Consider the following 257,578-nt stretch of genomic DNA (forward strand, 5'->3'; position numbering starts at 1 on the left):
AATATTGGCGTTGATATAATTGTCGTGGTTTTTTTTTTGTATCTAGAAAATAAATGATAAACGTAGTATTGCTTGTCTTGAACTGTTTGATCACACAAATTCATTTTATTATATACATGTAAAAAGCATAAATATTTGAAACTGTCATTCTTTTCCATTTTGTAATAAGACATGAAAGGCAGATAGAAATACCTATTTTAAATTAAAATAGAAGCCTTCAAAGAACAAACATCAAGAGAAAAGATTTAAAACTTGAAATTATTGGAAAACAATACATATTTCAAACATGTAAATATATATATGATAAATAAATAAATTTATATATTTATATAAATAAATTTATAAGTTTCATGCTTAATACAGAAAAAGGAAAACATTATATTCTATAGAAATTACAAAGCAAATAGGTGTGAATAGAAATATGTATTAAGAAAAATAATAAATGCAATAATTTTAAGAGCTTGGAAGCATTCAGAGTTATTATTTAAGAAAATGTATTTAAGAATACACCTTGTGAAGCCATCTTTTTTTATCATTTATTAAAACATGAAGCGTAGAGTTCAATGTAAAATATATATGCACAAAAATTATCATCTTCAATCACAAGATAGAATAGAATAAAATCATAATATTAATAACTCAATTGTTCTAAAAAAGTTATGTAATAAATAGTAGAAATAAAAAAATCTTCTGTTGAATTTTACGAATTAAAAATTCTTTGCCTGTTTTTTAACATGTTTTGTAGCTTTGCCTAAAATTATATTCTCAAGAAAGTGACTTAAGTTGCTACGGTTAGACATTTCTGCTATTTTTCTCGTAAGAGGTGCTTTTATTTCTTGTGATATACATTTACTAGCACAAGTTCCAAAGAGAGAAGCCATAAATCACAATCGTGAGTAAAATACATTGGAATAGAACAAAAATGTTAGAACATTGATAGAAGTTGAACAGCAGTTTCACAAATGGCTGATTCACGAGCGCACAATAGATATCACGTGTAAATTTGAAATGAGCTAACAATTGAGTTTTAAGTTCTATTTTTCATCTTAACCGAGCTGACTTGCTGAACAAGGATGTACATTAACTCCATAACATCACTTTCTAATGCACGAACTTCAATTTACTTTTTATTGCTTGTTAGCAACTGTATTAGTACATAAGCAAAACAGAACGTATTTTCAAATATTGCCGAACTATTTATACAAAAAAAATTATTTTGGAAAACTCCCACTTCAATAAATTTTTCAAGTACTAACTGTCTTAAATCATGTCTTGTGCAGTCTTAAGGACGTAAGCCCAGCTTGTGACTGACTTAGTCATCGTGAGACTACTGACTTTATCAGAACTTCTCTATTTTGATGTAGATATCAATTACTGAGGTCTGGATTACACACTATATTCAACATGCTCTGATCTCTATGTGAAATAAGATGACTCGTGGTTGTTAGATTTCTTCAAATAAATTTGACAGTCAATATGTTAACTTATCAGGTAATTTTTTCATAGTAAAAAGTTTAAAGTTCAAAATTATTTAAAATACAGGTATCCAAATAGCATAGAAATTACTTATTAAAAAGAAATTCCTTCTAATGTGAAGAATTCCTTCTGATAATTTGCTTGAATTTGTGTCTATATGCAACGCCGAAAGAAAAATTTTAGTAGGAGTCCACAAATCGTAAAATCACTCGATGGTTTCCTGGTTGTATGTAGCATTCCTCGGTGGACTCATTTTGTAAAGAAGACAAACGGCGATTTTATGAAGTGTGGTCACAGCCCTATATAGGCAATAGCCTGACTAATTTTTCTTCATAAGCAAGCAGAACAATTCTCTCTTCAAATCATTGAAATTTTGTTCAAGCATTATGTAAACTATCAAATACATCTTCAGTAACATTTTTAATCATTTCTATTATCTTCTGTCTGAGTACAGTTATGATTAACAACATTTTTCAAAAAAAAATCAGTTGTACGTTCTTGTTTATTGCTATTACATGTTATCACAAAATTACGATTGTTTTATTCAGCTCCACCTCGATCAGCAAATAATTGAAAAATGAATTACAGCATTTTAAACATTTATTTAATACCTAATAGTTTTTACATTCCTAATTTTTACCATACTTCGTGGGAATCAGAATCTTGGATTGAACATATCCTCCTAGAAGTGGAACGCATCACTGATGGAACATATTCGCGCATTAAGAGAATACTGATTACACATTCTATCATCTAATCTGCAGATTAATTGGAAAATGGGCCTAATGTTCTTCATCCTGAGTTTCTGGTTCTCACTTGCTGAAATAATGGATCTAAACCCGTTATATCTAATGTCAATCTTCATCAGAACTATTAATCATTTTTTCCATATCCGTGGAGGAACGATATCCTCTGTTACCTTTCTGCTTTTTTTGTGTGGCTTGTTGATTTTGAAACTGTTGGCCTTGAAGGTTATTGGCTGATGAATTCGTCATCGGTTGTGGTTGGCGAAAGGGATTGGTATCATGTACTGGCTGCTGACTGGACCTCGGATCGGCCTGGAAGAGTTGCTGTTGCTGCTGCTGTTGTTGTTGTGACTGAAATAAATCAGGTTCCAAGTTACCTGATTCTGCCACATTGGTATTCAAACTGACAGCGTTCCCGTTATCCATTGTGAAAGTCTTGTACTGAGCTGTTGGTACCTCATCCAAGACAATTTGCTCATTTTCAAAAGTATCGTAATCATATACATGTCGTAACATCAATATTGCGGGCACATATGCCAGATTTGTAATGGCAATGATCATATTCAATCCAGTGAATCCCAATGAGTCTACAATTCCTCCAGCAATAATAGGGCCAATTGCATATGCTAAAGAATATGATATGTCTGCTATGGCGTAAATAGAGCCATACACAGAAACGTAGCGAGTATCTACTAGATGCCCAAGCATAGGTAAAAGGGAGGTATCTACTTGGGCTATACCGAAACAAATTCCTGATAAGGGAATCATTAAAACCCAATAGCTGGTAGAGAAAGGAACAAATATGCTGCTTATTCCTTCCAGAGCCAATCCTGTTGCCGCTAAAAGCCACTGGTACTTTGGATACTTTTTGCACAATTTCACCGTAGTGTAAACACCAAATACGTGGGGTATAAATGCAGGTAGCCATATTATACCCATCTGAGATTCATCAATATTTTCCATTGTATTTTTCATCCACAATGCAATGGTTGGTTCCAAGAATGCAAGTGACACATTCGCCATAACTAATGTTCCTGCACAGACAAATATATACTTATCTATGAATAATCTATATATAGGAGTTCCTTTCGGTCGTTCTATTCCTTGTTCTTTCATGGCTTCTTTTACAGGTCGCATGACGAATAGCAAAGCAAAACCATCCATAAGCGATATCATACTTAATACAATGAATGGAACTTCCTTCCCTGCAAATTCATACAGGAAACCACCAAATGGTGGTGCTACAAGGCTACCAAAGGAAATGAATGCTTGGGCAATACCTATAGCTTTACTACGAGCCTCATCTTCAGTAAATCGATCAGCAATCATGGCCAGACCTCCAGTATCAGCAAACGCAGAGCCGACTCCTTGCAAGCTTCGTGCGAAAAACAAAATCCCATAACTCTGTCCACAAGCAAACATAGCGGTTGATATGAACATGATGGTGAGACCTATCATCATAGGTGTGTCATATCCAATTTTATCAATAACAGTTCCCGAAAACGGATTTACAAATAACTGAACGATGGCTTTCGAAGCGAATAACATCCCAACGGCACTGTCTTCTCCTTCATAAACGATTCTGGATTTTCCTCTTCTCCAATAGCTGTCATTACTACCAACAGGAGCTGAGCTGTTATCCCAAACCATTTCGCCTTGCTCTGTATGAGTTTTCCAAGCCCCTATGTACCGCAGGTAATCCGGAATAATTGGTACAATTACCATATATAACATATTGTCCAAAAGTAGTGCTACACACACTATAACTAGAACCATCTTCCTTTGACTTTCTGGGTGTTCTAATTTATCATTAACCCTCCTCCATACTTGCGCCGCATCCATATTTATTACTGGTATGACCGTCATTTTGCTATTCTGTATTTCAGTAAAGGAAAAATTCAAATATTTTTTTTTAATGTACTTAGCAATCAGTAGCTAAAATTTTTGAATCTAATTATATAAACAACACTTATCTGAAAGGCTTTGCATGCATATATCTTTCCTACTTAGAGCTAAGATAAATCATATTTCAATAAAATTGTTGTACCATGGAGATATACAAATTTGATGACACAGACAAATTTTCAATTTATAATCTATTATCTTAATTGCGCAGAATAGTTGCGTTCACTTATCTAATTTATGAATTTCTTGATTAAGTTCCTACTGTACAGCTATTACAACACAACACATAGATGTATTGATAATTTAATTTTCTTCTCCAAAAAAATTTGCTTTCTAGTTTAAATGAAAATTGAAATTATCATTCAGCAGATGCAACATTGAATTTTTATAAACTACAGGTTATTAGATCTTTGGGCTTGGTTAACTTTAATTGTTAATGAATTGAAGTATGAATTCCATCTTTTTTTTATTGCTATCAGCTAAAGTCTTCAAGTGATTAATTGCAGTATGGCCTTATTTCTTACACTCAGGACAACTTTGTAATAAATGTAGACATGGTTCTTGTATCTTGCAGTAGATATCCTTCTGTATCCTTTTTGCAGGACACTTCAGCTTCCTGGATAATGTAGCAATATGATTTTTCATCAGGACCTCATTTTCCCTATCCTGCAGCCAGGTGGGTTGCCTCGGACCCTTAAATAGAAATAAAATTTAATTATTAAGTTGCGGAAAATTTTTGGCTTAAAGTCAGTTAGTAAATTTACTTTTTTTATGACTTCATGCAAAATTATAGGGATATTTGGCCACAGGTTAGGGAAAAGGATATCCACCATAACGGAAAAGAAAAAAAATGGATTTCAATGGATAAAATGTCCAAAAAAATTTGATCATCATTATTAATAATTATTTTTAGTTTTAAATATTAATATGAAAAAAAAATCGACAAGTAATTCGTTTGCAACTGGAACTCTTGTAATTAATTGAATACCAAATGAAGAAATTATTCACTTTAACTATTATAAATACTAATTTAAAACAAGAGAAATTCAAATTGCCGATTGGTCATTAATTTGCGTTTGAATACTCAAAAACATTTTAGTATTTCGCAACTGAAATATCAAAACATATTCTAGTCAAATTACAACAATATCTTTTTAATTTTGTTAAGCAAGCATTTGAAAAGCATACATCACTTTATTATTACATATAAAAAGATATAAAGAAATCGATGAATAGATTTTGAACACTACCGTGCGGTAAATACAGTAGAACTCTGCTTATATAAATATAAGATTTCAACCTTAGATTGAAAAAAAAATGATTTCTTTGTAACAAATTAAATAAATTTCTAATAAATAATTCGAATTTCAAATTAATACATATATTATAAGTTAATAATTTCATACATATATTAGAAACAATATTTTAAAAATATTTAAAAAATGAATAGGATCACTGAAGGTAATTGGAAATTAAGAAATAATTAGGAATATAGATAACATTACGCATCGGTGAAGCCTTGGCCAATTAGGAAACATGTGTTTTCTTTAAAGTTATGGAAAAAAAGCAATTTTCTGTTTTTCCAATGAATTATTTTAATGTTTGTTTACTTTCTTTTTAGCAGTATTGGAAAAAAGTGAAATATTAGTAAGTGCCAGCATTCATTCTTTACATAGGCTATTTGCAAGGTAAGTTACTAAGTTTATTATATCGTGAACCTATATGACATAATATTTAGGAGTGCGATTTAATTTTCATTTTTAGATTTTCTTCTGAAAAACAGATTAGGGTTCTCAATTACTTCTGGACACTGTCATCACAGGATAAATGCGAACAACTTTTTGTTGTAACAAAAATTTATATTTTCACACATTTTGAATATAGGAAGTAATATTAAGTCTAAGAACATGGTCGTTCCCAGCCCTACCAATAATTTAAACATTTAATGCCAAATTAACAAATGATATTTTTAAAGAATCTACTATGCAATCTACATAAATAATACTTTTCATGTGTTAAAGCTAATTATTGATATTTATTTGATAATAAATGGCGTTTAATATAGAAGAAAGACACGAAAATTGACTCCAGAGAAGAAGAAAACATTATGCTGAAATAGGAATCTGAAAATGATGTTTTTTCTATAAGAAATAGAGGTTACAACATAGAGAAAGTAACATCTCGAGTTGATTTTTCAACAAATATGTATATTTTGATCGATTATGTTGAATGAACCAGAGTAAATGACCATTATTTGTTCGCCTAAGGCATTGATAGAATTAATGGTGGTCAGCTGAATACAAACGGTTTTGAATAGAACCAATTTGACTAAATGAAAGTTTACTTTGACGTTCAATGAATATTTACGACTGCCGAGAATATATAAAAGTTACACTACTAGATGTTATCACTTAATAGATTTTTTCGGGCAGTAAAAGTGTCAGAGAAAAAAATGTGTTGAATAGAAAATCGAACGTTCTACTTGAAATGGGAGCTTCATTTTCTATTACTAAAATGAACTGCTAGTGCATATTTGTTTTGAAATAATTTTCTAAATCTTGTATTTTCCTTTCATATATTTTATGATTTCAACCATTTCTGTTTTTACAAAGGTTTATTTTCCAATTTTTTCCCCAAAAAAATCGAAAATGGAATAATTATAATTTTTTTCCAAATTCAAGATACTAATAGTAGTAACAATTCATATGTGATGTAACACGATATTATATATATAAATATATATTTTAAAATAGCACTTTAAAGTACTTAGGAACGAGAGAGGAAATAAATTTTTGGACAATAAGGAGCAAATTTTTTATCATTACAAATATATTCTCTTCAAATCAGTTCGCTACTGAAATCAGAAGCAGAAATTCGTTTTCTCAATTATCCCACACTTTCGTGGATAATTGGAGTCTATTTGGGTAATTATGAACGCAGCTGTAACTAAGACGGGCTAATTAGTAAATAAAATTAGGAAAAGGAGTCTTTTTTACTGAACCCTGAGGAACATGCAGATGTACGTCTATAAATTATAGACGTATTTTCCTCCCCATAAAAAAAATCAGATCAAAGAAAAATGACAATTTCTGCAAAATCCATTTCTATTTACCTTAACTGATACTATATTTAAGATTAAAAAATCCTGTATTTTAAAACACATCTTTAATACTATTTGATTGGAATATCTAATCCTATTAAAATAAAACCAAACGAATTTGTCGGAAAGTTTGTAATTGCGTGAATTTATTAGTTTTACATCCCCCCCCAAAAAAAATTGAAATCATTATTCAAATAACAGACAAATAAATGTTTGTAAAACTTTTAAAACATTTACTGAAAGATGACATTGGAATGTATGAAAATATATGACGATAAAAAAGTTTAAAATTTTGAATTTGTTGAACTGTTTGAAAACAAATAATAAGCACTTTATAGTTTGGAAACTACTATTACATTGGTTAAAATAGCAACAGCGCTATTTGTAAGCTAAAATAATCTTGAAAAAAAAAAGAATAAATCACAAAAATACTGAAATAATTTTTTAAAACTTATTTAATATCTAGTACTTTTGTTTAGAATCAAAATATCAATCATATTTTTAGCTAATCAAAGCAGCATTTTTCTTGCAATTCCCTCAATAGATATTATGATATTTTTCATACTAAAAGCAAACGAAATAAAAAAAGTTTCCAAATGTCTCCAACCTTTAAATCAAGCATTGAATTTACATAACCCCAATTTCTTATCGAAATTAGACTTCTCCGCCTGTTCTTTTAAGAAAAACTCGAAATCCTAACTGCTTCCTGGTAAGGCTCTTGAAAGGATCAATGCTGCAATAAAAGCAGCAATAACCACCCATCACAAGCTTCCTCCTGTCATTTAAAGAAGCGTCAAGATCCCGTGTTTTACCTGATAAAGCTGTTTTTTGAAAAGGAATTGCGCGGAAAATCCGAAGCGACGGAACCAAATAAATAAATAAACTCTGGAAGGAGGGAAAAATAAACCCTTAAAAGCGACAAGAAGGGCCGGAGCACGTGCTTCGGCTGGAGAGTCCCCCTGTCCTTATAACGGGCCTTGGTTGGGCCTCGTAATGGAGAACTGCACTCAGGTTGATTAAGTCCACCTGCAAAATGTAGGAGGTTCCGCGGCTTTGTGAAAGGGATCTTTTACAAGTTTACTTCAGAGAAGCATGGTTTGAATTTTGGATTTCAGGATTAGCGCGATCATTGAATCTGTAGCATGTTTGTTAATTCATTCTTTCATTATTGTGTATGGCATAAGCATTACAAATTAATTGAAACTATATAGCAAGGAACTGGATATTGTATTAAAATTACTGAAAAGGATACTTTATTTTCAACAGAAAATGCTATACTGTAGGATATCTCGTTCGGAGTAGTAAAAATATTTTAACGAATTTTCAACTAAGAACTTTTGATAAACAACCTTTAACATACATCAATTCCAGAAATGCAGTGCTTTAAATTAATTTTTTAAGAAATTTTATCAGATTTTTACATAGAAAATATCATTCCTCTTTTAATTTTGCTCAAAATTAAATTTTGAAAAAGATACAGTAAACTACGAGCATCTCCCATTATTCATATACGACTCAAAACACAAATTTACCATTTGTGTAAATGAAAATTGTCGTAATGTTGTTGAAAATTGAATGATAGCTCAAAAAAGCTTTTGAAGTTTTAATGCATTGAATAATTGCAGAGAATTCAGAGCATTTGCAGACAAGAATAATTTTTACATAGAAAATATCATTCCTCTTTTAATTTTGCTCAAAATTAAATATTGAAAAAGATACAGTAAACTACGAGCATCTCACCTTATTCATATACTACTCAAAACACAAATTTACCATTTGTGTAAATGAAAATTGTCGTAATGTTGTTGAAAATTGAATGATAGCTCAAAAAAGCTTTTGAAGCTTTAATGCATTGAATAACTGCAGAGAATTCAGAGCATTTGCAGAGAATTCGATTCACAAAATTTTTAATTAAGAGTAATAATAACTCGCTTCATAAAGATTAATTTCTTATATCTTTTAGTTAAAAAAAATTTAAGCAAAAAGCAAATTTTATTTATTTTAAACATGTCTAGTATCCTTAAAGCCATTAATTTTTATTGCTCCTATTTATTATTACTAAGAAGCAATACTATCTGAACTATGAAACTGCACAGTAATTGGTAGAATATAAAAAGAAAATACAGTTTATACTTCACCTCTTAAAACATTTAATTTCATTAATAGTTGTCATTTAAATTGAAATTAATTGTCTGATCATTAGACGGAATCATGAACAGGAAGTTAACATAATTTAAGTGACATTAAATATAACCATTATCACTGTTGTACCAAATGGATCCCAAAAACAACTAGTAACGAATTTTTTAACAGCACTGTTAAAATAATCAATATTGGATTCAGTCAAGAGACGTTTTTTTTTTAATCTTTATAAACATATAAAAAATATTAAGAGACTGAAAGAAAACCCTTGTAATCTCATCAATTTTTTTAGCGGGAAATTGGAGAAAAATTGTATTAGAGTCCGATTACCAATCTATTTTAGCATAGAAAAAAGTAAATAATAGAAATAAGAATCATTATATGATATAAATGAGATTCGATGTTTTTCGCTAAAAACCTGCAACAAAAATATATCCTAAATTCTAATCTATTTTAATGAAGAATTTTGATTTAATCTAATGCTGATACAGTTTATAAATAAAACAATACGAATATTACAAACCGGAAAAAAAATCTGAAAAGCAGTGAAATGATTCACTCAAAACCAAAGTAGTCTTTCATCAAAATTAATTGAAAAACTTGGCGAATACGCACGCAATCCAATTCCCGAGCAATCTCCCGATAATTAACAACACAGCATAAAAAAGAAAAAGAAAAGATAGACATATCATATACGCAGTGTATTTCAATTTACCTTAAATTATCTACTGCAAAATAGCTATCGAATTTCGCCTAATCAAATAAAAAAGTAAACCCGCATCTCCTCAGACAAAAATAATTTTCATCATCTTTTATTTTTTTTCTGTCTTCCCCCTTAAATGTCTCATGAAATAAATATTCTTGTTAGATTGGCGTACTTAGACGGTGAATGAGACAAGGAAAAAAGTAAGGTAGACTTGTTTTTCAATCTTGGAATCTTCCTCTTCGGTTCTTTCGAATGCGGAATAGAGGAAAATAATATTCTACAAAAATGAATAATAATATTAAAAGTTGAAATTCCTACAGAGTTGAAACACACTGGGTGGCTTCTCCCGAGTTCTTTCGGTAAAAAATTGCTTTTAGTAGAGCGTTAACAGAAGTTTCTCATTTTTTTATAGGAATTCCAATTCTTCTGAATTGTACAATTTATTTCAAACAAATGTAAAAGTGGTCGCAATACTTCAAAAATAGTTTAATTGCAAAACTTTTCATGAGAAATATTTCATTTCTAAAAACTACTATGAAGTTAAAATTACACATAATGACTAATAAAATGCTTGTGCCCTTCTGTCTGGTTTTATTTTACATTGCATTCATAGGTACACTGAAAACGCTTTTAAATTTAAAAGCAGATGTAAAGTCTAATTAAAAACAAAGTTTTGGGACAAAACAAACTCGAAGGGATCTCTTATAGTAGGAAACTGGTTTTCTTTAATATATTTGCTTTTGGATAAGTGCATTGTGTGCTTATTGATGTATAACTTACTAGCATTACATTATTTTTTGAAACTCATTTTCAAACCAGAAATATGATGTGATTTTTTTTAATTCGACTGCACTTACTGTTTGGTGTATTTCCATCTATTTGTATGTGTAATATATTAATTATTCTCATTTTAACAAATTCCGTTATGAAATTTCTCATGCCATTATAACTTTGTCATTTTTTATTTGGAGAGAGACCTCATTCTAGTTTTTTCATTTTTTAAAAAAGTCATTGTCATATTTTAATGATTTTAAGCTTACAATTTTACCTATATTATGTTAGCTCTTAACATCAATTTATTTAATTGGCTAGAAACTTAGACTTTACATTTAAAACGAGTTGCACAGCATATCCCGGAAAAGGATTTTGTGGTAAAAAAATTAACATCCATTTTATAGTTTTATTCAGAGATTGAACCTGTGTATAAAATAAATGTTCTTTATTTCGTTTTATTCTTCGCTTTGTTTATATCATTTTCAAGTCTACTAAAGAACTTTCATAATTATAAATCAAACTCTTTAACATTTTAAACTGATTAGAATGAAGATAAAACCAAATATCTATCCAAGACTTCAAAAATTGAAACCTTTCTTTGTATTTTTATACTTGTAATATTTTCTTGCTAAAATGGCATCAGGTTGCAGTTATATGAAATCGTGACAACGTATTTTGAGAGAGCTCTCTGTCATTCTCAAAAAGGGAATCTCTCTCTATAAATAGAGATAGCGATGGTCAACCTTCATCGAAATTGTTTGTTGGGGAAAAGATATTGAACGTTTATTATCCAATAAAATCTTCTTCCGAAACAAAAATAACACTTATTTCAGTTTTTTTCATTCGTAATCTCTGGAAAGGAAATTGCTAGTTACACAGATAGAGGAAGGAAAATGATATTATTGAAAAGAAATAAAATGATTGTCTTTCAGCATGTTATGTCCCCCTTCATATCTTTCGAACTTTGAGTGGAAGTAAATAATTTTCTACAAAAGTGAATAATGATTTAAAAAATAAAAATATGCTTGTTCCTATGATTATGTAAAACTTGTATAAATGTATTATATCTATTATAGTGTTGTTTAGAGTTGTAAATTTTTTTAAAAAAAAATTATGATACTTGCAATTTCTTGAATTTTTTTTCTAGAAATACCTTCAGTTATGTTTAATTTATAAGAGAATTTAATTGCACATAAGAATCTATGAAAAATTGTATCACATTCTCGAAAGACAAATGATAACCTGAATTCAAAGTATTTATATCTTATTCTTTGGATTATGTATACTTTGAAATTGTTTTATCAATTTTTTATGCGTTACGATTTTAACTAAAAATATATTGTTATTACAAATAAAAACTGCAATTTTTTATATAATCAAGCGGTTAAATTTCTTTTTTCAGACATTTTTAATTATTGATTTCTTTATGTTTAATCAAACCCAATGTGAGCCAATTCTTTTTTTTAAATAATAGAGTAAAATAATATTGTATTAATTCAAAAATTAACACCAAAATAAAAGAAATGTTAATGTCATAGTTTATGAATAATTAACAGTGATTTTATAATGAATTTTACGGGAATCAATGTTTCTGATTGGTTGAAACTTTTTCTTGATTATTTGACGTGTAATAAATGTTTATGGCCACGTTTAAATGTCGACGAGTTATTAGAATTTTAAAAAATTTATAAGAATAAACTTTGACTTTTTATCGTTTTAATTGCACACAAAATTATTATGTATATGTTTAAATTATTTCGATGAATTGAAATTTACATTCAATTCTTTTGAAGAAAACTCTTAATAGTTTAGTGTATATAATAAAATATTACAAAACAAGCATTTAAGACTATAGTAGAGGAACATCAAAATTTCAAAACACGCCCTTTGATTTAGCATTGCTGCATTTATTTTAAAATTCACTATATTAGGACACCAGTTAAATAATTAAACAGGGAGACTGTGGTGAGAAATTTACAATCATATTTCCTTTATTTCCATTTCTAAATTGCAATAAAAGAAATGCATTTTATCTAATACTGAGTAAAGTTAATAGGAGGTTTACTAAAGTATGTTGAAATTAAGAGTTTTAAAATGCTGAGAAGAAAAACAAAGAATTGGTTGAAGTGCTTATTAATATTGATAATTTTATGCTGGTCAGCTTCGATAATCTGTGGAAGTAGCAGAAAGCGCTTAAATAGATGGATCCAATGTATCAGAAAAATATTTATTCAAAGGAAGATACTTCAATTTCTATGCAAACTCAGGAACATATAATTAAAAACTGAATACTATGACATATGCATGAGTTTAACGTATAACATCCAATAGTTTTACTTTTTGTATGATATTTTTAACAGAAAAGTGCCATTTTTTCTGTGTTTTGTTGCTAAAACGTAAAAAAGATAATGGCTGTTCAAAAACATTTATTAAATTTCCTTCTAACAACTCTATTAAACTATGAATTGGGAAAATGTGTGTGGGGGGGATTTTTTTAAGTCTATGTATAATGCATATTGTGTTCTTTCAGGCACAAAGATTTTCATGATCTTTTCTTAAATTTATAAATTACCTTCTAAAAATAGAAATAACCTTGCAAATGATTTAAGGTTATTTCTATTTTTTCATTTGCCATCTTAATTCATATTTTCATATTTTTGATTTGTCATCTTAAAAAGGTACAATAATTTTTCTTATTACAAACTGTTGTGATTGTCAGAAATTACATTCAATTGCCACAATATTCCACTAAGAATATTATCGCATTAAACTACATCTTGAAGATATTTGAAAATTAATAAAGGTTTCAAGTCATGTATTTTGAAATATTATTCGCTTTAGATAAAATAAATAAATATTTTATAAATTAAAAAAATACTTCAATTCAATTTAGATTAGATAAATTCTTATCAAGCAAATGATCTTAAAGAGTTTTAATGTAAACAGAAATGTATGTAAAAAGGAGGCAAAAATGAAGAAAATACTTTGAAAAATAAACCTATAATTTAATTAAATTTTTAATCTAAAAGCTAAGATCATATTACTGTAAAAATATGAAAAAAGAAAATAAGCAATTCTTTCAATTTGAAAACGAATTGTTCTTTATTACTAGTAGCAATTGCCTGATGTGAAGTTAAATTAGTATTTGAATTAATGCGGTTCATGTTACTTTAATCACTTCCACTTTACTTACACTTTCCCCTTTATTCTTCAAGCCATGATTGTTTTTGAAAGCTCTTTCTAATTTCTTTCTTATTTTAAACAAATCTATCAGTTTTTTAAGATGCTTTATTTAACTATTTCTGGTATTTTCTAGTTTGTTAAAATGTATTGGAAATATATAACATTTCATTTTGACTTTTATGATAATTATTTGCATTTCCCCCCCCCCTATTCTAGACAAACCAGATACAATGCATAAAATAGTAAATTGAAAGAAATCGTTTGGCCAAAATAAATATTAAAAAGTTAAGAGGAATGTATTAACGAATCTATTTATGAAATTTTATTTTAAAATTTAAAAAAATAAATATTATGTTTATATGTGTGTATGAGTAAGTGAGCGTGTATTAAATATATCAATATATAAGGTATCGGCATAATTTAAATAAATTTATTCTAATAAAGATATAATACTGCTTCTAAAATGAACAAAAAACGTTATAAAACAAATGGAAGAACATGAAAGAATAATATAAAAAATATTTGATTAATGTTCTAAATTAACATTATATTACCGAAAAATAAAAATATAAAATTAATATTTTTTTTAATAGCAAACGATTTACTACTCATACTTTTAGAAGTAAAATTTTTATGATATGCATTATACAAAAAATTTAAAACCGACACGGCAAATTTTTTTTTTTAATGAAGAAAAAATTTTGACACAACTATATTAAATAATCTAAAACTGAAAATATGTCTTTGATTTAAATATTAGTAATTGCTTAAAGCTAAATATCTGAAATAATTGTCAAACATTTTCTTGTTCAGGATTAAAACGAATATGAATTATTAGCCAATCATATAATTATTAGCGAGATGTTAATATCAACAAAGCCAAAGATGTTAATTCTATGATAAAAATTACATTTCGCTCTAATAGTCTTTAAAGATTATAAATAGTGAATATGTTAACAAAATATTTAATTTTTGTTGGTTTATTTCCCAACTAAACATTTTAATTGAAAATTTAGTTTTAAAATATTTAAAATTTGGAAACATTATGAACAATAATTTAAAAAGAGCATTGATATATAAACTGTAAGTTAAAATAAAGAAACAAACTATAATTATTATCAAAGCAAAAATTAAATTTCATATTTTTGATTTGCCATCTTAAAAAGGTACAACAATTTTTCTTATTACAAACTGTTGTGATTGTCAAAAATTGCATTCAATTGCGAGAAAATTCCACTAAGATTATTATCGCATTAAACTACATCTTGAAGATATTTGTAAATTAATAAAGGTTTGAAGTCATGTATTTTGAAATATTATTCTCTTTAGATAAAATAAAGATTACAGAATTATTTTTAGTATATTGTTTATCACTTTAAAGGAATTTTTTAAAAAAAGATTTTGCAATCTTTGTTTATTGTCACCAAAACATTTGCCTTTTTAACTCGATTATATTTTTCGACTAACAAAAAACTAATTTCTAGCTTTGAGTATTTTCTCGAAGTACCCTTGTGAATACATATTAGTTCCATTCTCATTACCTTCATTTTACTGATTGTTTACAAATGTGTATGACGGAAAAAGAAATTTTATTTTCATTTTCAAAATATGGGTAAATGAAAGAATAAAGGAAAACAACCTTTGAAAAATTTTAAAACTTTGACATTATGATTCAAAACGAACTAATTCGAAACAAGTTTCGCAGCATTTATTAATGAATGTTGTTTCAACTGATGAATTATTTATCTTCTCTAGATATATCTTAATTATTTTCTTCGGTTTTTTTTAAATCCCCATTGCCATTTCAAATGCTTCCATGTCAGTATAAAATTTAATTTGACAAGAAAAAGACTGCAGGCAAAATATTAAGTTCAATTATAAAACTAAACGAAAGGAAACTCTAGTATTTTGATATAATCACCTTCTGAAAAAATAAAAAAAATAACACAGAAAAAATGAGAAAAATATTGCCAATTACCAAATAATAATATTGAGATCCATATAATAACGCCATTAAAGAAATATTCTTCTAAAATTTAAAAACAGAGTATTAATATTTTAGCTGAAATTAATACCCTTGAAATCATATTTTTATAAGAACTCTAATTTACATATCTAATTATCCTAATATATATAATTAAGAATATATAGATGTATCAAGTTATAGCTTCACTGGGCATGTTGCGCGTGTGCGTGAGCGTGTGTGTGTGTGTGTGTGTAATTATCAAAATAATGGAAATACCACCAAAAAATACAAGAATTTTTATCCATTTAAGAGTAGGTCCACTTTTAGCATGCAATAACTTGGATTCGCTTGGGAATTGAATCATAAAAGTACCGAATACTGTACCATTCTTCAGGAAGATATTGTAAAAGATTTGAGAGAGATGCCTGTGGAGCATATCGATTACGGATTGAACGCTTTATAATAGACCATGATGCTTCTACTGTATTAAGGTCCGGGGATTGTGTGTACCAAGGTAGATTTTTCATCTTCATCCTCGTGTTTATCAAACCACAATTGGACAATACCCGCTGCATAAGTAAGAGTATTATAATAATGGAAAATTTCATCTCCTGCAGAAAACAAATTTTGCACCATACGATAGACCTAGTCAACTGAAACTTCTCTATATTTCAATGTTACGATTGGGTCAGCAGAAAACTACGACACGGCTGTCCATATCATGACAGATCCACTTCCATGCCAACTGGAAGGAAGCAATCACGATTATACATTGTGCCGGTTCCTCCAAGCAAACGTAAACCCATCCTCTTGAGGGAAAAAGTGTGAAAGATGATTCATCTGACCCTATAACTATCTTCCACTTATAAATCAGCCAGTTTTTGTATTTATGGGACCACCTTAGACAACGTTTGGTATTAACATCAATGGTAAGTGCCTTGGCAATTGTTGTTCTGTCGTAAATATTACGTTTATGAAGATGGCACCTAACTGTAATTATTGACTCTGGAGAATTCATATGCTGATTCAGTTTTCCGGTCACTTATGCTTTCTTTTTAGACACTGTAATCTGTTCCAATGCCTGTCGGTCTCTTTCACTTAGCTTCTCCTTCCGTCTACTAATTTGCTTTGCAGATCTTGTCTTGCCTCACTGTATGCACGTTGCTATGACTTTAGACACCGCATGTCTAGAAACTTCTAAAAGCTGGAATGCTTATGTTTCAAGCACAGTTGCTTCATTTAGTCGGGCTGCTACAACTTAGCCTCTTTGGAAGTCTGTGAGGTCTAATATTTTGAACTTCTGATAACAATTCTAGAAGTATACAACTTCACTAAAGCTATTTCATACTAACATGTTATATACATTTTATATTAATAAAAATGTTTAGCAAGAGTTATATTTTGTTGCTTTTCTGTGAGCATTCTTAAATGTCATTTTTATTCACAGGTATTTCCATTATTTTGATAATCACCTGTATATGTATGCATGTACGTACGCACGTATGTATGTATGAAAGTCAAATATAAGTCAAATGTGCAACCTTGAAATTCATAGCACATTTTCCAAGATCAAAAAAAGGGCTTGACATCCCCAACCCTCAGAAAAAAGGCATTAAACATTTTATGGCTAGATTTCATGTGGCATAGATTTTTATGTTTATTATCTGATTATGAGCGCCAAGTGAATTGATTGCTTATAATCTGTCTAATTTAATTAATAAAAAAGTAAATTTTTGTTGTTGCATGATATACTTCAGATAAATTGTACTTATTGGAAAATAGATCGCGCTCTTTACAAGAAAAAAAAAGAACGATATATAGCACAACGAAAGACAGCTTGTTGTTGAATGTGATATAAGTAACATTTACCAAGTAGCTATGAAGTCAATCCAGATAATACAACTTGGTTGCACAATATTATAAAATATTATGTAATATTGTTCAATATTCAAGAATATTATACATTATTTAAAAGTGTTATTAATTATATCATATAGCATATAATAAATGTGAGCTAGTAGGCAAGTAAAACAGTTACGTTTCACACTTTGTTATTTTACATTTCTATGTAAAAATAGAACAGCTAGGTCCATATTTAAAAAAAGGCAAAGGAAATAAAAACGATTATACATAATTTTACTACATACAACACAAAAATTTGTATCCCATGTTCAGTTGTTAAGACCGCTAGTTGAAAATTTAGTGTATTATCATGTAATATGATTAATTAAGAAATAATACTTCTAGCAAAACAATTAAAATCCGTAGCCGAGTATCTAAAAAATTATGGTCGAAAATTAAAATCTACATTATTAACATTAAACTCTATTTCCTCGAATCTAACTACAACTAAATTCTATGAAAGCAAGCTACCATTACAGCGTTTAACGCCACATACATCTATTTAAAAAAAACATCTGCTTTAAAACTCCCTAATAGTGCATGAATATGAACGAAAATCTGAAATAACATAAATATTTCGTTCGTCATTTTGATAGCAAAGGAGGCTCTCCAGAGCTCATTCCTACTTCATTTATATTTCAAAAGTGGGCGCCTGCAAAAGTTGTTTTACAATCAAATGGGTTTTCACGTAATAGCTTTTGAATTATGCAAAAGATTTACATCCGAATACGTAATTCCCCTGGAATAGAAAGAGGAAAATAAGAGACTTTTCTTTTCCCACTCCAAGATGAAGGCTTCGAAAATAACAGTTCTCTTGATGATGTAATTTAATTTAGAATTAATACTTGGCAACAGTGCTCACACAGAATTCTGAAGTATTCTTTCCTGTTTTTTTAAAACTCAGCTCAAATTGAGATGGAGAATGAATCGACAGATTGTTAGAAATTCTCAGTTACAGAGATAATAAAAATGTTATAAAATGCTGAAAAAGATTCTAAAAGGCTCCGAGTGTTTATGACAAACTGAAACTATCGAAGTTTTTCGTTTATCTTTCGAGGTAATCCCGTTTAAATTAATGTGCACTCTTTAGGATTTAGGTATCAGTCTTTTGCACTTAAATATCGATGCACATTTTGAATTAAGTGTTTGATTTTATTATTTGTAAAGTAAAAATTTTGTGGCATCAAAATTGTGGGCTCTGTGAAATTTTCCAGTTTTGTAATTTCGCTTTCGTCTTTTATACAATGCTGTTTTTTATTCACTTTATTTATGTTTTCTTTAAAAATGAAGAAACATTTTTACATATGTAAATGAAAATGTATTATTTTATTTGGTATAAATAAATAAGTCTGTAGATCATGAAAAAATTGAAGGATCAAAACTGGATTTCATACTAAATTTTTGTATTTAAAATTATTTATTTCTTACTTTCTAAAACAACATATTTTATAAGTCTGACTATTTCACAGATGTGATTCCTTGTAAATTTTTAAGCAATTTTATATTTTTTGTTTTCTATTTAAACAATTCCATGCCAATCTTGAGACAAAATATACGTAAATGCAGTATATTTTTTTCAATTTATATTTAATAAATATGAATTATTAAAATCATAAATTAATAAAATTCGAAAACAAACATTTAAGCCTGTATCTTACTTTCTCTTTTCGGTTTATTAGCTTTTCAATAACACTATTGTTTTTTGTTTATAAATTGACAACAAATGAATAAATAAAACCATCTTCGAAATGGCTTATGTAAAATTAACTAAGTATATTATTAATTTCAATAAAATATTGTCTTAATAAAGTATTTTAATGAGGCTAGCGGAATCGAAACACTCTAAAGTTAAAAAGAGAAGGTTTTTTTAAATAAATTATGCAAAATTTAATGTACCCAGATACTTTCTGCAATTACTAATGCATTAACAAGAATTTTGTTACTAGGGAGAATGTAAAATAAAGCATGAACAACTATTTTAACATCGAAAGAAATAATTTTTCATTATGAACAATAGGTATATAATGTAAAGCGCCTACATTCAAATTTTTAATTTTCGAGATGTGCATTAGTTTTATCATGTGATCTGAATTTGCATCATTTAATTAAAGAAGCGAATGCGTTAAAATACTTTAACTCGTTTATTATTATTATTATTATTTTGCGCAGAAAGACTTCTTCTTGATACCTTTAAATGTTTTGATTTGACTCTAAAGATCAAGAAGTTTGTTGTTAAAGCTTTAATAAATTTCTTGAACAATTTCAAGCTACAAAATCAATAGTTTAAAAAAAATCTGGTTTTCCATAATATGATTCTGAGAAATATTCAACACAAAATGTATGAAGAAAAATATCTGAACGAAATCACTGATTAAATTAAAATTTCTTCTATCTAAAAGCATTGGATTAAAATAAATATGACATAAATGTTGCGAAAAACTTACTAGAGTTTTTATACTTTCAATAGCTTATAGCATCGGAAACAATTATAACTGCATCACGTCAATGCACTCAAAAATATTTCACTATAATTTGAATCAATCAGTAAAATTTTTTTATTCGATTATTATTGTTTTCCTTCATATTATAATATTAATGCTATTAGAATTTTTCCTCTCTTTTGAATAGAAATTACACCAGAAATTTAGTATAATTATTCATCCAGTAAATGACAATTTTGCAAAACACTGCGAATTTAAATTGTGATCTAATCAAATCTCCATCAAATCACAAACTGATTAATAAACAATCTTATGGATTTCATGGAATTTTTTTAAATGTATAATTTCTTCTCAAAAAAGAGTTCAACTAATCAATCGTTTCCACTTCAAAACACTTCACTAACAAAAAGAACCTTTTTTTTATCTTTCTGGAAGACATCTTTAGATAGGTGGATGCTCCCCATATCGGCCGAGGCACCCCCTCCTGCACGTGCACGGGGTACCTGGTCTGAGCTTGAGAAATGTAAGTGCTTAAAGACGAACGAGCCAACCAACAAATTGAATTTACTAGCATCCCATTTACCCTTCTCACTCCTCTGGCAATTGGGACCTAGTTTTATGGGGTATCTCGATCTCTCCACATCATGGCTTGGCGAGGTGATTGCCTATGCCTGAGTTACTTTTTTTCGTATTCGCTGGTTCAACCATGCACTATGTCCATATCTTTGTTCATTGCTCATTATTTCTCATTTTAATATCCAATCTTCAGTTTCAATTAAATAAAAATAAATATAAATGATCTGTAGCAAAGAGCAAAACTTCATATATTAGATTCTGAACACACAGCAATATTATTATCATGTGTTTAGTTTCACAAAAGGTAAATTTTTGTTTAATTGATTATTTGGGCGATGACGTAAATGATATCAAACACGAGATAAACGCATTTTGAAATTTCTAAAAAGACAATAAAGGACAATAAAGTAAAATGGCAAATTCTTTATTGAATATAAAGAATAGAAAAAGTAGAGGAAGTATTCTCCTCGAAACTTTCTCGCATTTTCCCTAAAAACTTATTAATTATATTCCATTGATGAACAATAGTTACGAAAGAGCTTATTAAAGTGTGATATTTTAAGATAAATAATTGGAATGCGGTTATTATATAAATATTTGAAAACTGAACGCTTATTTTCTGTGCCTTTTTTTTCTATCGGCCAAAGCGAAAATTTGACACAAAACTAGTCACAAAAACACATATCAGATTTCATATATTTTATTCGTTACATTTTTTTAGTTATTGCATTTGCATGCTTCTGATAATACACGTTGACAGATGTTCAGACCTTGACGGATTTGTTTCAAAATTTGATAAATATTTACATTTAAGATGAGAAATAATGGTATCATATTTTATCCATCTAGCTAACTTTGTTTTATAATTATTGCACTAATTTGTATTCTGACAGCCGGAGATACAGATTTCCAAAGAATTGATTTTATTCAAAATTTGAGGAAAATCTACAAGTTGGGGTAGAGATAATATATGGAGTTTCATCTCTCTAGTTCAAAATATTTTTTAGTTATCATATTCATAGATAGAAAGATATAATTCCAAAAATGCATTATTTGGACTCGGATAGGTCTGAAAGGTGATGATTAGTCAAAATCTTGAATTTGAATTTTTTTTATCTATTTCAATATTTTCTCTTTTTATATTTCGTATGATTCGTGACTTAGCAGAAAAGAAATCGACAACCAATCTTTCTTTGGAAATATTGAAAATTTCCTTCATCTTCCGTGAAAGAAATTCACATTTCAGATCACTAATATCAAAATCAGCAATTTTATGAGTATATTTTCCCTTTATAACTGAGAATTTTACATTTTTTCAATTGGATCCAGCAACTTGTAGCTTATTAACCACTGAAAAAAAAGTAATATGAACCAAAATTATCCAGTGAATCACGCTTTTTTTAATCTATTGAAATGTATTTTAGACAAACTATCTAAGTAAAATTATTCACCATAAAAACAGGTAAGCAATCGGAAACTCCATCCATGCTTAAATGTTCTATAATTAAGTTAAATATTTGAAGTTTTGAGTCCTACAGAATTAAATTATGAACATCGAATTCCATCCAAAATCAGCAAAGACAGCAAGTGGAAGAATGAATAATTATACAGCAAACGAACGGTACTTCGTCAATATTTCAGAGATAAATAAACCCCGAACTGCCATCGCGCAGAAACAGTTAAACTTTCTATAAACTTTTAAATTAGAAAAGAGTTGTTGTACTTAGCCACCCATTTAGTCCTAAAAACGTTCTGTCTGATGGAATCCTTACTTAAGATCTGATGCAACGAATATTACTATTTGAATCGAAGTTACCTCTTTTAATTAAAGTATTCAAAATTTAATCGAGGTAATTATAATTAAGAACTTATTTTTCATCTGAGTGATGTATCAAATTAACATAGCATGGCATATTTAAATATTTGATTACAAGATTCAAAGCTTCAATAAACCAATTACGAATTACATTTTCATGCTGCCGGAAAATGAAGAAAAATGCTTAATTGAAATTATATTTTTTAAGCTGCAAGATAATAATTTATTTTAGCAATCAAAATCTTAAATGAAGCTTTCATTATTTTCATTCAGTTATTTCTAATTTTATCAACGTTGTCCTGCTTTTATGCATTTTATTATAGCAATATACTGGATTTTATCTATCAAATATAAACATGGTGTTAATTTTCAATATTTAAAACTGCTATCTATCGGCATTAAATAAAATTTGCTAACAATCTGTATGCCCATATAAAAGAAAAACGAATAAACCTAAGTATAATTTAATAAGTATTTTTATATTTTCATCACGTGATGTGTTTTAACTACTCTCACAGAAAATTCGGTTTTATGCATTTCCAAGCATTATGGAACTCATGTTCCAACGAAAGAAAAAGATTTTTAACTTCCATTCCACCGATTTATAGCCGCCTAAACGAGCGATGGTCATTGCAGAAGAAAAATTCTCTGGCGGAAACGGAAACACACTCTGTATCCATATAGCGAGGCATAACTACCTCGACAAAAGGATATTGCAGCTTTGGATAAACCCTGCAAGAACCGTTACGTCTGCCGCGAATGGAGCAATATCTTACTGTGACGGCGGCTAACACGGACGTACGATGAATGGCAATGAATTGGAGAAACCGTTACTGCAGAAGGGGTGTACTTTTTATTGACTACGGTTGGGTCTGTGAGAAAAGACTAGACAAGAGAGTGCTTGTTGTGCAAAGGAAACAGGTAATCCGAGAGAGGTTTTCACGGTAGATTCCATCTAACTTCAAAATTTTATGAGTACTTCTATGAATAATAAGCCTGGATACGAATAGGTAGAAAATGTCTTTCAAATATACAGATACCAGAGGATGTCTGTCTTCAATATTTATGTTAATGTTCTTGGTATTATCTTTCATCTCAAATATTAATAACTTTACTGGCTTTTCAGTTTCTTACAAACTATTAATCAGGATTACAATCTATCCTACATCAGGTTTTATTTGAAAAGCATATTGATTAAAAATTTAAAGATTGTTGATTCCCAAGTCTGCATCCAACCAATTTAACTCACTAAAATTGTAAGTACCTACAAATATATGCGCTCTCATGGTATTTAGTATAATTAAAAATAATTTTTTAAATAAAAATTTGGAAAAATATATTAACTGTTTTGTCTTCAAAATAAAATTCTAAGAATTGTAAATAAAAAAATATTGAAACGAATATTCTGTTGATTTCAATAGAAATTCTTGGCGCTAATAAAAATATCATTAAATAATAAGCTAGTAATTAAATTATTTGTATGGAATATTAATTAATTCAACGAAATTTGAAAATTCTTATACGAGAAATGTTTTTACAAAAAAACAAAATTAAAATAAAAATGCAATTTCAGGCAATTTGTCTTATTTGTAAAAATTTTTTAGCCAAACAGATTATTTTTGTACATATTAATGTTTTATAATAAATTGCATACATTTATATTACAAATTTTCTTCTTCTTTATTTCAATAAAAGGAAGTATATTTTATTATCAAAGTTCATTTACAAATGTCATGAATGAAAAGAAATGTTCATGAATTACCTGGAAAGAAACTTTTGAACAAATATTTAATAAATACAGTTAAATACAGTCAGATTATTTCATTTATTTACTTACTTATAGTAAAAATGCACTTTATTAATTCAGATACGTATTCAGTATCTTTATTTATGGATACCAATCACAACTAATAAAATGTTTCAGAGGAAGTGGTATGAATAATTAATGGAATAAAATACTAAATCTTATGTTTATAAAATTCTAACTAAGTCGCATAGGACGAGATATATATTAAGATATACCAAATTATTCTACATTTAGTTCTGACGAATTCAGAGAAAAATTTTAATCTTATTAAAGTGTATTAAGAGTAATAAAACTCAAAGCGAAACAAAAGGAAACTAGCTTCTGTAACTGTGACTTTGATTTAATTACTTTTCGTTGAAAGTATGCTTTGAAATTCTATCCACTTTTACAGCAAAGAGAAACAGCACTTAACTGTAACTGCAAGTAATGTTTTATTTACACGGTTTTACTCTGCAGTTGAATGTAATTTGACTCTGGCATCGTGATTAAAATAGGACAGAGAAGAAAAGATTTCTCAATTATTCTAAGTGCTGTTGACTCACTACAAATAAAAATGTTACTTTACTTCCTTGATACTTTTTCAACCATTTGGCATAACAGAAATAACTCTTAGATCATATTGCTCCGAATTGTTCGAAATTCTTTTTTTATAAGCGTAATTTCGTGAAAAGCACTGAATTAATAACTAATAAGAAGTATTTAAAAGTCGTTTGGTATATCTAGAATTTTTATTTAAAAATTCGAAGAGCTCCGAATTGTTGGAAATTCTTTTTTTGGTAAGTATAATTTCACGAAAAGCACAGAATTAATGACTAAAAAAGTATTTAAAAGTCATTTGGTATACCTAAAATTTTTATTTAAAAATTTGAAGAGATGCGGTGAAAAAAAAACTATATATTTGTCTAAGCATTACTTAAGCAAACTTAGATGTGCAAAATTCTTTTTTCCTGTATTTAATAGTTGCTATTTTTTGCTCAACTTTAAAAAAAAAAAATGCTGGAATTGTTTTGTAAGAAATAATATTTTTGGAAGATTGCTGGTTTATTTTGAATAATAATTCCGGAGAAATAAAGAAGAAAAATTCAGTAAACTGAAATAATAATCAATTAAAAAATATTTAAACTCTTCATAATTTTTCAGTGTTGGGATTTTGTTTCTTGTTTATGATATCAATTCTCTGACGCTGCATTTACTTTAATTACTGTATAAACAAAATCAGTTTCGTTACTCTTCTGTTTCTATCTATTTATGAAACAATAAATAAAAAAAAAATAAAGTTAAAGTAGAAAAGTTAAATTAAAATAGAGACGTGAAATAAATTGAAAAGTTATCAGAAATTTAAAATGGAGACTTTCAAAAATTTTAGGAATATTTAAAATTATAAAAATGTTAAAACGATCGCCAGAAAATTAATAAAGAAACTCTTTCCTTCACCAGCTTAGATTTCATAGTTGTAGATAGATATAGAAAACTCTTTCCCATATTTCTACATTCTACACTCAACTTTCTACATTTTTAAATACATCTATGAATAAAATATTCTGTGGACTTCTGAATGTATCAAGCAAATATAGCACCTGTAGTCTAAATGTTTTGAATAAAAGTACTCAAACGCATTCCTTCTCGCGCGTCTAATGCAAATTTGTAGGAAGTGGAATTACATGAAAATCAAAATCATTTTGTGTATTTCATGCTGTGTATATAAAGCTAAATTTTTCTTAGGAAGGTAAAAAAGATAGCTACTTAAATCTTTTATATCGAAAAATGATTTTCAGTTCTGAATATATGATGATAAATAGAATAAAACACAATTGCATAAAAAATAAGTATAAGACTTGTATGCAATTAATCTGGTTATTTTCGAAATCAGTATACAGAGTGGTGGTTATAATTAAAGTTACACTTTGAAATGGTCATAAAAGGAAACCTACAGGACCAAATGTTATCAAACTTGATAATGGTTTAAAGGTCATGAAAATTTCTTTCCCCCCCAAAAAAAAAATCACTACCAGGATGAGAAATGGCGTTGTATACAATATTGTTAAGCAAAATAGGGCAAAATGTATTTAATCGTTTCTGAAGCGTGTTACGAAGCATATTCAATATGGCTTCCACCATTTTTTGAAAACAAGTTAAATCGCATTACTACATTCTCAACAGTAGCTCTTAGCATACCTGGAGGAATGCACATATCGGTGTACCGCATCTTTAAGTTAAGCCAAATTGTTTAGATTATCACCACAAATAGTGCTTCTGAGATGACACACATTCAACATGCTTTGTAATATATTTCAGAAACGATTAAACACATTTGAAATTGGTGTCTTCATGTTTATTTTACTTAACAATATTGCATACAGCGTCATTTTTCCCCTGGTGATGAGTTTTTGAACTTTTTTTGTCAGAAAAGAAATTTCCATTACCTCCTTTAAACTATTGCAAGTTTGATATCATTTGGTCCAGTAGTTTTCCTTTTACGGCCATTTCAAAGAGGAGTCTTAATTATAATCACCCTGTATATTAATTCACAAGAAATTGTTATAAATGGTCTTAATAATTTTTAAAAAGTTTAATTGTGAAAGAAAAAATGCCTTTCTAATAAAACTATTGATACAAGGTATCCATTTTGAATCAAAATATTATTACGGAATTTATTACTTTTTAATTATTTAACATACAGGTGTATTTTATTTCAATATAATTCAATAATTTTTCTGGGAAATTCTATTGTAAATAATTAAATACTTTACTGACTATGAAACAATGGTGATAAAACTATATAATTCCTATTTCTATCACCGCCCTATTCTTGTAAAACATTTCAGTTCTTTCGGGTGCAAGAGAGATTCAAATATAATTTTAATTTAATACAAAAATAAAATAATGGGAATTATAAAATTTTTTATTCCCAGCTCTTGCAATATTTTTGTATTGTCCAACAAGAAGATATTACAGAAAATTTCAATTATAGTTCATTTAATTTTGTTAATTTACTTATCTATAGAATGTTTTAGATCTATTCTATCTTTTTTGTACACGAATTCTGACATGTTATAAAGATTTTGTTCTTTATTTTTCCTTTTATTATATAATTCAAAGAATAGGGAAATAATGAAAATGTTAATAAATATTTTATGTTATTAAAGAAATGAAAAAATATTTAATTTAATAACTTATTCTGTATATAACTTTTCTCTCAAAATATTTGCCCAAAAGTATTTGATATTGGTAGCTTAGAAGAACTCGTCATATTTTTTATTTCACTGTTTTTGCAATAAAATATTTAGATATGCAACATATTTTATTTTACGAAGAATATTTTTAAAATAAGCTTTAAAAAATTTGCAAATTGCTCTTAGACTAGAAAAACGAAAATACTTTTGGAATTGAGTTCAATTTAAATGCTGATACCAAAAGCTTTTTTTAACTTCTTTCTTGTTGTTTTTTTCCTCTTAATAAATTATGCATTCGAGCATTTAAATGCTCAAAACATGCTTTTTCTGTAATGACCTGAGATTTTCTGTACTTTAAAGTATCACAAGAATTATAGTAAGTACTCTGCTCTCAAGAAACATCAAATATTCCAAATTTGCAAATCCAGAAATCTTTTTCAAAAGCCTCGTGCGATTGAGGATGAGTTTAGATGTTTTGCGCTAGGGAGAAATAAAATCCTTCGCCATTATTCTTCATTTAAAACATGTTCTTTCCTTCCTGGATAAAATACAGTTCTTTCAGAGCGAAAAGAAAAAACCAAGAGAAACATAATCATAAATTCGAATCTTTATTTTTCAAAGGTTGTTTGAAAAGCTTGCGATCCTAAACTAAAATAAGAATAAAGCTTCACTTTCGTTTCCAAAATATAAATTTTTTTGCATTGAATACATCTTACAAATGCCTAAAAAGTAATTTGAATAATTAGATTTTCAAATTGTTTTCTGAATGTGAAAATATTATAATAGTACGTTCTAATGTAAGAAATATTTGTTAGCTTATGCGCAAACAATTACTTGTTATATTTTCACTAAGATATGTACTTACACTCGGCTTTATATTAAGTTCGAACTTCACTAAAATATGACTCTACTCTAAGATATTTCTTACCGGCTTTATATTAAATTAGATCAGGATTATTTTCTTAAATTGACTTTCAAAATATTTCTTTGCTATCTTGGATTTTATAGGTAAATATATTTATTCCACGGTTACTTCTTTTTTCCATATTTCAATATTATCGCCTTGTCTATTTGATATTTTATTTATTAAGATTTTAACATTGTTCTTTCAGAACATTGATTATTATGAGAGGACACTTTTACCACTCTTGATTAAGATTTTAAGATAATATTTTTAACATTATATGCGAGTTTTCCTTCTCTATTTTATTTCTAAAATTAAATATAATACTGTGCTAATGCAAGAACATCGATATAATAGAATATTCAAGGTTTTTTCACATACATACTAATTACTAATGTAATAAAATATTTAACATTATTTGGAAGAACTCTTTTAGTTACTTAATAAAGTGACTGAATATTTAACAGCTTACTTATAAATTACCAGAAAAAAACCCCGCTTTCGTCAATATTGTTCATATCTGATTTAATATTTTTTACATAATAATAATTCTGTTATATTTAAATTATGTTATCAAGGTAAAGCATCGAAGAATTTATCTTAAATGGATAGATGATTTTGAAATTAGTAATAAAAGACCAAAATATGAAATTCTTTTTTTAACTATGTATCTTCAAGATGTATACTTATGCATGCTGAAAATAACATTATAACCTGCATAGTTGTAAAAAAAATATGTTTTTTTTATTGATTTTTTTTGATAAATATGTTTAAATATGTAATATTGATATATATATAAATATGTTTTTTTATTGATTTTTTTTATTAAACCAATGGTGTTTTTTAAATTTAAATGGTTAAAATATTCCAAGCATCTTATTTGTAAGGAAACTGCATAAAATTTATAATTAGGTCTCTTGTTATATATCACATAAAATCTGGGTATGCATTTTATTTCAGCTCTTTTAGGTAATTGAAATTCGATTCTAATTTTTTTTAAAAACACAGAATTCTAAAAAAAGTTCAGTACGTATTCATCAGACTTTATCCAGAAAATCAAAAAAAAAAAAAAAAAAAAAAAAAAAAAAAAAATTAAACATAACAAGCTATCGCAAAGTGGTGCAACATGTTTGTAAATGGACGTACAGATATTGATGACGTTGACGTGGAGGAAGACCGTCAATTGCGACAAATTCTGAAATCGCTGATCGCGTGAATGAATGCATTCTTGCACAATAGATGAAATCTCACGTGAACTGGTTGATTTCCGTGGAAGTGTGCATAAAATTATTGCCGATCGCTTAAATTTCTAAAATTTCCTGCTCGATGTGTGCTTCATCTATTGGAGGAGGAACATAAAGAGAAGCATTTTGAAAGTGCATTTAAATTTCTGCGACGTTATTAAAAGGAAAGAAACGAAATTTTGGACAAAATTGTGACAGGGGATGGCTTGGATTCACTACTTCTCGTCTGAAACGAAACGCAATTCCCTCGAGTGGAAACATTCCACTTTCCCTATATGAAAAATATATCGAGCTTCTCCATCTGCGGGTAAAATAATGATGACACTGTTTTTCGACAGAGAAAGTTTGGGGCTTACAGAGTTCATGCTAATGAGTGCCACATTTAAAGTATCTTCTTATTGTGAAACACTAAAATGATTGCAACAATCACTTAAAAATCGACAGCCAGGTAAACTGTTGAAAGCCTATGGGTTCCGCATGACAATGCAAGATGGCATGCAGCAAAACAAACGTGCGGACTTCTGAAAAAGTTTAGGTGGGAAGAGTATGATTGCCTTTCTTACAACCCAGACCTTTCACCTTATGACTGACATGTTTTTGATCCCATGAAAGAGTAACTTTCAAAGCGACTGTACACTCGGTTGATGAGGTGAAAGCTGTAATCTGGGGATGGAGCCCAATTCTTTGCAGAAGGCATCAAAAAACTTGTACCATGCCTAGACAAATGCTTAAGTAAAGGAGGTAATTACGTTGAAAAGCAATTTTTGATTGTATAATAACTAAAATAAAATAACGTTATGGTAAAATTTCTGTCCTATTTTTTTTCTTTAACAATGCAACTAACCATTTGACTGATTCTCGTATCTACAAAATTCCATGTCCGCTGAAAAGAATGCGAAAATCTGAATTTGTTGAAAATGTATGAAAAAAATGATTTAAAACATTATGGTTCTTGGATATTTGCAAAAATTATTGAAAATCATTGATGATATTCACATCTTTGTTATAAAAAAATCGCATGATAACCTACAACCAATGTTAAAACATGTTTTGAAATTTATTTTACTTAATTTATTCCATAAAAGCTTTTATTCATGAATAAAACCTCCATCTCAAATGAACTACATTAAATTTTCAAATCAAAAGTACGATTTGGGTTATTTTCCCATTATTTTAAGGTAACGTACTACGAACTAAACTTTCGTGATTCGAATTTCCTCATAAATTTCTGCAAGCAAGTTCATCCACCGTATTCTTCTTGATTATCGATTAGTGGCACTATGGAGTGTCTATTAATCTGTAAGTCTTGCTTCCTCATTCATACATCAAGGGTAGTTTTTACGCGATATGAAGCATAAAATTTAACACGACGTAGCTACGTGCCTGATGGCACCTCTTTCCTCACGCACGGTTACAGCGAACAGGACAGTTCTCGAAGTGGAAGCTCTTCGCGTGTGCAGACGATAAGGTCCTAAGAATAAAAACCATTACTCTAATTACAGCCTACGTGAACGGCTGTAAACGAGAGTTGTAAATCTCACTAAAACTCCGAAGCAAAAAATGCAAGATCCTACTACTGCACGATTAGGAAGGAGATGCGCCATAAAAATAAGCAAACATTTGAATATGCTCGGAAAAAAGATAAATAGTGGAAGTCATAAAATTATTGAGTTGCTTTCTGTTAATAATTAATAATATTGCCAACTAGTAACCATATTTTTATTCTTTTACATTAGTAATATTCATAGCAAATGAAAATTTTTAGTTTGGTATTTTCTTAAGGTCTCTTTGCTATTAACTGCAGTAATTTCGTTCAACATAAGAGATAAGCTTCATAAATTCCAAGTTACAAATTGAAGCTCAATAAATAAATTGGAAAAGGGTCATCTTAATATTTCTGTTTTTTTTTTTTTTTTTTTTTTTTTTTTTTTTTTCCTTTATCTTCAACGAAGCATACAATATATATAATATAACGAAGTGTGTTGCAACAGCAACCAAAAGCAAACCACAGTCGTCAGACTCACTTAACGCAGCAACACAAAGCCGTCAGGCTCACTTGACTCAGAAACAGCATCAGCAACCACTCACCCACACACACTCGCCATAACGCTTGGAGCTACTCAGATGGGTACAGGCGCATTAGATTCAACGGCTAATACATCACCACTCAACAGCCATATCGTTCGTCTCACCTCCGACTCAGTGGAGGGAGAGTCTGTGGTGAAAGCTTATAAGCCAGTTAACAGCTATGCTGCGCGAGCAATTGCGTTTGTATTATGGTCATGTTACTGGGCTACGAACCGCAAGGTCCCAGGTTCTATTGTCGCTCATACCAATCCGCAACAATATATAGATGGATTGTAACACACACATATATATGTGAAGAGGTATGAGACGCGTTAGGATAGAACCTGGGACCTTCTGGTTAGCAGTCCAGTAACTAACCCATTTTACCAAAACAGCTGCTCGAGTAGAAGAGCTGTTACTGGCTTATATGCTATTCACCACAGTACTCTCCCTCCAGTCGAAGGTGATACGAACGATATGGATGTTGAGTGGTGATGTAATATTAGTAACTGTTGTCTTAATGGGCCTGTACCCAATTTGAATAGCGCCAAGCGTTATGGCGAGCGTTTTGTGGGTGCTGATGCGCCAAATGTGTCTGGCGACTTTGGGTTGCTGCGTCACGTGAGTCTGACGACTTTAGTACAAGGCGCCGCAACAGCTGTACGAAGGTTGAAGGTTCAACGTCCGAAATAACTAATTTAGCGGTAAGAGATGAGCGAGGATAGAACCTGCGACCTTGTGGTTAGCAGTCCAGTAACATAACCATGATACCAAAACAATTGTTCGAGTAGAAGAGCTGTTACTGGCTTATATGCTATTCACCACATATGTATTCGTGTTTTAGATTTCCTTTTAGTTCTCAAAAAATGAAACCATACCTGTCTAGAGAACCAAATTGTCAGTACAAACAAATCAGTACAAATAGAGAACCAAATTGTCAGTACAAATAGAGAACCAAATTGTACTGATGAAATTTAATATGCTGGTTTTGCAATCAGGGCGTAGATATCAATATTTTAAGCTAAGTCCTTCGATGGGAGAGTTTATTTATTTGCCTTTCCTAATAAACAATAAATTATTCAAAAAAATTTATTGTATAGTTTTATCATAGTCTTACAGAACTGTTTTCAATTTTGTTCAAATCTGACAAAAAGTATGTTGTCTTTTCGGTTTGTCCATATGTGCATGTATGAACTTAATAACATAAAATAGAACAATCTGTATAAATACGCTTTTGTAAGTGATCTGGGTATCAGAACTGTAGATATGTTTCAAATTTTAAATATATTCGATCAAAGGGAAGAAGAGCGAAATGTATAGCCAATTTTCTCCTCTAAGCTAAAATATAATAAAAAACACATTTCGTACACATTCTCTAATATACGATAAAATCTTCGGAAGAACATTTTTTCTAGTTTAGTGTCATTTTTCATAAAGCATATCATGGTTGGCAGAATCTCAGATAAAAGATATTTTCCATATATAGATAAATATATAATTCGGATAAAAATGGCTGAGTCAAATTTTCGAAACTCCTACAATACACTAACGGTAGAATGAATGACCTTGACGGAGTGAATGAGGACCAATCTCTGTATATGGGATGGATTTTCAGATCTAAAACATTTAATTCCCCTATCTGGAAGACGATATTTTGTCACTGTACAGATTCTTACACTTTACAAATTGGAAAAGTCTTTTTATTCTTGTAATCTGACCAAAAATAAAATTATTAATTTATTCTAGAATTTTTTTTTAAATTTGTAATGGATTATGCATTGTTTCCGCTTATTTTATAAGGTATTAGTAAAGAAAATATGATTTTAATGTGCTTTAATCATTTGATACAACTTGGTAATTAGTAATTAATGAGAAGAAATATTTATTTAAATATTAAATAACTATTTGATCGTGTTGATAGGAAATGAAATATATCAAAAGCATAATTCTATAAATAGGCTTTAAACATCTTAAATTTCAAAAACCGATAGCAATTGTTTTAAGAAATTTGGAATTCCTAACTTTAATAACATAAACTGTTAATACTTACTTATTTTAGATCTTTTTTAATTTTTATATAAACTGTTATTTTCTTTTAAAATAATGACGGAAATATGTTGCATTCAAATTAAAAATGGCATAACTTTTTAAAGGAAACATATTTACTCGACTGAAACCTCATTTGCTAAATAATTTAAAAGTTAGTATAAATTCATACTTAAATTCTATTCGTACAGTTTGAGATTTTGCAAATGCAACATTGAGAGATGAATTTAAATTCTTAATTCAGAACTATACAATTAATTTTTTTTCAGAATTATACAATTTAAATATAACTTAAATACTTAGCCGACTTAGATTGAAGTTAATAGAGTCAAACAATTGAATAGAAAATCGCTCGATTGCTTCATGCTCAACAAGATGCGACCAGATAGTTGGAACGTGAGTCTGTCTAGTCGAGAAGAGACGATTTGAGTTTGGTCTCCTTTATCAAATAATTGTCTAGAAATGTTCAAGCCTTGATTGATAGCGTAATAAACATCAAGGATAAAATTTTAAATGAATGAACTCTTTAAAATAATTATGCATTAAACATAACTGAAATTAATCCATCTCCATCCATGAGATTCATTCCAAAAAGCAGTTGACGTAAAACACGTTCTAATTAAAAAGATTTTAAGAGATTTCTTTTTTCAAAAAAATTATCACTGATTGTAGCAATTAAAAATTTAAATGGGGCATTGTCAAATATCCAAACGAATGATCTATAAACAAAACTTCAAATGGTAAACCGTTTTTCCTACATAAAATTAATTGATGGACTGCATGATTGCTGTTTTTACGCATAAAATAAATTCCAAAAGCCAAAATTTTTTTTTCTTTACTGCCCCAGTTTTGTGAGATTATAATACTCTAAAAATACACTGAATTATATAAGGAATCGAATATATAAAATAAATAGTTAAAAGATCATTAATAATTCACAGTCAAATAATGTCTTAGTAAGACGAAAAATAAATGTTACTTGGGGAGGGGGGGAGTAAAAACTGGCAATTTCCTTAATTCATCGTGTTAAGTTGAAAAATTATTTGGCGCGTTTGTTAAAACTTTGCTTTTTTTTTTTTCTGTTTCTTGCAGCTTTCTAAACGTTCAAAATTCAAATTTGTGGACGATATTTATCCTACTTTGTATTTTTCATTTTAGCAATTCGATAACTTCAAACATAATTATATTGCAGCTGGTGCGTGATTGTCAGAGGAGTGATAGCAAGAACCTTAATATCAGCCTTGTGTGTTTACTCGATGGTCGAGTGTTGTTGCGTGTTTTCATGGAAAAATATTTTTTACAGCAAGACGAACTAAATGTCTGATGCAAACAAACAAAGTTAATGGTTAGCTCGATGCGGACATAGAATCAGGTATTTGGCAGAAAATATATGTGACATTCTCACGGATTGTTTTATGCTGCGATGAGTATTAAACTAAAACTTCTTTAACTTTTTTTTTTTTTTTGCTATCGAAAACTGCTTGCAAAAAGTCATGCGTTTTAATAATGAAAATCTATTTTTTGCTGATGCTGTTTTCGATATTGCATGAACTAAATTCCTTTTTTTTTAGCAAAACAACCCTATTAATAAATTCAGAAAAGAAATTTTAGATTCATCTAAAGAGATCTTTTGAGTGAGCTATTCTTCTGATACAATGAGCTATTGATGTAAAGAGCAACGTTTTTTTTTTTTTTTTTTTTTTTTTACTTCTTTTGCATTACTCCATTTATTGAAATAAGCCACAGAGAAAACGAATCCGAAATCCAGCGCTATTATCAAAACAATTACAGGAATAATTATTCTAAATATTAATTATATATTCATTCTTTACTCGTGTTGAAAAAAATTCACAAAATATTTCTACTATACATACAAAACGAATATTATGTGTTTTCTCATTCATTTAAATTTGGATAACATGGATTTTTCTGAGTTTTTTTAAAAAAAATTATAGTAATTTGTGAGCAGTAAATTTAATTTCTTTTGAACACAACCTAATAAAATCTAAAAAATATTTTTATTGAACCATCATAAATTTCGAAAAAACACCTTTCGAAGTTCTTTAGAATACTGCACTGTAAATATTATAAATTTCAAAATTTTGCGTTTTTTCCATATTTTAGTTCTCAATGAGAAGGATATATATATATGTGTTGCGATGAGTATTTTAGGATTTTATAAGTGTACAGGTTTAATTCATAAACGGTACACGAATAAACGAATGAAATCTGACAAGCATTTTTCCCACCCTAATTGAATATATGTATAAAATGTTGAGAAAAATCTTTATCAGTTTTTCTATCCATATGCATATGAATATGATAGCTGAAAAAAAGAAGCGAGCTAGAAATATGAAATTTAACACATGACTTTGTTTTAAAAATTGCAGATTTGTATTAGATTTTGGAACTCATCTGTCATACAGTTGACTTACTGTTATTCTGATTATTTGTGTGCATTCGAGTTGAGTTTATGTTTCATGGCACAAAAGCCATCTTTGGCTAAGCTGCGCCCTATTCATGAAATTAACATATTTGTATTAATTTATAATAAAATCGAAACTAAAATCGAATGTCTACAAAATCCAAATGTCTAAAAGTGTAAAAATAAGAGCATGCATTTGTGCGTATTTGAATAGGACAATTCAAAAATACAACAAACTAAAGACATAAGTTCCATTTTGTGGCTTTGAAAATACCACAAAATATGGTACTGAAATTTTAAATTTCAAATTTATTCAGTTAAATGATGCGTGTCTAAAATGCAGATTTCATTATCTTCAATATGTTATAAAGCCAAACACAAAATGAATGTAAGTGCACCAGAATGTCAAAGGGAGGAACTGCTGAAAGCTTTTATTCATAGCAAGGCAAGATAAATTTAAAGAATATATATTCATTGGTTTTCTAAAGATTATCAATTCAAACATTTTCGATCGTTACAAAGAGGAGGGTTTTTTTCGGGCTTCAAACCCATATTTGTATGAAAAATGTTTGAATCAAAAATATCACATTGAAAATTTTAATATTCAAATGCGTTTTAGAAAGCGCTTCATGCTGCTTTCATTTTTGTGCGAAGTTAAACCTTTCCCGGAATACTTTCATTATCTTCCTGTGCAAACTTGTTTCTTAATGAAAACGTTGACTTAAAAGTACACGATAAAGTTTATATTCTCAGTTTCATAAGTAATGCAACCCTTTTATATTCCTATTTTACCGGCAATAATAATGATGTATGTAGAGTTTTACCTCAACAAAAAATGATAATTTATAAAACTGCACCAAAGACATATAGCGCCAGAAGTTCCATCTCCAGTCACTTCCGTGCGCCTGAATACAAGTTATTAGGTTGTAACAAAAGTATCCCGCCGCCGCTAATATCATCTGCGCAAACAGTTCGCGTTAGCGTGTTTGCTCCTATTTTGTCAAAAGAATTTTAGCATTTGAAAGGAAGAGATTTGCTTTATAACATTGTGTTGTGAAATTTGTAAAAGAAATAACACTATCGTTAAATATAAGATGTCTGAAATGGAACTATGACGCTACCAGATTAGAACCATCATTTATTTCCAGTTCTTTTGCAAAAAAATCAGCTACAGAATGTCACCGATCCATGCGTATAGTATATTGTAAGCATGGATCGGTAATGCATGTTGTATCATATGATACTGTGAAGATTTGGTACCGAAATTTCAAAAACAAAGGACTATGACATTCAAGATAGCAAAGCGCTCTGACCGGCCTACTGATGTTAATGAGACCCACCTGCGAAAACTTGTGGGGAAAGATCAGTATTCACCCAATTGAGAGCTAGCTAAGAAGTTAGATGTCAGTGCCGTGTACATTAATCGTGCTATGCATTGCATAAATTTGACGTACAAATTCAATCGTTGGGTGCCACTTGAGCTGACTCATGTAGATTAGAACGGATGTGTACAGTCTGCAATAATCTGTTCGAATATCAACACAAGGACAAGATTTTGGATCGGATCGTCAGATGTAATGAAAAATAAATTTGCTTCAACAGCATAAGCAGAAAAGGGGTGGTGGAGGTGTCTGCGCCTGGTGCACCCATCGGCAGTATCGCAAAGCGCACTTTCACTAACAAAAAGATCATGCTTTGTATATGGTGGAATCGTCGTGGTATTATGCAAAAAGAATATCTGGAAAAAGGTAAAATAGCAGCGTCAACACGAACTAAAATGGCTAGTTCGTGTTGACGCTGCTATAAATGCAAAACTTCGAAATGCGTTGTGGCGTAAGAAGATAATACAATACCTCTGTATTACCACATCAACCATATAGCCCCAAGATCGTTCCTTCGGAATTCTACCTTTTTTCACACCTGCATCTACATCTTGCTAGTGCTATCTTCGAGTCTATACAGGACTTTCGAAATGGGGTTGATTTGTTTTTGAATTCGCGGCCACCAAGTTTCCGGGCCAAAGGTTTTGAAAAACTATCAAAACGTTGACAGGAAATCATAGTTTTAGATGGTAGTTACTACTTACACTAAAAGTACTGCTTTCATATTTTTTAAAAACTTTATTAAGAACTCTTTTGACGGGAAACTTTCGTAATAACTAGATATAAAATTGTTGATGAACCTGTCAAGGGCGTAGATTTTTTATTAATCTTTCAAATAATGCCATTTTTCTCATTGGTAAGCATTAACCATAATGACAATAATTTGTATCCCGGAAAATTCTTTTTCTCTTCAACTTTTATAAGAGAATTAAATACATCATATGCCAGCAAGAATTAAGCCATATAATTACATCATATGTCGCGTAATCTTTTTAAATCTTTCAAGATATCTTTTCTCTTGTAGTAGTTAGTCCAGATCCTTATTAACTATGCAACGTGATTGTACCACGTAAATATATATCTTCTTCCATTTTTGCCACTTTTGCTTTCAATAAAATATGTTGTTTGATCATAAAGCTTCTTCGTTATTTAAATCTATTGTTTAAAACCTAATAAATCCCTTAAATGGCATAACCCCATGGCATTTCTTCCATTTGAGTTAAATTGCATTAAATTGTGTTTTTGTTTTCTGGATGCATCCTACGTGTTTTCAACCTGCATTTGTGCACTCTAAACAAATATAACTAATTTTAAAGTTTATATAGTCTTAATGGCATCGTTTTATTTCATGATAATAGATATCTATTTTGTAATCTTCAAATGAATTGACTAAATATGCATAATCGATTAAATTCTGTTGAACAAACAGGGAATAAGTATTAATTTTAAATCTAAATTCGTATTTTTCAAGCAGTAAAATGAAAGGTCATTAGATAAAATGAGTCTAAAAATTCTTATTTTTACTTCAATGCAGAATTTCACGCATAGACGAATTTTTTTTTAAAAAAAGCATCGATGCAGTATTTGCAATTTCTTTTAAGGAAAAATAAAATATTAACATCCATAAAAAAAGAAAATAAAGGAAAATTTCTGAATCTATATTTGGAAAAACATTTAAATATTTATAATTTCCTTCCAAAGCGCAATTTCAATTTATTTGCAAAGCAAAACATGTTTTCAATTTAATCCGAAAATGTTAAGCATTGAAAATATTCGAGAAGGAAGTTACTTTAATATCCCTTTGCTTAAAAACAAAAAAATTAAATAAGAACTCAGATAATTTTTTTGAGATACAAAAAAAAAAGAAAAAAAAGAGTAAAACTAATTCAGCGAAATACGAGGAATGGAATTCTTCAGTCAGGATAAGTAATGATAATGAAACTGAATATTTATATTTCTCGGTATTTAATCATCTTGAAGATAGAAACTTAGTATTATTTTCTCTATTTTATTTTGATTAAGTTATTGCCGAGTCATTATAATCTTTATTTTTTTCAACGAATGAATGTTTCATATTCGTAACAATATATGAAATAAAGAAATTCGATGTTTCATAATATGTCTGCTCTATTTAAAGTACGTCTGCTCTCAAATTTATCTTGGATATAATTACTTTTATTATGATGAAATAGATTTTAAAATATTAGCGTCTCATTAAAAAAAAACTTTACATTCAATACATAAAAATTTATGTTCTAAATATGTTTAATAGTTAAATATGCTATTAAAATTTCCGCCGGCGTCCTGGCATAGACATAGCTCGTTTTCCCCGTGATCTGGGCGTCCTGGGTTCGAGTCCCGGTTCTGGCATGGTTGTTCTTCATCTGTTCTATCTGTGAGATGTGTGAATGTGCCCCCCTGTAAAAAGGGGTTGTGCAAGCGAATGTGATGTGTGAGTAGCTAAGACGTACTCTTGGCCCTAGTTGGCGCTACTAAAAACAAGAGACGCTCCCTTGGCTTAAAATCACTGACTTCGTCAGCGAGCTTATCCATGGAAAGTGCCATTATAAACAACAACATTAAAATTTACAACTAACATTTCCTTCAACCCTATTTTTTGAAAAACTTTATCTAATATTTTTGGCATATAAATGTGTATTTAAAAAAAATTAACCATTCTTATTTTTTAGAATTTATGCTTCAATAGTTTTGCCTTGAAAATTCTTTATATCTATATTTAGACATTCTTACTTAAATTTAACTTCCTTAGGTAGGCATTATTATAAACCTGTCAATTCTAGAAGATATTGCAAAAATTGGAAATAGTGTACAAATGAATCCTTTAGTTGACATTATTTCCTTAAACAGAGAAACGTCTAACAAAAATAAGATGTATGTTCAATAAATAAATACCATTTTATGATGAAAACGCATTGTTTTGAAGTAAATTACATCATCATAATTCATTTCCTTGATGTTGCTTAATATTATGTCTCATAAAATCTAATATTACTTTAATATCTAAATAATAAAGTAAGAAATGAAAACCCTTTATGAAATTAAAAATTGTTCAGCCTAGGCATTCCTTTTAATAGCAAATTTTTATAGGGAAAAATTAAAAATTATAATTTTGATGAGAAAAACCATATTACTGGAAAAAAATTATGATAATAATGTTTTAGTCGCAGTAAAAAATTTTCAGAATTCTTATCTAGCCATGATTTACTTTATTTTAGCTGCGTCAAGAAATAACGATAACGAAATAACGATTATAGATTTACAATTTCTTCGATGCAGTTTTGGCTTATAGGCGATTATATTTAAAATGAACAACTACAATAATTGATTTTACAATTTCAGTTACTATCATTAGTGTTTAATTGTCTTAATATTTTGAAACATCCGGAAATCAATGAATTCTGACAAACTGAACGATTTGTAATCGAAACACATTTAAGAAAATAATTGTAAAACAGTTACCACCGGTCATATTCGAAGCCATACTTTTTTGGTGCTTCATCTGGAAGCTGCGAAAGCAATGTGGTAGGAACTACAAGCGAATCCTAAAAGCCATCACCGGCCAAGATACAATTCCTCTCGTAGAAGGCACGTTCCGTCATAGGTAGGATGTTATCCAATACTGTTACTATGTCCACCCGGACAACGAAAACCAATCACCATATCGGAAGTTCCTCATCTGCTCCCCCCCATTCTATCTGAAGTGCCCCCCAGTACAGTATATTTGAGAAAATAAAAAGAAATTTGTCCTTTCCCAGAAAACTATGCATAAATTCATTAGATTCAAGGTCCAAAGCCTTCTTGAACATATGCAGTCAGAAATTATCTCTCGATTTAGTTTATCACAGCAGTAAACGCTGATTTATATCACAGCCGTGTTTAATTAGCTGATAACCATCAACAGATAATAATTGGTAAAGAAAAAATAAGCAGAAGATTGTAATTATTAAAATACTGAAAATAAATAGCATTCATTTCTGTGGATTTTTTTCTCAAGAGAGTTCTAGCGGAACAATTTCATTTCCTCATCTTTCCAGATCTTACAAATTAGTTGCCAAAAATTGAAAAGAAGGGGCATGCTTAACAGTAAAAATTACTGAACAACTATTTTAAATTGAAATTCTTTTAAATTTATCAGTAGCTAACATCTCATTTTTACTTCATTATATACAAAATATAGGGGAAAAAACATTCTAATCGTCGAAAAATTCGAACTCAAGATTTTTACAAATTTCTATGTATTAGATATCCTTGGGTTCGAAATTACATTTTTGGTGTAACGTCTGTCTATCTATTTGTTGCTCAGTCTTTTGTGTCCCCCTCTAGACCACAAAATAACAATGAGCTAGAAGTATTAGATATGCGATCCTAAGTTTAAAAGTAAGGATTTCCTGTCAAATCTTAGACAAAGCACCAAAGGTTGGTTAGCTACCACTGTATCCGTCTGTATGAGAAATTGACCATCGAAAACACAAAACGTTGGAAGAATGAAATTTGATAGATAGGTTTCCTTCATCAAAAATGAAGATGTATATTAATATTTTGTTCTAAATCTGTCAAAGCGTCTTGTCTCTCTGTTATTCGCGTGGATATAAACACGATAGTCCAAAAGCGCTATGACTTAGATAATTGAAATTTGGTGGGCTGTTTTGCGACTGAAATATAAAATTTCTATCGAAATGTGGTCCCAATCAGTTGAAAAGAAGTAGTGCAAAATTCATTTTCGATTTTCTTTACTTGATACGAAATATTCATCACAATAATTAATATATTGAGATATTACTCGCGGAAATCGGGGGAGGGGCGTTAGGATTTTCGAGCTGGCGGATTTTACCGCGACCTTTGATAGCTCCCCATTTCCCTCTCCAGCCTAGCGCATGTGATATGCGCTAGCGGGATTAGCGGGATTCAGAGTTTTACCGGGAGAATTGGAAAGAACAGGTACTACATTGTCTAAGTATCCGTGGAAATTGAGAGAGAACGCTATTGCCATTTTATTTAATTTTACAAATTGTACTTGCGAAAGTTCTTTCGCTTGTGTGTGTGCGTGAAGTTAAAAGTGAGAAAAAAATGAAAACTGCTTTTGCTGTTTTTAGAATGATTGCATTTTTAAAAAGAAAAAAAAATGACTGATAAGGCGGATCGGAATTTCTCTACCCTGTTTGAAATTATCCTGAGAAAAATGAATGACCTTCGTAGCAATGATAGCAATGATGCGTGAACTATGGTGAAGTTCTAACGGCTTCATGGGTTATGGTGCAATATCTTTAGTAGGAGGTAGTGCCGTCACCAGCATAAAGCAATTATGATTACTTGGCTCATGCACATGATTACTTGACTCACCAAGGAGAGTTGAGCCGATCACTTTCATTCGGGGTTCCCATCGGTAGAGGAGCCACAACGATAAATACGTCTGGCGGAGATGTGTTTATCAATTAAAAATCATATTAATCCTACGAGCCTAGAACGCCTCCTCGACAAAGCCCGATTCGGGCGTTTTCGGACGCATATCTGAAATATAGGGGTGAAAAGAAATTTGTGACTAACTGCTCATACCGAAGTAACAATTGCATTCTGTTTTCGCTTATTAAAAATTACCCCGAGTTTCGAGGCATTTGAATTTTCACATTAGCTGGCCTCGTAGAGTTAATGTTCAATGCAACTCAAGAGTTATATATTACTTTAAGAATCAACGAACAATTGATTTACATTATTTTGTTAATGAGAATGGTAACTTTTCGCTTCGTAAAATATTTATCTTAAAAATAGGGTTACTTGAGCATTATTACTGCTGAGTTGCTGCAGTCAAGTTATAATGGCGCACTGCGCTGCGAAGGCTTTCTGCATAATTTAAATGCTGCTTTTTTTCTTATTAAATTTAAATAATATAATAACCAGTGAATAATTTCTTTAAAAATAGATTTCTACTTTTTGAATGTTTTTAATAAAGAAATTTTAATTTTACAATTTATTTTATTTATAATAAATTTTAATTAAATATTCATTTTTTTACTTTAAATGAATTTTTTTCCGGCTTATCTTATTTTCGTTTATGACTATCTACATTGCTGCGAATGCACAATAAAAAAAATTACGGAATAAAAAAATTAAAATGAACATATATATGGGAAAATTATTACAAAAATAAACTTTATAATATTTTTTATTAATTTTAGCTATTTTTAAATATTCGTCATTTTTTTTTAAATTTTGTATTTGCAAATTTTATTTATTGTTAGAAAAATTATGAAAATTCTGTTTCCGACATTTTTGGTATCGACGTATCTATTGTCCTTCTTTAATAATATGATTAAAAAAGAGAGAAAAAAATACTTTTGCACATGAGCTAGTAGAGAGATTCAGGATTAAATTACAACTAGAGAGATCAGGACTAAAGGACAACGACGTTCTACAAAAAGTCCAGTCCCCCTCTGCTGAACGGTGAAGGGCATTCCGCCTAAGATTTAAAGAGTTAAAATATAAATTGTCTTACATCGTTACATTATTTTAATATTTTTCTTGAAACTTCAATTAAAGTTATATTTGGGATTGTTGCAGCTCTATTGTGCAAGTATGCAAGAACTCCGATTCCTCTCGTTGTTGTTGTTTCTTATGGCACTTGCCACGGACAAGCCCGCAGTTCGAAGACAGTGAGTTTAAGCCGGAGGGTGAGCGTCTCTTGTTTTTATATTAGCGCCGAAGTAAATGAACTAATCCAAGAAAAAATCATGTTCATTTGCAATTTTCTGTCGATGAGTTTTCAACACTTCAACTGAGTTTGATTATCGGATTAGAAAACAAACAGGAATCCTCAATTTCAATATGTCTTTACATTCTAAAATTGCGTCATGTGTTGGTAACGAATAATTTTAGTATATTGAGTCACTGGCAAAAAAAAAGAAAAAAAAAAGAGAGAGAGAGAGAGAGAAAGAAGTGAAGAAAACTTAATCTGAATTGATATCTCAACTTCCATAATATAAAGATATTTGTGCTATGAAGTATTTAATACCAACATTTCAATAGTATTTTTTGTTGGAAATGATAAAAATTATTGTATTTTTATTTTTTATTCCTGAAGCACTTGAAGATGCTTGTGGGCTGAAGTATTCAATACCAACATTTCAATAGTATTTTTTGTTGGAAATGATAAAAATTATTGGGTTTTTTTTAATTATTATTATTCTTGAAGTACTTGAAATTGGGTGTTTTCAACATTTGATAGAAATGAATTTTTATTTCGTCACGGAGCAATTATGCACATTTTTTTACTTTACTTCCAACTAAAAGTAGTTCCCCTCTCAAAACGTTTTTTTTTTGTAAAAATTTCGATGTTTTTTTTTTTTTTTGTTTTTTTTTGTGGCTTTTATCACTTAATCATCGTTCCAAATAGCAATAGATATCCTCAAAAGTCACAGAGCAGTTTCAGGAAAAGAGATTGTCTGAGGTTATTTATATTAAACAGGACAGTAAAAATACGGTTCCATACCGTTGATATTAATTATTCTTTAACAACTCAAAAAGTTGTTATTTTAAACATAATGCTTAAATCAAAATTTCCTGCAGATAAAATTATTCTTGCATTAATCAGAAACTATAATTTAAATTCTAGATAATAGAGTATTTGTATTGTTATATACATGCATATAGTCTCGCAATTCAAATTTCAGATACCAATAACATTAAGAAAATGTTTTGCTTTTGATAATGGCCACAAAATGTTGAATTTGCAAAACTTAAAGCGATACTAAAAAGGGGGCATAGCTTTTGAATTTTAACAGCATTAATTCGTTTAATGATTTGTATGAAGTGAGAATAACGCATGATTAAATGATTCGATGTTACAGAAAAATGTTTAAATTTAATAGAAGTTATTAAAGTATAGTAATTTTTATTTTAATCATCATTTGTCTGAAATCAGAAAAAAAAACCCCGCAAAATAACTAATTTTGTGAAACGCAGAAAAATTTATCTATGCATTACGTAATATATTTACTATTGTTTGAAAACTATCTGAATTCATAAAAAATGAAGGAAGAAGAGAGTTAAATCGGAATTTCATTTAAATATAAATAATGATGAAAATGAAATTTGAATCTCTTTGTTGGAAAGACTGCGTGTAAAAATACAATTATTAGGTAATTTACATATTATAATGTTGGAATTGTTAAATAGTTTCTTTTCCCCTGTTATTTCGTCAGATCAAAATAATTTTTTTAAATATTTTTTTTATTTGTGGAAAAAATAGACAGAAAAAGAATATTTTTCTTTAAATATACTCTTGAGATGTGTAAAATAGTAAATTTGGGTTTATATGCAAAATTTTTCCAAGAAAGAATATCGTGTTTTTAAAAAACTTCGCAATCTCTATTATATCACCATCGAAAATGCTCGTTCTTCCCATGAAATTAAAAATCGAAACTAAACGTTATGCGATTAAAAAAAATTCTAAATTTGAGAAGTTGTATTTGTGAAATTAAAAAAAAATTAAGAATTTGTTTGATTAATTACTTTAAATATGTAATGTTTTGAATCTACTCAAATCACAGATTTATAAATGTTCATCAGGAGGATTCCGATGAACACAATATCTTAACCATACATCATTTTTTGCAACAACAATAACTTAACATTTCATATTCTCTCATAGAAAAAAAATCGCAAGGTGCTATATCGAGTTATTTCGGCAAATAATGAAGAAAGATCACGATCTGCTCCGTAGCCAATCCACTTGAAGCAACGAAATTATTACCAAATCGTAATAAAAAGTTTCATTAACATTTAGATCTTAAAAAGAAATATTAATCTTTGGATACGGCAAATGTCCAATTGTTCTAACTTTTATAATTGATAAAAATTATATATTAAAAATATACTTTAACACCTATTCCTATTTTCCAAACATAATTTTATAATTTTTTTCTATAATTTCTATTTGATTCCAGGGTTCATTCCTCTAGGAACTTTAAATTTTGTATGGATATATTTATACAGAATTAGAAAATAATATTTTTAGGTACAAAATTAAAAAAACGACAATGTATTACATGTACAAAGTAAATGCAAAATATCATACTTAGTTCTAATTCGGAAAAAAAACCCTGCTTAGTCTATTCGTCGAGGGAGCATACATTATTTTCATATTTTACTTTCCGTCATAAAAATTTGAATTTATGTCGACAATCATAATGTTAATCTCAATAAAATATTTTAAAAAACATTAAATAAAACTAATCAATAAATTTATCAAAAAAATTTTTAATAAATTTATAATATTTATTTATTTTTGAATATGCTGATTTTTTATGAAATAAACCATTATTATAATCACATTAACAATGGTTTTATGCACAGAAATACAGTTTTATAATCTGATAAAAAAATTCATTTTATGATTACCAACATATCGCTACGAGATATATTTCATAAATTCTAAATATTTTTTTAAAAAAAACCTCATATTTAAATTAGAACAAAAAAAAAAATGCATCAATAAAATACTCTGAAATAATACTGAATTTCAAATAATCATATATATTATTAATTAAATAAAATTAATTGATAATTAACACAATTTCATCAATAATTAATGAACAAAAGATGCATTAAATAATATTCTACAAATTTATCCGAAAAAACAAATTAATAGAATTTTTTAGGGAGAATAAAACGAAATTCATTTTCGCTCACCTGTGTAGGAATGCAGACGAATTTTCGAGGGTGGGAGAAGACGATCCCCGACAGCAGACGACTTTCCGGAGCAGCCGCCGCTCTCTCAACTCCCCTCTTCACTCTGAGACCGCACCGGTCTTGCGCCCCAGCACAGCGCAATTCCACGCCCCCCGGTGGCGCCCCTTCCATCCAATCAGAGTGGTCCGTCCTTGCCACCGAATCGAATTAGAACCCTCGAAGCCCCCCTATATTTTTTGTTCCATTGTTCGAGGGTGGTCCTGTGCACCAGGATGGTCCAATCACGAGCCCTATCCCCGATCGAATTCTTTTTTTTACGCCCTGGCGGGAGCCCTGTCTTTAGGATGGGATACCCAGAATTTCGAGATAGAGTTGAGATGAGAATTTGCTGATGGTATATACAAGTTTTGGAATGAAGGCTAAACTGCATTTTGCACCATGCTGTGATGTCGAAGGGTGGTGCAAAATTTCACAATAAGAACTATTCATATTTCAGGATTTAGGAACATTTCGAAGTGACAGGGCGCTCTCGGTGAAACTGCAACCTTAAATTGATCGGAATATATATGTGTTCCTATAGCGAACTTGAAATCGTTTGGATTATAGTGAAATCTAACAATTCCTTATTCCCGATTACAACTTTTGTTAATATTTGCTGCTTTCTGCCATATGAAATTTAACTAAAAATAACTATGTTTAAAAGCGCAACACTCTCATGTTGCTTTAAATGGAACTGTTTATCCTGATATAGAATAATCTTTAAGATATAAGTATCCGGTTATTATTTGCAATATGATGTGCAATGAATTCTCAACGAGAGATTTAACTCGCACTTTCTAGTGAAATGTTCACCATATCGATTATCAAAAATGTCAACATATCATGGATATCGATTGCATTTCTTTAATGACTTATTGATCTAAATGTACTCGAAAGTAATCTTCCTGTTTTGGAATATAAGTGTTCTGCCAAGAGTAACAACTGTGGTGAAAAATTCGATTTCAAACAAAATTTGCACTTTGTAGGATATCAGAAATTTTAAATTATGGATACCTTCTTATGGGTTTGTTGCTTTAAAATATTGTTTCTACCCCACATAATACATTGTTTCTCAGTTTCGAAGAATTTGGATTGCATTTTTATGAATAAAATTATCGTCTACTTTATATTATAACAAAAACAAATCCTTCTTTTTCAACAATTTTCATTGTAATTTAAAGATTTGTAATAAAAATAAGTATAATAAGATTATATAGGGTCCGATAAGGTTAATGGTTAGATAGGGTTTTAAAAATATGTCATACTCTCTTAGAGATGTTTGCTCTAGCGTTAGCGTGCAGTAAAAATTGTCAGTCGAAATGCCGTCCACGTCATCTGATCATGAGCTAAATTTATGCTGTCCAAGTGAGAGCTGACCTCGAGAAATGAGCTGTGGTTGTTAGTCTAATTTAATTAAATTTATCTAAACTTTTATAATTTTACAAGCATACTAATCTTTAAACCCAAAGCTATTTTCATTCTTCATATTTCATTAACTGATATTCTTTTTTTTAGAATTTTATATAATTTACATATCTAATAAGTTTATTAACGAAATGAATTATCTTAGCAGCATTCAGGATTACTGTATAGTAACTTAACATGAGCTTAAAAAAGATAATATGCATTCAAATTTTAGACAAATTTCTCCAAAATTCAATATTTTGGAACTCGTTTAGTTAATCACATGTAATAAAAGTCTAAATTCAAATTCAAATTCAAAAGTCTAAATTTAATATGATATGCTAATAGGAAACTATTTATTTTTTGAATTCAAATTTATTGATATCAATATTTGAATAAGCTTGAAATTCGTTAAATAATTTTATTCTAAAAATGAATGGAAGATGCTGATTCGAAAGTATAATGCTTTTCATTTCAGTATTATTCTTATGATGAAAAATGTCCACATGTAATAAATCGGTAACACTTGCTTAATCTTGGTCAAAAATATTAAAGTTTTCTGCTCCAAATTTTTGATGCTCAAATAACCGTGGATTCAGATTTTAAAACGACAAATAATAGTGATAAAGAATTGTTATTTTGATCAAAAATAAAAGATGAATTACATGATAAATTCTTGCATTATGTTTCTTGTGAAGTATTTTACGTCTGACAAAGGTCCAATGCCAATACTACTTTTGGAAGCAATAAATTTTTAAGCCCATAAATAATTTAAATTCTAAACTGAAAATTAATTTCCTCTTTATATTCTTAATGAAATAGTTTTCCCGAACTATATCGCAATTCAAAATAGAACCAAAGAAATTTTGTTACTTATTAGTCTCTGTCCGGATTCTATTCTTTTCAAATTCAGCTTTTTATTGCTAAATAAGCCAGAAAGAGATTGCAGAATTATAAATTACTAATACTTTTGACACTAAAAAAATAATGCTTTTTTTAGTAGCTCTTCGTACAAAAAATTGGTTGTAAGACAGCAAATGTGGCATCTGATTTTATTACTTTTCATTTCTTAAATTAATATTTAGGCAAAATAATTCTTAATAAGTCGATTTAAAATAACGTACCATTATATCCATGATCATATATAATGTGCAGAATCTGAAATCTTGAGTGACTGAAATCTTAAGTACTTAAATAATATGGAAATGTTAGTGTTAAAAATTAATGTTTATGTTAAAAATTTAATTAAAAGTTATATTCTGATGAATGGCAACATCTCTTTATTTGAACGAGAATCTTTCATAGCTTTTTATTGTAGTTGCGTACTACCTACGCAAGTTGCGTAGTACCTACATATTTTCTCAAGATTTCGTTGAGAAATTATACGGAAGGATTTTCAGAAATATCGCAATATTGATAATAATTTAGAAATTGCGAAAATTTTAATATATAAGAACATATAAAAGAGAAAAATAAAGTTTTAAACAAGTTTTATGACATAATAAAATTTTATTAAAAAAAAAATGTAGGTTTCTAGCCATTAATTATGTTCGATTTTTAAAGTCTTGACTGTTTTTATAGCACTTTTTATTGATTTCTTGGTTCGCAATCAATTAAAGCCTTTAAGGTAACATTTACAAAATTTTATGCTTTCCTTCAGTTACGGTACATTAAGAATTCGAATGAAGTAAAAAATTAAAATAAAGTGGCGACGCAATTAACTAAAAAATACTTCGAATAATCATGGTATCATTTATAGATGGATAGAAAAAAAATAACCCTCTTTTATCTTAATGAAAATCATCGAAAAAAAAGATATAAAGAAGAACTGAAGAAAACAAAAATCCATTTTGTGCTACATATTTCAATAAAAAGCAGAAGTTATGCTTTTCATCTGGAATAAAGGGTTTTAGTATTTAAATATAATGTTCATGATTAAAATTTAAATATTTCATTCTGAGTAAGAACATGTTAGGTAATTCTATACACTTATTGAGAAATGTAACCAAATTAAAAGATATTGATACACAATACATTAACTACCATCCCCCTAGCCAATGAATAAGCTAAAAGGACGAGAAATATCAGCAACAAATGTGCATTGGATATTTATATGAGGTAAGTACTAAGAATAAGAAAGAACTACTTTGTAATATTAATAATGCACATGTGTGAACGTTTGCCTCTTTTTTTCCTTAACATTTCAATCCATAAGTGTGATTTCCCATGATTTATGCCTTCCGACCTTTATTTTACTATCTCTAGAAAAATGAATTGAAAGCAGAGTGATGTTTTGTGTAAAGACGTATAAATATTGTATTTTTATTGTATTTAAAGATTTTAAAACCTTTTATATTACCATATTGGAATCCAAATTAATAAGAATTAATTAATATCTTATTAAGTAATATTAATAAGATATTATAAAAATTAATGATGGATAAAATAAATTGATATCCTTCTTTGTTTTATGCTAATTTTAAGGGATCGTGGAATTCATGTTGTTTTCTACGCATGCTCAGTCCAATGGCGCACATGAAGAAGAGGAGGGAAAGATATTCAGGGCTATACATGTGTGCTCTTGAAATGACCTTGAAGGCCTCGTGGTTGTCTTTTCTTTGCCCTTTCTTTCGCTCAGAAAAAAGGTGCTCTTGCTTTTTAAATTTAAGAGTATAAATTAGTTATTTTCATAAATTGCAAGGTTAATTTCACATTTATTAAAAAATTGAAAAATGCTTCCATTTTTAAAAACTTTTATTATTTTTTTTCTGTTTGATTTCTGCTTATATTTTATTTCGCCTGAAAAAATGTTTTTTTAAAAATTAATTTATTTATTTGAAATATTGTATTTAGAAAAAAAATTGTGTTGCTGTGAGTTTCCCGTCATCTTGGAGAGTAAAAAACTAATTAAAAAAATCAAGCTTTAATTGTAATTCCTAAATAAAAAGAATCAAGAAATTTAAAAGCTACCTGCATAACTCGAAATCCTTAAAAAAATCATAAATTATTTTTATTTTTTTAAGTATAAAAATACTTTTTGTGAGATGTTTAACACACTTCCTGATTTACAGAATTTTTAATAACTTAAATTTATAGGAATTCTCTTTGAAGTGTACATACATATATATATATATTCTAAAAATTTTGCGATTGTTGACTAAATTTGAAAATGGATCAACCTATATTTTTATTTCGAATAAAAATTTGATGCAAAATTTCTAAACTGGACGGAATATTTATAATATTTCATTTAATTTTGAATGAAATATTTTGATATTTCATAAAATATTGAAATATGAAAGAAAACTTTAAAAATGCATTCAATCTCTTTTAAATTCGATACACTTACAACTATACATATTTGATTAATCGGAGCAATTTAATTATTTCTTTTTCTAATATATTGTTCCAACGTTTTTAAAAAGAAAAAATACAATCAATTGATTAAAATTAATTTTATTATTAAATTGCACTATATTTATTAAATTTATTTGGAATTGACAACTGAATTTTCATCGTTGCCACTTAGTTCGGTGAAATAATTAAATTATTTAATACAACTTTTAAAAAATCGTTAACTTTTCATAATATTTCATAAAATCTTTTGAATTCATGATAATTATACTGAAAACATCTGTCGCAATTTTTTTATGATGAAATTTAATGGACATTTTTATTAGATGAAATTTATTACTATGGTATGAATACAAACTAGAATTTTTTTTAATCAACTATAGAGTGAAAACTGATTGAGGCCATCAAAATAAAATTATTGTCTTCAAGTTAGCATTCCTCAACTAGTATAAAAAAATATTATTTTTCTAACTCTGTACTGTCTAATTGAGAAAAATATCTAAATATAACAGAAAACATTTAGTTTAAAAATATTTCCAATAGAGAAACTTTTTATGTTTCTTTTTTATGCACATTTTCTAATAGTACCATTAGTTTTAATGTCATTATTCTTTTTATACACTTAATCCTCAAGATATCAAATCAAACTGCAATCAAATGCAGTTTGTATTTTCCTTTTATATTTGGTAGACGCTACAATGCATCTGCAGATTGAGATGATTATTATTCGCTATTTAAATATTTGATAAAACAATGAAAACAGTTCGAATTTCAGGAAATAAATATAAATCAATTTTTGAAAATTAGGAAAAAAAATTTTTTTATATATTTTTTAAAATGTTTGGAATTTAAGAAAGATTTGCGCGACTACTAAATAATTCTTATTAAAAAGGCAATTTTTAAAATTTTGAAATAGTTTAAAATTAATTTTTATGAAATAATATTTTTGGAAATTATCAAGGAAAAATGCCAGAAAATGGCTTAAATATTAATTCATTCAAATTCAAATTTAATTGATTACGATTAATTTTTTTAAAAGATGGTTCAAAGGTAGACATTTCCACCTTTCAAAGTATATATGTGCAAAATTTGGTAGCAGCAGGCTTGGCTTGCCGTCGTCAATACACAGATACACGCATGCAATGCGTATACGCGCACGCATACACACTTACACACATATTCATTTTTATTAGTAGTACAGTTGATTCTCTTCTCTGTTATAAAAATTCTTTACCGAGCGCCGATTCTTTTTCTCTTTACTCTGCACACATTCCAAACAATTTAGCATTATCATAAAAGATTTATAAAAAATTCATAAAAGAAATTTTTATTTTTCATTTAGCATTTTATATTTTTTTAAATTGGATTAGTTTTCTTAGAAAATAAGAATAATAAAATTATGTAGTAATTCTCCTATCTGAAATATAAAATTTATATATTGGAATGCAATGAGAAATTACAGGGCATTGAGCTGTCTGAAAGGTTGATTCTGCTGATTTTTTAGTTTCAACCAAGTATGGAAGTATAGAAATATCTATTATAAAGCATATATATATACGGTAGTAAGGTAATAATCTTTTTTATAATAGTTGCAATTGAAAGTTATAAGTCCAGTTGTTTTTATTTTTATTACTAGTCGCCTTTGGCGACCAGCTTGTCCGTCGAAATTAATGTTCGCTAAAATGTTCAATCAAATATTTTATGTAGCTTGCAATCTTAATAGCTCCTTCAGCAGAATATTTTGATGTTCGTATAACTCATACTATTATTAAAGCCTTACGCTGTTCTGTTCCTTATCCTATATATTTCTCTAATTATCTGTCAGCACCCATAAAATTTGAACTTTAAATTAAAGTGGAAGTAGTTAAACTTCAGTTAATACAAAAATATTCTTCGCTTAAAAAAACTCGCTTTTTGAGAAATATGAGTATAGAAAACATAATTGTTCGGCACTGAACACTACAGAATAATATTCAAAATTTATGCAATATTTCAAAGAATCATTCAATAAAAAATTCTCTGATTCACCATAAAAATAAATTTTGCTTTCAAAAGGATTTAAAGGACTTAAATAATAATTTTTTTTTTGTTTCGGTCAAAAAATTAGGAAGTCCAAATTTTATACAATTTTTTGATCCTAAAGAATCCTATTCTGTAAAATATCTTAGACATCAACTTTTAAATAAAATTTAAAGAAACATTTTTATCTTTTGCGATGAAATCTGACCGAATTATGGAGTATTACTGAGCACTGCAATTTTAGAACAGTAAATATTTTCATGACTTTAGATCAATCAGCCTTGAGAAAATTCCGGGCGCTGATTTGCTATTTTCTTTGAGATTTGCTATATAGCGGTCTAAAAATGAGAGTTTATATATATATATATATATAAAATAATAATATTCTAGTTTTCATAACTCAATCACTTTTAATTGTAATAGAGTGGACCTTTCTTTTTATTTAAAACTATTCACTTTTGGCGACTGGCTGGTCCGTTGAAAATATTGGACATATTTATCTTTCTTTAAGTTGTATAGTTATAATTTCATGTACATTTTTCCAACAAATTATAAGTTTTTAAAGCCATGTTTTTAATAAATGCTCTATTTATAGTGTACAGGAGCCTTTCTAATGAATTCTATTCTAATTATATCATGAGGCAATTAAAAACTAAAATATCCGATTCATCTGTCTTCTAAATTTCATAGTATTATAGATTTTTTTTAATCATGGATTTTTTTAATATATATTTTTTAATAATGGAGAAAAAATCACGCTTCCAGATCGTTGATGAAACGGTTTCAACTTCAATTAGTGTAATTAATCTGCTATAGGAAACTAGACACAACGTATTTTTAAAAATTTCCAAATGTAAGCAATAACTTCCGCGATTATTATATTTGTATAGTTAAAAAGACATTTTTGTATATTTTAAAACGGTGCAAAAATTCCCTTTTGTGCAGTAATATTTTTGGAAGTTATTGCGGAGAAACGCCAAAATTCAGCTTCATATTTAATTAATTAAAATTCTACTTTAAAGTTCAAACAAATTTCTCCGAGGTGTACATTTCCAAGGTATACATGTGCAAATTTGGTAACTGTAGAGAGCCAACACATAAACGCACACACATCCATCTTTATAATTAGTATTGACTCAAGAATAAATAATATCTTTAGTCATTTTTATAGAACACAAACTTCCAAATTACCCTGTTTATAGCCCATTCACACAGATCAAGTTATAAAAGGATCCTAAGAATCTGTTATCACTATATATAAGTAATTTGTATAATACTATTGCCTTGATAAATATTTTTAGAAAGTTACAAAAAAAAGAGGATTTAGCTGTTTTTAACTGAGCCCAACGACAAAGAATTTAAAAATTCTAAAGTCACAATTTCAGCGAAAAATTTACTAATTCAAGTTTATTTTTTGATGTTAACTGAGTATAGTTTGAGATGGTGAGATCGCAAAATATTTTTTAATCTTTTAAATATATAGCATTTAACCAGTGGGAGCAGTTTCCCCGAAACTTTCTCGTTGTTGTTTCTTATGGCACTTGCCACGGACAAGCCCGCTGCTTAAAGACAGCAGATTTAAGCCTAAGGCCTCTTGTTTTTATCGTAGAGACAACTTGGGCCAAGAGTACGACTTAACTACTAACGCATCATTTATTCGCTTGCACAACCCCTTTTTACAGGAGGGCACATTCACACATCTCACAGATAGAACAGGAAGAACAACCATGCCCAAACCGGGACTCGAACTCGAGACGCCCAGATCACGGGGAAGATGCGCTATCCCTATGCCAGGGCGCCAGCTTTCGCTTTTTTCGTTTGCATTCTAATAAAAGTGTTATTTCCTCCCTTACCCCGTATAAAATTTTGAATTTTTGAGTTTTGCCTCGCATGGCATTGATGAGCAATAATTAAGAAATGTTGATTTTTATCATGAATCTAGATTTTTATTAAATCTATCATCTGATCCTTGGTGATTAAGAGGGCATTGGATTTTAAAATAAACAAAAATGGACAGTAACATGGAATTTTATTTTTATCGTTTCCTCACCAAAGTATATGTTTATATTGAACTAAAACAGTGTTATAAGATATATTGTTCAATAAAATGACTATTTCAAAGGCTTAGAGAAAAAAAGCACATTTCCACAAAATGATATTGCAATTAGATTTAAATATCTTTGAAATATTCCAGGCATCTTAATTTTTGAAGAAACTAAATGGAATTGATATTAAAGATTTCGAACAAACATTAAAAGAAAATAGGATATACATTTTATATTTCAGGTTTTTTTAGATAGTTAAAAGTCAATTTTAGCTGCAAAAAAACATATGAAAATTCAATAAGTGTGCATAAAAATATTTCTAAAAAAATTAGCATTTAATTGGAATTACAAAATTATACACAGTTTTATTCCAAGTAAATTTAAGGAAAAACATAATTAAAAAAAATTAAAAATTGAGTAACCTGAAATAATTTGAAATTTTAAAAAATTGTATATCTTTTAATTTTTAAAAAATGTCATTTCATTTAAAAAAGTTTTTTAAAAGAAATGTGACGTATTTACATTTTAATACATATGCATAAAAAAATTTCATAATTCTAAATGAATAATTGGCAAAATTGTCAAATAGAGTCCACCGTCCCCATCATGCTTCCCATGCGGTTAATAATAGAAAATCAAATATGTGCTTTTCTGTTTATTGAAGCCAAATTTGGACACATCAGTAATGCTTTCGTCGCAAAATAGCATACCAAATTACATATATTTAAGACTTTGCGTTTCTGAATAATCGCACTTTCACACGTGTGAAAGTAGAGGGAGATAAAAATTCAACCACTTGGCGTAATTGGCGCGAAATACGACAGGTATTTGAATTTTAGATTATAAAAATTTGTACCAAATTTTATCCATTTAGATTTCATCGTTTAGTAGCTAAAGCGTTAATTAATATTTGAATAGCTTAACAAACAAACTTCCTTTGAATTAATTTCGGTCAAAATTTGATAGAAATCTGCAAATTCAGTATAAGATCATAATGTCATCTGTCCAGCTCAAAGCATTTTTGGATTATCTTTTATATTATCTTTGGATTATCTTTTTTGAGTACTGACAGATGGACGGAAGGCAAACAGAAATAATGTTAAAAAGTATCTTTCGAACTCGAGGATATTGTGGTGAAAGCTTATAAGCCAGTTAACAGCTACGCTACACGAGCAATTAGGGCAATTGCTTTTGTATTATGGTCATGTTACTCGGCTCTGAACCACAAGGTTCCAGGTTCTATCCTCGCTCATACCAATCCGCCACATTGGTGACCCGTACGTGATTTGAACACGCAACCTTCTGATCGCTCATACCAATCCGCCACAATATCTAAAAGAGTAAATCTCGAATTCTTTTTTTTTTCGACGATTACGATACTTTCTCCATACTTCGTATATGAGAACGTAAAAATGAGGTCTAATTAAAGTTTTTATCTTAGGAACATCTGTTTTAAAATGGTAAAAATTGTTCAGCGGCAGTTGATCTATAAGAATTGTTGAGTTATACAAACCCTAGCAATTCTTTCAAAAATGTATTACTTATATATTTTTTCTATAGCTATTTCTTATTCAATCAAATACAAAAGTCATTTATTTGTCTACTTTAAATGCAATAATTTAATTGTGGAAATCTACTATAGTTTCAGGAACTTTCAATTCTTTCAATTCAGATCGTAAAAACTTTGAAATTATTTCTAATTCAAAATTAAATTAATTCAGTTCTAGACTTGTAATAAATCTAATAAAGTGATGTATAATTGAGAGTTTTACATTTGTTTTTTTGTAATCCTAAAACAGGGGAATATTCCCTATATCCCATTAGTCACAGAGGAAAAAAATTATAAATTGACATTTTTTCTATTTCTTATTTCAACTCTTTAGATTGTTCTTTGGTTTTATTTCTATTGTTTATCTTTAAAATTTATTAGAAGGAAGCAGTTTCTACTCGTACGTTTAACTTAGTCTATCCTTTACTCCTCTTGCTGTAAGTTAATTATTCAGACAAAGAAATTGATTTTCAGGCAGCAAAATAAACCCACTTTGGAAAACATTTCTAGAAAAGAATTTATCGTTTAATGAAGGAAAGAGAAAATTTAAAAATCATTGAATAATGTTCATTTATTCTAAAGCTTTAAAATCACTAAAATTTACATCTTAAATTTAATGTAAGGATTTAGATTTTATAAAAGTTAAAAGTACTTTTTCTTTAAATCATTATGTTTAGAATCAATGAGCTACCACTAAATAAGCTTAAAAGCGAAGCTCGGATTCCTATAATATTAAAAATTGTATTAGATATGAAAAAAACAACTATAAAATTTAGAAAACACACTTCCAGTTTCAAAAATTGCTTTTTCATACAAAGGATAATATATAAGCTTAAATTGCTATATCTATAATTTCAGCAATTCGCATTTTTTAATTATTTATTTATTTGTATAATGAAAATATTGATCAAGGCATGACTTTTGTAAAAAATTTTTTGCACATAACTGAAAACTTCTGAAAAGTAAATTACTTTTATATCGATATAACCAAAAGATCGTAACTTTGTTTCATCGTTGACTATTTCTATTATTACCCCCTTACTATTCTAAATTACAAACTCATTTGGACCTATAACCTGAATATAAATCTCGTTCCATGAAATACATTACTGAATATTATTCCATTAAATCTATTAATAGAATTTTTACAAATCTTAAATATATCATTGTTGCTGTATATTAAATCATTAAACCTATTAATGCCGAGAATTTTTACAGATATTAAATATATCATCGTTTGTTTGGTGCAGCACTCCACATTTGATTCTTGCTTCATAAAGCTCATCTTTTATTCTATGTCTTCACGATGGCCACTTCATGAGGACTGTTAGAGTCTGCCGTATGAGTACCAATTTGCCGATTTGAGGAGAGTGTCACGGAGTGCTTGAACTCAAGGTTCTTAACCTCGGGACATAACAGATGAACATAATAATGGCAAGGCAATAAGATTACTTAGTAAGTAGCCATATAAGTAAGCAAGTTCTCTGTCTTTCTTGGGGGACGGAGACTGAAAGTATAACAATGAGGCTATTGTCTGGTTAATGCTTCCTCCGTCGATGATGGTACGTGCTTCCATATGAGGTTTGCTAATATAGAGGCTTCAAATGTCATAGCACCAGTATAGTTATTTGAGGAGGTCCAATCATTCAGTTTTGTGACAGATCTGAGTTTTACTTATGCTCGCCTTTTCTCCAAATGGAGGTAAGGCACATCAAATAACAAGAATGATAAGTCACTGGAAGTGGATTCTTACTTCTCCTGAGGTTTAATAATGGCTTGTAGTCGAGTATCAATAAGGCACGACATCCTGCAGGAGGATTTGGGCTGTGACCGGTGATAATCCAAAATTTCCATTCACAGTTCTTACCGCAAATATTAATTTTCAGTTAAACCCTGAATAACTCAACTAAGTGAAGGGGGTAACTTTTCACTAGGCTATACTCTTCCTAATCCGATGAATCTATGATTTCTTAGAGTTTAGCTAAGTATAACGTGTCACTATTTGCTCGTTGCACCATAGCCATATCCAAATCTTGACTGTTGTAAAATTAATGACAGTTAAGTAAACAAACATGCAGAAAGGTTTCGATTTGGACCGTTTCTCTTATATATTGCTAAATAATAATAATATTGTTGCGGAACTTCAATTCCACTAAGTATGCATTGGGTGTATTCCCGCTTGTAGTGGGTGTATGGTGTGAAAACAATTAGCAGGCATGAATAACGAACGACGACTTTTATTAAATACGAAGACAAGAATACGCAAACAACAAATATACAGCCGAGACGAACGCAGACAACACACAGCAGCACCCTACAACAAACAGTAGCCCACAAGTAGTAATCGGTAGTAATAATAACCACAGCACATAAAGCGGCCAGACAGAATTCAGCAGGAGGAGGGAATCTACGTAGCTTCACCCTACGGTCTCTCCAAACGCCTGCAATTCTCCACTTTCTCTTCGCTTTAGATGCATCCAACTGCCAATTCATTACTACATGACTGGTTGCTCTTCACATGACTCGATGCTGCTTTTACAATAAACACTAGGACTTGGCACGCAGCTTAATTCAGCAATCGCTTGAGCTCCACACAACGCTTGCCCTTCGTTGACTGATCCAACTATTCGCCGTTGACTCTTTCCACGATTGTTCTCACCTGAGACTGCCGGCCTTTTATAGTTCCCAGAATCGGGCAGAGAAGGTTCTGAAACAATCAAGCTTATCTCGGTTCCTATTAGCTCTATCACCAAAATTCTGGAAAATTCTAGAATTATCTATTTTGTTTCCAAAATCGCTAAATTCGTTATCAAGTCGCTAAACGGTCGTCAAGTTTGTCACCAAGCCTGGGGATCACTGATCTGGCATCCTATCAACATCGAATAGAGCTGACTGTAAAACGGTCTTTCTTACAATGGAACTATTCGTGTTGGGAAGCAAATATTAAAGATTCGTAACAATATTATTAATAATACTAATTGTTAATATTAATGTAATTTATATTTCTATGATTGGAACTTAATTCTAATTAAAAAAATCAGAATTCCAAAAATTGGGAAAAAAATTTAATTATTGCTTAAAAACACGAATTAATTCGTTCTTTAATTTTCTTTTGGTTTTCGTTGAGTAATAGTAGCGATAAAACCTCCATATTACTTATTTGTCCTTCGAGATACCGTATGCTAGATCACATTTACTTATCTTTTTGAAGCTCCATTAAGATCAGGTTCCCAAACACAAAATTTGCATGGATAGCGAGCGATGTTGCATTTTTTTATTTGATTAAATAAATTATTTTACATACATGAATGGGAAATCGCTATTAATTATTCAAAATTCCAAAGCTCATGGATAAGTTGCTTTTTATGATTCGGGAACTCTTTGAAGATTGGTATAAACTTTTTCTCCTTCATATTTTTTGGCTTTTATGCGTTAGAATTTTTTTTTTTTTTAAAGAATAACAAACCAGCGCATGTTTTTTTTTTTTTTTTTTTTTTTTTTTTCCTAATTTGTTAAATCGATATTTTTGAATTTGTTGTATAGATATATTTATAATGACTTATTTTGGCTAGATTAAAGTTCATGATACCGTCTCCCTGCTACATTTTTGTTATCGTGATTAACCTTTAAATGTAGTAATGTCTGCCAATGTGAAAAATATGATTTTGTTGAAATCCTAAAAACCTTGGTGAGTTTTTAATTTTTTTTTTTTTTTTTTTCATGATTTGGCCGATACTGGCCAAATACTGGTGACGTATATTTTTGCTTTATTGATATTTTTCAGTTTAGAATTCATTTAATGTAGATTTGTTTTCGCTTAAAATATAGAAATAGTTTAAAAAATCATTTTTTAGTAAATACTAAACATTAAGGATTTCATCTTTAATTTTAGTATTCAAAATGTTCATTTCCATTTCTTAACAAATATTAATGACGTTGTTTTTCATCTTAGAATATTTTGCCCTGTTTTCAACAGAAATATGTAAAATTCAAAATAAAAAAAATTATTATCAATTATAAAATAGCTTTCAATCAAATGATGCAAATTCTGACATACGCAAATGTAATACTGCTTGCTTCAATTTAAACATTTATTCAAAACTTATTTTTCTTTATTCCATTTTACAAATTATAAAATAAAATTCATCTTCAAAGCAGAAGGCGAATTTATTGAAGACTGCAATATATTTTCTTTGTACACAACAAAAAAAAAAATCGTCCGTTAAGACATAAGATACTCTACAATATACCTACGATGTCATATATTCTGAAGGCTGGGCTATATCTTGGCGATATTATTAAAATGTTATAGGATATTTTTCACTAATAGGCTGTATTCTCCAGAAAAGATATTCTCGAGATTATTCTTAATATATGAGAAAGTAAAAAAAAAAAAAAAAAAAAAAATCCTTTGGTGAGATTGAAATAACGTTGTTGTTTCTTATGGAACTTGCCACGTACAAGCCGATTTAAGCCTGAAGAGAAGCGCCTCTTGTTTTTATCGTAGAACCAACTAGGGTCAATAGTACGACTTGACTACACACACGTCATTACCCTTTTTACGGGGCGGACTTCATTCACGCATTTCATTCACTCATCCACGGATCATAATTTAGAGCTGAATCAGAGAAAGATCACCCCTGATCCAGTACCCCCGGGGATATTACTCTCGACATAGAGGACTTTGTGACCACGACAGATTTATACGTGCGCCAGCCACCACACACATGGAGAGTCTACGGTCGGTGGGTTTTGAACACACAACCTAAAGGACGCTAATCCAACGCTCTACCAAATAGGCTATCCCGGCCTTGATTGAACTAATAAAAAGAGTTAACATTCTTGAAAAGCTCTCTCGAGAATAATATTTATATCACCCAATTAATTTTTAAAAAATGATCACAAACTCTTAAATTGAGAAGTGCCAATACGTATTTAGATACTAATGTGGAGAAAATGTTGTGTTAAAAATGGTATAAATTCGGGGTTTGAATGTTATATTCAGTAAATACATGTTATTTTCATATCGCGAATTTATAATTTAGAATATTTAAAGATACCGGCTATAATTTTAATATCATTTCAAAATATTTCACATTTATGCAAAATTTAATATATTTAGAAGTAATACCGATAATCGATTCCGTATGTGATTCAAATATGTTCCATATTCATCCATAAGATGGCGTTTAGAGCTCGTAAGGAAATTTTAACTGTGACCCAATTTGTACGTATAGTATACGAGAAACAGCGAGAATTTTGTTTTAGGATTGTTGCGTATCGAGATATTGGCGCAGTGGAATGTGTATCAATATCGATATATTATTATTTTTTGTTGATTTTTGAATATTGTGTTTGAGTGAAGTTTCTGTTAAATTAAATGGATCTCATATTTCAATTACTGAAAAGCAACTGTTTATAACATTGATTAATACATTTATTAATTGACTGCATGCCAATACCAATATATTATTATTTTTTATTGATCTCTAAATATTGTGTCTGAGTGAAGTGTCTATTAAGTTAAATGGGTTTGAGTTTGACGGAGTTTACAAGTGCTAAAACCATTTCTGATTATACAGCGCCAACCATAAGGTATATCCAAAAAATGGTTCCTAAAAAAGGCGTATGGTCATATTTTAAAAGATTAATTAAAAATTATGTTCAATGTTACAAATATTCTATTCTGGATTTTTTAAAAACTTGTTGTATAGGTCTTGAATCTTTAAAAGAGAATGGACATTACTTATATAAGATAGAAGAAACCAATCATTTTGAAAAAGGTAAAAAGATGAGGATGATGCACTTTATGAAGGATGTCTTTTAAAATAATGCTAGAAGAATGAAAACGTTAAATTCGTTGAGAATTAAAATGTGGGCACTCTATAAGAATGTACCGAACTGTCATTAGGCATTGGCATATTGTGCATTTAGGGGCGTTAAATTAAATGGATCTCATATTTCAATTACTGAAACGCAACAGTTTATAACATTGAATAATACATTTATTAATTGAATTCACATATTTAAAGCACAATTTTTTTCAACATTAACTAAATTCTGGGTGGCCAAATAAAAATATATTAGAATAATATAGCCTTTATAAATTTAAAAAATAAAATAAAATTCTGCCTATTTTCAAGAGATTTTGGCATTTAAAAACAAAATAGTTATCCAATCCTTTAATTTCAAAACACGCATGAACATAATATTGTTGTACGTAAAAATCGTAAGTGTGAAAATTAATCTTTAATTAACACAAAAAATCATAAGTAGCGTTAATAAAATTCAGAAACCGTCATAATTTCATTTGAATAGTACCACCTTTAGTTTGCTTTCCTATACGAAGTCTCATAGCGCTGTGTAAACAAGTTTAAGCTAAATAATGACCAGACTAGTGCAGTTGTTATGAATTATTTATACTGCGAGTGGCAGTTCCTCGCTAAATTATGAGCTACAGTCAGCTGATTCTGATATGTATCTTTTCAGATATGCAATTTTGGGATGAAACATTCGTCATTTTTTTGTTTTGTTTATAATATATATCTCAAGCCAAATAAGGAAGCAGAAATGCATTAACAGTATGAAGGTAATTAGTGTATTTATGTACTAAAGTCAAGCCTGAATGTGCGTATTGGCAATATCAATATACTAATATGAAATAATGGGTGCTAATTAGTAATTAAGATTGTGATTAAATTCAAAGATTAAAATATTTTTGGACTCCCTATAAGTACATAAAAATGTTAAGCTAGACCATTTAAAAGAATTGTGTAATATCTACGTATATATTTAAAATAATAGGAAACTAATGGACAGTCGTCCAGAACAACTACCGGACCTATTACAAAATGTTTGATTTCATATGAAAATTTATGACCCTAGATATAACTAGAAAAAAATCGAAAAAGGATTGTGCATTTCCTATGGAAAAAAACCCGCGTTAAAGTCTGACAGATAAAACGACAGAACCGATTTCAAAAGTCTCTGTTTCTTATAAGAGCTCATAATCGCCATATATTCATCAGTAAGTAATGTCCGACCCCTTCCCCCGCCCACACACATCATTCACCTTTTTTGAGAGAAATCGAAAACATAATACTTCATTGTACATTGTGTATGGAGTAAAACCATGGCTGAATTCGCCAATAGGAATCATAGCACCGATTTTGAAATTTTTTTTTTCCTTATATGAAGGCTCATGACCTTTGACACATCATCGAAGGTCACAGATCCCTTTCGTCTTCATTCCGAGAAATAACTGCAAAATAAAACTTTGGCACAGTTCTTAGTTTCAATAATAGGAAATATTTTGCCAATTTTTGTCGCCAAACTGGCAGTTTCACTACTTTGAAATATAGCTTAGTAATCAGAGGGCTCCATCATTATTAGTAACTTTTATTTATAATATTGCAACTTTACTTTTATTATACTTTTGTTGTGATAAGATGTAGTTCATTAAAGTTGACCGCCAAGACTAAATTATTTTTATTAATTCTGAACACCTGCAGTGGTTATACTAACGACATTGTTATAGTTATATATTTTAAAAATTGTGGCATTTATCTTATCAAAATAGAAGAGTTATTTAAAATTATGATTGCATAATGATTATAGAGCATTTTAATTGGTTTTTTATTCTTGAAATATCTCTCAGAAAGCAGATATATTTCAAAAACTTTAGAATTAGAAAGGTATTATTATGTCATATGAAATTCAGGTAAAAGTGAATTATAGTGTGCACCCTACTGCGCCAACAATGCCAAGTTGCCAATAAAGATGGCGGACAAAATAAACAAATACTTCCGCGGAACAGTTACGGTTACCATTTTCCGCCATATAATTAGAACTTTTTACTTATCAGTATTGAAGTTGTAATTTTTTTTTCCATACTGCCCGGAGCCTTCTACAAATGCCCTCGGCATCTGTAGAAGGCACCGGGCAGAATTTTTTAACTTAAAAAAACATCCTACGGCTTCTTAAGCAGCGACAGCGGGAACCTAGTAGCTTCGCTAGCACATTGAACATAAGGACTGTGTGGATAACAGAAACAGTACATACCCAAAAGAAAAGAAAGAACGGAGAAAGAAGGAACATTCTCCATACAAAATTTCAAACAAACATCCTTTTCCCAACTTCATCAACTCGTAAAAAATATACTATATTCCACTCACCCTTCATCCATTCTGCCGGTTCGATATCAAACCATTCTCAAAACAAAATTTCAAACAAGCATCCTTTCCTAACTTCATCAACTCGTAAAAATATATATATATATATATATACATATTTAACTCACCCTTCATCCATTCTATAGGTTCGAAATACTCCCGACATAACAAATTATGAAGAGAACCAACCGTTAGAACACCAAAAGAATTACGAGAACTCCGAAGAATTACATTGCAGCTGTCTTTTAAAGTGAGAATGCAGACAATTTTTTAAAGCGTATACTCAGAATTACAAATTGCAAAGAATAAATATTTTCTGTTCGTATTTCACATTAAAAAAAAGAAAGAAGAAAATAACTTTTTATTATAAGCTTAACTTTCTTTATTTAATAAACTTTTAATTATAATAAAGAACAAAATTAAAATCTTTAATCGATTTTTTTTAATATTTTTAATTTAAAATTTTTTATAATATATTTGTAGTTTATGTACAACTCAACCATTGCAAAAAGTAGTAAACAAAACAGCATTAGGGTTGCAATATTGGCGACAAACTCGGGTGCACACTATTCTTCACTTAATCCGAAATTCTTATGACCATTCTTGTCATATATATATATATATATATGTGTGTGTGTGTGTGTGTGTGTGTGTGTGTGTGGCACACATTTTTTACCATTTATATTAATCTCTATCAGAAATGAGCTTATGAATAATTACAAGAAATATCGAATCAGCTATCATACATTTATTCCAAAACCATTTGATATTTTCATAGAAATCTAAAAAAAATCAAAAGGAATAACTTTTGAAATAATGGATGATATCCTAAGCTTAATTTTAAACAAAGCCATTGAAAATACAACTATGGACTGAGGTAACTTGTTTTATGTAATTACGGACATTGTTTCTTTCAGGTTTTTTAATATTATTTTTATTTCAATAATCTTTTTTGAAGAAAATGTTTATAAATATATTTAGATAATGATAATACGAATCTAAGATACCAAAAATCTTTTTAGAAAAGAAAATTAAAGCATTTTAACGTTTATCTTCTAATTCCTAAATCATTCCGGTTCAAGTACCTTGCAAAACTTAAATACACAACTTTCTCCTTCAGTGATAAGAAAAAAATCGCAATGAAGACATGTTCTTAGGGAGTTTATATACAACAGAACACCCCGTTCAGTTGATGGCTATTAAACAAATGTATATGACAGACTTTCAGAATTCTCATAAAACCTCTCTGCTCCCATCTGGATGAGCGTCTCTAACAAACAAAACACACGTCATAAGTATTCAACAAATATCGATCATACTTAACAAAAGAGGAAAGAAATTTCACAGTGACATTCAGACCTCTCTCCGTAGTCTCATTGAATGGGTGTTTGGGGCCTTTCAGTATTGATGGAGTCAAATTATTTATATGTATTCGAATTTTTTATATTGTTATATCGAATGCATACCTTTACACCTCTATGGAAGATCTGAATTTTTTTTTGCCTTGTTATTAAACATACATAATACACTCCATTACAATTTAGAAAGATTATAAATTGCAATTCAAATTTTATTTAATACTCAATAACATATTCGAAATCCAGTATTTAGATTTTGAGCTCTCATTATTTGGCAGCAAGGCTAATATTTAAAAAAATATTGAATTCTAAATGTTATAAAGACAAAGAAAGAAAGTGCCAAAAAACTGTATTTAGAAAATACTAAGCTAAAGAAAGTGTTCTTTGACACTTTCTGAAAAGTATGATTTTAAAGCAAGCGAGATAAATTATATAATTTAATAAAGACTTATAAAGATTTATAAAGGAAATACAATCTTATTCAATGAGCTCAATCTAAAACTAGCTAAAATAATCTAGCCAAAATTTTCTCACGTGCTGTTCCCCACCCCCCACCCCGCGAATAAAATTATGGATCTTGGTCAAGGGTATGAATGCCTTGCATGTCATTGACAAACAATAGTTACAAATACAGTCGAAATCATAGTTACGAAGAAAGGTTATTAGGAACGTAAAAATAGTCATTCAAAAGACATAAGACATGCCAACCGGGAGCATTGAAAATTTGAAAGTGCGAAAATTTCAGACTAAGACAAGTCAAACAAAAAAAGAAATTCCAAAATATAGCATTACTACGAAATAAAAATAAAAAGAAGAAATATCTTCTACAATATTAGCAAAAGCGCATAAGTGATAAACACGATTAAATAGAATGAGGCTTAATTTTACAACAAACCAGTGGAGGTGGTCTCCTCGACACTTTCTCGGCGGTTAGACTCTCTAATAAAGATATAACCGCCCCCCCCTCCTTGGATATACCATATAAGGCATATCAAGGTCCATAATAGCTTTAAAATATAGATATTGTTACGAACCTGTGATGCTGCTTCCCAGCATAGTTGGTTCCATAGGAGGTCCCAGAGCTTTGCGACCATTTGGCGACTTGGCGACTTTTGTGCTAAAATAGATTATACCCGAAACATCGAGAATTTTCCCGATCCGTCCAGTAGGAACCGAGTTACGCCTCGAACGTTCCTGATTGGTTGAGAGGCTTCTAGCCCCGCCTCCTGAGACCTATTAAAGGAAGCAGCCGCAGCTGCCGGGCAGTCGTGAACCAGTGGAGTGGCAGTCGTGAATAGTCGGAAACAACGGTGAAGAACTGGTTTTCCAGGGATTAGAGGAGCAGCGACGGAGTCAAGCTAGTGCTGAACTAGCTGTGCGCTACTGTTTGCAGTAGAGTCTTGTATGCTGCACGTCTCGGCTGAAGATAATCGTCTTCTGTGCTGTATATAGTTGTCGTATTTGTGCTGTCCTGTGTGTCTTCGTGTAAATAAACGTCGTTGTTTTATTTTCTACTGCCGCCTGATGATTGAGCGTTCTTCACACCATGTAACTTCCACTATCCAAACGAATTCGTAATAATATTCTCCGTAAATCTAGCATATGAACTAAAACTGTTGTGCCAATATTTATTTTGGACATCTTTTTTCGATCGATTGACATCAAAATTCGATACGGAACTACAGTCACAAGATAACTTGCCAAATTTCATTGATTTTAAGTCGCTGCGTTAATGAATTATAGCGTTTATATGCAATGGTTATAATCGGTACCTTGACAAAGTTGGTACAAAACTTGATAAGAATTTACATTTTAGATACCAAATTTTATCTATCTATCTCTTTACGTTCAGTAGTTATCGAATTCACCTGCACTCGAACATACAGACTTCATCAGAAAGGCATTCATTCAAAATATGATCAATGCCTACAAATTTGGTCTAAAAACCATGCGCTGCATTCTAGCTCAAAGTGTTTTTCAGTTATAGAGCTCGCAAACAAACAGACAGACATCCAAAAACGTGTTTTGGGAATTCAGGGAGGTCTGAAACCTGGAGATTCGCCAAAATCTTGAGTTCGAATTTTCTGGAAATGACAGTACTTCCTCTATTTTTGTAAAGTAAAAAAGAAATTGTTTCAAAATGTGCTGAAATGAATTTTGAAGATACGTTCTAGAGGAGAAACATGAAAAATCCTTACCCCCATTTAAACCCTATAACAAGTGTAGTAACTATTTAATTGCTCTATTAATCTTTCGAAATACTAAGAAATATTTGTTCGAAATTTAATTAGAAGCTATCGAAATATATGAAATTTTATAAGGTTCAAAGAAGCGATTTCTTATATAGAGAGAGATTTCGTAGATTTTGTTTCTATATTTTCCCGATTCTCCAGAGTTCTTTCTGCTTAACAGGCAACATATGCTTTCGGATTTCGTAAGAGGATTACGGATATCCGTTTCCGGTTGGAGAGAAACCGGGAAAGCGGGGGAAAGAGGTCACATGACACGAATTTGCCGAACCTTGCTCTTCATGTATTGAATGAGGAAGAAAGTTTCTCACTTCTTGATGACTCAATGGTCCTGGACAAAAAATGATAACATTCTTAAGAGATAAACAAAATATGTCTAAAAAATATGTTAAAATAAATAGTACATACACGCGTACATTATATTTTAGTATACAACATTAGTTCATACATATTACTGCACTCCTAAGCTTGATAAAAATATAATATTTAAAGGTTAGGCAATTTAAGGTATTAGGTAATTAAGAAAATTTAATATTTAAAGAAAATTCAATTATCGTATTTAAAAATATGCATTATCTCAGTACTTCTAAAATGTCAGAGGAAAAAAAACTAAGGAAAATTTGAACATTTAATAACTATCACAGCATGAAGTTGGTGTAGGTTTAATTTGTTTATCTTTACTTTATTTTAAAAATTAATTCTTAACTATGTAGCAGCAATAACATACGAAAAATGCATTTAATATTGCCATAGCATGTATGAATCCGAGTCGAAGAATTAAAATAATAAAAAATATTATTGTAAATTATTTTTAAATATTTATTAAAAAAACTGGAAAAAAAAATAATTAGAGATAAAATTGTTGTCAGAAAAAAAAATATTTTTTATTTTTATTTTAAAGAGTTTAATTATTATTAAACTCTTTAAAATTCATTTTTCCTGATAGCGTATGATAATAAATCCCTGCTTTTATGGCTTAGTTCTCTGGTAATGGGGTGACTGGTTGTAATTTTTTAAAAAATGTATCAGGATAATTCAAATGACTACTTCGGTAAGCAGTAGCTAACCCACAATCTATGTATTTAAAATAATTGCGGAAAAAAATCCCCAATCAAAGCCATTGTACCAATTTCGTTAGTTTTTATTTCATATGAAAGTTAGTGACACCTAGATAAATTATTAATGGTTCCCTGCACTCCACCACAGTACATTTTTGAAAAAAAGAATTTCAAAAAAAAACCCCACTTCATGGTGCATTTTCTTTGAAGAAAGCCCTTAATAGAGTTTCCCAGCCACAACCACTAAATAAAATACCTAATGTACCAATTTCGCCTATTTTTAATTCTTTTGGAAGCTTTCCTAGTAACATATATATATTGTACAATATTGTATGATATTAAACAATATTCGCAGTATTGTTGAATATTAAATTATATAATATAATATTGCACAATATTGTATAATATTGTACAATAGGATGTGCTTCCTGGGTCATGGTCCCTTGATGTAATCAAAGATTGTCCACTCCCTTGACCGCCATTTTCGAGGCATATCACCAAAATGCAGAGCCCCCAACCTCAAAATTGAACTGATTTTGCCAATTAATTTTATCACTTCGCAAGCATCAATATGACAGAGGAATTTTATTTCATATATATATATGCTTTATTTGAAATAATACTTTTTTTATAAAATTTATTTCAGCAAAATTGATTGATATCATTATATTAATGTCGTTAATACAATCATCGAAGAGAGACATGACATGACTAAGTTAACAAAATTATCTTAGCTATGCAAATGAATATTGATGAAATGAATCTTGTCACAATAAAAAGAGTATTATTCCAAGCAACCGCCAGCAGCAACCACTGGTTAGAATTAATGGCTGTTGGAAATTTCAACTAAATATCTATGTAACTGTATTTCGATGGCTTTCTCAGTAAAATTTTTTTAAACTTCAAATTTTGATAGATATGTATTTTGTTGAAGCTTAAGCCTTTCTATTCACTCCGTTATGCATTTCCTTAATTTTTTATTTAAATTTTTACTCATATAATTATATCCTAAGAACGAGTAGTAGCATTTGAAAATAGTAATAATGACGACGTAATAGTAATAATAAATTCTCTTAGACGATAAAAATAACAAAATGTAGAAATTATTGCTTGCTTGATTGCTTGATTCTGAATTTTTACTTTTATTTAAATATAACAAACTTTCAAAATATCTTTTACTGGAACATACAATATGGACAAATAGGTCGAATCTTCATTTCTTGGTTATCAATAAGAGAAAGAAAAAAAAGGTTAGAATGAAATATTAGTCGATAAAAACGAAAAGTTGAGGAGAAAAAGATTTGAGTTTTCCTTTAAAAATCAAATATATTGTAAAATATTCTTAAAATATTTTTAAAAATTAATTAAAAATATAAAATTAAATGGCAAAATATATATCAATGAAACTTTAATTTCTAAAAGTTTAAGGTGATCTAAAAATTATTTTTCTGAAGTAATATATTTGGAAGTTATCGTAGAAAAAAGCGAAATTTCATTGAATTCTAAATTAATTAAAATTCTAATTAAATTTTTTAATGTTAATTACACATTGCCACTTCCCTAAGTATATATGTGCCAAGTCAGGCAACTCTAGATCAAATAGCCTGCCCTGTAGAGCGCCAATAAAAACACACATGTACAAGCACACAGACACACATTCATTCTTATAATCAATAATTGTAGCAATTATGCTTGCTAAATTATGATAGAGCATTCTGACTGATTAGTTGTACTTAAGAGTGGAGAAATTAATTGGCAAAATCAGTTTAGCTATTCAGCTATTGAAGACCATTGAAGGCTTTATCTAAATTTTATTTTACAGTCTCACAAAATGGACAGCAAAGCTATAGACGATCGTTGATATATTCAGGATCATGAGATTTCATATGAAAGGAAAGTTACTTGAAAGAATTATAATGGATATGATTGGAGAACAAAGTTTTTTTTTCATAGAGAATGTTTGTTTTTTCCTTTAGATAAAGTAATTTATTTTTTTTATTTCTCTCAAAAATGGATAGTGTTGATGGGTAGGAGATCATTAATGATATAATGAGGTCATAAGCTTTCACATGAAAAAAAAAAATTAAATCCGTTCAGTGGTATGGCTGGTGAACTTTTTGCTGTTTTTTACCAACGAAAATATGCAGTGAAGTAGTATTTTTTCTCTTTTTCTAGAACATGGAGGGTGAAAAAGAGCAAACGATGACTTATGCAGTGGTAATGATCTTTCACTTGATTGAAAATTAACGAAATCGGAACAGTGATTAACGCTAAGCGACTTTTTTTTCTCTAAATGTTTCAAATACATAGATAAACCCTTAACAAGTCGAATAAGTTAAAAGTAGTTAAAAATCGAAATCAGATTGATATGTTATTAAATTAGAATCCTTGTAACATGCTTTATCTGAAATCACAATGAGTCTGAATTCGCCTGTCCTTCCGATTACGCACGATTTCCATTGGTGGTAATAATTTTTGATAAAAGAATTTACCATGTGGATAATCTTAGACGACAGAAATAACAAAATTAACTAAGTCATTGGAATTCATTTTTTTTTCAATTTCCTCGTGCATTATCCTTTTATATACCGACGATACTTCAAAGCACCTTTTTAATCATGCTGATATCTTTGTAATATGACTTTTTTTTCTGATAATATTTTTAAAAAAACCACAAAAAGTGCAGCCCTATAATAAACAGTAAATATTAGCTAAAGGCAGAAATTAAAAAGCTTTAATTATTAATTGCATTAATTTAGATATTATAATTTATAAAGGAAGCTTCCTTTCTGCTTTTCTGGGGTTATTCTTCACTAAAATTTATTTCATGGTGCAGAAATTAAATTGAAAGTTTGATGATAAAATAATTCGGTAAATTAATAAGTTTGTGAGGTTAGCATCTTAATGTTAGTGAAGAGAATCGAATACTTTGGACATCTTTTCTTTGATAAACTGGATCCAAAATTAGATACATATTTACAATTCCGGTGCAAAATTCAGCGTAAAACTTCTATTATTACATTTGAGTTGTAATACAGCTACATTTGAGTTGTAGCATTCACCCATGCACGAATAAGCAAGTCAGCACACAGTAAACTGTTTGAGAGATTCTGTTTAAAGTTTGTCACAATTCTATTATTCTAATAAAATTAAATGCGAAATTTAATCTATCTAGCTGGCTGCGCTATTGTGTTTACATACATTCTGCAGGCAGACTGATAGACTACTAATAATGTAATTTTAGAGCAAAAGGGACATTGTTGTTTATTATGACACTTGCCACGGACAAGCCCGCTATTCGAAGTCGGCCGATTTAAGCCTAAGTGGGAGCGTCTCTTGTTTTTATAATAATGCCAACTAGGGCCAAGAGTACGACTTAGCTACTCACGCATCACTCATTCGCTTGCACAACCTCTTTTTACAGGAGGGTTTATTCACACTTTCCACAGATAGAACAACGGATGAACGAGCATGCCCAGACCGGGACTCGAACCCGGGACGACGCGCTACCCCTATGCCAGGACGCCGGCAAAATGGATTAATTAAATTGCCTTTGTCTAACTCATTATATTTTTGAATAATTTTTTTCATAGACAGACAGACATATTTTAAAATATAGTTTTCCCCAGATGCGAAAAGGTTTAAAAGAGAAAATTCATCGAAATTTGAGATCAAATTTTTTGACAACCTCGGTAGTACTTTTTTTCTCGATACTTCGTATAGCAGAAATTAAGAAACTCCACAGTTGTTTGTAGCCATATTAAATATCTATAAAAGACGAGTTAATATACCCGGCATTGCTCAAGATCAAAATCAATTAATGTAGAATAGTTCTAACGTAAAAACTATTCTTGTATAAAAGAATTACAACATACAAAATCCTTTTAAATCGTTTAAAATCGTTATAGTCAACATTTGTTAAAAATTGGAATGTCAATTGAACCAGACGATAGGTCAGGCCATTTTCAAAAAACCCAGATAGGTAAATTTCTCGATTAGTTATTAGTAATTAATGGTACAAATTTTGAAGTACACAAGTTGAAGTACAAGTTTTTTTTTACACAAGTTGAAGTAAAATACAGATTTCTTCGCTTGAGTGACTGACTTAAGATTGTTATAAGCATGGTTAAATCAGTACTGTAAGACCAATGCAAAAATTATCAAAAGACATATTAAAATTTTTAAAAAAGATTTCAAAAAAAGTGATAGAACAGTTTAAAATAAAAAAGACGAAATTTTTCTTCATTTCTAATTAATTAAATATTTAATTAATTTTTGTAATTTTAATATATATATATATATATGTGTGTATATATAATGAAATAATTAAAATAATTAATTTGTCTTTTAAAAAACTAATATTTTACATATCAGTGATTAATGTAATATTATTGAATATACTTATATAATTATCAATGAAAAATTAATGATCATTTCATTAGTAATTAAACATAGAATATTTCATGATTAAGAATTTTTTTTGTTATTAATGAAATTACTTTCTTCTTTATTATATAATTTCATTCAGGTTCAATTTAGTTCGTTCTCCATACCTTTCACAATGGGTAAGAAAAACATTGAATAATACTGAAAGTGTTTCAAATTTTAGAAATCAAATTTAACTTTATTTAGCACTTTATAATGAATGCTGCATTATTATTAATTTGCAGAAAAGACGAGAAGAAACATGAACAGATGACCGCTTATGACTCGTAAGTGTTGCCATCTAGTGACTTAAAATGAAACAAAAAATAATGTCATTGATTGGCAAAAATTGCAGATTATATTATGCAGCAAAATCTTAAGTGCATTTTTATTCCCATTATGATATTACAATTTGATCTGATTCCAATTTTTGATAAGAAGTAATTAATTACGTAGCCTTTCGAAAAGAAGAAAATTTTACTTCTATGCATAACTCAAACCTCGTCTATCGGCACAATTCCAATTTTTTATTATTACTAATAGTTAGTAGCCTCAGAAGACAGCTGATTCGCCAGGATTATTAGTTATATTTGCTTTCAGATAAATTGTTTTTTATAACTCCATGTTCGTGATTCCGCAAAATAGTCTGACATTATAACCGTGTTATTTTAATTGTCTTCGTTAAGTTTTGTTTATCAAATACATGAACTTTTTAATATAGAGAATCGCACAACATCATAGCCCTATGAAAAAGCAAATGTTCGATTCATCGATCTTCTAAATTTCACGCTACTACACAGATAGGAAACAGAATCCTTCTTCCCTAGCTTCCAACAATTGGAGAAAATCGAACGATTAAATATTTGTTGAAACACTGTTCACATTGAAACATTGTTGATTTAAATATTGTTTGTCTGAAATTCAAACTGTTGGCAATTAGTTGTTGGACAGAAAAAAAAATATTAAAAAAAAATTGCTGAAATTGGGGAATGGTTTGCACGACTGTTAAATTGAGATAGTTAAAAATTTAGTTAAAAACACGAATTTTAAAAATTTTGAAATGGTGTAAAATTCATATTTGTACGATAATATTTTCAGAAAATATCATGAAAAAGCACCAAAATTCAGCTTCAATTTTTATTAATTAAAACTCTAGTTAAAATTTTTAAAAATTTATTTCACTTGCACATTTCTATCTAAAAGGTTTATGTGCTAAATTTGGAAATTGTACCAAATGCTTTGGCCTGTAAAGCGCCAGCACATACAAACACACTCATATATGTCTTTATTATTAGTACAAATAAAATTTGAAACCTTCCGCTTTCACCATATTATCAATAATAAAATCTGAATGCCTTCGATCATTAAAAAATAATGTAATGTTTAAATTTATGTTGAATGCTAATGTAAATATTAAAAGACTTTGTTAGTATGTTTTCTTCATAACATTCTTTATATAAAGTTAAATCTGAAGAATGGTAAGCGATATCTTTCAGCTAACGAATTTAACCTTAATGCAGATCTGTATTTTTTGGTGTAAAAACCAATGACAAATTTCATCCATTTAGCTTAGCATGTTTTTGAACTCTTACATTCGCAGAGGACCTCGGCTCAGTCCTGTGGCTTTCCAAGATGCCAGCTACCTAAATATCCCTATTGAGAAACTGCCACTGCTTCACAATATTTTTTTTTCAAAACCTATAGAATAGTATTTAAAGATTTTCTATTTTCTTAGGGGAGGAGGGTGTTCCTTCGATTTTCATTAAAATGTGGACATGAATGATTTCTTTAAATAATTTGATAAAGCAGAAAAAAATTCAGAATTTCTTAAATTGAAAAGAAAAATAATGTTGTTACTAGATACTGTTATCATTTAATTTATCTAAAGTGGATAAAATAAGCTTAGTACACTACTTTCTTCTTAAAACTTTATTCAGGAAAAAAAAATTCCTTTTTCGGTTTTTAATAAACCTATATGACAAATGTATTATATTACTTGATCGCAAAAATAATAATCAAATTTAATTCATATCCATTTTATTTTTTTATTAATTACTTTTTTATTAGAATTTGTGTAAAGGAAAAAGACGACTTCTTATGCCTTGGAGCATTACATCTACTGCCGTCAAAAACATTTCAGTTTTATTTAATAAACTTGTCTAGAAATATAATGAAAAATTTGAAATTATATATTTTTAAACATTATTAGAGGAAATTGTAAAGAAAAAAGTGAATCAGGTTGGCAAATCTTTAAACCAAACAATTAAAATTACTATAGCCATTGCCACAGTAAATTTCTCAACAAGCTGCTTTTACGAAATAAAAAATGACGACATCGGCTCTATCAAAATAATGGAATTCTATATTATAAACGATCACGAATCGCCACAAACAACTCTAAAAGAATGTTTTAAGATGGGGACTATATTATAAATCATATTTTGAAAACAATGAAGTATTTGAGAAAATAAATAAAATAAAATAAACAATTATTTCAAATTTTAAAATCTTACATATTTGCAGAGATGGTTTGAGGAATAAGGCTGTTGACTTATCCATTACTATTTGCGGCTGTCCAAACATATGCGCCATTTTCTTTTTCACACGCTCACTTCTCTAAAACTTTTATTAAAAAACCAGCTTCTAAAATTTTTATTTCAAGTTAATGCAAAGAAATTCAGAAGCATGTCAGTTGTACACAAGGCATATAAAAATTTCAAACTCCTGTTGTACACCTTTTTTATTTTGACGTACGTAGAGCGCTGTTCTGATCTTTACTTCAAACAGAAACAGAAAATAAATAATCGTAATAAAGGTATAAAATCGAATCACCTGTCTTTATAGTTGCAAAGATAACAGCGTTTCGAATGATAAGTTTCATATTTTTCTCACCACTGTCGTAAAAGCATGAAAATAAAATAAACTCATTATGGAATGATTTCCTATATAAAGATCGATAATGCAAATATAAATTTTTATAAGTCGGTTAACATATGCCTAGCCTCATTTCAAATAGAGAATGAATATTTTATATGTGAAATTTACAGATTGCATCAATTTATAGGTGGAATTACAGTGCGGTAAAGCGTATTATAAAATTTTATGAACTAATGTCAATCATATTGAAAATGTCACCAGAGTTTTCATCTAAAATTTAAACAATTTTGGTGCAAAGATAACACGACAAATTTCCCTTGTCTAACTTACTCCGTTTTCAAAATATTCTGTTCGCAGATATTGTGCCTCTGAAAAAAAATTTCAAATCTGTAGATTGCATTATAATAATACATCGAAATATTATTTTGAACCACAGTAAATTAAAGTTTAGGTTTGAACTGAAATTACAACATAGTTTATTATTATTATCATTCTAAAGTTTAGTGGCATAAAGAAGGTAAATCTCATCTGGGGCATAATATTGTAATTTCCCTCTCAGTCTATAGATGGAAACCATCAAGATTTTAGCAAAAGTAACAAGCCTCCATAGTTTGTTTATTTTTCACCTTCTCATAATATTTAATTTTAAAAAGTGGCATACACGTAATATTTTTCACCATAGCTCTCTCTTTTTTACAGGATATTTTACGGTCCTAGGCAATGTGCATTATGAGGGCCCCCTCCATAAATAAAATAATCAATTTAACTTTAATTTTAGGACATTTTTTAGTATGTTAATGATTTATTTCAGGTATATTTTTTTATTTTATTAATTTTGTAAATACGTATTTGTTTTTATTTATCTATTATAGCACCAGACTGTCCGGCATAGCGTTTGCACATAACTTGTTTAATCTGATGTTCAGTTTAGTAAATATTCTAATAACTAAGTGAAAATGTAATAAAACATACAGAAATCTAATTAAATATACTTGAGAAAGTGCTAATATCATCTTAATAATTTATGATTCATAGAATTTATATTTTTATGATAATTTTTTTGGTAATTAAGAAAATAAACTTTTTAATAGATCTGCTTGTTCTCCTCTCTTATCTTAGAGGCCTTAGGCAGCCTACCTAGTTGGAAATGTGCCATTAAACCGATCTTTACTTCTACCCAATTTGGAAACCAGGATTGAGGAAATTACGATTCAATGAAATATTAAATTTTGAAGAAATCATAGATTAATAATTTATTGTTATCTCCCAGTTCTGTATTTATTGCAAAATAAATGATATTTAACTCACAAATATTATAAAAATAATATATAAATACAGGTTTGTTGCAAAGTTTGTATTATTGAAAAGCTTTGAGTTTAGTTTAGTTTAGTTTAGTTATTTTAACGTCCCATTTTAAAGCAACACTAGGGCTATTTTGAAACGGACCTCGTAATTTTGAACCGCGGTCAGATGACGAGGACGACACCTGAGCTGCCCCCCCCCAAAAAAAAAACGCCAAATAAACAAAAGCTCCAAAATAACAAATGTATTTATAAACAACAAATTTTTTTTTATTGCAAAAAATATGCTGCATTTTAGTTTAAAAAATTATTTTTTATATAATGAATATTGCAAAATGCAATTCAAATTTTGCGCAGCAACTTATTTTACATTTTTACAAGATAATTGATATCCTGTTAGTAAATTGGTGTTCACTGTAACAGACAATTTCATAGTAAGTATCTTCTTTGGACAGCAAAGTATAAATTAAATCGTTCCTACGGTATTTAATTACATTTAAAAAAGTAAGTTTTCTGCACTTGAAAAAAACATCTGACACAGTTCAAATTAATCCCTAATGATTATTGAGATCCAATAATTAGTGAGTGATGTTTCGCTTTTGTGTATATTGTCACGAAGAAAATAAAATTTTAGAAAATAAGATGGTTTATTTTAAAAGGATACAACTTAGCATGGTGCTAAGTTGTAGTTTTTTGAACGATATATACATTCAAAATAATTAAAAAAACATGCAACTTCTGTAAATATTTTAACTGATCATTACATAATGTTGCCATTAAATCTTTCCCTTCTTTATTTTTATTTAATTAGTTTTATTCAAGCTTTTAATCTTTATTCCACGTGCATTTAAACAATTTCTAATTATGGAAATAAAAAAAATTCGAGGGGTTCCCCCTCCCCATCCCTTCTAAAACTAGCAACCTATATTGTTAATGTTAGAAAAGTCAAAATTAGGACTTAAAAATCATTTTTTTCAGCCTCTAATTTTCTAAGCAATTCTAGTAATAGAAAAACTTTAAATACAAAAGTTGTTTGTCTTAATGAGTCATTAATTTGGTTTATCTTTCTATCTTCAATTTTTTGGAGTTCTGGGAGCTATGATCGGTGAAGTCGTGAACTGGTGGGCGAATGGGGAAGGATGATTTTCCCAAAATCGTGTTATGAGAACCATCGCAATAGGTAATCTTTCTATAAGAAATCTGCCTAAAATCAGAATAACAATAATTAACAATAACTGAAATTAAAATAATCAGATTGAGTTTTAATCTAGATTAAAATATTTATCTCATGGAGCAATCAGCTGAATAAAATGTAATTGAATTTGTTTTATTTGAAAATTTCAGGTTCATTAAGAGATAAAAGATTCAAGTCGTATCGTAGTAAAGTATTAGACAACAAGCTGTTAGATTTTTGATGATAAATGCATTTACTTATTGAGTGAAGCAGCATGTGAATTGAATTTGTAGATAAATAAATTAGTTAATAAAATTAAATATCATAAATAACTAGCAGGTATTTATTGATGAGTGAATTGCATATTCCGACAACTTGTGTAACTCGATTAATATACTTAACATCATGAAAACTGCAATTTTTAATTAGGCGTGTAATTATTTAAACAGCCATATCATAGTCTGTAAAAAGTTATAGATATTCCTTGGTGGATAAAGAGTCAAAATATATTTTAAAAAATCAACTTAAATAAAATATGGGAAAATGAGGTTGAAAATTACGAAAAAGTGGTCTGACATGACTTTTTCTTGTCGATTCCAATCAAAATCAAAAGTGAGTGTTATACCTCCGGTGGTAATACATATACTTTTACACGAAGGAAAACAAATTCAAAGCTAATAAAAATGGCCTACTAAGTTAGTGTTATGATCGTATATCAAATTTCCTCCATCTCGCTTTTTACGTTTTTGAATTATTGTGCTTACATTCATGCAGATCGACAATCAACAATTTAATTGTAAAAGGATTTGTTGCAAAATTTTATATTTATATACAATTTGGGTGGAATGGCAATCAAAGTGTGACCAGTGGTATAGTGATATTTATGCCTATGGAGCCCCATGAAAAAAAAATGCTAGTGCATTTAAATCACTTTTTAAAATAAAATACGACGAGGAGCGAAAAAATAACAATATGCATCGAACATGTTAATTAAAAATAGTAAAGAACAAGAGAAGAAACAAAATCATATAAAGTGATAGGCAACCCCAGTGGAGGAATTAGGTATTTTGTAACCTTAGGCAGTGTACATTATGACACTTCCCTTTTTAGTAAACGTCAATCATTTATTCTAAATTACTTTCTTTGATTTTATTTTGAGAAAATGTGTCTGTTTTCATTTATTTATTTATTATGACTCCAGATTACCAGGAATCCATATTTGCCATTCTAATCCATCCATTCTAATAACTAAATAAATGTAATGAGACATATAAGAACATGACAAATACTTGATAAAATGCTAATAATATTTTATAACTCATAGAATTTGTATTTTTAAAAATCTTATTTATGTTGGAATTAGACAAATAAAGCTTTTTAAATCGCCCTGTTTGCAACTCCCTATCAACTTCGCCGCAATATCTAGTCGGAAATCTCCATTGCCAACCACTAACCCTTACTACGTTATTGATAGCAGTATACTAGATTTCATCTATCTAGCTTGTCTTCTCCTGAATCATCGAGTTCATAGAAACACATTCAGACAGCAGTGCCTTTTCGGTCTTCAGGACGTTTACAGGAAAATCTAACGTCTAAAAAACGGAGATCAAAATCTAGTAGAAAAATGTTTTCAATAATTATAATCTTTAATATATTTTGTATACAAGGAAGTGAAAAAAAACCCATGAAAAACTGCAGTTAAAGCAGATCTGATATATCTAAATTTTTTATTTTCAAGATCTTTCCTAGTTCTCAACGTTTTTAATGACCTTAATATATTTTACAATACATTAAAGCTCTTTTTAAAAATCCTCCAGATGATTAACGTTTAATAATCAAATTTCCCAGTTTGTGACAGTCCAGTAACAGCGGCAAGTATTTCAATAGCAGTGAAATATATGTCTCATATAAAATAAATGAAAGAAATATAACCTCATGAAAGCTAAATATTTTTATTCATCAACAATATATTGTATGATTCGAATTGATATATTCTAAATTACATATACAAGTATAAATTTACATATTGATACAGCATACTTCTTAGAAACTGCAACAGTGGGTATGTGATCTATATAAACTAGACTTACAAAAAACATTCAAACAAGCATGAAAAGAAAAACATCACATACACACATAAAAATACTGCCATAAAAGCTTTAGTTTATGTATAAACTATTCTATTTATTAATCCAAAAAATACAGAGACATAACAATGGAATAAGGAAAAATAGCTAGACAAATATTTAAATTTTGATGCTATTTATTCTAACCTGATGTAAAATTAAATGGTTTCAATATAACACATAAAAGATCAAAATACACAGAATTGTGCTTTTTCACCTTTTGAAATTGTAGCTGCACATTTCTTGGTAAAAGTATAAATTTGATATTCGTAAATTTTTTTTATACTAAAATTCTTAAAATTTTGATTAAATAATTATTTTTGAACAGTTTATAATTTTTGTTAAAAAAAAAATCAGCCTTTTTATTTCTTGACTGAGGACATCATCAACATCAGAAATGAACATTTATTTGTAGAATAAAACTTATTTTTTCAATACTATTTTGCAATGGATATGCACCATACAGAATTATATTGGCCAAATTACAGTTATAATCAATTTGAAAACGCATTTATTAGTAGACATATTCTAATAGATGCATTCTTTTAAATAAAAAGAATGCGTTTTTGCCAGTTCTAAACGGCTATCCTAAAGAAAGAAAGCGTGTTTTTAATAAAAATTAGAAATAAAGGAAAATCACTCTAACCAAGTACAATAGATTTAATAAACAACATTGCACCTAATTTACCAAAAAAAAAAATAATAAATGCCAAATAAATTTACTAAAGCAAAGCTTTAATGAAAAAGTATTATTTTATTATTTCTTAAACAATGGTACATATTTGTATAAATAAGTACTTATTTCTGGAAATTCCAATTTATATAAATATAAAATAATAAATCTGAAGTAAAAAATAATGTTACAAAAAAAAAGAGAGAGAGAGAGAAAATTATGAAGAAACTGATTTATCGAATTTTTTATCTTTTTGCAGGTAAGTGAACATAAATGTATCTGAAACAAAAAGTCTGCAGGATACATTCTACCTAAACTTAATAAATAAAAATTATAACTGCAAATGAGTTTCTTTTTTATAGATATCTTTAATACTTTTCTTGGCCTAAACCTAGTACAGATATAAAGAATATCTTTCCAGACCAACTCTTATTTATATAAATATATTAGAAATTAAAAGTGCCAATTCTATCTATATCTAGCTTGACATCTGAAATATTGGATAAATAATAATTTTATTTAACCATAGTTTATAATTATTAAATATAGCTAAATCAAGACAATAAAATTCATAAAACTGGTAGGGTTTTTTTTTTTTCAGAACATTTACTAAAATTTAAAAACATTCTCATATTTTCCCTATATAAAATTGATTTAAAAAGTAATATAAGATAGTTTTAATTATATAGGTAGAATCTAAATAAAAGTTTTATTAAGTTTGGGACAGTTTTCAAAATTAAATTTTTGACAATCAAATGATGTTAAGTAAATGTAAGTATTAAAAATGACATTGTTACAAAGTAATTCTGTATATATGGTAAAATTGATGATTCACCAAATGAAATTTCAGGCAGAAAAAGAAATATATATATATATGTAATTGACAGCAATTTCAAAACTTAACTCATATTAATAAAAAACATTTTAATTAAAATTTTAATAATATATCTAAAATTATTAAAACATCCTTTTTTGCACTTTAAATAAATTTTTAAGATCATGATACATTTTGTAAATTTAAAAAGCACAGGATATCACTTCTATATCTATGAAAATTCTTCCAAGTAGAATTTAAAAAGCATCAATTAATAAATAACCTGCCAAGAAATTCAATTCATAATTACATTTGCAAAAAATTATTTATTATTATTATTATTATTATTGTATGATTAATTTTAATTTAAATGTCCTTCACATTCTGATATTAATAAAATATTACCATAAAATGCCCTCAATTATTTATTTATTACATTTTTTACTTTGAAAATATCACATCAATAAATAAACATTTTTGAACAAAATTAGGTCTGTAACATAGAATTGTTGTTAATAATTCCTGTTCAAGAAGAGGATTTGAACAGCAGATGAAACATCCAAGAGCAAATTTCTTATTCTATATATACTTTGGAATATAGTCGAAGAAAAAAAAAATCGTCCTTCCATTTTACTTCGTTTCTTCTGCAGAACAATAATTTCCTGCGAAATGAAATTACAAAAAGTTTTTTTTTTAACTGTTAATGACAGACGAAATATTCGAAATATGCTTATAAAATAAGATTTTATAGCCACAGTAAAAAAAAAAAAAAAAAAAAACGAAGTCAAGTAATTAGGTTTTATTTATTACTTTAAACATATTAATTCCATGCCTTAAAGTCTTTCTTAAATATTTATCACTGTAGATTATTCCTCACATTGATCATCTTTATCATTTTTTTTAAACTGTTGGCAGAAATATTTAATGTAAAAAATTAAGAAGTTTAGGAATTCTTTGTACCAAATAAATAACAATAAAGACAAGGTATACATATGCTTCACTAGAATGAAAAATTTATTTTATTTTATATGCTGTTAAATAATGGAAAAATTATATGATAGCATAAACTGGGATACTGAATATCTGATACAAAATATGCAATACTCGTAAAGCAAGAGTTTGAACATTTAAGAGAAGGCAAGAGGTAGAACTGTATTCTTTGTACTATAAATGTATTATTATTAAATCTGAATGATAAAAATCATATTTTGAAGTATGCAGAAAACTCTTATATTTTATTAAGGCATATATTATATATATATATATATATATATATATATATATATATATATATATATATATATATATATATATTTCATTCAAATTCTAATAGAATAAGAGTCTGAATAACTTTTTTAAAAATACATGTTGATCTAAAATCAGCAGATGCATCATTCCCAAAATGAATACATTAGAATAAAATACCACATATTATAAGTGAAGCTATAAGAAGTAAAGATATACTTATTTTTTTGCAATAATTTTAAAGTAAAGATTAATTAAATTCTAATTGATTAAAAATAGCTTTGCATAATTATCTGTGCGATACTATTCTGAAGTAGCATTTGATCTGAAATAATGTTTTATTTAGAATATAATTATGCCTAATATTGAATTTACAAGATGCACAGATTGTTGCATCAAAACAGTGGCATAAAAATATTGCTTTCATTGATTGTCTAAATATGTTTTTATATTTTCCATCACATTTACATAATAAAGTAAAATTCTACCAATATTTATTTACCATTAAAATAGTAAAACAAAAAATATTTTTGAAATAACAGTAACGAACTTGATTACCAAAATATAAATTTATTTATAGAGAGTATCAAAAATTAAATTATTAAAATAAATCAGAATTTTAACCATATTTTAGAAAGATAATAATAAATGTCAAATCCATTTTGAAATGTCAAAAATACTACCTAAAAGAGGTTGGTTCCAAATTTAATTTATAAGTATATTTTATAGTTTAAAAAAATCACTCGTGAGAGAAATAATACAATTTAATACAACAAAATTTTATCTCATATGATTCAATAAACATTAAATGAATGCCAAAGGAAATATTCAATTTGTATCTTAAATTTCTATGTTTATACATTTTATCACAAATTAAAATGTTTTTTTAGTATAAGCAATTTAATGAAATATTATATGATTTCAAATTACATTGGCACATGAGTTACATTATCAAATTATTACATGATTTAAAATGAATTTAATGAGATAGTCAAAGAGAAGCAATATATTCAAATATGAATCTAAATACAACAGACTTCACAAACTTTCAAAGAAAAAATATGTAAAGACACTCATAATTTTCTGGGTATTTTAATTTCATGAGTCAAGATTTTAATATATATATATATATATATATATATATATATATATATATATATATATATATATATATATATAGCAGATCTTATAATAATATATATATAACTTACAAACTCTCAGGAAAAAATATATTACATTAGAGAAATATAAAATTCACTATGAATAGCTATTCAATATAAAAACACCCCAAAATATAAAATTTTTTTTAAAAAAATTTTTGTACTAATTGAAGGAATATATTTAAAAAATTAATAGAATCATTAAAACATTCAAGTAATAAGAATGGAACCAAATTCTATTAAGATAAATATATTTCAAGAAGCATATTTTTAAAGGTTAAGCAAGAGAAGAAAAAAAAAAAAAAATTATAGAATAAAATTCTTAAAAATTTCACATTTATTTTTACAAAGCCTAATCAAATGAAAGCTATTTAGCATGTCTTTTCCATTGGAATGCTTTTTTTTAAATGTATTTATTTAGATAATTTAAGATGCCCACAAATGAAGAAAAACATCACAAATGCACAAAAAGAATACAATCATAATATTTTATTTAAATTCTTATATATTTAATATCTGTATCAATATATGTAATTTTGAAAGATACATTCTCATTTGATTTATTTCAAAGTTACTTTACTGAAAACAATTATTTGAAATGATAAATAATTTTGAATTAAATTTTTTTTAAAGTTGTTTCCTCCAAATAAAATTAAGTATATTTGTGAATAGAAAACTACAAAAAATATGCTTAATATAATTTCAGTTCTAATTAGCTATGAATCTAACTATGAAAAAGCTTTTCAACAAAAGTGATTGTAAAAAAAAAAAAACTTTTAATAAAAAGGCATATTAATATTTGAAAAATGTATCAATTGTTTGGGGGAGGGCAGCAAAAATGTCTTTGTTTTAAATCAGAAGACAAATGTTTTTAGATTAGAATTAATGAAGTTTAAATTAATAGAAGATGTACATATATCTAAAAAGAATATGAACTACTCATTCAAGACTTAAATAGAAGAATATTAATTATGTCCAACTGAAGAAAAGTCAAAATGTGGCTATCGAATTAGTTAAAAAAGAAAATAATCTCTAGAAATAGATGATAATTTCAAACATCAAAACTAGAGAAACTTTGAGCTTATAAAAATATTTTGGCCACTATATTTTTTTATAATCCAATACATCTAAATAAAGTCAACAGTTTTAGCTATATTTTTCAGCAAAATTAGGAAATTATACCAATATCAAGTAACTCATACTCTCAACATCAAAAAAAAAAAAAAAAATGTTAGTAGAAAATATAAATAAATCAAAAATGATACATTGGAATAAGTAGGAATTATGATAATATCAAATCAACAAACTCAGAGAAATATTTCAAGTATAATACTTTGATTTTACATTATATATGATATGCATAAAGCATATAATTAAGATACATTAAACATTTTCAAACCACTGAGGAAATTCATAAGTCATCTCTAATACAAGAGTTACTTCATCTTCATCAGGAAATTCTTGAGAAAGAATGAATCTGAAGCACTTTTGTAAGCCTTCTAGTTGATGAAGATGTTCTCCATAATTTGAATTCTTTAGAAGATTTTTAACAAGGCGTAAGTAATCAAAGCGTTTCTGAGAATAATTAAAACCATCATTAGAACCAAGTGTATAATAACTCCAGTTTTGATTAAAATTAATATAATATATAAAAATAAAATATTAACATTTAAGAGAAAAGAAAAACTATTCTTTACAAATTATATGGAACTTAGTAATACCATTATTTTACTTGATTGGAAACATGAAAATAAATGTTATGTATCTTTTGAATATATATATTTTTTAATTCTAAAAACAGACAACAGTTTAAAATTTCATTTTCATGTATGAAATTCCATAACATATTGTCTATTAACTGTTCTGAACCGTCATCAATTCAACGAGGGGAAAAAACTGACAAACTTGAAAATATGTCAAAATGTTACAAAATTAATTAGGATGATTATGCATTCATAGAAGTCATAATTCAGAAGGAAAAAAAATATTTTGAGTGCAAAATGAGATAGCTATGCAGTTTTCCAGTTTACTCTTTAAACCAAAAGCTATCAAATAATCATATTGACTGTATACTGGTATATTGTTAGAATGAAATTTTGCATGTTCTCTACTAAAGCATATTAATGAAATAATATAAAACCCACTGTACATACCCCTAATATAAATCCATCACTCAAATAATTAATTAATGTTAATATGAAAGTCTTGTGAAAGCATCATATAACTGATTATAAATCATGATTAGCATAAAAGAAAAAGAATAACCATACATCTAAAGAATAATTAATCAGTAAGAAAGGAAATTTAAATATAGCTTTTTTTTTTCTTTTTCAATTAGGGGGGGGGGAAGAACAAGTACATGAAAAAAAAGTTTGAGTTAAATTACTGATCCCTTAATACATTTGTATTGCTAAGATTTAACACATTGTTGTTCATTATTGGATATCTCATTGCAATAGTATGAAATTATTAATCATAATTATATTTTTTTTTATCTATTAGGTATTATGGGAACCAAATATAACAATGTGACTTTGCAAAAATATTAATAGAACAATTCCAGAATTTAAAAATGTTCACAGATGTAAGATATATTATTTCAGAATGAATTTCATTAAATTAAATGTCAGTTGGTTCAATTCTTAAATGTTCTATCCAAGTTAAGCTGCTTATAAAATAGTATGTTCAGCATCATATCACAAAAAATCATATGAATTAAATGCTTTATAACACTCAGGTTCTGAACCATTATTATATAACTACTAGATTAAGAACAATGCAAAGTTATGTAATTAGACATTAATATTATGTAATTAGACATTAATATCAATCTGAATTATTACTAATAATTCAGATTGATGCTGCTAATATTTTGCATAAACAAAATTTACAGTGTGCATTTTCTAAAAGCTTGTACAAATGTATGCAGATAATAAAAACAAGAAAAAAAAATGTTTTCTTCAATAAAACTTATGTATGATATAACAAGCACATCATAATTTTAAAAATATAAACATAAAAACTTATTACCTTTTCTCCAGGCAGCAAATCAGTTAGCTGTCTCACTATTATATCAAGGAGCACCTTGATATCATTTAAATAAAACAGATCAATTAATTCTGGGAAAGAAAACATGTCAATCATAAATTTCATGACGGAATTCTCAGCATCTTTATTTTCAGTTAGAATTTTACATGGATCCTCTGGAAAAAAAAAAAAAAATATTAACTTTGGAAAAATGTGAAAATACGATAATTACTGACAACTCAAGTTAATTGAATGAGAAAATTATGATAGAATTATGATGAGTTAGAAATGCCTGGAATATGATTTCTAAAGGCATTTTATATATACTTGAAATTAGTTTTAAAAATATATAATCAATATATATTTTGTGCAACAATACATTTGATTAAGAAATGAGAGCAGTTTAATTTCATGGCATTCTTAGAAATATGTGTAATGCAACTATTCATAAGTTTCTATAAAGCTAAATTAAAATGTCATTGTTTATGATCATCCATTTATTGAAATATTAATATTATATTAAATATAATATTATCATCCATATATTTTAAAAACAGACCCAACTATTGACCTGATTTTGCCTTCCTTTTTTCATATTATTACTTATGACTTCTATATAACTAACTCATTTAGAGTCCACTGCATTCCACCACTCCACTACATTTTCAAGAGAAACTGACAAAGAATGCCAGAAATTGAAAATGTGTTATGAAGTTTTGACATTGAAACTTCATATCATCATCAAAGTTGATTGCTTCATTCATCAGAGTTGATTCTCATGGGATTGTATCTGACAAACTTGGTCAAGGATTTTCAAATATAGAACAAATAGTGAAATAATACTTTTGGAAATTTTTCTGAGAAATGGACAGTGGTTGAGAGAAGGACTGCACTAAAAATTTATGAACTCAGTAAAGTGCTTATGACTGGAAGAAATGGTTCTTTGATTTTTCCAATTATTTTTAAAATATATATGATAAATGAACAGCTGGTCATAAAAGGCAACAACATGTTTAAATAATATCAAAATGACTAATTTACATTTATCCACATTTTACATTTATTTAATAATATGCTTATAAAATTGTAATTAGTACTCCAAGAAAAATTAGAAATTTTAAAAGTCCCTATAAATGTAAATCTAAGTTGTCCATTATCTTACAAATAAATTTCTTATTAAAATTGCCAGTAGATAAAATATATAGCATTGCAACCACTAGGACAACAAATGCTCCTTTACATTAGTTTCTATGGTTCATTAATAATAAAACAACTTAGATCAAAATTGTTTTTATTCCAAGGGGAAAATTATACACCACTATTTTAGTGATTGTAAAAAAGTCGCAATTTAATCATAAGATATTTTCAGATGTAAATTGAATTTATTTGCTTCTTAATCACATTTGTTATACAATATGATATTAAAAACTGACAAAAGTGTTTATTTAAGTCTCTATATTAACCAATAACTTATTCAGGTCTACTTGCTTATTTTAACACATCTTTATATCTTTTTTCATAATGCACACAATCATAATGAACATTTTCACATGATATGCAAAGAAAAAAAGTAGCAGAATTATGGTTTAAAACAAAATATGATGTAATGTGGTAAAAGAAATTACTCACTTTAATCATAAAATACAAATAGTCTTCTTAGTAATAATCTAACAATTATTTTAATATAATTTTTATAATTTCAGATAATATGAATAAAATTTAAAATCTTTTTTAAATAATTGACTAATGTATTGATAGCATTTTTAATTACAACACACTTTTTGAGTACTCATTTACAGATATATTATCTTTTAATTTTACCAAAAAACAGATAACAAAGCATTCTTTTTCATTACTAAAAATGTTGCCATACTTTACATAATTTTATTAAAATATATAGAAATTAAAGTGAATCTTTTTCACAATAGTTTGCAAAGAAATGGTCAAATTTTCCTTTTGTCTCAAAAATGTGTTGCTAGTTTTGATTATTCTGATGTTTGATTTTGAATTCCTATCAAATTATTGCAAATATTCTCTAATGGTTTTAGACAACTCACTATCTAATACTTGCAGTATTATATATTATATATATATATATACATTGGCATAAATAAAAATAAACACTTAATAATGATGTGCTAATAAATGAAGGTCCCCAAAGATATTAAATTTTGCTCAAGGTACCTTCTCGATTGAGCAGAAAAATCAATCTTTCTGTCAGATACTGAGCAGATTGCTTCTCCTTAAGAGTTTCTAAAACTATATTTTCTTGAACATTTTCAAAGTGAAGATTGAATGCTAAAATTATGCTTAACAAGTTTTGGCCCACTTCTTCATCATCACTTTTTACAACGTCCTCCAACTTTTCAAATATAAAATGCAGGAATTTCTTGTTTATAAAATCTGTATATATATATGAAAAGAAAAGAAAAATAATCAAACAAAATAGTACAGCAAAATTTTTTTAAATAAAGATAAAATTAATCAAATTAAATCTTTCATAAAGAATTATACAAAGGCAATTTCTTACACATCTTACAGTAGTCATTAAAAGAAAATGCTTTTTTAATGAGATTTATTATTTGTGACATACGTTTTTTGAGCATCAAATAGTTAATAGTTGTAGTACAAGATTAATAATTTAATACAATTCAAAGCAAAAAAGAAAGACCTGCCTATTATTCAAAACTTGGGATTTGATCATTATATATATATATATATATATATATAATCATGATTTATTGTTACACATAAGTAAAATTATAGATGCATCACACTTATATCCAGTATCAACCAAATTATATTGGGTCCTTATGATACTGTTTTTCTTTATCTTCCATTTGTACTTCAATTCATCATAAATATAAGAATTTAAATAAAAAGAAGTAAAATTCTAATTTTAAAATTAGTTTTTAACAGATGTTGTACACAAAGTAAAATCAATAAATGCATATCAAGTAAATATAAAGTTTATGAATATCTTCAAACAGAATTTGTAGAATGTTTTAGAGAATGGAAATGATTACTAAAAGAATTAAATTCTTAAATATTTTCCATCAAGATACTTAGATGAGTCTAAATGCAATTTTATGATTAATATTGTCAATACCAAAATTCATAACGAAATTATTTTACTGTATTTATACATACTGAAATTACTTCAGTTAATGTTATTGAAAAAAAAAAATGAACAGCAATTTCTTTTGATACCATAATATTTTTTAATTATTTCATTTAAATCAGTTTTAAATATAATAAATGAGAGAGGGTTTTCTCTTCACCTATATAGATTGGTAAACCATTAGAAGATTTTAACTTTGTTATTAACATTGTTCAATATTATTAAACTATTTAACTACAGAGGAATTAAAATATTTTCTAAAAGAAAAGAAAAGAAAGAGTCAAAATTTAAAGAATTATTTTCAAACAAGTTTTGATAGTAAATCCTTACTTTGTAATCATTTAATACAAAATTCATTTTATTTATTACATAAAATAAAAAATTTGATACAATGAAAAAAAAAACCTTAATTATGTTAACTGAATAAACCGAAATACATTAAATAGTGAATATGGCAACATAATTTATATAATAAAAGGTATATATAAACATTTTTTTAGAAAAACAAGAAAACTAGCTAAAATCAATATACTATGCTAATGAAAAAAAAAGAAGAAAATTGTTTGTTTTTAAAAGAGTTTATTTAAAAAAATATTTTTTAATGTAAATTTTTTTTAACTCTTTAGAAACACATAATTTAATCTCTAGATAATATAACAAGAATAATAAAATAGCACAAAATAAATGAGATACAATAGTAACAAATAAATGCCACATAAGCTACACTTTCTTTTAAACTATTATTTATATTTAATATTAATAGATTTTTAAAAAAAAACCTTTGAAAATAATTTAGTATTTACCTGAATATGTTTTTTCTCTAAGTAAAATAAATATATGTTATTATTAGTTTCATTTCAATCAAATGTTATGATTCATATTTCTTTTTAAAACATGGATTTATTTAAACATATTTCCTTGATAACCAAAATTCATTTCTTATTTAATTTACATCAAAAACATATATTTATAAATCCAACATTGTCATCAATTGCATAATTTATATACATTCCACTACACTGCACAAAGTCATGTGCATTGATATCATAAATATATTTTCTATATTTTAAAAGGAAATAAGGAATGGATGAATGAAAACACGGTAAATAAAAATAATAAGATGACTAAAAAAATGTTATTTGTGTATGGAAGCAAACTGGTAAAATCATTTCCTTACCATAAGTTCCAGTCGGTGGCTTTTCTCCTGTACTGAAAATTACTGATAATAATAAAGTAGAGTGGAAAACTTTTTCACTATCTACAAAAAAAAAAAAAAAAAAAAAAAAAAAGAGTTTAGACTTTATTTTAAACCTTAAAATATTATATTCTAATAAAAGTTTGAGTGCATTTTATTCTTGCATATTCTTTTAATCAAAACTGAAGCATATTAATGAATGAAGAAAAAGGATGCTTCATAAAATAAACAGCAAAGGTTAATTACAATGTAACTGACAAATTTGAAAATAAATAAATCATATCATAGTGGAAAATCAATTTCTTTTCATAAAATTCAACTACATACAACTAAGAAAAACTGGAAAAAAATTTCTCAGACTTAAAAAGATCACAGATTATATCACAGATTAAATTTCACTTTCCAAATGATAATAAAGCTCTGAAATAGAAATTGTAATACGATAGAAATATCAATGTTTTATTTAACTATGGCTCCACCACAACTCTTTGATACTGAGCACTCATTTAATTATTTACAGTGAGAATCATTTTTTATTTTGTTTCAACAAAAGTATTATTTTTTAATAGGTTCAACTAATTCTAAGTATTATAATATTTTTCATTGATTCACATCTAAAATTCATTTTTAGGTAAATTTTATAATTTTCAATAATTATGTATTGTTAAAAAATATTTGTAGGATTTTAATCCTTTAAAAATTCTGTCATTATAAAAATTCAAAAGATTTGTTTACATTCCTATGTAATTATTTTATTTAAATGAAAATATAAAATAAGATTTTAAACATAAAGGAATTCTAATCAGAAAGCTGTCTAGGAGCATGTATATTATACTTATTATTATCAATATAAATAATGAATTATTTATATATTTGAAAAGCAAAATGAAACAATCATCTAGCCCCAATTTTTGTTTCAAGTAAAAACTCAAAAACTCTAATATGTCATCAAGAGTCCCATGCTTTCCTCTACCCTCATTTTTAAGAGGTAGAAAAAAATACCTCACAGTACATTTTCTATGGAGAATGCATTATGCCTAGCAACAGAATTCACTAGCTCTAATCACTGAACAGATCTTAAAAACTTTTATTTCTTATGAAAATTCATGAACTCTAGATATACTATAGAACAGTTGCTTGGCCCCATTCCACATACACATCATTTTCTTCTTTTGTGTGAAATAAAATCACGCTATTCCTCTGCATATTTTAAATGGAAAAATGACTGATTTCCCAGACATAATAATTATACTGATTTTAAAAATATTTGTTTCATATTAATGCTTTCGACCCCTTGACATGTAATGGTTGGTTATCTACTCCCTTTTGCAACATTTCTAAAAATATTGTACAATTTTTTATAGTCTAGAGCTGCCTGCCAACCCCACATCAAAAAATTTAGGAGCACAAGACTAGAAAAATAGGAGCAAACAAGAAAAAATAGGAGCAAATCTACGATACCAAATTTTTACTAGTTATTCCCATGTACTCCCTTATTTTCACAGTTTTGACATAGATTTCTTTAAAGCAATGAAACTCAAAGAATGTTTAAATAAACAACAGCAATAAACAAATTAAAATTATTTTATATATGAAGTACACACATAGATAACTTTACTATGTAAGAGCGCGCCCGTGTTCTAAGCGCAAGTCCAGCGATTGACGAAAAGCAAACCGCATTCAGTATCGGAAACAATAATTTTTCAAAACTGAAAGTAGTATTTTTTTTTAATTGCATTTGGCAAGCAGATTATTCAAATTACATAGGGAGAGTGGGAAATACAAAAATAAAACCGTCAAACTTTAAAAAATCGAAGTTTTCTGATAATTTTCGATTTTAACAATTAGAAAGAATTTACAATTTTCAACATCAACTTCATGACAATTGCACCATTTTGAAGTAATTAAACTAAGTAAGAAGTAATTTGAACTAATTAATTAGAATGTTCCATCATCAAGTAACTTCTACTTATATTATTATAACTTTACATTTTATTCTTTTATCGTGATAAGATGTAGTTATCAAGTTGACTGATATAAGTGACATGACTAAGTTATTGTTATTAACACTAATTGACTTTGAGAAACTATATTAATTTCATGAATACAGTCACCTTGATGATTTTTACTGAAATACATTTTATCAAAGCAACAGAACTATTTTTAAAGTATTGAGTATCAAAACATTATGAATAAAATAAATATATATTAAATGAGTAATTGCTGACTTAATATTAATATATTATTAATGAAAAGTTAATTTTTTTCAGATGATTGCCATATTATTGAAAAAAATGGCTTATTTATTTTTAAAAATTAAAAAATATTGTGCTACACATCTGTAAAATTTCACTTTTCCAAATTAAAATCTTTAGGCTCCTTAGTTCACTCTTTATAATCTCAGATAATACAAAACATAATAAATGTTAAGATGAAACGTTTTCCTGTATAAATTAATTTTAAGGATAATTGAAGATTAATTTTTCTAAATAGTAAATTACTTTTTTAAAAATAGCTTGAAAATAGGAAATCATGACAAAAAGAAAAAAAAATCAAATACCTTCAAAATTATCTTGAATATCTCTAGCTAATTCCATAGGAAGTACAGAATTCAAAAGTTGAGTTACAACAACCACATCTAGTTCACAAATAGTTAAAAACACATGAAGCATTTTTATTCGCAATGTTTTTCTAGGCTCCTATGTTGAAACAAAAATAAATAAATAAACTTTAAAGCAGAACTTCCAAACGTAAAAGTTATCATCATATAAAATCAGAAATTACAGAACAATCACATATAAGAAAAATTACATTTAAAGTATTACAAAAAACATAGAGTTAAAAAATTAAGTACCATTTGATAATAGGTAACTAATAAATTAACCATTTCATATTCATCACAACGAATCACTTCTCGGGTAACTCGAGGATTCGCATCTATCTGAAAGAAAATAAGAAATTCATTTTGATCACTTAAAAGCAGATATTACTTTAAAGAAAGAAAATTTTAATAAAATAATTTACTGAAACTTTACAAACAAGAGAAATCACTTTTAGCAGCATAATGCAATATTTTCAAAAGTAAAGAGGAAAATCATGCATTGAAATACAACAAAAAACTATGAATTTAGCAATATGTTTAAAATTAACATAAAAATTCAACTAGCAAAAAGAAATTAAATGCATATTCAAACACAACATCAATATTAAGCTAATTATACAATGAAAATTAATTATAAAATAGACTCCATACAAATATATTGTTCATTTCCACAAGAAGGCCACTAATATGATCCTCATCTTCATGAACCGGCCAGCTTCTCTGTTGTTCATCATTTTTACAATACCATAGCTGCTTAAAAATATCTAACAATTTTCTTTGATCTTCACTATGTATTACTTCTTTGGCATTTTCCTATAAATATTAAAGAGATATCAGAAAAATTTAATTTTATCAAAAAAATTGTTATTTAAATAATATGTCATGCTAATATAAAAAGTACAAAAAGTCACTCATAAAGCAGTATATAGAATGAAAATTATATAATAAAAATTTTAATATTCATGAGCAGTGTTTAACAGTACACAAAATTTTACTTATTACATTCTATGTCTCAAATTTATTTTTAATATTTAATCTAAATATTTCAACCATTCTCTTTTCAAAGCTATTACATTGTTGATGCAATATAGATGAATGTTCAAAAATTAGTTAATCTTTCAAGCAATGCATAAAAAATACCAAATATATAAGAATAATTTTGCTTAAAATCTAAAAAATCTTTTTAGGCCATTGTTGTTACTTAATATGTTCTGGACACTTTTAGTTCTTGTACATAAATTTGTATGGGAAAGTAGATATCAATATGTTAAATATGGCATGGCAATATGTTAAATATAATCAACATATCTTTCATTCACTTCTAAATTTTTAAAAATGTATTTCTGAATATATTTTCTACAAGGAATATTTCGTTCATGTAAAAAATAAACAGAAGTTAGAATAAGGATAACTTTTGCCGTGATAGAGAATTTATTCAATGATAGATTTAAACATTCTGTAGTCCTAGACAATATGTCATTATAATATTACTTTTTTAATAAAATGCTCAATTTTGTTTTGAACCTCAATACCTTTTTAACTGCATGAAAATGATTTATTTAAGGTCATTCCTTACTTTAATAACTTTGTACAAAAGCATATGTTATCATTTGCTTTTTTTAATTATGAATCATGATTGTGCAGAATTTAACCCATTAATCAATGACTATTCAGCACCTGAATCTCTTTAAAATGATGACATTTGAATGTAAAAAGAATGAATTTCTACATTCCATCCATTATTGATGAAACTCATCGGAATGACTTTCTACATTTCAGCTGGTTGAAGGGTTAAGAAGACATTTGATATTTAAAAATTTTGTAATTACAAAGTGAATATAATGAAATAGATAAGAATTTGATCACTATATTTAATGTTTTATAATTCATAGAATTTACATTTTGTACAAATTTATTTACTTGAAAGTTAAAATAAGATTTTTTAATTGGTCTACCTGTGATACTACCCTAAGCCCAATAGCAGTAAATATCTATCTAATCAGAAATGCCATTTAAAAGTCGTGTTAAACTATACTATTATTGGTCATCTTGTAAATTAAATTTAAAATGTAATTAAACATTTAAAGTTATCAATCTAATTATCTGTTGATTGTAAATTTGGCAGCCAAGTACAATTAAAGATGAGAAGTACAGAAATTTAAATTTATTACAAAGATAATAACTACAAATACCTTTATTAGGTATTACAATATAAACCTCTACAAATCTCTATAGGTATTACATTACAACATACAAACCTCTATAACTTCTGACTGATGTAAATTTTCTTTCAACTGAAACCACAATGTATCCAGCATTGGAATAGCATCTAACAAAGTGTCCAAAATAATACCAACAGCTGCCTTGGAATTTTCATGACTAATAAGAGTTTTATGTCTAACATTTTCAACTAAAGAGGGAACTAACCAATTTGGCACATTAAAATTATTAATACTGTCAGTCTGAGTCCCATTTTCAACAACTGATAGTAAGGCAGACTTTTGTTCAGATTCCTGAGGTTTTATTTCACTAGCTGTTTCTTCCACTGCATCAGGTATTGCTTGGTCAGTTATGCCTTTATCAGAATCAGCAGAGTTCAAAACAGGACTTGAAAACCCAGATGGCGGATCAACTACTGGAGTTATATGCTCATTTACAGGAGTCCCAACAACATCTATTAGTAGAAAAAAGTAAATAATTAAAGTTCAGTTAAATGCAGTATTCTCAAACTTAATAAAGAAGAAAAAACTTTAAAAAAAGTTTTTTTTTTTTAATTTAATCTGAATTTTAGTAAAGTTAATAAATTATTAGAAACATAACATATAATTTTTAAAAAAATCATTCATTAAAATTTAATAATATTCCACAAATAATTTCATGATGAGTTTTGGTGCAAGATTTAAGATTAAAATAAAACTCAACAAGATGAAAATGTATATAGATGAATATGTATTTTGCCACTTTATTTCATAAAGTGGCAAAAAACAGAATATATTATTTCAGCCATTTTACCATGCAAGTACCTTAAAGACTAAATGAATGAAAAATTATAAATAATATCTAATAGTAGATGAGCAAGATTTTCTGTTTTAATAAATTCTAAAACTGCAGTTATAAGAAAAAATATTTATATTATTTGTTGACACCTCTACCTTTATATATATATGTGTGTGTGTGTGTGTGTGTGTGTGTGTGTGTGTGTGATATTTTAAAATCTAATTTGAAATTAATTAATTTCCTAATTTTGAGCTCAATTCAGCACATATTAACTTCATTCTAAAATATTCTCTTATTTCCTGATCCCATTCCATATTTTCTAAGAGAAGGGATAAAAAATTGCTGACTTAAATAAATTCTTCTAAAAGATCCCTATGATTCCCTTGCCTAATTCGACGTGTCAGGAAATCCCTATCAGAATCTCATGGCATATAAGACCTAGGAAAATTAATTTCTTCTCTTTTTAACTTTTCCTCATTTTTGCTCTACAGGGGTGTTTGTGGGACCCCAAAAAATCCCCTGAAACTTTTACGGACTTACTACCGGCATTTTGGAGTTTCGAGAAGGGGAGGGGGGGGGGGAGAAATGAAAAATTACAATTATGAAATATTGAATGACCTAATTATAAAAGTTCAATGAATTACTTTTTTTGCAAAATTAATAACCATAAATTTTCAAACATATAAACTACTACATTTTATGCAAATATTTTAAATTACCTGAATTAATTCTTTAAAAAAAATTATCTAATTTCTGCTGCTTTTTTTTATTTTCTGATGTTTGTGGGCTTGTCTTTCTTTTGTGGTGAATTTCATAATTGCAGGAAGATTGACTTTTATTTTCCTCATTTACAGTTGAAGAAATTTCCTCGAGAACTGCACATGCAGAGGTAGAAGCAGTTTGCTTTTCTGCTAATGTAGAAGGTTTTTCAGAGACTTTTATAGGTGACTCATCTGAAATACATGTTTTTAAGTCCTCTTGATATGTTTTCCAACTTCTGTTCATATTCAGTAAGAGATCTTTGTGAATTGGATCAGTCATTGGATTTTTTGAGCCATATTTTTCACATGAGGTTTCTTTAGAAGCCATTAAATCATATTTAATAGTCTGCACTGCATCTAGGGAATCAATCTTAAGAGAGGTTCTATAGTCAGTGACAAGTATATCCATTAAGTTGAATGCACTTTCCACTAATGGGCCATGGAAGCAGCTAAGGCAGGCTTTGACCAATTTAGCCAATGTAGGATACTTATAATCATTTGTGAAATCATCTTTTAAATTAAAAACTTTAGACCAATATTTATCAATTGTACACTTGACTTGATTTCCACTTTCATCAGATGTGTAGAGCATTTCTTTGGTGATATCAATATCACTCTGGTATAACCTTATTTCAGCTTCTACTTTTGACTTTTCATTATCACTAAAAATATGGGACATGATAATTTTTCAAAAGCTAATATTGTACTGGTTTTACCTCTTAGCTCTGGATCTAATGCTGTAAAACTAATTAGATATGAATTTTTAAGGGGTAATTTCTGTTTCATATGCTGAAATTTCAAAGTGAAATTCTCTTGCGTACATAAATAAAAAAATATTTGAATAAGAGAAACGAAAAATTTACACGTGCATCAATAAATGAAACGAAAATTTTACACAGCGGAGAAAAAAAAGTTGCGAAGCGATCAATAACAAATAGCTAATACGGCGAAAAATCCCCCTTCTCTACTTATTGGCGCCACGCCAGGAGAGATAAGACCTTTGAACCCAGAGTCACGTGATCGCACATCTGGTAGCGAAGTCTCTCCTTTTTTTTTCTGCCGCGCCTACTTGCCGAAAAGAATCCAGAAGAGAATGTCCGAGAAACGGGGGAATGAGTCATAACTCGCAATAAGGAAAGAACAAAAAAGAAGTTTTTTCCCCCTTTTCACGCATTATCACTGCCTTTGGAGAAAGAAAGGAAAAGTTTTCACCACACACGCTGACCTTGCGTTTTCTGCTTTCAAAGCAAACAAAATCGCCCAGATCAAAATAAATAATTCATTATTATTCCTACTTCCTTTTGAACGACGATCCCCGGAATTTCCGGGTATCGAAATTCAAAATCCCCGGAATTCCGGGGTTTCCCCGGAGCACAAACACCCCTGGCTCTATGTCGTTCTGTGTTGGTGTGCTCGTTGCTGCTGCTTGTATATAAATTATGCCTCCCAGGATGAAATAAAACGAAGTTAAAAATTCAAAATGCCTTCCCTATCTTCGGCTACGATTATGTTTATATATATATACATTAATTATATAATTAAAACTGAATGAATTCTTTACATGATTAATTACATATATCTTTTTAACGATCAAATGTCTGTCAAGCCTTCATGTTAACTACAGGATTAAAACCTTACTAAACATTCAAAGAATTTCTAAATAAGGGATCAATTAAAAGATACATATTGCTCCAAATTAATGCACTAAAATTTTTTTAAGGAATGACATTATTTGCTGGAAAAACATTTAGCTTTGCACTATAATAAAGATTGTAAAATCTTATAGAAATAAACAAGCATTTATCATAATATTTTACGTAAGTAAATATTACATTAAACATAATGTATACAAATTTCTAAAATTAAACTACAAAATATCTGACTAAACATTGGATATTTTGTCAGGTGAAATAAGTACCTTCAGTCTTTTCATCTCTGGGACTTAAAAGCTGTGCCCTTATAGAAGTCAAATTTCTAAAAACAAAAATTACCTATCAAAAATAGCAAATTAAAATTTCATATACAGTGCTAGAAAAGAGTACCATACTAAAATGTTACTTAATAAAAAACTTAATTAAAAATTTATATTTAATACCAAACATACATCAAATAAACTAAAAAAATATACTAATTCGACATTCAAATTATTAAAAATGTTCTATTGATAAGAGAAAAACTAAAGCTTTAAGAAATAAGCATGGCTTATATAAAGTAAAGATAAAATATGTTATTTACAAAGGTATCAAAATATTTCTATTAAAAAAAACACCACTAAGTCATATATGCATCTTTATCTTACAATTTTAATGTGTTGCACAATAATGAAAATACTATGTAATGCAACTTCCCAAATGTTTTATATTTTACATTCTACTTAATGTAAAACATAAAATGTGTTGTATTTTATAAAGTATTTTTATGATATATGTATAAGAACTTTATGATATGTGTTATAGTAATCAATCCATTAGAGTTCTAAGAATTTTGCATAGTTTTCTTTTGGACTTCTATAATATCCAACTATTTTTAGGTCACCTTTTTTCCTAATCCTTTAAATATTTTTCCAAAGAATTTCACATTTTATTCAATTTATAAAATTACAGAAACATCATCATATTTTAAAAGTTGTTTAGTTTCATGATATTTCAAGTATTAAATTCTTTCAAGATTTAGAAATCTTGCATTTATAATGGTATTTTGTAATGGAATCTTATTGCAGTATCTTTACTTAATTTCAAGAATGCCTTGTCATTAGAAAAGAATTACTTTTCATGAATATATAAAAATAATCTGCATTGCAAAAGTAAAATTCTAATAGTAACATGATCACAATTTTGTTGTATGGTTAAGATCAAAAAGGTAATCTATTTTAATTTATAAAAAAAAAAAAATGTTTACAAATGTTTCATAAAAAAAATATAGTTTGCACAATCAGGATAATCTCTGATTTTATATTTAATCCGTGTCATTGTTAAAAATGCATTTTACTCCTCTTGCATTTAAAACTAATGAAACCTTTTAATATATAAGGTAATTGTGACTAAATAAAGAAAGTGTTATAAATATACAAAGTTTATTTATCTTTCACAATTTTTTGAAAGAATCTAATCAAATCTAAAATACTAAATATTACAATGAAACACTAACTTTATAGCTTCTCTTGTTAATTTTGAAATACTTGGAGAATCCCCATGGAGTTTTTCTAAAGCATCATCAATAAGCCAAAGATATTCTTGAACAGGAATCTAAAATTTTTATAATATATTTAAGCACCAGTCTATACTTAACAATACAATTGGCATTCAATCATTTTATTTTTATATTCAGTGCTATATTATACACAATTTGCCTTTCTTTTACTTCTTTATTATATCTTAACTGTCTGGATCATCTGACATTATGAGCCCCTTCATAATGTTGGATTAGTAGTTATCCATGGCATTTCATTAACAAAGTTTTCTGTTTCTATTTCATATCAACTACCATCATCAATCGGCTCTCTTCCTATGTTTAACTTTACAGGAAATGAGTATTTTCATATTCCTTTTTAAATAATGATCATGGATTGAATGTTACAGTTCACAATTTTAACATCACATAAACCTTAATTACTTAAATGAATGTACAGATTATATTTAGCCAATAATTTATCATGAAAAATATAAATACTTCATAGACAGATAAGATTTCTTTACACTAAAATAACAGAATGTCCCAAAATATTATACATACAGAAAAAATAAAGAAATATGAAAATCCCTAAAAAAAATATACATATCAAAGAAATCCTGAAATTAAGAAGGAAATGTGAAGTTTTCTGAAATAATTTATCAAGAAACTCCACTAATTTTCAAACATTCCATTACGCAGTTTCAAAAGAAAATAAATATCAACTTTATTGATATTAATTCATGGGTCTGCTTAAAAAAGATTAGATTTAATTATATTTTCTGCCATTTATAGAGACAACCTATTGTTACAATACAAAAATGAAAATAATAAAATTTATTTATAATTGAATATAATTATTTTATTATCAGTTGGATAAAGTGGTAGATATCCATGAATAAAATTCTGAGATGAGAAAATGCTAAATTAATTTTAGAATTTTTTTAATTGAATTTCATAAGCATAAGATCATTATTAATTGAATTTCATTAGCATTAATGTAAGATGAAAAACTCAAAATACTAAAATTTTCATAAACAACATAACATAATAGCATAAAATAAACAAACAAAAGAGTAAAGTGGTGGTAATATAAATATCTTATTAATTGTTTTTGATGTTTTCATAGATAACATGAAATGCCTAAACAACATGGAAAAACTCAATTAGAAACAAATAATACTGGACTGCAATAACAAAAAATAGTTTATAATAAAAACCAAAATATTTTTTGGCTACTTACTTATATTTTCTTTACAAAGCTAAAAATCACACTAACATATCACAATCAAAAAATTTTTTAACCCTGTAAGATTACAGAATATTTTTTTACAATGTTGTTTGAAATTTGAATGCAGTAGTAGCAATATTATAGAACATCAGGAATATTTAGGAAAATGTGTATTATTAACTTATCCAGAATTACATAGAAAAAGAAATAAAATTTTTAATTACTAAACCATATGAAAAAATCTATTGATTAATACTAGCTTTTGGATATAAAGATCATTCAATAAAAACACAAAAATTCCATAATAATATAATATGTAATCCTTTTATTCGATACACAATTCTCAAAGAATTACTATTTAAGAGTAAGAAATAAAATTTTCTAAATCAAGAAAATATTTGAAAATAACTTTGACAGTCCATATTTTATTAAATGTAATTTAACACTATACCTTATCACAAATTTATAATTTATGTCAAAAGTGCCACATCAATGTATAAAAATAGGAATAATAAATAGAAAATCTTGAAGAAATTCATCTTGATTGAAAAATATTGATAGAATAATCAAATTTGTTCAAATACAATAATAAGCAAACATTTAACCCTTTTAACATTTTGCAAAAGTATTCAAATGTAAAATTAGTATTTCTCAACAGCTACTAAAGATAAGGGATTAAAAAAAAATGTATATTAGATTCTTAAAATTACTATGCTAAATTAATTATAATTTTGTAAAAGTATTTATGTTGAAAAGATTAAAATAGAAATACTTTCTTACTATGAGACAGAAGCTTAATTTTGCTTAACTAACATAATCACACATATATTTTAATATTTTGAAGTTATTAATAGTATTATAATTTACTAATATACTATTCATTTGAGCAAAAATGAATAATAAGAAAGACCTCAAAACTTTCCATTTTTCAGAAAAGCAATCTTCTTGGCCTTAAAAACTATATAAATTCATTTTTTAAAGGCCAAGAAGATACATTTTTTGATTTGAAAAAATATATAGGGAATAGGGAAAAAGCAATGCAAAACTTAGCAATACTAATATATGCCTGAATAATAGACACATAATTAATAAGTATACTAATAAGAAAAGAAAAAGCATATTCTCTTAATAATAAGTACCTAAAAAGATTGTTTCAGATATAATCTAATATATTTGCAAAGGGTTCAATCAATAAAATAACAGTTTCCTAAATTTAACTGGCAATTTATAGAATGAAATAGGACTAATAGAAAAAAGAAGAGTAAGTAATTGGAAACTCGTGATTTCCAGTGAAATAATACAAATTCTATATTTCAGGTACCAATGATTTTTCTATTTAATTATAAAGATACTTAAATTATTTCAAGATACCTTTCATATGTAGCTATATATCTTCACAAAACTATTTTATTACTTAAAAAATTGTATTTTCTGTACTTCTTCAAAAGGACAAGAGGATTAAATAACAATAGGCAGTTAATCATACTTACATATTAGCATCAGGCCAACAAATATGTATGTGTGTGTGTATACCATCTTTTTTCCAACCAACAATTAATCACCAAAATTGTCATATTAGTCTATTGACTATGTTCATCAATAACATGTTAAGCCAAAAGTTTATAAGTGGCATGCAGTTAATACAAAAGTACCCCTATTTAATAGAATTCAGAGCTATTTGATAGAATGTTCAGTAAAAATTTAATTTATAATGTTTCACAAAAAATTACCTTTTGAAATGACTTCAGTTTACATCCAAAGAGACCAAATAATTAAGTGACTCAATTAAAAGAAGAACATAGTTCATGAAATCCCACTTTTTTATTAATTTATTACAGTCACATACTCTAAAAAATTGATGAAAATTGCAATTTCTCACAATCTGAGTAATAGGATAAAAATCCCAAACATGTTTGTATTCATTTCAAAATATCTAAGATTATTTTTTCCAAGTCTATACCAGTCAAACAAAACCCCTATCAGAATCTTATAATAAAATCACTAAAAGGAAAAATTTCCGGCTCTTTTGTTTTTGTGTCATAATCTAGATAGTTGCATCAATTTATCACCCTTCCACTTTAAAAAATAAGACACCCCTGAAAAAATAAACTTTTATTCCAGAACTTTTTTCTTTTCAGCCATGCATCTTCAAAATTATGTTTACAAGTTTACAATCTTATATATATATATATATATATATATATATATATATATGTAACCAATCTAAAGTAAGAAATAGTTTGAAAACGAAACTAAAATGAAAACGAAACAAAACAATTTCAAAATCGCAACTAAAAATTATTTCCTATTCAAACTAAAACCAAAAAAGGAACAGGAAAAAACTTCATAGTATTTAGAGAGCGCAAATGCAGCTACTTCTAAAACACAGATGAATTAATACAAAAGTATTAAAACCAAGTTAATAGGAAAATCAAAAAAACTAAATAAAAATTAAACCAAATGAAAAAAAATATAAAAAAGAATCTGGCCTGAAAACTTTTTCAAGGGTCACCATCAGGCAGGGATTCAAAAAGAGGGATTTTTTCTGTGAAGGAAATGCAGACAATAAAGTCTAATAATGATTCCTCGTGACCTGAAAAATTTGATTTCCTATTAACTTGATTTTAATACTTTTATATATATATATATAAGAATTAAAATTGAAAGTGTATCTTCATATTCAATAATGCTTTTAAGAAACTCGCTATTGAAAAGATCTCAGAGTTCAAGTTGAATTCTTTGGAGTATCATCATCTTTCAATACTCCATAACATAAGAACATGTTTTTACATTGATAACTTCTTTATTTACAAAGCAATGCCATATTCAGAAAAAAAAACAATAAGATATTCAATTTACAAGTACACTACAGAATTTTTGCACTAAAACTAACTAAGATTACTTCTAAATGATAAAATAGTAATCTTCAGACTTCAACTTGATAAAGAGTAATTAATATAAACAAGTAACTGCATTTTTGATTAAATAAATTTAAATGAATGTAGAAAACTGAACAGAGATTAAATTATTTAAGTTTAGAGAAGCAAGTAGTTATTGTGAGTGTGTACATAAACATATATGAAATTATATAAGAAGTCTATCATCTTACAAAAAGAAGTCCAAAATTTTAAATTATACTTATTTCCTTATTATTTTTCTTACTTTTTGAAATCAAAAATAGTCTACATTTCAATAGCATTCAATATTAATCTAATAATAATTAAACATTTTACATCGAGCAACTATGATTACAGATGAAATTTTTTTGAAAAAATACTAATTTTATACTGATTGAATGATTTAAAGTTCCCTCCCCTGCCCCCCAAAAAACTCTGTGTACTTGATACAGACAATACAAAATATGGGAGGGGAAAAAAATTGGAAATGAGCAGACTTAATTCAAATAGTGAGCAGAATGGGTTATAAAAAGATTTTCCCTGATCTATACAGTAGATCGGTAATATATGAATAATAGATAAATAAAAATAAATCAGCATTTCAGTCCTTTGAATGTTGGTTTTTTTTTATTAGAGCTATGAATGCATTTAAATACTATTTTCTAAAAAAAAAGGTATAAAAATGAACATTTGAAATATATTTCAATAATCTGTAAGTCATTTTTATTTTTATATTCATATCATGAGCAGGAAATTTCAGACAAAAACAGCAATCTACAAAATTTAAATATTAATGCAAAATAATTTAAAATTGAATAATTATTTTAAGATTACTAAAATTAACTATTGTAGTATGAAAATAAATTCTCAATAAAATTTATGAAATTTTTCTGTTACTTGTCAGAGCATTTGAATCAGTCAGTGAAAACAAATGAAATTTTAATTCGAGAGACGTAATTTACTAAACTTAAGTGAAAACTGCCTTATTTACACAAAATACTTGGTAAGATATCTTCATAATATTGTATAATATTTATAATATTGAGCAGCAACAAGGTGGTATTTAAAATCATGCACTCATAGGGACTGGGAACTAGAAAACCAAACTGAACATAAATTAAATAAATGCTTATGTTTAACAAAAAAAGAAAAAAAAATCCTTCTGTATATACAACAACTGAAAAAAAAACTCATTCATTCTTGTTAATATAGATTTTAAAGTAGCATTACGACATAGTTACCGAAAATATAATGAAATAGCAACAACAAAAAATTGATAATTACTCAAAATATAATAAAATAGCAACAACAAAAAAAAATTGATTATTACTCAAAATCATAAAGTAATTCAAATAAGTTATTTGATAAACAGAAGTCATTTTCTTTCTATTCAGAAGTTGAATACATTATTGGTTTCGTTTCTTAAGTGAGAAATACAATCATCCGAAAAATAATTGTTTATAGCAATTGATAATAGTAGATTAATTTTGACATGGAATCGCTACAAAAATAAAAGCAACACGCATATTAAGCAAGTTATAAATTATTATTCGCTTTCACTTATTTTTATTTTTAAAAAAATTAGAAAATGAAAAACAAAAACGTACCTGCTTCTTCTCAACATAGGTATATGGCACATAACCAACATTGCCTTTCATATCTACACAAACAGCCCAATTAGGATTACTTGAGCAATTAAGAACAGGAAGAAATTTATCGCCTTTTTTAAATAATAAAACTTGCTTGTGTCCAGAACTCAAGTCATATAGAGCAGAATAAAGAAAAATTTCGGTATCATTCATTTTAAAAAGTAAATAAGATAAGACTGGTGCAATCTGAAATTCAGGAGCATTTCATGTAAAAGAAATGCATACAAAAAAATAACACACACAATGCGGATCTTTCTATTCTTTAACTCCAATCAATTAAGCACCGGCTTCTCCTTAATGAGATTCGCTGTTGTCTGCAGCAAAAGAGAACCGAAAACCAGCGCAGTCAAAACAATTTTTTGGTTTTTCACAATTGGAAAAGTGAAAGTTTATTTTCTAAATACATCAATTTCCCTTTCCCGGAAGGATGTTTCTGCTGATAAGAAAATCCCTAAAACAGAGGACTCAATAGCATTATTGAAGATACTATGTTGAAAACTTCAAGAAATATGATTTAGATTTGAATTAATGATTTAGAATTAAAATAATGAAAGGAATTTAACTTATTTTTTTGCATTTATGATGCCTTGAGCAGCAGAGATTATTACCATAAAAATTGTGCTTTTATTTGTGGAACTTTTTTTTAATAAGTGACTTAGAAAAATTCTAAACGTACTAAACTATTCGATTAATTAAAGTACGAATAAATAAAGTAGTTCGAGTCTTCCCAAACTCGCAAATGTAGGGAAATAGAATACCAATTCGAAAACCGAAACTTGAACAGAACATAAACATCTCAACTTAATCAAACAATGCCTGGGCTCACCTGAAATATTGGTTCGGTCCAATAAAATAATCTAAAAATTTAGAAGTATAACTAATACTTTCTGTTTAATAAGATTATTCATGTCAATTTTATACTGTAGCAAATTTAATCGCCTATCTGACGAAAATTTCTTACTTTTCCATGACCTTCTTATATTCTGTGTGGAATAAATTCGTATAATGTTTTGACGTTGATGGTAGAGTGTTAAAAGTTACTCAAAAAATGATTTTTTGATAATTACTTGGTAAGATCTAATTTTTTGAATTTTTAATTAAAATATTTTGACATGTATGTTGATAGTAACTTGACATGTTGATTGTTTTGGATTTAATATAAATAATTATAATGTTTTTTTCGTCGATCCTTGTTATAAAAACATCAATGTTCGGATCTCCTCTAAATTTTGTAACATAATATCTGTAATTAAAAATCTTAGCTTTTAAAATACTTCTTGTTTTCCTTTTATGTTTGTTATATTTGTCATGTAAATTTTTAATGTTAAGTTTTGATGATTTAAAAGTTTGTTATTTGTTATTGATTGTAGTGTTATATTTTCTTATGTTGGTTACACATATTTAACTTTCTGTGTTTTAATTTATTTATGATTTTTTTTATTTTGCATAGAACTATGAAGTAAAAACAAATGTAATCTAAGTTTGAGTGTTTTTTTATTGCTTTTTGTTGTTGTTGTTTTACTTTAATAACCTTAAGAAAGTGTCAAAAATACATAAATTATTGATATTCACATAGAGCTGTAAGTATTATTTTAGCCACAGTTATAATTTATAAAATTCAGATTAAAACTTTATCATATTCACATTGTTTTGTACATTTCACTAAATGATTTTGTCAATATATATTTGTTTATGTCTTGATGTTATAAATTTCATAATTTCCTATTATTATCATTATCATATTCAAATTTCTGAGTGTGTTTTTTTTTAATTTGTGGTGCCTTCTTCCACATATACACCACAAAGGAATTGTTTTAAAAAATTCAAATTGTATAAACTTTAATTAATTCTTTGAGGTCAAGATAACCAGTCTTCTGAACTCTTCATCTAATAAAAATTCATCATAATTTTTGCTACCTGATTTGGATTTTTGTAATTTTCCTTGATTTGTTACTAAAATATTTAGCTTTTCCAAAGAGTTTTGTTATACTTTATTAAATTTTAAAAAAATTGGGGGTTAAAGCAATTAATATATTCTGAATATAAATGGATTCATCAGTTTAAAAATGAGAATTTTCTGTTTTATATTCTGTTTTCTAAAGAGTTATTTAAAGATAATATATTTTTTGTGCATGCACCATACATTTTTTCTATATCATTTATAAACATGTAATTAAATTAATTTCTCAGTTTGATATTTATGTTCTTTAATTCTCAGTTCTTTAATTTCTCAGTTTGATATTTATGTTCTTTAATTCTCAGTTCTTTAATTTCTCAGTTTGATATTATGTCATTTCTGTATTTGATAAATAAATCAACCAGAAAGGAAAAATTGTGTAGAATTTTTCTACCATATTGAAATTGTATCTTCAGATATTTAAAAATGGGAAACATATAAGTTGTGTTAATTAAAAACTATTTTTCAGTGTTTTCTAAGTCAAATTAAGGCAGTAATTGTTTCTTTGATAGCATTTTTAATTGAGCAAACAGCTTTGATTCCAAGGCTTGTATGTAAATTTGTAATCTGGATATTTTTTTTCTTTTTTTATTGTATTTAAAATAATGGTATTTGAAGAACAACTGCTACATTTCAAAATTTCTTTTTGTGTCTTTTTTTTATTTAATTTTATTTGTAAAACGAATCGTGCTGTTTGATGGATATAAGTAATATAGAAAATTAATATAAAGGTTATAGAAATTTATTTGATATATATTATAATAATAAAAAATAAATATCTAAGAAGTGAAAGTTTGTTTAAGAAATTTATTCAGGAAATTGTAATATTTTTCTTTCAGTGGTGGTTATTATTTAATGACATAATAATTGTTTGATATTTTAATAAGTAGAAAATCCATAATTATATTCTGGAATATTACCACATTGCCTAAACATTAGTGTTCTATATTGTACAATCAAATTATCCACAATGCACTAATAATTGTTACTTAAAAAAAATTCATTGATTAAAATTCATGGCAGATTCTTATAATTTTCTGCAAACCTCTTACGAAAAGCTAAATGCTTTCTTTGAAAATATTGTTATTTGTCATGCTATTCTAAATATTATTTGGTTTTTTATACACTTTATATATCTGTTTAATATTGTTTTTAAAGTAATCTGTAATTTTTGTGTTGAATATAGCTTCCATATGGACTTATGCAATTATTTTTTCTCAGAAATTTATATTTTTAATTATAAAAATCACCCTTTATGAATTTTTTTTAAATATTGCAGCTTTTTGAGCAAAGATGAACATCATGCGCAAGTTGCTTGTTGGCCACTCGAGGGGTGCTGCTATGGGTGAGGATCCGCCCCAGTCTACACAGCACACTGCACTGGGGCTGATGCACTTGCATAAGTTGTTCAGTGAGTTCGCTCACCCCCCGCATCCCTTGAGCCAGACAGAGCAGGAACAACGTCTCTACAATATGCTGCCCTTGTTTTGCAAAGTGAATATGTTTTACTCTTATAAAATTCTCTAGGAAGTAAACTAATAAGATTATAGTTTATAAAATTGTATACTAATGTTAGTAAATGAATTTGAATTTGAGTATAGTATGAGAGGGAAAATGCACAAGTATTTTGTTGTTATTAATAGGAATGATCTAATTTTGAAATTGTTGTTTGTATCATGTTCATAGATATAATATTTAGTTTCTGTTTAATTTGTAATTTCTACCTATATATTATTTGTAATTGAAATTTGTGTTAAAATTTTTTGCTCTTCCTTGTTTTTTTTTTTTTTTTCTGTTTATCTGTATCAAGTTTACATGATTTAACAAGGCATGTAACATGATAGACACAAGTGCATATAAAGTGCTTCCTATTGTATAATTTTTTAAAACATTTATAGCATTGTTGCCTTAGAAAATTTTTTACTTTGTATCAGATAAACTGTTTACATAGCACAATCTTTGTTGGTAAAGAGGAATATATTTAATTTGAATAATTTTTATTTCTACATTTCATTTCCATTATTTTTTATTAAAATAAATACATAAACATTTTAAGTTCAATATTTACTGCAATATGAAAATTTGTGTAATAAATGCATAACCATAGGCAAACTTTAATAGTAACCACAACTAAATATTAATTATAAAAGAGCCTGTTAATGTGCAGTCTTTGGCAGTTAGTTGCTGGTATGTGCTTAATATACAAATACCACTACATATATTAAAAACTATTATTTAAATTTTAAAAGCACTTATTTAAAGAAAAAATAAAGATTAAAATTTTCTCAAAGTTTTATTTTCTATTTTATAGCTTAATATTTTCAGCATAAAATAAGCATGCATTGATAAAATTTTTCTATTTCCACATATTTATATGCTCAGAAGTCCTAACATTTAATCATGAGTTGAAATCCATATCTATAATAATAAAAGGGTTGTGCAGATATTGTGCTAAGTTTTGAATCCTTTGTCTTGATTTTTTTCTTGTAATCTACTAATTGTTTTGAGATTTTTAGGCCACTGTGAAAGTTTATGATAAGGCATTTACAGATAATATTACGATTTGCATTGCCTGTATTGAGTAGCTCTTTTTTGTATTTTTAATAAGTAAATAATCAATTTTTATTCATTTATTATAATAGGTTTTTGGAAATTGTCCCTCATCTGACATGATAGAAAAATTCACAGATATCTTGACTTTTTGTCAACTAGTTTCTAGACTTATGGTATCAGAAATACGCCGGAGAGCATCAAATCAAAGTACTGGTAAGAAAATGTAGATTATAATTACTTTCAAATAAAAAGAAAATTCATATGTTATCCATTTTTCATTGATAGTTTGTCATATTCATAATTTTGTCTACTTGTGCCATTTCTTTAAGAATTGTATTCAAATTATGAGTTTTTTTCCCCAACCAAATCAATTCTATGAAATAAACTTAGTTGCTTTTTTAAAAACCTATTTTTAAATTAGTTTTTGAAAATATGAGACTTTTAAAAAAATTATGAGTTTTCCTTTCTTTATATCTAATATTGGAAATCTAGTAGTATCTCTAATGTTTCCAATAGCAGGAAGAATTAATTAGTTTTTATCATTCTTTCATCTATATTGAAACTTAATTGTCTTAGTGTACCATCTTGCATGTTAAGAAATTGCTTGAAAGGCACTGTAAAATTTTTGTTCAGTTAAATGTCTGTTTTGTTTCCTCTACTTAATTTATCATTTTAAAAAGTATTTAGAAAGTAGCTGTAAGTGTTAAAAAAATTATTTTACTTATCATTTAACATTGAATGGGGTATTTGATACTTATTTTTGTGCTATCACTATTCGTCCATTTGTAATTCTTAACCCCATCTAAAATGCTTCTTCCAGCTATTACACTGTACAAAAAGTATGATGAAAACATTGAATGCATTATTTCATTTATGTTTATTTTAAATAATTTGATATCTTTGAAATAACTAAGAGGTTATACCTTTCTGCTTGCTCTGCTCACCAATCTCTAACAATCGGAATTATATGTGATCCCTGCTCGCTTACCTTAGGGGAGAATTGGGAGGAATGAGGCAGAATTCACAAATTTCTGTTACTTAACTAGTTAAGACCAAGGGTGCAGCTTATTAAAATATAATAGTGTGTTCTTTAATTATTTTCAAAATACAAACAATAAGCTTTTATATGCTTATTTAAAAATTGTAACATATTTGCCCCATACTTCCCTTACATAAGAGAGGTTTGGTACTCACATGAGGAAAGAAACTGGTAATTTGTTAACAAAGTGACAAAACTTTTGATAAATAACTTTCATCTTTACCCTATTTTTTTCGTAATTTAATATTTATTATATTTACTGTAGAATCTCCCATAATTGAAATTAAATGCCAAACATAGTTTTAGGAAGAAAACTGAAAAAAAAAAAATTATGTAAAATTATACAGAATGATTTACAGTATGTATTTGTACTTTTTGATAAGATTATTAACAAAAATAAAGCATGACAAAACACGTTTAAAGACATTTTTAGTATTCTTTTTTTTTTTTTTTTTTTTTTTTTTGGATTTTGCATTTTTAATAAAGTTTTGAAAAAAAGTTGAATTTTATGCTTTTTCTTTTAGTTATTGTAAGTCCTACTTTTTATTGTTATTTTTTCATGTAACTGATATAGCATAATAATGTTCATTACTTATGCATTTTAATATATTTAAAATTATCTGCTTGTCCTTGTATTCTAACAATCCAACAATTAATTTTAATAAAAAGTATTCATAAAAATTTTAAAAAAACTTGTATGTTTAGCATATTTAACTGTTTAGAAAATTATTAAAATATAATGAGACATATTTCATTCCTCTCATTGCAGAGTTTCTTTTACAATCCATATCACTTAAAGCATGCTATGTTTAGGCTTAACTTGGCTGTTAGTTTCAAACACTATATTTTTAAGTTTAATATATATAATATTTTTATTTTACAAATAATAAAATTGAGGAAAAAATTGAAAATAAGAATTTGTATATTCTTCTGAGGAATAAATATTAGGTTTATTGTTTCTAAACACAAATAGTATTATTGATGGTGTAACTGTTTGAATCAAGCAAGAGGTTATAGTTGCTTTAACTAATGGGAAAACTAGAAAACTATTCTAATATTATATTTAGACATAAATGTAACTCTCATATTCCTCCAAACTATCCCCTATAGCTATTTATTTCTGCTAATAATAAATACTTTTGGCGTCTTAAATGTCCTTTTAGCATTCTCTCTTTCCCTGGAACTGAAATAATTCAACCTTTTCAAGAATAAATTATTGAAAGATTTAATCTTGGATAATTCAGTACCATGACAGAATTTGATACTGCTTCCGTGTGTTTTGCATTTAATAACTGAGCAGTGCCATCTGTCTCCCTAAAGTAAATTATAGTGGTTTGCAAATTGAACTAAAGCAGGATTGTTCAAAATTCTGTTTTAGCTTCAGTTAATCTTTTGCTGTCAACATTTATTTTCTTGTATTATTTTTATCTTGTAAAATTTTCCTCATTATTTTTATCAATTATGATTAAAATATTGAAAAAATGGCCTTTTTAAAATTCTGAAAACTACATAGTTAAAATATTCATTTTCTGCTTTATTGAATTTTTATTGTTATATGAGAATTCAACTCTTGTGTATTAATTACATGCCATTGGCAAATTTTTGGCTTTATTGCATCCATTGAAAAACTTTAATCTTGCGAAGGATTTCAAATTAATCAATTAACTTGACATCCTTTGCAGTTCTTTTGCTATTGCTACTTGCAATAAATGGGACATATCTGGTTAATTTTTTCTTTTTCCATTTAATCATTGATAGACATGGGTTATTACACTAGTACTAAAAATTTGATGATCATTTTAATTATTGTTCAGAAAAGTATGTAAACAGTAAACTATATCATAATTCTAAAATCTTTTATCAAAACTGCTATATCCTCTAAATACCAGATTTCTTTCTTGCAGAAGCTGCTAGCTGCGCAATTGCTAAATTTTTAGAAATCTCCAGTACAGAAGAACATAGTAATGGATGGATGCTGCTGACTGCTGTCAATCTACTGGCCGCTGGCAATGCTCCTTTGGTGGATATCATGACTGCTGCCTCTTTACCCTCAACTCTAGTGAAGTGCCTGTATCTATTTTTTGATTTGCCTCCCATAGAAAACCCAGATGATATTGAACCAGATTGTGAATTTTCTCCCAAAGAAAGAAGAATTTTGCTGCAAAAAGTTTTTGTTCAGGTAAATGCTCTAGGATTATGCTAAGACTAATGTTTTAATGAAGAGCACTTGTGATATTGGAAAATCCAGTAGATTTAAATTAATTTAAACAACATTATTTACTCAATGGTGAATTGCTATAGTTAATAGCAACCTCAGTCAATTTATGTATTATTTCCTCCAGTAAAATAGTCCTAAATGTTATCATAATATATTTGAAATTAGATATTTTGTCATAATATTGTTTCCTTGATGAAACTTTATATTAGAAGTGAAGTTTATTTTGTTTTATGCCAGTCTTTTCATAATTCTTGGATGCTTTTATGTTACAAATTGAAATAAAAATGTTACTCAAAATGAAATTTTGTTAAATTTTTAACTAATGAAATATTTATTATTTAATTACGTATCACAAACCTTTGTATAACTGCAGTATTTGTAAGCAAAGTTTGAAGTATAGCATAATAAATACTTTTAACAAAATTTTAAGTTGTTACACATTGAATCAACTTATGTATTCTTTTATGTAAAATCTTACAATGTGCAAAATCTTTCTATTGTCTAACTTTATTTTAATTAAAGAATCTGAAACAATCTCAACAAAAAAAAAAGCATCCATATTTCAGTTATAAATAAAATCTTTTTTATCTTTCAGATAAATATTGTGTAAAAATTGCTATTTATAGGAAAAAATGAATTTTTATTATAAAACAGCATAAAAATATTTATTTCTTACTTATTTTTTAATAGCTCATTGTAAATACATTGTGATGAAATAATTTTATTACCACAAATCAGTAACCTTAGAAAAAATATTGAATAAAGTCACTTGAATCATCATAATATATTAGTATAGATTTAATAATTACAATGATTGTATTTTCATTGAAATATATTTAAAATAAAAAAAATAATGTGTAACCTTAAATAAAAGTGCATAATAATTTGCCTAGTAAAAAGTTTATACATATAACTACTCTGAATGCTAACATGCACGCACATTCATCTTTATATTACTGAATATTAAGTAATGATCCATTCACTTGTAGCTTTTTATACACTGTCAATTTTATGTTCTTCAGTAGTTTATTGAATTATGGATTATATGTATAGATTGAAATTATATTGATTGAAAACTTCCTTTAAAAATAAAATAATATTCTATGGCTTGAAATTATTATTGCCAATTTGATGAATCGTTTCTTTAATTGCTCGATTTTTCCATTCTTAAATTTTTGCAACTATTACTTTTATATATCAGAACAACTTTCTTCATACGGATGCATTCATTTATTATAACGGAAAATCATTCAAAGTTTACATAAATGCTGCTAAATAGGTTCAGCAAATTTTTCTACTCTATAGAATAAAATTTTTATCATTTATCTATTTAAAAAAGATTGGCTAAATATCTTGTATGTTATAAATAATTTTCAAATGCTTGTTTAGGTTAAATGTTAGTTTTGCAAATTTCTTGAATTAAGGGAGGGGGGGGGGAGCATTTTTAAAATTTGTATTCAAATTAATCATTAACCAAAAATATTGCTGCTTATACATTCCATTGGTAACTTTTTGGCCTAATTGCATGTTTCTAATGAAGGTATGGTTAGATTTAAATATGTCATTCATGTGCATAATCAGCAAATTAACGTAACATCTTGAGCAATTTTTTTTTTCTTAGTGATTAACAACGGACATGTGTTTAATGCACAAATATCAAAAATTAAAAATCTAACTCATTTTATTATATTGAATATTATATACATTAATCAATATATAATATTGATATTTCATTCAAGAATTTATTACATTTTTGTTAATTTGCTGTTGTTATTATACATCTTATTTTTCTTGGTGGCATGTTACAATGGCAAAATTTTAAATTATTGGAACATACATTCCTTATTTTGTTGAATATTCTGGGGCAAAAATATCTGTTTCATTTCAGTTGGAATCTTTTTTAATTGCCATTAAAACTTGAAATTTTCTGTCACTAAGAAGCTACAGACTATAATGATATTTCTTTTATGAAGGTTTTGGTGCGGCTTTGTAGCCACTCTGGCCCAGCAGAAGAATTGAGCAGAAAGGATGATCTCACCCTTTTATTCAGTGCTATCACAAGTTGGTGCCCTGCACATAATACCGTTTGGAGGAAAAGTGCTGCAGAGGTGCTAATGACGCTTTCCCGCCATGGGCTTTCCCATTCTGTTGTTAGTTATATCCACAGTAAGTATTTTTGTTTCTGTATATATATAAGATATATTTTTTATAATCTAGCTTTCTTTATTTACTTAAGAGTGTATATGTGATGCTTTGTGGTAGTACATATGCTATAATATTAAAATAAGTTATTGTTATTGTTGCCATTGAAACATTTAGAATAGTTCTCCTCTTGCCCCTTCTTTTTGGAATAAATATATGAGTCTCTCTATCTCTAAATTTAATTATCCTTTCACTGTGGAATTTTCATATACTGTTTCGTATTGGAAAGGGTAGTTTTTTTTTATTATTATTAAAGATGAGAGAGCTAATGAACAATACCATGGCTATTAAAAGGAATAAATTCTTTTCTACTATTTTAAAAGGGTAACAATCATTTTCCTATTCTTCTATGGAAATTTCCCAGTTTTGAAGGATATTTTCAAAGTTAGCCTGCATTCTCATTACAAATGAATACATTCTTGAAATTTGAATTCCATCATAAAAAAATGTTCAAAAAATTGAGCATTTTAAATAATGGTATTATAAATAAAAGAATCCATGGAATAGTTCGTAATTATAAAATTAATCTAAACAAAGTTTCAAAAATATTATCATAGCTTTTTTATCTGAATTTTATCTAGAATCAAATTTCATTATAAAATTATGTAAAGTGATAATATCAATTTTTAGTTTATAATCATGATGAATTTTATCAAACAAATGAATAAATATATGCATTATTTAATATTGAAAATTAAGCTTCTTCTTAAAAAAAGCAAATTCAAATATATTTTTTATGGAAAAAAACCTGAATAAAATTACTTTGGGTCAAAAATATCATTAATTAATATTAGGAAAGGGGAGATGAAATTTAGAATGGAAGTTTATTTTATGGTTCTAAATATTATTAATTTATATTCTACATGAGATTTGATTTTAAAAAAAGTAAGGGCAAAAATCTTAATTGCTAAGTTTTAAAAGAAAAAAAAGAGTAAAAAATCGTTTAAGCTGTTTAATGTTATGAAAACTATATTGAAAGTATTCAAGCAACAGTTGATAATACTGAAACAGCAATAAAAGGAAAAGAACATTGGGAAAAAATAAATTAGAATATCAAGTTACTTAAAGATGATAAATTTGTGTTATTATTTTATAATTTTCTTTTTTATTATTCTTAGATAAAGCTTGTATAGCACTTTGTATTGAAAACATGCAAAGAGTTCAAGAGTTATCCCCGCTGGAAATTGTAGAGATGTTTGTTACTGTATTTTGCTTCTTAAAAGACTCCAGTGAAGTGTCCCAACTGATATTGGATGACTTTCGAACTTGCCAGGGATACATTTTTCTGTCTGAGTTTCTTCTTAGGTAATTTTAAAATTAATTTAGAACTTAAATTTGCTTGCTTGCTTTCTTTATCTTTTGATGTTGCATTGAAAAATTGTTACAAAAATATTCCTTGAAAGGTAAGACAGTAAAAATGAGCACTCATTTCATTTGAAAACAAGTTAATGGATTTTTTTAAACAAAAGATAGTAAAAAAAAAAAAAAAAAAAAAAACAATATACTTTTTAATAGTACTTAAATTTGTAGCAATTTTTAAATTTTGACAAGTTTAGTTGATACTAATTTTTTATTGTTGCTTTATTATGAAATTTAAATTTTTTCTAAAATATAATTTATTTATTTAAAAGCAAAATTATTTTTTAATTCAAGAAATAAATTGTACTAAATGTATCTTATTTAGTATTTTTTTGAGAGTTCATTTGTCAATGATTCTTTTAACTTAACCTCAGGCTAGAACAGAATACTTCTGAAGAAGCATGTGAAGCCCTTCGTAATATAGTTCTGCTTATTGCTTCCCTCACTTCTTGTGGTTACATTGAGCTAAAACCTAGTCTTGCAAGCACAGGCTCTTTGTTTCAGCTTCCGGGTTTCCAACTTCCTCATTCATCAGGTATATAACATTAAATGTTTTTATTCAATTTTGCACTTTTGATAATTTTTTCAAAAAAAAATTTAGAAAATTAAGGTAGAACATTCATTATCCTAATAATTATATTTTCTCATTTTTTAAAAAATTGTGTAAATTGAACTTATAAAACTATTCATTACAAATTTTTAGATATATTTTTTTAATTTAAATAAAAATTATTGTGGTTATTGCAAACCTGTTAGACTGGAAATTCAAGTGAGGCCTTTTCTCCATAATGTATGAAACATTAAATGTTTGTGTGTATCTAATGTATGTATGTATTCTTGTAGCTGATGCTTCACTCGTATGAAATTTTTGAAAGAATCTTATCATACATACATATCAATTATTGAAATATAAAAACCAGGTTTACTGTAACATAAATTTATAATTTTGGCAATGTCAGAATATGTCAAGACTAAATACTAATAAGTTTATTCTGGTATATCAACTTCGGATTTAATATTGTCCAATGTATTTATGCCATTTTTATTATAACAAGTTTTGATGTAATTTGTTGATTAAATTATTTCTGCTTTGAATAAAAAAATGTTATTAGTATATATACTTTATAATTAGTCATCTACTGATAGTTCTAAAAACTGTATATCAGTTTATGTCTTTGTTTGTTCATCATTCCATTACCCAACATACTGATGAGAAAATTGCTTTATTGTAAGAAATTTAGGCATAAAATATGCATTTGTCCTGTTAGATTAAAAGCAAATCAAATATTTTAGAATTATTGAAAAATTCTTATTTCTAGCTACAATTTATTTAATAAAAATATATAATGTTTTTATTTCTAAAGTTTATTCTCAAATCAAATTTAAGTTCCATTATTATAAATATTTCCTTAATTTTGAATTTGAATTTTAACATACTTATGATCCTGAGCATGCATACAAATGTATAAAACTTCGAAAACAAAATAAAGAAATGAGGGGGGGGGGATACTTGATGTCACAGTAAATTTTTGCAAAAAAAAAAAAAAAAAAAAAAAAGGTCATATTTTAGCAATAAAGCTTTTAGTTTATATGGGAATTCAAAAGGATATTTAAACAAAGGTAAATAAATTTATGGTTAAAATTTTAACCGATAGAACAGTTATTAGTATATATTTATTCTTAACTTGAGATTTATTAAAGTTCTACTTTATAGGTTCAAGTGTGCGAAACCTTCAAGCATTCCAAGTGTTACAATCAGTATTTATGAAGGTATTTTAACTATTGTATTTTGCATAAGATGAATACAGTGAAAAATTCTTTATAAGTATATAAATTTTTATCAGTAACAGAATGTATTGTTTTGATTCATCATTTTGAAAATTCTTGATTTTCATTTTAATGTATTGAAATTTTGTAGCATTTGTTTGTATTGGAAATTTAGGCATATAAAAGTATATACTAATTTCATATTTTATGATTCATTTAATTATATCTGTCATTTTATGAAATGTTCATGATTTTTATATTTTTTCTTGGTTATTTTTGTTTTGCATATTTTTATGTGGGGTTTTGCAAATATTTATTTCATAAATTATTTAAGGTCAGCTTTTCGTCATCTTAGATTGCTTAAAACTATGTTATATTTTTTATTCTTTAAGTCTGTAACAATCCTTAATTTTTTTAATTTTTAAAAGAAATCTATGAAAAGTTTTAAAATTATTTAAAAGGTAATCAATAATTCAGTTAATTATGTTTTTACTTGTTTGAATTATATTTTTTATCCTCGCTGCTGTCTTTCTTTAAATTTTTGTAATTTTTACTCCTTTAAAGCATTTTTTTTTTTAAATACTGTTGCTATCTTTTTTAGCTGAAAGTGATATTCCAAGTTCAGTTGTTTTAATATTGTATTTTTATTGACCATTCCTTTTTTTTTAATCAAATAATATTGTACTTTATTTTATTGAAACTGTTTTATTTTAAATATTTTAACATAGAAGAGAATTTTAATTTTTTAGTAATAATGAGTCAAAAGCTTCATATTAATTTCTTTTTGATAATTAATACTTATTATTGATTACTTAAAATGTTTAGTTTTAAGCATTCATTTTGATAAGTTTTCTTTCTTTTTTTTTTCAGAATCATTTTTAGAATAAATTTATCTATGAGATTATTTGTTTGATTATAATGAAGTTTGCATTCTTTAGCTGTCTGGCATGTATTTATTTATTTTTCCCATTTGTTAATCAAAATTATTTGTAAGATATGAGATTTTTCTAAATGATTAATATTATAGATTATGAACAAACATACTGAAAAATTTTGATATTATGTTCACTACAATGATTCCAGTTTCTGATGTGCTAGAATCCAAAGCAGTTGTGACTATTTAATCATTTAAATTCCTTTTATTTCTTTACTAATTCTGTCATAAAATTGTAAAAACAGAATATATCCATTTGTAGCATTTTTTAGTAAATGCACTTTCTTGTCATGTATTTGCTTATTGTTTGTTTAGTTATATTTTGGAATTTTATAGTCTAACATTTTACTAAAATTGTCTTTTAGGCACAGACTTCATATTTGTGTGGCCTATTACTAGATGCTGTCAGCACAGTGTATCATTCAGACAAAGCCAATTACTTTATACTGGAAAGTCAACATACCCTCTCCCAGTTCTCTGAAAAAATTCATACAAAACCCCCTGAAATTCAGGTACAAAATTTATAATTTCTATCTTTCAACTGTCTTAAAGTCTTTTTCTTTATGAGCAAAAATTATATGGTGTACTAATAATATTTTGTATTTCTAATAACTTTTAGTATGCAATCAAAGATTATAAATTTGACGGTAAATTCAACATTTCAATTTGAAGGTAATTACACTCTTGCAAGAATATCTCAAGAAAAGGAAAATTAAAAATCATTTTGGCGAAAAAAGTATACCAATTGCTTAAATTAATCAAGATGTATTTAATATCTAATATTGTATTATTCTATTTAAAGTAAACACAATGTTGAAATCTATACTTATAATAAAGCTCAATGTGTGTGTGTGTGTGTGTGTGTGTTGGCGCTCTACAGGCCAGGTCATTTGACATACAGCTACCAAATTTGGTACATGTATACCTTAGAGGTCGGGAATGTGCACCTGGGGTCCCTTTTTTTGAGTTTTTAATTAGAATTTTAATTATTAATTAAAAACTAACTTTCCCGCCAAAAGAATCTTCCATTTTCCCCACCGCCAACTTTCCCGCCAAAAAAATCTTCCATTTTCTCCAATGAGTAAGACTTCAGCGTTTTTTTTCCCCAACAGTAATAAGGCTAGGGTTAACATTTTTCGGCGGATTCTTTCAAACGATTCTGTTTATTTTCTTAATGTTTTATGCATTTAAAATTAAACATTGTTAATTAATCCATGTTTCAGATTCATTCTGAAGTACTTTTGAATTAAAATAACACAGAATAAAGGAAATTAAAAATGTATAATCTGCATAGCGTTACCCCAACTGGCGTAGAAAAATTCACGCATTTGCGTTACCGGAGCTGACGAAGAAAATTCACGTATGCGCATTCAGACGGTTGCCATGACAACCGTTATCAACGGATGATTTAAATCATTTTTAGATTAGTTGCATGCTTTTGTAAGTAAATTGTATTTATGTTTGTTATATATTTTTTTGTATATGCTTATAGTTTTAAGTACATCGTTTTTTAAGTAGTTTTTTTTAACCTGTTTTCAATGATTTAAATTATTTTTAGGTTAATTGCATTTTTTTGTAATTAAATTGTATTTATGTTAGTTATATACTTTTTTGTATATGCTTATAGTTTTAAGTACATCGTTTTTTAAGTAGTTTTTTTAAACCTGTTTTCGACCGATTATTTTAAACGATTCGTTTTATTTTCTTAGTGTTTGATGGATTTAAAATTAAACATTGTTAATGAATCGATCTGTTCATGATGAATTTCAGAAAATTTTGTTGACAAATTCTTGAGATATTACATAAATTAAGAAAGATATTCTTTAGTGCCCATAAAGTTTAAACGCTCAGTGACTCTGTTATCAGTAATCATATTATAAAAAAATGCTTTGTTTCAGTAAAATATATTATGATATTAATTGCAGATTAATTCTTTCCACTTTAATTTAAAGCATAAATTCTACGGGAGCTAACAGAAAATTAGAGAGATAATATTACGTTATGACTGAAGGCCTTTATAATATTATGAGTGAATTACATGACTATCAAAATTTGAAGCTTTAAAATATTTGATGAAGAAGCTATTAAAGTAGAAATTACATAAAATATTTAATTATTAAAATTTTAGCGAGCATTAAGATTGGCGAACCGGCTGGTCGCCAAAGGCGGCTAGTAAATAATAATGCAATTTGGACTAGTTACCTCTTAAGACTGAATGGCATATGCTTTCATTATTGAAAATATTCTCCTTCTAGATTATTGTCAGGCTTTTGTAAATATTGTCTCTTTTGAAAGTTTTGCCCTATATATTAGTATTTCTCTTTTCGAAATCAGATTGTAGTAGTTCGAATGTTTGTTAATCATTAGGTTTTTACAATTGTAAACACAAACATGTGCTTATGAATTTATACAGATGCATGTGAGAGAGTTCTTTAATGTATTTTGAAGTGGTTATTATTTCACCTGTTGCTTGGGATGATATTTTATGGGGGATATTCTAGCAACTATTTTGTTCCTGTCAGTTTCACTTGTGCAGTCATAGCTTAAAGGCTATATTTTTCTAAGAAAGAAATAGACAAAATTGTGAGTAACCTTGTATTTTTTTTAATGATAATGATAGTGACAAAATATTATTATTGGTGTTCTTCAAATAGTTCTGAATCTGTAGATTTTGAATTAAAAGAGGATAATACTAATGTTTTGGTCCCAATTCCATCATATCTGTGAAGTACTAACACTTCTTAATATTAGTTTCACTGCAAAACTCGAACTTGATTTCAACAATATTTCAATGCTTTTTCAATTAAAACTTTTTTATTTATTTTTTACTGAAAGACTAATTGAAAAAATTATTGAAAACACTAATTTAAATGAAAAAAAAACTATAAAACGAATATAAATTTCCAAAGAACTTTTACAACTGTATCATCGAAATATTTTGAAAATGTAAAAATTAGTGAAATGTGCATCTTTTTGGGTTTAGTGATACTTTAGCATTATATGAAACCATCTCTGAAGATTTTAATAGGTGGAATTCTACTCCCTTTCTTAACACATCTATTACATATAATTGATTCTTGGACATTTTAAAATGTTTGAAATTTACATATTCCTCTAGTGCAGAAATAAATTAAATTTAAAAAATAAACTCGATAAATGGGCATTTAAAAGAAAACTTTGAATGGTGTATATCCTTTTAAAAACGTATCTGTTGATGAAAAAATGCTTACATGGAAAGTGCAATTAACTTTCATATAATATATAGAGTTCCAGATATGGAATAAAATTATACAAGCTGTGAGAATCAAAAAATTGCAGAAAAATCTAGAAGTAAAAAACAATAACAAAATCTCCTAGGGCACATCCATTGAGCTTTAGTCACTGCCAACTTAATAGATGTTTAATTTACTTGGAATAAGATAAAAGATGTGATACAGCCTATGAATATAAATTATGTTATGGTGGGCTGCATTGATTAATGCTTTGAGATTTTTCCTTCAGCTATAAAATATTAATTCTTTTACATTAATCTCAGCTATTTTATACTAAATGTGAATATTTTTTTCTTCACATTTTTATATTTTACTTCAATTATCTAGAATTTATTTAGATAATATTATATTTAAATTGTATTATATTTGTATTTTTTCCTACTAATTGGGAATATAACTTTTATTATATATGTAAAAATGTTTTCATTTTTAGATTTTTTAAAAAAAGTATTTTTTAAGAAGCATGTACTTTTTAAGAAATTTTATGTGTATTAGGCGTAGTAAGAGAAATTCTTCAGCCCGTACTGATTTGTTTTCCCTAGGTCTTTTCCAGACCTAGTAATTTTCTCTTTCCACAGGTTTCTATCTCCAAAGGGATTAATTCAGCTATATGGAGAACTTAATTAGAAACTGATGATCAATGTTTAATATCGATAAAAGTTTGAAGAAATTTAAATTTTGATAATCATAATAAATAACTGAAAAGGTTTTCTCTCTTGTATACATTTTCCATATGGATGAAAATTCCAATTTGATCAAATTCATCTGTGCAGTTCTTTTCTCAGAGTTACTTCCTTTTTCAAACATCATTTCCTATTTTTGTATTCTTTCATTGTGTGATATATAGTAATGTCTGAAGGATCTGAAATTGGAGATCAAAAACAGGCCTCGTTAAAATATTATTTTATTTCATAAATATAAATAATATATGTGGTTATATAATAAAAAAACAACAACTAAATGTTAAAATTAGAATTCCTTGAAACTCTTAATTAAATTTTTGTGTCTTTAAAAGTTCTGTTTTATTAATATAGTATCATATAAAATTTTGTACTTACTTTCTCTGCCTTATTTTATGAACCTTTTAACTTTTATATTTTTAGGAAAAATTTTTCAAGTTGTTGGAATTTATCATTTTTGACTTGAATTTTGTGCCTTGTAAAGAATTTATTAGTTTGAGTATTCTTCTGAAAACACAGAAGTAAGCTATTTATCATTTAAAGTTGGATTGTTGTTGATGTATTTTGAAATGTGTTTTATGAGCAAACTAATGCATATATATATATATATATATATATGATGACATCATATATTTTTATTCAAATTTTTAAAATTTTAACGGTAGCATAACAAACAAAATTTAATGCACAAATTTTGTGTAGTATAATAAAACTACTTATTACTTCCTTAATGCATGAAAGTCAGTCCCTTCCATTTTGAGATTGCTAAAATTGTTAGAAGTAGGCTTCAAAGGTATAATTTAAAAAATTATAGTAATAAGTTATTGGAAGTTATAAATATTTATAAAAAGAAACATTTAAAAAGTGAAAGTTTTCTCTCTCTCTCTCTCTCTTTTATCTGTAAATAGTAATTTAACTTTTAACTGTCTCCCAAATTATCCCAAGTTATCATAGGTTTTGTTTTTTGACATTGAATGCTATCATGGGAAAACTTGGAGGTAACAGAATTTGCCTGTAAGATTTGTTATATCACATTTTTATTCAACCTGAAGAGGAAAAAGAAAAAAGAATATTTTTCTTTAATTAGCAATTTGTTAAGTTTTGTTGGAGGAGAAAACATTACTGTTAGTGAAACTGTTTTGCCCTATAATATTCATAATAGCTACTGAATAAATAAAGATAGTTACTTTGAAAAAGAATAAAAAAGTGGCAACTGCATACAAAAGTGATTCTGATGATTTTTTAGATAATGATTATAAGACATGTACTTTAAATATTGTCGACTAATATTTAACTTTTCTAATTTGCTTAAGAGTGTTGCAATTTTTTTCCCCAAACAAAATTATGCTTTGTGTGGTAAAATTGTTCACCACCGGTTTTAACTTTACAAAATACCATTTATCTACATTTTTTTTTTTTTTTTAAAGAATGGAAACTAATTTTGTTATATGATATTTTTTTTTATATAGTTCCACAACTTGTAGTATGTTGTGTCTGAAGAGTTTGCTGAACATTTTACATTCCAATTCTGTATTTAAAGATGTATATAGAGAAGTGGGCCTTTTGGAAGTTTTAGTTACATGTTTGCACAGGTATGCTGCAATTCTGAAAGAAGCATTCCCAGATACTTCAGATGAGAAGCCAGGTATTTAAAAAATGTTCTTTGTATTGTAAATGTAAAATTTGAGAAAATCTCAGTAATTTTGTATTTATTTCTATATTCTTAGTTTTTTCTGCTAATTTGCATTTTGTTTTGAATTTGATAATAAATAATTCTAAAACATTTTTAAATTTCCAGTTTTATTTATTTTTTAATTTAATATATGGTTTTTTATTTTATTTTTGTTACTTATTTATTGCTTATTTTATTTATTTTAAAATCAAAAATTAATAGCATAGATGTCCCTTGGTGAGCTTAACACTTTGATTTAATGCAATATATATATAATAATATCAAAAATGCTCAGTTTTGTCCTCATGACATCCCATTTTAATTATCTGAAAATAAACAAAAATCAATACAATGAAAATATACAAAAAAAAATGAAAATGTACTCTATTTCTGCATGTATTTTTAAATTAAAAAATATGAATTATTACTGAATTTAATATTTTCAATTATTTCCTTTGTAATAATTTCTGCTCTAAAAAATTTAGACATTTAGCTCAGATTATGTTGCGTCTACTTAAAATGATTACTTTCAATAAAAATTAAAATTGAATGTATCTCTTGAAAATTGAGTTTTTTAGGAAGAAAGTTGAATTTCTATTGTCACAATATCATATTGCTTTTTTTCCTTCCAGCAACCTGGGAAATTCCTGAAGACCAATTGACCTTAGGTTCTCTTGTAATGGATGCCTTAACAGCCTTGCTGAATTCTAATTCCAGCAATGCTAGTAAGTTTCAAATTGTTATATAAAATTTGCACAATTTGCATCAGAAGCATACTCATTATATTTATTTTTAAGAAATCAGTATTTAAATAATCTCCAAATTAAAATAAAATTAATCTTTTAATGTTAAAATAGTTATTAAATAAAAGTTCTTAATATGTTTGTTATTGTGTTATTTGTCAACTTAATCTGTCAAATATTAAATTACTATATAAAGAAAGCCAAGACATTATGATCACCCCAATCTGCAAATCTTTGAAACAGTCTTATAGAGGAAAAGACACCAAGTAAACTGTAAAAATGCAAATATCAAGTACAAGAAAATTGCAGATATGAGTCAGAAGGCTTTCCTCTCTCATCACAAATAAAGACCAACATTATATTCAGTAAAGAACTATGGTCATGGTCTGGGATTTCAATCTAACATTTTAGATACATGGAAATTGTTGACATTATTTCAGATTCACAGAAAGTGAATTAATGACAACCAAATAAGCAATTGGCCCAAAATCGTTAACTATCACCTCCTAATCAGAGATATCGACCAGTGTTGTCTCCTCTATATTTATGGCAGACTCATTTAATTGGAAGCAGATTTTAAACCAAATGCAAAATCTGAATGTGTGTACCAATATATCCTCAGTAAAAAGGTTTCGAACACGTAGTTGAGAAGTAGGTGTAATATACAGAAACAAGACTTCATTGACAATTTGACATCTTAATTTATAACACTTATAGCAGTCACATTAGCATCATCAATAAGCTTCTTAATAAATAGTATTCCCTGGTCAGATGAAACAAAAATTTTCTTTCATCAAATCAGTAGCAGGGTCAGAATTTTCCTTCTGGTTCAGTAATAGTAACTGGATCAATATGCAGCTGGTACAACTTGGCTGGTGATGACTCATTTATGCTTAATGACTTGATCATCCCTTGGTCCTGTAGGTGTTGTAGATAATATCATGCTAGATAACCAATTCTGTGATTAATACCACTACAGATTACCTGAATATAATTATATACCAAATATATCTGTTTTCCTATTTATCAATGAATTGTTCAAACAAGATAACAAGGCGCTAACCAAGTTTCCACTTAGTTTCAGGGCATGTTTAAAATTTCACCTAGTATTTTTAGCTCCCAATTCCCTGGATCAAAATCCATTTAATCAATTGTGGTATTATTATGAAATAAATCCTCATGATTCCACTACCATGTAAAATGTTTAAATTAATAATACTAGTACATCTTTCCATCAGACTTGTACCAGAAACTCATGAAGTCCTAGCATACATATTGTTTTGCAATCTGAATACGTTATGATGAATATGCATAATTTTATATAATCTAAGTTGAATACATATGCGTATTTGGATTGCATATTCAACAAAATTTGACAATAAGGGATCACATTATCCATACTACATAATCTAAACCTTGCATCAATGGAATAAATGTCATATTTTAAGTAAATATATGGCAACGATTAAAAAATGAATTCTGTTCAAATACAATACAAGATATACTAAAAAAAAATTCTTTTGACAAGGAAAAATCTTTCGTGCTATACAAAGCCAAATATAACAAAATATTCTAATAATCTATATATATAAAATGCTAAGTGGACACAAAATCAGGCCAAATTTGTTCATCTCTGTTTGGCAACACTTTGATCTCGCCCGGGAACATCAGCATGCAGTTTGATAAGATTTCAAGCGAACGGTTCTCTTTTTTTTAGTTAATAAATTTTTTACACAAAAATTTAACGGATAAAATTTTTCACGGTGAGTTTAAGTCATGCCATTTTAATTTTAAAATGAAGGAAATGAAGATCCATTTGTAATGAACGAGATAGGGTTAAATGTTTATGTGTATGGAGTGAAGTCTCCGAACTACAGGAACATAGTTGTGGAACTACGTTCTTTTTGCCAGGCATGTTATGGGGGCAAAGAAGTAAATTCAAGTGGCAAATACATGAAATGTTGTCAAGACCAAAAAAAATTGTTTTGGAACATCTGTTGAATCCACCGGAAATATTGAAAGACTTGCTGATCATTGATTCATTCGAAGGAAGAAACTATTGGAAGCGTATAAGAGAATATACTTCTGCTTTAGCTACCCTGGGAGCTCAAATTAAACCTCCTCCTGGAACATTGACATATTGCTATAGCATTCATGTTCAGATATACTGCATGGTTTCTCCTTTATACAGTGGTCATAACAAACAAGGTTATGGTCCGTTATATGTATTTGAAGCCACTGAAAAGTGCATGGAGAGAGATGAAGGATGTTTGCTCTCTGTAATGGAAAGATTGGATTCTATGTTGAGAGCAATCAATCTGTTCATCGATTGTTACCTGCAGATGTATCGTATAATTGAAAAAAATCCTGCTACAGATATCAGGATGGTTTTCATGGAGACTGGAAATTTAGATATATGTAGATATAACCAAGCAGTTACAAAGAAATTGCAGAGATATTTGTTGGAGATAATGGCAAACCACCTGCTAATAAAGACATCTGTATTTATCCTGTAGGTGATAGCTGCAAAAATATTTCTCTTCTAAATCAATGTTGTGATCCCATGGTCTTACCCTTGTTGTTTCCAAGAGGGGAATTAGGTTGGAACATAAATATGGAACATTCTGCCGAAGGAAGATCCGAAAAATACACTCGAGTCACCCAGCTACAATTTTATTCATACCGACTTGCTTTGAAAAGTAATTTTAGCATTCTCCATCACAGTGGGAAACTATTCCAGCAGTACATTGTTGATGCCTATGTTAAAACTGAAGGATCATGTCTCAATTATTTGCATAATAATCAAAAAAGTCTTAGAATTGAGCATTACAAGGGGCTATTAGATGCATTAAACTCTTGAGCATTGATTCAGGGTGTACATACAGGAAAACTGATTATACTTCCATCTACATTTCAAGGAAGCCCTCGCCATGTGCATCAAAATTACCAAGATGCTATGGCAATGGTCAGAAAATTTGGTCGACCTGATTTATGTATGACATTTGCCTGTAACCCAACATGGTTGGATATTTTAAATGTGCTGGAAGGACCACAATGCCCAGAAGATAGACCAGATATAGTTGTATGTATTTTTAAAATGAAATTGACTGAGTTTTTAGACGATATTATTAAAAGAAATCTATTTGGTTGCATGATATTATATATTTATGTTATTAAGCTCCAAAAAAGAGATTTACCTCACGCCCATATTCTTTTAACATTAGATGCATATTCCAAAATTCATAATAAAGATGACATTTACAAACATGTTAGTGCAGAGCTACCAGATCCAATTGCAGACCCGACACTATTTCAAATCATAACTAGATGTATGACTCACGGTCCATGTGGTGAATCCAAATTCACCAATTATGAGAGAAGATGTGTGTACTAAAAAATATCGAAAAGAGTTTAAGGAAAAAACAGACGAGAATATTAATGGGTGTTCCATGTATCAATGAAAATGTACAGAATCTGTTGGAATAGGTAGGTATGATTTGTATAATTGATGAGTTGTACCTCATAACTCTTGGCTTACAAAAAAATTCAATGCTCATATTAATGTGGAAGTCTGTGCTTTATTTAAAAGTGTCAAGTATCTGTATAAATATGAGTAGAAAAGACATGATGCAGCATCAATGAGAAAGAAAATACCCTTGATCATGAGATTTTATCATTTCTAGATGTTAGTGCACCAGAAGCTATGTGGCATTTGAACGAATTTATAGTTTATCAGAAAAATCTCATACTGTTGTACAATTTGCTGTTCATTTGCAAGATCAACAGACTGTTGTTTATGAAGATTGGCAAAAAGAACAAGCTGTTGCAAGAGCTGCTATAAAACAAACAACTTTTACTGTGTGGTTTGAGTTAAATAAAAATGATCAAGAATCTCATATTTATTTATATACAGATATTCCTCATTCCAAGAAAATTGGGAGCTGTAAGTTATGAGGATTTAAAAACTGTTGAGGGAATTGTGGTCAATACTTTTCAGAAAGCATATCAAATGCAAGGATTACTTGAGGGGGATCAACATTGATATGACACAATGAATGAAGCAATACAAACTCAAGAACCATTTCAGTTATGTTTGTTTGCTATGATTTGTGGTTTTGGGGAAGTAAATGATGTTCCAGAACTTTGGTTTCGTGAAAAAGATAGTCTTAGTGAGGATTTTATTCTAAAAATAGTAGATTTCAATATGCACTTGCAGAAATTGAAGAGCTTCTTAAAAATTATAATTTAAATCTTGAAAAATTACAATTACATACTGTGAATCTGCCTGATGCTCTCTCAATTTTCCCATCTTTTGATGCATTAGAAGAACAGCAGAAATTAATGCTGAAATACTTAATGAAGAACAAAAATTGGTCTTTGATATCATATTAAAAGCTATATATGAGGACAAGGAAGATGCATCAAAATTATTCTTTCTGGATGGTCCTGCGAAAACAGGAAAAACTTTTCTTTATAATACTTTGTTGCACACAGTAAGGAGAAAAGGACAACACATAATTCCAGTTGCTTCAGCAGGTATAGCTGCTACTTTGCTTAGTGGTGGAAGGACTACGCATACTTATTCTTTTAAATGCCACTTCAACTTGCAATCTTATGCCAAACACACGAGAATCTAAGTTGATTTGTGAAACAAAATTAATAATTTAAGATGAAGCACCCATGATGCATGTTCATGCTTTTATTGCTGTTGACAGACTTACTTAGGATCTTACCAATTGTTCTCTGCCATTTGGTAGTAAAGTTATTTTGTTTGGTGGTGACTTCCGGCAAGCTTTACAAGTTGTTTGAAAGGTTCAAGATCTTTAACTGTAGCCAGTTGTTTGAAAAAGCATAATCTGTGGTCTAAATTTATTTACCTAAATTTAGTTAAAAGCATGAGAGCCCTAAAAACTGAAAGAAGGTTTTCAAATTGGTTATTGGAAGTCGATGAAGGAAAGAGTGGAGATACTGTTATGCTTCCAGATGTTTGCTATCCTTCAAAACAAAATCCTGTAAAACAACTATATGGTGATTTAAATTTCAGCACAGTTATGCCCCAAGAACTAAAAGGTAGAGCTATTCTAACTGTTACTAATGATGCTTCCATTGAAATAAATAATCAGGTATTGACATGTTGCCTGATAGTTGATAACATAGTTAATGATGATCCTAATGACAGACTAATATTTACATTAGAATTTCTTAATTCTTTAACACCTACAGGAATGGCACCATATAAATTGTATTTAAAGCCAGGATGTATTATTATTATGTTATAGCGAAATTTAGCTCCATCCAAAGGTTTGTGCAATGGAACTCGCTTAATTGTAACCAAATTGCAACATAATATTATAGAGGCAAAATGCATTAATTCTGCAAATGATGAAACATATTTTATACCATGGATACCCCTTATACCTTCTGACAGCAATATGCCATTTAAAATTAAATGAAAGCAGTTTCCACTTCATTTGGCTTATAAAATGACATTTAATAAAGCACAGAACAAACCTTTGAAAAAAAATTGTGATGCTAAATAATCCTGTTTTTAGTCATGGACAGTGACTAAATATGTGAGCTTCTCACATGTTATATCCTTTGACTCTGTGACTGTTGTAGCAACAAATAGGAAAAATTGTAAATTGTGTATACTAAGAAGTTTTAAACAAATAATTTCTGACTGGTATAAAAATTTTAATTTCTAATTCTATGGACAGCATTTCATTCAAAACAGACTGAATATTATATTTTGTTGGCAAAAAAAGTCTTGTATATTTTGCACAAGGTTATTAATTTTAAAAAGTCAGAAGTATATCATGATTCCAGATTTCAATTTCTATTTATCAACATATTTCATGACATATTTTCTTTCCTAGCATGTCTTTTTCTATTTTCTGCTGTTGATTGTTCACGCTTCAAGCCACTCTTTCGCTAAATGTTTTGTAAATAGTGATCTTTTAAATTCTATTTCTATGGTATAGTTCTGAAATTTGAGAAATTGTGAGCAAAGCCCCTTTTTTTTATTTGTTTTTGTGGTGGATGCATATAATTCCTGAATGAGAAGTTATTTCTGTTTACAAAAAACTTTTCTAAGTTTTATTTTTCGAGTATACTTTTTGCCTTACATTTTTTATTTCTTTCATTGTTTTATCTTATTTTGGAATGGACTGAATTTGAATATAGCTGCTGCTAGACTAAAGTGGTTTAGTAGATGGCAAGCGTGCGAAGCGGTCCAAGAGGTTGGTGAGCATAAGCGAATAGGGCCGAAGCCCCCTAATAATAATATGTGTATTGAAAAAGCGTATAAAAAAACTAATCTCATAAGAAATGGATTTGTTAGTTTTACTGGTGGAGAAATAAAGACATCTTTACACACAAAAAAAATGTTTACATATGGTTAATAATTATTTTATTATTATTTTTCCTAGGTGTATTTAGAGAAAGTGGAGGTGCTCGTTGTGCACATAACATGGTTCCTTATCATATATGTCGTCAAGCTGCATTAGGTATTGTTCAACAACTTGTGCTTAGCAATGGAGGAGATGATGACATGGGAACTCTGTTAGGATTGATGCACACTGCACCAGTTCTGGCATTAGATTTGAAAACACATATTTTAAAGGTTTGTATCATTCCATATAAATTATTAAAATGTAGCAACTATTCATTTTATATAGGAAAAGCCTATATTATCTATGTATAGTTAAGCCTTTGAATAGCTTGAGTAAAAATTTTAAATGTTTATTTAAAGAAAAACTTTTTAATGTTTTTTCAGTCTTTGTTATATGTGCTAAGAGAAAGCCATCGAACTCGCACAGTCTTTCGCAAAGTGGGAGGTTTTGTATATGTGATGTCTGTGTTGGTGTCCATGGAAGGTTGCTTAGCAGACCCTCCTAAGCCACCCTGGAATACTGGTAATTTTTTAAATATTTCTGTTGGTATATTGATTATTTATATATTTTTAAAGTTTATTTTTAATTGCATGGAATTGAACTGTTATCCCAATATTTATTTATGTATTCATTTAATGCAAAAAATGTTTTAACTCAAATTATTTTTTCTTAAATAATTCCTTAGCCTCATTTATGCTGTATGCATTTTTGTAGTATATTGTATTGAATCATCTCCATGATTTGAATATTGTATATTCTAATGTACTTATTTGCTTTGTGCTTGCAAAATAAATCCTAAGGATATTGCTTTTTTGGGGGGGGGGGGTTGAATGAGCATAATTCTATTATATGCATTCAAGTAATATAATTTTTCTGTGTTTACTTATATTATTTATTATGATTATCAGATATGTTTCATCATAGAAATTAATGCTCTTAAATAGCACAAACTCTTAATATATACTTTTTCTATAGAATATATTTTTAAAAAGTTTTTTAAATATTATAAAATGAATTTTTTTTATTGATGTTAGTAATAATGAATAATATAATAATGTATTTACTGTTATTTTTAGATAAATATTTTGCAGATATACTGCACACTGTTTATATTTCAGTTGCCTATTGTTCAAAATTAGGATGTACAATAAACTCTTTAAAATTTGACTTATTAGTAATTTAATATGGCTTTTTTTAGTGGAAAAGAAAGAAATTCTCGTTCTTCTCCGTACTTTATTTCATACCTTGGCTATGGCAATGAGATATGAACCTGCCAATGCAAGATTTTTTGCATCAGAAGTAAAAACAATATTTTTTTTTATTTTGACTTTCCTTGTATTTTGCTTTTCCTTCATTAATATGTTATTGTTTTAGTGTACTTCATACTGAGCTTTATTTATTTTTTTAATTTTCACTTAAGATGAATCATCTTAACATTTAAGATCAATCATTAAACAGTTAAATTTATCATTTAACTTTAGTAAAAAAAAATTTTCCCTGAAAATGAAAGTTAAAAATGCTTCTTTTTTGCATGGATAATTTCTGTTATTGAAGTTTTTAGTTTCATCAAAAATCAAAAGGACAAATTAGAACTTTTTTGGTATATTTTCATCATCATGGAGTTTGGTTATTATTAACAAATATGATCTTTCTAATAAGAAGAATGATCTTAAAAAAAGTGGAATTAGAAGAGATACAAAAAAGAAAGTTAATGTTGTGAGGAAAAAAAATTCTTGAAACTTTTTAAAGCATAAAACTATTCCGAATTCAGTAATACAATCTTTTACAGTCGCGTACCAAGAGAAAAATTATATATGTCTATTTTTTTAGTGGAAAAGAAAGAAATTATATGTGCACCATATCAGCACCAGTATTTTTTTATTTATATATTTTTCAAAATTGATTTCAAATATCATGATTTATATTTAAAATATATTGTTAGTTTTAAAGCAGATGGGGTAAAACAAAATTTGCCATAATTTAATTTCCAAAATATAGTTGTTGTTTTTTTCTTCGTGAGTATGTATATATTTAACCTTGTTATGCACTCTCACTTATTCAGATATGTATTTTTGATTTGATAGATCTGCCATACCAGCTTAACAGACACAGTTCGTTTACTTGGGTGTTTCAGTAATCACACCTCATTATATGACTGTTGTGAGAAGGCTTCTTCTTTACCAGATGACCATGTCTTTCATTTAATATTTTCTTTAACAAAGGATATAAAGTAATTAATACTATCCCTTTATTTTTTTATGTTAATCATATGACTTTTTTTTTCTTGTTAATGCCATTAAAACAAGCTTAATATGTTGCAGTTAGATTCATATGAATAAAGTTGTTAAAGTAGCTAATCTAAAATGTAGTTTCCATAGTAAATGTTTTTATTTAGCTTTTAACATTTCAAAAATGCTGAACAATTTAATTATTTAATTTACGTTTTTATTATACTCTTCTTAGTAAATCCTGAAAAATATTATTTTTTAATAATTCATAATATTATTAGCTCTAATGTATAATATATACTCTTGAGTAGTTATTATTTGTGTTGTATTTTCTTAATTTTAAAGATAGTTTGTCTGTTCTACTTATATATATGTTCTACTTATTGAAATATGTATCATATTTAAGACTTCCCTTCATAATCTAAATGTATTTGATACTTCTCCTTTCAGAACTGCTACTGTCTCTAGTGTTCCAACACCTCTCATTTCATCATGTTTGATTTTCAGGCTGTTATATGATACAGCTACAGATGCTTTTGATAAGTATGTTCTTTGCAAAATATTAAACTTTTTCCTTCTATGAAAAACTTTATGAATGTGTGACTTTCTCATTATTATAATTTATTCATTTCTGTTATTTCCTTGTTAAATTAAAATCTAAAATAAAAAGCTGATTGCATAATTCTTTAACAAAATTGAATCAATTATGTAAATATGTCTAATTTTTTCTACTTCTTTCTTTTTGATACTAATAAATGACATTTATGGTGTTATTCATTAATATCAAAATGAGACATGTAAAAAAAATTGTTTTTATGTTTATAAAGAGCAATATACATATAAGACAAGTTATAAAAAGTAAATGTTTTAAAAGTAGATAACTGCAGCACAGTTTATACTGTTATGTCTGTTTTAGAATTGGCGTTTAAATTGAGTAAGTTTTTTGTTTTTTAAATATTTATAAAATCCTTTTTTAAAATGTGTGCATCTTTTGAATCTTTGAGTAATTTAGGCAATTAAAGCTTTAAAGTTTATAAGAATTGAATTTAAGATTGAAATATGGATAAACATTTCATATTTTATTATAAATTATCATTGTTGTTTTTTATTAATAAAATATACTTATTATTATTTACTTGCTTATTTGTTTATATCATTATAGACCAAACATTCCCAATCTGTCAACCCCTCTGCATCGTGTCAGTTCAGAATCAAAGCCACAAACACCTGATTCGCCACCTGTTAGTTCCCCCAGTAGGCGTTCAGGATTTACTATGAATTTTTCTCCACCTGCTCCAGATCCTATGATAGTTCATCCAGGAGTTGTTGTGTCAATGCATCATTTACTTCCATCCATACGCTATGATGCCAATCCTCAAGTAAGTCCTGTTCTGCTGCAATAGTGGCAGTTAATGTCATGGAAAAGTCAAACTGTGTTACATTTTGTACAGCTAATACTTAATACAACTAATACTTAACTAAATACTTTTTGTAAAATTAAATCAATACAAAAAGTTTTGATGATAAATTATTTCATATATGATGGCAAATGATCATTCTATAGCAGAAATTCTTGATTGAAAATTTGCTTATTTGTAATGATAAATATAATGCCATAATACACTATTTACTTTTACCATTGTTGTTTTTTACATATCTCTACTCTTACAAGGACCAATCTATTGCAAATTATATGTAGTAGTCTATATTTATTATTTTGTTAGTAGTTCATTTATAAATGGCTGTATTTTTCTATGGCATGACTGGATTTTATTTTATTTTTATTTATTTACATTTTTATTATGTTATCAAAATTGCTATTTTCATAAATATCATTTCATTTAAAAGAAAACATTGAAATAACTTCATAAAATGAAATGGCAGATGAATATATGTGTATCCAGAAAAAAAAATCAACATTTTCAGACATATAGGTTTGAAGAAATCAAAACACTTTTTTTTGGGGGGGGGGGTGTATCTCATTGTGTTATAACAAAAGTTTATTACCATAGGTGATTTTTTTTTATTTCAAATTCCAATATTCATTTTTTTCTATCCTGCTTTCATGTTTGATGATGTGATCAGCTTTACTAACTTGTTGAAAAGCATTTGTAAAAATATTGAGGAATGTATATTCCAGAAATAAATTGTGCAACCTTTCTCTCTCCAAGGTTTTGTTAAACATCCGTCAAGATTTATCTTCTAACATTCTATGTATTTGTTTTGAGAAAAAAAGTTTTTTTTTTATAGTATTGATTATATATATATTTTTCATATTTATTAATGTTATGATTAATTGTATACTAGATTTATAAAAAGAGGAATATTTCATGTTTTTTTAAAAAATTTTGTTAGGGTTGTTCAATGTAATGAAGAACGTAAGAAGAAGAATATCTATTTGTTTTTTATGAAAGGGGGTGGGGTAGAATTTTTTTTCCACTTAAAAATTTTTTTTTACATATTCTTATTATTTTAAAATAATGATTTAAATCCGATTTTATATTTCACATTGTATTTCATTAATTTTTTTACACTTCAATTTCAGTTAGCTGTGTAATATATACCATATTTAATGTCAGCAGAATACCTATGCCACTTTCACAAAAGTAAATGCATGTCAATACTTAAATCTGATATCTATGCAGCATGGTATAATTTTTGCTTATTATTATATTTATGCAATTTTTAGCATTTTCATATTGTTAGTAAATTTTATTTACAAGTCACTAATTATTATTATTGCTTTCCTTGTCTTTACAGATGGCATTAACTCTCCAGATGTATTTAGCAGAAGTACTTCGGTCTTTAGTTAGATCTGAGAGAAATCAACAAGTGATGTGTGAATCAGGGCTTCCAGGCGAGTTACTCGCCCACTGTCACATTGCTTTGGAAAATGAGACTCATTCTCTTCATCCTCCACTACAATACATTCTTGAACGTCTCTCGGCACAATCTCTCGAACCAAAAGATCTTAGGTAAATTTGGAATAGCTGTTTTTCCAAACTGAACTTTTATATTTATAGTATATATATATATATGTATGTATATATATTTTTTATTCATACCTAAGAATAAAAATTTAAAAATGCATTGCATGTCACTCCTTATTCATGAGCTACTATTACATTACATTTCACTCCTTTCAATTGTGAACCCTTCCCCTCCATAATATGGTGAGAGAGGGCCTTATAGCCAAGTCTTGATTATAAGATTAGTGGATCATTGGTTCATGACTTATTGAAGATCAAAGTTTAAAAAATTCGAAATTTGATGTGATGTACAAGTTTAGAGAGTAGTTTGTCAGTTTAAGTATTGTCTTTGCTATCTGATTCGCTCTAAAATTATATGAACAATGTCAAAAGGATTTTATCAAATAAATTAAAACTATTTTAGCATAATTAATTGATTTGTTGTTTGAATTTGTGTGCTTATCATAATATATTATAAGAGTTCCCCAATATAGTATAAAAATAACATATATAATGTTAAGTTATCCACCATGTTATTCAAAATTAATTACTTTTCATCTCTGAAAAATCAAGATATACATACATACATATATATATATATATAAAATTCTTTACTTGATTTATTTCCAAGTAAGTTTTATATTTAAATCTGCAGAATTATCTTATTATTTGGCATATTTTATAAAGAATCACATTATTTAAAAATTATAATTGCAATATTTTTTGCACTTGTTATGAATGCATTGTAGCAATGTGCATTATTAAAATGTCTGCTGTATTAATTAAAACAGTTAAATGTTCTAAATTAACTAAGTTTATTTTTCTTATAAATTAAATGTTTTATGATATGTGCTTTTTTCCAGATTGCTTTTAAGACTACTTAGCAAGTTAGCTTGCTAATTGTCATTTTTTTTTGTACCCTAGATAATAATTTTAAACTTGTAATCAAAATATTAATATTTATTTTTTGTTTGAAAAATATTTACATCAGACTTACATCTTGCTTTGTTTAGTCTAATGCGCAAAAAGTTAATAAAATCCTGATATTTTTACACAAAATAAGCAAAAATAAATACATACGTTTTTAAAAGCAATATGTTAAAAAAAGTTACTCTTGTCAATATTATACACACACACACAGAATGCTTCTTTATGTATAAAGATTTTAGTTTTGTGTTAGTTATATATTTCAGAAATTTTAATATTTAAAAATATTTTTATGTATTATAAAACATTCTAATCATTCATTTCATTATTATTTTTTCAGAGAATTTTTACGATTAGGTTCACCATTATGTTGCACCCCCTTTGATGAAGATGCTCAGGACAATTTAAAATCAACAGGGAAAAGTGTACGGCCTGCAAATCATAGAGATGGAGGACCTGTTCCTCTCACAAGGGTTAAAACTCTGGTATCCATGACAACTCCTCGTGATTGCCGTCTCCATGGAACTTCTATAATGCCTCCTTTTGTGGAATTTGACATGAGTTCAGAAGGATTCAGTTGTCTGTATCTGCCAAGTATAGCTCCTCAAAGTGTTTCAACTCCTGCTGTTGTAGGAGTTGGCATTGTTGCAATGGGCTCAGATGCCTCAGTAATTGGTGGAATAGGAACTGGTAATTTTTTTTTATTGCTAATGGATTAAATATACAAAATTCATTAAAAACAGAATATATGTGTTAATAATATTTTTCTGGATAATTTTTACATATTAACATCTAAATTAAAGTATAGATTTCAGTTTTTTTCTTTTAAATTATGAGAAAATTAATTATTTATTATTAAATCAAATTATTTAAATTTTCTTTTTAAATGTCAAGATTAAGATAACTTTGAAACGAAATGAAGTTGTTAAATGCAAAAATAAATAAAAAATTGTTAAAAGATAATTAATAAAAATATCTTTTTTAAATATTTATTGAGAAATTTTCAAAATATAATAAATTATCAAAAAATATAACAGTTACCTTTTAATTTCCAACATTACCCCTTAACAAATCAAAGCAAAAAAGATTTCTGGATGACAATATTTGAACTGGAAAATCCACCTAATATATAGTTAGTCAGCAGCAATTTGTTTAGGACATTGGGACATATTTTAAGTTAATTTTTTTTTTTGACACTACAATCAATTTTAAGACATTATCTTATGATCTAATATATCTGCTACCTGCAGCAAACAGGCAAGTATTCAATTTAGCTAATGAAGTGAAAGTATAAATTGTAAACAAGTTAATGCATATCAGTTCTTTTTTTAATATGTGGATTATTTTATTGCTTGTTTGATCTTTCTAGATTTTTTTTTTTTTAACTTTCTGTACTAATTGTTCATATAAAAGACACAATAATGAAGTATTGTTTATTTGCACTTTTTTATAATATGCAGTCATTGTCAGATTGATACTCTATCTGATTATATATTTTTGATATTTTGGTATATAAATTTGAGAATGACAACAGTCTAGTTTGTTTATTCACACAGATATAGGGATTTTAAGTTACTTTCAATTTTAGTGATATTACGCCATAAATACTCTTGAGTGTTATTTTGTGATTTAAAGCAAAGATTAAATTTATTAGAATTGTAATTAAACTGTTTGTGTGATTGTGTAATACAGTATTTTCATGGAATGATTGATTACACCAATTATAATCTAGACTTCAGATCTAAAACTCAAAACAGAACAGACATCAAAAGTTTAAACATTTGTATTCATATACAACAAATAAGTCTATTCAAACATTTACTGTGATTGCACATCTGTTTTTATGACTTATGCAACCCGGATAAAAGTACAAATTTAAGATTTATTCTGAAATTTTCTTTCTTGTTAAATATTCCTAAGACTTGCCAGAGCATAATATATTTTAATTTGATTGTTTTCCATCAGACTAAAGTTAGATTTTTTCCCCCCATTTTTCTTAAAATTGTAGTGATTTTTTTTTTTTTTTTTTTTTTTTTGCATGTGCTTATTTATTTATGCTGTGTGCACTTCATCATAGCATAAATAATACCAATGGAAAAACAAACAAACAAAAAACATTATTTCTTATATGAAAAAATAATATTTTGTGTGTTAAGAAGTTAAAGAATGTTTTAATTAAATCTTTTTTGAAAATTATTTACTAGATTTAAGAAAATAATTTTAAAAATAAAACTTTTAAAAAAAATACACTTATGAATATACTAAAATGAATGTGTAAATTATTTTTTTCATGAAAATATCAAAACACACCATGAAATGAAACCATGAACCATTTGTGTATAGTATTCATTGTAGCTTGCTTTTTTTATCATATTGTTTTCAATACCCTTTTGGATTTTTTTATATTCTTATTTTTTTATTTATCTTTTGATTAAAAAAAAGTTATTTTCTGCTTTTTAATATATGTAATTGTAAAAGCATGTTTTCAAAAAAAAATATTTTTATTAATAGATATAGATATGTATATTTTATAATTTGTCAGTTGTTAAAATTAATTGCCATATTTATAATGAAATTAAAAAATTATTAAAATATTACATTACCAGCAAAAACATCTAATATTATAAAACTTAAGAAATCTAGTGCATCAGAAAGTGAATGAAGCATTAAAATTTTTAATTAAAATTTCTATTTTTTGGCCAAAAATTAAGAAATTTGCATTAGAATGAAGAATTGGATTTTTAATTTATGCATATAAAAATAGATAATTTTCTATGATATCTCTTTGTTTTACTTACACTTATCCCTCATAAATCAAAATATCTGTCATTAATGGCTTATTTCATTCGTCTTAGAATTATTTCAAAGACAAACAAAATAACTGCTTTAGAAAAATATTGCATTTGCTTTAATTTCTATAAAAAAAGTTTTTTTTTTCTGTATTATATTATTGTATTGTATTATTCTGTATTCTGTTTTATATTAGCATCTGTATTATATGTGTAATAATTTATTCCATTTTAATATTCACTGAAAGCATATTTCCCTTATAGGAGACAGAGTGTTTCCTCCTCAAACTGGTCTGTCTTTCTGTACTTGGATCTGTTCTGAAAAATTTAGTGATCCTCATTCAGATCCTCATGCAATCAGGCTTTTGACATTAGTGAGAAATATACAGGGAAGGGATGAGCAGTTGATCTGTCTTAGTATACAAATTTCGTCCAGAGATAAAGCATTATTAATTTCAACTACAGAAACAATGATGGATCAATCAAGTAGGTATTGACTGTGTGTGTGTGTGTGTGTATTCAATTTGTGTCTTATACATAATTGTAATGTCTGTATATACAGGTATAGGACAAAATAATAGGAGCATCCATTTAAAAATGAATTGTCCTTCAACCATCCAATAAAAGGCTGCCTCGTGTCGCAACAATGTGCTACCTAGGGGCAGTGAAAGGGTAGATATCAGTCAAGCATTTGGCAGTGTGAGAGTTGCATGAGAAAATTCTATATCTAGTAAAGCGTGATTATGTCCATCCTCTCTGATGTGAAAAAAGGCATGATAGTTGGAGCTTGCCTGGGTCAAGTGCCCATGTCCAGAACAGCCAACATTGTGGGTGTTTCAAAAACCTTTGTGTCAAGAGTTATGACAGCCTACACAAACCTGGTTAAGGTGTCTTCTGCAAAACACAATAATGGGCAAAAGTTGAAGTTGAAGGACCGTGACAGATGGGTGTTGAAGAGGATAATCACCCAAAATTGCAAGACTACACTGCTGTAGATAATGTCCGAAATGAATACCCATCTTTAGAACCCCATATATATGAAAAGTTGCATGTTGCAAACATTCATGGCAGAGCAGCTATTCCAAAACAGTTAGTTTCAGTACAAAATGCTATGAAGAGACTACCTAAACTGGACACAACATCAATGGGAACAAGTCATCTGGTCTGATGAATTCTCATTTGCATTATTCCAGACCACTGGACGTGTCTTCGTCTCGCGAACACCAGCAGAAGCATTTCATGTTGACTACCTGGTTCCAACCATGAAACATGGAGGGAGTTCTGTGATGGTGTGGAGCGCAATATCTTCCAGTGAATTGGGACATCTCGTTGTCTTGAGGGGGATGATCACAGGTGACCATTATCGAAGCATTCTTGCAGATCATCTTCAACCTATGCTTCAGACTCTCTTTCCGAGAGAACGTCCTGTATTCCAAGATGACATTGCCCCTGTTCACACGTCTCGCTGTATTCAAACATGGTTACATGATAATTATGCGGAGCATCTAACCTGGTGTCCTCAGGCCTTTGGTCTCAATATCATTGAGCCTTTGGTCTCAATATCATTGAGCCTTTGTGGAGTTTTTTAGAGAACAAAGTCTGTGCTTGGTTTCCTCCTCCACACACACTATCTGAACTCGAGATGGCCTTGCATGTGGAATGGGTGAAAATTCCAATTAACTTTGTTCAAGACCTTTATTTGTAAATCCCATGTCAAATGCGAGCTGTCATTCAGGCTAAAGGTGGCCCAACCCTTTACTAAATATAAATTTTCATTTTTTCACAGGTGTTCCTATTATTTTGTCCTATACCTGAGTATATATATATATATATGTATATATATATATATATATATAATCATAAGTAGGGCTGAATGATAACTGAATTTCATCATCGCATTATATCATCCAATATATATTAATATTTATTGAAATATCATGATATAATTATTTATTTATAACTATTTTAAGTTATAAATAGCATCTCTTGACATATTAACTGATTGAAACGACTCCAGATGAAAGGAAGTTTCAATTTATATGATAAAAATATTCATTTTCTTTTGAATAAAAATAGTTAGAAAAAAATTGTGTTAAAACACCTTTAATAAAGTGTGTTTTGGCAAATGTTTGTCTATCTGTGTCAAAGATAACTCAAAAATGCTTTGAGCTAGACAGTTAAGATTCGGTTTATGGTATTTTCTCTAAATATGAAGATTTTTTTATCAAATTTTGAATAAGATCTGTTCAGAGGAAGTCCATCTGTCTGTCTGTTCAAATATAAATTAACACAATAATTATAAAATAAAGAGAGTTATATAGAATATTCGGTGCAAAGATTTAACATCTGTAGTGTAGATTCCTGTCAAATTTTGAGCCAAATGTAGCCATGTATTGATTGTCTGTTGGTCTTTACTTTCAGAAAGATGTAAATGCAATAATTCAAATATGCATTGATTTAAATATATTAAACTTGGTATGGGATTTTGTGACTCCAAGTGCAGTTTTATGTCAAATTTTTGTTTCAGCTGGTTGAGAAAAACATGTCTAAAACACAAATTCGATTTTTGGATACTATTAATGCATACTTTGAATTAATTGCCAAATAAGTAGCCAAGAATTGCACAATTGATTCGGTAAAAATGCTAATTTCATACTAAAAGTTAATATTTCGTAACTATTGTATGCCTATGTCTAAGTTTTTATTTCTTATTTCTAATAGATTGATTTACTATATTTTGTTTAACTATTTCAAATAATTTTTCATGATCAAGGGAATCGATCCCTTTCAATATATTTCTTTATTGTATATTAGCAGCATTTGACAGTCAACTGGTTCATCAGAATTATTGGTTACATAAAATTTTAAAGAAATTTAATCTTAACACTTCCTCTCTAATTTAGCTTTGAAAGAGAACTGATTAAACTTCAATTAATCCAGTAACATGCTTACTGAATAAAAGGTACGCTCATAAAAAATATGAAGAATGAAGGAAAAGTCATTTAACATTGAAGTGTTGGATGCCCTTCAGAATACATTTCATGATTTATGTAATATATCATAGGGTTATGTATTAAAAAAAAATTTCAATTTTTAAAAAATCAGCATATTTTAGTAAGAAAGGAAAATATCAGGCTAACAGAGCAACAATAAATGCAGTTTAAAAATATGTAGTTTTTTTCTTTATTATTTATCATTGCTTACTTCTAAAATCAAGCAGTAATTGTAGCTGTCAAAATTTTCAAAAATTTTATTAATTGCATACTTTAAATAGAAATCTATGCAATATGGAAAAATAAAATTTATCTTTATTACTTGACATCAACAATGAAGGGAAAAAAATGTGGGGTATTGTTAGCAGCAATGAAAATATTTGAGATTTGAGTTTCATTTGCAATAGTGAAAATATTGTTGTATAATATACTTAAAATATCTTAAAAATTAATTAATCTAGAGTAAAGAATTTTACAACAAACTAAGCAGGTATTATTGGAAAGATTATTATTATTTTACTTTAATAATTTTTTTAATTATTTTTTATATTAGAATGTTTTTGAAAATTTTGACAAAAAAAAAACCCCTCCAAAATCATGTTTAACATTTAGTTGATTAAAATTTCGAAAAAAAAACTCCAAAATACAAAGAACGTTCGAACTCCAAAGTATACATCTTCACCTTTAAAAGTATATGTCTACTAAATCTGGTGCTCTGAGACAAATGCTTTGATTTGGTTGTTAATTTAATTAAATTGCATTCATTTTCTAATAAAATCTTTAAATTGCTAATACAGGTTTTTTGTATTGTATTGGGTGTATTTTAATTTATTGTGACATTTCTTTTTTCTTTGTATATGCTAGGCATTGCATCAATGTAATAAATTTGAGTTATATATATTTGATTTATAGGTATTTCTAAGATTAATTTTCTTTGTAATAACTTGAATTCAAACTCCATTTAAATATATATAGTTTTTTCATACTTCAGAGCTGACTGCAGCAGCTACTGAATCACAAAATTTGCTGAGTTAAATTTCAAGTAATCCCTGTTTGAAGCCATTAAGTTCAAAATGCTTTCTTGTTTTTTTTTTTTTCCCCTCCCTACTTTTAAAGGTTGTGAAATAAACCTGTTGTCTGATCAACGTGAGGAAAAATATTAATTTAAAGAACTCACTGCTAATTACCAGAAAACCCATTTCATATAAAAATACATATGTAACAATTTCAAATTATCTAATCACTCAAATTCCAGCTTCACTGTTACTTTAGTTTCTAAGTTGTATTAAGTACTCTTTTTCTCATGGAATCAAAATCTGAGTTCACAGATTCCTTTTCGAACTATATGAGCTCAGAATAATTTCTCATGTTGTCTTTTTCCTGCTTCTGCCTTATTATATGGTCCACTACATAGTTCTTGAAATGGCTTGGACAAAAATTAAAAATTAGTGTTAAAGAACTCAACAGCCCTGTAAATTACTTTTTCATTAGGTTGTATTCAGCGACTTTGACACTTCTTGTACTTATAATTTTAAAAGGCTATACAATTTTATTAAAATTTAGCTGATTTTTAGTTTATTTTTATATAGATAAATTAGTTATCATAGAACGTTCATTTTATTAAATTTCATCTTCTCCCTCTCACAATAGCTGGTTTGGATTGGGAACCAGAAGAACGAGAGGAATGCTGTGTCCGTGTATGGTGCCCTGAGCTTTTGCAAGAAGGACAATGGCATCACCTTACTATTATTTTAAATCGAGCGGTTCTTAAAAATAGTTCTGTCTCAGTTTATATAGATGGGCAACATCACAATACCCAGAAGGTAACAAAAGTTAGAATTTTTTTTCCGCTCTCCTTTTATTTTATTTTTGCTTATATTAAAACTGAAAATATAATTTTACATTTGGGAATAGCATTCAGAAAAATATATGTGAAATCTGACTTAAGATGAAGCATAATAATTTTATATTGAAAATGAATTTAAAAAATACTTCAAATCATTTGTAGCTATATGTATTTATAATTTGAACAAAATAAACTATAGTTTAATAACTGATTATAAAAGAAAAATTCCAAGTTAGAGGTAATATTATTTGTTCTACAGCAAGTATATGTTTAAATCTTTTATAATTCATGATGTTTGCTTTTTTTAATTGAATATTTTAAGGATTTGCAAAAATGTCTGTACACTTCTTAAAAGTCTCATTATATATCAGTGGTTTTGTCATCATTGATATTTACAAATAATTATTTGGCATTTGTAGAAAGACTGTTGCAAATATTAATTATTCAGATTTTACTTTGGTTTTCTAAAAGAAGCAATTGAATCTAAAAAGAAAAGTTTGATTTCATGACTTTTTGTTGATGACTTTTCTTTTATTAAAATATTTTGTTAAAGTTTTAAATTAATAAGGTGGTTAGCATTTGTACTTATAAAAATTGCAATCTAATTCAACAATAATGTTTATAATTGAATCATCTGTTTTTTAGTTGCACTACATTTCTCAAAATCCTGGTGGTGGTGCTGCTAATTTAACTGTAGCAACTTCTATCTTTGGCTTTATTGGTACACCACCTCAGTTTCGAAGGCAATCCAGATTATTATGGAAACAAGGTCCATGCCACTTGGTTGAAGAAGTACTCTCTCCTGTTGCTATTGCTATGCTATACCAATTAGGACCTTGTTATACAGGCAGTTTCCAAGCTCCAACTTTATCTGGTAACTAAATTTTATAGGACCAACTGATTATGCATTTGGAATCCATTTCTTATATTTTTTGCATGGCGCAAATTTAATGAGATAAATTCTTATATTGACTTGTCATGAATTCATAATATTGAGAATAATAAAACCTGGAGAATAAAATTGATGGTGTACTAACATCATCTTGTAATTATATCAATATATCATTGTTCTTAATTTAAATTAGAAATTCTATGGAGGACATAATTGGAATACACTTGGAAAATTCAGCTTGAATCATTTACTTGATATTTTAGTGAATTTTTGGTTTATTCCTAATTTTCACTGATATTTATCAGGGCTTATTTATATAAAATTTCTCTGTTATTTTAAATTTTAGAAAATTTACTTATTGATATTTGCATTAATATTCATGCTTATCTTGGATTCAATATATTGCTTCCATTATTATGAATGTATTAATTCAAAATAATGGGGTCTATTAAAAATAAAATAGATTGTTTTTGAATTTAAAATTTAGATGCAGATTTCGGCGGTATAAAAATAATAGTAAGAAGGATAGAGAAAATTGAAAATGTAGATAGAGGAATAATAAAAACAATACAGTAAACAGTAACTATACTTTGGGTTTATTGTAATGATATACAGCTTCAATTGTCCAGTTTATAAGTGATTTTGAGGCCAGAAACATGCATTCTTATATCAATTCATATTTTAAACAAATGTTTATTTTTAAGAAATACATTATATTTTTTTCAGGTGTTGATGTGCATCAACCTCTTGTAGCAGAAGAAAAAATTGTCTTTGGCATCAATGCTGCTGCTGTATCTGTTATGACTCTGGCAAAAATTCGAAGAGTTTACAGCAAGGCAGATTGTAGATCTATAGCAAAAATGGTAAATAATTGTTATTTGTTTTTGGATTAGAATTTAGAACATTCTTTGTTGTATATTAATTACCATTTCAATAATTTGGGTGAGATCTCGTCACACACACACACACACATTCATTTTTGAAGCATAGTATGTCAAATTGTAGAATTAAATAAAACTTAATTATGGTTTGTGATATCACCGTATTGTCAAAATTTCAGTACTTTTCTTTTGATGAGAGTTTTCTAAATGCTGTCATCAAACAGGTGTTTATCATTTCAACATTTATACCAGAAAGGACAATAATTTTTTGTTATGATTTACCAAAAAAGTATCATACATTTGATCAGAGACAAAATTAAACTAATCTAATTAATTAATAAACAATGAATTCAAACAAATATTTATAAATAAAATCTAACAAATATTTACAATTATATAAAAAATTTGATAATAATTTATATGTTTTATTGTGTGGAACTTTCATAAATTTTTCTTTTACTCAATTTTAAAAGAAAGTACTTTATGTATGTAAATGAATGTTTCTCATATATAATAGCTATTTTAAAAGTTACTTATGAGTGTTATTGTAAATATAAGTAACTAATGGGTCAGAAATAAAGATTTCTGTAGACTGTAACAAAAGAAAATTTTTGTCATATATATTATTGAAATATAGGATAAATATGATATTTCATTTCATTCTAACTTAATTAAAGTTAGATAATGCTGAAAACCTTATTACATAAAAAATTCCTATTTGTTATCAGATGAGTTGAGGGTGGTGGAGATTAAAGGATTATCTATGATTCCAAAGGGATTTTTTTTTAATTATAAATTGTTTTGCAAAAGACAATTTGAGAATAACTAAAAATAAGGGGTGGCTTACCTTTTCTCAAAACACTCTTTAATAATATTTGGGATTTTTTATTGACATGTTTAATACTGCATATTAAACTTTTAATTGTCCTGTACTAAATTATATGGGAAAAATGTCAGCTGCTGCATCAAATAGATGTAGCTGTATAATTATTTTAAATGACTTATGTTCATATGCTCTGGTAAATAAGAGTATAAAATTGAGTCATCTCGAGATTGCTAGTTGGTGGTACATTCGTACTTATTTATTGGGATGTACCAAGGAATACAAATGTGGAAAATTAAATATGGATAGTCAACTTTCACAACCATTTTGTTAGCTGAACTGTTTCTTTTCAAAAACAGTTCACAATTTCATATCTAGAAAGGGACCTGGAGACAGGGTACAAAGAAACTTTGGTTCAGTCTGCTCTTTTTGGTATCAGTGAACATATGTCCTCATTTTCACTACCAATTTTGAAATTAGAACTAGCTGTGATTTTTTTATCTGCTTTTGTGTTTAACAAGCAAAAATATAAACCTTCACCTTTGAATATTTTATAATTGGTGTCTGCACTTGTGAGTCTATCTGTAAATTGTATTACTACTTTGTATTGAATTGCATGAAAGATCTGCAATAGGATCTGTACAATTCTTTCCGTGACTAAAGATTCCTGTCCCCCTCACATTTTATGCTCGATTTGCTTTGAAGTTGAAAATTGAAACATGACTGTAATCTTCAAGAATAATGGTTTTGAATCGGAAGTATGAAGCTTTTGAGAATTCAGTCATATTCATAATTGATAATTAAGTAGATTATAATGAACAGTGGATTCTTGTATGACACAATTAGTCATGCGTTGTATGCATTATTGAAATCTCACACAACAGGAAATATATTATAAATGCATTTGTCATACGATACAATTTTCTATAAAGAAACAATCATTCTATTATAGAATTATAGTTTCTATAAATCTACTGAAAAGTTTTTTTTTTTTTTTTTTTTTTTTTTTTTTTTACTGAGCATACTAATTTTTAATAATGATAAACCCTTTTTAGCTTAGTTTCTCTAAAAGAAGAAAGTTTTTTTATGGAGTTTAATATCATGTTTATGAGCTTTTTCATCTGCTATTATTGCAATTAATTAGCACTTTTTTCTTTACAGCTGGGCATGTCTTCCCATGAAAATGCTACACCTATACATATTTTACATAATTCTGGAGGCCATTTAAGTGGTCCTGCTCGCTGCTTGGGTGGAATTCTTGTTGGATATCTTGGTATACATTCCTGCATAATTAATTTTCTAATAATATAATTTCAGGTTCAAAATAAAAATAACAATTTAATGTGTCATTTTTGTAAAATTTTAAGTTTTTATTGAGGTGTTTGCTCTTTTAGCGACTTTCTTGTAAATGAAAATTGAAACAAATCAGTTATCCCCAAAATAATGATTCAAAATCAGCAAGATGAGTGTTTTGAGAATTCAATTACTTTTGCAGCTAAAAATATGAAATTATCATGATATTTGAATGAACTTCTAAAACTAAATAAATATTACATATATATATGTGTGTCTGTGTGTTAATATGATTGAAAAGATATAATTCATTTTTATTCTTTAGGTATACTAATTGACCTATATTACTATATTCTACTTGCATCATTAGTGTTATAAAACTTTTATTTATTTCCCTAAAATAAAAGTATTCTTCAGATTCAACATGTGAACAAAATTTACAGATTTTATTTAGTGCTTATTTAAAATAAAGATATACAGCAGTTATATCATTGGATAATAATAAATAAAAATATTGCTGGATAATATTAAGATATAAAAAAAGATCAGAAAATAGTTCCTTCCCCCTACTTCAATATTCATAGAAGTTTTTCGAGTTACACATAAGATTCAGTTTATAAAAATGATTATTGAATTGTGCTTGCTAAGAGTCTGTGTATTTCATTTCTGCTATTTTGTAGTGTTTGGGATTCCTACCTATTTCACAAAATGCTGCATTATCAGCAACTTCAGAAATGTATTATGTAAGGAGCTTGATGTTTAGTTTAATTTGAATGTTTGGTAACTGAAAAGCCTTTAAGAGTATGCAAACCACCATTTGAATTTCTGTAATTTAAATAGAAATAGAAGATTTCTGAAATTAAATTATTGTTGTAATTGGAAGTGAATTTAGCAGCCAATTCTGTTTTATTAATACAAGCAGTTGCTGCAGTATGTTTTCATTGTCACATTTGAAAATGCCTGACCTTAAATATATCAAATTGCATTCCTATATCGAAGAGGGGAAAAAATATTTTATAGCGAGAAGTAGTTTCTGTATTTACAAAAAGTGCAAAATGTTATTTAACAATATAGAAATTGCTTTTTTGTTTCAAGAGGGGAGATTTATCAAAAATAATTTACTGATTAAAAAATTTGATTAATGTATTTTATCTGCATAAAAGTAATTTTTTAATGTTAAATATGTCTTGTACTGAAAATAATTAAGAAGTATAGGTTGCCCAAATGTTAGTAAAAAAAAGCACTGTTTGCTTAAACATACATTCATTTTTGTGATTCATTAAACATTCAATTTAGTTGCTCTTTTGTAAACAAAGAAGCCGCTCTGTAAAATGTAGTTTCCAAAATAGTGATGCCTCTGTTGCTTTATATGGCAAAAATGTGGCATCCAAAATTTTATTTATTTCTCATTACTATATTGATAATTTTGTTTAAGTACAAAGTTCTGATCTTAGATATTAGCTTGAAGAATTTTAAGATCATTAATTTCTTTAAAAATTAGCTTGTTAAATATAAATTTTGAAAAAAAGAATAAGACTTAAAATTTTGATTGGTTGTTTTCCATGAGTATTGAATCTCTTGAATTTTAATAAATATCCTAAAAAATTTGCTAACTGTTGGTGAAATTAATTACTTCATTTTTTATGGTTCTATATTGTATTCTCAAATATTTATATCATTTTTTTAAATTGAAAATTATCATTGAGATTTTTGAGGGGTTCAAACTACTCAAAACTCTTGTCAAGTTTGACAAAACTCCTATTCAACTAAATTTGCTAATTTTTCACAAAATTCTATGAAAAGAATCAGACTCTTGTTTACAATCTCTTCTGAGCTGTCTATTATTTGTAAATATTAGTAAAACTCTATAAGGAAGAAAAATGAAGAGAATGTTTTTCATCTGAGAGTTCCAAACTAATTTGCTATATAGTTAATATGATTGATTTTTTAAATAACAAGTTAATTATTGTAAAACAACTTTAATGAACTTATAATTTTTGTTGATCAACATTAAATCTAAAATTGTGATTATAAAAATTTTGCTTTTATTTTAATCAAATATTTCTGGAAAAAAATTCCAATTATGAAATTCATAAGAAATTTGATGGCTTTACTTCTGATTATAAATGAATATTATTATTCTACTTAAAATTAATAATAGTCATTCTTATTAAACCAGTATTCTAAAAAGTATGGTTTAATTTTATATGTATTTTCTTTTAAGCAGGTCACCTTTCAACAGCTCCCCCCCTCCCAAAAAAAATTACTGTCTTTTCCACTGTTTACATTTTTTGTTTGTTTGTTGTTGTTGTTTATTTTTTGTATGTATTATTTGTTGTATGTTGTATTTTGTTGTATGTTTTATTTTTAATTATATTCAGAAATATAGTTAATATACCTTTTGTATACACAGAAAAAAAGTCTAAAATTTGCAATTTTTTTTTCTTTGTGACTATGATATTAGCAATAAACTTTATAAACTTTCTCTCTATTCATTTTATTGAAATTCTCAAGCACTTTTAGCTGTTTTAAATTAATATCATTAATTAAATCTTAAAATTGTGAGAATAAATCAAATTACTTTTTAGTATCTGGCTAACTGTATTACTACTGTAGTCATTTCATGTAATAATGCACCAAACTGTATGTTCTAAACACCAAAAAATTATATTTTGCCTTGATGTTTGCATTTATTGATTGTAACATATTTATTTGAATAACAGTGAAAAATAAGAATGTTGAGATTTTTTTTCAGAAAATGGATTATTTTTAGGATTATTATAATTTTTATGAAAGGTATTGTTTTATATATTTATATATATAGGTGCTAGAACTTTTGTTCCTCATCCTGTTTCTTTAACAATTGATAATGTTGGTGGAACAGCTACTTTGTTGGGTCTAGTTGCAATGGCAAAAGATGTTGAAGGTCTATATGCAGCAGTAAAGGCTTTGGTCTGTGTTGTGAAAAGCAACAGAGCAGCACAACAAGAAATGGATAGAATGAAACGATATCAGGTAAAACTTAAATTAGTTTATATTTTGCTTTTACTAAGTTTTGTATTTCATTTATTGATTATCTGATTTGATATTAAGGAAAAATTAATACAGTAAATGATTCAAAGGAAAATATATGAATTACATTAGCTTGTGCACAATATATCTTTAAAAAAATTTTGTACAAAAGAAAATACTGAATGCAATTTTCAGCTATTATGTTTGACTCCTATTTCACTTTAAAACTTATTTCTTAACAGATTATTTCCTTATATATTATATTTCTTATATATTTTTTATTTAGATTATAACTTATTTCTTGTCTAAAAACCAGCAATATTATCATATAGTCATGCATGTAAATAGATTTTTCAATCTTCTTAGGTTTTTTAATTGTAAAAATTATGTGTGAATTTGTTTATTATGTTTAACTGTTATAATTGCAAAATTTTTTTAATGAAAGCTGCCCATTTTCTAACTATTGAACAAATGCTTATATGAACTATTGTGATGAAATATGGTTAATATCAATTAGTAATTTGATTTAAATAAAAAGGAAACTTGTATTGATTTTAATTTTCTTAGTTTCTCTGATTGATTGATTTCTCTTTCTTAGTTTTTCAAAATAATTTTGGTGCTGTTTAAAGCAAAATATTTTTTTGGCATCTCAAACATTATTGAAAAACTTCATATTAAATTCTTTTATTAGACATTAGCCATGCTTCTTAAAAAAAAGAGAAGTCTCTTGAACAGCCACATACTTCATTTGACTTTCTCGTTGGTTGGAACAGTTGATAGTGGTAGAGAAAGCACTTCCATCCCTAATGTTTCAGCATTTGAGGATCTTTTATGTGATCTAGAGGTAAAAAAAAATTTTAAATCTTATAATATATTTTACAGCAATTCATTTTTTTTTAATTATTTGAAAATATACTTTTGCTTTTTTCATATCAAGATTCTTTGACAATTTATTTCTTAAATATTATCAGGTATGGCAAGATTCTCCTGGTGATCTCCAAAAATCCTTGTATGAGCATTTTTGTGAACTTGCTGCTGAATCTAGGTAATGAATAATAGTTCTGATATTTTTATTAACTTGAATTTAAAAACTGACTTTGTCAATAAAAATAATTGCAAAAAAGATTATTCGTAAATAAATAAGATCAATTATTATTGAAATGTTGTTTCTTCCTATTTATTGTTTAATTTTGAATATCATTTTTTTTTTTTTTTTTGCTACATATTTAGATGGGGGAAAATGTTTTTTGAATATTTATTATTGTTTCAATTGATGATTTTCTGTAGCCCCAATGTATCAATGTAATTGGCTGCTGGCCACTATGTGGTTGGTTTTTTTAAGAATCAAATTTTTTTCAGACTTACTCTTTTAACCCAATATAGCCTCTAATATGTTGATTTACTGTGACAGTTATAATCTACTTGATAAAAAGTGCAGTTAATTCTTTTCTGATTTTTAATAAAGTGAAGAAGCTGTTTACTGGAACTGATGTTTATCATATGCAAGATGATGGAATTGTTACAAAGACTTATTATTTTTACAGTGAACACAGATCCAATATCAAAGTCCTCCGTGATTTAAACATGGTTAGTCGTCTTTTGCATGTTCTGAAACAATTACATTTATCATCAGCCACTTGTCGTATACTTTGCCGTCTGCTGTGTATTTTGCTACAGGATACAAACAGGAATGTGGATTTGAGATGGTAAGGAAATTATTATAAAATATTTTGTGAATAATTGGTTTATTTTATGTGTAAATGGATTTTTTTTTTTGAAATAAAGTTGGTATTGTTTTGTGTATGAATAATTAAAATAAATTAGGCTATTTTATTGAACAGAATAATAATAAAAAAGCTGAATAATTATTGCATGGCTTTCAATGAACAGAATGAGTGGTTTCTATCCTCATGTTTACCTTAATAATTCTTCCAAAGAGAAATCTATACTGTTTAGGCTTCTGGCAATGCTATAAAAGTGTTATTTTATTCTACTAAATTTATTTATTCAGCCAATTTTTATTATTATTTTTACATTGTTCTCTATACTTTTGATTGTTTTAATTAGCAATTACTTGTCAGTTACTTTCTTTGTAATAAGTATCCATAATTTTTGTTTGCATTAATAATTTAATTTATTTTGAAAATCGGATAACTTTATTATTGCTGTTTGCTTCCAATAACATTAACACTATTTTAATGTTATAGTTTGATAATCTGAATAAGTATAAGCCCCTATGCTTGAAAATTTTGGTAAACGCTCTTAAAAAATAAGCAAAAGTATGTAACCAATTTTATAAGTAGTTGTATTGCTGTGTATGTGATGTATTTTTAATTGATATTTAATGCTTGATAAGGCTATTGCATTTTTTTAAAAATTGTACATAGTTTTAGGAATTTATTCTTTATTACAACTTCAAATGCATTAAAATTCTGTCAAGATGGAAGATTTTTAAGACCTGAATAATAAATCTTATAGAACAATAAAAATGTGTAAAGAAAATCTTTTGAAATTCTTAATTTGTATATTTATGTTAATGCAATTATTTTTCTTATAGTTTTGGACAGTTTATTGCTGCAACTATTCCTTTATCTTCTGTAAAAGAAAAAGAAATGAATGTAACAGGAAATATCAATAATGCTCTTGTAAATACTGGTATGTTTTAATTTTTTAATATATATATATAAGATTTTATCGTAACTTCTCATTAATGGTTTATTTAATTTTTGCAATATTTCTCTTGCTTTATACTGTCATTTAAAAGAAAACATTGACTTGTACTTCATTTTATCATTCCATAAAAAAAGATTTTCTATTTATAAAATAATATTTAATTATTTATTTATTTTATGTAATTAGAATTATCAGGGTCTGTAGTGTCATGAAAAGTGCTTAAATTTGAAAATGATTTTTAAGCACCTTAAAAACCAGGCACCAGGAGTTCCAACTAGTGTTAAGATAATGCTTAATGAACATTTTTCACTTCTTTTTTCAACAGTGGGCATCGGCATATATTGAAATGATTATTCCAAAGACGCAAAATTCGAACGAAATGTTTCAAGCATGTTGCAACCCGAGCTTCTTTAGTATTCTAGATACTGACGAATTTATTTTAGCCGTATCTGGTAACTTCATGTTTAACCTTATGGGCTATTAGAGATTAAGCAGTTTGGTTCTCATTAACATAAAATAAGATGCACTTGATGCAAAAATAGAAGAAACTACTCTAATCTCACAAATAAAACATATATATGATGTTTTTGTTCTAATAACCATGAAGTCATGTTAAATTCAATCATTGTTCGTGTTTATTTGTTATTTTGAGGCAATCTTTTGAAAACTACAAAAGGGATTTTACTATATGACATCGAATTGGTATTTACTGTGGCGTGTAATTACGTTATTGATTGTGTAAAATCCAGTGCACTGAAATTTTAGTTTAAACCATAACATTTCAATTATAGCGATTTCTTTTGTGGTATTCTTTTTAAATGTCACTTAAAATTGTTGCAAATTATCTTCCATAGAAAATTGATATTGCAGACTTCCCCTTGAATATATTCTGCAGTTCTTACTTTACTTCCCTTCGAATATATTCAGCAGTTCGATTTACTCTATACACAATAGAGTAAGTCTTAAGAAATACGAGTTAAGTTTTCAGAAGTTGCATTAAAGGTAAACTGAAAAAGATACATAGACATTTCCGAGAAAACTCAGTATGGTTTGTTTGTTTTTTTCAAATAATAATAATAATAACAATTTGGTTTTGCATAAGTTGTGGATTTTCAAATATGTATATAACATTTATTTCAACAATTCCACTCAAATTAAACAGACGTATTTGTGATATTTCTTACAAATGCATCTGCACATTTGAAGAATTATTTTTTTTCATGTGAAATATTTTTATTTTACTCTGTATGAATAAAATGTATTGCTCTTTGGAATAATAATAAAAAAAAGATACATAGAAAAAGAAATTTCTGAAATGGAAGGAGAAATTAAAGAATTATTGCAAAAAGCTAATGAAACAAAGTATTTTTCACTTGTAGCAAAGTGCAATATTATTAAAAGAAAAACCAGAGGGAGTGGTCTCCACAAAACTTTCTCACATACTCTCTAATAAACTTGTCATGCCCTTGCATGCTCATTGGCATACAATAAATAGTTACGAAATATAAAATTTAGTGGGAATTTAGCATTTTTACTGAATCTATCGTGTCATCCTTGGCAGCTTGTTTGGTGATTTATTTCTGGAACAATGTTAATAACATCAGAAAATGGAGTTTGTGCTTTAGACACATTTCTCTCAACAGATTGAAACACAAATTTCACACAAAACCTCACTTGTATTACAAAATCCCATACCTAATTTGATATATTTAAGATATTTCGTTTTTGAATTATTGCATTAACATGTTTATGAAAGTATAGATCGAAAGATAGTCGACCCGTTGTTTTTTTCCCAAGCTTTGACATATGTCTACACTATAGATGTTAAATCTGTGTACTAATTCTTATTGATCTAGCTCTTTTCGATTTATAGTTATCGTATTAACTAATATTTGAACAGACAAACTTCCACAAAACCGATTTTAATCAAAAATCGATAGAAATCCGCAAATCTGGTGCAAAGATTGTATACCAAATTTCAACCGTCTAGCTCAAAGCCTTTTTGAATTTTCTTTGTCATAGACAGATAGAGAGATGGACATTTTCCAATAATATGTTTTTGGAACAGGAAGATCTAAATGTAGAGATTTGTTAACATCTCGAGTTTGAGTTTATACTTTCTGAATACTATACGAGAAAGTAATAAATGAGTGAAACAAACTTTTATGAGGTATAGAATCTAAAATTGCAAATGAGAAATTAAAAAAAATAATTAATTAAAGTCCGCTGTAATAATAGTGTTTCTTTAACCCTTTTCTTGTTTTTCTGCTTATTTCTGTTCTCATAAATATTTATATTATCTAGTTTGTTTGTTTTTTTGTTTAAAAATAAAGGCAAAATAAAAAAAAGTATGTATTAGTTCATTGAATTAAATTTATCAATATCAGATAATTCTGTAAGATTTTTGTCATTTTAACTTTTGAGTTGAGGATTTTAAAATTAGGAAAAAATAGTTACTTTTTACAAGACAATTTTATTTTAAACTGTACACATAAAGACATAAAAATTGTTTAATTGCATTTTTTTTTTCGTTATGAGCTTAAATTTATAGTTATAAAATGCTGTCAGCTTTATCTGATGTTGCATTTTTGTAACTAATTTGAAATTCCTAACTGATTAATTGTGTTTGCTAGCAATTAACATAGATGTTTCTGTTAGGAAATGGTAGAGACCATTTTCCTTAATGACCTGTGCAAATAATTTTCATTCCATTATGTATTTACTTTACCAATTATTTAAATCTCCATCAATTAAAAATCTAATCCAAATTTAAATCTGTAATATTGATTTTATTCAGTTTGCTCATAACTCAAATTTTCAGAATTTCCTTGTATTATTTATTTCTTAAGATAATGTTGCCAGTATAAATAAGAGATGAGGTTCGATTCAACCTCTAAACAATGTTATAATCCTTTTTAGAATTTGCAATATCATATTAGAATATTCCGATTAAAATATAAAAAGTAGTCTCTTGTGAAAGATTATAACTTTAAAAATGCATATTTAAAACTTCCAAAAATATTTTTTTTTAATTCTTTAAAAACTGTAATTTATTATATAAAAGAAAAAAAATCCTACTCTTAGAAAATATTTGGGTTTATGTATCCATGTGTGTACAAAGTACACACATGTGTGCTTAATTTTTTTCACTAAGATGCTTAAAAAGTGTTTAATTTTTGCATCCATTTTTCACTAAGAACCTTGAATTACATCATAATCAAAAGTTTTTCTATTCTGTTATTTTTTCCTCTTGAAACTGTTCAAACTATTTATCTAGTTATTATTATTTTATTAATTGTAGTATTTCACAATTAAAAATTGGATTTACCTATAATTTATACATTCATATTTTTTTAATATTTAACTAGATAGTATACATGTATATCATTAGATAGTATACATGTATCTTTTCATACCTAATTTATTTTAAATTTTGACCAAAACTCCTATGTAGTAATCAAAATCAACATCATTTCCTTTCAGAAAAGAAAGATTTTGTTGACTCTAAAAATAACCAGAATATTCTGCTCAGGAACCATTGCCTTGCCTTACTTTCTTCTTTACTGTCAAGATCAGGAACAGCCAATTATACGTAACTATAGTACTTTTCTTTATTGTAGAAAAAAAGTATTCTCCGTGTCTTGTTTGTACTTAACATTAAAAACAAATTAATTAAATTTGAATGGAATAATAAGGATTGGTTTTAGAATTGAAATTTATCTGTTTCAGTATGTTCCTATTCTCATTAAATTAATTTAAGAAGAATTAGGTATTATACTAACACATGAATTCCTATATTTCTGTCATTTAGTTCATGGAGATTCTGAATTTTACATTATAAAACAACATTTCATATTCCTTACTCTTATCCTTATAATTGGAAAGACATTTTTCAATACAATTCTTAATCTGTAATAGAAGATATGAATTTATTCATTGTATGTATATATCACATATTTATATATTGATGCATTAATATATGTTCAGAGCAAATTTAAATATGCATACTAACTGTATGCATATTTAAATTTTTGTAGTCTGTTTAATTTTGATATTGCAACATAGATCAAAACAAGGCAAATTATATTGTCCATGTTAAATGCATAAAAAATAGTCTATGGATTTTGGCTGGAATAATCAAATCGTGAATTGATGAGATTCATCATTAAATTTATCTGTATTTTGAAATTTAAAGGCCTTTCAAAATTTGCAAATTATAAAGATTAAATATTTTTATGATTAGCTAGCTCTCTTCTTAACATCAATGTGGGAAGGTAGTGCATGAGTTTTCACTCTGTATGTTGCATTTGATGTATTCAAGAAATTTTAAATTTTTTCTTTTCAAATTCTTTTCTGTTACTTCCAATTTCTGTATTGACAGCGAGTCCTTTCAAAACCAGTTTAAGGGTTCAGTGTGATTTATTCAATGCATTCCTTCCTGTGATTATTTCAAATGCATTCTTGCTTTTTATTGTTTAGAAGCTTGATAATATTTCAATGCTTCTTATTACCGTTTTACATTATATGTAATTTTTTGAAAACTCACTTTTTTTTTTTCAGGTTCTGTGAAACAGTCATAAAATGCTTAGGGTATGACTGGGTTTTACTTTTCATTCAGGAACATTTGCATCCTACTACTATTGTGTGGGGACTAAAAATTTTAGCAGTCTTTTTAAGCCATCAACATCTGCTTTTAATATTTAGAGAATCATCGATGAATGGAGGATGGTTAGCTGAAACTGAAGCTGTATTAAGCAATCGAGTTGATCTTGCTTTAGGTAAATTTTTTGTGTTTAATTGTTAAAAAGGCAATAAAAACACTAAAAAGTATTCTTTAACATTTATAAATTCTTTTAAAATAGAATTTATTTTCAGACATATTTTTGATTTGCAACCATATATTTTGATATAATTAAATGCAAATAACAAAAAAAGGTGCATTTGAATGCTTAAAATATTTTATTTACTGTAAATAAAAGAATTGTAGTCTTAAAGGAGCACATATATTTATCTTGTTTTGTCATGATAAATTTAATTAATATTTACTACTTACAGTATAGTGTGAAATAATATTTATGTTGTAGCAGTCTTCTGTTATTTTCATTACTAAATTTTTTAATTGGTTTATGTAAAAAATAGCATAATCTGTGTAAAATAAAATAGTGATTTTTTTAGGGTATTTGTTTTTCTCAAAAATATTTACTGAGTACTTTTTTTTTTAAATTTTATTTATAGGATTTAATGTAAGTGGTACCAATATGAAATCATCCTTTGGTAGTGTTGATGTCACAGATGAAGCCTCTCATGTTCCTGGATTCCAACATCTTCAGTACCTAATGGTGTACCATGTAGAAATACCAGAAGCCTACCTTTTGTTATTGTCTATTTTATTAGGTCTTTTCCCCGCTCCTTTGCCTCAAACTATTAAAGTAAGAATTTTTTTCTCCTTCTATCACTACTTTTGTTTCTCTGATTGCTAATATAAATTTCAGTTTATTATTTAAGTTATTATAGTTTTTTTTTATTTATGAAATTTATGCTAGAATTTATTGAATAAAAAGTGAGCTTTGTGTTATTTTTTATATCCCTCTTTTATTAATTTCTCTAATTGGTCAAGTTGTAAATTTTTCTTAGTTGTTCAATTTCTTTTCTGTTGTTTTTCTGCAGAACATAATTTATTTTCTGCCTTTTATTACTTATTTATCAAATCTAAACTCATGTTTTTAGTGCTTCTATCTGAATGAGAACTTCAAACTTGTAAATCCCAATTTGAACATTTTCATTTATATAAAATGAGGCAAATTTTTTAATAAAATCTTGAAATGAAGAAATTTCTATATTTAAAAAGTCACTAATTTATTAAACAATATTTGTAAAACAGAAATCAGTCTTGTTAAATAGAGATAGTGCTAAACTTTTATTTGTAATAATGTTAAGTGAATAATAGTTATGGATCTATCTTTCAAATTAATAATTTTTTCACTTACCTTAAGGGGAAGGGGATTTTACTAATTTAAGTAACTTAAAGTAAATATCCTCAAATTAATGTCAGTTCTAAATTTTATTTTTTGAAAAAAAAAAAAAAAAAAGAATACTTCATCTTTTTGTACTGCTGTTTTTTATTATTTATGCTAATTTCTTTTTCTGATTAGTGTAGCACATACTTCAAAGGATGTGTTCCATTGAATAGATAATTTGATATTTTATGCTTAAAATTCATTTATTAATTTTTTCTCCAAAGTCCATAATGATTGAATTATTCATTTCAAAATGAGTAATTCAATGAGTTCACTACAATAAACAGGTTAATTATATTTTTGATTTATTTAGTTCACTCCAGAAGCTCTCTGGAAATATTTGTTTGGTGCACCTACAGGCCAAACTCCTAATAATCAAATTATTCCAAGAGGAGAAATCTGTCAAGAAGCTTGTGTTGTTGTCTTGGCTATGATCAGAACAATTATACATAGTGTAAGTTACAATATGTTATTTGATCATTATTTAATCTAATCTGCTCTAAACTGATATAAGATTAAAGATCACATCTGATTTAGGAATGTGAGATATTGCAAATTATATAATTTTTAAATGGAACAATTTGGGAAATTTTATTTCATTCACTTTTCATTGATGCTATTGTGTAACAAGGTCATGGTTGTTTCAGATAATTTCTGGTCTTGATCCGATGCATCATTAATTAAAAGCACAATTGAAGGAGTAAAAATTAGGTGTATGAAATATATTATGTCAGTTGATGTCTGTATTTGGTTTCATGATAAGGTTTTTTTCAAAAGTGAATATTTTCTTAGATTTTCGGATAGTTTTTATTATTATTTAATGCTTTATAAAGGAAGTAAATAAAAGCTTGTATACTATTTAGAAAATTATCTATACCCAAGAAAATTTCGTATTTTGCATCCCTTAAAGATGTGGGTTGTTGCTTAGATATTTGTTTCTCTTATTAAAACAAACTTTAAGCAAACTTTTAAGCAGAAATAACTAGCTTATTGGATATATTTTTATTCTTGGTTGACTTCAATACATTAATTTGATTCCTGAATTTAAAAATTAAATGAAAATAAAATATGAATTAATATCCTTGTAATGCTAGTTTAAATTGCAATTTTAATTAAAATTCAACAGATTACTTTTTTTGTCCTTCCCCAGTAATATTAATTATTTTATTTAAATTCAGTGATTAATTATCCATATTCATCCAACTGTTTTATAATTAAATCACTTATTTTTCCTTAATATTGAAATATTAAATAAATTTTTTTAAACCTTTTTTTTTTTTTTTTCGTAAGTGAAGTACAAGACTGAGTTTATGAATCATAGAAAATGTAAGCATTTCTGTATTAAGTAAGAAGTTTCATATTTCTTTCAATACATATACTGTGTTTTTAAAATAATTTGATGCACATTTTCAGTAATTATAATGATTGCATAATATTGAGTCAACATGAAATTAATAAATCAATTACTTGTATCGGAGTTTATGTAGTTGTATTTTCCGAAAGAATATGATTTTTAGTTGATTAAATTTCAAGTTATTTGTCAGTTTACAGAAATCATATGAAAGCACTAATTAAAAGTAATGTTGACCTCAATAGAAATTAAATCTCTTACCCTTCTAGAGTATAATTAGAATTAAACAACAATGAAGTACTGATTTTAGGAATTATAAATTTAATTTTGCATATTAGCCTACTAATTAGTATAGAAGTTAAAAATTTTATAAATTTTTCATAATACTTATTGCAATAGAATACTTAATGCAATAGTTTCATGACACACCTTTCCGAAAATTTTGGCAAATCTTTACTAATCATGATCTTTAAATCCCTAATAAAAACCTCTCATGTGGATATATTTATAAATAAATAGTTTTATTTATAAATATATATATCTATAAATATTCAAATAGTTTTAATCAGATTTAAATAAATGAGGAACATATTATAGGGAGAATGATATCTCAGTTCAATTTTAAAATTGAGATGGGCAAGCCATCTCAAAGAGAAGGAATGATGATATTCAAATATTTTTATTTCCTCTTAATTCCCCTTATTATTGAAATTAGAAAGAAAAAAAAGCATGTGAATTGTTGTTTCACTGTAACAATTGAAAAGTGGTTTTAAAGTTCCCTTGTTTTATCTGATTTCGTAATTAACCTTATGATACCTTGTTGGGAATCTCTCATCACTTGCATTCTTTTTCATCCTTTTAGTTTCAGTTTCTATGAATTTAGAAGAAGAAATACTAGGGGAAGGGGGGGGGGGCATGACTTCATACAGACAAAATCTACCTTTGCCTTCCAGTTTGCTAGTAAGATATTAAAAAAAAAAAAAAATAGAACTGTTCCATTTAAAACTGTTAATTGGCTTAAAAGTATTTAAAACATAAGCTGTCATTATTTTATAAATAATTAGCAAATGTTTTCTTTTTAGGCTATCGATTTGGATGATGCTGTGTCAGACTATACAGTTACACTTATACGTTTCTTCGTGTCATTATATCACAACCGTACTGATTTTCTGAGTATATGTATGTCACAAGAAGTCATCAGTGCTTTAGTGTGCACTTTATTCACACCTAATCCACCTGCTCCTGAACAGGATATTGTCAATTCTCCATTAGATGACTTCCAAGTAAGAAATGATTTTGGTTTCATCAAAATAATATCTTTACTTTCATTTGTTGTTGCTCTTAAATTATCATTTTTCTGTTAATGTTCATAATTGATGTAGGAAGTCTGTATTGATCCTGCTAATATTTTTAATATCCTTGCACAAGATTAACAAAAGTGTAAAATGACAAACTTCAGAAAACTTTTTAAATTATATAAGAAAAAATGTTTTTTCCTTTATAATTTTTTTGGATTTTTTTTTATAAAGTCTTCAATAAAATTAATTTGTGACAAGTTTGAGTTCTTCATGTAAGCTGTTTCTATATCAATATGTATTAATGTTGTCCTAACTATGTTTTTGAAATTGAAATAGTACTTTAAGTATATGTTATTAAAGTTTTGGGTTTTTTAAAAGTTATTTTCTATATTCATCATAAGAATTCTAGAATAATTTTTAAAAAAAATCAGGTGAGTAGAATGATCATGAGTGATGCATGAGGGAGAGTCAAAAAGTAAAAGGACATTTGAGAAATGAGGCATTTATTCTAACAATTATTTCTGCGTACCATCCTGAACTTTAACACACTTTTTTGTTTCACAGGTTTATTTTTTTTTATTCTGTTGGGGGAAAAAAGTTTTGCGACAGAATTTGTATCCAATTCAAAAGTATTTGTAATCAATTTTGCACCACATCAATGACTTCTTCTTCTGTTCTTCTTCAGGTCTAGGCTATATGACAGGTGTTCCAGCTCTTTGAATCCCAACTCCTTTATTGTTTCAGCGGTTATCTTGCAGCAGGGTGACATCTTTTCGCAGTTTTCTATGATGTTTGAATCTGATTGCAGGTTTCAGTTTAGTCTAAATTAGTCGGTTTTCTACGACTGTATCCTCAGCAACTTTCAAATTGTCCTCATTGGTTGATGATGATGGCCTGTCTGATTTGTTTCCATTACATAAAGAAGAATTTCCCTGTTTGAAACACTCTATCCATTTGTAGATCTTGCTTCACAATAAACAGATGTCACCACACTGAGCTTGCATTCGATAAATAATTTCTGTGTGTCTAACACCTTCCACAAGCAGAAAGAGAATCATTGCCCTCATTTCCTCCTTTGTTCAAATCGACAATGGACCTGCTATTTGTAATGGTCTGCTACACTTCAATACGGGAATGAGAGTGACATGTTGAGTAGAAGTGTTGCTGATTGCACTAATACAGCACTAGATAATAGATGTGTTACAAAGCTCTGAAAAGAGAAACTGAAAACTATCTTTACTTTTTTACTTTCCCTCATATATTTTCCAACAAAATCTTACAATATTTTTAATTACATATTAAAGATTTTCTACAAAATAAAATTTTTTTAAGAACTGGAGAAAATCAAATTCACAAAGGAATTTTTAAAGAGTTGCAAAAAAAGGAAATAAATCTAAATTTCTTTTTAGACCCAATAATTGGTATGTTAGATAAATTCTTAATAACTATCTCTATTTTTTAAAAAAATATTCAAATGTTGCTTTATACCTATAGAGATATATTACGGTTTCCTTTTAATTTTAACATTTTAGTTATAAGTTCATAATCTCAGTCAACATAAAATTTTGAGATGGGAAATTTCTTTCTTAAAATAATGTTAGAAAGAAAATTTGTATTTTTATATAAAAACAAATAAGAATTGCAAATAAAATAAATTTTTAACTTCAGAAATGTATTGGAATTTTAGGTGTTTTTTGAAGAATTTTTAAATATGCATCCTGATATCAGCTGTTTATTAATTATGAATTCAAGGGTTTTCTTATATTTTCCATTTAGAATTTTGATGCTGAACAACAATTTGTATTTCTACAATCCAAAGACAGTTCAAGTTATTATGAAAGAGACTCTCTAACTACCCATAGTGCTCGGAAATATGTAATGGATTTCTTACGTGTACTTGTGGTTGATAGTTTTTCCTTGCCACCAATGCCAAAACATACACCTGTCATAGATCTTCTTTTGGAAGTGAGTGAATATTTTTTTGGATATTTATAATTTTTGTTATCATATAAATGTTTTTTTTAGCTTAATCATTTTTAAAATTTAAATAAAAAGAAATTGTTTGTGCTAATGAGAAAATGACTAAATTATTGTTATTATCAGTGTCCAGTATTGAAGAATCAATTTGTTTTCAAGATTTAATTTTAATTCCAAAATTATTTGGTATAATTATATGTTAATCTCTTTTTTTTTTTTACTTCTGTTAATGATCCTAACTCTTAAATAAGTGGAGTTACTAATTTTAGGAATTATTTTTATCTATTTCTCAGCACATTGAATTTCTCATGGTAGGAAAATGTTGCGTTTCAAAAAGTAACAATGGAAGATAAATTTGAATGTATGTTATATAAATGACTTTTGTTGCTAAAGTATATGCTTAATGTAGTTTAGAATTGCTATTAAAGAAATAAGTACATATTTAAAAAAAAAAAAAGAATATTTACAATCATAATTCTGATTCAGTTTGACAATTATTAATAGTTGGAGTTAGCAGTTAGAAATAATTTGATAGTGTATATTTCTTATATCTTCAATACTTTTTTGGTGAAACCAATTACATACCACCATTTAAAAAAATATGTATTAGTGCAACATTAGTGGTTATGTCCGATTTTTAAATAGCCTGGTTTATAATTTAAAACATATTTTTAAACTTGACCTAAAATATTTTTTTATTCATCAATCAGATAAGGCATTATAAATATATTTACAAAATTATTATAGAAAAAGATTGGTCAAGTTTTAATTCTGATCAATTTAGTCAATTTACTTTTATTTCGTGTTCCTCTAAACTATCTTGTATCCAATATTTTAAAAATCAAAAACATCATGTAATTCCTTTATTTTAAAAATAAAATTTTAAAAAATTGCTTTGTTTTACTAACAATTTTCTCTCTTTCAGTCATTTGCTTTGCATAGCATGTGTTTTGTGATAGATTTTTTCTTGTTATTAAAATATAGGCTGTACCAATAGACTCTACTCACAATCAACAATGTGAATTTCAAATTGAGATTTTATCACTTGTGATGGACCATTTGCTGGCTGCTGATGTTCTTCTTGGAGAGCAGGCAGCCATGCCTATTATTGCTGGTGGTAGCTACAACAATATTGTGCCAAATGTTTTCTACTTTACTAGTTGTCTTGTTGATAGACTTTGGCATGGTAAATATTTTGAAAGATGTATTCAAACTTATAAATGTTATACTTCCTGTTGTTTGCGTCATTCTTAAGTTACTGAAATGCTTTCATTTTTTATATGAAAATTTCTTGCTCCTCTTTATTAATAAATTCCTTCTATTCAAAATGAGGATTTTAACTTTGATTTTTTTTATTTTCTCAGCTATTGTTTTTTTATATATATATAGTTTCTATGCAATAAAAAATCATAAATATTTATACATGTACTGATTAATATATATATATATATATTATTTATTCAAACTGATTATAGTCAATTTTCTTTAAATAGTCGAAAGTTAGATGCTACATTTATTGATATTCATAATGATACAAATTTTTTAGAATTAAAGTCGATGCATTTTTAAATTTTTTTGTACATTTTTTCGTAATTGTTTAATTCCTTCATAATACTGAAATCAGACTTTTTTATATCTATTATTAAATTTTGATCTTCCTTACAGGAGTTTTTGCAAAAGATTGTCATAAAGTGTTTGATTTTATAATAAAATTGATAGCACAAGCCAAAAGAAAAGGTAATATTTCTTATTTTCTTTAGTTCTTTTTACCATAAATTATTGAAAATCATCAGCTTAATGTCAAACAATATTATACATATGAGAATGTGTTTTAATGATAATATTATACATTTATACTTGGAAAAAAGAGTTCTTTAATATCAAACATTTGTAATACTATTTCTGAATAATTTTATTCTGTTTTAGTGACAAAGGTAAAGTTGCAACTGTTTGATATGTGAGACTTTTTGTTTTTCAAATGTATTTATTTTTATACAATGTTGTGGCACATTTAGCCATTGAAATAGGAATTTTATTTCTTTATTTGGGTTCATTCTGTATGCTATTAATGAGAAATTTTATTGCCATAATGACTAATTGGATGCAGTCTCATGTCTCTGAATTCCCATTAATTATTTTTTTATTAATTTCTAATTAAATAAATTCTCTTAAATTATTATTTTATTAATTTCTTGATTTCTGCTAAATAATTATTTGGTAAATTGTGTCACTGTATAGGTTAGTCTGATATCACATTATATAGGAACATTTCAAGTTTAATAGGTATTTCCCATACTTATCAAAGTTGCAATTATGAGGTCAGAAATTTTTAATGAAAGAATAATATAATTGCTGAGGTACTCTCTCCTAAAATAGTCATTATATTGGATAGATTTTCAATGAAAAAATTTCTTTTACATTTGTATTCTATAAAATAATGAAGATGCGTTATTTGATACTAACTTTAAAAAAAATGTTTGAAAAATAGCATCATTTGAATGGATAAAAGATAATGTAACAGATTAAAAAATGAAAGTTAACTCTTAATTATAATGTTCATACTTCACTTATATATGGAATTATGACATTTTTAACTGCATAAATTAAAATTTAATTCATAAGCAACATAATTCATTGCAGAGATGATGAATTACGATGCTAATATTCTATCAATTCTTAGTTGAATCAATACAATGAATAATGAGATTTTGTTATTTTATGATGAGATAATAGCTAATTTCAAATTGAATAAATTAAGACACTAACTTTCAAATTAGAAGGACTTTTTTAGTTACTCTAATCCTATTTTACTTAGATTTACTTTTAACTTAAATAATTTGACTCTTCTTTATTTTGAGATATGTGAAAGGTTAGAAATTTGAAATAATAAATTCTTGTAAATGCGAGTCATCTTATTGACTTATAAGGCTATCTTGGTCTTATTTTATCCTGAATAATTCCAATATATATTTTAATCTTAAAATTTGCTTAATCTTTTCTTTTAAAAGAATTCGTATTTTTCAATCTATTTTTGGCCTTAAAATAATTTCTTGTATATATATAAATTGTGTATCATATACTGTAGCATTTTTGTTTTAAAATATCATTTATTGTTTTGGTACTTAGGTTCTTCGATATCATTAGATAGTATATATCACAGTCTTAATAGGACCATTCTTTACCAGCTGTCCAGACCCATGGAAAATGTTGTGGGTGAGGAATAGATTCTTTAAAATTTATTTTTTGAAATTGATTGATTGAATTAGAAAGTTTTAAAAATATACTGTCTTAGCAAATCAGTTTTACATAAAAATATGAATTTTAAAATATCCTGGCTTAAAACTTTGTTATTCAATATAAACATGTGAGAGACTCGAAGAAAAGATTGTTATTGAATATACAAAAAGAAAATATTTTTGTGGTCAAAAAATTGTGCCTTAATATTTTAATGAATCTCCATGTTTTAGACTTCCTTGAATTGGGGGGGGGGGGTATTGGTATTACATCTGTCTGTAAATACATCTGCAAAACAAAACAAAGTTGTCAAATAAAATTAAATTCTTAATAACTTCAATATTAAAGATTTCTGTCAAATTTTGGACAGCAATTCTCTCTGAGAAATCTATCTCTCCAACCAACCATCTACTTGTGATCTCAAAATTGTAAAAGGCTAGATGGCTGAAATTTAATTTATAGAATTATTTATTTACTAGAATTATAGCTTTATATCAGATTTTGATAAAATAAAATTCAATAATGAATTGACTGTCTGATTCTTGGTTCTGTTAACTTTATGTATTAAAAACAATTATATGTCCAGCAATATTATTTGTTATACAATAACTATATATATATATATTTTTAAAAGATTCATTTGTTTACTTACAATATAGAGAAACTGCAAAACATTTGTTGCAGTTTTGATAACTTTTTGCTAAACATGTTTCTATCTTGTTTTCACAGACTGGCTTTTTTATTAGGAATCTTAATGCAATTTATTGAGGCTATTAAATGTCTTGGAATTCAATAATTCATTATATATGGTTTTTACGGGTTTAATAAGATGAAAAATTTCTATTTATAATTTAATATAGATGTTTTTAGTTTTAAATTTTAGAATCTAAGAAAATCTTACATTGTCTGTGTTATAAATTTCAGATCAAATGGTGGTACTTGAAGGATTACAAAAAATTGCTGCTCATAAAAATATAATTTTATCTCCTGTGAATCATGAAAATGAATTTTTTGGGTGTCTTAGCTATTGCTTGTTCCAATTTACTGAAAATCCAAATCAAAGGTTCGTGTTATGTATTAGTGTTATCAATTTAATTATTGTTTCTTTTTTATAAATGAAGCATGTTCTTAGTTTAAGACTATCCTTGATACAAAATCTTAGCTCTTTAATGTCCAGTTTTCAGACAATTACATTTTACTCCTATATTTAAATTGCATGCAGTCCAGTATTTATTTTTTGTTTTCACCAACAATGTGTAGGTCAAATTCCTAAAAAATGTTCAGCTGGCGTACACCACCCATTAACCCGATTTTTAAGATATTTCCATTTTGAATTTATTTTTGAGATATTGAAAAGAATTTGAAAGTATTCTTTATTCTATGATATTTTAGTTTATTTTAAGGTCTTTAAATATTTATTTATCATAAAATACTTTTAAAAAATTATCTACAGATTTTTTTTTCTTAATTTTCTAATAGAAACAAAAAAAATGTTTTTTTTTTCAACATTTAGTTTTAATTTAATATTGTTCATAGCCTAATATTTTAAGAACTTTCAAAGTTGGTGTTTTAAACTGAGTATTAATAAATTAATATTGCAGATATTGAATATATTTATATTGATTATTCTTTAGATATTAGACTTGCTTTCTTTTTCTTCCCCCTCCTCCCAATTTTGAAATGTTCAGCTGCATGTTTTTTCAGAGTTGTTTTCCTTTTTTTTTTTAGTAAAAATGCTAATCAACAAACTACATGGCATGTGCCTGCAAATTGTAGAGAACAAACTGAAACCAATCATCGTACATCAGCTCAAGAAGCTGCATCCTTAATATCCAATGCTGCAAACAGAGTTTGGGAAGAATTGTATAATAGTCGGAGACAAGTAAGTCCTATTTTTATTTTTGTTCTAAATCAATATTATAACATTTTCTAATGGCATATGAAACATTGTATCGCATGAAAATAATATGAAAGCCATTACTTTGCATATCATTATTATTTTGTTAGTGTTATTGAAAGAACATGCTAAGGATTTTTTTTTGAAAGGATTTCTAATTTAATTTCTCTTGGAAGCCTAAATCTTTTTTTCATGCTTCTGGTCCTATTAATATTTAGTAAACTACTAGCCGCCTTTGGCGACCAGACGGTTCGCCAATCTTAATGTTCGTTAAAATTTTAATAATTAAATATTTTATGCAATTCCTACTTTAATAGCTTCTTCATCAAAATATTTTAAAACTTCAAATTTTGATAGGCATATAATTTACTCATAATATTATAAACGTATCTCTCTAATTTTCTGTTAGTTCCCGTAGAATTTATACTATAAATTAAAGTGGAAAGGATTAATCTGCAATTAATATAATAATATTTTTTACTGAAACAAATCATTTTTTTTAATAATATGATTACGGATAATAGAGTCACTGAGCATTTAAACTTTATGGGCACTAAAGAATATCTTTCTTAATTTATGTAATATCTCAAGAATTTGTCAACAAAATTTTCTCAGATTCATCATGAACAGATCGATTCATTAACAATGTTTAATTTCAAATGCATTAAACACTAAGAAAATAAAATGAATCGTTTAAAATAATCGGTCGAAAACAGGTTTAAAAAATCTACTTAAAAAACGATGTACTTAAAACTATAAGCGTATACAAAAAATATATAACTAACATTAATACAATTTAATTACAAAAACATACAACTAACCTAAAAATAATTTAAATCATCCGTTGATAATGGTTGTCATGTCAACAATCAGAACACAATGCGCATGCGTGAATTTTCAACGCCAGTTACGGTAACGCAAATGCGAGAGTTTTTCTACGCCAGTTGGGTTAACGCTATGCAGATTATAAATTTTTAATTTCCTTTATTCTGTTTTATTTTAATTCAAAAGTACTTAAGAATGAATCTGAAAGATCGATTCATTAACAATGTTTAATTTTAAATGCATCAAACATTAAGAAAATGAATAGAATCGTTTCAAATAATCAGCCGAAAAATCTTAAGCCTAGCCTCATGACTGTTGGGGAAAAAACCTGAAGCCGTACTCATTTGGCGGTGGGGAAAATGAAGATTTTTTTGGCGGGAAAGTTAGTTTTTAATTAATAATTAAAATTCTAATTAAAAATTCAAAAAAAGGGCTATCCTATCTTGTAAGTTAGATCAAACTGCAGACGGTGTGCAAATTTGATTAAAATCGGTTAAGTAGTTTAGGAGTCCATCGCGGACAAACAACGTGACACGTAATTTATATATATTAAGATATTTGATGTGCCAACATTTTAAGTAAATATTTCATTCTTCTATCCCCAAAACTGACAATTGAATATTTGAATGTCATTGTTCTAGATTATTAGTCACCACCTCAAGGAAATGTCTTATGTTGATTGATGAATTTATATTAAAGTGGACAGTTGTATTAAACAATCTAAAATAATGATAATCAAAGCTTCATATCCCATGTCAATTTTAATCCCAATTATTTAAAATATCAGTGTATCAAGACTATTTTACTAATTATGATTAATAAGACCATGGGACTAAATAAAAATTTTAATGCAATTTCTTTAGAAGCACATATATTGACTCATTCAATCTAAAATATAATTCTTTACGTCAATTAGAGCATGTTTTTGTTTAGAAATATAGGTCATCTCTAATGCCTGAAAAATTAACTATTTGGCTACAATTGGAGTAGATCCTGTATAATTTCCCTATTATTTTTTATGACAAATGCTTAGTTCATTATTTATAATATTTTTATTAAGTTGGATAGTTTTGCTAAATTTTCATTTTGCAATGCATATTTAATGAACGTTTAGAAAAAAGGAAAGGTATATTACTGTCTTATTATAATTTGTCTTGGATTTAATTATCAGAAGGCTTGCTTTTTCTTTTTAATTTTTATAAACCAAGCACTCTATAAATTATCTTACTAAACCACGAGGGGAAAGCAGCAGTATTAATAATTATGTTCCTAATATGGATGAGATTGGTGATTTTTTTTATTTTACCATGAAAGTTTAAAACATTTTTTTTTAAAATAAAACTTCAAATCAGATATTTTGCATGCATTCTTGATTTCTCTTCATATTTTTTGTAAACTAAATAAAAAATTATTTCTAGGCTTTGGAAGAAGTGTGTAAAATGCCTTTGAGTGGTTTTACATCTCATACTCAAAATGCTAAAGTACCAAGTCTAGATTCTTTGAGGTCAGTATTGCATGAACCCATTGGCAAGTGCTGGCAGAACTACTTGGATAGTGAAAGGAAACAAGGATATACTAAAGAAACATGGTTTTTCCAATCACAGTTTCAATCAGTTAGTATAATTTGACATGAATTTATATGAAGTACAAATTCTAATGTTTTTAAATATTTTATGAATAAAAATTTTAATGCAATTTCAATAAATTCAAGTAGATTTAGTAAATACTTACTAAAATATGAAAGTTTCAGAGATATTCCTTTGAAAAAGTATTGATACATAATTAAATAATGTCAATGTTTTTTCCCTTCATATTTGAATGTTATTTTGTGTGTCATTGAAAAGAATGAAATTCATTTCTTCTGGCCCATGTTCTGTTAAAATGAAACATATGTTTATAATAAAATATATAAATTTGGAACATTTATTATGCTCAAAATATTGGTTGCTTCATTTATATTTTTATTTAGGTTTTCATCACAATTATTAATATTAAGTTAATTTATAGAAAAAGTTTGCTTCAGTTTTATTTTTATATCTCTCAAATAAAATATCATAGTTTTAAAATCTTTCCAAATTAGTAATTTCTTACTTGCTAATGAAAAGAATGAAGTTTGTTAAATGGGAAGAAATATGATAAAAAAATATTTCTTAATTCTGCTACTTTAAATTGATTTCTTATGTTAATGTTTCATCAAAGATTAGTTATCTGAAAATCTTTTAATTTTGAGTTTCAAAAGCAGCAGAAATTATCATTCATCAAGTTCAAAACAACTTTTTTATGTGGCAATAAAAAAGAATTGTTGATCCATTGTTTATTAATAACTAAAATAATATATATTTATTAAAAAGCAGCATCAGTCGCTAATTTATGTTGCTTCTTTATAAAATATTTAATTCTTTTTTTTTTTTCAATTGGAACAACTACTTATTTGTACTCAAAAATTCTCAAACTTTACATTTGTTTTTACAAGTGATTTCATTTACAAAGCTTCCTATTGTCTTAAACTTATTATTCTTTTCATTTGTAAATATTCTCATATAAGGGTTATAACACTTTTTCTATAATAGCTTCTGATTTAAATTGGTTTTTGTGATTAATCCACTAAATTATTTTTTAAGAATAATTTTTAAGGAAATTTATATAATGCATATGTTTTTATGATTTAATTTTATTTCATTTTAATTCAGACAATTTTTGTAATTTGATATTTGTGAAAGTTTTATTTGATTTTAAGATACATTAAAAATGTGTACCTGTAATTTTTATTTATCATATTTTTGGAATCACTAAATTTTTTTGTATCAATTTTAAAAAATGACATTGAATTTTTTTACAAAATAATATATGTTTATAAATGCAATTATAATGAGTTTTTAGATATATTATTATAAGGTTTCTATGGCTATCATTCAAAGGTTTTATCCCAGTATATATATATTTTACCATAGATGCTTTTCCCACCTTCAATTAAACTATGTTTACTTTTGCAGAAACTCCAGAAAGTAACTGGTGGTTTATCTCGACTTGCATCAAGAAAAATTAAAAAAGACCATACCTATCGTGTTCCCCTCAGCAATATTTCATATAAAGTAAATCTTATTGGAAAATTTTTAATAGTTTGCTCTTTAAAATCTTATTTAATTTGTTATAGTTGTTCAGATTCTTAACTATCTGTAGATATTTAACTATCTGTATATATATATTTAACAGATATTTAACTATCTGTAGGAATTGGAGCTTTATACTTCATCTCATTTGTCAGTTGTTCGAGAATTGGTAGAATTTCAGTCCAAACAGTATCAACAAGTAAGTTAAATTACATAAATAATTTTTAGCTCATGTTTTATAGATTGTTCTATGCATTTATTTTTGTTAATTGAAAAAGAGAAAGGTGAGTTTTATCATTTAATTGTGGAAAATTTAATTCTGCTTGTATATATGCATACAAATAATATTAACTTCACATCTATGGAAAAGGAGATGAACAAGGATCCATATTTATAAATATTGATGTGGTTTGAAATACTTTACTTAACTAAACTTAATATTTTTATATGAAAAGTTAATCAAAAACTTAAAAGCTCAAAACAATATTTTTTATGATTTTATATACTTTTTTTGTTTTATGCTGTGTTTAGTCAGAAGGATTTGAATCTGGCATCATTATTTTTCATTTATTTTCTTTGTACTGTTCAAAAGTTTAACTGCGAGCAATAGTTTATTTGGCATGTTTATAGAACATTATATTACATTTGATTCTATAGCAATATCTTGTGTATAGCTCTATACTTTGGTTATTACTTGAAGTTGCCAAACTTCTTTGTGTTTTATTTTTCTTTTGAAGGGTTTTCGTATAATTTTGATATACTCTAAGATATGCTTTAAAATCAAACATGAATTATTAGAGTACATAGATGACATTTAAAAATCAAATAATGAAACTCTATAAACATGCAGAAATTGCCTAACCCAAGCCTTCATTGTACCTGCTATATTGAAGATGGTTAAATTTCTTCTAATTTTTATAGTGAAATTAATGATCAAAAGGTTTTGATTTTCTTCTGTTTTTGTATTACATATTTGATTGAGTCATATTTTTTTATTTTATACTTTCAAAAAAATTTCAAAGCGAATGTTAGTAGAAACTAGAATAACAATATTGTTAATTAAAACTAAACTAATTTCAAGAACTTTTACCAGAGGCGGACTTATCTATATTCTTATAGAGAAAAATATAATGTATTAACGCTTAAAATTTTAACAAATTTTATTTGTATCGTTCATTTAAATCATTCAGCTCTTTTATATTAAAATTTTAAACCGTATGCATCAAAGTGTTTAGTGATAAAAGGTGGAGATTTTTATAATTTTCAAGGATGAACTATTCAAATTTATTCAAAAAAATGGTTATTTCTTAAATACCTAACATTTAGAAGTATTTTGATATTTATGTTAGTGTTCTCTTTATATTATTTCAGCAACTATCTTTCTTCAAAGTTGTCAAAATTAGTTTTATTGTCCTTTAAAGTTGGTTATCTCTTCATAGACATTTTAAATAATTTACCTTGTGTTAAAAGTTATTATTTTAATAGCAATGAAAATGATTATATTTCGTTTCTGTATTGAATTCTAAACTAGCCTATATTTATATTTGTGTGAGCGAGAATCAGAAAGTAAAGAGACATTTGAGAAAAGGTGCATTTATTCTAATGATAAAAAAAACTGAAACTTGCATTATTTTTTTTTTTTTTTTACATAGCCACTCTGGACTTCAACAAACTTTTCCCGTTTCACAAATTTTTTATTCTGTTGGGAGAAAATCAACAGAATCTGTATTCAATTCGAAAATATCTGTAATCAAATTTGCACTGCATCAATGACTTCTTTAGTGGTTATGAATCTTCCACTTAGCACTTTTTTCTATGGTTCAAACATGTGAAAATTGCTTGGAGTCAAATCTCGAACTGTTTGGCGGATGAACCAGCACTTCGAATCCAAACTCATTTATTGTTTCAACCATGCATTGGACAGAAGGTGGCTGAGCATGTATGTGCACTTGTAAGAAGGAATATATGCTGAACTATGAGTGATATGTAAAAAGTTGACACTTTTGTTTAATTTGATTCATCTATTTCCCATCACCATACCCATTTTCAAATTGTCCTCAGTTGTTGACGTTGATCCCCTGCTTGATCTTTCATCGTCATTTAAAGAAGTTTTTCTCTGTTGAAAGTGCTTTATCCATTCGTAGGTCATGCTTTGTGAAAAACTCTATCACCATACTTCACTTTCATCCGACGATAATTTCCACAGGTTTAACACCTTCTGCAAACAAAAATGGAATTACTGCCCTCATTTCCTCTTGGTGCATATGTAATGGTCTGCTACACTCCAGCAACTAACAGTGACAAGTTGCATGGAAGTGTTGTCGGCTACACTAATTCAGCACTAGATACTAGCAGTGTTATCAAACCCTGGAAAGAGAAAGATCAGGTATATATATATATATATATATATATATATATATATATATATATATATATATATATATATATATATATATATATATATATATATATATACCTGGTAACTATAAAAAACTGTCACAATATACAATACCGTAACTATCATAGAATTCACAAGAATGGAATAAAATTTTGGTTCAAGGTATTTTGAGGTATGCGCTAAAAAACAGTAACATATGAAAAACAACAGTTAAACTCTAAGAATACATAGTGTCATCATGAATTACAAATGAATACATAGTGTCATCATGGTTGAAGTACATCAAGTTAAAAGTTTGTTAAACAATAAAATGTTTTATTTTCTGTTGCTTCTCTGCTGTTATTGGTTGTTTTCTCCTCAGTTCTTAGTCTGTCTACTGCTGGTGATTTCCATGCTACAGATACCATTGCAATGCTATTTATTATTTTTTTGGTAATGAGAATGTATTCCAATAAAAGAAATTGATGTTTCCATTTTGAAATTTTGCCACTGTATCTGTAACTGTTCGAGTTTAACTACTGTTTTTCATATGATCTTAGAGAACATTAGGAGAGTACAGCCTTTGTTGCCAACAATCCCATTTCAATGAATTGGTCAATTAATTCTTGAGTACATACCTCAAAACATCTGGACCCAAAATTTTATTCAGTATTATATATATATATATATATATATAGTATGAAATTACATTTAATTTTTCCACATTAACATTCTAATCATATTCTACATAGAATAATATTGCTTCTGTTCTAAAATATGAGTTTATAGGTTTTGTGTCTTTTTCTTCCAGAATAAACAATATTTGCAAAAGTATGTTTTTAATGAATGGTTACAAACTGAAGCTGAATTGACAAGAGAACGTGCTCTTTGGGGACCTCCAGTTGGTTCAAAATTAGATAAATGGATGTTAGACATGACCGAAGGTATATTTTTAATTTTGTTATTATTGAAGATACATTTACATGTGTTTTTATATTATGACATGAAAGTTTTGCTAAAATATTTATAGAAATCTTCTCATATTTAAATAAGGAGATTTCTATATATAATATGAGGAGATTTCTATATTCTATATAAATATCTCTTCATTGTAGGACCATGTAGAATGAGGAAGAAGATGGTTAAAAATGAGCTTTTTTACATCCATTATCCATATCGGCCTGAAGTTGAGGGTGGAGAAAATGTAAGTTTTGTGTTTCAATTTTGCCACAAAATTTCTAGTTGATGATGTTTCTTTACTGAACTTAAATCATTATGCTATTTATGTTGGCAGTTTTGAATGTTAAAAGTGGTGTTACAAAAAATATTTCACAATTAAAAAACAATTATTGCTGTACATACTTCAAAACTTTTAATTTTCATTGTCTAAGTTTTATTTTAGCAAATAGTTTTGAATAAAAGAAAATGAATGTGTATTAAAATAAGATTTTGTTGGGGCATTATGAAAATGGAACTAGAATCAATAATAGCTAACAAAAAAAAATCAAGTTAGTAAAGATAAGCCTTGTATAAGGGGAAGGAAGAGTCTCATGCAGGTGGATGTGTACCAAAATTGGTCTACAAGTAGAGCAGCCCAGCTACTGCAACACTCATTGGATGCAATCTTTAGCTTATGCCTTTTGTTATTGTAGAAGACAGTGAATTTTGAAGTATTCTGCCTAGGCTTTGAACAGTTCCAACTTGTTTGTTTCTTGCTTATCAATCCATTTTATTATTTTTTTCTATTTTGTTGTTTATCAAACACTAAAAAAGTAATAAAAAGAACAGTTTTAAAAAGGGAGGGAAACATTAAACAATTTCAAAAAGCCCAATTTGCAAGCCATCATAGTATAAAAGATTTAATTCACTTTGTTTATTGAAGAAATGAATTATTTTTAAATAATTGACTGCCATAAATGGAGTTAGTTTGAATTGATAAGTTTTGTAACTTATTTATTACAAATTATTTTGGAAATATTAAGATCAAAGAAACTTTTTTCAATGTTTTTTTTAAGTTTGCTGTATAAGTTTTCTTAAATTGTTATACTTATTTTAAGATGCACAATAAGCTGAAACTTAAAAATCTGTGATGCCTTTTTTATAAACTGTGCAGCAGAATTCTTGTGTTAATAATTCTTATTTAGATATGTGAGAATGTTTTGAAATTTATATTGTTAATCATAATTTTTAGAGGGCACTGAAGTATAAAGTAGCCACAAGTTTTGATAGTAAAGAGTATTACAAGAGATGGAGGCCTGAAAATATGGTGGAACAAGACACTATATCAATGGATGCAGCTTCTCTAGAAAGTGTAGATATTTCAAATGATACAGAATCTTCAGAAGAAAGAGAAATAGGTTAGTTAAATGGTTTATTTCAACTTGTTTTTTGGTTTCTTGTGTACGTAGTATAGAGAAAGTATTTAATTGCCAAAAAAATTTGAATTGAAGATTTTGATGAATCACCACATTTTAGACCTCCTTGAGTTTGAAAAACAGGTTTTTGGAAAAGGTTCATCTGTGACAATGATCAGTCCAGTAAATAGATTTAATTTCTCTAGAACAGATTGAAATTTTTCAAATTCTCCAAAATTTGAGTGAAATCCAAAAAGGGGTTGACTGTCAGTCAATCTGTGCTTTCAGAAACATGTAAACACGATAATTCAAAAATATAATGACTTAAAAATATCAAATTTGATAAGGGATTTTGTGATTACAAGTGCAGTTCTGTGTCAAATTTTTGAGTCAATTGAAGCACAAATTGGACTTTTAGATACTATTAATTGCATGGCAGGGATTAATCATCTCATAATTCACTAAGGGTGAGATGACAGATTCAGTTAGAATGTTAAATTCATGCCAAAAATGTATATTTCATAACTATTGTAACCTAATGCCATATAAGGCATTCTCTGGCATGATAAGTTTAATAGTGAGTATAAGAGAAAGTTTTGGAAAGACCACTGGTTACTTATGTCTTTTTTGTTCACTTTTGAAACAGTTATTCACAATAAAATTTCTTTACTTTAATTTTCAAATATTGGCTTACTTCATAACAGTGTCCAAATGAAACCATTAAAAAGTTATTGAGGGGAAGAAAAAATGTCTTTATTACCGAATCATTAAAGAAAATTTTTAATATGTTTTGAAAGTGATAGAAAATAATTAATTTGTGTAAAATAAAAGTGTATTATATTTGTATATGAAAAGTTTTTATTTTCCTGTAATTTAATTGCTTAAATTAAATTTTTTCCTAAATACTGCATAAAAATAAATGTAAGAGAAAAAAATTTGTAATAGTTTAGAATTAATAAAGTAAACATTAAAAAGTTTGAAACTGTTGCATTTTTATTATAAAGAATTCCAATTAAATTAGACTCCACCCCAGCCCTCCTTTCTTCTTTTTGGTAGGGACTAAGTACAGAGTTTAAGAAATTGTTAATTGTTTTATTTTGGTGTTGAAAATGTTTGATCTCAATATTTTGTTCTTTATTTATTTATATAATATTTAAAATTTTGAGGTATGATATAATGTATATATTTCATATTGGTTTAAAGTGCAGATGTTTCTCTCCTGTCTTATTTATTATTTTGCTGATGTGCTTATTATCAGGTTTCCAAGGCCTTCGTGCTGCTTGCCTGTTATCTAGATCATCTGCCAATCGTTCAAGTGATTGGGATGATGATCAAGATATATCAGAGACCACTACTGAAGGTTCTGGTGATCAAGATTCCAAAAGCAGTGACAGCAGTCCAGAAAATCAAAATATCTTAAGGTTATTAGAAGATGGAGAAAAAGTAATAGGCTTTTTTTTTTCAATCTGAAATTTTTATATTTTATTTTCAACATTTCCCAATATAGTTTATGCAAAAAAATGTACTTTTCAATCCGAGTACTCAATCTTTTTCAGATTATAAATCTTCCTCAATATATTGAAATTTACCTTCAGTTATCTTAATTAGCTAATAAAAATCTTTCTTTAATAGTCTTAGAATAATTCAAATTTTTTAACTTTGAGTTGTGTGCATTCAGTAATGAATAGATACATTTTTCTGGCCTCAAAAATTCCAGAAAAAAAGGGAGTTTGTCTTCTGAACAGAGCACTTTTAATTTACATCCTTAATGTATTTTCAGATGGAAAAATGTTTCTCTTTTCTAGAATTTTCAGTTAAATTAGAAAATAAATAATTATTTTAAAACTTTATTTAATTAAATTTGAACAAAGAGATAATTTTATCCATATAATTGATTCAACAAATTTTATTTAGTTATAATAAAGATTCTGGAGGGGAGAAAAGAATTTAAATTATGTCTTCAAAGAGCATTACATGTTAAATAATGCCAATAATTTAAATTGATAAATTTCATTGTGCAACTAATGATACATATATTAGAATAAATGACTTCTCTCCTTTTCCTATCTTGGCAACTGGCTTGGTGATTGCACCTGAATTCTACTTTTGAATGTTAATAAAATGATTTTTGCAAAACAAATTTGTAAATGAATCAAAATAGTGTTCATACGTAAGCAAAAATTTTGAACAGAAAAATTTTAGTAAAACTTTAGATAAATATATATAAATTGAACTTACATCAAGACTATGTTTTTGCTGATAATAAAAGAAGGTTGGATTGTCTTTTTAACTAATTATTTTATTTAATTATAAACAATTTTTTAAATTATTTTTTTATTTTTCTTTTAAATATGTTAAAGAATTTCCCTACTTATATATTGTAATTTTACATTTTATTACTCTTTTATTGGTTTGTATGAATTTTGCATATCTTTATAAGTGTGGTTATGTGGTCTGCATGAAAATTTGAATCTTAAGTTTTAAACTAATAGAAAAGTTTTTTGTGGCTAAAGATTCTTACTTTGAAAAAGCAGGTTTTTTATAGTGTAAGATCAAATATCACAACATTTTCATTCAGAAGGCATTAGCTGCCATTGAGCTGTAAATTCATGTTTACTACTGAATAAAAGCAAAAAGCCTTTCAATATTTACCAATGATACTCAAAATTCTAAGAAGAATGAAATGACATTTTGAATTCAGAGAATTTCAGATTTTTTGTTTAAGATCATGACGCTGCCCCCTGATCCCTTTGTTCCTTCCCTATAAAGGAATTTTGTTTTCTGAAAATGATGGAATTCAAAGCATCTTTAAATTCAGATATTATCTCTATATATTAACTGTACAATGTATCAATAGGTTGCTTGTTGATAAATGGTGAAAAAATGGTATTTAATGCAAAAAAGAAGATTGGTAGCTTTCTAAACCTTATTATAAATGGAAGCAATGTATTAGTTTAAATTTCATTATTATTATTATTGAATGCCATATTTTGCAATTTAGAAAATGAAAAATAGAGATTCTGTAAAAATTTTCAGTAAGTTCTCTGCTTTACAGATATTCTGCTGTGTTATGTTATATTTATATAGCATTTTTAAATAAAAGTTGCCAATCACAAAGGTGGTGTGAAAATGTATACATGAAAGAAAGAGTGGGTGTATTTTATGCCTTTGCAATGTTTACTTGTAAAAATATTTTTTTTAATCCCAAACTGAATTTACTTTTTCCTTTATCTTATTAATTTTATGAATGATTTTTCCATTCAGATTAGTCATATGTTTCGATGTGCAAGAATTCAAGGACTTGACACATGTGAAGGCTTGTTACTTTTCGGAAAAGAACACTTTTATGTAGTTGATGGTTTTACACTATTGAAGACTCGTGAAATTCGAGATATTGATTCTTTGCCTGCTAAGTAAGTCCCTTCCCTATCCCTCTTATTCCCTTTGTTTTTTCAGTAAGCATTTTTACTTGAAAACATTCATTAATAAAAAATATCTGTATTGAGCTTAACTTTATTTTTCAGAAGAAAAATCATTATGAAAAAATTTATTTCTACTTAACTTCATATTTGTGACTTTTTTATTCATCATTTATCTACATAAATGAACTCTTTGAACTCTTGCATCTTTTAAAATAATTTCATTATTATTATTGTCAACCATGATTGTATTATCTCAAATATAAACCACTGCACTTTTCTAAAAGTAGCTTATTTAATGGCAATTATCATGTGCCTATTTTTAATCAAATTATAGCATGTTTTAAAATTTAAAACTAATATGTTTTTTTAAATTTTAATCAGTAATTGGAATTATTTATATTTACTATAATAAGCTATGAGGTGTTTCCAAATTAAAATGAAACCTTAATTGGGCATTGTATGAAGTCGTTAATGTGTTAGCCGATAGATAGCATGGTGATATTCCCAAGTGCATGTGTGTATTTAACAACTTCACATCAATATCCTAATTTCTTGTGCAATGTCATGATGAATTCTTCCAGATCAGTAGAAAGAACTGTTTTCTGAATCTTTTGCATAGAAAGGAAAGATGCTTTGCTGATTTTTTTGTAAGATATAGAAAGCAATGTCTTGCATGGTACACCATATTGTATTGGTGTTCAAAGCTATGACTTGTGACATATAAATATCAAGGATTGCTACATTCTGGGCAGGGCCACATTGTGACCGACAATGCCCTAATTTTGTCTGTGGAACCTCATACGACAGAATTGTCAAATCACTGCACATGGAATTACTGTTGAACTGTCAATAAGCAAAAGGACTGTGCATCACATAATCCACAAAAAAGCTTGATTAAAGCAAGGTTTGTGCACAGTAGATGTCCAAGCATTCGGATCCATCAGCAATCCTAATTTTTTTTTTTTTTTAAACCATCCCTTTCTATATGCTGAGGTCAGTGTTTCAATGTCAATGAATGCTGGTTATTTATAGTTGTATTGTTTCATGTGAACAGTAATTATAATTTTGTTATTAAAATTTCTTTACACACAACTGTAGTCTCCTTTTCATTTAGGCACATTTTATATGTTTATCTCTCTTCATTCTTTTTTTTTTTTTTTTTTTTTTTTTTCAATGCCCTCCTTTCATATTTCTCAAACACATAAAATTTAAATAATATTTTTATGTCCTTAACTAAAAAATAAAATTTGTAAAACATTTTTAAATGAAAATAACAAAAACATATACGTATGGGTTTTATTTTACAGCATGCATGATCCAATTATACCCAATTCAACTCCTGTAAGCAAACATCAAAAACGAATGTAAGTATCAAATATACATTAAAATATTTGGAAAATAATATTTGCTATAAATATATTTCATTCTTATAATACATTGTATCATCATTTCTTGTACTATTATTTGTTTTTGTAACCATTAGGTGCAGTAAATTTTCTTATGATGAAATCAGAGATGTTCATAAACGCAGATATTTATTGCAGGTAAATATGGCAGAATTTGTAATAAATAAGAAGTGCAGAATTTAATTTTATTAATTTGTCTTTGGTTGATGTGAATTATTGATTCTGCTACAAAAACGAATAATTAACAAAGAAGAGGAAAGCAAATATTTTGATTGTTAAAAAAATATAATTTATATATAAAAAGTGAATTCTTTAATTGGATTCAGTTTTTGTTTTTATGTTTTGTTATAAATGAGGAAAATGAAATATAGAGTGTTTGGTTAATAACAAAATATGTAGTTTGAAATATTTAATTCTGGGAGTATTTATTATTTAAATTCATGTACTTTTTATTCTTATTGTTCATAGCCCATAGCTCTTGAAGTTTTCTCAGCTGATGGCCGAAACTACCTTCTTGCATTTCCTAGAATGATTACAAATAAAGTTTATGCTCGGTTAGTATTATATTTCATCAATTTATACAGTAATTAATTGCTGTTGTCTTAGATTATGTTAATGCTGTCAATTGCATTGCAGGTTTTTGTCGGTTGCCACTGCTATTACAGATAATGCACAAGAATCTTTAGCTGGTCAAAAGAGAACTGCAAATGTTGAATCTAGGTAGTAATCTTTTTTAATGTACTTATAATTGTTACTTTTTAATGCATACATTTATATTCCCTAAATGTTTAATTTGGAAAAATTATATTAATTGTCAACTTTAAAAAGTCATTGAGGAGGGGGGGGGGAGTCTTAGATTCTTGAGAAATCTAAGTACCTCTGCTTTAGGATTAAGTTGAATTTCTTTCATTAGATTACATAATTAAGAAAAGTAAAAACTTAATTATTGCTGGGAATATAAAATTCATAAGATGATGTTAAATATTTAAAACTTCTGTTTTGTATATTTTTTAAACAAAATAAGTTATGTATTATTGTTTATTCTTCTGATTTATTAGTCTGAAACTGAATTCTAATTTTATTTTCTCTAGTGCTAATATATTTACTAGTCTGATTAGTGATACATCCGTGACAAAGCGTTGGGTTGTAAGTATTCTTTTCAGTTTTTAAAGTCCTAAATTTATTTTTCTACATAATTTGTTTTATTTATATTGCATATAATCATACATTTTTAAAATGTATTCTTGTTTTCTTCATACACAGAGAGGCGAAATTAGTAACTTTCAATACTTAATGCATTTGAATACTCTGGCTGGTCGTTCCTACAATGATTTAATGCAGTATCCTGTTTTTCCTTGGATATTAGCAGACTATGATTCTGAGGTATATTTGCTTCATTTTTTTATATATATAATATATTTACTTATATCTAAATAAATTTTAATAATAATTGATATCGAATTTTTTAAAAAAAATCCTTTTCTTTGTAGCATTTCAGAAATCTTGTTATTGTTTATTTATTTGAAAATTGTTTATTCTTATGTTGTTGCATTGTTTTTAATAGAAATTCAGGCATGATTTCTATAAGTTTATATAAATAAATATTTTTCATATCATTAATTAATTAGTTTACTAGCATGGAGTATCTCCACTCTAATTATAGACCAAAGCTAAATTTTAAATTATAGGACTTTAAGAGATAGGATTGTTTAAATGTTTCCAATTTGAAAAAATGCTTTTAATAATGCGAAGCATTACATTTTATATTGTTTGAATCAATAAAATTATCACTGAAAAAATTAAATATCCAACTTTTTATGCACGGCTGATTTCTATTAACCATTTTAATAAAATATTCTTGACACACAAAAATTTTTATAGACCATTTCGATAGCCACATCTAGGAAAATCAACCAATTAACAGACACTACTTCCTCTACGCAGGCTGCAGTTCAATATTTAAATATAATTTATAACATTTTTCTCCTAGAAAATAATTTCTGATCTCTTAAAGTTTATGAAATTAACTTTTGAATAGCAATTAAGTGTGAATATTCTTATATCATGTGATGCTGCTTTATTATATTTCTATAATTCAAAATAATGTATAATAAGACATAAAGGTCATCATTTGCCCTAATAAAAATAAAGGCATTCATTTTTATCTTGTCTGCAGGAACTTGATCTTAATGACTCTCAAACATTTCGTGATTTTACAAAACCCATGGGTGCTCAAACTCCTGACAGATTAAATCAATTTCAAAAACGTTTCAAAGAATGGGATGATCCTCATGGTAAGTTTTCTCTCAGATATGTAAGTTTTCTCCAATTTTGATCAAGAATTTTTTTATATATATTTTTTTTTATAATAATTAAAGAGCTTATATGTATCCCAACTCATTTTTACATCCTATGGCTAGTATAAAATGAAATTAATAACAATTTGGTTAAAAAATAAGCAAGCAGTATCGAATTGAATGAGCTAACACCAATGGTGTCAACATGCCCCGAGGCCGGGTGTTGGCACCATACGCGGGACATATTGGCATTATATATTTGTACTTTTCTTAATTATACTGTTGGTATTTATCTAAAAAGAAAATTTTAAAAAATGTTTTAACTAGTAACTTTTATTGAACTAAAGTTTAAATAATTGAATTTAACTAAAAATTGCTCTTTCTTTTTCGAATTTATGAACATTTAATCAAGATACAATGAATTGAGACCGAATTCAAATTGCAAAAATGTTTTTACATCTTTGTTGCTCCAATGTTCAAAGGCAGTGGCAGAAGCATTTTTAAATCAGACCTTGAGATAACTGCTATTTCAGCATTATTGGGGAAAATAAATGTGTTTGTCATGTAGAACTTTTTTTTGAAGAATCTCGCCTTCCATTCTTGGGGGCTCTTTTGGTTCAAAATTTTAGCCATGAAAATTTTGAAATTCTGTTATCTTCAATTAACAGTTTCACTAATATAAAATCATTAACCTCCGGATCTTTTTCTAGATTCAAATAATCGGAATCCTCAATCAAATCACAGTTAATATCAAAATCGTCTTCATCAGGAGACTCAGAATGAAAGATTTGTCTCCTGAATTCCATTTTCTTTCTCTGCATTTCATCTTTTGCCACTTTCCTATTTTTTTTAGCTTGCCTCCTTCAATTTTTTTTGTGTATGATTTTTGTTTTGGTTTTTGCAGTTGTTTTTAATCCTTTTTGTGATAACGGCCTGTTTTTTTGTTTGAAGTGCATCTTTCAGAATAGCAACCTGCCACTTCCTTTATCCGTTTCTTATTCCTTGTCATGTGCCAGCCTTTGATAATGGCCATGGCTCTTTCAGAGTAAAACAGTGTTTGGGATTAAAACTTTAGGATAACACCTGTAGCAGTTGAGTGTCATTTCTTTTATACTCTCCCGCTGAAATTCCGTCGGGTCAGTAGACATCAGATTAGATCAAATGAAATTCAAAAACAAAGAGTCACAGAGATTCATTAAATGTGGCTTAAGGATGGTTCGTTACTCCGAAATTCCGAATCAAGAAATATGTCCTGAGTTCAGTAGAAGTATTCCAATAGCTGCAAAGTCGGCTGTTTTATTGATCTCGTTGGTACCCAGTTGGAGAGCATGGCTATGGAGTATGTCTGGTCCCTATTCCATATATCCTCAAGTCCGAAACTGTATTTGTTGCAATACTGCTTTAAAAAATGCAGCAACGTTGTTTTATTAAACGAGGTTGCCCGACTTAAACTTCTTGTTTCAGACTTTCTAATGGACAAGTAAGAGTTCTTTTTTAAAAAATAAATTGAACCCGTCCTCTTCTATTTATTGATTTCACTTCCATCAATCAGAAACTTCGTGGTAGTCTGGTGTTAAAGTCTTGGCTTGAGAACCGGAGTTCTTTAGGTTTGTGACCTGATCCCACCGCAAAACCGTCGTGTAAGTGGATTTGTTGCACGTTAAATCCGTCGGGGCCAAACATCCAGCCGCTGGTGTGGTGTGGAAGTTTAGAGAGGAGATGTCAGTTTAGGTGTCATCCTCGTCATCTGACTGCGGTTCAAAATTACGAGGTTTGTACCCAAATAGCTTTATTGTTGCTTTAAAACAGGACGTTAATATAACTAAACTTCCATGAATCGGGCATTTTCCGTTTTAATAAAAGAACAAACTAATAAGTAAATTTGGGTACTTCTTTCGGACTGAGACCAAAATAAACATCTGAGATTCGTTTTACATATTCTGTGAAATATGCTTCCTTCTGACGGCTGAAAAAGCAGGTAGCTGCTAGGCACTGCCAGCTTTTGAAGCTTTTTGGCAGTAGCGTTTTAAGAAAAGCAAAGGTACCCCATCCTTTTAGCAGCCTTTGTATACAACAGTTCTTTATGAAATATGTTTTACTGCTTCAAAAATTACGTCTGAGGAGTCGAAGCTCGATTTGTCGTACTCTTTCTGTTTCTAACCATGACTTTGAAAAAAATATATATTAGTCGTCGATATCATTCAAAAAACAAGGCCAATCTGCCCCGCCATGCCATTTTTATTTTGATTCCATTTTTTTTCCAGAAATATTAAATTAATTAAAAGACATATTCTCATGAATGTCAAAATACTAAATGTATCGTGCAATAAACTTCATTGCTAATATTGTATAAGCTAGAAGATAGTTGAGTAAGTGGTAAATAATTACTTTTCAAGAAAAAACTAACAATTTGACCTCTCGCGTTTGCAGATTCACATGAAACTGACTAAAAATTTCTGAGCTTATGAAGTCATACTTCCTGTTCACTCTGTTTTCACTTCTACTGTCATTTAGTGGTTTTTAACAATGCTATTAAACAAATGCCAACTAACCTGGTCTCTCCTACTATTTTTATTTTACATAATAGAGATAACTCTTTTTTTAAGTGTTTAATTTATTAGCTGCTACCATCTTATATGTCTAAAAATTTAATTCTGATTAATTATTGTTTGATATTTTGCTTTAAAAATACAGGCAGTCTATTGGTTTTCTGTTTATTAATTTAATTTTGAAATTAAATTTGTTTTTTGTTGTTTTGTATTTTAGGTGAAACTCCCCCATATCATTATGGAACATTTTATTCATCAGCTATGATTGTAGCTTCATATCTTGTGCGAATGGAGCCTTTCACCCAGCATTTTTTACATTTACAGGTGATTTAAAAATTAATCTAAATAAATGTTAATCAATTAAATACTCTTTTATCATTCATTTTTATGTATTAAATCTGAAATTTATCCGATTTTAAATTAATCACTAATTTTATTGGGAATTTTATATCATTACATGCCATCAAAAATATTTTTAAAATTAATGCATTCTAATAAAAATTGAAAATTTGGTAGAATACAGCTAAATTTTTTGTTTACATATAAGGAACACAACATTATTTCATATAAGGAAATAAATTTTTTCGTGCTATGCGGGGGTCTTTTTTTTTTTTTTTTTTTTTTAATGTATCTGCTTATGAAATAAAAGTCAAACTTTGGATTATTGGTAAAGACAAATCATTTAAATTTTTAAAGATGCTTTTTGTATCAAAATACTACTATTGAAACTCTTTTAATTTAATTTTTATAAATGGTGATATTGTTTTGTTTTTTTCCCCTTTATTTAAACAGTTTTTTTTTTTTTTTTTTGCACATAATTATGAGATTATATGAAAAAAATTATCTGCTGTAAGCATGAATTTTGAAATTATTATTTTTACTTTTATTTTCTTAATAAATTTGACATATAATTTTTTGTTCTCATTTAACTAATACATTGATATTGTATTTGTATAAAATTTAATTTACTGCATTTTTTTTAGCAAAATACCCTTGTCCAAATATTTTTCTGAAAATAATTTACTTTTTTAGCAATATAATGAACTTCTTTTTATTTATTTAATTTACATTTTAAAAATATATTGGGATTTAATTATATGGATCTTTCCATAGAAAAATAATTTAAAACTTGATCTCTTCTCCGACTATTTAAAAATGAATTCAATCAAACTGTATCCTTGTAGTAGATATATTTTTTTTAAGGATGTTGATTTCTATTGTAAATAAAGCATCATAATTCTAGAAATTTATTTTTTGCTCAGATTTCAATAAATACTAATTTTAGAGATAATATTTCATACTTGAGATATGCAATAATAGAAAATGAAATATATATCTATATATAGTTTAAGAACTGACTTTATTTCTGCTTTTTGCGTTCTCTAATACTACATTAGAATTGAGTGCTATATTTAATCATATGCCAATGATTAATTATCAAAATAAGACATCAAAGATCACATGTTTTTAGGCTTTTTCATAATAAAATGCCGATGAAATGCAGCTAATATTAAAGTTTGCTAATTTCATGCTTTCAATATATGAATATCTAGAATTGTTTCATTGATTGAAAATTCAAAACTAAACGATAATATAAAGATTAGCAAAAATAAAAATTGATTAAATATCAAAAGTTATATAAGCTTTTCTTTTTTTTTTGACAAATTTTTATTATTTAAAAACTTTTAAAGGCTAATCCTAAGTCTATTTATAGACTTAAACAAAATTTACTGGAATAAGCCATTGTAAAGAGATTCAGCAAAAAAACAAAGTACTGAGAGGAAATTTTTCAGATAGATTTGTTCATGAATTTGAGAATGTTTGTAGAATTTGAACTATAATAAAGCATTAAATTCATTTCCTGTGTGTGTGTGTTGTGTGTGTGTAATGATATTTTTAATCTAAATTAAATCTTAATTAATTTCCAAATTTTTATTTGAAATTAACCCATATAAATTCCATTCTAAAATTTTCTCTTATTTCCTAATCCCATTCCCATTTTTTATTTAATTAATTCTATGTGTGCTCTAGAAAAACTGATGATCTCAGTATTTTCTCATGCCCTGAGTGAAGGGTTAAAAATCCCTTATGTTTGCAACATTCTTTTAAAGATACCTAAATTTCCCTTTCCTTAGTCTACATGTGTCAAATAAATTCCTATCAAAATCTCATAGAAAAAACACTGAAGCAAACAATTTTGGTCTCTTTTGCTCTTATATCATGATATAAACTGAAAATATATATATATATTCTTTTTTTTATTTAACTAGTTAAAATCTTGCCCATCCACTTGTTAGATTAAATTAAAGTTATCCAGACTATGCTTAATAATCTTAGATGCTTAAATTAAAATAATTTGGGTTTTTTCATCTAGGGTGGTCATTTTGATCTGGCTGACCGTATGTTTCATAGCATTAAAGATGCTTGGCTTTCAGCTGCCAAACATAACATGGCTGATGTTAAAGAGCTCATTCCAGAATTCTTTTATTTACCAGAGTTCCTTTTGAATTCCAATCATTTCGATTTAGGTAAGTATTTTACTTCTTTTAGAGATTCTGTGAAGTCTTATGCTGTGAAAATTATTATTTTAATTGCTTATGGTATAGTAATGTAAAATTCTTAATCAATCCATGATGACACAATTTAATTAAATCCATGATTAAAATTAATTTGTTATCAGAAGTCATAGTATTAAATATGGTTTTAAATGATAATAATGGATTTTCTTTCAGAAACTAACTTGGAAATTTTTGCACTTTTGTTATAATATATTTTAAACTTTTAATTGTATTTTTATATCAAAGTATTTTTTAAACATATTAGCTGTCTTTGGCAGCCAGCTTGTTTGTCGAAATTATTCATTTTTTAACTTCTTAAATTATTAATATGGAAAGCATTTTTGTGATTTGGTATGTGATATGACTCAAAAAACATGAATTCATTTAAATCAATTTACTGCAAAATAAAAAATGCATATATTATGAAATAAAAGTGGAAGTGAAAATCCTACTGGAATTAAAAGCACGTAATTGAATGTTTTGATGTATGAATTTGAATTCCATCATAATATTTGAAGATATTGTTTAAGTTGAATAGTAAACTGAATTAAAGCATATGAAAATTTTATGAAAAAGGATCAGTTTTCATTTAAAAATTTATGTTTTGAGTCTTATAATTATATAAAGAACATTTTCATAAGATAATTTCTTTATAAGATGTGAATAGCAATTTCCACAGACAAGTCATAATATATTACTGATCTGACAATGGTTAAACCTATTTGTCAGCTTGATTAAACTTTCTGTTTGAAGTCTATTTCTTGACTTCTTTTATTTCTTCTTCCCTCTGAGTGAATAGACTTTTAATGACATAAATATTCCAGAAAATTTCTAGTAATGTTTTGAAGCTTCATTAATTTGATGGACAAAGTATTTAATTCAATGCAATTGTAAATGAGTTTAATGAAGCAGTCTGAAATTTGTATGATGGTTTGTTTACACTTGATTTTGTCATTTAACAATAAATAATAGTGATTTTTGCAATATGTATGTTAGTGATAATTATACAATAAAAACATTTTAATGAGATTTTAATAATATTAATTTTATTTTATATCTTCAAATGATATGATATTTATAACTAAGTTTTTAGTCTCAGTTTAATAAAGGAAAAATTAAGGTTGTTGTCTGGTGCATATTATAAATGACTAAATTCATTTTATTATTTCTTTTTTCTATAATTTTCCACAAATTTGATTAGGATAAAACAGCATGAACAAATATAATACGTAAAGTTAATGGACTTAAAACTATTATACTTTAATTTACTACTGCCTGCTTTTGAAACAAGAAGTTTTCAAAAGTCAAAATTAAAGAAAAATAATTTATAATATCTGTTTATTTCTGAAATTCTATGATGAATCAATAAATTCAATTTGATATTATATATGAAAATATACAAATTAGATGAGTTTCTCAATTAGTTAGAATTTTCACCTTCAACTTATTAGTACATTTAGTGAAATTTTCATAACCGTAGATTTGTTTAAGATTTCATTTGCAAATAAAATTATCTTTAAAAATTCTCAAATTGTAAATATTTTATTGCTGTTACATTAAATGTATTTAAATAAAAATGAAATAGAAAAAATTAACATAATAAAGCCAAATTTTGTGATATTTATATTTTTCATTCTTGAATAAAATAAAGTTATCATGGAATTAATTAGAATTTAATTCATTCTTTTCTTGTCCATTCGATATAGCACATTTCATTTTTTAATTAAATGTGCAAAACAATAAAATAAATTAAAATGCAGATTGCAAACTACCCCAAAATTTTCTGTGACTTTTAGCTGCAAAAATTATTTTTAAAAAGCGAATTTTTGAAAATGTTAAAAGGAAATTTCTTATGAATTTTCTCTTCTACTTCACTGAATTATTAGTTTTATAGATTTTTCTCTGTAATGGATATATGTTCCTGTTCTAAATATTGTTTATTTTTATTTTTCAATTTTAGGTTCTAAACAAAACGGTGTGCCTTTAAATGATGTAGTTCTTCCACCATGGGCCAAGGGTGATCCCAGAGAATTCATTCGTGTACATAGACAAGTATGTTGATTTACTTTCCAGCTTGTATTATATAAATTCTTATTTCAGTCAAAAGCAATTTGAATCAGAATGGTTAAATTTTATTCTAGGCTCTTGAATGTGATTATGTGAGTGCTCATCTTCATGAATGGATTGATTTAATATTTGGCTTCAAACAACAAGGGCCTGCAGCAGTTGAAGCTGTTAATGTATTTCATCATTTATTCTATGAAGGAAATGTTGACATTTACAGCATTGACGATCCTCTTAAAAAGAATGCTACCATTGGATTCATCAATAATTTTGGACAAATTCCTAAACAAGTAAAAGGCTTATTGCTATTTTTGTCTGCTGTATAACATACATTTTTTTAAAATTCAATAATACTTAAATTATGAATATAGGTTTTGTTTGATTACAAAAAAGTTATTAATTAAAGAAATTTACTGCTGAAAATATTTGTATTATATGAAATGAAGTAATTGTGTTATAATTTAGTTTTGATTCTATTTTATATTTTGTTGAGAGTGTCCAAACGCTAAATATCTATAGAATATATTATCTTTAAAAAAACAGTGGTAAACTTTTTAAAATAATCTTTGCATTTATATCTATATAATTATGCATTTTTTAAACTAAAAACATGATTGAAATGTTTATTTTTATTAATTTTATACTTGACTAATTTTTACTCAGTTATTGTTTTGGTTAATCCTATAGTTAAAAATTAGTTTAAAAAATATTCTTTGAAGTTTTTTTAAAAGTATTTAATACCTTTGCCTGTGTGCTGAACAGCTAATAATATCAAAAATAAAGATGGTTGGAAAAATTACTTAAACATTCTAATTAATCTTTAATAAAATGAGTATAAGAATATAAAGAGTACTTTTAACAGCATTTTGCAGCTTAATATTTGGTTAGTCTCTTATTATAATTTTATGGTATGTCTCATCACCATATTAGTTTCAATCATGGATTTTATAATTAATTGAAAACCATTATTTAGTATGAGAAAATAAAATTACCAATAAATACAAATGGATGTTTATTAATTATTTATTATTTTTTACTTATAAAATGTCAAATGCTCCACATCAATTTAATAAACAATTCCTAGATGAATATTTATGAGAGGTTTTACTTTTATATTCCAGCTTTTTAAGAAAGCACATCCATCTAAGAAGTTAACCAACCGCACTAGTGTAATAGATCCTGGACCAATAATGCCTGGATTGAGTTACAGTTTAGACAAATTGTTTTTTCACAATTTAGACAATTTAGAACCATCAAAACATTCTATTAAAGGTAATGTTTTGAATTCTTTTTCTCTTTTTAAATTGAGTGGCATGTTATCTTGATAATGACAGATTGTGAAATATCTTCTGTTATAAGATATAAATAATAAGTAAATCTCTTATGATATTATTATGATGTTGTGCTACATTTTTTTAAAATTGAATATAATATTTGAATTACTTCCAAAACAGTAATTAAAATAATTATTTAATGGGGTTTTTTTTTTTTCCTTACATTTTGAAAATTAATTTTGAAGTTTTATTTTTTAAAAATAATTAATTTGACTTTTTTTTTTTTAATCTGCCATGTTGAAACATCTTGTTTTATGTTGAACTGCTTAAATTTTGTTACAATGTTTTAAAATCAGTTGCTTTCATTTTTATTCTTAATAATTTATAGTTCCCTAGAAATGTGTGTATCTTCAATATCCAAACTTCATTCATTTGTCATGTTTTGTTTTTGTCTGTGTTATAATTCATTCGCTTTCTTATTTGGTATCTTAAATGTAAATCATTTCAGTATAGTTTAAATTTGAAATGTCTTATATTAAATTGTTTTTGTAATTAACTTTTCTTTTATGTTTTAGCATAATGAATTGCACATTTTTATTTCAGATTTGAAGGGACCAGTTGGACACATTATTTTTCATGAAAAAACTTTGATGGCTGTGGAACAACATAAAATCCTTGTCCCCCCACATTATTCTCGGTATGTAGCATGGGGCTTTGCTGATCACAGTATTAGAATAGGTATGTATGAAGTGGAACGAGCCTTGTTTGTGTGGGAAGATACCCCTGCAGGTGAAATTCTATGCTGTGCTGCTCCAAATGATAAAATAATCATCACTGCTGGCACTAATTCAGTAAGTATAATTTTTGCTTATTTTATATGTTCATGGTTAAATGTGTAGTTCCTTTTCCTCTTATCATTTCACATTTCAGTAATTTATTCACACATAAAAAAAGTTTTTAAAAGTGTTTTTTTACTGATAAACAGTTTATAATGGAGGTATTCTGAATAATATTAAATTTTCAGTTTACTCTTGTAAATACATTACCGATCGAAGTCTGTTCACAGATCATCAGTAATTTGTACATTGTTTAATTTTCTGAACATAGAAAGTTTATTAAGTTCAACCAAGCTTTTATAATTATATTATTAATTATGTTAATATTTATTTATAAAAAGGTAACATTAGTCTTAAGAACTTGTTTACAGATATTTACATATAAATAGATTGAAACTTAACTTTATACTAGAAAAGAGGTTAATGGGTTGATGAGAGCAAATATCATAAGCAACTTTTTAAAATTACATTATTCTTAGTAAAATTATGTAGTATTCCTGTTTGAAATTTGAGCATTGAAATGAATTTTTTAATTGGTGTCATATCGGATAAGCTTTTATCTGTCATCTGAAGAAAATTAAAATATCCTTTTTTGCTCAATAAACAGCTTTAGATACAATTACTGAATAAATATTTCTAAAGTTGTTCATATATTGAAGCACCAGAACTTAGATTACTTTATTAAATCACAGTTATATTTTCATACATAAAGAGTTTTAAAGCTTTATTCCTTTATTGTAAAAACAAAACAAAAAAAAGAAAAGAAAAGAAAACTTCTATCATTTGAATGTGAATTATGTAATTAGTAAAAAAATTTACAGTTTTGAATCACTTTGGATTTTGGGGATGTTATTTGACTGATTTCTTATAGTATAGATCTGAGGGCCAGTGCAATAATTAGACAATATATATATTAGATTGTCATAGAGTACTTTATTATCTATTTCTAATCAAACCTTTTTCTATAAATCTGGCTCTGTGAAACCTAAACATTTTTAATTGTTACAATTGCTTTCCAGACCTGTTCATGAAAATCCAAGAAGCTCAGTATATTCTTTTTTGTGTAATTTTAATATTTCAATATAGTTAGATAGGTATAGATATATGTAGAATTATGATGTATGGTAACAAAAGAATATTATTAAAGTATATTAAAATATATTGCAGTCAAACCTGACTTAAGCGCATCTTCTTTGCATTATGAGCAAAACAAAATGGGAAAAAAGGACTCCTTCCCTTATCATGCAATATTTCTCAAAATAAGTGATGAGAATACATCTTAATGTCATCTGCAGATACAAAATGCTGCCTGTATTTTGCTTTATCAATCTGTGTTGAACCCTTTCACTGCTGATCCTACCTAGTCACCATGCAAATTCTATACTGGCAGACCAATTTCTGTTTCAAATGAGGGATAGATATAAAGCAAAAACAATCTTGGTGATAATACATTTTTCCTTCATCCATTGTTTGAAAATGAAACCAGCCTGTCAGGATAGAATTAGCATGGCCATATGAGCAAGGTCAGTAGTTAAAGTGTTAATATGGCTATTAATTTCTGTTTTTTATTTGTTTGTTTTTCCAAATTAAAAGCTGAAATGTAAAATATATAGTTAATTGAGACATCAAAAAAATGCAAGAAACTTCGTAAGTGTTCTGGTTTAGCATTGAAATATCAGAGAGAAGTATTTCAGTAACATGCAAGCACAAATACAAGCTTAGCCAGAGGCTACAATTTAACCTTTCTTTTATTGATTTCTTGTTTAATCCTCCTGAAAATGCAATAAAAAAACCAGAAAGAAATTTTGGAAGAGATTTCATCAGGGAAGAAGGATGTAATAGCTTCAGTATTGCATTCAACATTTCCAGTGAAATAAGAAAAATACTGAAAGCATGGGAAAGTGAAGCATCATATGTTAAGAAGAATTACCTTAATAAGACAGTAACTCTCTGCACCACAAATTTGTTTGATGTTGCAAATTTTAAAGTGTAAGCAAAATAAATGTCTGTGGGAAACTTTCTTGTAAAAAAGCATGTATTAAAGATAATAAATTACTCCCTTATAAACTTGTTTGAGTATTTTTTAGAAATTAAATGCATTATCCTATTTTATATTGGGGTTTTCATGTAACAGGGGCTTTGCATTATGAGTAAGATTCAAGAATGAACTATAATTTTAATGTTAAAATGAGGTCCATTGTAATTAAATTCTATAATTTCAAATATAACTGTGTGTACCACACTCTGAATATTTATATATTTATTTTTGTATATTTACTTTATAATTTCCATTCTACTTCCAATTATTGAACTGTGTTAATGTATTCAATTTTTCATTGTGCAACATATTTTACTTTATAAATTGGAAAATATCAAAAAAAGCAAAAATAATTGTTCCACACTATGAAAAATGTATTTTTTAAAAAACAAATCTTGTTTCTGAATTAATATATATATATATATATATATATATTGAGAGTTAGCTGATCTGTGTGATAATTTATTTTATCATAGTTTATCAAAGGAATTTGTGATGTTTTTCTATTATGTAGATGGTAACAGTCTGGCAATATGATAAGAAAAAACTGACCATCAAGAAGAACTTGTATGGTCATACAGAGCCCATCACATGTCTTGCTGCGTCCCGTGCGTATAACTTAATTGTCAGTGGATCTCGGGATAGAACCTGTATTTTGTGGGATCTCAGCCGTTTAGTTTTTGTACGTCAGTTGCTCGGTCACCCTGCCCCTGTTGCAGCCATTGCAATAAATGAAGTTACGGTGGGTAAAATTTATTTTTAACATCTTTTACATTTTATACTAATTCTTCTTCAAGAGTTTGTCGAAAATAATTCAGAAACATAAATTAATAACAATGGATTTCCTGTTTAGTTTAATTTTTATAAGTTTGTATGAATATTATTTACAATAAAACATCATAATAAGATTAAATTAGGATCTTAAAAGTCCCTGTTGGAAGAAGCTTGCCATTGTGTGAGTAATCTACAAAAATATAAAAACTATAAAGATGAAATGAATATCATTCTCTATATTGCAAGTGACATTCATTTTGGTATGCTTGAAAAATATTTCTCGTAGGCCAAGTTTCCAATCCCCTCTTTGAAGTACATAGCCAATAGTAATGTAATGAATTTTAATATTTATTTTATTTTTTTATCTCCATATTAATCTGTAAGCTTTTCTGTACATGTAGTACTTCGTAATTCATTAATTCAAAGAAGTAATCAAAATCATTCAGGTCTAAGTATTGTTCCCTAGTGAAGAGTGACAATCTTCTACAAATGATTTTGTGGATCAAAAAAAATACTGAGGTTGTTAAATGAGGGGATACCGAAATTGTGACTTTAGAGGGTAATTGCTTAGAATTTTTACCTCATTTCCTTTTTTTTTAAATAATCAAAGAATATCCAGATTAATGACGAACTTCAAAGGAATAACAAGGTCCATCTCGCATCACTGGTGGCAACATTCTTTGAAGAAAGGATTGAAAACGTGGTCACCAATATGACAGATGTCTAAATCTTCACAGCTGCTATGTCAGAAAATAACCATGTTTGTACATACTTCTGTTGATAAATTCATTTGGTTCTCTACTCTTGTCTTTTTGCGGGCCATCGGAGGTTTAAAAACATGGCTTTTAAATGTTATTTAAATTCTTTTCTACTTTTATTATTTCTTAATCTTTTAATTTATTGAATATATGGTGCTCTGTTTTTGAAGGGTGACATAGCAACATGTGCTGGGACCCACTTATTCCTATGGTCTATCAATGGTGACGAGATTGCATCAGTCAACACTGCCACCGGTAGAGCGGACAGGACGCAACAGATTCTTTGTGTGGCCTTTTCTTTTCTCAATGAATGGGACAATCAAAATGTGGTGATGACTGGTTCCAGTGATGGTGTGGTTCGTGTAAGTAATTTTGTTCATACTTTATTAAAATGTGTAAGGAAAGATGTGTTTTTTTTTTTCCCAATTATTGACATGCAAATTATCATATCAGAATTGAGTGTTTTCATTCTACTATTAGGCGATAACTTTATTGCATTGGTCTAGTTTTAAAACCCAAAGGTATTTCAATTACAGCATACCTTAATTTTTTTTAAAATTTATTGTTTAAATGGAATAATAAATTTTTCTTAGTATGATACATATAGTAACTGTATCTTAGATTTTGAAAGGTGTCACACTGAATAAAATATGTTTGGGAAATTCAGAATTTATAAAGTAAGGCTTATAAGAAAGTTCAATAATTACTTTTAATTTTTCATCCATTTTCAGACATGTGTTTTTTTCCTAATATATGGAAATGATATACTAGAACATATTTAATATTGTAGGTGTTTGTACATTTTTATACTCTTAAAACCTTCAGTGCAATTTTTCATCTGCTCCATTTTTTTATGAGAATTCATTAATATAATTCATGCAATTTTAATTCTTGAGGCTCATTTATTTTTAAAATGTAAATATATATTTGTCCTACAACTGTAAAACATAAAGTAAAAATATATTACATTTCTAATTATAGTTAAAGTTGTAAATCCCTTTGATATTTTAGTCTTATTTGAAGGATAAAGGTACCGGAGCATTGGATGCCTAATTAATCTGAGCTTATTTTGATAATCTAGTTAAAATATAATCTAAACTTTTTAAAGGTGGTTTGATATCTTGATAATAATTGAATATTGAACACCTTGTATATAAAAAATTAGCAAAAATGCATTTAATAGTAAAATAATCAATTTGATTCATATTGTAAATCTAGCATATGCAGCTTTCATTGCGATGTACTATATAATTTTTATTGTAGCTTGCATAGTTTTGCTTAAGGTATTAAACACTACAGATATCTGAAGTTAATTACATTCAAAAATTTAAAAGTATATTATTATAAAAGGATAGTTCTTGTTTCTCAAGGCATATAGTCACATAACAAGTTTTTTTTATACTATCTCTTTTAGTTGTAGGTATAATACTTCCAGCATCACACATTATATTCCTGATTCTACTTATTGGTTTCTTCTTTCTACTGAGTACAATTTTTGCTACTTTTTTACAATTAAAATTTATTTTAATTTATATTTTAGATGTGGTCTGCTGATTATGTTCAGATCCCTGAAGACACTAATTTAACGATGGAAGAAAATCAGAAAGATTCTTCAACAGATAAGAAACAAGTTTCGAAAACATCTGAGAAAGAAGAAACTGTGACAGAAAACAAAGCTGCTGAAATTGTTCGCCGTATGAGCTTGGCCGGCTCCAAGGATATTGGAGATTTGATGCAGCGTAGTACTCTTTGTGCTACTGATAAATCTCGTTTCACAAAAAGTGCATCAGGGAGCTCACTTTCAGAGGAAGAAAAGGATGGTAAGTATAAATTGGACTTGCAGTATGTAGAGTATTTCAATGACCTCATTTGCTGTTGTCCCACTATTCATAATTTCTGCAGATTATAATTGATATTTTTTATAGGGTTCATTTTTCAGAATGGTCATATAAATTTTGTGCAACATTTTGCCACAAAAATTTGAAAGAAAAAAAAATGTAAAACTTTTTATGCTTTTGTCACTGTAAATGAAATGCTATTCCCCTTTTTTTAACTTTTAATTTTCTGTTTTAAATTAGTCTTTCTTGAATGCATTAGTCTTTTAAAAACTGTTCTGAAATTATATATTAAAATGCTAATGAATTAAAAAATACAATGAGCTATACAACTGTATAAAAAAGTTATAAAAACTGTATTGTGAAAGATCGAAATCTGGCAAGTATTGACATTCACATATTTGTCAATTCAACATTCACAGGAACTGAAGTGCCAATATTCACTTGAGAATGTTGAAATTCTCTAATTTCTATCTGTCATAAAAACATATATACTTTTTTATGCCTAGTATTTAAGAAATATCAAAATACTGGAAAAATTTTATGCAATATTTATGTATAAAAAAGTGGCAAATTATTTCTAACTATTTAGTCCTCTGGAATCTGTTAAATTCTTTAATTTAAAATCAGCTTTTTACAAAATATATAGAAAAGTCTTAACTGACTACATTAGTAATAAGTAATTAAAAAATGTTAACATTTTCACAAAACGTTTCTGTACTTTATAATTTTGTGCAAATAGCTAAATGCAACATATATGTGCATCCAAACAACAGGCATGTCTAATTTTTTTTCTTAATTTTTTCATTTTTATGAAAACAAAGTTTTGTTTTCAAGTGTTCATTCACTCCTTAGTTTGCTAGAGTTAATATTGTATGTATTTGTGTATTCTCATTGGCAATACAATAGTCTGTTGCTTTGAGAACTTATTTATAATTTAATTAAGTTTTGCTACCATTTGAATAATGTCACCTTTTAGTGAATGTGAAAACAATTAAATACATGATACTATAATATTTATAAGTTAAATTGTAAATAAAAAAAACTAATAAGTAGAAAATATATTTTATATATATATATATATATATATATATATATATATATATATATATATATATATATATATATATATATATATATATATATATATATATATATATATATATATTAATGCAGTAGTAAAATTTTGGTTTTAATAAAATTTATTTATTCTTCCTTTAAAAGTTCTTTTCTTTGGAAAATATTTATATAGTCAAATACATACAAAACAGTTATATAATTCAATACATATAAAATAAATATTTAAATAGAAAAAAAATTGTGCAAAAATTTTATAAAGTAAAATTTTTCTTGAAAAAAGTTCATTTTTAAATCCATATTTCATTTTTAATGATAGAATTTTTTATACAAAATATTGATTTAACTTTTTTATTAATTATAATTCTTGTAAGCATTTTGCCTTCTATTTATTCAACAGATGATGAATTTGAAGATTTAGAAGAAGATGTTAAAGCACAAGAAGCTGAAGCCAAATCTTCATGTGATTCTAAAGAAATTCCAAAAGACAGTCTCATTCCAACATCTCAAATTCAACATTCCAAAACAGTCTCTGGTTTCCATAGCAGTGAGATTGAATCAAGTTCTAAAGATTCTTCTAAAACCAAAAAACTTGTTCATTCTGAGAATTTTGAATGTCCAGTAGAGCAACCTAGTAGTTTCCAACGTTGTAGCACAGTTGGCCCTGAAGTGTCTGTAAACACTGATGAGATTTCGGAAACTACCAGCAGCAAAATGAGGCTCAGTAAGTCGGACACATCTCTAACAGATTCTTTTGTGATGGTTTCTGAAAATGAGGGCCTTGAAGGAGAACGAATGCCAGATGGTTCTATAGTTAGAAGCAAGAAAAAGAAGAAAATTCTTAAGGATGGTAAGATCTTGTTTTCCGTCACTTTCTTTTCTAGTGCCCTCTTAAACTATTTTGTTTTTGTTTTCTTGTCTTTTTACTTTCCAGTATATTCTTCAGCTTGAATTGCTACATGTCTTCATTTTATCTAAAAAAATTAATATTTTTTAGCTAAATACTATTTGAACTTTCTTAAAATTTAGTATCGGAATGTTTTGCCAGTTTTCAAAGATTTTCTATTGATTGACTAAAATGCTGTCTGGTTTTGAGAATGATTTAAGCATCAAAATACCTTTATTTCATATTTCTCCATTCTTTGCATTATAGAAAAGTATGACACATAAATATTCCGGGTTTAATTTCGGAAGTACTGTTTTTCTTCAATTTTTACAAGCTCCAATCTGATTAGGAAATTTCTATAACTTGTTTAAATTAAGCATATTTAATCCACTCTAACTATGGCTTAACAACTCATTTCTAAGCCACTTGAAATAAGTATATACTTCCATTTAGAAAAATACTTTATATAATATAAAGAATTTTATTTTATATTGTTTGAATCAATGAATGCAAATGCTTGAAAAATTGCAATGTCTGAATTTTTAAAGTTAATCCTATTAAACTGTGTTTATTAAAGTATTCTTGATTTACTAACATTTTAAGTTTTAAAAATGTCCCGCTCTTTAGTGAGAAAAGCCAGTCAATTTTAAAATTTCGAATTTTAGCATTTTAAAGTAATTGGGATCACCTTGAGCCAGGCCTTCTATTGATTGGCATGTCTCCCTCAGAATGGTTTTGGAAGGATTAGTTGTAATCAATGTTAACTGCTGAAGAAATTTTTTTAAATGTAACTCAGAAATAATTTATTAAAAATAGTTTATGCTACTTAAAATATTGTAATATTTTCAGAAATACTTTTCGTAACTTAGACAGTATAAAATCATTTGCATTATTTTAGAACATTTTTCTGATTGGAAGCATAATACATATGTTTAATGATTCAGAAACTACCAATTGAGCCATGAGTAGATTATGTATAAAGTAAAGTCAAAATTTGCTGTTTCTTTTTACCACGACTACAATTAAATTATCCATTTAAGTCGTCTTTATTTTCTGTAAATCTATTAAAATTAAAAAATTTCATTTAAAAATCAGATTTAAATAAATGCATCTCATATGTTTTTTTAAATATAAAAATTTGTTGTTTAACATATTAAATTTTATTTTACAAATATATCAGATCTAGTGTTTTCTACTTTTTTGTGTTGATAATTTATGGTTTTTACATAAAAAAAATATTATGGAGGTGTTTCTTTTTAAAGTATGCCATAAAACTAATGCCTCATTTGTCATTTTATGTCATTTTCATTTCATAAAAATACTACCATGCTTAATTAAGTTTTATATATTCCGGTGTACATATGAGCAGGATATTAAGCTACCATACACTGACATCCATAAAATTAGGGAACTGGCAAAAAATGGTTATTTCTGTACATAAAAGTTAATTGTAAGTGACTTAAAGAAGCTAACATAGGTGCCAGACAAGAGCAGGAGATGTGACTGATTAGCAGATGAATTTGAATGAAAATTCTATATTGCAAATATTTTGAGTGAAGGCATTTAAGGCAGTGAGTGGAAATAAAGATAAAGTGAGGTATTGTTAAAAAAAAAAAAAAAAAAAAAAGATTTTGTTGATGTTTGATGCCTCCCCCCCCCATATTTGATATGATTTTTTTTTAAACCGAAATACTTAATTTTACTAACAGAAAAATGACTGATAGATTAGAAGAAAACTGTTCAGTCAGAGAAATTACTAACAAACTGAAATTAGCAAATCATTAGACAATGTTGGAAATGATTTGTGAGCTGCAATTATTAGATGTTATAGTTCTGATCAAAAACTCAAACTATAACAGTTGTGGATCATTATATGCAAGTAAAGCCAAAAGAAATCATCAAATAGCACTTGTCAAATTAACTTAAAATGTGCAGGCAAGCATAAGTACCAGAATATCATGCCAGACACTGACTAGAATATAAATGATTTCAATTTATTTGCTTAAAAACCAGTTATGTTTTCAATTGAGTATTTTTGACAAAATGTGGATATATCAGTGATTTCATAAATATGTCAACTGGAATGATCAGTATTGGGGAAATATACTATTCCCAGATGAAAGATTTTCTTTATCATCTAATTCAAGATGCTGGTATATTGAGCATGATTCTGGAACTGCTTATTCTTTAGTCATATCGTTTTGGAAATTGACCAATATAGAAATAGTTGTGTGTGCTCTGGGAGGATCTAATGTGTAAATAGGCACAACTTTTATAACTTAAAAAAAACTGATCTAAATTTAAAAACATATTTTCTAGCTATTAATTGCCCTTTGTGATTTCACTTTAGGTTCTGGATTTGCTTCGTTTATATTGAATGATAATGTCAGCTATGTTTCTGTATTGACAGCAAACAAATTTGTTGAAAATGGAATATGCATTTGATAGAGTTACTTGTATATTTACCCTAACCTTAATCACACTGAACATATTTGAGATGTAATAGAGGGAGGCATGGCATAAGTCAATTACTACTGCTTGGTAAAAAATAGCTTATTGTGGTGAATAAACAAGAATGGCAAAATTTTCTTCAATTTCCCCTGGATAATCTTGTCTGAAGTAAGTGCAGTAAATACTATTCATGTGTTGCAGTGAAAGAGGGATATACACCTAACTTAAGTTTAATGTTAAGAAAAAACCCATTTGTAATTAAATTTGTATGATAACTTTGTATACCTCTTTAAAAATCCCAAATGATATTTTTGCAGTCCCCTTGATGAATCTCCAAAAAATACAAACTGTCGTAAAACTACTGATTGGCATCTTGAGTTGGTACTTCTAGTTTAATCTGAATACCGCCAAGTAAACTTAAAAATGAAAGATTTTGGGTGAAATCTTGGCATCTCATATATAATAAAAATTTTCAATCCTGGTGTAATTTGAAAAACGTTTATCATAAATTAGTGTGTTTTTATTTGGCATCTTTACATTTCTTATTTATTCTATAAATTTGTTACTTTCGATATATTTTTGCTTACGTTAGTTTGTATTTGTTCATTAATTGGCAAAAATTTCTTGCATCATATTTTTCTTTACAAATTATTATTGCCCCTCAATTCATGGACATTAGCGTATTTCATATGTTTCGTTTTGCTCTGGGGGTTTTTTTCCCCTTTTTTTTTAGTTGAGAAAAATAATAATTTTTTAAAAATAATTTAAGTCTGGGATGAAAGTTAATCATTTTTCTTTTATATTTGTAATATAATAAAATAAACATAATAATAATCAGGGCTATATCTTCATATTTGTCTCATACATTTCACCATTTTGCAGGTTTCAGATGGCATTGTCAGTTAGTGTTTAGAAGTAAGCTAACAATGCACACTGCATTTGATAGGTCTGACAATACTGAACCAGCTGCTGTGACAGCTCTTGCTGTATCCAGGCAAGTACAAATTATATTTTGATAATAATCTTATCTGAGAATTAAAGTTACGTTTATAAAATCATTGTTATGTATGTTTAATGTAACTATAAAATCGTTTTTGTTTTGTTTCAACAGAGATCATAAAACAGTGTATGTGGGTGATGCCAGGGGTCGTGTGTTTAGCTGGAGTGTGACGGATAAACCTGGTCGTGGAATTGCTGACCATTGGGTAAGAGATGAAGGAGGAAGCGATAGTTGTACAACTTGTAGAGTTCGCTTCTCTTTTTCAGAACGTAGGCATCATTGTCGTAATTGTGGACAACTCTTCTGTTCCAGGTAATTTTTAAAAAAGAAGTAATTTAATTTTGTAAAATAATTATGTTGGAATTGAATTTCATTCGAATTATTCTAACTTCTTTCAGTAATAAATTTTATTGAACAAATTATTTTTTTTATATCCAAATTACTATTTAAAATATTTAAGAGGGAAATAGAAGCAATAAAAAGAACATAAAAGATCCAGATTAAAGATCTACTACAAAATTAATTAACAGCAAAGCATTTCTGTTCACTCAGGTTTATAGGAAATTATTGATTCCTGGATTTTTTTTTCTCATAAATTTGTTGGAATTTATTTAATCTTTCATAATTGTAAAACAATAGAAAGAATATAAATTATCTTTTCTTTTGGATTTGTTTTAGCATGGAAATTAAGGGATTATTTAGCTTTTTAAAAAGAAAAAATATATAATGAAGGAGAAGCTCTGATGTTCATTACTTTTTACCTTTTTTTTTTTTTTTTTTTCATACTAAAATTTTTTAACTTTTCCAGGAAACAAAGAGGATACTTAGTCAAGTTATCATTTTCTAACTTCTTGCCTTTTTTCAAATATTATAATTTATTTCAAATAAAGGAAAGGGACAATTGTATAGTTATGAATAGGCTAGTTTTTTTTTTTTTTAATTAGAGTAATTTTATCAGGTTATTGCAAAGTTAGCTATTTAATTTTTTTTCTTTGAAATATAAAATTAATAATTTCTTTGAATTATAATTTTTCTTATAAAATTAAGAATTCCATTGTCGTTTTTGACTTACAGAAAAACTAATTAAGCAGTTATTTAGAAAAGATATTAAATTGTCAGCTCAAAAAATAGCAAATGTGTCTGATATGCAGAAATAGAATTCAATTGAAATTATGGATTGGAAATATGGAGGGGGGGCTTCTCCTTTGTAGATTGACATCAACATTTTAGCTGTTACATTATTATATGCTTTTTTTTTTTAGGTGCAGTCGATTTGAATCAGAAATAAACAGACTTCGGATTCCGCATCCAGTCCGTGTCTGCCAGAGCTGCTATAACCTCCTGAAAACTCAACAGGAAGGATCTGCAGCATCTTAGTGATGATAACTAGACATTTATAGAATATATATATAACAGAAAACTATTTTGTTTCATAGCATATTTTTTTTATTTTCCTCCATTGGAATTGTGCTTTCTCTACAACCATATCCTACAAAAGAACAGATGATGAATGTATTTATAACTTATATATTTCTCATTGTTACAGCAATCCATGAACTAGTGGCTAGTATGGTCACTCCATTGTAATGAATGTGTATCTCCATTTTTCTAATGTCACAATAGCTTGTAAAAAATGTTGATAGATGATTTCATTGATTTTTCCTAAGTGCTACAGCTGAAGCTGATAAGATTAATTCCCATGTAAGGATTTTAGATTGGATGACAGCTTAGCAATATCCATTCTACTTTGATTATGTAAAATTTCTAGAATAAATTTTGATATAAAGAGCTAGTCAAAGGTCGTTTCAACTTCAGAGAATGTAGCTATAAATAATATTTGAGTTTCATTATTTTTAATGAAATGGAAGAATTTAATTTTTTAAAGATATTTTCTTTTTATGTAATTTAATCAATTATTGATTGGAATACTTATTCAATTCAAAAATCATGAACGAGAATGAATTTTAATTTTTTAAATTTTTAACTGAATTATGGAATGATTTTAAAAATTTAGTGACATTTTTTATACACCTCACTCTTATTTTAATTACGATATTACAGATTGCTTTATTAGATTTTTAGTTCATGTACAACATAATTTTATTTGCTATAATTAAAGAAACATATTAAAAAAATTATTTGAATTTTTATGTTTGACATCTTACAGTGAATATGAATCTTATGCTTTATTTTTCTATAAAGAAGCTTAGTTTGTGTGAATTAAATTATCTATTTTACTTTATAATGATGAGTGCTAAATTCTTGTTCTTACAAATGAAATTGTATTTGTTTTTATTTTTTTATTAAAAATGCATGGAATTATTGTGAAATGTATATAGCATGTAATTGTTCCTTTTCTTTTTCTGTATATATGCTTATATTTAATTTATTTATGTACAAAAATATGTGCTAAAAAAGATATGCGAGATTTATTTTTAGGATCTCAACAAAAATCATAAAGTTTTATAGATATTTGTCCCATAGGACAAAAACCTGTACATCACCATCATGATTTTCTAGTTTGTACTGCTTAAATGTGTGTAAAGTTATTTCATATTACATAATCATTGTGTATACAATAAGTTAAATGTTGCAATTGTGTAAAGTGTAAATATGATACACTGTAGTATATTATTTGATTGAGAAGATCATTTAATTCAAAATAAAACCAATGTGATTACAGTTTTACTCTTCTTTTCTTTCTGTTTTGCTTGTACATTACATCATTAAAGATAATTTTACTAGAAGATGTGGCCATCTAGACAGACTGTAAACATGTTGCATATCCAAGATTTGATTTATTGTCGCTTTTTTAACATACAATTTTCTCTCTTGCAATCCTTTGTTTCTTTGTAGTTGGATCTTCTTGATACATAATGATCATGAGCACTCAAATAAAAATTAATCACTAAAATCGGATAGAAACAAATAGTGATCCACTAACAAAAAAAAAGTGCTGTGCCAAATACAAAAAAATTGAAAAAGTATGGCTCTAATTTCCATGAGGTGAGAATATAATAGAGTAGTATAAATATAAAAATTTCATGCCTTAGCTCTTGGACCTTTGCTTCAGTCCAGCAAAAAAAGAATGTAAATAAAATTTGGAATTTACGATCCCAAGACTAATTTTTATTTCATGAATAAAAATTAGTTATGGGATCAAAAGCTTTTTGGGAGTACTGATAAATCGGTTAATTTAGACATTTATATAATGTAAACATAATTTTGTAGATACATGGCTAAAAAGAAGAAACTCTTGAAATTTTAACCTCAGTTTATTTCACCACAGTAGCCATAATTTGTACATGGAAAAAGTGAAACGATGATAAAATGACACCTGTTTATGCCACAATCTAAGAATTTTTTACTATGAGATTTTGATAGGGATTTCTTTGCCATGTGTCGTCTTAAGCAAAGGATTCTTGGATATCTTTGAAAAATACATGCGAATGCTAAGGACTTTTTTCTCTTTGTTCCTGGTGTGAGAACCACGAAATCGGCAATTTTATTAAATTAGTGTTAAAATAAATTAAATAAATAGTGTTAGAATAAAATAAATAAATAAAATAAATAGTGTTAGTATAAATTAAATAAATAAAATAAAAAATTAATTAAATAAAATTAAATAAATAGTGTTAGAATAAATAAATAATAATAGTGCAAAATGGGTTAGGAAATAAGAGAACATTTTAGAATTAAGTTCATATGGGCTAAATTAATATAAAATTTCGGAAATTAATTAAGATTCAATTTGTAATGTATATATTTGTGTATAGGAGAGATATTTGTGGCTTTTATGAATTTTAACTTAATTAATATGAGTACCAAATGTTTGAGTTGCTTGATGGGAAAATAGAAGTTGCGGTAATGATGTGTAGACCAAAGAATTAGAGGTATTTTTTATTCTGTCCAATACTACAGATTTTGTTAAGCTATATTATAGATTTTTGCCAGAATTTCAAAAATTCTTTTCTTTAACCAGCAGTAAGGTGTGGACATTATCTCAAATCACTTAAATATGCATTTTTTTTTAATTAATTAACAGTGGCTTTATGTCTTGATATTTATTCTTATAAGCCTTCTAGTGGAATGTCTACAATTGGGCAGGATCGAAGGCTGCAATTCTGATATCCTAGTTGCCATGACCATAGTTGGCACATTTTTTTATCTAACATTTTTTAAACAGAAAGAGTCGATTTCTTTTAAAAATTGTGACTGACTGCCTAAAATCAGTACAACTCATGTATTTCTTCTAGTTTCATAGTGGACATACAAAAGAACAATCGTTGAAGAGAACTGAATGAGATATGCTTATGCAGCATTGTGGAAATAAAATATGTATAAAGATAAATATACACTGTCCTCCAAAAGGTAAAGTACAACAAGTGTTGGAGATTTACACAGTGAATATTGCAAAACAACAAAAGCATTTATTTATACAGCAACATGCATACGAAGATATTACAGTAAATGATTAACTGAGAACAGGAAGGATCTTCAATCATTTAAAATACATGTGGCGCAAATATCTAGCGCATGCGCAGCTTACATAATGGCAGATGCTACTTTAGGATAAAGTGAGGTTCGAGAAGGAGAAAAGGAGCATTGATATCTAACAGCTTTCACCAATAAAAAAAAATGGCCGTAACATTAAAATTCACAGTTTTTATGCATGATAGTAATGAAGTTTCAGAATATTAATGCAAAAACAATAGCAACCACTTTTATTTTAAAGAATTGAATGAATCCTTATCCCAGATAACATAGCATGTTGCACAATATTATTCAATAATGTTCGATATTATATGATATTAAACAATATTGCGAATATTGATAAATGCCATACAATATTGTACGACAATTGTATGCTACTAGAGATATGGAAATAGAAAAAAAAATCTAACCTTCATAATTTCATGTATAAATTAGGTGCGTGATTATTGATTTTCAGTAGTTAGAAGCAGTTTCTTTGACAATATCCAGAAAATTATAATAAAATATGGGAGAAGTCCGTTAGTTGTCCGGCTTTCGGGTGGATGGAAATCGGTTTGTCACAAGCTGATGCTTTTCATATCTCAATGTGTCTCGTAGTGTAGTCAAACGACTATGTGGTCAATTTCTATCCAAGGATTCTGTGTCTAAAAGGCGTGTTTCAATCTGACTACGAGTCGCAATACCTCCGTGCGCCATTATTTAACTCTTTTGGCTCGAAGGAGGAGTAGCACTATTGTACTTGAGTTCATGGCAGATCATTTTGTAGCAACAGAGACAAGAATCTCCACTAAAAAAGTACGAAGGTGCCTTCACAATACAGATATGTATGCATGAAGATCAGTTGTAAGTTTCTCCTTGAAGCCAGGACCCAGAGCTGCTCATTTACGTTGGGCAAGAGAATACGTCTCCTGGACAAATCAGCAATGGGCTTCTGTAGTCTTTGAAAATGAGTTCAGCTTCACAAGGAAAAGTGATTTAGGTCGTAAAATGATTTAGAGGGAACAATGCCTCAAGTACAACAAATCCAACTTTGTTTTAAAGTCACAATTTACAGAGGTGGTAGAAGAATGATTTGAGCAGGGATCTCTCTCGGTGGTCATACTGACATGCATGTGTTCCAAGAAGAAACTTTGAATGGTGTGAGATATCAAGACAAAATCGAAGATCCGTATGCCCTTCTCCCCTCTTACGCTGCTATTAGTAATGATTTTCTTCTGATTTACGACAATGTGCGACTGCATCGGGACTATCTTGAGGATCACGGTATGGTGCGAATGGAATGGCCAGCTAGATATCCAATCTGTAATCCATTGTAGCATCTTTGGGACTTCCTAGGAAGCTGCTATTAGTCCTTCTTTAAAGTCGTCAAGTGAGATGGAGCAAAGATTATTCGGGGTCTGATTACACCCATTTCGGTGCCCGACAGCTTAATACTTAGCATGGAAAGTTGATGTCATCAATGCATTGCAGCTAGCCTTTTTATTAGAACGCATTTTTGTGATGTTTCCAAGATATTTTTCAACCTAAAACTATGATGTACCATTTTCTCCGAGAATTGAGTTCTCTGCCAGTAGTGCTTTGTGTTGTAAATCATATTTGTGTAGAACTTTAAAAAATTTTTATATTGCATTCATTAAAGAACAGATTGGTGCATATTGCCTCTGTGTTCATTCATTCTCCAATTAGACGGAAAAAATAGATGGTACTTTTTTTGGAGGCCAGTGTATATTAGATATTTAATTATAAAAATTAAGTCATTGTAGATAGAACAAGAAGCATATGTATTTTGAGATTGCATTGGCTAGCAAATTTTTCAAATCAGCAGGGATAGTCTCCTCAGAACTTTTTTGCAGACTTTCTAATAAAGGAGGCATTCCTCATCCTCCCCTAAAAAGATTACAAGTAGGGATTGCAATACCAGACCAAAATTTCAATACCGGTATTCGGTATTTTTTAAATCTTGATACCGGTTTTAATACCGCTATTAGAAATTTTGGAAAAAGAAAGAAAACACAGGTGTTTCTTTTTTTTATTTGCCAGTTCTATTAGAGAGTGTAAATATTACAAAAAATGATTTGTAACTTATAAATTATAGCAGTATATAATTTACATTAAAATACATATAAATTACAAAAAAGTAAAAAAACATCTTATTTATTTAAATCACAAAAAAAGAGTAAATATCACTATTCAGTTTGTGGTACTATTATAAATTTTTGAAATGTGATCTAAAAAACATAATGCATCAATTGTACTGTCATTAAGTCTGGAAAGTAATTTTGTGTAAAAATTACTAGCTGTCGAAAACGTTCTTTCGGCATCTACGGTAGTTGGTGGTACTGTTAGCAATGCGCGATATACTTTTTCCAAGTATTTACCTCTAAATCCCTCATCTTCAAGTAAATCGATTTCTCTTCGGATGGTTTTGGATATAGCTGATTTCTGTATTGTATTCTAGTTCGTTGAAATTTTTTTATTTATCGCTAATTCTAATTTTTGTTCAAGAGACAATTCCTTTTCACTATCGACAGTAGTGACATCATAATCTTCGATAATTGAACCGAATTCTGAATGTGGATAGGTTTGTGGGAAAAATTTTTTAAGGAACTTTACTCTAACTTAATCAGATTTGAATTGGTTATTTTCTTTTCTTCTTTTCATTTTTAAAATCATTAGAATTATTTAAATACCATAAGACATTTTCTATTTCGGTATAATAAATTAGAATCTCTCCGTAATAATACCTCAATAGTGAGTTTTATTGGAAGTAGAGCTGATATAGTTTTGGATATTAAGTCGAATTCATTATCTGAAAAATTAATTTACAGGTTTAAGTCGATTATTGCTTTTTGGATTGGATTTCTCAGTTTCAAAAATCTTTCTATCATTAGGAGTAAACTGTTCCAACATGTTTTAGAATCTAATATTAATATATATTCTGTTTTATTTTCAGTTAGTATATATTTTAGTAATCTTCTTCAACAATTACATTGTCATTATCTTCATTGTCAATATCACTCTCACTCTTACTCTTTTCAAAGTTGGAATCCGAAGTTTCTATATCCACAGTATTTGGATTCTTCTGTTCTTTATATTTTTGGTATAATACATCTATTACTCCTAATTGAATTCCATGTGCATAGCACAACTGCTGATTTGCACCAATCAACTTTCCAACTTTTTTCATAATTGTTGCTCCATCAATCGTTATGGATACAATATTTTCTTTCAGAGATAATCCATGTTTCGCTAATTTAGATTTAAGAAATTAATTAAGTCATTAATTAGCTAATTAATTTCGCCCGTTAGGCAGACATAAAAACAAAAACGTATACTATATTGCTATGTTCGCGATACCTGAACATATAGTGGAGACCATTTTAAAAATTTCTAGTAAATACCGAAAAACCGGTATTTAAACTTGTGAATACCGGTCTTACAAAATTGTACAAATGGCTCAAAATACTGGTATTCGGTATCTCGGTATTACAATCCCTAATTACAAGTAAAGCAGAGAAAGCCTTGCATGGTATTGGCGCACTCTAATTAGGAAATCTTGACCGTTGGCTTGAATTTAATATTTTGACTAATCATTGAGGAGGGTTTTTTTTTTTTTTTTTTGCGATTAATCTTTTGCATGTGGTTAATACTATTCCAAAATTCGAATTTGTATAGCATTTTTCTTTTTGTTGCAGGACTCACAATTTTTTGAACACTAAAACTAAATGTATCCTTTTCAGGATTGAATTGCAATCTAAAAGTTTTCAAAGTTGCTGAGTTAGGGTTATCGAAATTGTATTCTCGGTCCGACGTTGGAACTTTTTGTAACAAAACAGGATTATTTGAGCTCCACTTGTGAAGCTCCATACCAGCTGATTTTAACAAATGTATTAACTGGTCTTTTAGTTCAATGGCAGAAGATAAATCCTAGGTACCACTGAGTATATCGACGACGTAAAAATGCTTGCCAGCAGCGGCGGCTGAAGGATAATTGCCCAGCTCATCACAATATATTTGCTTTAGTACCCTGGTCGCCAAGTAAGGAGCGCATTTTTTTCCGTAAGTAACAGTGAGAAACTTAAATGCACGTAATTTCTCTTCCTCTAAATCCTTCCATAAAATACATTGTAAATCACACTGATCTGGATGTATCCAAATTTGACGATACATCTTTTTTATATCGGCGGTGAAAACTACAGAATGTTTTCAAAAGCGCAACAAAATAGCGAACAACTCATCTTGGACAACAGATCCTGAATACAAATTATCATTAAGCGATTGTTCAGGTGACGTTGTCTCTGATGCGTTAAAAACAACGTGTGATTTTGTAGTACTATTTTCTGGCCTAAAAACGCCATGATGAGGCATAATGTACCTTGGAATTTTGCAAGTTGCCTGCATATGCCCCAAATTCTCATACTCAGTTAAAAATTCCCTGTATAGTTGCGTATGCTCTGGTTCTCTCTTCAAACGTTGCCAAAGTGAATTAAATCTTTCATTAGCAATGTATTTTAACTCGCCTAATAATGGGGGGGGGGTCTATTTTAAACGAAATTTTAGCGACATAGCTTCCATCATCATTTCTGAAATGTGTTTTCATGAAATGATCTTCACATATTAAACTCTCATCATTTTGTAATTTATCCCCCTCAACATCTTGAATTTCCCAAAATTTCCTTAAATTTACATTTAAATCTTCTATTATCAACCCACAATGAACAATAGTTTCGTTTTCGATTGGAACACTTCCGGTTGCAACAAACCCAAACACAGTATTTTGAAAAACAATGTCTGTTCCCAGAAACCTAATTTGACACGATCTTAAAAGTTTGTAGAATATTTGGGCACATAATAAAATATCCACATCTCCAGGTTCTTTGAAACTCCGCTAAATTGAAACTATCTAATTCTAGTGTATCAATGTCAAATTGTTTGGAGGGGATATAATCTGCTATATGCGGTACTAACCAATAGCTTAATTCCCTTTCAAAGCCTCCGCTAATGTTCGAAATTTTTGTTTTTACGATCCAATTAATAACAGATGATGATTGATTTAGTCCAGAAACAACGATGTTTCGTTTTTCTTTTTTCAAATTCAATTTATCGGCTAACGGTTTTGAAAGGAAATGACTCATACTACCGACATCTAGTAACGCAAGTACACTCGTAAACATTCCTACATTATTCTGAATCTTCACATTTGCAGTACTTAATAAAACCCTTTTGTTTACATTTAAGTTGGTAGCAGTGAATGAATGCGCACTGTTCGCAGGTGTCTCATTCGTCAGTTGTGATGAATTATTACCGAGATTTTCAATTCGCGGAACAAATACATTTGACCTTGGATTTAATCCAGCATTAGCATTCTGCGAACGAGTTTCATTTTCTCTTTGAGTATTTCCCAGGTGCAAAAGAGTGTTATGTCGTTTTTTGCAAATGGAACAGTTGGATTTTAAATAGCAGTTATCAATTTTATGGCGATTAAAACCCAATTGCTTATTTTTAACTACCTCAATTCTCTCATTAACAAGCATATTTTTGAATACAGGATATACATTCAGGGAATAATTTTCATTAGATTTACAAATTAGACATTTCGGAGTTTTAACTTCCGCTACGAATGCTTTTTGTGGACTATTCTTTACGATATTTTTGAGAATGGTTTACAACCTGCAGTCGTGAAAACACGTTACTATCGTTTTTGAATTTTGACGATACATAAATATCGCAATGGCTGGCCAAATCACCGCTCCACTTCATGGGAGTGATCTTGACTTTCCGATATTCGCATTTGACGATGCACTATTCCATAAAGATAATTTTTAATTGCTTGTGACATGACTGTGATTGCATATATTCTGTTTACTGCTGTCGCCATCTATTGATAGAATAGAGAACTAAAGTAAACATTTTAAAGAAATGACATATATATTTAATTCAAATTTTTCAGAAAATGGTTTACTCCAATAAAGAAATTAAATAAATAGTTTTGAAAAAAATCAAATTTAAGAAGTAGGCTGAAATACATAAATGAATTCAATAACACGTTATTTAAATTAGTAAATTAAGTATTAATTACAATTAATAAATTTGATATTTAATGCTAATTAATAATTTTTAATTAATAATATGATTGAAATAAGATATTTGGAGCAAATATTTAAAAATAACAATAGCAAAATTAATTGTTATTCAAAAAATCGTGGATTATGCATCTCTACTCTAGACAGGTCATGTAAGATAATTTAAGTAAGACAATCAAAATAACATGGCTTTAATGTCAAACAATTTGGCAGAATCACTGACATGAAATTATAACTAAACGATTTAACTGATAACAAATATAATTAATATTCCTGATGAATCAACTGGTTTACTGAGCAGACTAATCGGTAATTTAGAAATGATTTTTGGATTCATCTTTTTTTCTTTTGATGCGTCTGATAAGTCAAGGAGCGCTTTAAATTTATTTCTTGTTTCCCTTAGGACGCTGTTATCATTACATGTTAAATCAAAGGACGATGTTATTCGGATAGAATTACCTTGTTTTTCTTGAGCATCTACTTTTTGATTTGAAACCAAAATTCGCTTCAAATCATCACCAAAACTTTCACTTCATTCTGATTATCCAAAAGCAATGTGATTTTCATTGACAATAAAAATAATAATGCTATTTTTTTAATTTATACTGTGACCGTTACATGTTGTGCAAATTTAAAAAGTTTCGAAAATTAGACTTACTTAATTATAATTTTTTCCCTTCATCTTTTCAGGAAATGTAAATAACATCTGGAGCATGTTATTTTTATTTTTTTACTTCAAAAGTCTTTTAAAGATACTTTAGCTTTAAAAAGGTGCCGTAAAATAATAATGTATTATCTACATGACACCGCCCTGGACTGGCATCTAAGGCATTCTTCTCACCCTCTTCCACGCTTTGCCTGCTTCTTGTGCTCGTATTATTGTCTTTCATACAGGATGTCTACTGCATTATCACTGTATGGAAGGAAAAGGTGTATTGTTAAGTGTATTACCATTTTGTGGAAAGAAAAAAATTGTGATTTCTCTCCGCCATTGTAGGAAAGGGATTCCAAAATTTTTTTGATTTCGCATATAAAATAGAACGGGATATCATCTTCTTCCATAGGATAAGTTTTAGAGAATGCATATTCTGAAGAAATAGAAAGAAAAAATTTTAAAGAATTTTTACAGCCCGATGGAAAAAATATAAATGTATATACATATAAAATAAACTGAAATCATGTAAGTAATATGTAGTTTCTTATTGTCTTATTATTAAAAGAAAAGACTGTCAAAAATTGTCGGATTATTACAAGAAATACAGAAGTTGGTCAAAGTATGGGAACACCTGAAAAAAAACATTTCCTTGCCTAATATGATGTAGGAAAGCCGTTGACATTCAAAACAGCTTACAGTCTTCTCAGAATGGATAAATACTGTTTTTTTTATAGTTGCCTAGGGAATCTTGTACCATTCTTCCTGCAAAACGGTGACAAATTCAGATAACGCTGATGATGGTGGATAGCGACCACACTCTTTCTTAGCAATAATGACCATAACCTCAATGTTATTGAATGGTCATATGACCATTCAATAATATTGAGGTCGGGTGATTGTGGTGGCAGGGGAGATGCAATAAATTATCCTCGTTCTTAGAAAATCAGCCCTTGACAGTGTGAGCTGTGTAAACAGGAGTATTGTCGTCTTGGAAACACCCTCACCTTTGGGAAATAAAGTTTGTACCATGGAATGGACTTGATCGACCAAAACGTTTGCATAATCCTTGGTAGTCAAGCTGTCTTGCAGAGTTATCATGGGGCCTACAGAAAACCACGATATGGCTGCCAAAACATCACAGACCTCCGCCATGTTTCACTATTGGCAATAAGCAGTTTGTATTATAGATTTGGGATGACGTCCGCCAGATGTAGACTCGGCTGGAAGTGGGAAACAAGATTCATCTGAAAATATTACTGTTTTCCACTGCTCCAAAGTCCAGGCTTTATGAATTAAACACTGTTGAAAATGTATTAAGATTTTATTTTATTTATTTATTTTAGAATGGCAACGTCATTTAAGAAATATTTTTTGCTGTCTCATTTTGTAGATCAACTTGTAGATTAATCCCAAGATGGAATAAACAAAGTTTGAATTTTTTACCGGTGGGATATCGTTTTTCTATTTTAATATAAAAAGCGAAAGAAAACGGTGTTTTTCTTAGGCAGCTTTAACATTTTTTGGCGTCCGCGACAGGACTTTCTCGAAACAAAATAAATCAAGATGTTTCAAGCGATAAAAGGTTTTAAAAAAGAAGATCTGAAATATGTTGCGTCTGAAATTGGAGAAGACGTATCAGAAAATATTACGATAGTTGGATTAAAAGATTATATTTTAAATAGTTGTGAATACAAGAATGATCCATAATTCGTCCAAGAACTTTTAAGGAATGTTATTTTGGAAAGGAAATTAAAAGAAGAAACCGAAAAGGAAGATAGAAGATTGCAGCTTGAAGTTGAAAAAGAAATAGAATTGGCAAGAATACAATCTCAAAATAGAGGTGAGTCATTTTCTGCTAATTCTACTGATGATTTAAATAATTCTAAGAGAAAGTTTACACTGCCTAGATTAGAATTTAGACAATTTGGAGACGATATTAAAGATTGGCTCCCATTTTGGAGTCAATTTGAACAAATACATAAAGATGAGGATATCGCACCAGAAGACAAATTTCAGTACCTAGTTCAAGCAACAATTTCTGGTTCTCGTGCTAGAGAGGTTGTTGAAAGTTTTCCGCCAACTGTCGCCAACTCTCAAAAGGCTATTGATGGTTTAAAATCGCGTTTTGGTAGAGAAGATATTTTAGTGGAAGTATATGTGAGAGAATTATTAAAATTAATTATTTCTGTGCAAACAAAAGAAACATTTTCATTAACTTCTTTGTATGATAAGCTTGAATCATATTTTCGAGCATTAGAAACATTAGGTGATACCACAGATAAATGTGCATCCATTTTGTATCCTATGGTTGAATCTTGTTTCCCAGCTGATGTTTTGAAGGCTTGGAATCGTAGGAATATTTCCAGTATTAACTCTGACGCGAAAGGAAGATTGGATAATTTGATGCAATTTTTGAAAACGGAAGTTGAAGGAGAAGAAAGAATATGTTTGTCTGTAGCCGGTTTCGGTTTAGGAAAGGACCAAGAATATAAACCTTTGAAAAAAAAAAAAAAAAAAAAAACAATATAGCTCGGAAAATTTGAGAAATAAAGTACCTACAGCTATAGGTTTGTTAACGACTGCAGCAAATAAAGATGTAAAGAAATCTTGCGTTTTTTGCGGTGGTAAACATTCAAGTTCAGATTGCTTTACGGCTCAAAAAATGACTCTATCGGAAAGACAAAAAAATAGTCAAGGAAAAACGATGCTGCTTTGCATGTTTATCGCAATTTCACGCAGTTTTAAAATGCCTGATATGTTCTAAAAACATTTTCCTATAATGTGTGATCTGCTTGATTCGTAAAAGATGTCTGTCGAGGGAAAAGAAGATAAACCCGTACTAGATGTTAATATGGCTAATTTTAATAAACACAGCCCTACGATATTTCTTCAAACTCTCAAAGCTAAACTGGTATCAGATAATAAACAGAAAATTGTGAGGTTACTTTTTGATTCTGCATCACATAAATCTTACATTTTGAAAAGTGTAGCTGAAGAAATGAATTATACACCCGTTCGATGTGAAAAATTGGTACATTCTCTTTTTGGTGGCGTTATCACTAACGAATTTAAACATAATTGTTATAAAGTAAAATTGAGAAATTTTGATTGGAAATTTCGGCGGTAATTTTGAAGTTCTGGATCAGTCTATCATTTGTGACAATATTAGACCGGTTTTTAAAGGTCCCTGTATAAAAGAATTAGAGGAAAATCAGATTAATCTAACGGATATTAGCGATACTTGTGAAGGCATTGATATTCTAATTGGAGTTGACGTTATGGGGAAAATGTTAACTGGCAAAAGAAAAGTCTTATCTTCAGGTCTTGTCGCTGTAGAAATGCTGTTAGGATGGACCTTAATGTGTAAGGTACCACAGGAAGAATCTTCGGAAGAAAACCTGGCGATAACAGTGCTGCCCTTATTTGTAAATGAAGCTGAAATCACAAATTTATGGAAATTAGATTCAATCGGAATCAATGATCCTGTTGAGAAAAAAAATCTAAGAACGAGATTGATCTTCGGACCAAGGAGCATTTTTTAGAAACGGTAACAATTAATAAAGATGGTCGATATGAGGTTTGCTTACCATGGTCTGATGATAAGTCAGCTTTGCCCGACAACTTGGATTTGGCGAGGAAAAGGCTCGACTACACTACCTCAAAACTTATAGCTATAAATATGTATGAGAAATATTCTTCTAAATTGGTTAGATGAAGACATAATAGAGGAAGTTCCAACCAACGAAATGAACTCTTATGGTAATTATTTACCTCACCGTACAGCGATAAAACTAAGCAGTAGCACTACTCCAATTCGTCCGGTATTTGACGCTTCAGCGAGACTAGCAAATTATCCATCTTTGAATCAGTGCTTGGAATGTGGTCCTAATCTCATTTAGCTTATTCCAAATATTCTTCTTCGATTCAGAGAGGGACAGCTTGGCGTTATAGCTGACATCAGGAAAGCTTTTTCTGCAAATTAGTATTCGTAAAGAGGATAGAGACTTCCTTTGGTTTTTGTGGTGGGAAAATAGAGAAGAAAAGAAATTGAGAGTTTTTCGTCACACAAGAGTTGCTTTTGGGGTAAAATGTAGCCCTTTTCTTTTAGCTTCAGTAATTGAGTACCATATTCAAAAATGTGAAAGATTTGAAAAATCTTTGAAGAAAAGACTTTTGGAGAGTTTCTACATTGATAATGTCGTTACTAGTGTCGACAGTAAAGACCAATTAGATCGATTCATCGACAATTCTAAAACCTTGATGGCAAAAGGTGGTTTTGATCTTAGAGAATGGGAATGGTCTGGCGACTGTGAAACTAATTCAAAGGAAGAAACTCAGGTATTAGGTCTTATTTGGAATAAGAAATTAGACACTTTGAAAATTAACATGAAATGGCTGGATGACATTAATGTGGAAAAATTAACTAAAAGGAGTATGTTATCTACAGTACATAAAGTATTTGATCCTTTTGGATTCACTGCACCAGTGATGCTTTGTCCAAAAATAATGCTACAAAAGGCATGGAAATTAGGTACAAGTTGGGATGAAGAAATAACTGGTGAGCTTCGTAAAGAATTTCTACAGTGGTTTCAAGAACTTAAGCATTTGTCTGATATACAGATTCCTAGGTGTGTTCAAGCATCTTCAAAAGATATAAGTAACTGCACTTTTCATACGTTTGTTGATGGAAGCAAAGATGCATATGCTGCTGTTACATTCCTTAGAATAGAAAATAATGGTCGAATCGAGCTATTTCTACTTGCAGCGAAATTTCGAGTGGCTCCTTTAAGAGGCACAACTATCCCAAGAATGGAACTTCTTGCGGCGGTGATTGGAGCGAGGCTAGCGAATTCAGTTGTTGAAGCTCTTGGTTGGAAAAATGTTACGATATATTACTGGAGTGATTCTACAACAGTGCTTGCATGGATATTACGGGAAGAAAATTGGCCTGTCTTCGTTAGGAATAGAGTTCAAGAGATAAGGAAGTTGAGTAATCCTACATCATGGAGACACATACCTGGTGATAAGAATCCGGCAGATTTACCTTCCAGAGGCTGCAAGGCAAAACATCTAGTCTCCCTAAGATGGTGGGAGGGTCCACAATGGATGAAAAATGCTTTTCAATTTCAAAACATTATGGGTTCCTCCAACCATGATTGGAATGAAGAAGAGATTAGAAAGGAAAAGTCTAAGACGACTTATATATTATCAAATAATGAAGCCTGTGGTGTTGCAAACTGGTACTACAGATATTTTTCGAACTATGATAGAATAGTTCGTCTTGTTGCATGGATCCTCCGCTTCAAGAACAACTGTAAAAATATAACTGAGAAGAAGCATGGTGAATTAACCGCTACAGAATTTCAGGAAGCAGAAATGAAGGTTTTATTTATGATATAGAATGAGTCTTTTCTCCCAGAAGAAGAAAAGAGATTAAAAACCCTACAAGTATTTAAAGACGATATTGGCATCATCCGTTTGAAAACTAAAATTATTTATCGCAAGGACAGTGAAGATTTTCTTAAACCTATTGTTCTTCCTCCGGAGCATGAAGTGGTAAAACGGTTAATCTATAATGCTCACGTTAAGAACTGTGATGCTGGAGTCCAGATACTATTGAATGCACTTAGAGAAAAGTACTGGATCCTAAATGGAAGAAAAGCGGTGAAACATGCGGTGGCCAATTGCATTACGTGTAAAAGATATAGCTCAAAGAACATAGAAGTTATAAGAACCCCCCCCCCTTCCAGAAAATAGAGTAAAGGATGCTGCGGTGTTTCAGATAACTGGCGTTTATATGGCTGGACCTTTATTCCTTAAAGAAGACAAGAAGAGCTGGGTTCTGATTTTTACTTGTGCAGTGTACAGAGCAGTTCATTTCGAGCTTGTTACTGCTGCATCGACCGATGTTTTTTTAATGGCGTTTAGGAGATTTGTTTCTCGCAGAGGAAGATGCACAACAATATACTGCGATAATGGTTCCAATTTTGTTGGAGCAGCCAACTATTTAAAACAACTGGATTGGAACCGTATCCAAAAATATGGAGCAATATATTGACTGGAAGTTTAATCCTCCAACTGCTGCCTGGTGGGGCGGATGGTGGGAGATTAATTAGAATTTTAAAAGATCTTTTAAAGAAAGTGTTAGGACAGGCACGTCTCAATTATGAGGAGATGATAACGGTTTTGACAGACTGCGAGCGTGTAATCAACTCAAGACCTCTAACTCACATTTGAGAAGAGGAAGCTATAAAACCAATTTCTCCATCGATGTTCATACAAGATGTATATGAATGCAATCTTCCTGATATAGATGCTGTAGAGGAAAATTCTATGAGCAATAGATTCAAATACAGACAAGCAGTGCTTAAAGACTTAAGAAATCGTTTCAGATCTGAGTATTTGGGTGCTCTCATACAGCTGAGAAATAAAAAATCAAGAAAATGTACAGTTACTGTTGGTGACATTGTTATGGTGGGAGCAGATAATAAAAAGAGACTTGTCTGGCCTTTAGGTCGTATCACTGAAATCATACCAGGTAAAGATGAACATGTACGACTCGTTCGCAAACTTCACAGCAGAATTTCCTGCGACCAATTCAAAGAATATATCCATTAGAGTTAACATCCTCTGATGACTTCTCTACTTCGATGACACAAGATGATTTGAATAAGTCTAATGACATCACCAAAACTTCTGACAGTACTTCTGGCAACGAGATGAAATTTAGTAGAGCCAGAAGAATTAAATTGCCAGAGAGACCGAACTTGTGATTTATTTTGTTTTGATTGGACATTTTCACATTTATTTTCATTTTTATATTTAAATATTAATTGAAAATTTGTAAAACGTTGCCATTAATTGAATCTCTTAACTGTGTTTAACTAATAGTATTATATTTTGATTATTATTTATAATCAAAAGGTGGGAGAATGCTGAAAATGTATTAATATTTTATTTTATTTATTTATTTTAGAATGGCAACGTTATTTAAGAAATATATTTTGCTCTCATTTTGTAGATGGCAACTTGTAGATTAATCCCAAGATGGAATAAACAAAGTTTGAATTTTTTACCGGTGGGATATCGTTTTTCTATTTTAATATAAAAAGCGAAAGAAAACGGTGTTTTGCTTAGGCAGCTTTAACAAACACCACTATTTTCTGTTACGAGCATTAGCATCACTGATGAATAGATTTTTTAATTAAAGCTCGGCCAGAAATACCGTGCTTGTGGAACTCTCTTCTAATTGTTTTGGCACTGGCAAGGTTTGTGAGCGTGACATTCATTTCAGCAGTAACTTTGGCAGCTGTGGTCTGCTTCTTTTTCGTCACAATCCTCTTTAACGATCATTTGTTACAATTATTCAATTCAAACTTCCGTTCACGCTGCGATTTAGCGGATGATGTTTTTCCGCATTTCAAATATGAAGAATAATTCTTCGATACAATACCTTTTGAAACACTAAACACCTCAGCTATTTTATTTACGAAAGCATCCACCATACGTGCTCCAACAATTTGCAAACGTTCTAAGTCTGTTAGCTCTGATATGACGCAACTGCAACTTCACAGAACAGTGAACCGATAATGAATGACCCGCGCATTGTATTAACGTCGTTGTATAGGTGGCATCAGTAGCGAAAACACTAGCGCCACTTACATATTTCACTAGAATAAACATTTCTTTATAAGCATGCATTTCACGGTGTTCCCATATTTTTGTCCACCCCTGTAATTATAAAAAATATGAAAATTATACTATTATATTTGAAATAGTGCCAATAGCCTTCTCGTTATTCAATTCCGACATGGATTTTTAATAAATGTATTTAAATTTTATGAGCAGTATAATTTTCTGCACGGTCATAGGAAGCTCGTGATGTTTGCTAAGAAATAATAAATTATCCAAATTGCAGCTTTGTTTAATAAACTTTCTCTTGATCATCCACCGAAAGGAATGAAATCTGAGTAGAGTCATTCACATCAACCACTGATTTCTGGTGTTCATAGTGAGGTTTTTCTTTTTCGCAAGAATCGATTGTATGGATATTGAGGAAAATGTTTTCCATCAAATGTATTATAATTATGCAAAATTTGATACTTCCGTTTTCAAAAATAATATTATTACTTAACATTTAACACTCTTTCACTATACAACCAGCGGGAGCAGTTCCCCTAAACTTTCTCGCATACTCTCTGATAAAGTTGTTATTCCAAAGAGCGGCTTATATGACATTGGCATATAACAGGGTAAAAGTGAATTTTAGTATGCACCCAGCTGCGCCAACAATGCCAAGTCGCCAATAAAGATGGCGGACAAAATAAACAAATACTTCCGCGGAACAGTTACGGTTACCATTTCCCGTCATATAATTAGGACTTTTTACTGATTAGTTTTTTTTTTTTTTTTTCCCCATACTGCCCGGTGCCTTCTGCAGAATTTTTTAACTTAAAAAAAAAACATCTTACGGCTTCGCTATCAGCGGGAACCTAGTAGCTTCGCTAGCACATTGAACATAAAGACTGTGTGGATAACAGAAATAGCACAAAACCAAAAGAAAAGAAAGAACGGAGAATGAAGCAATCGGAACATTGTCCATACAAAATTTCAAACAAACATCCTTTTCCCAACTTCTTCAACTCGTAAAAAAATATATTCCACTCACCCTTCATCCATTCTGCCGGTTCGATATCAAACCATTCTCAATACAAAATTTCAAACAAGAATCCTTTCCTAACTTCATCAACTCGTAAATATTATATAACTCAACCTTCATCCATTCTACAGGTTCGAAATACTCCTGACATAACAAATTATGAAGGGAACCAACCGTTAGAACACCAAAAGATTTACGAGAACTGCGAAGAATTCCATTGCAGCTGTCTTTTAAAGTGAGAATGCAGACGATTTTTTAAAGCGCATACTGACAATTAAAAATTGCAAAAGAATAAATATTTTCTGTTCATATTCACATAAAAAAAAGAAAGAAGAAAATACCTTTTTAATTATAAGCTTAACTTTCTTTATTTAATAAATATTAATTATAATAAAGAACAAAATTAAAATCTTTAATCGATATTTTTTTTAATATTTTTAATTTAACATTTTTCATAATATAGTTGTAGTTTATGTACAACTCAACCATTGCAAAAAGTAGTAAACAAAACAGCATTAGGGTTGCTAGAAAAGCATTCCGATGGCATAATATTGGCGACAAACTTGGGTGTACACTAATCTTCACTTAAACCTACAACAGTTACGAAATACTTACCTTTGTCGTGAATTTAGCATTTTTCATTTTTATTGAATCCATCGTGTAATCCTTGGCGATTTATCCCTGGCATGCGGATAATAGCATCCGCAAATCGAATTAATGCTTTAGACAAATTTGTTCTCCACCTGATCAAAACTAAAATTTGTCACAGAACTACTCCTGTAGTCACAAAATCATATGCCAATTTTGATATATTTAAGCCATTGTGTCTTTGAATTATCGCCTTTACATGCTTCTGAAAATACAAACCGACAGATAAAAAAGTAACAAAAGATATTTTCTGATTAATCGTTTTTCAAAAACTACTGTGCAATACTGAAATTTTTCTAAACATCGATTTCTATAAGAAACCCATTGTGTGTGCGAAATACAAGTATTCAGGAATGTAAAGCAATTTTAAAACAAAGAATGATTTCAATTTCTCTGCATGAATAAAAGAAAATAAATGTCATAGATGATGTAAATAACAATAAGAATTTTCTTCAATTAATAATGAATATTAAAAAACAAATATACAGATAAAGTAAAATCGCAAATAAGTTTAGTTCACCTTACTAGATAGTGATCAATAGATTTTACCTTAAAATAATTTAGTGCCTGTGACTTCATATTGTCAAAATCTGCCACTGATTATGAGACCAACTCTCTCATTTGTACCAAGCAACCCGTAGCATGTCAAATATAGTAAAGACAGTTCAGTTTTTTAAGCAGCAATCATTTGGATACCTTTGTCAGGTATGGATTTCAATATTGGTGAGTAATATATTCTCCTGCCAGGCAATTATATAAATGTTAAAAAAAAATACTATAGAGAATTGAAACAGTCAGCCTGTTTCGGACTTCCAAATTGCATTCAATTTCATGCGGAATGCATATCAAAGTTGGACAGAATTGCAAGTTCTAAATTTACTTGCTGTGAGACATATCTGTTTCTTTGAACTGCAAAATTTATTTTGATATTCAATGCTGTTTGGAAATATCTAGTTGCAACAATGAATTTGAGCGGATGACATACTCCATTCTTAAGAAAAGGGTGGGTATTCATAGTAAGACAAATAGGAACATAAATCTTGATGATATACATTGCAAAACTTACCAAATTTTCAAGAGATTCCATTAAAATGTACAAAAGAATTCGATAATTCGATGAGCACAAGCTAGCTATCAAATATAAGATTTTTGCCTGGCGATTTATCTAACAAACATTTTCTTTTAATCATATCAGTTCATCATTTTATCTCATCAATTTGCACATATGCTATTGAGAAATTTCAAAACATACTAAAACCAATCAGAATGGAAACAAATTTCTAATTTCATAAAAATTAACAATTATCATATGAAACTGAACATAAAGAGCCATATAAATTGATTATTTCGATTATTTGTTCAAATATGTTATTTTGAATTTTATAATTACTAGAATATCATATAGAGAAGAATTAAGAACATTTTCTGTTATTTTTAAACATTGTACATAAATTAAATATTTATTTTGCACTAGAAGATTAAATTCCTAGAGTGGAGACTTTATTCTTATCTGGGCATTATGAAAAATGTAATTAATCATTTTCGATTTTATAGAAACCTCTCTAAATATTAATTACTGTTTTAATAAGTTAAAACTATATACATGAATTTGGCACCAAAATTCATTATTTAAAAATAGCTCTGATGAAAGAAATTTGAATGAAAAAAAAAATCTAAATTACAAAAAGACATGTGTTGATTAAACTTTTTCAAATTATTTATTTTTAACAAATTAAAGCAACAATACATGATCAGCAGCAGTTTAATTCTTGGTCATTAAAAAATATAAAAAACCACTTATGAATGAAAAATATTTCCTGATGAATGAAAATCCAGAAATGTAAAATATCTAATATCAAAAGTAATGTTGAAAATGGTGTAGAAATGCATAGCTGTTTTAAATGATTTATGCTCAATAAATTAAAAAAAAATTATATGAAACAAATTCAATCATTATATTCATTCAACTATATCTATAAAAATATTTCTTGACAGCACAGCTGTACTATCATATCATACAAGATTGTGTTCAATATGACACAATTTTTAATCTTTTGACTAAGATATATTCATTCAATTTCATTTCTGGAAAACAGTTTACTGGGTTTTTCACATGAACATGACTATATATTTTTTACAAAGTTCATGAAATTATTATCCCTAAAAAAGAAAATTTTGATTAACTAGATGATTTATAATCTAATGGTATTGCTCTAGGTATGGAAGCTTCTAGAATTTGCTTTTTAGCTTCTTCTGTTGTTAGCCAGCTGGCCTTGTGCTCATGTTGTTTTATAGCATTCCTGACTTCTGCCATAACCATGTCATGGGTTAGAAGACCATCATCGGAAGCATAAGCAGCAAACTAAAAGAGAAAAAGCAAACTTAAAAATTATAAAATTAGTTAAGATGATTTTTTTACATACATGAAAACTTGATTAGTTTAGTTATATTAACATCCTGTTTTAAAGTAACACTAGGGTTATTTTCACGAAAAGTTTAATTAAATTCAGCATTTTTTCTCTTATACTTCTTTTTTTATACCTACATTTGAAAATGGAGAGAAATATTACAGAACTAAATGTAAGCATTTAATAGTTTAGATGCAAGTTCTTTTCTTGAATACAATGAAATACAGGATACGATGCTGAAACCAGAATATTTATTAAACTTTATTTCTAAATAAAACTATGTATCCTAGATGTCATTTCTCATTTTATTGTATGCCTTTATGCCTAAGGCTAGAGTAAATAGTGCACTTTGAGAATCGTCAGATTAATTCTAAGTGACTTCTATGCGATGTTTTTAAAAATAATAAATTTTTTAGTAAATAGCACTTAAAATAAAATGTAAGGCAAAAAAGAGCTGTTTTCTTCTTAAAAACATCGCTTATCTTCCTTCACGAGGAGAGTTAGAATAAAATATTAAAATTCACCTGATCTATCTAGATACTCCATCCTCTTTAGATTTAGTTATATAGGTATCTTGTTTTGAAAGCAACACTAGGATTATTTTGAGATAGACCTCATAAATTTAAAACCCAGTCAAAAGATAAGGATAATATTGGAGCTGATATCTCCTTTCTTATCTTCCACACACCAACAGGGCATCTGACCCATAATGTTAGATTTAATGTGCATCAAGCTGATGGATATTTCATATTTTGACCCAAAAGCCTCTTTTTTCATTTTAGTTTCAATATTTCCATTTTTGACACTATTTCACACAGGATTTTCTTTGGTATTTTGCAAATTTAATATGGCTTGAAAGTACTCCAGTTATTATCTTTCCATTCACATTTAGTCAAAATCTCATTCTTAATTTCACTGGTGATGAATTTTAATTCATTGCAGACCTGAAAATTGTATGTTTTGTACTTGATAATTCTGATACAATAATTTTGAGTCTTCCAAAATTAAATTCTTATTTCAGAAAAACTGATATACACGAATCTGTCAACTTTCTAAATTGGAGAAGTTACTAAACTTGCCAACAGTTCTATTCAAGATACAAATAAAGCTTTATTATTCCAAATCTACACTTTAACAATGCAACAGCATTCTAATAAATAAAGTGCATGTAAAGATGAGTGCCACGAAAATTTTCTATCCCTAAAAATATGAAGGGGCAGGAGGAGACAAATAAACATAATCTAAAACTTAACAAAAACATTAGAACAAAAATATGGCACTGAATAATGTAGGATTTATAAAATGTAAAATGTATTTACCTGCCATGCTGAAGCAAGTTTAACTATCTCTCGACCAGATAAACCTTCAATCAATTTAGCTATATCTGAACATACTTTGCTATAATCAAATTGCTCCACTTTGAATCTCCTACAAGAAATGAAAAACGAAAAAGACACTTATTACTTAAAAAATAAATTTGACTTGAACAAAACAAATATTCATTATAGAAAAGTAGACAGGGAACCTTTTAAAATCAGTTCCTCATTGTATCCACCCCAACAAAAATTGATCAAATTTCCTATTTCCCTGAAATCAATCCATAAACACAAGAGAAGAAAATATTATATTCTGTTGAAATAATAATATTTAAAATCTTATAGTTAAATAGAAATAAATTAAATTTTTCTATGATTTGTAAACAATTACTGTTAATTGGACTGATTAGCTTTACTTCCTCAATTTTCATTTGCATTATATAAGGAATACCTAACCAATATTTAATTTTTTTATCATTAACAAACAATTAACTATTCAAATGCAATCAACATCTGATAATAGATGCATTATAAAAAAAGGCACATTACTGAAACAGATTATTATAAATTTTACCATAAATGTAATTTTTAGATTTCAAAAATCGGGAATAAATAATTTATATCAGCACACTTTTTTCCTACTTGTTTTTTACAGTTACAAAAGGTAATGTTTATGTAATCCAGCTTCCAGTCTTTTTGTGCTTTTCTATATTACTATATAATTTGAACACAGAAATAAAAGGATTTCAAAAATAAAATTAGGAATCACATTTTCTAGTATTTATTAAAAAGTGAAAATCCAAATGAATGCTTTATATTTACAAATGAGCATATATTTCTTTATCCCTCCCCTCCATACATAGTTTAGCAGATATCATGAATAAAATGCAATAATTTAATACAGTTTATAGTAAAGTGTATGCTAAATTAGTAATTCCAAATAATAATAAAAAAAAATAAAATAAAATTTAAGAAAAAAATAATAAATAAATTTGATACCTTTTGCCTTCAGTAGCTGGAAATAGTACAAATTTATCAAAATACAGTCGAATCATCCTTTCTCTTTCAGCTAAGCCTGGAAGTCGGAATTCTACAACTTCATCCATACGATCATTCATGGCCCAATCAAGCTGTTCTGGTGTGTTACTGGCTAAAACCAGCATAAATCTAAAAAGCAAAACAAAGAACGTCAAAATCTAGTTTTATATAAAAACATAAAATCTGCATTTTGAATATTAATGAATTTGCTAATCGAAAATATGAATAAGAATGACATTAAAAAATTGTTTGAATATAATGCCAAATTTATAACTATATTTGGATTATTATATAGAAAATTCTGAGACTTTAAGCTTTATTCTGACAAATTAAATAAATATCACTTTCTAACTCAATAAAATTCATTTCAACAGTGGCATATTATTGTGATAAAAAAGAATCTGTCAGCATAAAACAAAAGGCATCAATTTCTTGGTCAAAATTTATCACATATCTATTAATGTAATTTCCTCTGATAGCATCCCACTTCTGATATGTTTTTTCCAATAATTAAAATATGCCTTAATGTCATTTTTGTGAAATCCTTTTAGAGTTTGTAGCAGATTTCTTTTATCTGATTAAGGGATTCAAAATGGTGGCAATGAAGAGGCAATTCCAACAGTGGAAAGAAAAAAAAGTTACATGGTAGCACATAGGCGAACACAGAGATTGTCGATTCACATTTGATTTTTTTTTCTTGTCAAAAATTCAGAAATAATAATCGCACTATGAAAAGTTGAGTTATTATGATGCAAAAAATCACAAGTTAACCCCCCCCCCTTTTTTACATGAGAACTTGTACAATAATGCCTCTAATAGTTAAATAATGATCAATAAGCAGTAATTCTACAGATTCTCTACTTTTCTTAAATATTTATCTCACTCAAATTCTATTATTTTCGATCAGATTATTTATTGATTTGAGTTGTCTTTAAAGGCTTTTCACAACATCTCAAACATTTTTACCTCAAGAATTATTTTGTGCAAATAAATTTTAATGCACATTCCTCATGCAATTATAGAGAAAATTTTGGAAAATTCATAATCTTAAAATTTGTATCTCATTAATAACAAATTTATTTCCAGACACTGTAATAAAATAAACTCTTGACTGTTGCCAGATGTTTATAAAAGTCATAAAAGTGTTTGATAAAATTTGAAGATCATTCCCTACTACAGAAGTATTTTATACGAAACATTCTGGATATTTTGTGATCACAGCATGTAATGTTGCTAGGAATAAATTTTGAAGAATGAAAGAGAATTAAATTTCCCATTGAAGTTATTTTTGTTCTATACAATTACCATTTTATAAATTGAAACATTAACATAATTTTATCCAAATAATTTCTAATTTAGACCCTTTTCAGATTAATATTTATTATAAACAATATCCGCAAACAAAATTCATTAATTGAGAAACATCTAATACTTTATAAAAAATCATCAGAATCTGCCAAACCTATCTGATTGGTCTCCTGTTCTGTACAAGAAGGCATTCAAAGCAGCACGGACATTTTCTCCAATTGCTTCCTATAAGTGAAATTAAATATATGAAAAGAAAGATAACATTTAACAAGTAATTTTAAAAATTGAGTTAAAAACACATGTTAATGAAAATCAACTTACAGAACTTCGCTTACGCAAAAATGCTTCAGCTTCATCAACAAACAACAGCAAACTGTTGGGGGGGAAAAAAATAAAAATATTGTATATATATTTTAAATACAGTGCAGCTAGAACACTCTTGAATATTAATGATGTTATCAATTAAATATAAAAACATATATGCCATTTTAAGAATCAAGATCACAGCTAATCAATAATCTGTAAGTAGAATAATTTTAGAATTACTGGTTTAGAATTTAAGCAAATTTATATTGCCACAGAAATAAAAAAATTAAGGAATGGGTTTGTATTTATAATAGCAAATAATAAAAATAATGATAGTTTAAAAAAATTACATAAGTTTATTAAGCATGCATATTTTGGTTTTAATATATAGTTATCATTTATAAAATCCATAAAATAAAAATTTTTTTTGAAAAGAAAATTCTCAGCACCATTCTTATCTCAACTGATTTTTACAGTCATTTTCATAACAATTATACAAATTTAGCTTCCAAGAACATATTTTTTAATAATAGCTTATAATAATAAAATGTAATCAAACAAAATATTTAACACAAATCATTAATATAATAAAAACCAATAATAAAAACTGAAGCTGCATTTCATTTAGAATTTTAGATTATTTTTAACCATCAAAGAATAAACAAAAGCATGCTGATTTTTAATTCTATGAGATTCAATATTAATATTTGCCATACTTACCCTCGTCTAGATTTATTAGCCCAGTCAAATACTTTATTGATGGCTGTAACTCCTTCCCTTCCCATAGCTACAACATCACCACCACTCATAATTGCATAATTCATACTACAATGCTGAGCTAATCTCTGAAAGGAAAATAATTACATTAATTTATTATTTAAACATCTTTTCATTCAAAGGTTTACAAGAAAAAAAAAAAAAAAACAGCAGGAGTAATCTTCCCAAACCTTTCTTACATACTCTTTAAAAAAATGTTATTAGTCTTAATCCTCATAAAAATATGGATCTTGTCTGTGAATGATTTGCATGGTATTGGCGAACAATAGCTACAGAATATCAATCTTTTGTGTGAATCTTGCATTTTTACTGAGTCTATCATGCATTTTTTTTTTTTTTTTTTGCTGATTAATCACTGGATGTGTTTGCTACTCAAGTACCTAAAAATCAAATATGTATTTTGAATGCGCTTTGTTTTCCCCCCTGATAAACAGAAACCAAAATCATAAATTGTAGTCATAAGTTCATATATAAAATTTCATTCATTTAACTCACTGCGTTTTTATTTTATTGCCTTTACAAACATGCAAAAATATAGACCAGTAGAAGGTCAATTCTTAGACAGATCTGTTCAAAATTTGATAAAAATCTGCACTTTGGACAGGAAAATTAAATTTGCCTAAAATTTCCATGTTTCTTTCCAAATTTCATTTTCCTAAGTTGTTAAGTTTTTGAATTATCATGCTAATATGCATGTAAAAGTATGAACTGACAGATGATAAAATCTTGTTGGATTTTGATCAAAATTTGAAATGGATCTACATTTTAGATGTTAAATCTATGCATACCAATTTGTATCTAACTGGTCCTTTGTGTTTTGTAATTATCGTGTTCACTTATACTCTGACAGAAGGACAAACAGACTTCCTCAGAATGGATTCAGAATTTGATAGAAATCTATAAATTTTGTGTTAATTTCAAATAATCACATTCCATCTGTCTAGCTCAAAGCCTTTTTGAGTTATTGAGCTCACAGACAGATGAACATAATTATATATAACATTTGGAGCCAGAGAGGTGAAAAACATGGAGATTCATTAAAATCTTGTTTAATTTTTTTGATGATTGCAATAGTTTCTCTATATATATGAGAAAGCAGACTTATTAGATACATTTCAGTAGAAGGGGGGGGGGCTACTTAAAAGCTTGCAGGGATACAAATAAGTCCATCAAAAGGAATCAATATCATTTACAGTTTAGTTTTTTTGTTGATAAACCAATTAATACTAACTTTATTATTTAAGTCTTGAATCTAGAATACATAAATTGTTGTCACACATACTTTGAATTTAAATACTAGAATGAGTGAGTTTTCTATATTTTCTGATATTACTGTAGTATATGAATAAGTACACACAGTTGTGTGTTATTCAATTCAAAGATACAATTTCATTATCGATAATAAACACAAGACTAAAATGACACAAAGCATTGATTGATATGCAAAAATATTGTCATAGCAATAACTGAAGCCCAGCACATAACTTTCAAAATACAGAATTTATATTGTTAATAGCCATGATATGTCATCACACAGGCTGAATACATCACATAATAAAAATTTGGATAGTGATTGTTCAGAAAAATATGACTTAGATATTCCATTTAGAAATCTGATCCCTCTGACAGATAAATGAATACTGGCAAATTCCAGAAATTGACATTTGCCTTGGAAAACAGACAGATAATAAAATTTTTTCTACTGACAATGATTTTTTTTAGATTATTCTAAATTTATGGCAGTTATTCTTTAGATCATTCCAGACCATTGTTAAAAACAAAATTCTTTACAGCCACTGATATTTCTAGAAAGATAAAATAAGTTAATCAATGAAACTGTATCCCCTGATGGAAATGTAGAATACTTCATTTGTCATGTTCAAAAACTTAGAGATATATGATAAATCATGCCAAATTCCTTTTTAATGTGCAAGTTTCTCCGTGACTATTTGATAGGAATTAAGATGAACCTTTATCACTTTATTACTCAATCAGAAGCAAACTGCAGACATTTTTGGCAGGGGGAAATAAAAATTAATACTAAAGGAAATATTGGTAAGTGACTGAATTGAAAGGTATGCAAGTCAAAATAATCAATTCTCTAAAGCATTAAATTATTTAATACTTTTCATAGATAGATAGATAGACAGAGATAGATAGATAGAGAGAGAGAGAGAGAGAGAGAGAGAGAGAGAAACACTGGGCATTGTTGCTCTAGAGTGTTTTAAAAAATCAGAGCATTTAAATAATTTTATTGAGACCAGGTAAACAAGAAATAAATGCTTTGGCTCTACAAATGACCTATGAAAATTTAAGGCTATTGCATATAAATGCATATTTGCAACAAATCCATATTAATAATAGTCTTCATAAGTTGACATAAATAACAGTAACAGAAAAAAAGTTAAGCATTTAAATGCAAAATAGCATTACACACACTAAAAGAAGAATGAAAATAAGAATTTTTGATTTGAAAATCTAAACACATTTAATCTATAGTTGAAAATGTAATTATTTTGAAATGACAAACCTACACAATATTATTTGAGGTCAAAAATATTTTCATGCGTAATTTTCTATTTTTTCTGTCTCATTAGGAATTTTTCAAATAATATTATCATTACATATCAATAGCACTTATGTTAAAGTTTATTATTTAGCACAATACAAATTTATTGACTGTAAGTAAAAATGAACATTTACCTTTACAAACAAAGTTTTTCCTGTTCCAGGAGGTCCATATAAAAGTAAATTTCTATACATGCCCTTATTTTTCTTTGTATTTCTTGTGGCTACTGTAATTTTGCTCAATCTTTCCTCTAAAGCAGGCTAAAACAGATTGAAGAATATAACTACAGTATATTAATAATAAATGTTATAATATAAATTATGCATTCATTATACAATGCACAAAATAATTAAAAGGATTACATTGTAGTTTTAAGGCAAGTAATTCAACAAATGATATATTTTTTTATCAATATATTAGATAAAATGAAAATAGTTTAATCATCAATTATAAATTTGCAAAAGACAAATAGAGTTAAGAACTGACAAAAATATTGGCACAAAATTTTTTACATGACATTTATTAACAATAAGAGAATAAAATTATTTAGCATCTAAGTATAAAAAAGTTTAACTCATTCAGATTCTAAAATTTAATTTTCTTTTAAAAAATAACATGAAATTGATATGCCTCAGAATAATTTTTAACGATCATGTCGACTAGAATACTACAGAGTAAGTTTAATTTTCTAGTAAGTTTTGATTACTACAATCAAAAGGGAGAACTAATTTTGATGAAAATTCAATAAGATAAATTTAGTTAATTTTAGTTAATAAATAAATAAATTTGAAAAAACTTTTATGCATGTCCTGAGAAATGCAACTCAATAATAATAATTGTCTTTTGTCTTTAAAGTTATACTTCATGATTTTAAATATATTAAAACGAAGATTCCCCCCCATATACATTAGCAATGAAATGACACCTAGTGAATGCAGAATTTAAAATAATTAACTGAAAATTCTAAAATGGTGTCCGGTCAATAAAAATAAAAACATTTAAAAACTCTAGCATTTCAAGATATGTCAGAATTGATAGCAAAATTCATCTTTGCAAGTTGCAATCAACTAAAATTAAGTAAAAGTATAACTAGAAATACCACATTATAAGAATTGATGTATTCTAAGTAAGGCAGTTGTATAAAATATAAAAATATCTTCTACTAACATAGTTTTTTAAATCTATACTAAAAAATTCCTTCTAAAAATTAACACCAATTTTGACTTACATTGAGAATAACACCTTGCAACACATCCTTGGGTTTAGTTGTTAATCTTTGTTTTGTCTTTATTGGATGCTTTAGAGCTTCTGCTAAAGTTAGCCTAGATGTTTCTTGTACTAATGACGGTTTCCCAAGATGGGCTTCAATATATCTGGCTGCAACACCTGTGCCACGCTTAACAGTATAATAACCCATTGCCAGCATTGTCACAGCTGCAACCTAAATACAAGAAAAATAACTGAGTTTCAAAATCAAAAAAGGCGAAAGATTCAGAGAAAATTAATATATTATCGAAATGCTTAATATAATTGAATGAAAGGGAAAGTGAAAATTAATATATTTCAAAAAATATATAAACATAATATATATATATATATATAAGATATGAATAAATAAAATATAAATTGATAAACAAATGAGTACATTTCGAGTAAAATTCCAACAAAAATAACTTCAACACAATTTTTATGGCAATTTTCTAATGCAAAATTGACTTATGAAGCCTTGAAAAAAAAAAAAAAAAAAAATTCATGCAGCAAAATAATAATTTACTGCATTTTGCTATTATAATTACTTATGGCAATCACATAAATAATTAGTTAATTTTTTTTAAATGTCTTTTAATGTACAATATAAGTTTTGGTGTATCACTTTTGCCAAATTGTATTTTATGAATTGAATTTTATGAAAATCAAGCAATTGTCATATGGCAACCACATAAATAATTATTTAAAATAAAAAAATGTATCTGGGGGCACGGCAGTGCCCCCACCAAGTCGAGCAAAAGCAAGCGGCACGGCCGTACTATCCTTTTCTCGAAGCAGTTCAGGCCATTTTCGACCCCCTATAACTTTGTTGTGGATAAAACTAGACGCCTGAATTTTCAGTAACCAAGCAGGTATTATATAAACACAGTATATTTCAAATTTCATTAAATTTGAACCAGTGGTTTAAGAATTATAACTAGTCAAAATTTGTGAATTTTGTCACTGACTGACTGACCGATCATCAAAACTCTAAGGCACTTCTAGCAGACATAGAAGCTTCAAATTTAGAATACAATTAGAGTTTAGTGTATAAATCAAGGAAAAACTAAAATATGTGTGTAATAATGGACGGATCAATAAATTTTTCGAAGTTTCGAGCATTATCCATTTTGTCAGCAAATTCGTCGGCAAGTTTGTCACGAAGCTCTGGTATCACTGGCTCGGCATCCGGCAGCATCCAATACAGATTACTGTAAAATGGTCTTTCATATGATAACACTATTCTCGTTGGGAAAAATTAATTAAATCTCAAAATTACAGGTTTGTAACAATATCTAATTTGAAATAATTCAATTTGAAGCTGTGGAAGCTGCAAACGCAATGGGTGATTTTCAGAGAATCAATCTGGTAGAAGAAAGCAAACTGATCTTCAAAGTATGATCGCAAAACTTAATGTCGATCAAAAAAAGAGTCTTCGATATGATCACAAATAAAATGGACACAACTGAAAATAATGCTGACGTTTTACGCTTTTTTGTGAGAGGAACTGGTGGCACTGGAAAGAGCTTTTTAATAAAAACTCTGAAAATTTGGGTTAAGACGTATTTAAACAAAAAAAAGTGGCAGTTAGTACTCCAACAGGAATAGCTGACTATACATAAAATAGATTGACTATACGTAGACTATTGCAGCTGCTTGTAGAACACAAGCAAACACCGAAGTACAAACAACTTTCTGATGAAGTGCTCCAAGTTCTGAGATCAGATTTGAAAGAAGCAGTGTTGTTTATAATAGATGAAATGTCGATGATATCCAATGTTAATTTCACATATATTCATTTACGATTATCTGAAATATTAGACACAAGAGACAATCAGAATGGGTAGTTTGGAAAAAAACATCTTGTAGTTTTCGGAGATCTCTTACAGCGTCCGCCGGTAAGAGAAAAGTCACCTTTTGAAAAACTATCAACTGCTGAAACTAACAAGTGATTAGGTTCCCTCATTGTACCGAATCTGTGAACTGAACTGTTCATATACGATGAACTTACAATTAACATGTGACAGCTCAATCATTTTGACTTTGTTGAAAGGCTAAATAGAATAAGATTAGGTGTCATTACACAAAAAGACTGCAACTTACTCTCGACTAGATTAATAACTCTCAAATCCAATTCAAATGAAAACAGATTAATTGAAATAATTGAACACCTCTCGAAACTTCCTGATGATACCGTTTGCTTATTATCTACAAAAAACATGTGTCAACAATTAAATACTGCAATGCTTAAATCTCTTCCACATCCCAAAATAAAACTTACAGGTGTAGATAGCATAAATTTCCCCAGATACCTAACAAAAAGAGCTCGTGAATGCTGCATAAAAAAATATGAAGACGATGCTTCTGTGACTGCAGGCCTGGAAGAGAACCTAATTATAAAAATAGGAGCAAAAGTCATGTTAAGGCGAAATATTGGCGTGAGTCTTGGTTTAGTTAATGGTTCTATCGGTATAGTGCAAAGAGTAAAGGTTGATCCGGAAAATACAAAAAATAATTAAGAAAATAAACATACATTACATTTAATAAAGAACAGGTTTACGAGCTTAGTCCGGTCAAAACTAAATTTGAAATTATTAATAGAGCTTATGTTCATCGCGAACCGTTTCCCATATGTATAGCTTATGCTATAACTATACACAAAAGTCAGGGTCTAAGTCTAAATAATGCACTGATGGATATTGGTTCTGCAGTGTTCACATCCAGTCAAACTTACGTGGCACTTCCGAAAGTTACAAGTCTGGACGGCTTACATCTAATAAACGTCGACTTTGGAAGTATTAAAGCGCAGGAATTCTCAATTTGTGAATACAACAGACTAAGAAGCATTTACCGTCCAGACTTGTCAAAAATTGTAACATCAAAGCTTACGAGAAAAATCCATAGAGACAGGGACTGGGCTTTGAGAAAAACTGTAGCTGAATCTCAAGAAGTAGTACCGGAAAAGAAAAAGGGGAAGACTACATACAAAAATAAGAAAAGGACTATCTACAAAAAGAAATGAGATGCCATCAAAAACATAACTTGTAAAAAAACCAAGTCTCACAACTCAGTTCTTCTATCGTAAAAAGTTGTGAGATCCATATAATACCAAGTCGGTCCATTTATTCAGTCCCTATTAAGGGTCCTTCTGTCTTAAGTTATTACGTAATTAGCTAACCTAACAAAATCTTATAGTGACCATATCAATATTAAAAATCTTTTATTATTTAAATAAATAGATTGACTTGGCCATCGCATGAAAACACAATGTATCTTTACTTTAAATTAGATTACATTAACATATTATATTAAATTAGATTGTTTAGTGTGATTGCCAAGTCAATCTATTTATTTAAACAATAAAAGATTTTTAATATTGATATGGTCACTATAAGATTTTGTTAGATTAGCTAATTACGTAATAACTTAAGACAGAAGGACCTTTAAGTAGGGACTGAATAAATGGACCGACTTAGTATTACATGAATATCACAACTTTTTACGATAGAAGAACTGAGTTGCGAGACTTGGTTTTTTTACAAGTTATGTTTTTGATGGCATCAAATTTATAAAATACAAATTTGGTGTGTAAATTGTTAGAATAAAGATGTAAGATTTTTGTTACATTTGCATAATTTTATAGTATATTTACTGATAATGTCATCAATACTTAATTTCCTACCTCCAAAGTCACATCTCACATATAAAATGTTTAAAGAGATAAATAGTTCTTCAGTAATGATAGGTTACAGAGTTTATTATTTTCAATACTGAAAGTTTTTTCCCGTCAGATGTTAAAGTACTTGTTAAGTGGCGTTCCTACGACCTGTTCGTTTGCAGACAAGGCACACTTTCCCCTCTCTTGCGTTTTCTGGGGTGCTTTGATGTCAGTCCAGTTTACAAAAAATTTATTAGTAAACTGGACAGACATCAAAGCACCCCAGAAAACTGCAAGGGAGGAAAGTGTACTCTGTTTGAAGAATCACAGGTCGTTGGAACATGATTTGAAGGCCACTTTACTTTTCAGCCCAGTAACAAAATTTAGATGCAATTCAAATACATTATATCTAAACAAATAAAGAAACTTTGTAATTTTGGAAGATAAATTCAGATAGTTTTGCCACAGAATTAAAACAGTAGCATTCCCATTTTAAATCTATATAAAAGAAAGTTATTCTTGAAATTAAAAATTGACTGCATTAAAATTATCTGGACCTAAGTCCCGAACTTTGATAATTTATTATATCTAATTATATATCTATTATTTATCTATAGTTTTATAAAAGTTTTTAAAATTAATAATTTTTAAATATTTTAGTCACAATGATTGCATCAAAGTTAATCAACATCTACTAGCTTTGAAATTTAAAAAAAAAAAAAAAAAATCCTTCACTAGATGACATGAAATCAATAATCGTATGGAATTATTTTTAAATAGATTAGAAGAACCATTTAAATTTTAAATGAATTTTAACTTACACTAGTTGTAACTTTAGTCCAATCACTAATAAATGCATTGAACCCAGTACCTAAAATAGACCCAGCTGTCCTGAAAGAATAAGAATAAGTTCATATAATAAAAGTTAACTGAAAATGATTAAGTACAACCAAATTATAATTGAAAGTACAAAGAAAACTACTAGCTAATAGGAAATAATAAATGATACATTAATTTTTTTCCCCTCGCAAGTCTTAAGATTACAAGAAAGGGTTGCACAGAATAAAATTACTACCATTTCAAAAATAACTTAGTTTAGTTAGTCATAGATAGTTTAGTTATATTAATATCCCATTTTAAAGCAACATTAGTGCTAATTTAGGATGGATCTCAATTTTGAACAGCAAGCAGGTAATGGGAATAACACCAAAATTGGTGTCACCCTTTCTAAACTTCCATACCTCATTTATTATACACCAAAACAGTTTATAAGGCATTATTTGGTAAAATCAAGCTTGAAACCTAGAACCTTCCAATCTCAAACCAAAATCTTATCATGAAACCACTGTGGCTTTCTCATTAAACAGAAGGTTCACTAATGATATTTGAGGATAATTCTGATTATTATATATTAATTACTTTTAAATACAGTAGAATCATATCTGAGACTATTTAATAGGAGGCAGTGATACAAAGAGCATTTTTTTTTTTTTTTATATTTCAATTTATGCTGCCGAAAATAACAAAACAAACTTTTTCCTCACTTTATAGATTCTAGCACAGTTACTCTACTTTCAGATGCTTTTAATCGGATCTGTTCCAGATATAAATCTTGATTTTCTCGATCAACTTTTGCTTTTGCTCTCATTTCAGCTTCAATTCTTTTCATATCTGTCTGGTTCCGAATTTCCATTTCCCTTTCTAGTGTAGCTGTATCAAATAGAAATAAAGTTGCATTTTTTAATTATTGTAATTTTAAAAATCTTAATTCTTTTTTTATATATAGGAAGGTCTTTGAATTTAAGAAGAAAACACTTGGTCATTTGGAATTAAAGAATAATATTATAAGATTTAGAATATAAACAGAAACGGACATAAATATTAATAATCACTAAAGATTTAATAATTATTATCGGGGAATTTAATAAGAGGGGAAGGGGACCTTACAGTGGAATTTGAAACTTCAAGAAATTAATAAAAATGAATAATCTTTAAAATATTCAAACAAAATTTTCTGACAATTTTTAGTCTTTGTTTTAACGAATTGCTTAGATCAATTATGTAACAGACAATTACTTTTAAGCATAATCAAAAGTTTAATCACAAAAATAATTTTTAAATAATAAAAAAAGTTTTTTTCTTCTCCTTTTCAACAAAGTTTAATGTAAAGTTCAACATAAAAGAATATATTGTATCACCTTAAGAATTCATATTGTATTGTGTGACATTTCCTTTTCATATATTTAGAATAAGAGGTTGATTAATGAAATAACTTTAAAAAATATTGCATTGCAATAACTATATGATAAAATGGTACTACAAATAAAAGATATTTTATACAATTACATGTAAAATGACAAATATTTACTAATATATATATAAACATTACCTCGTCTCATTGCTTCTTGCTTGGCAATAGATTCTTCTTGCTTCCTTAGATTTTCTTCATTAGCTTTTTGCTAGTAAAAATAAATACTGATTAATTAATTTTTTAATAACCATAATGTATTATTTACAATTCGACTTCCCAAGTCTAAACTGGATATTTTCTTTCTCCATGTTTAATTCCAAAACCCTAACCACCATTTATTCTTAAAATAAATATAATAAACTTTTCAAATTCAACAAATTAATATTGTCCAAGTAAACTGTTCAGTTTATTAAGATTGATTACACACATAAATTCTATTCATTATTCAAAGTTAAAAATTGTCAGATTAAAATAATTAGCTGATTGGAGGTTAAAAATTGTACGATACTATAAATTCTAAATTTCCTTTATTAAAAAAAATCTGAGAACACCGACTTCTGTCATCATATTTCATACACAAATATTGGAGAAAAAAATGAATGCAAAAATAACATCAGAGATATTCAACCAGGTAATTTTTAATAAATGATACCAATTTTTAAATTTTATTGATTCATTTATTTTTATGTATTAGAATATTTCATCTTCAGATTTCTAAGACATTAGCACTTTGAAGTCCAATCAGAAAATAAGAATGGTAGCTAATAATATATATATATATATATCATTCAACAAGTTTAAACTTTAGAAATCTGTATTAAAAGTAGATAAATCATAATTTTTGACATGCAATGATAGAATTCTCAAAAATATTTAACCCATGGAATTACATAAAAAACATGCAAATGACTGATTTCATACTTTGTATCATTTTTTTTTTAAATATTTATAACAGACACAAGAAAAACATTTAAAATGATAAAAAAGATTATGAACTTAAAGGAAATATATCTATTTGGAGATATCAACTAAAATGCTATGAAATTTTAAACTGTACTATTTTTAATGCATTAATAATAATGATAAAATGTTAAATCTTTTGAAACTCTCAACTATAATTTTTAAATTTTTTTTTGAAAGAGTGATGTGAAAAAAAAAAGTGAAACAATGTAGCCAAAAATAAGTCAAAGCAGCAGCATGAAAAAAATAGGAAGATCTTGAAGTGAAAGTAAAAAATATGATACAGATTTTTCAACATCGGTCAAATCATGAAAGACAAAATAAACCAAACATTGAAACTAAAAAAATATGGTTCAATCACTATATTTAGCAAATTATGTGAAAAAATGGGCGGTTATGAATCATGCAGAAATCTCAATAAAGCATAATTAGAAGGAAGGAAGAAAATCAAAAGCTGCATCTAATTTTTAAATATTAGGGCAATTTGCAACAAATTGAAAAGAACAGGTAATTTGAAATTCTATTGATATATTTAATGAATAAATTATATATATATATATATAAAGAAGATAAATTATTATTTTTGAAATAATGTTATGGATAAAATTTTGATCTATATTACCTGTTGTACCAACTGATCTTCATATCTTTTTCTAGCCAGCTGGTCCTGGTATTGAGCACGCTAAAACAAGAAAACAAAAACCTTGAAATCACATTGAGGAGTAATAAAACAAAGAAAGCAATTGAATTAAAAATAATATTAGTGTATAAATATTAGTAAAGAAAGAATAATATTATATATGTAAAACACTCTTTGATTTAAGAAGAGAGCGGCACGGAATTCTTTAAATTTCTATCTTTTATTTATGAAATTAAAATCTATAAAGCAGAGAAAACTGTAAGACTTGCATACGATAGAATGTATGAAGTTTCAATACATAAATATGCAGTAAAATTACATATGTGCAATATAATATGTATGATAAATTTTAATCAAAAATGAAAAAATCATTAGGAAAAGTTGTATCAAGGTTACTTTTTATTATGATTTCAAATTTGACTTTTTTTCTTCTTAGTCTTCCAAAATCAACTCAATTAATGAAATTCATATTTTTTTGGATAATTAACCGTACAATTATATAGTTACCAAATATTATCCTTGAATACAATGATAAAAATTTAAATACATATATGAAAAAAAATAAATACCATTTGGTTGTGCTTTGTTTCTTCTGCAATAGTTTTTCTCCGTTCTTCTTGCTGTACACGAATTTGTTCCGATTTGGCATTTTCAATATGAGCTTCAAATTCTTTCATTTTGGCCTGTTTCTCGAGCTGATAATTAACTTCTTGCATTTTAGCAAGCTCCAGGTACTCTTTAGCATTTGCTAAAGATAAAAATTATAAAATTCTTGCATTATAAACAATGAATTAAAATACATGTTAAAATGAATTCGCATTAAAAAAATAATGCAGTACACTCCCAAGTATCCGGCTTAATATGGTAGAAAGACAGGTTGGATAACATAAAAGCTGGAGCTCTACGAACTCATTTCTTTGCCCACGAATAACAGAAGACAAAGTTTTTATACCAAAAATTAATATTATAATATCTATTTTTTCACGTCTTATTATGCACTAATCTCTCCATTTATCTCAAGCTATGTAGAAAGTTAATACAGCCGCGGCCCGGTGAAACGTAGAAGTAGTTGCCGGTAATATGTCAAGTTAAAATAGAGGGTTCTGTACTGGTAGTTTATATACAGCACGGCAAGAGTTTTTTTGAGAAAAAAAGTAAGTGAAAGGATATAAACTGTTCAGATTTTAATATGAATTCTGTACACTTCACATCTTAAAAAAACATCAAGCATACCCTATGAACAATTTACGAATCCTGTATATAGTGTGCAGTTATAATCGGAAACAATGGCAACAATTGAGGTTTGTTACACACTGACACTGCTCTTTTCCTGTCACAACTTTATTTTGCACATCACATGTAGGAGGATAGTAGCAGTTGTCTGCTTCTAATGCAAAAGTCTTCCTCAATTAATTGCAATAAAGAAAACTATCCAGATAGCACAGAAGCCGGATAGCCATGAACTGAATTCTTGGGAGTGTATTGTACATTGAATTAAACCAATAGAAAACAAAAATTTTGTTTCTCTAGTACTTATCATTATCAAATAATGGTGGATGATGAATAACTTTTAGCAAACCTATGTATATTGTCTTGTGTTCAATAATCTTACAAATTTCCTTCACCCACAAACATGGATATGAGATCTTTTTGATCCCAAAATTTCTCTTTTATTAGTAAATTTTTGGAATTTATTAAAACTGTCAGTTATTACTTCCTGCATTCATATAAGGAGGTATTATTAAAAGGAAATGAAGCATTTATAAGAAGAAAAAAAAAAGTTCTTTTTTATTTAGGGTTATGTATGTATGTTATTTCATATTCATATAAGTTGCTATTTCAGATTCATATTATTTTAGGCTACAACAGGAAATGTTAAGTTCTGGCAAAACATAAATTACTGCTTTAAAAAAAATGATACAAATATTTTCATGGAGAAGAAGCTAATCCTTTTATATAATTTATATGAATTAAATGTTTATAATAGCGTAAAAAAAGAAAAAATTAAATTCCTTTATTTTTGCTGAAAACTGCATTAATATTTGAAATTTTATAATTTTAATATTAACAAGAAACATTAATATTTGACAAGTTTTATGCCAGAAAAAACATTCTAATAAAAAATGTCTTAAATAACTAAAAAGCCAAAAAAAAAAAAAAAAAAACCAAGCAGCAATCACCAGAGTATTTAGGATCAAATTATCACAAATGAAAATGAATGTTCTAAAATTAAATGTGTGTACTAAAGATTAATCTGACTGACCTGTTACAGTACTACTGACCTAATAACTTATATAATTTTGGAACACAAAGACAGATTTTAAGATAAATCCAGTAAGGATTAATGGGAAACTATTAAATAAGATAATCTTCTAAATTACATTTCAACATTAATAATATAAAAGCCAATTTATTAGGTTCCATGATCTCATTTATAAAAGAGATGGTTTAAGAAACTATTGTTTCTTCAACTGTTTCAAAATTGTTAATTTATAATTAGAAGTATATGCAAAAGTAAGATATATATATATATATATATATATCGTTAAAAAAGTTACAATCTATGGGAGAAATATGATACATGTAATAATGATGATCCTTATGCAAGTATTGCATCATACAATTGTAACCAATTAAAAGTCAAATTTCTAGTCAATTCTAGGATAAATGAAACATTAAAGCTAATAATGTTTATTTTTCTTTTGTCTGATTTAAAGCAAACAGGCTTAGGTTTAATCAGCAAGACAATAGCAATAAAACTTCATGTGTAAACAAACTTTGGAAACATTGTACAAATACAATTATATGAAAAAAAAATCATACTTTTATCATATCGAGTGTATAAATTTGTGAATTTATATCGATAAAAATTGTGCGCGACGAATTTTGGAGAGCAATTTATAAAAACATGTTTCACCCCCTTTTTTTATAAGACTTTTAAATGATACAATCTAATGTATATATTTTTTCGCTATTGCATACCAGATTGCTCCAGTTCTCTAGCTGCTTTTGCAGCTCTTTCCAATGCAGTGGAATCAAATCTATAAGAGCTTGCTTTCCGATCATCATTGGAACCAGACCCAGAACCACTACCACCGGCAGCAGGTTGACCTTCCCCTGTTTGTCCGCCGGTCGGGTCCGAAGGAATTCCTAAATTTGAGAAATCAGGAGGAGTGTCCTTTCTAAGTCCGAATAACCAACTCATTTTTAATGCTTAAAATTACAAAACTAAACACACGAGGAAATAACAAACATATATAATTTTAATAGCGCACTAGCCACACGTGCGTCAATACCGGTAAATGATGCTGCAATCTTTCAAGTTTGTTGCCAGATACATTTCACGAGATTGTTGAACACTTTCCTTGTTATGTAATAATTGCTAAGAGATTAGAGATGCATAATCCACGTTTTTTTTAAATAACAAATAATTTTGCTATTGTTATTTTTAAATATTTGTTCCAAATATCTGTTATTTAAATCATATTATTAATTAATTAATACTTAATTTACTAATTTAAATAAAGTTTGATTGAATTAATTTATCTATTATAGTTCACTTCTTAAATTTGATTTTTTTGAAAACTCTTTATTTAATTTCTTTATTGGTGTAAACCATTTTCTGAAAAATTTGAATTAAATTTCTTTAAAATGTTTACTTTAGTTATCTATTCTACCAATAGATGGCGAAAGCAGTAAACAGAATATATGCAAAGTCATGTCACAAGCAATTAAAAATGATCTTTATGGAATAGTGCATCATCAAATGCGAATATCGGAAAGTCAAGGTCACTCTCATGAAGTGGAGCGGTGACTTCAATCTTTCCAGTGAAACCGCTCCGATAAATTTCAGTGATACGATAATTCAAGGATTTTAATTTTTTTGATTTTGTAGCGATTTCTGTCAAAAAATCATTACTTTTAAGGAAATATTAATTGCAATTCCCTATCATTTGTTTTTGTTTTATTGATTTGCATATCGTATAGTTAAACTGAATGATTTTGAATTTTAAGTCGATATTCCCATTTTAATAAAAAGTTCAAAGATTATTCGTATTTAAAAATTTACACATTCAATAGTATTGATCGCGGACAAAGACAGGTATATCAACTAGTAAATAAATAAAAAGCAGTGTTTGCGAGCGTAAATATGCAAATCTTGAGTTAACGAAAAATGCCCTTTCATCACTTTTTTACGAATAATGACGACCTGGAACTATTTGTAGTTGTAAAAAAATATTGTCAAAATATGATTTTATTTTTCTTCCGGGAATTCAAATAAAAAAAGTTCTTATAATCGTTTCCAACAATATTCAGCAACAACAACAACAAAAATTCTTATAATCATTTTCTTTTCCTTTACATACTATCTCATTTCCTACTATCTTTCTTTCTCATTTCCTACTATTAACTATCGCTCTCCCTATATATGTTTATATATCTTGTTCAAATTTTCAATCGCCAATAAAATACTTTTTATTCATCCACTCAAGTTTAAATATATTTTTTAAACTTGTAGTGGATGACACTTGATGTTAATACAATTTTTTCAAGCATTAATTCATTAATTATTAAATTTAGTTAATTTTTAATACTTTAAATAGAGTTTTAGCAGTTTTTAATGGAAATTCTTTCGAATTCTACCGAATTGTATTAAAATGAAACTTTTGAAATGGTAATAAAAGGAATGAAAGCAGAGGAAAAAAAAAAAAAAAAAACGAGGGTAAAATTTCACAAACATAGAAATAGACTTTAAAGATATCAAATTTCTAAAAGTCACTTTTTTTGTTTTTATTAGGAGAAGTTATCACTAATTTTTTATAATCTAATTTCTATATTACTTTATTTTTAATAAGCAAAGTGACAGTTCATTCAACTGGAAATTTCTCATATTATTCCACTAGAAATTGGAACGGATTTTGGTGAGATTTCAATTTGGTGGAAACTAAACAAAAGTAGTTAAAGAATTTTCATGTAAATATTTAAATGCCATTTGTAATTTAATGTATTTTGAAATTTTTACTTATTTTGAAAAAAAATTGTATTTTTACTGATTTAAATAATTTTATTATTGAAACAGAAGTGACGAATGGTAATGGGAATTTTGTTTAGAGATGAAATTACCCTTTTCAATTGGGAGAGAGTTGACTCAGATCAGCCATAGTTTTGAGAGCGGCAAACTAATTCCCTCCCTCCCCCCCTCTCCAGTACAGAATTCGCCTTCTTCTCTTCGTTTTTTTTTTTTTTTTTTTTTTTTCCCATTGGCCATTTCTGAATTTCTGTTTTGATGCTTGCTACGGGGTAGAAACACATTTAAAAAAAAAAAAAATTAGATATTGATTTTCTTTTGCTAAGTCATTCTAAATAACGTTTGGATAATTTTCTAAAAGATGGGCATTTTTATAATGAGATATCAATTATTATTAATTATCAAATGGAAAAACCGATGAACCTTGCAGTTCATTTATTGCACGTCTTATTTGATATTCGTTTTTAGAAGAATATTATCACGCGGAGTGAATGAAAATAGAAGTATTTGTGTATGAGGAAGGGGGGATTATGATACTTTTATCTGCTGAATCATATTTTCAATCATATAACTTCATATTTGACTTTGAAATTAAAAATCTTAGATTAATCAAGGGTAAAAAAGTATATATATATATATATATATATATATATATATATATATATATATATATATATATATATATATATATATATATATATATATATATATATATATATATATATATATATATATATATATATAGATTTAAATGCAAGTTTTTTAGTAGATAATTTTTTGTAGTACTGATCATTTCTGAACTGATGAGCTGCTTCTATCGAAATTATATCTCCGCCTATTCTATCGAGAAAATAAAAGTATTGGAAATCAATTATAGAAGCAAACGATTCTACACAAACCTTATATTTTTCATAGGATTTGTAGCAGGCTCATGGCAATTCTATTTTATTCCTTTAGCATATTGCTGATTTCATAATATTATTTTTAAAAATTATTATTATTATTATTTTACTTTTATATCTTACCTTAGAAACTCTTGAATGTCACTGCTTTTGAAATTATTTATTAATATAATTTCGAGTTCATGCTTATTTACACTATAAATCATTTGTCTCTTTTCATTCATTCATTTCCTTTGAAAATTAAATCCCAATTCAACAAAGAAAAAAAAAATGTGTAAGCGATTTTAGTATAATTCTAAGAATTTAATTCCATTACTCACTAAATTAGAAGAAATTTCGAAATGAGTATGAAGCAATAAAACTAATTTAGCATTTGTTTTGATTAAAATGTAAATGCAGACAAATTGCTTTGATATTTTTGTTTAATAAAAAATTGTTTTTTTAACCTGTTTTTTTCATTTCAAATATCATCTAATTTTGATGAGTAGTCTAGTTTTGAAAGTACTCTTTTAATAGTTGCTTGCTTCCATTAAGAAAATGTTTAGAGAAAAAACCTTTATATTATTGATTATTTTTCTTACTTCTGAGATGCTGCAATATATTTTCAGAAAAATTTTCTTGAAATATTAAGATGGGTAATATCATTTGTTTTGAAAGCGTACCTATTAGTTACTTTTTAATGATCTTTCTATAAAGTCTCTCGAAATAGAAGCTTTTAGTTATTGTTGTCCACTTAGTGACATTTTTATTTAGTTATTATTTTGCTAATTGTTTAATAATTACATTTGTTTTTATTGATATTAATGCGTATTTGGTGTGCTATTCAATATGTACATTTATTTTATCGATATTAGTGGGAATATTTCGCATACAACTCGAGATGTGTTCTAATGATTTGATATGTACTCAAAAATCATCACAAAACTGGATTAATTCCTTTATGTGTTCTTAGGCACTGCAATAGAACTGCACTTTTATGTTTGGATTGCATTCCAAATTACATTTACCCAGATTATTGCATTTTTAATTTGTCATACAATTAAACGTTTAGATATAAAGACATGATTACAAAAAAAATTATCATTCATCGGATTAAACATCAAAATGAGGAGTCAGATCTTTTTGATAACTGTAATACTTTTCTTATTTATATTTTGTACTCCAGAAGGCAAAATACGATTGATTAAAATTTAAACGAGATTAATTATTGAAAATTTACTATTAGCCGCCTTCGGCGACCAATTATTCACCCATCGCATTAATTTAGCGATGTCAATCAAATTTGGTGATCTACATCACTTATTACATCAAATGAAAATATTATTTTAAAAATTATTCTTGAACAATTAACGTAGAGCATTCTAACTGGTTAACTATTAAGAAATAATTTGAAGAAAATTGGTGAAATCGCCCTAATTATTGAGGTGGCTATATGAAGATTTTATTTTGCGATATCTTTCGAAAATGGAAAGGGACAGATGACCTTTATGACGCATCTAAAAGTCATAAGTTTCAATATGAAATAGGAATCGGTAAAATTACTGCTGAGGTGGGAGGGGGATAAGTGCAAAAATTATGTCGTTATTTTTTATCGTGGAGATTGTATAGTGAAATAGTGCTTTTTAAATTTCCCCCTGAAAAAGGAGGAATGGAGACAAATGATGACTGATAATAT

General features: G+C 27.8%; 5 protein-coding genes across 5 annotated transcripts; 2 read left to right on the top strand and 3 right to left on the bottom strand.

Annotated features, from left to right (window-relative positions):
• Positions 1–409: 409 nt before the first annotated feature.
• LOC129976507 (vesicular acetylcholine transporter-like) lies at positions 410–47,588 on the bottom strand. Its single transcript, XM_056090113.1, has 2 exons — positions 47,487–47,588; positions 410–4,820 (listed from the first exon to the last, which is right to left on the bottom strand). Exon 2 carries the CDS (start codon positions 4,086–4,088, stop codon positions 2,331–2,333), a length of 1,758 nt encoding a protein of 585 aa, XP_055946088.1. The 5' UTR covers positions 4,089–4,820; positions 47,487–47,588; the 3' UTR covers positions 410–2,330.
• Positions 47,589–87,812: 40,224 nt separating this feature from the next.
• LOC129975922 (NCK-interacting protein with SH3 domain-like) lies at positions 87,813–109,513 on the bottom strand. Its single transcript, XM_056089211.1, has 11 exons — positions 109,134–109,513; positions 103,378–103,475; positions 102,149–102,204; positions 98,731–99,146; positions 97,124–97,285; positions 96,725–96,811; positions 96,431–96,569; positions 93,853–93,933; positions 91,739–91,957; positions 89,558–89,730; positions 87,813–88,102 (listed from the first exon to the last, which is right to left on the bottom strand). The coding sequence occupies exons 1-11, from the start codon at positions 109,326–109,328 to the stop codon at positions 87,911–87,913; spliced, it is 1,818 nt and encodes a 605-aa protein (XP_055945186.1). The 5' UTR covers positions 109,329–109,513; the 3' UTR covers positions 87,813–87,910.
• Positions 109,514–109,997: 484 nt separating this feature from the next.
• On the top strand, positions 109,998–213,636 carry LOC129974870 (WD repeat and FYVE domain-containing protein 3-like). Its single transcript, XM_056087637.1, has 69 exons — positions 109,998–110,245; positions 112,412–112,626; positions 113,775–113,898; positions 116,629–116,903; positions 118,916–119,108; positions 120,263–120,449; positions 120,878–121,038; positions 122,218–122,273; positions 123,570–123,716; positions 127,580–127,677; positions 128,626–128,801; positions 129,461–129,553; positions 136,000–136,193; positions 136,347–136,485; positions 137,162–137,262; positions 138,048–138,193; positions 138,642–138,734; positions 139,354–139,570; positions 140,952–141,166; positions 142,428–142,777; positions 145,141–145,362; positions 149,520–149,692; positions 150,361–150,589; positions 151,334–151,470; positions 153,473–153,584; positions 156,429–156,619; positions 157,308–157,460; positions 157,588–157,661; positions 158,161–158,322; positions 159,174–159,271; positions 162,773–162,881; positions 163,850–164,067; positions 164,525–164,718; positions 165,620–165,760; positions 167,740–167,940; positions 169,732–169,920; positions 170,917–171,118; positions 171,598–171,669; positions 173,059–173,145; positions 174,091–174,229; positions 174,895–175,048; positions 177,307–177,501; positions 178,882–178,980; positions 179,120–179,197; positions 182,187–182,319; positions 182,491–182,579; positions 183,567–183,732; positions 184,988–185,172; positions 186,994–187,142; positions 188,459–188,515; positions 188,635–188,695; positions 189,026–189,111; positions 189,194–189,277; positions 189,649–189,703; positions 189,821–189,940; positions 190,734–190,851; positions 193,621–193,727; positions 195,778–195,931; positions 197,922–198,013; positions 198,103–198,315; positions 199,147–199,297; positions 199,903–200,150; positions 202,688–202,915; positions 203,876–204,067; positions 205,246–205,525; positions 207,018–207,467; positions 210,837–210,948; positions 211,066–211,266; positions 212,217–213,636. The coding sequence occupies exons 2-69, from the start codon at positions 112,426–112,428 to the stop codon at positions 212,329–212,331; spliced, it is 10,641 nt and encodes a 3,546-aa protein (XP_055943612.1). The 5' UTR covers positions 109,998–110,245; positions 112,412–112,425; the 3' UTR covers positions 212,332–213,636.
• Positions 213,637–225,464: 11,828 nt separating this feature from the next.
• Positions 225,465–228,244, top strand: LOC129975444 (uncharacterized). The gene is made up of 4 exons (XM_056088507.1): positions 225,465–225,549; positions 226,295–227,527; positions 227,609–227,850; positions 227,969–228,244. The coding sequence occupies exons 1-4, from the start codon at positions 225,465–225,467 to the stop codon at positions 228,242–228,244; spliced, it is 1,836 nt and encodes a 611-aa protein (XP_055944482.1).
• Positions 228,245–233,438: 5,194 nt separating this feature from the next.
• LOC129976595 (ATPase family AAA domain-containing protein 3-B-like) lies at positions 233,439–253,293 on the bottom strand. Its single transcript, XM_056090235.1, has 14 exons — positions 252,955–253,293; positions 250,542–250,720; positions 249,955–250,014; positions 248,511–248,580; positions 247,666–247,831; positions 246,943–247,012; positions 242,444–242,656; positions 241,350–241,475; positions 238,590–238,714; positions 237,885–237,936; positions 237,718–237,788; positions 236,217–236,384; positions 235,221–235,329; positions 233,439–233,855 (listed from the first exon to the last, which is right to left on the bottom strand). The coding sequence occupies exons 1-14, from the start codon at positions 253,175–253,177 to the stop codon at positions 233,673–233,675; spliced, it is 1,815 nt and encodes a 604-aa protein (XP_055946210.1). The 5' UTR covers positions 253,178–253,293; the 3' UTR covers positions 233,439–233,672.
• Between the last annotated feature and the right edge of the window lie 4,285 nt (positions 253,294–257,578).

This window comes from Argiope bruennichi, chromosome 7, assembly GCF_947563725.1.
Source record: "Argiope bruennichi chromosome 7, qqArgBrue1.1, whole genome shotgun sequence".
In the NCBI taxonomy this organism is placed as follows: domain Eukaryota; kingdom Metazoa; phylum Arthropoda; class Arachnida; order Araneae; family Araneidae; genus Argiope; species Argiope bruennichi.

Excerpts from the sequence above, each read along its gene's own strand:
- LOC129976507 (XM_056090113.1), bottom strand. The coding sequence starts at position 4,088 with ATGACGGTCATACCAGTAATAAATATGGATGCGGCGCAAGTATGGAGG.
- LOC129975922 (XM_056089211.1), bottom strand. The coding sequence starts at position 109,328 with ATGAATGATACCGAAATTTTTCTTTATTCTGCTCTATATGACTTGAGT. Across the intron at positions 103,476-109,133 it reads CCTATGTTGAGAAGAAGCAG|ATTCCTGTTCAAGAATATCT; the intron begins GTACGTTTTTGT and ends TAAAAATTTTAG. Across the intron at positions 102,205-103,377 it reads TTAACAAGAGAAGCTATAAA|AAATTTGACTTCTATAAGGG; the intron begins GTTAGTGTTTCA and ends TTTTGTTTTTAG.
- LOC129974870 (XM_056087637.1), top strand. The coding sequence starts at position 112,426 with ATGAACATCATGCGCAAGTTGCTTGTTGGCCACTCGAGGGGTGCTGCT. Across the intron at positions 151,471-153,472 it reads GTAGATCTATAGCAAAAATG|CTGGGCATGTCTTCCCATGA; the intron begins GTAAATAATTGT and ends TTTTCTTTACAG. Across the intron at positions 189,112-189,193 it reads ACAAATAAAGTTTATGCTCG|GTTTTTGTCGGTTGCCACTG; the intron begins GTTAGTATTATA and ends ATTGCATTGCAG.
- LOC129975444 (XM_056088507.1), top strand. The coding sequence starts at position 225,465 with ATGGGGAAAATGTTAACTGGCAAAAGAAAAGTCTTATCTTCAGGTCTT. Across the intron at positions 225,550-226,294 it reads GTTAGGATGGACCTTAATGT|CTTCAGTAATTGAGTACCAT; the intron begins GTAAGGTACCAC and ends CTTTTCTTTTAG. Across the intron at positions 227,528-227,608 it reads TATAACTGAGAAGAAGCATG|AAGAAAAGAGATTAAAAACC; the intron begins GTGAATTAACCG and ends TTCTCCCAGAAG.
- LOC129976595 (XM_056090235.1), bottom strand. The coding sequence starts at position 253,177 with ATGAGTTGGTTATTCGGACTTAGAAAGGACACTCCTCCTGATTTCTCA. Across the intron at positions 237,789-237,884 it reads TTTTGCGTAAGCGAAGTTCT|GAAGCAATTGGAGAAAATGT; the intron begins GTAAGTTGATTT and ends TTTCACTTATAG. Across the intron at positions 236,385-237,717 it reads ACAGGAGACCAATCAGATAG|ATTTATGCTGGTTTTAGCCA; the intron begins GTTTGGCAGATT and ends TTTGCTTTTTAG.